General features: G+C 39.4%; 1 protein-coding gene across 1 annotated transcript; it reads left to right on the top strand.

Moving 5' to 3' along the window:
- Positions 1–51,556: 51,556 nt before the first annotated feature.
- WWC3 (WWC family member 3) lies at positions 51,557–236,090 on the top strand. The gene is made up of 23 exons (XM_080795962.1): positions 51,557–51,946; positions 120,787–120,896; positions 134,659–134,862; positions 155,821–155,897; positions 157,105–157,184; positions 160,428–160,557; positions 168,726–168,875; positions 172,919–172,992; positions 174,810–175,052; positions 186,641–186,730; positions 190,366–190,931; positions 195,985–196,105; positions 196,887–196,961; positions 197,724–197,810; positions 198,896–199,088; positions 199,981–200,148; positions 200,511–200,662; positions 201,968–202,133; positions 213,344–213,508; positions 215,807–215,899; positions 230,643–230,870; positions 233,476–233,603; positions 234,623–236,090. The coding sequence occupies exons 1-23, from the start codon at positions 51,693–51,695 to the stop codon at positions 234,687–234,689; spliced, it is 3,621 nt and encodes a 1,206-aa protein (XP_080652088.1). The 5' UTR covers positions 51,557–51,692; the 3' UTR covers positions 234,690–236,090.
- The last annotated feature ends 32,056 nt before the right edge of the window (positions 236,091–268,146 follow it).

Genomic DNA, 268,146 nt, shown 5'->3' with positions numbered 1-268,146 from the left:
GAAGGAAGATCGTTAATGTGTATTGTGGGTAGGGATTATAGAGATAAAGGAAGTTTCTAAAAGGATTGTCTTATGTTGAGGAAGACTTACAGGATCCTGCAGATCTGGGTATTATCAAGCCTTTGTCTCTACCAAAGCCTTAACTTTAAGGTCTTGTGAGCTCCTTGAGGAGGATCGTACTTTCTCTGTATCAAGTATTTGCAAATAGGCTACAGATTGTATGGAAATTTAATTAAAAAAATTTTAAAGATTTTATTTATTTATTTGACACAGAGAGACAGAGAGAGAGAGAAACATATCACAATTAGGCAGAGAGAGGGGTAAGCAGTCTCCCCACTGAGCAGAGAGCCTGGCAAGCTTCAGTCCACGGACTCTAAGATCATGACCTGAGCCAAAGGCAGAGGCTTAACCCACTGAGCCACCCAGGCACCCTGGAAATTTAATTTTATCTACATTTCTTTTGCCTTTGTTCTCATCAGTTCCAACCTCATTAACCCTATGGACACAGTTCTAGTTTTCCCCTGAGTTATGATCATCTCTTAATCTTGAACTGGGAGGATTGCTACTGTGGCTACTTCCTGTTGAAATGGGGTAAAGTTTTGGAGTTTGACTATTCTCTCTTGACCTCATGTAAGACGTTGTTCCGTATCTTGTGAGCCAGGCTTAGTGTAATTTAGTTAAACAGTATTCTCATTTTAGGAGGTGGCCCTGCAGGCAGCCTTTCAAAGCTAGGCCTATGTTGTGTAAGGAGTCAAGTAATTAATATGGATGGACACAGCAGAAACAACAGAAAAAGCGTAAGTTAATGGTTGGAGCAAGTTATAAACCCATTGTCTGAATCCCGAGTGCTGGCAGTGTGATTTCTAGATGTCAGGCTCCAAGCATCCTCAGATGGAATGGGAGTAGGCAGCAGCAATCTGATGGGTTTTTCTGGTTTGTACTTCAGATTTCTGTGGTAATCCCTTTAAGTGGCCCATAGAGCTCTTTACATATGCGCTGTTGTGGCAATTTCTCTGAAGTTTCCCTCGTGTTGTCCAGCTTCATTCTGCAGGGTTTCTGGAAAAAGGGCACTTTTAGTCCTTGATGATCCCATGTCAATAAAATGGGAGCCAGATTGGAATCTTAGTTTGGAGAGTCTCAGTCAGGTACTTGAGGAAACCGGGATAATTCAGGATCCAGACCAATTTTACAGACAAACAAGAGCAAAGTTAATTCATCAGAATAGAATCTAACATCCGCAAAGGTATGTTATTGAAACTTTTATTTTAAAGACGTTAACTTTATTCTCTCTTCAAAAATCTGGGGGTGTCCCAGGCAGTCCTTACCCCTAAGATTTAGGCCTTTGGGGCTAGGGCTGAATGCAGCAGCTTGTGTGTTCATGTCCTGGTGTTTGTGGATATGTGTGTGTGGCCAACACAGAGCCAACGATCTTAGGCGCCCGGTCTTATCATAGCAACGTGGCCATGGTTCCAGCTGACCTTTTCCTGGGGAAGCATGGTGAGAGTATGTTGTAGGGTCCCCAATGCAAGTGCCCTTGCACTGGTTCCCATTGAGCATGAGATTGCTGGCATTGGGAGTTTCAAGAGAACTTTCTTCTGCCTTTGCAGAGCACCAGGGCTACAGCCAGGCATGTTAAGCATTGGAGCCTGGCTCCTGAGCCCTGTTGGGGTCTCTAGGCCTCAGGCCCTGGGGACAGTGCTGGATAATTGTAGTTAGGGTATCTGTTTTCTTTGAGTTTGGTCATCTTGACAGCCTCTTCATTGGGGGGTAGCACTTTGGGATATATCAGGCTGTAGGCAGGAGAGGTAATGGAAGTATGGTCCAGGTACCTAATGGGTAGTGGCAGTGCATGTCCAGTAGGTACTGCATGGAACTATAGGACGTCACAGTGCTGTGAAAGATGGTATCATTGTCCGTATAGGTGTCATGTAGCAAGGTTGAGATGCTGGTAACAAGTGTGGCTGGGTGTGTGCCCACTTCTAGAGATACAGAATTAGGTGTACCTGGCTGTAATCCTGCACAGCAGCAGGAGGACAGCAAGTGAGTTAAGTCCCTTGTGCAACAGGCTGTTCCAGCAGTCCTGGAACTCACCAAATATGGCAGTGGCAGGAGTGGTGATAGTAGTACCAAACTGGTTTGTGGGTACCCCCATGCTGTGTGTGTATTAGGGAGAGTGAAGATGGGTTTCTTTCTGAAATTATGTCATTTCTGGTACATGTCGTTGGTTCATTAGACTGAGCATCTGACTCTTGATTTTGGACTCAGGTTGTAATTGCACGGTGTGAGTTTCAGCACCTGTGTCAGGCTCTGTGCTCAGTGGAGAGTATGTTTACTCCTTCTCCCTCTGCTTCTGCCTCTCCCCTGGTAAGTGCTGTCACTTTCCCTCAAATGAATGAATGAATGAATGAATGAATGAATCTTTTTTTTTTTTAGAAGATTTTATTTATTTATTCAACAGACAAAGATCACAAGTAGGCAGAGAGGCAGGCAGAGAGAGGAGGAAGCAGGCTCCCTGTGGAGCAGAGAGCCCAATGTGGGGCTCGATCCCAGGACCCTGGGATCATGACCTGGACCGAAAGCAGAGGCTTTAACCCACTGAGCCACCCAGGTGCCCCTGAATGAATCTTTTAAAAATAAAATCATCCTCATTTCTGTCAAAGACACCCAAATTAACACTAATTTGTAAAACAACCCAACTTTTAACAAACTTGGCCTAATTATTTATATACATGCCACAAGAATAGTGATTGATCATACAAGCTTTCTAAAACATGCTTTGCTGGAACTTTTAACAAGTAATCTTATTGCATTTTTAGATTTTATTTATTTATTTGTTTGTCAGAGAGAGAGTGTGCACAAGCAGGCAGAGTGGCAGGCAGAGTGGCCAGGATGCGGGACTGGATCCCAGGATCCTGGGATCATGGCCTGAGACGAAGGCAGTGGCCTAACCAACTGAGCCACCCAGGCATCCCTTTGATTGCACTTTTAATAGACTTTCAGAAGGCCAGAAGCCAGGCTACCTACTTGTCATCAGAATTGCCAGCAATACCTGTAAATTTGGGTGAATTCCTTTCTTTGCAAGGTCCCCAATATATCCTGATCTTCCTGCATCTGCCAGGAAGTAATATTCTTTACTCTTACTGGTAAGGCCAACAGTTCCAAGGGGCTTTATGGCTCCAGGCTTCATAAAGTCAACTGTAGTCCCTCGAAGCTGTCTGTTCATATCTGAGTCTATGCATGTCTTTCTCAAAGATGGCATCCAGGCACAGTCTTGTTAAAATAACCAGTGTTTCCAATGGTGTCCTCTTACAAGGAGAACAGATTCTTATTGAACTCATGCAAATGACTGTGATTGCCTTGAAAGAGTACTCATTGAGAGTTTCTGAATTCTGAGAATTCAAATAAGGAGAAAACATAAATATTTCAAATTGTTTACAGAAGAATATTTTATCAAATTTCTGCAAGTGTTAACATCTTAAGAGAAAATATTTCTTTAGTCTGAAGAGCAGGGCCACCTGGGTGGTTCAGTTCGCCTACTCTTGATTTCTGCTCAAGTCATGATCCCAGGGTCTTAAGTTCTGGACCTGAATTCAGCAGAGATTCTGTTTCTCTCCCTTTTCTTTCTCTCTGTCTGTCCCTCATTTCATTCCTCCACTCTGTCTCTCTCAAATAAATAAATAAGCCTTTTAAAAAAATACTTTATGGGGAGAGGGAGAGTCCCTACTGACCTGGTAGCCTGACACGGGCCTCCATCCCAGGATCCTGATATTATGACCTGAGCTGAACCCACTGAGCCACCCAGGCAACCCAATAAATGAATAAATCTAAAAAAAAAAAAAATCTGAAAGAGCAAACAGAATCACCTGTGTTCCAAACAAGAGTCATAAAATGTATAATCATTGTTTAGTCCCATGTAATTAATTCTTGCTCTGTTTGAGTACAGTTTTTCCAGTAGTTCCAGAAATTCTCACCAAATTTAGTTTTATTATCTTTTAATTATCTTCACATTTAATTACTTTTAATAATCTTTAACACCTTAAAGATAATTGAAAATCTGTTGTGTATACAAAATGAACAAATCTTTTAAAATCTCTAAATGTAAGAATGAGAATTTTATTCAAGCCCCAGTTAGGTAAGCTGCCCAGGAAATAATGCACCTCAGAGGGAACAAAGCTCCAGAGAGTGAACAGGTTTTAGAGGGTTATATACTTTTACATTTTGTGAAAGCTCAAAAAAATATACATTAGCATATAGGCAGGGATCATCAGTTTTGTTATAGGAACTCAGGCAGTAGGAGTACTAACAGATACAATGAAAAGATGGTTTTTCTTTAAGTTACTCATTCACAAAGCAGTGTGCAAATGCATATGACAAGAGTCATAAATCAGGCTCTTGGTTTGAATAAATCTATGTATAGTCATGTTAATTTAGAAAGAAATTTAAAATGTCTCTCCTTAATTATCAGAACTATAGAGAGGTTTTTTGTTTTTGTTTTTTTTCCCCCCTCAGGAGTAACCTATTGTGAGCTGTCTGTTATATCAGAATTCTTAGGATTGTCAAATATATGACTACATTTAATAATTTTTAGAAACATGTCTTTTCATAGTACAAATTTCAGTAAGGTATAAGACACATTTGCTAGGACACTCAAATTTATCTTTAGTTTGTAATAAGACAGATAGACAAACCTATGTTCAGTAGTTAATTAAATATTTCACTCTTTTATCTTGGAAAAGATTTAGATGTCCAATGAACTTAACCCAATGGAGATCTTCACTTAATAAAACTTCAGGGTTTTAGGTTACCAAAGATTTTGGAAGCTATTTAAAAGTAACTTTTCATTTCTCTTTGCTCTTAACAATTACTCATGAAATGACACAGACAAAATCAATCACTATTTTTTTTAACGATTTTATTTATTTATTTGACAGATAGAGAAATCACAAGTAAGCAGAGAGGCAGGCGGAGGGGTTGTGGGGGAGCAGGCTCCCTGCTGAGCATAGAGCCCGATGGGGGGCTCAATCCAGGACCCTGAGACCATGACCTGAGCCAAAGGCAGAGGCTTAACCCACTGAGCCACCCAGGCGCCCCAAACACTATTTTAAAGTGATCTATTTTCACAAATTGCAACAAAGGTAGAACTTATTTGACCTGTGCTAAACCTTGGTAGAATGCTTTTAAACAAATTTTTTTTATTGCTATGTAGTCACCATGCAATACATCATTAATTTTTGATGTAGTGTTCCAAGATTCATTGTTTGTGTATAACACCCAGTGCTCCATGCAATCTGTGCCCTCCTTAGTACCCATCACTAGGCTCACCCATCCCCATACCCCGTCCCCTCTTAAACCCTCAGTTTGTTTCTTGGAGTCCACAGTCTCTGGTAGTCTCTCATTCCCGATTTCCCCCAATTCACTTTTTCTTCCCTTTTCTTTCTGTCCTCCATGTTATTCCTTATGCTCCACAAGTAAGTGAAACCATATGATAATTGACTTTTTCTGCTTGACTTAGTTTACTCAACATAATCTCCACCAGTTCCATGCATGTTGATACAAAAGCTGGGTATTCATCCTTTCTGGGTATACATCCATTGTATATATGGACCACATCCACTTTATCAGTTCATCTGTTGAAGGGCATCTTGGCTCTTTCCAAAGTTTTAGGATAACTTTTATATTTAGTACTGGTAACACTAAAGACATGTCTAATTTAAGGAAACCAACAACCTTGACTTTTAATTTATCAAAGATCATCTCAGTTCACATGAACATGAAAAACATTTGGGCTAGTTCTTATCTTTCTGAGTTTTAGAATGCCCACTTTTTATAAGTGGGCATTTTTATTTGGTTTAAAGGGCTTGCCTTTAAATCAAATAAATAGAGCTCCTTTACAAATTAATTTTAGCAATATCATCCAGAGGATGCAAACAAAATCTACCTTTCCTTTCACTAATATTTGTAAGTGGACATTAAAGACCTACTTTCCAAATATCTCCCTTTTATTGAAACAAATCTAATCACAAGATAGTATTATAATTTATGGATCCTTTAGTTTGTTATTTTCCATTTTAAACGTCCAGTTTTACCCAAAGATACCAAAAGTTGCAGAGATTCACTCTGTATCTTTGATCAAATAGCTATCTCAATTACCAATTTATTTCCCTTAGAGTAACTCCATTCATTGGTTACCTAATACTATTGGAAATACTTTAGATATACTGTTTTTAAACAAATAGCTATCTTGTGAAATGTAGTCTTTGCCTTCCCTGCCCCCTCTCTCTCTTTTTTTTTACACAAATATTTACATTTCTTATGTGTGTTCTTAAGATCTCTAGTATGATAATCTCGCTTTTGGGGTACCTGTTTATATTAAATTGTTGATAAAGGTAAATTAAGATCTGCCATTATGTCTCATTTCTTCATTTCCTTGTTCTTTTTTATTTACTTAGGTAAACTCAAAACTATTATTGAGAGAATCTTGTGAATTTTTCATTTTATTTATTGATATCCTCAACTCAAAAATACCTCCTTGAGTGTACAAGTTTTTAAAAAATATTTATTTATTTATAAAGATTTTATTTATTTATTTATTTATTTGACAGAGAGAGAGAGAGAGAGACCCGGCAAGAGAGGAAACACAAGCAGTGGGAGGGGGAGAGAGAGAAGCAGGCTTACCGCTGAGCAGGAAGCCTGATGCAGGGCTCTATCCCACGACCCTGGGATCATGACCTGAGCTGAAAGCATATGCTTAACGACTGGGCTACCAGGTGCCCCAAGTGTACAACTTCTGTCTTTGGTGCCCCAAGTGTACAACTTCTGTCTTTGTTCATATTCATTATTTGGTGAGTAATTTCTCATATTCCTTAAATCTCTAACTTGATCTCCTTTACTTCTTTGAACATATCTGTAAAACCTCCTTTTAATCTTTTGTCTACTAACTTATCGTCTGGATCCTCAAGGACATACTCCAGGGTAAACCATGGACTTATCATTAAAAAACATTGGGCACCTGGGTGGCTCAGTGGTTTAAAGCCTCTGCCTTCGGCTCAGGTCATGATCCCAGGGTTCTGGGATCAAGCCCTGCATTGGGCTCTCTGCTCAGCAGGGAGCCTGCTTCCCCCTCTCTCTCTGCCTGCCTCTCTGCCTGCTTGTGATCTCTGTCAAATAAATAAGTAAATAAAATCTTTAAAAAAAAAAAGAAACAAAACCAAAAAGCCTTAATAAATAAAAAGGATGTAAAAAATATTATTTCTTTTTATTTATTTATTTTAAAGATTTTATTTATTTGAGAGAGAGTGAGAGAGAAAGGAAGCGGGAAGAGGGAGAGGGAAAAACAGACTTCCTGTTGGGCCTCTGGGACCATGACCTGAGCAGGAAGCAGACGCTCAACCGGCTGAGCCATGCTGGTCCCCTAAGTTTTTAAATGAATAATAGAAGAAACTTTGGAAAACACAAATATTTGGAAACAATACCTTTCTAAATAATCTGTGAGTAACAACAACAACAAAAAAACCACATGAGGAAATTAGAAATTATTTTGAATGGAATGAAAATGAAAATGTGTCAGGGGTGCCAGGGTGGCTCAGTTGGTTAAGCCTGTTCCTCTTGCATTCAGCTCAGGTCATGATCTCAGGGTCTTGGGATCGAGTCCCCATTGGGCTCCCTGCTCAATGTGGAGTTGGCTTCAGATTATCCCTCTCCTTCTGCCCTTCCTCCTGCTTGCACATGTGTGCACACTCTTTTTTTTTTCTTTTTTCATGTCTTTATAAAATAAATTTTTTAAAAGTCAGAATTTTTTATTTATAGAGTACAGCTGGACTTCTCATCTCTGTGACTTCTTTATTTTATAACTGGAAGTTTGTTCTTAATCACGTTCACTTACTTTGCCCATCCCCTCAACCTATTCCCTCTGGCAACCATCAGTTCTCTGTATGTCTAATTTTTTTTGTTTTTTTTTTTTACTTCACATGTAGGTGAAAATATATAGTATTTGTGTTTTTCTATCCAGTAGTTTGCCTTTGGGCTCGTACTTAAAGTAGTACCTAAGTCTCCAGTTTCCAGCCTCCTAGCCTATACCATCTGACTTCAACTTAGCAAGCCACCACAACTTCATGAACTCAATTCTTAAATCTCTCTAAATATATATATGTGTAAAATGTATGTGTACATAATTTTTTAAAACCACAGAGACTTCCAACTAATTTCCTTCCTAAAATACATGAGAAGATCCAATCAAAACATAGGCAAACCAAACCTAGAAACATATAAAAAGGACTGTATATCACAAGGAAGTGTGTGTGGTATATGGTAGAAATTCAAGGTTGTTCAAACTTATGAAAATCAATGTAACACACAAAGTTAGTAGAATAAATGAAAGACCCATACAAGTTCATCTGTATGTACATGTACATCAAAAAAAAAAAAAGCCTTTAGCAAAATCCAACAGCTTTCGTGGTAAAATACTCAAACTGGGAATAAAGGGGGAGTTCCTCAACCAGATAAAAGGTATTAATGGAAATGGTACACCTACCCCATAGTTAATAGTAAAAGTTCTTTCTCCCAAGATCATGAGACAAGAGAATGATGCCCATTTTCATCACTCCTCTTTAACACGTTAGAAGTTCTAGCAAGGGTAATTGTGGCAGAGAAAGAATAAAAGGCATTGAGATTAGGGGGAAGGAGGTTAAAAAAATCATTGCTCTTTTTTTAAGATTTTATTTTGCAGAGAGAAGACCACAAGCAGGGGAGCAGCAGGCAGAGGGAGAAGAACCAAACTCCCCATGGAGCAGGAAGCCTGATGTGGGACTCCAGTCAAGTACACTGGAATCATGATCTGAGCCGAAGTCAAATGCTTAACCAACTAAGCCACCCACAATTCCCTAAAAAACCATCTTTATTTATGATTTATCTGACCTTATATGTTGAAAGTCATAAACACTTCACATGCAGAAAACTGAGCTAATATATGAGCTAATAAAAAATGACTTTAGCAAGGTTACAAAAGGTACAAATATCTTTTGTATTGGTATGCACTAGCAATAAATCTGAAAATAACATTAAAAATTTTATTTTTCATTTATAACAGCATCAAAAAATAAAATTGTTGGAAAAAATTCAAAGTTATTGAAGACTTGGACTCCAAAAACTATAAAACACTGAAAGAAATTTATAATGATCCAAATATGCAGAGAAAAGGGAACCTTCACACTGTTGGTGGGAATGCAAACTGGTATGGCCGTTCTGGAAAACTATGGATTTCTTCCAGACATTAAAAATAGAACTACCCTATGAGCCAGGAATTTCACTACTAGGTATTTACCCAAAAGATATAAAAATACTGATTTGAAGGGATACATGGACTGTGATGTTTATAACAGCATTATCAACAACAGCCAGACTTTGGGAACAGCCAAGATGTCCAACAGCTGACGAATTGATAAAGAAGATGTGGTGTATGTGTATACATATCTATATGTCTAATATTAGCCATAAAAAATGAAATGTTGCCATTTATAATGATGTGGATGGAGCTAGAGTATGTTATACTCAGCAAAATAAGTGTCAGAGAAAGACAAATACTGTATGAACTGCCTTACGTGGAATTTAAAGAACAGAGCAAGTAGACATAGGGAGAAAAGAAAAAATAGGCAAACCAAGAAACAGAGTCCTAATTCTAGAGAACACACTGATGGTCATCACAAGTGAGGTGGTAGGAGGATTAGTTAAATACATCATGGGCATTAAGAAGGCACTTGTGATGAGTTCTAGGTGTTACATGGAAGTGTTGAGATCACTAAATCCTATAACTGAAACCAGTATTGCATTGTATGTTAAGTAGCTAGAATTTAAGTAAAAATTGGAAAAAGTAAAATGATCCAAATAAATGGAAATGTATCCTCTGTCTATAGGTTGAAAGATAAAATATTTATCAAATACTTCCCAAAGGCATCTACTGATTTGGTGCAATCATATGAGAATGCCAGCTAGCTTTTTGAGAAAATTGCCAAGTTGATTTAAAAATTCATGTATAGGGACACCCGGGGGGCTCAGTCAGTTAAATGTCTGTCTTCAGCTCAGGTCATGATCCCAGGGTCCTGGGATCCCCTCATCCAGTTCTCTGCTCAGAAGGGACCCTGCTTTTCTCTCTTCCTCTACCCCTCCCCCTGGCTTGCTCTCTCTCTCTCTCTTTGTCTCCTCTTGCTCTCTATCTCAAATAAATAAACCTTAAAAAAAAGAAATAAAATAATTCCTTTATTTCTCCCTCAAAAAAATCTTGCATATTCAGTTCATATCTAGTTCTGAAGGCCCACCACCCCAGGGGCCCAGGTTTCTTTTGTAATGTTGCTCTGCCATCATATTGGTGATACTACTTATATCTACATTCCAGCAAATGGGAAGTGAAACTGGAGAAGGGAAAGACATTTCCCCAGCTTAGGGAAATAATCATAAAGTTTCATATACTGGCTTGGCTAGCATTTAATTGGTCCAAACTTTGTCATCTATCTGTACCTGGGCTCAGGACAGAATGGGCTATATTTGATCTTTATTTTGAGTGAATAGTGCTTAGCCAAAAATTGGGGATTCTATTTCTTAGAGAGATGAGAGCATGAAAACTAAGAGCCAACAGTTTTTTTTTTTTTTAATAGTCTGTTCCTTTATTTAAGCAACGGTTCATGAACAATTGTAGAATATTTTCGGAATAGAATATTCTCATTACTAAGAAATAAACCTCAAAGTCTTAGGGAATTACTACAGCTAGCTCAAAACTCAGTATCTCTGGGTATTGGTGGTTTTTCTTCTGTCCAATATGGATCAAACCCTCATGTCCAGTGAAGTATAACTGAAACATAAATTATTCTCTAAGCCAACCAATATATATATCACCTGGAGTGAGGCTATAAAATTGCACTAAAACTCCAGTATTAGAAAGAGAAGAATTAGTAATGCATGACATGGGCCCATAGCAAAGATAAAGTTGTGCTGGGGAGTAATTGTGAAAGTGCCCTGTCCTATCCTTTTAGCCCATCCAGCAGGCCTTGATTGTGCCTTCTGGGAGGCATTCCCCACTTCTTTTATTATTTCTGTCTCCTATCTCTCTCTCTGAAAAATTCTTTCTTGCTCATCATCATCTGTGAGAAAAATTGAAGTGGCCATTAGAGAATATACCCTTATGAATAGTATGGCTTTTGTAGTCTAGTACATGCAGAGTGTAGAACTGAGATCCAGGGATTCTATAAGAGGTCAGACTAGTCTAACCCTTAAAAGAATGGGCTTGTGGTTTCTTTTGCATTAAAAATTCACTAAGACTTGGGGTACCTGTGTGGCTCAGTGGGTTAAGCCTCTGCCTTTGGCTCAGGTCATGATCTCAGGGTCCTGGGATCGAGCCCCGCATTGGGCTCTCTGCTCGGCAGGGAGCCCTTTTCCTCCTCTCTCTCTGCCTTCCTCTCTGCCTACTTGTGATCTCTGTCTGCCAAGTAAATAAATAAATATTATAAAAAACCCCACTTAGACCCTTAGTGTTCTGATTTTTAAAGGTTGAGAAAATCCTATTTTGGAAATAAACACGTTATTGATTTTTAATAAAAATTCTGAGATTATTCAACAAGACACTTTAAAAAAATTCTTTATGCTGTGTTTAAGCAAATGGTGCTGGAACAGTGTGTACCTACATGAAAAAGAATGAAGCTGAGTCTTTACCATGCATCATACCCAAAAATTATCTTAAAATTGTACACAGACCTAAACCAAGAGGAAAATATAGTTGCAAATATTTATGACATTAAATTATGTAATGGTTTCTTAGCTGTGACAACAAAAGTACAAGCAAACAAATTACATCAACATTAAATTAAAATCTATGTTGCTTTAAAGAAATAAAGTCTAGTTTGCTTATCAGAAATAAAGAACAAACGCATAATATAACAAAATATTTGCAAAACATTAATCTGATGAGGAATTTGTATCCAGAACATATTTTAAAAACTGTTACAACTCAATCCCCAAAGGAACCATGTTAAAATACAGGTAAAAAACTTGAATAGACATATCTCCAAAGAAGATACACAGATGGCTAGCTAACATGAAAAGGTGTTCAACATGTAGTCTTAGGAAAATGCAAATCAAAACCATACTGAGCTACAACTTTACATTCACTATATTATAGTTAAAATAATATCTTTTAAAAATCTCACTTATATTTTAAAATGCAGGTGTTGGGGAGGTTGTAAAGAATGTGGAATCCTGCTATATTACTTAGTGGTATGTAAAATGGGGCAGCTGCTGTAGGAACCATTTTTTTTGCAGTTTCTTAAAAAGCTAACTGTGGAATTATCATATGATCCAACAGTCTCTTCCTTGCTCTGTGACTATGCCCAAGGAAACTGAAAACATGTCCACAGAAAATTTTACACAAGTGTTCTTAACACCATTATTTATAATTACCAAAACGTGGCCAAAACTAACAAAATGTGGTGTATTGCATCCACTGGAATATTAGTCCTAAAAAATAATGAACTATTGTCACATACTATGGCAATCAGGACAAACAAAACATATGTACTGAGTGAAAGGAGACACTTACAACAAACCACATATTATAGACTTCTTTATGTTATATGCAGAATAGACACATCATACAGATAGTGGAATAGTTGTTGCCAGGGATTCTGGGGTTGGAGAAATAGGAGGACAATTGCTAGAGGATGAAAAAATGTTTTGTAATTAGATGGTGGTAAGACAAATACAAATAACATTTTTATAACCTTGTGAATATACTAAAACCACATTTATATGCTCTAAAATTGTATCTTCTTTATTATGTGAATTATATTGCAATTTAAAATATAAGTGATTTGTGATGTGTGTGGGTGGCTCAGTCAGTTGAATGGCCAGTTCTTGATCTTAGCTCACACCTTATCTCAGGATTGTGAGTTCAAGACTGCACTGGGCTCAATGCCTGGCATAGAACTTAATTAAAAAAATATATATAAATATGTGTGTGTGTGTATACTTATATATGCATACATACATACATACATACACAGGTATATGTGTGCATATGTATAAATAAAGTATATGTATATGTACATGTATATATAAATGAAAATCTGAACTGAACTATGGTAAGTGAAAGAATTAAGTTAGTAATTGAAAATCTTTCCACAGAGCAAAGTCCAAACTCACTGATGAATTCTATCAAATACTGAGAGAAAAAAAATGCACAAAATTTCAGAAAACAGAAAGGAAGATAGACTTAACTCATTCTGTGAAATCCATATTACTTTGATATACATTGGTATTAGGTCTTCTTGGAGTGATGAAAGCATTCTAAAACTGGATTATAGCCATACCTGTTTTAAAATTTACTAGTAATTAAATTATATAGTGTGCAAACTATATTTCATACCATATATTTAACACATCTATAATTAAAGTATATTTGGCACAATATTACATTAGTTTTAGGAGAACAACATGGTGACTTCACAAATATATACATTATGCTATGCTCACCACACAGGTAGCTACCATATGTCTCAATTCAGCACTTAAAAATGCCATTTATTATATTCCTCATGCTATACCTTTGATTGTCACTTATTCATCCATATCTGAAAGCCTGTACTTTCCACTTCACCTCACTGATTTTGCACAAACCGACTATGTCCTCCCTTCTGTCAACCATCAGTTCTATGTAATTCTTTTTCTAAATTTTGTCTTAATTTGTTTGTTCTTCAAGATTTCCCATATTAGTGACATTACATGGCATTTCTCTTTCTATGTCCAATCTATTTCTCTTAGCATAACAACTTGTAGGTCCATATTATCACAAATAACAAGACTTCATTCCTCTTTATGGCTGAAGTATTCCATGATGGACCAAGGGAACTCAGTGACTCCATCAAAAGTAATAACATTGATGTCATAGGAGCCCCCGAACAAGAGAGAAAAGAGGGCAGAAAATTTATTTGAAGTAATAATAGCTGAAAACTTCCCTAATCTTGGGAAAGAAACAGACATCCAGAATTCAGAAGACACAGAGAAATCACATCAACAAAAGCAGGACAACAAAAACAGATTTAAAAAAAAATTTAATTAATTAATTAATTAATTATTAATTTCAGAGAGAGAGAGAAAGAGTAAGCATGGGCAGAGGGAGAGGGAGAAGCAGGCTCCCTGCGGAGCAAGGAGGCCGATTCAGGGCTTGATCATAAGACCCTCGGATCATGACTTGAGCTGAAGGCAGACCCTTAACTGACTTAATGTGTTTTAAACACATTAAAACAATGCGTTTGTTTTAATTCCTAACACATTGTAATTAAATTTGCCAAATACAGAGATTAAAAAAATGTTAAAAGAAGCAAGATAAAAGAAGTCTTTAACGTACAAGAGAAGACCCATAAGGCTAGCTAGAGATTTCTTAACAGAAAGTTTGCAAGCCAGAAGGCAGTTGTTTGAAAATTGAAATATTCAAAGTGCAGAATGGGAAAATCTGCAGCCAAGAATAATATATCCAGTAAAGCTATTGTTTAGAATAGAAGGAGAGATAAAAGGAGTTTTTCAGACAAAAACAAAAGAAGTTTGTGACCAATAAACCAGCCTTGCAAGAAATATTAAAAGGGACTCTTTGGAGAGACCAAAGACTAGAAAGAATCAGAGAAAATCTACAGAAACAACTACAAAATAATTGATAAAATAGGAATAAATGGATATCTATCAATAAAGAAGGGCACTGTATGATCATAAAGCAGACAATGCAACAAGAAGATCTAACAATTATATTTATGTCCCCAACATGCAAGCACCCAAATACAGACAGACAGACACACATACACACATAGAGACTCACACACGTATATTTATATGTACACACACACAAACATAAAGGAACTATTTGATAACAATACAGTAAGAGCAGATGACATTAACCCTTCACCTACTTTAATGCACAGATAATTTAATTGGAAAATAAACAAGGAAACAATGACCTTGAATGACACACCAGACTAGATGGACTTAACACATATATTCAGAACATTACATCCCAAACAGCAGAATACACATTGTTTTCAAGTGCACATGGGATATTTTCCTGAGTAGACCACATATTATTAGGTCAAAAAATAAATGATTTACAACCTAAAAAATGTAATAGATTAATGAAACCAGGAGCTAGTTCCTTGGAAAAATTAATGAAATTGATAACCACCGAGCCAGATTTATAAAAAAAAAAAAAAAGGAAGGACAAGAATAAATAAAATTACAAAGGAGGAAGGACAAATAACACCATAGAAATATGATTATAATAGAATACTATGAAAAACTATATTCTGAAAAGTTGGATAACTTGGAAGAAATGTATGCATTCTTATAACTATATAAAATTCCAAAACTGAAAGAGGAAGAAATAGAAAACTTGAACAGACTGATAACCAGCAAAGAAATTGAATTAGTAATCAGAAAACTCCAAACAAAAAAAAGTCCAAAACCTCACGGCTTCACAAGTGAATTCTACAAAATATTTAAAGAAGAGTTAATACCTATTCTTTTCAAACTATTCCAAAAAACGGAAAAGGAAAGAAAACTTCCGAATTCATTCTATACGGCCAAAATTACTCTGATATCAAAGAATCTACCAAAGAAGAGAACTATAGGCCAATATCTTTGACAGACATGGGTGCAAAAATTCTTAGTAAAATACTAGCAAACTGAATCCTAAATACATTTAAAAAATCATTCACTGTGTTCAACAGTATTTATTCTTGGATTGCAAGCTGGTTCAGTATTCTCAAATCAGTCCAAGTGATACACCACATTAACAAGAGAGAGGATAAGAATCACATGATTATTTCAATAGATGCAGAAAAAGCATTTGACAAAGTACAACATCCAGTTGTAATAAAAACCTGTAACAGAGTAAGTCTATTTAGAGGGAAAATTTCTCAATATCTATGAAAAAGCTTCAGAGAATATCCTCAGTGGGGAAACACAGTTTTTCCTCTATGATCAGTAACAAGACAAAGATTTCTACTTTGACCAGTGTTATTCAACATATTAGTCGAAATTCTAGTTACAGCCATCAGAAAGCAAAAAGAAATAAAAAGCATCCAAATTGGTAATGAAGAAGTAAAACATTCAGTATTTGCAGATGACATTATACTATATGTAGAAAACCCTAAAGACTCTACCATTGCTACAACTAAATAATTCAGGAACACTGGAGGATAAAAAATCAACTTACAGAAATCTGTTACGTTTCTCTAAACCAATAACGAACCTCCAGAAAGTGAAATTAAGTAATCAATCTCATGTACAATTGCACCAAAAACAGTATGATACCTGAGAATAAACCTAACCAAAGAGGAGAAATACCTGGACTCTGAAAACTAAAAGACACTAATGGAAGACATTGATGATGACACAGAAAAATGGAAAGACATTCCATGGTCATGGAATAGAAGAAGAAATATTGTTAAAAAATACTACCCAAAGCCATCTACATATTTAATGTTATCCTTACCAAAACACCAACAGCATTTTTCAAAGAGCTAGAGCAAATAATCAAAAAATTCGTACAGAACTACAAAACACCCCTAAATAACAAAAGCAACTTAAAAAGGAAATCAGTGGCCCCTGGGTGGCTCAGTGGGTTAAGCCTCTGCCTTCAGCTCAGGTCATGATCTCAGGGTCCTGGAATCGAGTCCCATGTCAGGCTCCCTGCTCAGTGGGGAGCCTGCTTCCACCTTTTCCTCTGCCTTCCACTCTGCCTACTTGTGTGCTCGCTCTCTCTCCGTCAAATAAATAAAATCCTAAAAAAGAAAAAAGAAAAGGAAAAGCAAAGCTGCAGGCCACACAATTTCAGACTTTCTATTACACAAATCTGTATTGATCAAGACAGTATATTAATGGTACAAAATAGACACAAAGATCAATGGAAGAGAATAGAAAACACAGAAATGAACCCAAAGCAGCATGTTTAATTCATCCTCAACAACGGTAGAAAGAATGTACAATGGTAGAAAAGACAGCCTCTTCAACAAATCGTGTTGGGAAAACTGGATGGCAATATGCAAAAGCATGACACTGGACCATTTTCTTACACCATATAGAAAAATATGTTCAATATAGATGAAAGACCTAAATGTGATACAAGAAAGCATAAAAATTGCAGAGGACAACACATGCAGTAACTTCTTTGACATTAGCTCATAGCAATTTCTTTCTAGATACATCTCCTGAGACAAGGGATGAACTGTTAGGACTTCATCATGAAGAAAATGTTTTGCACAGTGAAGGAAACAATCAGCAAGTCTAAAAGCCAACCTACTGAGTATATGCAAATGACATATCTGAAAAAGGGTTAGTATCCAAAAATACATAAAGAGCTTATACAATGCAACACCTGAATAACTAAGAAATGAGAAGACATGAACACACATTTTCCCAAAGAAGACGTTCAGGTGGCCATCAGACACATGAAAAGATGCTCAACATTGTTCATCATCAGGGAAATGAAAATTAAACTAGAATGAGATATCACCTTGCCCTTGTCAAATGGCTAAATCAACAACTCAAGTATTGACAGGACTTGGTGAGGATGTGGAGAAAGGGCAATCCTATTGCACGGTTGGTGGGATCGTAAATTGGCCCACCCACCATGGAAAATGGTATGAAAGTTCCTGAAATAGTTAAAAATAGAATTACCATGTGATCCAGCAATCATACTGCTAGATATTTACCCTAAGAATGCAAAAATACTAATTCAAAGGGATGCATTTACCCTGATGTTTATAGCAGCATTATCAATTATAGCCAAATTATGGAGGGAGCCCAAGTGTCCATCAAGTGATGAAGGGATAAATAATGAGTGGTATATTAGATACAGGGGAATATGAGTCTGTTGTAAAAAGAATGAAGAATGAAGTCTTGCCATTTTCAACATGGATGGAGCTAGACGGTATTTTGCTAAGTGAGATAGGTTAGAGAAACACAAATGCCATATGATTTCACTCCTATATGGGATATCAAGAAACCAAGAAACACTCTAAACTCTGGAGAAAAAACTGATGCTAGTTGCCAGAGGGGAGCTGGGTGGGTGGATAAGTGCAATAGGCAATGAGGATTAAGGGGTGCTGTAATGAGCACTGGTTGTGTATGGAAGTGTTGAAGCGCTATATTGTGCATCTGAAACAAATATTTCTTGAAACTAACTGGAATTCAAATATTAAAAAAAAACTTAACTGAATTCTTCAGTGGGATTTAGTACATTCACAATTTTGTACCAGTGCTGCTATCTAGTTCCAAATATTTTCCTTACCCGCAAGGAGAACAAGTATCGACTGTGTTATCACCCACTTTTTACCCTATTTACCTTCTTTACACAATTTACACAGTTTACCTTCTGGAACAATTGATTTGATTTTTGTATCCATGCTTTATCTAGTTGGATATGTCACATAAGTGGGGTAATATAGAAGTGGGTTTTGTGTCTGACTTCTGTGCTATCTAAATTGAGATATAGTTGACACATTACACTGTATTATTTCAGGTATACAACACAATGGTTCGATATTTGTTCACATTGTGAAATGATCACCAAGAAACCTAATTAACATCCATCACCATGGTTACAAGCTTAGTTTTTCTGATGATGAAAACTTTAAAGATCTACTCGCAGCAACTTCCAAATATGCAATACAGAGTTTTGTGTATACTGCATACTGATACGTGGGGGTATGTTACATTGCAATGATTTGCTTATTTTATAACAGCAAATTTGTATCTTTTGACTACTTTCACCCATTTGTCTCGCTGCCTACAGCACCACCTCTGGCAACTACCAATGTTTTCAGCAGCTATGAGTTTGGTTTCTTTGTTAGATTTAAAGTGTAAGTGAGATCTTAGAGTCATCTGTATGTATTCTCTGGAAAGACATCTATAGGTCATCTTTACTTTTTAAAATCAGCTTTTTTTTTTTTTTTTGCTATTGAGTGTACATGTTTTTCTATATTTTGGATATTAACCTTTTATCATATACATAGGATTTGAAAATATTTTCTGTTACTCCATAGATTACCTTTTTAGTTTGTTCATGGTTTCTTTTGCTATGCAGAAACTTTTTAGTTTGATTGTATTTTTTGCTTGTTTTTGCATTTGTTGTTTTGGGTTTGTGTTAGGTACTGTGGCTGGAGCTGTAGGAGCAGCAACTGCAGGCACTGCAGGAGGGCTTCTTGCACAGGGCCCTGGCTCTTGTGCTGGCCACTCAGACTCCTTCCTACCCCAGGTGCTTGGGCTGAGCTGCCTTTCACCCATCCTGCCTGAGCAAGACCTCCCACTCGTGGACCTCCTTACATGGCATCCCCTAGCCTCCGGTCCCACAGTGAAGACTTGACCTATCACCAGGCATGGGGTCTGTGCAACTGATGCAGGAGGAGTCTTCATAGGTAAAGCCTGTCCTGGGCCAGACCCAGCTTTCCCTCAGGGACCCTGCTATGGGCAGTCCTGGGTGAGCAAATGCTGCATGAGGGGATCCAGGCCTCATCATTTGAGGGGCCAACCTTGTGTCCTGAGAGCCCACTTTGGCTGCGTAAGTACTCTGTCTCCTGTCTGTGGCTGCAGCAGCTGGAGCACATAGGCTTTCCCACAGAGCAGGCTGTGGTGGCGCTGGCAGCCATAGGCTGAGTGGAGGGAGCCATGTTGCTGCTGGTTGAGGGGGAGGTGGGGCACTGAGGCCTTGGTGACTCAGGGGAAGGGTGGCCCCACTCACGCTAAGGTCCTGGTCGCCACCCCCCACCCCCAGCCCATGCAGATCTTCGGGTGACAAGAAATTTGACCTGTTGGTGGGTAGTTGCAGCCCAGCCCTGTCTACTGAGAGTTGCAGTGTGGTGCACTGTGCCCCTTCAACACTCCACCCTGGTACTGTTTAGAATACAAACCAGTTCATTTTTCAAAAAACAACAAAAAACATCCAGTGCCATGACTCGGGTCAAGGAGAATAAAGCCTATGTTTCTGGGGCACCTGGGTGGCTCAGTTGATTAAGCATCTGCCTTCAGCTTGGGTCATGAGCCCAGGATCCTGGCAATGAGTCGCAGGACTGAACCTGCACTGCGCTCCCTGCTCAGGGAGAAGCACTGCTTCTACCTCTGAGTCTCCTCTGTCTCGTGCTCTCTCTCTCAAGTCATACATAAATAAAAATGAAGCCTATGTTTTCTCATAGTGTATGATTTCGGGTCTTACATATCAAGTCTCTAATCCATTTTGAGTTAATTTTTGTGTGTGATGTAAGATAATGGTTTCCCTAACACCATTTATTGAGAGACTGTCTTTGCACCATAGCATTTGCTTACCTCCTTTGTCATAAATTATTTGTTCATATATGTGTGGATTATTCTGGGCTCTCTGTTCAGTTCCATTGATCTATCTATGGGTCTATTTTTATGCCAATACCATATTGTTTTGATTACAATAACTTTATAAGATAGGCTTAAATCAGGGAGTATGATTCATCTTTGTTTTTCTTCCTTAAGATTGCTCTCCTTATTTATCGAGGGATTTTTATAGTTCCATACAAAATTTAAAACTGTTTTTTTTTGAGCAGTTTATTCTATTTCTGTGAAAAATTCCATTCAAATTTTGATAGAGATTGTTTAGCCATTGGGTCCTGCACTATGTGTGTTGGTAGGATTTGATTACTGATTTAATCTCCTTATTTAGTAATTGTTCTCTTTTGATTTTCTATTTCTTCATGATTCATTCACAATAGTTTGGTTCTAAGTATTTCCCCATCTCTTTAACATTTTCCAGTTTGCTGGTATATAATTTTCCCCAGTAGTTTCTTATAATCCTTTGTATTTCTGTGGTATCATCTATTGTAACATCTCCTCTTTCATATCTCATGTTATTTAGTTGAGGTTCTCTTTTCCTTTTTCTCCGGGTGAATCTATCTAAAGATCTGTACATTTTGCCTGTCTTTTCAAAAAAGCAACTCTTAGCCTCGATGACTTTTTCTGTAGTCTTTTTAGTTTCCATCTCATGTATTTGCTTTTGCTCCACTTCATTTACTTCCTTTTGCTCCAGATTGTTTTCTTTCTTCTAACTTTGGGCCCAGTTTGTTCTTTTTCTAGCTTCTGTAGACAAAGTTAGGTTGTTTTATTTGAGGTATTTTCTGGTTCCTGATGTAGATATGTACTGACATGAATTTCTTTCTTTTGGTGCATCCCATACATTTTGGTATGCATTCATTCAAGGGATCATTCTATTTCTCCTTTGATAGCGTGTTGATTACATCCTCACTGTTTTCAGTCTTCATCTATATTGTCACAAGTATCACTACCTCATGTTATGTGTGTGTTCATGATTAATGTTACATTTTATGGGTATACCAGAGGTTTTTTTTTTAATTAACATATAATGTATTATTTGTCCCAGGGGTACAGGTCTGTGAATTGTTAGGCTTACACAGTCACAGCACTCACCATAGCCCATACCCTCCCCAATGTCCATAACCCAACCACCCTCTCCCTACTCCCCTCCCTCCCAGCAACCCTGTTTGTTTTGGGAGATTAAGAGTCTCTTATCATTTGTCTCCCTCCCGATCCCATCTTGTTTCATTTTTTTCCTTCCCTGACCCCCAAGCCCCCCACATTGCCTCTCAAATTCCTCATATCAATGAGATCATATGACAGCTGTCTTTCTCTGATTGACTTATTTCGCTCAGCATAATACCCTCCAGTTCCATCCACGGCGTCGCAAATGGCAAGATTTCACTTCTTTTGATGGCTGCATAGTATTCCATTGTATTTATAGACCACATCTTCCTTATCCAATTCATCTGAGAATGGACGTCTAGGCCCTTTCCATAACTGGGCTACTGGACACATTGCTACTATAAACATTCAGGTGCGCGTGCCCCTTTGGATCACTACGTTTGTATCTTTAGGGTAAATATCCAGTAGTGCAATTGCTGGGCCGTAGGGTAGCTCTATTTTCAACTTTCTGAGGAACCTCCATGCTGTTCTCCAGAGTGGCTGCACCAGCTTGCATTCCCACCAACAGTGTAGGAGGGATCCCCCCAAAGGTTTTTTAATCCTTTCAACAATGTCCATGTTGAGGTGCATTTCAACTGGTGTGTCATTTGCTGTTTATATGCTTTTCAGTTGTATGTGATGAAAGCTTGCGTAAATGTAGTGTTTTTAGTCTGTTGTTTTTTTTTTTTTTTTAGATTTTAAACCCATTACTGGAATTGCTGGCTAATAAGGTACGTCTTTGTATGACTTTTTGAGAAAATGCTGAACTGCTTTCCACAATGCCTATACTATTTTACATTTCTGGTAGTAATATGTGTGTTCTAATCATCATACTATGTTTTTACCATCACCCATGTGTTATTGTTCTCTTTTTTCCCGAAATAGGCATTTTAGTGGCAACTCATTTTCTAAAAAGTTAGCATAGTATTTATTAGTTAAAAAATCTGTGCTGGTAGTGTATTCATTTTCTTATTTATTTATTTATTTATTTATTTATTTATTTAGCATGGCTGACATTGAATGTTCTGGCAGTTTCAGATATACAACATAGTGAGTCAACAGTTCTCTACCTTCAGGTACATTGACCAGGATAAGTTACCATCTCTTACCATATCTCCCTGAGACACTGCCTTCAGATACATACTCAAGACTGGGATTGTTGGGTCATACACTAGTTCCATTTTTAATTTTTCATTTTCTGAAATGACTGTAACAATTTAAATTTGCATTTACACTTATATTAGTATACAAGCATTCCTTTCTTCCACATGCTTTCCAGCACTTGTTTTCTCCTGCCTTTTTGATAGCCATTCCGACCGGGGTGAGGTGATAGCTCACAGTGATTTTGTTTTGCATATCCCTGATAATTAGTGATGTTGAATACCTTTTCTTATACTGGTTGGTCATTCGAATATATTTTCTTAGGAGAAACATCCTCTTAGATCCTTTGCCCATTGTTATTTATCTTGTTTTACTTCTTAAATTTATTTATATCTTTACTTATCTCCCATTGGATTTTTTTCCTTCTTTCAAGTTTTCATTTCTATTCCACGTAGCTTACATACAGGGTAGTATTAGTTTCACGTCAATGATTTAGTGATTCATCACTTACTTATAAATCCAGTGCTCATTACAAGAGCACAGCGTTATAGCCTTCACCCACTTAATCCAATACCCAGCCCAACTCCCTCAGGTTATTCTCTAGAGTCCACTTCATCATTTGCCTCTCTTTAAAAAATTTTCCCCATACATTCATCTGTTTTGTTTCTTAAATTACACATCTGACTGAAATCATATGGTATTTGTTGAGCAAACTGCTCTCTGGCTTTATCCACATCATTGCAAATGGCAAGATTTCATTCTTTTGATAGCTGTGAAAGATAGGTAGATAGATACATAGATAGAGTGAGATCTTTATAGGTAGATATAGATCTAGACAGACAGAGATCACATCTTCTTCATCCATTCATCAGTCAATAGACACATAGGCTATTGTTGATAATGCTGCCATAAACATTGGGGTGCATGTATTCCTTTGAATCTCTATTTTTGTATCCATTCAGCAAATATCTAGTAGTGGATCTACTGGGTGGTAGGGTATTTCTATTTTTAACTTTCTAAGCAATCTCTGTACTGTTTTCCAGAGTGGCTGTACCACTTTCCATGCCCTCCAGAAGTATAAGAGGGTTCCATTTTCTCTTCATCCATGTCAATACCTCTTGTTTCCTGTGTTGCTCACTGTAGCCATTCTGACAGGTGTGAGTTGATATCTCATAGGTGGGTTAGATTTGTATTTCCTTGATGATGAGTGATTTTGGGCATTTCTTCATTTGTCTGTTAGCAATCTGGAATGTCTTCTTTGGAGGCATGTGTGTTAATATCTTCCACCTTTTTCTTAAGTGGATTATTTCTTTTTTGGGGATGCTGAGTTTGGTAACTTCTGTATGGATTTTGGATACTAACCCTTTATTGGCATTTGGAAATATCTTCTCCCATTCCACAGCTGCCTTTTGGTTTTGTTGATTGTTTCCTTTGCTGCACAGAAAACTTTTTAAAATCTTGATTAAATCCCAAGAGTTTATTTTTGCGTTTCTTTCCCTTGCCTCTGGCGTTGTTTCTAGGAAGAAGTTGCTATAGGCTGGGGTCAAAGAGGTTGTTGCCTGTGTTCTCTTCTAGGATTTTGATGGATTCCTGTCTCACATTTAGGTCTTTCACCCATTTTGAAGTTACTTTTTATATGGTGTAAGAAAGTGGTTTGGATTCATTCTTCTGCATGTTGCCATCCAGTTTCCCTAACATTGTTTGTTGGAGAGACTGTCCTTTTGCCACTGGATGTCTTTCCTTCTTTGTCAAAGATTACTTGACCATAGAGTTGAGGGTCCATTTATGGGTTCTCTGTCCTATTCCATTGACCTACGTGTGTACCTTTGTACCGGTACCATACTCTATTGACCACTGCAGCTTTGTAATACAGCTTGAAGTCTGCAATGGTGATTCCTCCAGCTTTGGTTTTCCTTTTTGAAAACTTCTTCAGCTATTCAGGATTTTTTGTGAATTTAGAATTGTTTGTTGTATCTCTGTGAAAAATGCTGGCGATTTTGATGGGGAACGCATTAAATGTGTAGACTGCTTTGGGTAGTGTAGACATTTTAACACTATCTGTTCTTCTAATCCATGAGCATGGGATGTTTTTCCATTTATTTGTCTCATCTTCAGTTTCTTTCAAAGTACAGATTTCAGTTTTCAGAGTACAGATCTTTACCTTTGGTTAGGTTTATTCCTAGGTATCTGAGGGGTTTTAGTGCAATTTTAAGTTCCTAGATTTCTCTTTTTGCTACTTCACTATTGGTGTATGGAAATGCAAGAGATTTCTGTACATTGATTTTTATATCCTGCAACTCTTCTGAATTTGTGTATATGAGGTCTAGCAACTTTTGGTGGAGTCTTTCCAGTTTTCTGAATACAGAATAATGTTGTCTGTGAAGAGTGAAAGTTTGACTCCTACTTTGTCAACCTGGATGTCTTTTATTTGCTGTGTGATTGCTGTAACTAGGACTTCCAGTAGTATATTAAATAACCGTGGTGAGAGAGGATATCTCTGTCTGGTTCATGACCAGAGAAGAATAGCTTTCAGTTTTTTCCCATTGAGGATGATATTAGCTAGGGGACGTTCATATGGTCTTTATGATGTTGAGGTGGTTCTCTCTATCCCTCTTTGTTGAGGATTTTTATCAAGAAAAGATACTGTATTTTGTCAAATGCTTTTTCTGCATCTATTGAGAGGATCCTATGTTTCTTATCCTTTCTTTGATTAACGTGGTGTATCGTGCAGATGTTGAGCCTTCCCTGCAGCCCAGAAATAAATCCCATTTGGTCATGTTGAATCATCCTGATAATGCGCTGTTGGATCTAATTAGTATCTTATGGAGAATTTTTGCATCCATGTTCATCAGTAATTCTCTTTTTTAGTGGGGTCTGTGTCTGGTTTTGGAATCAGGGCAATGTTGGCCTCATAGAATGATTTCTATGGATGTTTTCCTTCCATTTTTATTTTTTGGAACAACTTCAGAAGAATATAGGTCTTACTCTTCTTTAAATGTCTGGTAGGATTCCCCTGGGATGCTGTTTTGTCCTGGACTTTTGTTTCTTGGGACGGTTTTTTGTTTGTTTTTTGACCGAAAAAGAGAGAAAGAGAGAAAGAGAGAATAGGAAGGGGAGGGGCAGAGGGAGAGAGAGCGAGAAGCAGAGTCCTGGCTGAGCAGGTTGCTCAACACAGGGTTGGATCCCTGGGGGCCCTCTGATCATGACTTGAGCCAAAGGCAGATATTTAACCAACCGACCCAGGTGCCCCTGTTGGGAGATTTTTGATTACTGATTCAATTTCCTTGCCACTTAGTCGTCTGTTTAAGTTACCTATTTATTCCTGTTTTAGTTTTGGTGGTTTATATGTTCCCAGAAATTTCTCTATTTCTTCCAGGATATCCAATTTGTTGACATATAATTTTTCTTAATATTCTTTTTTTTTTAAATTTCTTTTCAGCGTAACAGTATTCATTGTTTTTGCACCACACCCAGTGCTCCACGCAATACATGCCCTCCTTAATACCCACCACCTGGCTCCCCCAACCACCCACCCCCCGCACCTTCAAAACCCTCAGGTTGTTTTTCAGAGTCCATAGTCTCTCATGGTTCACCTCCCCTTCCAATTTCCCTCAACTCCCTTCTCCTCTCCATCTCCCCATGTACTCCATGTTATTTGATATGTTCCACAAATAAGTGAAAGCATATGATAATTGACTCTCTCTGCCTGACTTATTTCACTCAGCATAATCTCTTCCAGTCCTGTTCATGTTGCTACAAAAGTTGGATATTCATCCTTTCTTTTTTTTTTTAAATTAAATTTTTTATTTATTTTCAGCGTAACAGTATTCATTGTTTTTTCACCACACCCAGTGCTCCATGCAATCTGTGCCCTCCCCAATACCGACCACCTGGTTCCCCCACCCTCCCACCCCCCGCCCCTTCAAAGCCCTCAGGTTGTTTTTCAGAGTCCATAGTCTCTCATGGTTCACCTCCCCTTCCAATTTCCCTCAACTCCCTTCTCCTCTCCATCTACCCTTGTCCTCTATATTATTTGTTATGCTCCACAAATAAGTGAAACCATATGATACTTGACTCTCTCTATTTGACTTATTTCACTCAGCATAATCTCTTCCAGTCCTGTCCATGTTGCTACAAAAGTTGGGTATTCGTCCTTTCTGATGGAGGCATCATACTCCATAGTGTATATGGACCACATCTTCCTTATCCATTCATCCTTTGAGGGGCATCTTGGTTCTTTCCACAGTTTGGCGACCGTGGCCATGGCTGCTATAAACATTGGGGTACAGATGGCCCTTCTTTTCACTACATCTGTGTCTTTGGGGTAAATACCCAGCAGTGCAATTGCAGGGTCATAGGGAAGCTCTATTTTTAATTTCCTGAGGAATCTCCACTGTTCTCCAAAGTGGCTGCACCAGTTTGCATTCCCACCAACAGTGTTAAGAGGGTTCCCCTTTCTCCACATCCTCTCCAACACACGTTGTTTCCTGTCTTGCTAATTTTGGCCATTCTAACTGGTGTAAGGTGGTATCTCAATGTGGTTTTGATTTGAATCTCCCTGATGGCTAGTGATGATGAACATTTTTTCATGTGTCTGGTAGCCATTTGTATGTCTTCATTGGAGAAGTGTCTGTTCATATCTTCTGCCCATTTTTTAATATGATCATCTGTTTTGTGTGTGTTGAGTTTGAGGAGTTCTTTATAGATCCTGGATATCAACCTTTTGCCTGTACTGTCATTTGTGATTATCTTCTCCCATTCCGTGGGTTGCCTCTTTGTTTTGTTGACTGTTTCTTTTGCTATGCAGAAGCTTTTGATCTTGATGAAGTCCCAAAAGTTCATCTTTGCCTTTGTTTTCTTCGCCTTTGGAGACATATCTTGAAAGAAGTTGCTGTGGCTGATATCAAAGAGGTTACTGCCTATGTTCTCGAGGATTCTGATGGATTCCTGTCTCACGTTGAGGTCTTTTATCCATTTCAAGTTTATCTTTGTGTACGGTGTAAGAGAATGGTCGAGTTTCATTCTTCTACATATAGCGGTCCAGTTTTCCCAGCACCATTTATTGAAGAGACTGTCTTTTTTCCACTGGATATTTTTTCCTGTTTTGTCGAAGATTATTTGACCATAGAGTTGAGGGTCCATATCTGGGCTCTCTACTCTGTTCCACTGGTCCATGTGTCTGTTTTTATGCCAGTACCATGCTGTCTTGGTGATCACAGCTTTGTAGTAAAGCTTGAAATCAGGTAACGTGATGCCACCAGTTTTGTTTTTCTTTTTCAACATTTCCTTAGCAATTCGGGGTCTCTTCTGATTCCATACAAATTTTAGGATTATTTGCTCCAGCTCTTTGAAAAATACTGGTGGAATTTTGATCGGAATGGCATTAAAAGTATAGATTGCTCTGGGCAGTATAGACATTTTAACGATGTTTAATTCTTCCCATCCAAGAGCATGGAATGGTCTTCCATCTTTTTGTGTCTTCTTCAATTTCTTTTAGGAGTGTTCTGTAGTTCCTCGAGTACAGATCTTTAACCTCTTTGGTTAGGTTTATTCCGAGGTATCTTATGGTTTTTGGTGCTATAGTAAATGGAATCGATTCTCTAATTTGCCTTTCTGTATTTTCATTGTTAGTGTATAAGAAAGCCACTGATTTCTGTACATTGACTTTGTATCCTGCCACATTACTGAATTGCTGTATGAGTTCTAGTAGTTTGGGGGTGGAGTCTTTCGGGTTTTCCATATAAAGAATCATGTCATCTGTGAAGAGAGAGAGTTTGACTTTTTCCTTGCCAATTTGGATACCTTTTATTTCTCTTTGTTGTCTGATTGCTGTTGCTAGGACTTCTAATACTATGTTGAACAAGAGTGGTGAGAGTGGGCATCCTTGTCATGTTCCTGATCTCAATGGGAAGGCTGCAAGCTTTTTCCCATTGAGGATGATATTTGCTGTGGGTTTTTCATAGATAGATTTGATGAAGTTCAGGAATGTTCCCTCTATCCCTATACTTTGAAGTGTTTTAATCAGGAACGGATGCTGGATTTTGTCAAAAGCTTTTTCTGCATCAATGGAGAGGATCATGTGGTTCTTCTCTCTTCTCTTATTGATTTGTTCTATCACATTGATTGATTTGCGAATGTTGAACCATCCTTGTAACCCAGGGATGAATCCCACCTGGTCATGGTGGATAATCTTTTTAATGTGCTGTTGGATCCTGTTTGCTAGGATCTTGTTGAGAATCTTAGCATCCATATTCATCAGTGATATCGGTCTGAAATTCTCCTTTTTGGTAGGGTCTTTGCCTGGTTTGGGGATCAGGGTAATGCTGGCTTCATAAAAAGAGTCTGGAAGTTTTCCTTCTGCTTCAATTTTTTGAAACAGCTTCAGGAGAATAGGTATTATTTCTTCTTTGAAAGTTTGATAGAATTCCCCAGGGAATCCGTCAGGTCCTGGGCTCTTGTTTTTTGGGAGGTTTTTGATCACTGCTTCAATCTCGTTACTAGATATCGGTCTATTTGGATTGTCAATTTCTTCCTGGTTCAATTTTGGGAGTTTATAGTTTTCCAGGAATGCATCCATTTCATCTAGGTTGCTTAGCTTATTGGCATGTAATTGTTGATAATAACTTCTGATGATTGTTTCTACTTCCTTGGTGTTAGTTGTGATCTCTCCCTTTTCATTCATAATTTTATAAATTTGGGCTTTCTCTCTTTTCTTTTGGATTAGTGTGGCCAATGGTTTATCGATCTTATTGATTCTTTCAAAAAACCAGCTTCTAGTTTCATTGATACGTTCTACTGTATCTCTGGTTTCTACCTCGTTGATCTCTGCTCTAATCTTGATTATTTCCCTTCTTACGTGTGGAGTTGGTTTGATTTGTTGTTGATTCTCTAGTTCTTTAAGGTGTAGAGACAGCTGGTGTATTCTGGATTTTTCAATTTTTTTGAGGGAGACTTGGATGGCTATGAATTTCCCCCTTAGGACCGCCTTTGCTGTATCCCATAGGTTTTGGAATGAAGTGTCTTCATTCTCATTGGTTTCCATAAATTGTTTGAGTTCTTCTTTGATCTCCTGGTTGATCCAAGCATTCTTAAGCAAGGTGGTCTTTAGCTTCCAGGTGTTTGAGTTCCTTCTGAACTTTTCCTTGTGATTGAGCTCCAGTTTCAAAGCATTGTGATCTGAGAATATGCAGGGAATCATCTCAGTCTTTTGGTATCGGTTGAGCCCTGATTTGTGACCCAGTATGTGGTCTATTCTGGAGAAGGTTCCATGTGCACGTGAGAAGAATGAGTATTCTGTTGTTTTAGGGTGGAATGTTCTGTATATATCTATGAGGTCCATCTGGTCCAATGTGTCATTCAATGCTCTTATTTCTTTATTGATTTTCTGCTTCGATGATCTGTCTATTTCTGAGAGAGGCGTGTTAAGATCTCCTACTATTAATGTATTCATATCAATATGACTCTTTATCTTGATTAATAGTTTTCTTATGTAATTGGCTAGTCCCATATTGGGGGCATAGATATTTACAATTGTTAGATCATCTTGGTGGATAGTCCCTTTAAGAATGATGTAGTGTCCTTCTGTATCTCTGACTACCGTCTTTAGTTTAAAATCTAATTTATCTGATATGAGAATCGCTACCCCGGCCTTCTTTTGAGGCCCAGTGGCATGAAAGATGCTTCTCCATCCCTTCACTTTCAGTCTGGGTGTATCTTTAGGTTCAAAATGGGTCTCTTGTAGACAACATATGGTTGGGTCCTGTCGTTTTATCCAATCTGCAACCCTGTGTCATTTTATGGGCGCATTTAGGCCATTCACATTGAGAGTGATTATTGAGAGATACGTTTTTATTGACATTGTGTTATCTTTGAAGTCTTTCTTTCTGTCGATTGTCTCTATATTTCTGTTCAATGCTATTCTTAGGATATTTCCTCTTTTATAGAACCCCCCTTAATATTTCCTGCAGTGTCGGCCTGGTGGTTGCATAGTCTTTTAAGCCTTGCTGGTCTTGGAAGCTCTTTATCTCTCCATCCATTTTGACTGTCAGTCTTGCTGGATAAAGTATTCTTGGCTGCATGTTCTTCTCATTTAGTGCCCTGAATATATCTTGCCAGCCCTTTCTGGCTTGCCAGGTCTCTGTGGACAGGTCTGACATTATTCTGATGGGCTTTCCTCTGTATGTAAGGAGCTTCTTTGTCCTAGCGGCTTTCAAGAGATTGTATCTACAATTATGATTCCTCAATTTTACTATGAGATGCCTGGATGTTTTTTTTGAATTTATAATCTTGGGGGGGATACCTTTCTACTTCTAGTACATGAACACTTGTTCCATTCACAAGATTGGGAAAATTTTCATGAAGAACTTGTTCCACTATATCTTCTAGACTTCTTTCTTTCGCCTCAACTTCAGGGAGTCCAATAATTCTGACATTGGAACGTTTCATGGCATCATTTATTTCCCTCATTCTGTTTTCGTGGCTTCTAAGCTGTTTGTTCCAGGCTTCCTCCTGATCCTTTCTCTCTATCTGTTTGTCCTCCAGATCACTAATTCTATCTTCTGCCTCAGTTACCCTAGCTTTTAGAGAATTTAGATTAGATTGGAACTCATTGAGAGCATTGTGAACCTCATCCCTGGTGGCCTTCAGTTCTGCCCTAACATTATGAACCTCCTCTCTGGTCGCTTTCAGTTCTGCCCTAATCAATTCCGTTTGGTCATCCATGGCTTTCTCCAGCCTAGCTATTGCCTGGATAATTGTTAGCCTGAATTCTCTTTCCGACATATTGTCTATGTTGATAGCCGTTAGCTCTGTTGCGGAAGGCCCATCCTCTGTATTTTTCTTCTGTTGGGGATTCCTCCTCCTAGTCATTTTGGTGAGAGATGACTGGACAGATGTAGCTGGATGTATCGACTGTGGTGCTGTCAAGGTGCACCCTGGAACGCTTCTGAGCACTCAGGATTCCCCACCCAAACGAGAGAAAAAAGAAAAGAAAAAGAAAAAAGAGAGAGAGAGAGAGACAGGAAAAAAAGGGAAGATAAAAGAGAAGGTACAGCCCAAATGGGTCCCAGGGTAAGATTTATGACGTATACAAACAAAAACAGACAAACAAAAAGACTGATAAAAGTATATGACGAGAGAAAAAATCTATATATATAAGCAAAAAAAGGAGGAACCTCGTCAAGTAGAACTCCAAGTGTAAGATTTATATACTATCAGGACAAACATAAATACACAGAGACACTGGCAGAAGAAAAAGATGGGAGCATGGTTATAGATTCTCAGTGTGGGCAAGGAAGGTTATTCTGATTCTTCCTGGATGTATCTTGATATCTTTGTTAAAGGACTCAACCTTCCAAAGAAAAAGGGGGATTAAAAATTGGTTCACCTATAGGGGTAGCATTGATTGGAGAAAGTGGGTTACTTTGAAGTTTAACTGTATATGAATATTAGAAAATAAAAATTAAAAAAGGAATAAACTGGACTAAACTAAACTAAAATTTTTTAAAAAATTAAAAAAATAGAAAAGCAAAAGAAAAAACGCATGTGTATGTATCAAAAAATTCAGGTTAGAAGTTTATTATGGAATTTGATATACTGGACATCTCACTGTGATGGTAAATAGGTTAAAAAATTATATATATAAAAATGAAAAAAAAGGAACCAGAATAGTGGGAATGAGTTAAAAGTAAAAGTTGTATCTATGAAGTAGTGGTGGTTGTTCTCTTGTAGTCTTTTTTTTTTTCCCCCTGATTTGTTTTCTGGGGGAGGGGGCTGCCACGTGGGTTTTCAGTCAGTGATGTTCCCTGAGTTAAGTCCTCCAGCCCCCCTCAAGGGGGTGGGCTCTGAGGAAAACAGTTTTTTCAGGCTTTTGTTCTCTGGAGGCTTTTTTGTTTGTTCACTTCTTTTCTCTCGCCTTGACAGCTTTTGATGGTTTTTGGAGGTTTAGAGGAAAACAAACTGCACCCCGACCTCCCTCTCAGAGAGAAGCCTCAGTCTGCTTCCCTGCAGGTGCTGCAGCCGCTGGGCCGCTGGCAGAGCAGGTTCTGAGTCTTGGTCCCTGGGGACGCAGGATCTCCTGCTTGTACGCAAAACCAAGGCAGCGGTGGCTGTCTGGGCAGCTCCAGACCGCCAGAGAGGTTCCAAGCAGCGATTGCACACTGGGATTTTCCCGCTGGCTGGGGCTAAGAGCGCCGGGCTTGCGCGCACCTCTCCCAGGGGAGGGTTTGGAGCGGGGCGTCTCAGCCTCTATGGGCTCTATCGGCTCTATCACTGCGTGGGTCCAAGAACATCAGGCTGGGCGTTCGTGCACCTCTCTCAGGGGAGGGTGAGGCACGCGAGCATCTCCAGCAAGGTGCGCGTTCTGCCGTCTGGTTTGGCTCCCAGCCCCTCACGGGAGCCGGACTCCACTCGTTCTCGGGCGCACTGGCGGCTCAGGGACAAAGACCAGGTTTCTCCGCTGCACTCTCTCTGGCTCAGCGCCAGGGGAGACTGTCCTGGGTCTGGGGACTTAAGCCCCTGTCCCTAGCCGCCCCGATTCCCACAATTTCCCCCCGCGATCCTTTGCTCTTTTGAGTGCTTTCAACCAGACTCCAAGTTAATGCTGGTCCCCAGATGCAGGGCACTCTCGTATTGGGGTATTATTTTCCAATCGGTCGCCTCTGGTGGCTCCCTCCCCCTTTTGTTTATCTTCCGATATCAGTCCGACGTTCCCACTCCACTTTACCTGCCCACTGGCATCTTCTGCCCCCCGTGGAGATCCAGACGTGTACAATTCTGATCTCAGGCTGATTTCATGGGTGATCGGAGTTCTTTGGTACGTAATCAGCTCACTTTAGGGTACAGGTTGAAAAGGTGCCTCCTCCTACTTCCCCGCCATCTTGTCTCCTCGGATATTCATCCTTTCTGATGGAGGCATAATACTCCATCGTATATATGGACCACATCTTCCTTATCCATTCGTCAATTGAAGGGCATCTTGGTTCTTTCCACAGTTTGGTGACTGTGGCCATTGCTGCTATAAACATTGGGGTACAGATGGCCCTTCTTTTCACTACATCTGTGTCTTTGGGGTAAATACCCAGTTGTGCAATTGCAGGATCATAGGGAAGTTCTATTTTTAATTTCTTAAAGAATTTCCACACTGTCCTCCAAAGTGGCTGCACCCACTTGCATTCCCAACAACAGTGTAAGAGGGTTCCCCTTTCTCCACATTCTCTCCAACACATGTTGTTTACTGTCTTGTTAATTTTGGCCATTCTAACTGGGTAAGGTGGAATCTCAATGTGGTTTTGATTAGAATCTCCCTGATGGCTAGTGGTGATGAACATTTTTTCATGTGTCTGATAGCCATTTGTATGTCTTCATTGGAGAAGTGTCTGTTCATATCTTCTGCCCATTTTTTGATATTATTATCTTTTTTCTGTGTGTTGAGTTTGAGAACTTCTTTATAGATCCTGGATATCAGCCTTTTGTCTGTACTGTCATTTGTGATTATCTTCTCCCATTCCGTGGGTTGCCTCTTTGTTTCTTTGTTTTGTTGATTATTTCCTTTGCTGTGCAGAAGCTTTTGATCTTGTTGAAGTCCAAAAAGTTCATTTTTGCTTTTGTTTCCTTTGCCTTTGGAGACATATCTTGAAAGAAGTTGCTGTGGGCTGATATCAAAGATGTTACTGCCTTTGTTCTCCTCTAGGATTCTGATGGATTCCTGTCTCATGTTGAGGTCTTTTATCCATTTCGAGTTTATCTTTGTGTATGGTGTAAGAGAATGGTCGAGTTTCATTCTTCTCCATATAGCTGTTCAATTTTCCCAGCACCATTTATTGAAGAGACTGTCTTTTTTACTGTATATTTTTTCCTGCTTTATCAAGGATTATTTGACCATAGAGTTGAGGGTCCAAATCTGGGCTCTCTACTCTGTTCCACTGGTCTATGTGCCTTAAGATTCTTTTACGATTACTTGTATTTTTGTGGTGTTGGTTGTGATATCTCCTCTGCCATTGGTGGTTTTATTTATTTGGTTCCTTTGTCTTTTTGATAATTTTGGCTACAGTTTTATCAATTTTTAAAAAAATTTTTCAAGGAGCCAAGTCCTGTTTTATTGATCTATTTTACAGAGTCTGTTTGTTTGTTTGCTTATCATTTATTTCTGCTTAAGCTTTATTATTCCCTTGTTTTGCTGTCTGTAACCTTCATTCTTTTGCTAGATCCTTGGGTAAATGTCTAGGTTGGTTTTTTTTCAGGTTACTCTTGTTTCTTGTGTTTGACCTATAGTGGTCTATGCTTCCCTTTTAGGACAGCTTTTTCTGTATCCCATAGGTTCTAGAATGTTATGTTTTCATTTTCATTTGTTTCTATGTATTTTTATATTTATTCTTTCATCTCCAGGTTGATCCATTCATTCTTTAATAGCTTGTTTTTTAACCTCCATGTATATCTCATCTTTCCAAATATTTTCTTGTGGTTGGCTTTAAGTTTCATGGGGTTGTGGTCTGAAATTCGCATGGCCTGTAGTCAATGTTTTTGTACTTGTGAGGGCAGATTTGTGGCCCTGTATGTGATCTCTTCAGGAGAGTGTTCCATGTGCACTCAAAAGGAATGTGTATTCTGATGCTTTAGGATGAAATCCTCTGAATAGATGTGTTAAGTTCATCTGGTCCAGTGTGTCATATGAAGCCCTTGTTTCCTTGAGGATTTCATCTTAGGTGATCTGCCCATTGACACATTTAAAAGGGAGGGTTTAAGTTCCCCTGTTATTATTGTGTTATATCCATGGGTTCCTTTGTGTTTTTTTTTATTCATTGTTTTATATATTTGGGTGCTCCTGAATTTGGATCATAAATATTTACAATTATCAGAACTTCTTGTTGGATAGACCCATTAATTATGATAGAGTGCCCTTCTTCATCTCGTTACAGTCTGTTGTTTCAAATCTAGTTTATCTGATACAAGTATTGCTACCTATTTGCATGAAAAATATTTTTCCATTTCCTCACTTCCAATCTGCAGCTCTCTTCAGGTCTAAAATGAGTCTCTTGTAAGCAGAAGCGTATAGATGGATCTTATTTATTTATTTTTTTAAAATCCATTCTGACATCCTCTTTTGATTGGAGCATTTAGTCCGTTGACATTTAGAGTGATTATTGATAGATCTGAGTTTAGTGCCTTTTTGTTGCTTGTTTCTTATTGTTTCTGGAGATTTACTGTGTTCCTTCTGTGTTCTCACTCAAAGAGTCCCCTTTAATATTTCTTGTAAGGCTCTTTTAGTGCACATGAACTCCTTTAGTTTTTGGTTTTGTAGGAACCACAAATTCAGAATGATATTCAGAATGATAGCCTTACTGCATGGAGTATTCTTAGCTCCAGAGTGCTCATTGAGTGCACATTGAGCACTCTGATCCCTTCCAGCCTGTGAAGTTTCTGTTGAGAGGTGTACCATTGGGCTTATGGGTCCTCTTTTATAAGTTAAGAATGACTTTGTCCTGCTGCTTTTTGGATTTTTTTTCTTTATTGCTGTATTTTGCAAATTTAACTACAGTGTCTTGATGTTGACCTGCTTTTGTTGATTTTGATGGGAGTTCTCTGTGCCTGCTGGATCTGGGTGTCTGTTTCCTTCCCCAGATTTGGCTGATGTGGTCATCTATATTTCCTCACATAAATTGTCTGCTCCCTTTTCTCTCTCTCTCCTTCTTCTGGGACACCTATGGCATGAATGCTATTATGTTTGATGGAGTCACTGAGTTCCCTAAGTTTATTCTCCTGATTCATAATTCTTCTTTCTCTCTTTTGTTCAGCTTCATTCTTTCCCATTATTTTATCTTTTATGTCACTTGTGGTTCCTCTGCTTCTTTGGTTCTTGTGACCATTCCATCCAGCCTGTTTTCAGTCTCAAGTATTTCATTTTCCATGTCTGACTGATTGCTTTTTAGCTCCTTTATCTCTGTGGTAAGAGCTTCCCTGAAATCTTCCACTCTTTTCTCAAGCCCAGGCTGTGTCCTCATGATCGTTGCCTGAAATTCTCCATCATACATATTACTTATATCTGTTTCCCTTGGATCTGTGGTTGTAACCTTTTCTTGCAGTTTCATATGGGGTGAATTCATCCATCGTGGCATTTTGACTAAGTTTCTGTCTTCTCTGTGTTAGAAAAGCCTGTTATGTTTCCTGCTTCTGAGAAAAATGCCTTTATGAAGAAGAGGTCATGTATTGTCCAGGGCCACTGTCACTATCAGAGAGTGTCACTGGTATGTACTCTGCTGCTGTGTCTTGGCTGGTCTAGCCTTCAGACCAGTTGTCTGCAGAGGCGCTCCATGCCTGCAGTGGGCAGTGTTTGGTCTTTGGCCACAGGGTGGCAAGTTTTAAGTGGCTATGCTCTGCTCTGCTTGTGAAATGAGACCTGATGCTGCCTCCACTGGAACTGAAGGCTTGCTGCGTTCTCTGGTGGGTAGATGTGGTGTGGGCGTAGTTTCCTGCTGGTCTTCTGGGAAAGGGGGCCCATTGCACTGGGACTGAGGCAAAATTGGTCATGAAGGGCAAGGGTAGGACCAGGGATAAGCAGGTTAAGCAGCGTGTGTTGGCACTGTGGCAACAAAAGTGGTTTTGTGTTGATACTGAGGGGTGGGGCAGGGGAATGTCACTTTTGGCCCTAGAGAGAAGCCTCTGTGCTTGTCCCTCCCTGGGAAGTTCCTGAAGAAGAGCAAACAATCTCCTCTGTGTGTGTCCCAGGCAACCCCCAGGTCTCTGCCTTCACACTCTCTACCTGTGGACAATTTGCCTGCCTTGTCTCCAGGAGCAGTGTTGTGCTTCTGGGATCTCTCCCAACCAGGCATGACTTTCAAAACTCCAGGCTCGAGGGACGTGCAGTGTGAAGGACCTCGAGGGGAGGGTCTCACTGCATTGGGACTGAGGGAGGCTTGACGAGAAGGACAGTTGCACCAAAGTGCATGAGTATGTGACCTGGAGAAAGCAGGCTAGGCAGCAGGATTGTGGCAAAGCTGTCCTTCACAGGTGGCTGTGCATTTATTCTGAGGGGCAGGGGAAGAGAATGGCAATGCTGGCTCCTTTGTCTCTGCAGAGGTGTCTCCACAAACAATATCTCTCATGGGTGCACTCCATGAGGGGGCATAATGCCCCTTCTCCCCCTGCGGTATGCCCCAGTTGTTTCTCAGGTCATGCCATCTGCCCCTCAGGGTTGTGTGCCTGTCTGTTCTACAGGATTAGTTTTGCATTCTCAGGTCTCTATCACAACCGAGTTTGTTAACCTTTAAAAGCTCCAGTCTTCAAGCCCCACTGGTTGCAATAACTCATGAAGATCAGCCTTTCTTGTTTTCCTAGCCAATGACTTTGGGGACATATTCTCACCATTCTCTGTGACCATGGCTCTGTCCCCTCCACAGCACCCAAAATCTCTTCTCCTAAACCATGCCTTGACACTTCTGCCTTCTTCAGTGTGGCTTCTTCTCTCCCTCTAGTTGTGGAGTTTGTTCTGTCTGTCCTCAGGTTGATTTGTTAGGTATTCAGACTTGATAGTTATCTAGGTATGGTTGCAGGACATTGTGAGCCAAGGGCCCTCCTATTGTGTTGCCATCTTAACTCCGTCCCACCCCCATTTTTGTCATAATCTTTATTATTTCCTTCCTTTTGGTGACTTTAGTTTTCTCTTCCCCTTTTTTTTCCCTTTGATGTGTGAGATTCCGCACCCCCACCGCCGAGATATTTTCTTAGCATAGGTATTTGTCACTGTAAAATTCTGTCTTGGAACTACCTTTGATGCATCCCAAAAGTTTTTGTAGATTGTTTTCCTTCTTTGTTTGTTTCATGATATTTATTGGTCTCCTTTTGATTTATTTGATTCATTGGTTATTCAGATGTGTATTGTTTGTGAATTTCCAGCTTTCTCCTATTGTTGATTTCTTATTTCAAAACATAGTTGTCAGGAAATATGCTTAAAAATTTTTATTGTTTATTTTTTGAGAGAGAGAACAAGCAGAAGGAGAGGGAGAAGCAGACTCACCACTGAGCAGAGAGCCCAATGCTTGGACTCAATACCAGGCCCCTGGGTTCATGACCTGAGGCAAAGGCAGACACTCAATCGATTGAGCCACCCAGGCACCCCAGAAAAGAAACTTGATATGATTTCGGTTTCCTTAAATTTGTTCAGACTTGTTTTGTGACCTAACATAGATCTATCCTGGAGAATGTTCAATGTGTGTTTGAGAAAAAACATGTTTTCTTTTGCTATTGGATGGAATATGCTGGGTGTTCCTGTTAAGTCATTTTGATTTTTTTTATTTATTCATTTATTTTTTTTATTTATTTATTTTTAAAGATTTTATTTATTTATTTGACAGACAGAAATCACAAGTAGGCAGAGAGGCAGGCAGAGAAAGAGAGGAGGAAGCAGGCTCCCCGCCAAGCAGAGATCCCGATGTGGGGCTCGATCCCAGGACCCTGGGATCATGACCTGAGCCGAAGGTAGAGGCTTTAACCTGCTGAGCCACCCAGGCGCCCCAGTCATTTTGATTTAAAGTATAATTCAAGTCCATTATTTTTTTAATTAATTCTCTGTCTGTTTGATCTATCGCTTGTGCAACGTGGAGAATTGAGGCCCCTATTATTACTGAACTGCTTTCCCTTTTGCCTGCAAAGCTATTAACAATCATAAAAGATATTTATGTGCTACAGTATTAAGTGCCTATGCATTTAAAAATCCTTTTTGATGCATTGACAACATTGGCATTATATGAAGACCTTACCTTTTGTTAAATCTTTGACTTAAAGTCTATTTTGTCAATGATGTAAGTGTATGACTCCTGTTCCCTTTTGGTTTTCACTTACATAAAAATTTCTCCCCATCTCTTCACTTTCAGCTTATGTGTGAATTTGGTGCTGAAATGAATCCCCACTAGGCAACATATAATCGGGTCCCTTTTAAATTGTTATTTATTCAGCTATCTTTGTTTTAATTGTAGAATTTAAACCACTTATATATAGAATAATTATTGGTAGACTTAGGATTGCTATTTTGTTCATTGTTTTATAGTTCCTTTATTCCTCCCCACTACTGTTGCTCCATTTCTTTGTGAGTTGAGTTTTCTGTCATGGCATACTTTGTGTTCATTTTTACCACTCGTGTATTTATTATAAATTTTTGCTTAGCTATTGTCATGAGCATTTTATAATACTTTGTGATCATAATAGCCTATTTTAACCTGATAACAACTTCAATAGCAAAGAGAAATTGGTAATTTTTCAGATTTATTTATTTATCTGACAGAGGGAGGGGGAGAAAGAGAGAGACAGAGAGAGAGAGAGAGCGAGCGAGCGTAAGTAGGGGGAGTGGCAGGCAGAAGAAGAAGCAGGCTCCCCACTGAGCAGGGAGTCCAACGTGGGGCTCGATCCCAGGACCCAGAGATCATGACCTGAGATGAAGGCAGACGATTAGCCAACTGAGCTACCCAGGCCCCCCTGTAAAGAGAAATTGCACACAATTTGCATTTTATGAATTTCCACACATTTACTTGGCTACAGCTATGTTTTTTGTTGTTTTGTCTCAATTTACATATTTAAAGATATTTTATATCTATTAACAAAATATACTTTTTAAATTTTAATAAGGTACTTCAAACTTCTGTCTTTTTAAGTGGTTTACAAACTAGTAATTTATACTGGTTTGTAAATGGGATTACAAAGCAGCACTACATTGTTAGGATATTTATCTTTACCAGTGAGTTTTATACTCCTATATATTTTTATGTCACTAATTAGTGTCCTTTCATTTCTCCTTCAAGAACTCTATCATTTATCTCCCCTCTGGTAACCATTAGCTAGTTCTCTAGAATTAAGAGTCAGTTTCTTGGTTTTTCGCCCTCTTTTTCCCCGTTTGTTCACTTGTCTTGTATCTTAAATTCCACATATGAATGAAATCTTTGTCTGACTGATTTATTTCACATAGCATTATACTCTCTAGCACCATCCATAAATGTCGATCAATAGATGAATGGATAGAGAAGATGTGGTGTATATAGAGAGTGGAATATTATTCAGCCATGAAAAGAATGAAATCTTGCCATTTGTAAGGACTGTTTTTCTGAGTTCAGAGTTTTCTGTATGAGTTCTCTGAAAACCAAGCTTCCTTTTAAGTAATTGGTTTTGGATTCCTTTTCAGGGTAACGTACAGAAGCCTATTTCCTTGGCCTTAACTAGTGGGAAATTACTGTGTTCCTTTGATATTATCATGTTTCCTTGCTTTTTCATTTTTTTGATTGCCTTTCATTGATGTCTGCACATTTGAGGAAGTAGCCCCCTACTTCAGTCTTTTCAGACCGGTAGGCAGGATTTCACCTGAATGTGGGTACCAGCTGGATGGGTGCAGTATGTCTGATTCCTGAGAAAGCACAGAGATGAGGTCTCCATAGAGCTCCATCACCTCACATTGATTCTTGTGAGACTGTAGGTATGTTCTGTGGCCAACAGTGTACTGATTGTGCAGGTGGCAGTGCTATATAGGGTTATAGCGATCCTCAGAAATGAAAGCTGATACAGTCTTCCTCTTCTTTTTTGGGTAAAGTCTTAGCAAGGTGAAAGTTCTTGGGGCCAGATCTGGCACTACACTTAAAGCACCAGCAGCTCCAGAGTCCTACGGTTAGGACCTGTGGTAACTACCATAATACCTGGATAGTGGGGGCATAGATGCCTTGCTACAGCAGTGGCAATGGTGTCTGAGGCACAGAAGTATGCATATCTCTAGTGGAACTGACTCCTCACCTTCTAGAATTTCCTCTGGCTGCAGTGCAGGAATACAGCTGTAGTATCGACCTGAGAGGATAGCGTGCAGTGGTGGGTTGGGCACAGGGCTCAGGGTACAGTTGGACACAGGGCTCAGGGTACAGTTGCAATGCAGCCTGGGAATGGTGAGTCAAAGTCCCAACTATGTCCCAGGGGGAAGTTTGGGAATAGCAGCAGCATATCTCTAGTGATGGCTCATTAAAGCCACATGTTGGGATCCTGGCTATGGAATGTGGGGCAACAGCAACGTGGCCCCAGCACTGGTGGGTAAATCCATGACCAATGACCGTAGGGCTGGGGCACAGATCAGTGGCAACTTAGACTCAGTAATGCCATGTGAAATCTGTGACCTGGGGCGCAGGGTGGGATACAGAACAGCAGTGGCTCTGCTTTGGTATTGTTGGGTCAAAGCTATTATCTGCAATCTGAGAGAAGGGCTCAAAACAATGACAGCTCCAGTCCCATATATAGCAAGACACTATGTCCAGTCCCAGAGGGTGGGCTGCAGTGGTAACTGGGGCCCTTGGGAGCATATCTCTCTGTAGTAGTAGCTCAAGATTTAGAGAGTAGGCAGATGCAGGAGTGGAGACTCCAGCAGCTCTGTCAGCTGGGTTCAGCATTGGTTAAGCCTCCGAGGTCCTTGCTGTCAAAGGCTTCTGAGATTCCTCTGTTTTTCTTTATCTCTTGGGATGAAATCCCTCTGAAGGAGTTCCTCTTGACATCAAATGGTTCTGGACTAGGTGATAAGGTGATGCAGGAAAGATAGTTCCTGTACTTTTCTGGGTAGTTATACTCATTAAAAAAACAAAAAACAAGAACAAGAACAAGAACAAGAACAACAACAACAACAACAAAGTGCTCTCCAGGGTGACTGTTGCTACTTCATTATAATAAAGAACTTTCTGAGAGCTATTTTTGTTGGTTTGTTGTTTATTGCATATTGGTTTTGTGGGGGGAAATGATAGTTGGATTTCTTACCCTCCATCTTGCTGACATCACCCTATTTTTCCTTTCTAAGACAGTAAATATCAAAAGATATAACCCATAGAAACAAGAATCCGGGGCGCCTGGGTGGCTCAGTGGGTTAAAGCCTCTGCCTTCAGCTCAGGTTATGATCTCAGGGTCCTGGGATTGAGCCCCGCATCGGGCTCTCTGCTCAGCAGGGATCCTGCTTCCCCCCCTCTCTCTGCCTGCCTCTCTGCCTACTTGTGATCTCTGTCTGTCAAATAAATAAAGAAATAAAATCCTTAAAAAAAAAAAAGAAGCAAGAATACCTTGGGGGTCCCCAATAATCCTTTAGAGTATATATAGTCCTGAGGCCAAAATGATTGAGAATTGTTGCCACAGTGCAAATGTCCTAGGTGAATTCTTCTAAATACCAAATTTTTTGTTGTTGTTGCTGAGTCCTTATTGTCTCCATGGTCCTTTTGTTTAAATTCCCAGAAATTCTATTAAAACAAGCCCTCCAGTAACACCAGTGTTTCAAGGCAGGACCTTATGTCTTGACAGGCCTTGAACTCCTTAAACCCAGTGCAGAGCTTGCCCCTCACAGGCCAGAATTATTAAGGATTTAAGATTGCCAAGGATTATTAAAATAGTTGAAGCTATACAAAAAGATTCCAGGAGGTGGGGCGCCTGGGTGGTTTAGTTGTTAAGCATCTGCCTTCGGCTTTGGGCATGATCCCAGGGTTCTGGGATTGAGCCCCACATTGGGCTCCCTGCTCAGAGGGAAAGCCTACTTCTGCCTCTCCCACTCCTCCTGATTGTGTTCCCTCTCTCGCTGTGTCTCTCTCTGTCAAATAAAGAAATAAAATCTTTAAAAAGAAAAAAAAGTCTGCGGGAGGAATACAGTCTGCACTCACCTCACCAAGTCCCCGTCTTGGCACATTCTTGTTATCCCTGTTGGAGCAGCATCTGATAATAATAGATGTCCTTGGAGTGGCACCATTTTCTACAGTGGACTAAGGTACTCTGTGAACTAGTAGTGGAGCTAGGCACTCTAAATTCTAGAGGTGTTTTGTTCCAATATTTAACTCCATTTTGCTAAAAATTGGCTCGAAATGGCTAAGAAAAAAATGGTCTCATATGACCACTAAATACAGAGGAAGAAAAACAATTGCATTCGGTGTTTTGTTTGAGTAGTGTCTCTTGACTATTTAAAAAGGAGCAAAGGAGAGAGGGGTGTAAAATTACAATGTAGGAAGATCCTGTACTCACTCTTTTGCACAGATGCAGTGAATTGATACCTATATCTAGGTCAGTTCCTTCTGAAGAAGAACTGAGAGCCAATTGAATAGCTTCTGCCCAAAGAGGGGGTGGGGACCATAGGAATGGCAGAAGAGACACAGACATGGTAAAGAAGGGAACTCCCATACCTAATGCTGTAAAGCTTTGTGGGGAGGGTTAGTGCTGTGGATCTGGTGCAAGTTTTTTCCAGGCTGGATAACACAAAAAGAACAAAAAACAAACAAACAAAAAGTCTTTAAAGGGCAATGAGAGACTAGAAGTGGACGAAACTCATTTACTGACCAAAGGTTATCTTCCAAATGGTGGGCATCTGCTGGTACTCAGTCAAAGGTACTGGTGAACATCATTGTTATGTTCCCCCACCACCATGATCATGCAGATGGGAGTGATGTCCAGGTGCTCTTCCAGGCCACCTCAGCAAGCTCCAGACTGTTAGCCCACAATAGCTCCAGCCATCTTCCCAAACAACTACCTGGATGTGGCTCCCCCGGCTCCAACAATCCCACTAAGTCTGCTCTGGAATGACGTACACCCTGAAACCGCCAGCCTACAACCACTCTAGCTCCACCCATCCCATCATGGTGACCCAGGCACAAGCACTCCAGGACACCCAAAACCCATGCCCTCTTTGACTACAGCCATGCCCCAGCTTACGCCTACACCAGGTTCACCATCTCATCAGGGCTACCCGGATGAGGAGCGTCCCCTGGCACCCTGGCCCATGCCTGCTTCAGCTCCAGTGATATAGCTTGGGTGCTCTCAACATTCAGTGTCCAGCCCCACACCCTTCCCAGCAGGAATCTTGCCATGGTGGCCCCAGTAGGGAATTGTTCAGGATTCCCTGGCCTCCATCTGCTTCAGTTCCAGCCATCCCATCAGAGTGCCGTGGCCCACATCTGCTTCAGTTCAAGCCATCCTGCCAGGGAAGCCCCAGTGGAGAGTGCTCCAGGAACACCTGGCCAGTGCCTGCTTCAGCTCTAGCCATGCCACCAGAGTAGCCCTGGCATAGGGTGCCCTGGGATCCACAGCTAACTCCTACTCCAGTGCCAGCCAACCAGCCAAAACTGCCAGACATGCACAGAGGATCTTCATACACACAACCACATCTTCAAAATTGGCAGAAGCAGATGTTTTATGTAATTTATAGAAACCGACACAGAGAAGGAAGTAAATGAGGAGACAGAGGAATACATTCCAATCAAGAGAAGAAGACAAAACATTCAGAAAAAGAATTAAATGAAATAGAGAAAATCAACTTACCCAATAAAGAGTTCAAAGAAGTGATCAAAAAGATGCTCACTGAACTTGGAGGAAGAGTGGATAAACTGTGAGAAGATATAGAAAATATAAAAAGGAACCAGTCAGAATTAACAAATATCATACCTGAAATGAAAGTACATTAGAGGGAATCAACAACAGATTAGCAAAGCAAGAAAACAGATCAATGATCTGGAAGAGGGGCTATGGAAACCACACAAGCTGAACAGCAAAAAGGAAAAAAAAAAAAAGAATAAATTAAGGGATTGTGGGACATCAAGCTTACTAACATTTGCATTATAGAGGTCCCAGAAGGAGACAAGAGAGAAAAAGTGGCAAAAAACTTATTTGGAGAAATAATAGCTAAGAACTTCTGTAACTGGATGACATCCAGATCCAGAAAGCATAGAGTCCTAAAAAAGATCAAGGAAAGTCCACAACAAAACCCATCATAACTATGAATGCAAAACCTAATGATAGAGAATCGTAAAAGCAGCAAGAGCAAAGCAACTAGTTACATACAAGAGGAAACCCCATAAAGCTATCAGCTGACTTTCAGAAGAAACTTTGCAAGCCAGAAGGAAACAGCAGGATGTATTCATACAGGTAAAAGGAAAACAACCCACAGAAAGAATACTCCTCTGGCAAAGTCACCATTCAGAGTTGAAGTAGAGAGAAAGTGTTTTCCAGACAAAAATAAAAGCAGTTCATTACGTGTCAACCTGCCTTACAGGAAATGTTCAAGGGATTTCATTAAGAAAATTAATTAAGAAAATAAATTAAAGAAAATTTTCTTAAATTAAGAAAATAAATTAAGAAAAGAGCATAAATAGAGGGAAAATTAATTAAATTAATTAACTAATTTATTTATTATTTAATTAATTAATTAAATAGACAAAATTAATTAAGAAAATAAATTAAAGAAAATTTTCTTAAATTAAGAAAATAAATTAAGAAAAGTGCATAAATAGAGGTAAGAAAGTTATGAAAGGAAAAAACTTCACTGGTAAAAGCAATGAAATTGCAAAGGTAGTAAGTCAATATAAAGGCTAAAAGACAAAACTAGTAGAATCGTAGTAACCAAAAATTAGTTAAGGAATTCATAAAATATAAAAACTACAAAATATGACATTGTATACATAAAAGGTGGAGGAGTAAAATTGTAGTGCTTTAGAATATGTTTGAACTTAAGCAAGCGTCAAGTTAATATAGACTGAAATACTTATAGTATTACTTAAGAACTAATGGTAACTGCAAACCAAAAACCTATATTACATACACAAGAAAAAAAGAGAAAGGAATCCAACCTAACGATGGTCATCAGTCATAAGGAAAGAGAGCAAGAGAAGAAGAAAGAAACGGGAAAACTACAAAACAAACAGAAACCAATTAACACAATTTCAGTAGTACATACCTATCAATAAATTCCTTCAATGTAAAGGACCTAAATGTTCCAATCAAAAGAAATAGGATGACTGAATAAATTGAAAAAACAAACAAATAAGACATTTATATCCTGCTTACAGGTAACTTTCTTCAGATCTAAAGATACATACAGAGCAAAAGTGAAAGGATGGAAAAAATATTTCATGCAAATAAGAATGAAAAAAGCCGGGTAGCAATACTTATATCAGACAAAATGGTCTTTAAAACAATGACTATATAACGGGACAAAAAAGGGCACTACATAATGATGAAGGGATCAATCCAACAAGAGAACACAACAATTGTAAATATTTTTATCCCAAACACAGAAGCAACTAAATATATAAACTATGTATTAGTAGACATAAAGGGGGAAATTAAGTGTAAAACAATAATAGCTATGGATGCTAACACTCCACTTACATGAATGGATTAATCATCTGGACAGAAAATCAACAAAGAAACTGTGGCTTTGAACGACACCTTCCATTCAGATGGACCTGACAAATACATACAGAACATTCCATTCAAAAACAGCAGAATACACATTCTTTTCAAGTACACATGGAACATTATCTAAAATAGATAATATGTCAGGCCCCAAACAAGTCTCAATACATTTAAGAATATTTAAAGTAACATCAAGTATCTTTTCTGATGATATGAGACTGAAAATCAATTACAGGGGTAAAAAAATGGAATACCAGCATGCTGCGAAACAGCTAGTAGGTTGATACAGAAGTGTAAGAGAAAATAAAATGTACATGGAGACAAACGAAAATGGAAACACAGTGGTTCAGAATCTTTGTGTATGGTGTAAGAGAATGGTCGAGTTTCATTCTTCTACACATAGCTGTCCAATTTTCCCAGCACCATTTATTGAAGAGACAGTCTTTTCTCCACTGTATATTTTTTCCTGCTTTGTTGAAGATTATTTGACCATAGAGTTGAGGGTCCAAATCTGGGCTCTCTACTCTGTTCCACTGGTCCACGTGTCTGTTTTTATGCCAGTACCATGCTGTCTTGGTGATCATAGCTTTGTAATAAAGCTTGAAATTGGGCAACGTGATGCCCCCCAATCTGGGCAACTTCTTGAACGATACACAAAAGCAAACTCAAAGTGGTTTAAAAATCTAAATATATAAGACTTAGAACCATAAAACTCTTGTAGGAAACATAGGCAGTAATCTCTCGGACATCACCCTTAGCAATAGTTTTCTGGATCTGTCTCCTCAGGCAAAGGAAATAAAAGCAAACACACTATTGGGACTCCACCTAAAGAAACAACTTTTGCACAGTGTAAGAATCTGTCAACCAAATAAAATGGCAACCTATTGAATGGGAGAAAATGTTTGCCAATGATATCTCTAGTCAGTGGCTAACACCTAAAATATCTGAAGATTCCATGTAATCCCAAATGAACAAACAAACAAACAAGCACACATATGCATAAAAAACCAGTTTCTAAGGGCAGGGGATCTGAATACACTTTTCCCCCTAAAAGACATGCAAATGACCAAAAGATACATGAAAACATCTAAATCACTGAACATCAGGCAAAAGAAGTCAAAACCACCATAAGATATCCCCTCCCACCTGTCTGGAAGACGAGTATCAAAATGGGAAGAAATAACAAGTGCTGGCAAGGATATGGATAGAATGGCACCCTCTGGCACTGTCTGTGGGAATTTAAACTGGTGCAGCCACTCTGGAAACAGTACGGCATTTCGTCAAAAGGAAACACAACCCAGTAATTCCACTTCTGGATACTCACCCGAAGAATACAAAAACATCAATCTAAGAAGATGTATGCATCCGTATGGGTTTATAACAGCATTTACAATAGCCAAGATATGGAAACAACCTAAGTGCCCATTGATAGACGAATGAATATAGAAGATATGGTAAGGGGCACCTGGGTGCCTCAGTTGGTTGTGTCTGCCTTCAGCTCAGGTTATGATCCTGGGGTCCTGGGATTGAGCCCCATGTTGGGCTCCCTGCTCAGCAGAGAGCCTGCTTTTCCCTTGGCTTGCTGCTCCCCCTGCTTCTGCTCTCTCTCCCACTGTCTCTCTGACAAATAAATAAGGCTTAAAAAAATGTGATATGTATGTAGGACAGAATATTTTTCAGCCACAAGTTAGAATGAAATCTTTTTGCAGCATCATGGATGGACCTAGAGAATGTTAAGCTTATGAAATAAGCCAGACAGGAAAAGGCAAATACCATATGATTTAAATTACATGTGGAACCTAAAAACAAAAGAAATGAACAAAGACAGAAAGACTCATAAATACAGTGAACAAATGGGTGGTTATCTAAGGGGAGGCGGTGGCAGTGTAGTGAAACAGTCTAAAGGGATTAAGAGACACAAAGTTCCAGTTACAAAATAAGTCATGGGGTGAAAAGTACAGCACAGAGATGACAGTCAATATTGTTATAACATTGTATAGTGACAGATTAGGTAACTATACTTGCAGCAAGCATTTTGTGTATAATTGTCAAATCACTGTGTTGTACACATGAAATAATAGAACGTTATATGCTAGCTGTATTTCAATTAAAAAAAGGAGAATCCATTTTATAATTAAAGGTAGCTCTTGCATGATACAAAAGAGTAATAAAGAAGATATATACAGCTCAGTTTTTAATATCAAGTAGGAAAGTCTAAATAAGTTTAATTTTCAATTAAAAAATTCAGTACTTTCTATAAAAATATGACACATATTCTGTTTATATTATAACATATTTATAACTAATTTGTGTTATTCAGAAAATAACAAAAACTAATGTCATCTTGAAGAAGTTTAGCAATGAAAGGCACCAGACAAGATTATCTCTCCTCCACCCCCGAACCCCTTCCCCCCACTCCCGGACATCTGAAACTGTGAGATTCTCCTTCCTGAACTACTTCTGAAACTCACATAGTTGGGAGCTTAACTTTATGACAAGAGGGAGGTGGTTGGTTCATAAGCTAGAGTTTCTAACTGGGTGGAAACTATTTTTGAAAAAATGTTCAGTTCATATGTGTCTCATCTACAATATGCATTCAGGTCAACATAAAGGTTCCTTTATGCCATTCTGGTATAGCATGTTTGCTGGAAAGGGATAGCTAAGATGCTTTAATATATATAATTTTAATATATGTGATTTAAATATAAATAACTTGTTATAAAAATTTTTATACATACCCATATGTGTAGCTTGGTAAAGTTTTCATGGGTGACTGACTAGATTCTCTTAAGATTTCAGCTAAACCTCAACATTAAAAATTGGAGTTGCTGTTTGTGTTTCTGTTATGTTTTAGTAGCAATAACAAAATACAATGTAAGATTATGAAACCACTTACCTTAGTATTGAAAATTTACAAGAGCCCTTGCGGGATGGATGCAACTATGCAACTCTATGTAAAGCCAGACACTGAATAAAGCTGAACTAGTTTGAGTCTTACTTGGCAAGGTAGGTTTGACTTTCAGGACTCCACAGACATTCAGGACCACGTTGAAGGATACTGCAACATGTTACAGCTACGCCATTGGAAATAGGTGATCTTCATGATTAATGAGGTGCCAGAAGAAAACAGAGTTCACAGTTGTTCCTGAATGCTGTGGCTCTAAGGGGTTACATGTCACTTTTATTGAGGTTTCATTGGATGAACAAATCTCTTGACTCTACTTGCATGCTGGGAAATATGGGAAAGTACCTTTGTACTAAGTGGACAGAAAATGTTTCTGATACATGATCACACCATTACACAAGATCTTTTGCAAATACAAATATTTTGAATAAACATTCAGAAAACCTTCAGATAATTACATTCAATTTTTAAGACAATGGCTCTTTTCAGCAAAACTTGCAGGGTAATATATAAAAATAGTCCAAAATTCAGGTATTCATTCATTTGAAAAAACTGTGTGAGTGTCAGGTTGTTGCCAGCAAAATTCTACATTCAGGAGACTTAAAAATCCCTGATTTATCGAATTTATATTTTAAGGGAATAGAGAGAAAACAAAACAACAAAATTAATATAGTATGTGAGATTATGCACACTGTAGCATCCTTTGTTATTTGTGTGTCATTTGTGCTTCTATTGTTTTTCTAAAGAATATTTACTTTGTAGATCAAGCATCTCATAAAAACGTTTTTACGTAGGGCAAGTGGGTGGCTCAGTGGGTTAAGTCTGCCTTCAGCTCAGGTCATGATCTCAGGGTGCTGAGGTGGAGCCAGCATTGGGTTCTCTGAAAGCAAGGAGCCTGCTTCCGTCTCTTTCTGCCTGCCTCTCTGCCTACTTGTGGTCTGTCTCTCTCTGTCAAATAAAGAATTAAAATTAAGAAAGTTTTTGTATGACAACAGGCGAGTTAAGACTCGTAAATTCATTACCATTTTAAGGAGCTTGCCTCAAAATATGGTTATATTGTGACATAGATATATGTGGTGCACATTCTTCTTGTCATGTTTAGAGTTTCGTTTGTGGGGTCGACTTTGGTATTCATGCTATGCAGTGTGTATCAGTGGTTCCTTCTTCCATATTTAGCCTTTTAGTGTTTGGTAGGGGTGTGAAGGGTGAAGTGAAGTATAGTTCTTTCTCTTGAGTTGCTTGAGTCATGGGTAGTAGGTTTGGGCTGGTTCCATTTTGCGGTAGCAAGGGGCTGAAAAGGGTCTTGGATCTGTGCGAACATCCTGGCATTTCGGCAGTTTCATCGAGAAATGGAAGGGGGTCATCTTCGGGCACAGAAGTGGCATGAGCCGAAGAAAGAAGTGCATGAGGGATGAGAGGAAACAAAGGAGGGGTATGCTGTTGCAGAGAAAGTACAGATGGAGCAGGAATAGCTAGTTTAAGGAGTAGAAAGGGTAGGAATCCGAATGGAGAGTGTAGGAGAAGCAGTGAAAGAGGACTTTCAGGCCTGGCAGTAGGCGAAATTGGAAGACGCAGTAGAGGGTGGAGGAAAGGCAGCTAAAGGAGAAGGCAGAGCGTGAGGAGTTATAGCGGGAGTTAATGCTTGGCAAAACTGGGGGAAGACTGTAGGAGGAGTTGAGGATAGAGGAAGAAGGTGTGGCCTTTTACCACATTCCCGCCCACACCCAGTCTGGCTGGAGTGCAAGGAGAAGATGGCCGTGCTTGCCTTAGGAGTGGAGGGGGCGCAGGGACTGTCTGTGCCGTAACTTTGGAATGTCTCATTTGGAGCGATTGTCGGAGACTATCTATTCGGTAGTCGGTGCGCTGGCGGCAGGCGAAGAATGCACCAGGCGCGGAGGGTGGTACTGCACTGCCCCCCAAGCGTGCCGTGCTTCCGGTCTTAGTACTGACTGAGGAGGAGTACCGTGGACGTAAGGACGTCTACAGGGACCGTGTGGTCATGCCGTGGCTCAGCGGCGGTCGGCGGCGGCGAAGACAACCGACGGAGATTACGAGGAAGCTGCCGTCGCCGACACTTCCTGTGCACTCAGCACAGCTGCCGACTCAGCCATCTCTGCCTCGGATCTCCACAGCCCGGGAGAGCGCCGAGCTGCCGCTGCCCGCCGGCTGGGAGGAGGCGCGCGACTACGACGGCCGCGTCTTCTACATCGACCACAACACGCGCCAGACGTCGTGGATCGACCCCCGCGACCGGTAAGGGCGGGGGCGCGGGCCGGGGCTGGGATCCGGGCGCTCCATCCCTCGGGCTCTGGGAGGGGATCGAGGACGTCCGGAGGCCTCCGAGTCCGGGCGAAGATCGCGTGTCTTCGGGGCCCCGGCGGGGCCCCGGGCGCCCCTCGCCCCCACCCTGGGGTCCTGGACGAGGATCGAGGCGCCCCCTCTCCGGCCTCGAGGCCCCGGAGTGCGGAGCCCCGGCCGCCTACCGGCCCCCGCTGCGGGGCGGCAAAGTGACTTGGTTCCCTCACGTCACCCGCTGACCGGCGCCTGGAAGCTGGGCGCCTGGAATTTCCTCTCCCAGGGCTGACGGATGGCCCTCTTTTCCTTTTTCCGCCGGGGCCTCGCCCATCCCTCCCGGGCCTCGGCGGCCCACCGCCTCCGGCCCCCGCGGCGGCCAGATGAGCTGTCATCTTGGAGCAGAAACGTGCGCTCCAGCTTCGTGGTGTGGGTTCCTTGTCTGGCGGGCTCAGCCTAGTTTCCAACCAAAGACTGCTGCCAGATGGGCCACTTGAGGGATTCCCAGTTCTTTCGGAGCTGGGAGAGCCTGCTCCCAGACCGTGCTGGTTGCTCTTTAGCGCCTTTTAAACAACCGACTTGAAATTCTGATTGAAATAGCCTTGCGTACTGCAGCCAGAATGGAATATGATTAGACCCATATGCTCTTGGAGAAAACAGATATCACCACTTGAATGGAATTTTCTTCTAAAATGAATGAACACAACTTTAAATTGCCGTTTACTTCTGTAAACAAATACTATAAAGTAAAAACGGTTCTTCCAAAAGCACTAACACATTATATTCATTAACTGAATGTAAGAACATTTTTCCTTAACTTTCCATTCCATTGTCAAGTAGAATAACTGTTTCTAGTGCATATGTTTCTAGCTGCATATGTGATAATGCACTTCTTGTGTAATTGGGAATTCCGTTGAAACCGAGTATTCGCAGTGGTTATCTGATACCTTGCACCATCTGAAGCACTATCTCTTCATACTGTGCCTCTGTGCCAGAAAGGAAATGCTACAGGCTTCCCACTAATTTTAAGACTTAGAAATGTGCAGTTTAATGACGTTGCTCTTGCTTTCTCCTTAGCACTGATTAGCACTGTCATTTGAAAATAAACTCTGTAAGCTAGATGCCCCCAAATTATTGTTTCAACATGTGTCTGGGTCAAGATACGAGAAGACAAAACAAAGCAAAACGGTTTTGGGTCCCTAACATTCTCTCTGAACATTGCAACCTTTTTCACTCAGTAATTTATAAGAATCTTTATACAGTTTTTTTTTTTAAATGTTAGAAATATGAAACTTGAGGGACGCCTGGGTGGCTCAGTTGGTTGAGCCGCTGCCTTCGGCTCAGGTCGTGATCCCAGCGTCCTGGGATCGAGTCCCGCATCGGGCTCCTTGCTCGGCAGGGAGCCTGCTTCTCTCACTGCCTCTGCCTGCCTCTCTGCCTGCTTGTGTGTTCTCTCTCTCTCTCTCTCTCTCTGGCAAATAAATAAAATCTTAAAAAAAAAAAATGAAACTTGAAAATCAGGTGACATGACATAATTTTAACCAAAGATAATAGCCACAACTGTCTGACCAAGGAGGCTTGGATGACTATAAAATTAGTACAACTGGTTGGCTCACTTTATGCTGTGTATCCTTTAAAGCACTACAACTGGAAAATGAACCAATTCATTTTCTTTAATTAAAAGATATTTATGGGGTGCCCGGGTGGCTCAGTGGGTTAAAGCCTCTGCCTTCGGCTCAGGTCATGATCCCAGGGTCCTGGGATCAAGCCCCAACATCGGGCTCTCTGCTCGCAGGAAACCTGCTTCCCCCTCTCTCTCTGCCTACCTCTCTGCCTACTTGTGATCTCTATCTGTCAAATAAATAAATAAATAAATAAATAAATAAATAAAATCTTTAGGGAAAAAAAAAGATTCTTAAACTTTTTTTTTTTCTTCACTGTTTTAGACAGAGACACACCAAGTGAGGAGATGGGGAGGGAGGAAAAGGAGACAGAAAGAATCTTAAGCAGATCCCATGCCCAGCTCCCTGCAGAGCTGGATCTGACCACCCTGAGATCATGACCTATGCTGAAATCAAGACTACAACTCTTAACTGACTGAACCACCAGATGCCCCCCCAAATGAGCCAATTCAAAATACTGTTTCGCTTAGAACAGAATAAAGTATTTTACAACAGTTTCATTATTTTGAATGGAAATTGATAATGAAAACTTCAGTGTATTAATTTTTGTTTTAGTAATATAACAAACAACATAGGTGAGCAGATTATCATAGAAATCAGAATGTAGAATCATCTCCATGTAATTCATACTCATTATCTCTGTTCCTTTTTATAAAAATTAGTTGGTATTATTGAATGACTTATTTTTATATTTAGGCATTTTTATTTTTTTAAATTTCAAAATTTATTTTTTTGTTTGAGGAGCAGGTTTAAAAAAAGTACTGCTTCCAAATGTTAGAAGTACCAATCCAGTTTTTGTAGGGGACTTTCCCTTAAAACTTTTAATTAGTTATTACTACATAAAATAATATATGATTCTAAATTCTAAATTCTAAATTCACTGTCTGCATCTGATCCTTTTGGATGATGTATGATCTGCACATAAGCCCTAAACCTAACCCTAACCACACAACATTCAAATAGAGAACAGTTAAGAAAGAAGGTAATTAATAGTGCTTTAAAGAAAATGAAAATAAATGAAGGTAGCAGATTAGATATATATTGTTGCTGACTTAACACAGTGTTGTATACATAATTTAATATAAATCACAAAGCACAAGATATGCAACTTTAAGCAAAGTTATTTAAGGCCAAGAGTTCTAAACAAAATCTCACCTAGAATTTTAGAGCAATTCCATACACAGTATGTTCAAGAGCACTGGTATTTGCAACCAAGGGAATATTGGCAAGTTACTGTAACAGTAGTTTTATTTTTATTTTTTATAAGATTTTATTTATTTGAGAGATAGCACAAGCAGGGGGAGCAGAGGTAGAAGCAGGCTTCCCTCTGAGCAAAGAGCGTCAGTCAGGGGTAATCCTAGAACCGCAGGATCATACCCAGTGCAGATGCCCAACTCCCAGGCGCCCCTGTAACAATACTTTTAAAAAGCTATACTGGGGTCTCCTGGGTGGCTTAGTCAGTTAAATGTGTGCTGTTGGCTCAGGTCATGATCTCTGGGTCCTGGGATCAAGTCTGACATCGAACTCCATGCTCAGGAGTCCGCTTTTGCCGGTCTCTGGAATTGGTGCTCTCTTTCATGATCTCTCTCTCTCTCAAATGAATAAATAAAATGTAAAAAACAAAAACAGAAACAAAAAAGCTATACCAAAGGAGGTTTCAGCCTAAGAAATATCTTTAGAGATGTGGCTAAAAACTCAGTATTTTAAATTTTTATTGTAAACTTACCTTATGTTTGTTATTTCTTTAAATCAATACTATATATATGTAATTTTTACAGTTAGTCTGGTTGGAATCATACCTGAAAACTTGTTGAAAAATATAGTTAATGTGCCATTTCTGTGGCTTGTGGTTTCTGTGGTGAGTCTTATGTGGTTTACATTCATGGTACACATGTGTTGGGTATATTATTGATTTGGGATTTGAAGACCACTTTATAAAAAGATATTTAGGGACAGAAATAAGGGAAGAATAGTTTTGCCTACTTTGGAAGTATTCATTGTCCTTGAAACTTGCTTAAATATATGCTTTCTGTGGAGTTGTTTTGATATTAGCTTTTAGATGGGCACCAACTTCATCGATATAGGAGTGACATAACTTTGTGGAGGATTAAGGAGCACAATTTAGGGAACCTGGGTGGCTCAGTGGGTTAAAGCCTCTGCTTTTGGCTCAGGTCATGATCCCAGGGTCCTGGGATTGAGTCCCGCATCGGGCTCTCTGCTGAACAGGGAGCCTGCTTCCTCCTCTCTCTCTGCCTGCCTCTCTGCCTACTTGTGATCTCTGTCTGTCAAATAAATAAAATCTTAAAAAAAAAAAAAAGCACAATTTAATGCTTTCATGAACATATACATTGCAAATGCCTATCTCAAAAGGCATTTTTCATTTCCTTTGGATATATAGCCATAAGTGAGATTGTTTGATCATACAGTAGTTCTACTTTTAATTTTTGAGGAACCTCCATGCTGTTTCCCAGAGTGGCTGCACCAGCTTGCATTCCCACCAACAGTGTAGGACGGTTCCCCTTTCTCCGCATCCTTGCCAACATCTGTTGTTTACTGACCTGTTAGTTTTAGCCATTCTGACTGGTGTGAGGTGGTATGTCATTGAGGTTTTGATTTGCATTTCCCTGATGAAGAGTGAAGTTGAGCATCACTACATCATTTTCATGGATCCTCTGGCTGTCGTATGTCTTTCTGGGAATAATGTCACTGAGATTCTCCATCATAAGAAGACATCTCCCATTCCATAGGTTGCCTTTTTATTTCAGTGGTTATTTCCTTTGATTTTTGCTTACACTTTTGGTACCAAATCCAAAAGTTGTAGCCCAAACCAATGTCAAGGAGCTTTCCCTCTGTGTTTTCTTTTAGGAGTTTTATAGTTAGAGGCCTTACATTTAAGCCATTAATCCATTTTTAGTTTATTTTTGTAAGTGGTAGATGATAGGGACCCAGCTTTCTTTCATATGTGCATTGCTATTGTGAATGAAATTGTGTTTTCCATTTTTATTTTAGAGTTTCTCACTGCAAGTGTATAGATACACAGTTGGACATCATTACAATGTGTCTGATCTCATTAATTCATTCTAATAGTCACTTAGTTGACTCCTTGGGATTTTTGATGTACAAAGTCATGTCATCTGAGTAGAAGTATGTTACTCTTTTCATTATTATTGGGATATGTTTTATTCCTGTTCCTTGCCTTGTTGCCTCTTCTACAACCTGCTGTACAATGCTGAATTGGAGCAGTCAGAGCATGTTCTTGTCTTGTTCGTGGTATTAGGAGAAACCATTCATTTTTTACAAACTCTGGTATTAGCTGTGAGGTTCTTGTATATGTCTTCTATTAGTTTGAAGAAGTTCCCTTCTATTCAGCGTTGGGTGTTTTCATCATAGAAGACTTTTGAACTCTGATGCTTTTTGTTCTGTCCTTGAGATGATCATGTGATTTGTGCAGTCTTTACATATATGTCTTCAAGTTATTTTTTGTTTTTTTAAGATTTTATTTATTTGACAGAGAGAGACACAGTGACAGAGGGAACATAAGCAGGGGGGTGGGAAAGGGAGAAGCAGGCTTCCCCCTGAGCAGGGAGCCCAATTTGGGACTCCATACCGGGACTCTGAGATAATGACCTGAGTTGAAGGCAGATGCTTAAGGACTGAGCCTCCCAGGTGCCTTGTCTTCAGGTTCACTAATTCCTTCTTTTGCTGGTCCAGATATTTTGCTGTTGAGCAAATTTAATATAAATCACAAAGCACAAGATATACAACTTTAAGCAAAGTTATTTAAGGCCAAGAGTTCTAAACAAAATCTCACCTAGAATTTTAGAGCAATTCCATACACAGTATGTTCAAGAGCACTGGTATTTGCAACCAGCAGCACCTGGATGTCTGAAGATGAACTCTGACTGGGGTTGAGGGGGAGGGAAGGGAAGGAGGCAAAGAATGCCAAAGGCGATTAAAGGATTGCATTTTTTACTGTCTGCTTAGGAATTCAGCAAATTTATATTGCCTGCAAAGGTCTGGGAGGGCCCCATTACCATCTGGCAGTGACACCTCTAAAGCCCCAACTGCTTAACTCACATCTCCCGGTACCCTGCTACTCTCTGTATACATTCCCAAGTGTATCCATTGTGAGGGAACTCTGGAAGATGGGAAGGGTTTTCCAATTATAGGCCAAGGTCGGAGGCAAGGGAGAACCCACAGATTTGACAGCACTGCCTCCTGGAATACAAAAGAAAGGCATCTAATAGCCAGCCAATTAAATTATAACAAAGAAGACAGAAAGCGTTAATTTAAAAAGGTGTCTTTTATTTTAAATGTGGAAGCAGAGACATTCATTCAAACACAGTCCAATCAAGGAAATGTGGTATGACAAAAATAAAGTGAAAGTATTCTAATAGCTGAGCTCAAAGGCATGGAACATTGTGATCTAGTTCACAATGTAAATTCAAAATAGCTATTAGAAACAAATTCAGTGAACTATAAGAAAACTCAGAAAAGCAATTGATAAATAGATACAGGGCTAAAATTAATGACCAGAAGCAGTTCTTAACCAAATATATTGACATTCTCATAAAGCCCCAAAGAAATTTCTAGAGATGAGAACTCAAGAAATGAAGAAGAAAAATGCAATAGAGAGCATCAGTAGCAACATAGATGAGACAGAAAGAATACTGACTTGGAGGATAGAGAAGTAATACAGTTAGGAAAAGAGAAAGAACTAAGATTATTTTATTTTAAGTGAAGAAAAACCCTATGAGGGCTATCATATTTGATCAGATAGGCAAATATTAGAATAATTTGAATTCCAGAAGGAGAAGCCAGGGAAAATGAGGCAGAGAGTGTATTTTAAACAACTTCCCAAACTGGGGAAAGGGTTGTACATACCAGTGCACAAAACTAACAGAACACCCTAGTATCTTTAAAAAATTTTTAAAATTATTTTTTACTTTTATTAACATATAATGTATTATTTGTCCCAGGGGTACAAGTCTGTGAATCATCAGGCTTACACACTTCACAGCACTCACCATAGCACATACCCTCCCCAGTGTCCATAACCCCACCACCCTATCCCTTCCCCCTACCCACCACAACCATCAATTTGTTTCCTGATATTAAGAGCCTCTTATGGTTTGTCTCCTTACTGATCCCATCTTGTTTCATTTTTTTCCTTTCCTGCCCCCTCACTGCCCCTGCCCTGCCTCTCAAATTCCTCATATTAGTGAGATCATATGATAATTGTCTTTCTCTGATTGACTTATTTTGCTTAGCATAATACCCTCTAGTTCCGTCCACGTTGTCGTAAATGGCAAGATTTCATGTCTTTTGATGGCTGCATAGTATTCCATTGTATATATACACCACATCTTCTTTATCCATTCATCTGTTGATGGACATCTAGGTTCTTTCCATAGTTAGGCTATGGTGGACATTGCTGCTAGAAACATTTGGGTGCCCGTGCCCCTTCAGGTCACTACATTTGTATCTTTAGGGTAAATACCCAGTAGTGCAATTGCTGGGTTGTAGGGTAACTCTATTTTCAACTTTCTGAGGAACCTCCACACTGTTTTCCAGAGTGGCTGCACCAGCTTGCATTCCCACCAGCAGTGTAGGAGGGTTCCCCTCTCTCCGCATCCTCGCCAGCATCTGTCATTTCTTGACTTGTTAATTTTAGCCATTCTGACTGGTGTGAGGTGGGATCTCATTGTGGTTTTGATTTGTATTTCCCTGATGCTGAGGGATGTGGAGCATTTTTTCATGTGTTTGTTGGCCATCTGGATGTCTTCTTTGCATAAATGTCTGTTCATGCCCTCTGCCCATTTCTTGATTGGATTATTTGTTCTTTGAGAATACCCTAGTATCTTAATGCAAAAAAAAACCTTTTCGCAGACAAAGTATAATGAAAATGTCAAAAATAAAGATAGAGAATCTTAAAGGCATCCAGGAAGAAGGAAAACAAGGAACAAAGGAATGATGGAATGAAAGAAAAGAGGGAAGGAGGGAGGAGAGGAGAAAAGGAAGAGGAAAGGGGGAGAGAGAGAGAGAGAGGAATCAATCAATCAATCCCCATCCTCTCAACACAGCTCAGCAAAAACTTCGCAGGCCAGGAGATAGTGGAATGACATTATTGAAAAGGTTGAAAGGTAAACATAGCCAGCCAAGAATAATTTATCTGGCAAAATTATCCTTCAGACATAAGGAAAAACAAAAACTTTCTCAGACAAATAGAAGTGGCCTTGCAAGAAATGCTAAAATGAGTTCCTTAAGCTAAAATAGAAAGATGCTAATCAGTGACATGAAAATATATGAAAGTACACATCACACTGGTAAGCGTGAAAAATGCAGTCAGAATTAGAAAACTTTTTAAAAAATATTTTATTTATTTATTTGACAGACAGAAATCGCAAGTAGGCAGAGAGGCAGGCAGAGAGAGAGAGAGAGGAGGAAGCAGGCTCCCCGTGGAGCAGAGAGCCCGATGTGGGACTCGATCCCAGGACCCCGGGATCATGACCTGAGCCGAAGGCAGAAGCTTTAACCCTCTGAGCCACCCAGGTGCCCAAGAATTAGAAAACTTTGTATGAGATAGTTTGTTTGCCCACATAATTACAGTGTAAAGATTATAGGAAAGGTATTAAAAATTACTATAGTTACTATAATTTGTTAATAAACAACATGAAAAGAAGTAAATTTGACAAAATATATCAAAAATATAAGAAGGAGGAGTAAAGGGGTGCAGACTTCCTAAGGGAATGAAGATAAGTTATTACAAGTAGGAATGGAATGTTTTGGCTATGAGATGTCCTCTGTAAGCCTCATGGTAACCACAAAGAAAAAACCTTGAGTAGACTCCTGAAGCAGTAAAAAAAAATGGAAACAGCATACAACTATGGAAATCCACCAATTTATAAAGGCATGCAGAAACAGGGAGAAGAAACAATGGAGATACAGAAAAAAACAGGAGCCAGTGAAAAGGCAGTAGTAGTAAGTCCTTACATAGCAGTAATTACCCTGCCTGTAAGTGTATAGGATTTACCAATCAAAAACTACAGACTGGTTGGATAGATTTAAAAAAGGAGAGGAAAGAGAGGAGGAGAAGGAGGATGAGAAAAGGAAGGAGGAGAAGATTTAATTATTTGCTGTCTACAGAAGATTTATGTAAGCTCCAAAGGCACACATGTGCTCAAAGTGAAGGGATAGAATTAGATACTACACACAAGTGGAAACCAAAAGTGGAGCAGCCAACTTATATCAGACAAAGTAGACTTCAAAGTAAAAATAGTAACAAAAGGCAAGGTAATTATAGAATGCTGAAGGGATTGATGCATGAAGATATAACAATCACAAATATGTATGTACTCAACATCAGAGAACCAATAAATCTAAAGGGAGAAATGGGCCACAATATAATAATAGTAGGGAACTTCAGATTGATCATCCAGATGGGAATCAACAAAGTAGAAATCATCCAGATAAAAATCAAACTGAACCATACTTTAGAGCAGATTAATAGGCAAAAATTGAACTTTCTAGCCAAAATCAGAAGGATGCCCGTTCTTCTCAAGTGCCCACACAACATTTTGCAGAATAGATCACATAACACAGAAAACAGTCTTAGCAAATTTAAGAAGACTTAAATAATACCATCTGTCTTTTACTTTTTTCTTTAAAAAATTTTTTTTTAAGATCTTATTTATTTATTTGACAGAGAGAGAGCATGAGCAGGGGGAGGCGGAGAGGGAGAAAGAGAGAAGCAGATTCTCTGCTGAGCAGGGAGCCCAATGTGGGGCTCAATGCTAGGGTCTTTGGGATCATGACCTGAGCTGAAGGAAGACTTTTAACTGACTCAGCCACCCAGGTGCCCTCCCATTGGTCTTTTCTGACAATAATGGTATGAACATAAAAATCAACAACAAAAGGAAACTGGGAAAGCCAACATTTATGTGGAAAGTAACGACACACTTCTTAACGATTAATGGGTTAAAGAAGAAATCAAAAGGGACGTCAAGAATATTGCAAACAGGGCTCAGCAGGAACCCGCTTATCCCCCTGCCCACTGCTCCCCCTACTCATCTTCTTTTTTGACAAATAAGTAAATAAAAATGAAAAAAAGAAAGAATGGAGGCAAGACAAAAAAAAATCATCCAGATTTGAAAGGAAAAAGTAAATTTGTCATTATTTACAGACTTGATTTTTTTTTTTAAGATTTTATTTATTTATTTGACAGAGATCACAAGGAGGCAGAGAGGCAGGCAGGGGGTGGAGGGGAAGCAGGCTCCCCACTGAGCAGAGAGCCTGTTGGGGGACTTGATCCCAGGACCCCGGGATCATGACCCGAGCCAAAAGCAGAGGCTTCAACCCACTGAGCCACCCAGGTTTCCCAGACTTGATCTTGTATATAGAAAATCCCAAGACTAAATAAAAAACCCATTGCGGGGGAAAAAAACCCCATTGGAACCAATCAATGGATTTAGTACAGTTGCTGGATATAAAATTCACATAACACCAATCATTTGCATTTCCATACACTAAAAATGAAATTTTTATAAAACAAACAAAACTGTCTATTCACAACAGTATCAAAAATTTAAAAATACTTGGATATTAATTTATCCAAGTAGATGAAAGATCCATGCGATGAAAGACAGAAGACTGTTGAAAGAAATCAAGACACAGATGGAAGGACATGTTCATGGATTGTAAGAATTCATATTGTCAAACTGTGGATTGTAGCTATAACCATTTTAGATTCAACACAGTTTCTCTCTACATTTCAGTGGTGTTCTTCACAGAAATAGAAAAAAGAATTAAAAATTTGTGTGGAAATACATACACATGCGCGCGCGCGCACACACACACACACACACACAACTAAATAGCCAAACTAGGCCTCAGAAAGAAGAAGAAAGTTGAGGATTCACACTTCCTGATTTGATAGCATATACAAGTGATAGTTATTAAAACAATCTTGTACTACCATAAAAATAGACACACAGACCAGTGGAGCAGAGAAGAATTAAACCCACACATACCCAGCTATTCAATGTTTGACAGGAGATCCAAGAACACCCAATAGGGAAAGGATGGTCTCTTCAACAAAAGGTGTTGGAAAAACTGGTTAAATAACTTTATAACAATAAATGGACCCCTCACATAAACTCAAAATGGACCAAAGTCTTACACACACAAAAAACACTAAAACAAAAGACTTATACAGCTTAGTAACAACAAAAACACCTGATTAAAAAAATAGGCAGAGGAACTAAGTAGATTTTTCTCAAAAGTTACATAGAGGTGACCAAATAGCTACATGGGAAGATGGTCAACATCACTAATTATTAGGGAAATGCAGATCAAAACCACAAGGTAACTCCTCATACCTGTTAGAATGGGTAGCAACAGTAAGACCAGAGATAACAGCTATTTGTGAGGGTTTAGAGAACAAGAGAGTTCTTTTACACTTTTGGCAGAAATGTAAGCCATATGGGTAAAAATATGAAAGTTCCTCAAAAATGTAGATTGCCATATGATCCAACAATGCCTCTTCAGGTATTTACCCAAAGGATCTGAAAACAATGTATCAAAAGGATATATTAACTTCCATGTTTGTTGAAGCATTATTCATAATGATAAAGATACAGAAACATTCTAAGTGGTCATCAACAGATATTAAGATAGGAAATGTGTGTGTGTGTGTGTGTGTGTGTGTGTGTGTGTGTATGTGTGTAGATGATAGATAAAGAAATAGAGGAGTGCCTGGGTGGCTCTGTTGGTTAAGCGTCTGCCTTCTACTCAGGTCAAAATCCAGGGTTCTGGGATTGAGCCCTGCATTAGGCTTCCTGCTCAGTGAGGAGCCTGCTTCTCTCCCACTGTTTCAGCTCATGCTTTCCCTCTCACTCTCTATCTCAAATAAATAAATAAACCTTAAAAAAAGATAGATAGATAGATGATAGATAAATAAATAGAGGATAGGTGATTATCAACCATGACAAAAAAGGAGATCTTGCCATTTGTAACAACTTGGATGGATCTTGAGGGTATTATGCTGAGTGAAAAAAGTCAGAGAAAGACAAATACCATGTGATCTAACTTATATCTGGAAACCTTAAGAGGTAAAACTTGTTAAAACAGTAAAATGGTGGGAGGAGTCAAGATGGCAGAGAAGTAGCAGGCTGAGACGACATCGGGTAGCAGGAGATCACCTAGATAGCTTATCTAACAATTAGGAACACCTACAAATCCAACGGGAAATCGAAGAGAAGAGCAACAATTCTAGAAACAGAAAATCAATCACTTTCTGAAAGGTAGGACCTGAGGAGAAGTGAATCCAAAGCGACAGAAAGATAGACCCCAGGGGGAGGGGCTGGCTCCCAGCAAGAGGCGGAACAATGCAGCACAAAATCGAGACTTTTAAAAGTCTGCTCCACTGGGAGACATCGCTCCAGAGGCTAAACCGGAGGAAACCTAGGCAGGGTCAGCATAGCCCCAGGTCCCGCGGGGTCACAGAAGGACCGGGGGAGTCTGAGTGCCACAGAGCTCGCAGGTTTCAGAGCGGGGAAGCCGGCTACAGCGACAAAGCCGAGGAGCGAGCTCTCAGCCCGGGGTTACCTTGTGCCGGTCGCAGGCTGGGTGGGCTAGGAGCATGGCTGGAGGCCACGGAGACGGAAGCGACCCGGCGCTTTTCTCCAGGTTCCAGCAATTGACTGCTTTCCTCAAGGTGCAACTGCAGGCCAGGGAGGCGGGGCGGTTGGGCGCTTTTCTCTGAGGGCGCACTGAGGAGCGGAACCCCAAGCTCTCGGCTTCTCTGGGCCGAGAGATTTGGAGGCCGCCATATTCATTCCCGTCCACCGGAACTCTACGGAAAGCGCTCAGGGAACAAAAGCTCCCGAAAGCGAACCCGAGCGGATTACTTAGCCCGGCCCCTGACAGGGCGGTGCAATTCCGCCTGCGGCAAAGACACTTGAGAATCTACGACACTACAACAGGCCCCTCCCCCAGAAGATCAACAAGAAACCCAGCCAAGACCAACTTCACTCACCAAGAACAGTGGAATTCCACAGCAGGAGAAAGCAAATCTTATCTGGACAAAATGACAAGGCGGAAAAACTCACCTCAAAAAAAAGAACAAGAGGCAGTACCGAAGTCTGGAGACCTAATCTATACGGGCATTGGTAACATGACAGATCTAGAGTTCAGAATGACGACTCTCAAGGTTCTAGCCGGGCTCGAAAAAGGCATAGAAGATATTAGAGAAACCTTCTCCGGAGAGATAAAAGCCCTTTCTGGAGAAATAAAAGACCTAAAATCTAACCAAGTTGAAATCAAAAAAGCTATTAATGAGGTGCAATCAAAAATGGAAGCTCTCACTGCTAGGATAAATGAGGCAGAAGAAAGAATTAGTGACATAGAAGACCAAATGACAGAGAATAAAGAAGCTGAGCAAAAGAGAGACAAATACTGGACCACGAGGAGAGAATTCGAGAGATAAGCGACACCATAAGACGACACAACATTAGGATAATTGGGATTCCAGAAGAAGAAGAAAGAGAGAGGGGAGCAGAAGGTATATTAGAGACAATTATTGGAGAGAATTTCCCTAATATGGCAAAGGGAACAAACATCAAAATCCAGGAGATGCTAAGAACGCCCCTCAAAATCAATCAAAATAGGTCCACACCTCATCACCTGATGGTAAAATTTACAAGTCTTAGCGACAAAGAGAAAATCCTGAAAGCAGCCCGGGAAAAGAAGTCTGTAACATACAAGGGTAAAAACATTAGATTGGCAGTGGACCTATCCACAGAGACCTGGCAGGCCAGAAAGAACTGGCATGAGATATTCAGAGCACTAAACGAGGAAAACATGCAGCCAAGAGTACTATATCCAGCTAGGCTATCATTGAAAATAGAAGGAGAGATAAAGAGCTTCCAGGACAAACAAAAGCTGAAAGAATTTGCAAACACCAAACCAGCTCTACAGGAAATATTGAAAGGGGTCCTCTAAGCAAAGAGAGACCCTAAAAGTAGTAGATCAGAAAGAAACAGAGACAATATACAGTAATAGTTACCTTACAGGCAATACAATGGCACTAAATTCATATCTCTCAATAGTTACCCTGAATGTTAATGGGCTCAATGGCCCAATCAAAAGACACAGGGTATCAGAATGGTTAAAAAAACAAAACCCATCAATATGCTGCCTACAAGAAACTCATTTTAGATCCAAAGACACCTCCAGATTTAAAGTGAGGGGGTGGAAAACAATGTACCATGCTAATGGACATCAGAAGAAAGCTGGGGTGGCAATCCTTGTATCAGATCAATTAGATTTTAAGCCAAAGACTATAATAAGAGATGAGGAAGGACACTATATCATACTCAAAGGGTCTGTCCAACAAGAAGACCTGACAATCTTAAATATCTATGCCCCTAACATGGGAGCAGCCAACTATATAAACCAATTAATAACAAAATCAAAGAAATACATCGACAGTAATACAATAATAGCAGGGGACTTTAACACTCCCCTCACTGAAATGGACAGATCATCTAAGCAAAAGATCAACAAGGAAATAAAGGCCTTAAATGACACACTGGACCAGATGGACATCACAGATATATTCAGAACATTCCATCCCAAAGCAACAGAATATACCTTCTTCTCTAGTGCACATGGAACATTCTCCAGAATAGACCACATTCTGGGTCATAAATCAGGTCTCAATTGGCACCAAAAGACTGAGATCATTCCCTGCATATTTTCAGACCACAATGCTCTGAAGCTAGAACTCAATCACAAGAGGAAATTTGGAAAGAACACAAATACATGAAGACTAAACAGCATCCTTCTAAAAAATGAATGGGTCAACCAGGAAATTAAAGAAGAATTGAAAGAATTCATGGAAACAAATGATAATGAAAACACAAAATCTGTGGGACACAACAAAGGCAGTCCTGAGAAGAAAATGTATAGCGGTGCAAGCCTTTCTCAAGAAACAAGAAAGGTCTCAAATACACAACCTAACCCTACACCTAAAGGAGCTGGAGAGAGAACAACAAAGAAAGCCTAAACCCAGCAGGAGAAGAGAAATCATAAGGATCAGAGCAGAAATCAATGAAATAGAAACTAAAAAAACAATAGAACAAATCAACAAAACTAGGAGCTGGTTCTTTGAAAGAATTAATAAGATTGACAAACCCCTGGCCGGACTTATCAAAAAGAAAAGAGAAAGGACCCAAATAAAATCATGAATGAAAGGGGAGAGATCACAACCAACACCAAAGAAATACAAACAATTATAAGAACATACTACATATGAGGCCAGCATCACCTTGGTCCCAAAACCAGACAAGGATCCCACCAAAAAAGAGAATTACAGACCAATATCCTTGATGAACACAGATGCGAAAATTCTCACCAAAATACTGGCCAATAGGATCCAACAGTACATTGAAAGGATTATTCACCACGACCAAGTGGGATTTATTCCAGGGCTGCAAGGTTGGTTCAACATCCGCAAATCCATCAATGTGATACAATACATTAATAAAAGAAAGAGTAAGAACCATATGATACTCTCAATAGATGCTGAAAAAGCATTTGACAAAAGTGCAGCATCCCTTCCTGATCAAAACTCTTCAAAGTGTAGGGATAAAAGGCACATACCTCAATATTATCAAAGCCATCTATGAAAAACCCACCGCAAATATCATTCTCAATGGAGAAAAACTGAAAGGTTTTCCGCTAAGGTCAGGAACACGGCAGGGATGTCCGTTATCACCGCTGCTGTTCAACATAGTACTAGAAGTCCTAGCCTCAGCAATCAGACAACAACAAGAAATTTAAGGCATCCAAATCGGCAAAGAAGAAGTCAAACTATCACTCTTTGCAGATGATATGATACTATACGTGGAAAACCCAAAAGGCTCCACCCCAAAACTGCTAGAACTTATACAGGAATTCAGTACAGTGTCAGGATATAAAGTCAGTGCATGGAAATCAGTCTCATTTCTTACACTAACAACAAGACAGAAGAAAGAGAAATTGAGGAGTCAGTCCCATTTACAGTCGCACTCAAAACCATAAGATACCTAGGAATAAATCTAACCAAAGAGGCAAAGAATCTATACTCAGAAAACTACAAAGTCCTCATGAAAGAAATTGAGGAAGACACAAAGAAATGGAAATATATTCCATGCTCATGGTTCGGAAGAACAAATATTGTGGAAATGTCTATTCTACCTAAAGCAATCTACACATTTAATGCAATCCATATCAAAATCCCATCCATTTTTTTTAAAGAAATAGAATAAATAATCCTAAAATTTATATGGAACCAGAAAAGACCTCGAATAGCAAAAGGAATATTGAAAAAGAAAGCCAAAGTCGGTGGCATCACAATTCCAGACTTCAAGCTCTATTACAAAGCTGTCATCATCAAGACAGTATGGTACTGGCACAAAAACAGACTAATAGATCAATGGTTCAGAATAGAGAGTCCAGAAATAGACCCTCAACTCTATGGTCAACTAATCTTCGTCAAAGCAGGAAAGAATATCCAATGGAAAAAAGACAGCCTCTTCAACAAATGGTGCTGGGAAAATTGGACAGCCACATGCAGAAAAATGTAATTGGACTGTTTCCTTACACCACACACGAAAATAGACTCAAAATGGATGAAGGACCTCAATATGAGAAAGGAATCTATCAAAATCCTTGAGGAGAATGCGGGCAGCAACCTCTTTGACCTCAACCGCAGCAACTTCTTCCTAGGAACATCGCCAAAGGCAACAGAAGCAAGGGCAAAAATGAACTATTGGGATTTCATCAAGATCAAAAGCTTTTGCACAGCAAAGGAAACAGTTAACAAAACCAAAAGACAACTGACAGAATGGGAGAAGATATTTGCAAACGACATATCAGATAAAGGGCTAGTATCCAAAATCTATAAAGAGCTTATCAAAATCAATACCCAAAGAACAAATAATCCAATCAAGAAATGGGCAGAGGGCATGAACAGACATTTCTGCAAAGAAGACATCCAGATGGCCAACGGACACATGAAAAAATGCTCCACATCCCTCGGCATCAGGGAAATACAAATTAAAACCACAATGAGATACCACCTCACACCAGTCAGAATGGCTAAAATTAACTAGTCAAGAAGTGACCTATGTTGGCGAGGATGCGGAGAGAGGGGAACCCTCCTACACTGCTGGTGGGAATGCAAGCTGGTGCAACCACTCTGGAAAACAGTGTGGAGGTTCCTCAAGAAACCGAAAATAGAGCTACCCTATGACCCAGTGATTGCACTACTGCGTATATATCCTAAAGATACAAACGTGGTGCTCCAAAGGGGCACGTGCACCCGAATGTTTATAGCAGCAATGTCCACAATAGCCAAACTGTGGAAAGAGCCTAGATGTCCATCAACGGATGAATGGATAAAGAAGATGTGGTATATATACACAATGGAATACTATGCAGCCATCAAAAGACATGAAATCTTGCCATTTGCGACGACGTGGATGGAACTAGAGGGTATCATGCTTAGCGAAATAAGTCAATCGGAGAAAGACAACTATCATAGGATCTCCCTGATATGAGGAAGTGGAGATGCAATGTGAGGGTGTGGGGGGGTTGGGGGCAGGTAGGAAAAGAAAAAATGAAAAGATGGGATTGGGAGGGAGACAAACCATAAAAGACTCAATCTCAAGAAACAGACTGAGGGTTGCTGGGGGGAGGGGGGACGGGAGAGGGTGGTGGGGAAATGGACATTGGGGAGGGTATGCGCTATGATGAGTGCTGTGAAATGTGTAAACCTGGCGATTCACAGACCTGTACCCCTGGGGATAAAAATACTTTATATGTTTATTAACACAAAAAAACAAAAAACAAACAAACAAACAAAACCAAAACAGTAAAATGGTGGGTATCAGGGTGTGGGGAGCTGGCAATAGGACAGATGTTGTATAAGGGTACAAACTTACAACAAGTAGTAAATAAGTTGTAATGCATGATATAATGAATATAGACAATAATTTTGTATTATAGTCATCAAACTTGCTAAGAAATATCACCAAACTTGCTAATAAATAAATAAATAAAAAGATGTAATTAAATGATACAATAGATGCACTAATGATCACTACAAAAGCAATCATAGTACAAATGAACTTGTACACCTTCAGTTTACACAATATTATATGTCAAATGTACTTCAGTAAAATAAATAAAACTCTTGGGAGTACCAAATAAATAACACAATAATTTAAAACAGCATCAATAATGAATTACATAAGTAAAATCTAAGTGGCCATTTATTTTTAATTGAGGGGAGAGTAACAGTGATTTTTCATATTTCCCCTCCTCTACAAGTGCATATATGTAGGTCTCCACTAGTTACATTATCAGCATCCTCCACTTTGTTACCAATCCCCTGTCAGTATCCCTCACCGCATTTGTACATTTGTTAAAATTGATGCATAATTATTGACACGTAATTATTACTCAAAATCTGTAGTTTACATCAGGGTTCACTCTTGATGTTGTACATGGGTTTGGACAAATATATAATGGCATATGTGTATCTACCTTTACGTCATATGGAATATTTACTCTAAAAACCTTCTCTACTTACCTATTCATCCTTTCCTTCCATCCAAAACTTTGCAAGCCACTCTTTCCCTAGGTTTTTGTTTTTGTTTTTAAAGATTTAATTTATTTGTCAGAGAGAGAGAGACCGTGAGCAGGGGGAACAGCAGGCAGAGGGAGAAGCAGGCTCCTGTTGTGAAGGACCCTGGGATCCTGAGCAAAAGGCAACTACTTAACCGACTGAGCCACCTAGGTGTCCCTCTCCTCAGATTTTTAATAGAATGTCATATAATTGGAATCATATAATATGTAGTCTTTTCAGATTGTCATCTTCCACTTAGAAATATGTACATAAGTTTCTTCCATGTCTTTTTATGGCTTGATAGCTTATTTATTTTTAGCAGTGAATAATTTCCCATTGTCTAAATATATCACAATTTTTCTGTTCACTCTCTGGGAGATACCTTATTTACTTCCAGGTTTTAGAAATTATGAGCTATATAAACATCAGTGAACAGTGTTTTCTATTGATATAAATTTTCAGTTCTCTGGGGATAAGTACCAAAGAGAGTGATCTTTGATGATGAGTGTTTAGTTTTTAAAAAAAAAACCTCCAAATTGTCTTTAAAAGTGGCTGTACCTCTTTGGGTCACTACCACCAAGGAAAGAGTTCCTATTGCTCCATATCCACTGTCATTTGTTGGCATTGTTCTGAATTTTGGCCATTCTGATAGGTGTGCAGTAATACCTCATTGTTGTAATTTGCATTTTTCTAATGACAAGGATTATGGAAAATGTGCTTTGTCACCTGTGTATCTTCTTTGGTTAAGTGTCTGTTATGACTTTTAGATCATTTAATTGAGTGCTTGTTCTCTTATTGTTTGTTTTTATTTTTTATTTATTTATTTTTTAAAAAGATTTTATTTATTTATTTGACAGAGAGAGATCACAAGTAGGCAGAGAAGCAGGCAGAGAGAGAAGAGGAAGCAGGCTCCCTGCCGAGCAGAGAGCCCGATGCAGGGCTCGATCCCAGGACCCTGAGACCATGACCTGAGCTGAAGGCAGAGGCTTTAACCCACTGAGCCACCCAGGCACCCCTATTGTTTGGTTTTAAATGTTCTTCTTATACTTTGGATATGAAAACAAAAAAACAGTTGATTTTTTATCACAAATGTCTTTTGCAAGTGTTTTCCCTAGTCTGTGGCTTGTCTGCTTATTATCTTGACATTGTCTTTCACAAAGCTGAGGTATTTAATTTTAATAAAGTCAGTATTATCCATTATTTTATTTTTCATGGATTGTGTCTTTAGTTTTTTTTTTTTTTAAGATTTTATTTATTTGTCAGAGAGAGTGGGAGAACACAAGCAGGGGGAGCGGCAGAGAGAGGGAGAAGCAGCTGCCCCAGAGCAGGGAATCTGATGCGGGACTCCATCCCGTGACCTTGGGATCATGATCTGAGCCCAAGGCAGACCCTTAAGCAATTGACCCACCCAGGTGTCCTGTGCTATTAGTTTTCTATCTAAAATGCTTCCATACCCAATGTCATCTGGGTGTTCTTTTATCTCTAGTAGTTTTTTAAAATTTTCTTTAAAGATTTTACTTACTTATTTGACAGATCACAAGTAGGCAGAGAGGAGGCAGGAGCAGGTTGGGGGGTGCGAGAAGGGGAGGGGGGAGAGCAGAGAGCAGAGAGCCTGATGAGACAGAGCAGAGAGCACATAGCAGAGAGCCTGATGCGGGGCTCGATCCCAAAAGCCTGGGATCGTGACCTGAGCCAAAGTCAGAGGCTTAAACCACTGAGCCATCCAGGTGCCACCGGAGAGGAAGAATCTTAAGCAAGCTCCATTCCCAGCATGGAGCCTGAAGTGGGGCTAGATCTCATGACCCTGAGATCATGACCTGAGCTGAAACCAAGAGTCCGTGCTTAACCCACTGAGCCACCCAGGCGCCCCATCTATGCTAATTTTATAGTTTTGCCTTTTTCTTTGAAGCCTGTTTCTTCTGAGTTAATTTTTGTGAGGGTTGTAAGTTTTGTGTCTGTATTTTTGCTTGGGATTTTTTTTTTTAAAGGTTTTATTTATTTATTCGACAGACAGAGATCACAGGTAGGCAGAGAGGCAGGCAGAGAGAGAGGAGAAAGCAGGCTCTCCACGGAGCAGAGAGCCCGATGCGGGGCTCGATCCCAGGATCCTGGGATCACGACCTGAGCCGAAGGCAAAGGCTTTAACCCACTGAGCTACCCAGGCGCCCCTTTGCTTGGGATTTTTAATTTATTTCTTTTTTGACTTTTTCTTTGACCCACTGGTTATTCAGGATTGTGTTAATGTTCACATGTATGTAGATTTTCCAGCTTCCCTCTTGTTTATTTTGAGTTTCATACCATTGTTGTCAGAAAGGATACGTGGTATGATTTCAGTCATCTTAAATTTGCTTAGACTTGTTTTGAGGACTATTAAATGATTACACTCGAGAAGGATATATTTTGTTGCTGTTGGGTGGAATATGCTATAAATGTTCATTTTGTATAAGGTATGGTTCAAGTCCAGTGTTTCCTAGTTAAATTTTTGTCTGGACGATCTATCCATTAATGAGTGCTGGGTATTTCATTCCCCTGCGATCATTCTGAGGTCTTTTTCTTCTTCTGACTTGTTACTGTTTGCTTAATACATTTAGGTGCTCTGATGTGGGGTGCATATATATTTCCGGTTGTTGTAACTTCTTAATGATTTGATCCCTTTGTCATCATATCATGACCTCCCTTTTCTTTTATTACAATTTTTGGCTTCCAAAGTGTTTTTTGCCTGATGTTAAGTGTAGCTGTCCCCTCTCTCTCTTGGTTTCTGTTTACATGGAATACCATTTTCCATGCCTATGTTTTGCATGGACATGCATGTCCTTAAAACTGAAGTGATGTTCTTTCCTTCTTTTTTTCTTTTTAAAGATTTTATTTATTTCTTTGACAGACAGTCACAACACAAGCGGGAGTGGGAGAGGGAAAAGCAGGCATGTGGCTGAGCAGGGAGCCTGATGCTGAGCACTATCCCAGGACTGCCAGATCATGACCCAAGCTGAAGGCAGATACTCAACAACTGAGCCAGCCAGGCACCCCTGAAGTGATGTTCTTCATATTCAACATATAGTTGGGGCTTGTTTTTTTTCAATTGGTTTGGGTGTTCTTTGCCTTTTGGTTGGTGAGTTGAATCTATTTCCATTTAGAGTATAATTGATAGGTAAGGAGTTAAACAAATGGCCATCTTATCCTGGCTTTTTTGTAGATGACGATGTAGATTTTTGTAGATTTTGTAGATGGTGATGATTTTATCATCTTTTTTTCGCTGCAGTGTATGTTTGTGTACTGGTGGTCTCCCATTGTAGTATGTTCTTTCCTCTTGTCTTTATCCTTTGTGAAGATTACCATAAGTTTTTGGTTTGTAGTTACGTGAGACATAAAAAATCTTGTAACAGTTTATTTTATAATGATAGCATGTTAACTTTGATCACATACAAAAACTCTGTCCTTTTTCTCTTGCCTTTTTTATCTTTTTATTTTTTAAAGATTTTACTCTTAAGTAATCTATACACCCAATATGGAGCTCAAACTTAAAATCCTGAGCTAAAGAGTCATATGCTCTCCCAACTGAATCAGCCAGGCTCATTGATATTGTGCATTTGTTAACAAATTCTAACAGCTTTACTTATTTATAATACTCTTTCCTTTAACTTCTGTGCTATAGTGAACACATTGTCTTATTACAACGTTAGAGTATTGTAATTCTGGCTATATAATTACCTTTACCACTGTGTTGTTTATTTTCACACTTTTTTTCATGTTACTAATTACTATTTTTGCATTTCAGTTTAAAGAACTCCTTTCAGGATTTCTTGTAATGCAGTCCAGGTGATGAACTCTCTCAGTTGTTTTGTTTTGTTCTGTTCTATGAAGATCTTATTTGTACTTCATTTCTGGATGATAATTTTCCTGGGTAGAGTATTCTTTATTTCCCTTTTTTTTCTTTCTGCACTTCACTTTGAATATATATTTTCACACTGTCCTAACCTATAAGGTTTCTACTTGGAAGTCCACTGACAGCCTGATAAGGATTCCTTTGTAGGTTATAGTCTTTTACCCTTGGCTGCTTTTAGGATTCTGTTTATCTTTCATTTTTTTTTAAATTTTATTTTAAAATAAATAAAATAAAATAAATAAAATAATAATAAAATTTTAAAATTTTATTTTAATGAGCATGGGGAAGATCATTTTGAATTGACATAGTGAGGTGATATATTGTGAACTTGAAGATGTTCAAATCTCTTTCCAAATTTGGGAAGTTCTTTGCCATTTATTTTATTTTATTTTTTAAAAGATTTTATTTATTTATTTGATAGATAGAGATCACAAGTAGGCAGAGAGACAGGAAGAGAAACAGGGGGAAGCAGGCTCCCTGCTGAGCAGAGAGCCTGATGCGGGGCTCCATCCGAGGACCCTGAGATCATGACCTGAGCTGAAGGCAGAGGCTTTAACCCACTGAGCCACCCAGGCCCCCCTCCCATTTATTTTTTTAAATAAATTTTCTACTTCTTTCTCCCATCTTCTCCTGAAACCCCAATGATTCTGACAGTTTTTGTTGTTGTTGTTGAATTCTCATGAACCACATGGATTTTTGTCACTTTTATTCTTCCCTTTTGCTTTTTTCTTGTTTGGGTGTTTCCGATACCTTCTTCTAATTTACTGATTTCTTTTCTTTTTTCCTGATCTTGTCCTGTGTTCGTGCTCCATTGCATTCTTGATTTCATTTATGAACTTTTCAGCTCCAACATTTCTATTTGACTTTTTTATGATTTTCCATTTCTCATTAAGTTTCTGATTTGCCCATGTATTATTTTCCTGATTTCGGTGACTTGTCTTTCTGTGTTTGTTGTAGCTCACTGAATTTTCTTAAAATAGATGTTGTAAATTTCCTGTTGGGTAGAGTGCAGATTTCTGTGTCTTTGGGTTTGGTTACTGGAGAATTATTATCATCATTAGTTAAGTCATTTTCTTGATTCATCATATCCTTGGAGTTTTTTGTTTTTTGTTTTTTTTTAAATTTTTTATTTATTTTCAGCGTAACAGTATTCATTGTTTTTTCACCACACCCAGTGCTCCATGCAATCTGTGCCCTCCCTAATACCCACCACCTGGTTCCCCCACCCTCCCACCCCGCCCCTTCAAAACCCTCAGGTTGTTTTTCAGAGTCCATAGTCTCTCATGGTTCACCTCCCCTTCCAATTTCCCTCAACTCCCTTCTCCTCTCCATCTACCCTTGTCCTCTATATTATCTGTTATGCTCCACCAATAAGTGAAACCATATGATACTTGACTTTCTTGGAGTTTTAAAATGTTGCATTTTCAGATTTGAAATAACATTGCTGTGTCACCTGTGTGACTCGGTCAGTTGAACGTCTGCCTTTGTGATGATCCTGGAATCCTGGGATTGGGTCCTGCATCGGGCTCCTGGGTCAGTGGGGAGTCTGCTTCTCCCTCTACCTCTGCTACTCCCCTCTGTTTATATTTTCTCTCTGACAAATAAATAAGTAAAATATTAAAGAAAAAAGAAATAACACCATTTACTGTAATCTTTACTAGCTGCCTTCTGGTGGACATTTTTTTGGTTGGTCCTGTTTGTATCTCAGTCTTTGTCCAACCTTGTATGGAGATCTCCACACTTGTTCCTCTGTCTTGTGGCCGAATTCTTAAGCTTGGAGTCTTCCTTATCTATTAACATAGAAGATATATGCTTTTGTTTTCATGAAATATAGCTCAAGGGCGCCCGGGTGGCTCAGTAGGTTAAAGCCTCTGCCATCAGCTCAGGTCATGATCTCAGGGTCCTGGGATCGGGCCCCGCATTGGGCTCTCTGCTCAGCAGGGAGACTGCTTCCTCCCTCTCTCTCTGCCTGACTCTCTGCCTACTTGTGATCTCTCTCTGTCAAATAAATAAATAAAATCTTAAAAAAAAAAAAAAAGAAATACAGCTCAAATTGTGGTTTTCCCCTTGCTTACAGATCATGGCCTATTTTCTGTCTGTGGTCCTTGTCTACCCAAGCTGTCTCTCAGTGCTGACCTCCTAGGTGTAATTATGCTGCCTTGAGAGGTATGATGCTGGCAAAGTTCTTTGTATCCATTTTGATGCATCCAACTTTGTGTGTGTGTTAGTGTGTGTTTCTCTAATGGACTGTTGGAACTTTTCCAGAAACCTGGACTTATACAATGTCCCCCATGTGTGGGTGACTGCCCAAGACAGTGTTCTACAGGAGCTTCTTGACTGAAGTCAACCGGTTCTGAGACCAGTTCATGGTTTTCTGGTGGTTCCAAGCCCATACCAAAGTCTGCTTGCCTATTATCTGATGTTCAGGTATGCAAGACTCCTCCTAGGTCTCTTATCATGTGGTATTGGATCCCATAACTGCCACAGAGGTACTTTTTTTCATGGATGGATGTCAAAATTTAGATAATAAGAGGAGACAAAAGTATAGGGTATCTTGTCACTATAATACTGATGTCCCTACATAGACCTTATTTTGTTTATCTCCTACACTTAAAGGCAAGGTGCAGGTACAGACATTTATGATGTCCCAAAGCCATCCTGAAACCTACCTTCCTTGCCAGTATCTTTCTTGAAGCCCAACATAGGAAATAGGTCTTTCGTGATGCCATATGACATCTGAGTATTATTCTTCAAGCAGAAGAATGACTATTAACATGTTTTAGAATCAAATTATAACCATGAACTTGTGTACAGAGCTGGTACATGAGATCTTGGGATAACTGTCTTTAGTTGTTTTTCCTTGTTGATTTCCCAGCTGTTTCAGCTCTTCCCTTGTAAGTAGGAAAAACTGTGGTTATCAACTTTTATTACACATTAGAACTCATCAGGGGAGCTTTAGAAATCCTGATACTAAGGTGTCCCTCTTTTGTAGATTAATTGCATTAGGTTCTTTAGAAATGGGACTCATGTATCCCTACATTTTAAGCTGCCCTAGGGATTGCAAAATGTAGCAAAGGTGAGAACTGTTTTGTGCTAGCGTTAGCACAAAAGTGATCTAGGAGACTGTGGTATTAAATATACCTGGTGATAAAAATGTTAATATCGAGAGGTGTTGTCCACTTATTCCTTTTTCTCTGTGAAGATTGGCTTTTATCTATTTTAGAACAAGCTTTTAGTTCTGTGGACTAATCATACAAGCCTTTGTTGGAATCTGCGTTCTCATAGAGCACTGTTGCATCCTTGAGCAAATTTTGTAACCTCTTTGAGCTTCAATTTCCTTACATATCAACTGTGGAGAGTGAGAGATTGTGGTGATTGTTAAATGGTGTAAATTAGGCATAACACAAACATTGTACAGGAGGTTAATTGGAAAGCTGCTGGTCAAGAGGAGAGGAAGCCTAGTATTCTGGCCATTCAGGTTATGTGCAACTGTAGAATGCTTTTGCCTTGTCATGGTAGTTATAACCATTTGTGTAATGTGCAGAGAAGGAATAAATGTCAATATTCAGACTTTTTTTGTATATTTATAAAAATTACCAAGATACTTAAGAAATCATTAAAAATGCTTACGTGTTAGGGAGAATGGTTTTGGTAACTGTGAGGATAGGGAGGGGATAGGAAAGACTACTTCATTGCTTTTAATCTATTTTGTCTTTTGAGACTTGTGAATATATAGTTGACCCTTGAATGACACAGGTTTGAATTTCACAGTTCTACTTATATGCAGATTTTTTACAATGTGGTACTGCAAATATATGTTCTTGTCCTTATTTTCTTATTCTTTTCTTTTTTCTTACTGTCTTGTAAGAATACAGTATATAATACATATAACCCAGAAAATATGTGTTATGTTATTGGCCAGGCTTGTGATCAATAGTATGATATTGTGATAAATAGTATGATAGTAGTTAAAGTTTTAAGGAATAAAAGGTTATACATGGATCTTCAACTTGCATGGCATTTGGCACCTCTAACCACCTGTGTTCTTTAAGGGTCAACTGTGCTGTCTTTTCAAGGAAATTAAATGAAACAGTTACAATAGCAGGATAGGATGGTGTTTATGAATCTATGAACATTTTAGAACCCTTTCCCTTCTATCTTTCTGTCTCTCCCCTTTTTTCTCTTCCCTTTATCTCTACTACTTTCCAATTAATATAGATTTACATAAGTTTTTATTCACCTTACTTACGCCTACCACATGCATACGTCACTAGGTCTTAAACACATTCCTTTTGGTAATTATCATTATGGAGCTTCATACAGTGGAATAATGATGATATTAGGTAGATATTGTTGGTTGTGTAATTACATGTGGAATTGCAGAATTGTAACAGATACATATTTTATTGATTACTGGTTCCCCATTCTCCTTTTTATCTCGAGTCTATTTTTTTTTTTTTTGGAAGTGTGGTTGATAACTGCATGTGATTATTAGCTGGAGGACATGATTTTTAGCTGGCTTGGGTAAATTTTTAGGGTTTAGAATGATGGAACTTTGGGTTCCCTGATTGGGAGGACATTTTCTTCAAGAGCACTATGGTATAGGGGAACCTTCCTGGCTCAGTTGGTAGAGCATCTAACTGTTGATTTCAGGCTTTGTAGATTCAAACCCAATGTGGATGTAGAGTGTACTTAAAATGAAAGTCTTTTTTTTTTTTTTTAAGCGCTATGGTTTCATTTTGTCTTAGACATAGTGATTCAGAAGGCATCCGAGGTAAATATTGTTATGATTGACCTGACCCAGTCCTGTTAACCTCAGTATCAGAAGTTTGAGGACAAGTTAGATTGCAGGGTAGCATGCTTCTAGGTCTTTCCTCCCTTTCCTGTGATATTTTTTATGTTTTAAATGTGTTTAATTGCTTTACCTTTCCCCTGGAGTTAAAGAAGTTACCTTGGTATATTTAAAATCACCAAAATAAATAAAAAATCACAGAATTTTTCATGAAGAAACCAGTGACATAATGGTACCGAAGCCTGAGCTATTAGAACTGACTCCATGAAGCAGTTGACTAGTTGCAAAGGTGGGGTGTGTAGATGGGGTTAAGAAGTAGTGGGATTTTTTTTTTCCCTCACTTATGCTAAGGTGTAGTTCCTGTTCTGAGGGGTTTTGAGAAAAGAAAACCAATGTTTTTCAGTAGTTTTTTTCCTCTTCATGATTTGATTGGCCTTTAGAAACAAAAATAAAATAGAAGGCATAACTTTTTTTTGTTAGCTTGGTAGGTTTTTTATTTTTAAAATTTTTTATTTTTTAAATTTTCTTTCAGTGTACCAGAATTCATTGTTTATGTACCACACCCAGTGCTCCAGGCAGTATGTGCCCTCCATAACACCTACCACCTGGCTCCCCCAACCTCTCACCCCCTGCCCCTTCAAAACCCTCAGATTGTTTTTTAGAGTCCACAGCCTCTCATGGTTCCCTTTTCCTCTCCATCTCCCCATGTCCTCCGTGTTATTTCGTATGCTGCACAAATAAGTGAAACCACATGATAATTGACTCTCTCTGCTTGACTTAATTCACTCAGCATAATCTCTTCCAGTCCTGTCCATGTTGCTACAAAAGTTGGATATTCATCCTTTCTGATGGAGGCATAATACTCCATAGTGTATGTGGACCACATCTTCCTTATCCATTCGTCCATTGAAGGGCATATTGGTTCTTTCCACAGTTTGGCAACCGTGGCCATTGCTGCTATGAACATTGGGGTACAGATGGTCCTTCTTTTTACTACATCTGTGTCTTTGGGGTAAATACCCAGTAGTGCAATTGCAGGGTGATAGGGAATCTCTATTTTTAATTTCTTGAGGAATCTCCACACTGTCCTCCAAAGTGACTGCACCAACTTGCATTCCCACCAACAGTGTAAGAGGGTTCCCCTTTGTCTACATCCTCTCCAACATTTGTTGTTTACTGTCTTGTCAATTTTGGCCATTCTAACTGGTGTAAGGTGGTATCTCAATGTGGTTTTGATTCGAATCTCCCTAATGGCTAGTGATGATGTTTTTTCATGTGTCTGGTAGCCATTTGCATGTCTTCTTTGGAGAAGTGTCTTCTGCCCGTTTTTTGACCTGATTATCTGTTTTGTGTATGTTGAGTTTGAGGAGTTCTTTATAGATCCTGGATATCAGCCTTTTGTCTGTACTGTCATTTGCGATTATCTTCTCCCATTCCGTGGGTTGCCTCTTTGTTTTGTTGACCGTTTCCTTTGCTGTGCAGAAGATTTTGATCTTGATGAAGTCCCAAAAATTCATTATCGCTTTTGTTTCCTTAGATGGCATAACAGTAACTGGAAAGATGGAATCAAAGTAAAACCTCAGAAGAAAGAAAAAACTGCTTGGGAGAAGTGTAAATAGTAGCATATCTTGTTTTTATAAAGGAGCAAAGGATTACTTTGTCAGTAGTCTCTCAGGGTAGCTGCCTCCCAGCTGGGGGAGCTCTATAATGGAGCAGTGTCTCACCCTCTCCGATCAGCATTAATAAAATGAGATTCGGAGCTACGGACAGTGCGCTGGACTAGAGCAGCCTAGGCTTGAAGCCACGGGCGTGTTTCTGTTTCGAGGTGGCTCCTCGGTGTCCCTGTGGCGTCTCAGCCTGTGTGTGGCCATCAACAGTCAAGGGGCCCCATCCCTTTCTGCCCAGCGCCCTTTCCAGCCATGGATGGTTAGCCGGCTCCGGGTGAGAGGGGCCTGTTTTTCTTGGGGGAGGCCCGGGCCGCAGCTTCCGTCTCACCTACCTTCTTTGGTCCTGGTTGCTTCCCAGGAGAGCCGCTGACACTTGCCCTTGTTCCGTGTTCATAATGAGCGCACAACGCTCGGTGCTTATTGAGGACACCCCCACCCCCCCAGCAGCACGCCTCCCAGTTTACATTCGTCTGCTTGGTCTAACCTCTGGATCCCTCCCATTGTTCTGAGGGTATGATTTTCAGTCCACACACTGCCCTGGTTATGTGGCTCTCGAGGGCTTCTTAACTGTGATTTTGTCATGATCATGTTTTTCTGAGTGTTAAACATCTATTTTGTTTTAAGATGGAGACTTTTTTTCTTAGAGTGTTAGGATACAGCAGTTATGCTTTTTAACCATGATCACTGTTGCCTTAGGTAAAATCCTGAGGTCTTATTCACAGGTATTTTTATATTTATTTAAGGTTTATGTATGTACTTACAACATCCTAACCTGGTACTTTCAGTCCTAATATGCGTAAGATTAATTTGGGGAGTGTATATCTGTATTTTGTGTAGTTACATGTGTGTGCATACATGTGCGCACACACACAACTCCACCTTCAGAAGATTGTGGTCAGCAGGACACAGGAAATACCCTGGTATGCAGTTTTCAGATGTGCTTTTTGTAAAAGTTTAAATAGCAAACTTACTTTTGATTTGACCCTGTAAGTTTTAGGGCTCCTTAAAAAAACTTGGGAAGGTTTTTGTAAAATTATAGTCCCAGTATTGTGAAGTTACCCAGGGGATTTTTTAAAAAAATATTTTATTTATTTTACAAGTAGGCAGAGAGGCAGGCAGAAAGAGAGAGGAGGAAGCAGGCTCCCTGCTGAGCAGAGAGCCCGTTGCAGGACTCGATCCCGGGACCCTGAGATCATGACCTGAGCCAAAGGCAGAGGCTTTAACCCACTGAGCCACCCCGGTGCCCCGGATTTTTTTTTTTTTAAGATTTTATTTATTCGACAGACAGAGATCACAAGTAGGCAGGGAGGCAGGGGGAGAGAAAGGGGGAAGCAGGCTTCACACTGAGCAGAGAGCCCGATGTAGGGCTCCATCCCAGGACTCTGGGATCATGACCCAAGCCGAAGGCAGAGGCTTTAACCCACTGAGACACCCAGGCGCCCCACCCAGGGAATTTTGATAAAACTTCCTAAACAAATAAGCATTAAACTACCTGAGCAAACACTTCTTTAACTTAGATGAACCAGGATTTCAGTGAAATAACAATTGTTATCAAAACAGACTGTGGTGTCCCATAGAGAGGCAGACACTTGGAGATCCCAGCTCTGTTCTTTATCAACACAGCTCATGCTGTTTTCATTTCATTTCACCAAAGGATCTTCATACACCTGGGACTGGCCTGCAAAACTCTGGTGGCCCTCTGTGATCTCCTTGGAAGGTCACAGCAGCTTTCAACTTTTAACACTCCACTGATGTGGGAAACAAAGGTAGAAGAAAAATTACTCCATTTTTTACTACCTACAGACCACTGACAAGTCCTTGAAACAGGCAGAGTGACATTCCTCTAGGGACTCAGCTACCTTCTTGTTGATCCTCTGCTAAGGCCTAAAGACAATCCTAGCCTGACCACCTCTGACCCCCCTCCAGGATCCTGTAAGTTTACTTTAATGTATAGACATTCCTTTGGAAACTTCCTTTATCTCTGTCCCCTAAGCATATGGACCAGTAATATGTATCTGAATGTCTCATGACTCAGGTTTTTACTAGACGGTGATAAATGACCTTTTCCTGACGGTGGTTGGACCCCTTAAGCTCCCGGAAACCTTGCTTCCAAAATTCCTTAGAAACTTGGATTATCCCTAATCCCCGCACAACTTGAAAGGACCAATCCTCTTTGTGCCCACGGGGATGGTCCCTGTGCTTTAATAAAATCACCTTTTTGCACCAAAGATGTCTCAAGAATTCTTTCTTCGCTGTCAGCTCTAAACCCCAACATTTCGTGTATCACCCTCCATTGGCTGCACCTTTTCTACAGAATGTTATTATTTGGTCTTTTCATTTGACTTGACCAGTTTCCTCTTTTATTCTAGCTGAATTTATTTTCTTTTACTTATTACTGTATATTTCTTTTTTCCCTAATCTTTTCTTTTAAGGTTTTATTTTTCATTTACTTACAGAGAGTGAGAGAGAGAGAGCACACACAGAGGGAGAGGGAGAGGCAAACTCCCTGCTAAGCAAGACGCCTGATGTGGGGCTCAATTCCAGGACTCTGAGGTCATGACCTGAGCCAGAAGCAGGCACTTAACCCACTGAGCCACCCAGGTGCCCCTTTTTTTTCTAGTGTTTTAAGAAAAACCTTTCCCTTTTAGATTTAAAATATTTATTCTTCAAATATTGTCGTTCTCTGTTAAACTCAGTGGTAAGAACCAACATTATAACATTTTACTTTATTTTTTTACAAAAGGACTGTATTCCCATGTTCTTCCAGCATTTTGGTTATCTTAAAAATAAGCTGGCCATTAACCTTTGTAACTATATTTTTAGTAATCATTGTTAAAAATTTGTCATTAGGGCAAGGGAGATAAAAATTATTTAAGAGCTAGATATGGTGTAGTTAACAAAAATTCAACCAGGTAAATTTGAAAGTCTAATGAGCTTTATTAAAGGATTCCTGAATTGGGGAACATTCCCGCTGGCAAGTAGAGGGGAACTCCGAAGTCTGTAGAAAATGAAAGGTTTTTAAAGATAGAGAGGGAAGACAAAAAAAAGGAACTTGCTGGCAAAGAACCCATTGTTTTAGGCAAGGTCACGCTCTGAGGAGTAATGGAAGAGGTCTGCCAGTGAACTTCCTAGTGCCGACCAAGAAGCTCCAGGTGACTGGTTAAAGTCCTCCTTCCTGGGGCTTCAAACTGCAGTTAGGTTAGGTACTGAGCTTTACTGATTTCGGGCATTAACATAAGTGATAACATTGGGGCATGTGCTTTTCTATTTAGTACTTAATATATGGTTATTCTTACAGCACTAGTGCAGCATTTTTATTGCTACTGTTTTCCCCAAAGACGGTGGTTCCTGTCTTACCAGCTCTTGGCAATAGTTTCATTTTTCTTTGGAATCCCTTCTGTGAGGTCAGTAGAAGTGTGAGGTGCTGGCTAGTGATCGGTTACACACATTTTACAAGTTCAAATCTAGTCTACCCGTGTCTTAGGCGCACATGCCTAAGTTCAGTTTCTTATTAGGTGAAATGGGGGTGGTGATAGTGGACCTACCTCTTAAAATTGGTGTATTGATTAAAGGAGATTTTCCCTCACTGGCCGGAGCACTGTGTGGATTTGCCTGGGGCTGTTGAGTGTAGCTGCATGCTTTCAGTTGTGTCTGCAAGATCAAGACAAGGGAGAAGGTAGGCAGTAGCCATACCACCAAAGAATTGCTTAAATATATGTAGAGGTATATCGTGGAGCACAGCCTTTCCAAGTACTGTTGACTACAATGGAAAAGAAAGAAGCTATCTTGTATTGCATGCACAAACAAAGGAAAAGTTTCATGACAATGCCTTTTTGAAGAGAAATGTGTTCCAAATATTTTTATAAACTAAAACACAGATTGGGACTTAGTCAATTTCACCATTCACTAATGTGTTGTGAATATAGCATGAGAGCCTGATACAAAGTATCGGGAAATAGAGCATTGGAAATGACTTGTGTTGAGAATGTTTCAGTAGCTTTGTGGATGTTTGAAATATGTTCTGGGACATTGATAAGCCATAAGTTGGTATTTGCGGATCAAAATTGCCAGATGGGTGTAACAACTTAACTGAGTGTGATGACATTGAAGCTAGGTATGTCCACAGTGTTTCATAGGACTTGGACTCCTTAAGTTGTTTCTTCCCACTGTAAATAATCTATTTAGGAGCAATCTCAATGCATGTCTGTGGATTTTTAACACACTTTTAGTGAGGTGTAACTTATATACCTCAGACTTCCCCATTTCAGTGTCGTGCAATTCATTTTAGTAAATGTTTACAGATGTGTGAGGATTATTGTGTGTTGGTTCAAATATTGCCGTCTCCCATCGTTCCCCATCTCCAGCCTGTGCCCCCATTGTTCCCCACCCCTAGCCTGTGCCCCTTTTCTGTTCTAGTCCCTCAGAGTCACAGATCTGCTTTCTCTCTGTGTGTGTATTTTGGAATGCCAGCTTTTCTCGTTCCTCCTTGTAAAGACAGATTCCAGAACCCAGACTCAACTAGAAGTCGTCATCTGTCCACCCTCCCCACTGAGACCATGCTGGGGCTGGGGTTCTCCCCGATGACCAGCCACCTGGTCGGGAGCCCAGGGAGGGGGACCAGCTTGGTCCGTCTGCAGCAGTTGGGCACCAAAGGCTGGACTGTGTGGGCACGGGGTGGGTGCGTGGACTTTCGGGGCAGCCGGGGAATCTCGGAGGACCCAGAGCTGACTTTGGGTCCCCTTGTGAGAGCCCCTCAGTGTGCACTGGCCCCCCTCAGTTAGCCCCAGGGGTTCAGGATGCCATTTCTACCTCAAGCCTGCGTTTCCTACTGCAGTAGTAAACAGATCCTGAGCACCTGTTATCCCGTCCCCAAGAGGAAGAGTGGCAGCCCACTCCCTGGGACCCAGTCTCTCAGGTCTGAGCTCTGCGCACCTGCCCTTGAGCTGGTTCTGCCGAGACAGAGACATCTAACAATGACTTTAGAGCTACTGTAAACATACATGCGGTGGCAGACTCCATTCACCATTGATCAGGTCAAGTCCATGACTCCCCCATGTGCGTGTTGTTGGGGCACCTAAGGGACACTCCCTGGAGCTCTATGGGGGCGGGTGAGAAAGGGAGGAGACACGGTTCCTGCCCGGAAGGAACAGACACCTGGGGGAGATGCGACGTGATGTGAACGAGTAAAGGCGTTCTGCTGGTAGTTTTAACAGGTGTCCCAGAGGGAGAGAGAAAATGCTGCGGCTGGCTACAGAAAGGGCAGCTTGCGTTCTGCTGGGCTGGGCTGGGTCAGGAGGCATCTGGGGCAGTGCTGGGAGACGTGCTGGATTTGAATAGGAGGGGATGGGAGGGAAGCATGGTGAAGGGAAAGCACGTTCCAAGTTGGGGAAGAGCAGTTCCCGGGGGGTTCGGAGAGTGCAGGTGGACAGCGAGGGGCTGGAGGGAAGCAGAGTTCCCTGCATGAGGTTTTGCGGTCTTAGAAACCTTAGCAATCTTTCCAGATCCCCACTAGGGGCTTGTGGAAGATGGCCTTTGAGGCTTGATATTTCTTAAGGGCTCTCTGTCTCAGCAGGTGGGTCTTGCCATGATCTTTCATAGAATCAGACGATGACAGAGCGAGGTGAGACCCTAGGGCTGTCCCCATAGACACAGTCAGTGGGAGATGGTGCACATCTGTCATCTCCAGCCTGAAATGAGATAGGCTCTGAGTGTAAAGCGTAGATACTATAGGAAACGATGTGAAATATCTGTCTATAATGTTTATAATTATTACATGTTAAATTGATGTGTTTCAATATATTGTGTTTAATAAAATCTAATATTAAACTTAATTTTACCTGTTTGTTTCACTGTATTTAGTGTGACCTCTAGAATGTTTGAAGGAATGTTATGTGGCTCTTGTATTTTTGTTGCATAGTCCCACCCTAGAGAATTCTTTTTTACCAACCTGACTGAAGTTTGTATTTCATTCTAAGTTGTATCACTAGAGGTCACACATGGAGGTGGACAAAGCTTTTTCAGTTATCTCAGGATTGTGCACTTAATAGGCTTCATGAGAAGTTCACCTCAGAGGACCGTGCTGGCTGAGGCAGTACCCCTCTTGCTGTGGTTTCCTCTGTGTGGTAGGCTTGCATCTTAGCCTGGGGTCGCTTTGCTGGGCATTTTAGCACCTGCATCCTAGGCTTTTAAACTATGTTCCATTTGTACAGTATTATGCTGCTAAATCAGAATAATAATGGCACTCTCCAGTCTTTAGAGGATAAAAGCTAACATAGAAAGAACAGGAACATTTATGGGAGTATATGATAAATCCCAGAAACCTTGATAATGGTCATGGCCTTTCAGCCTCACCATCCCATTGTAAAGATGAGAAAATAGACACACTGTGAGACAGACATTTGCTCGTTCAGCCCCCTAGTAAGTGCTAGGCATCTAATTTCCTCAGTTGGAGGTTTTCTCCCACAAAGTTTTAAAAAGTTACTGCTGTCTGTGTCCATGGTCACTCTAATTCAGTGAAATAAATACTGAGGGATCTTACACTTACTCACTCATCAGTTCATGGTCTTTTTCAGGCGTTGTGACTAGTGTCTGAACAATCAGAGAACTGATAGCCTCGCTGGGGAGGGAGAGCCTCTGGGAATTTTGCTGGTCTTCTGACATACTTCCTAGACTGATTTGCCTTTGGACAGTGTATTCCTTGCAGAAGGGAGCAGTGTCTTGCTGAGATCTTGCCTCTTTCTGCTCTGGACTCTCCCTTCCTGGTAGACAGGCCCATATTTAGGAAACCATGGTGTAGGTAAGCCATTGGCTTGGTCAGTAGAGAACCAATACAAGGATATGGAAGGTCTTCAGAGGCATTTCATCAAACTGTGGGGACTGCTGAACTGTCTCTCTTCCTCCTAAGCCAATATCTAAGAAGAGTTCTCTGATGAAGGAATGACCCCACAGTACCTTGACTTCCTGAGCCCTTGCTCTTCCTGTAATGGAGCCTATGAGCTGAGTTAAATTCTAAGTGCCCTTTTTTCTTTCTAGTCTGTCCTCTTCCGATTGTTCTTGACTGCTGATTAGTTCCATTTTGGTTTTTATATGGCATCCATTTCGGAAATGTCCTGATGAGTTTATCATTTTAATAAAGGCCTGTTGTGACTTAAAAAAGTGAATTAAAGAAATAGCATCCTTTCTTTCAAGGACCAATAGAGGAGGCAGTCAAATAATGATGATTGTACTGCAAACTGATAGCACTGTTGATAACAGAAATACACTTTCACCCCTCAAGTCTCCACTGTAGGGGAAGAACATATTATCCAATCCTTTCCAGATAATGTCTGTGCTTGGCCAACATGATTTAAATCACTGACACTCATATAAACATTCAGATTTTTCACTGAATGTTTTCATTTCAGACTTTTCATTGAATTCTGGTTATATCTGTCCTTCATTCAGATCTCCAGATGGGTTAACCAACCATTTGCTCTAAAGCTTAAAAAGTCACTTGCTCTAAACCTTAAAAACCTGATCCAGCAGACTTTGAAACTTTGAGCCAAGTATGTCAGAAAAGGTGAAGAAAGACATAGTTTTTTGAAAAAAAGTTTTCAACTTTCTTTTCATGTCAGTTTAGAAGAGTTAAAGGCACCAGCATGGTTAAGTTTTGGTGAGGTCTTCAAGGACATTTCTTGAGAGATCTTTCTCTGGTTCATAGGTGTTTTCTTGCTGTGTCCTCACATACTAAAAGGGTCAGGAAGCTCTGTTAGGTCTCTTTTATAAGGCTCTAATCTTATTCATAAGGGTTCTACCCTCATCATCCAGGCACCTTTCAAGAGCCCCACTTTCAAGGACACCTGGTTGGTTCAGTTGGTTGAGTGTTAACCTTTTGCTCAGGGTCCTGGAATCAAGCCCTGCATTGGGCTCCCTGCTCAGTGAAGAGTCCGCTTCTCCCTCTCCCTCTACTGCTCCCCACCATTCATCCTCTCTATTGCTCTGTCTCACTCTCTCTCTAAAATAAATGAAATCTTAAAAAAAAAAAAGCCCTACCTCTGAATACCATTGTATTGGCATTCGAATTTCCACATTCAGGGAACACATTCAGTCCATTTTCTACTGGGTTCTCTATTTTTGAACAGTAAGCAAAGGAAGAGAGAGGGCGTGCAGGGTCCTATAAGGGGCATTCAAGACAAGCTGGAAAGGTGTGCCCATTACCTCCACCCACAGTCAGATGCCTCCACACAGCCGCATAGCAGGGCAATGTAATAATTCCCTGTGCCTAAGAGGATAACAAAAAAGTGGTTTGGTGGAAAATTAGTATAGTTGCAATGTTGCTCCATTGCTTTGTGTAACAAATGGTGACTTACAGGAGGTAGCCTTTAAATATTGGTTCAACTGATGGACTCAGGACTGCTTTAGTGTGACTGTTAAAAGATGCATTTTGAGTCTCCTGGGTGGCACAGTCTGTTAAGTGTCTCACTCTTGATTTCAAGTTCAAGTTATGATCTTAGGGTCATGGGATTGAGCCTAGTGTGTCCTCTTTGCTCAGTGAAGTTTGCTTGTCCCTCTCCATCTGCTCCTTCCCCCTGCGTGTGTGTTCTCTGTCTTAAATAAATAAATAAATAAATAAATAAAGTCTTTTATAAAGATGCATTTGGCGTGATTCTTGGTGGGGTTTTGTGACCTGATTGACACCCCCATTGAGATATTAGTCACATTGACATTCAAACTCAGGTGAGCTGACTGTTTACAGGTTCTACCATCTTTGTTCTACCTAACTGGCTCATTTCTTTGTGAAAGGTTGTGCCCTGTGGAATATAGGTGGTATCTGGCTCAGCCATGTGGAGGTTTAGGAAGACAAATGCAGTCCTAAATGGTATTTTGTTCCTAGGAATAAGACAGAGAAATCTTAGTGGGATGTGCCTGGTTAAGACATAAAATATAGGAGTAAACAACTTGTCAATAGCTGAAGCAGTGAATCTGGTGCTGGGTCTTTGTTTTTCTAATTGAAAATGTGGAGTCTGAAAGTCTGCAGATGCAGTTTTATAGTGTTAGGGAAAATGGGTTCATCTTGTGTTCTGCCCCCTAATGTTATTATTCTTTTAACAGATTCACTGCCATTCACAGAAACTCAGAACCTCCTTTTTCCTTAACGTAAGTTTGAGAAGATGTTTGCTTTTCAGATTAGTTTGACAATTTGTCCATGAACTGTGATGGTTAGTATTGTGTTGGAAACAATGAAAACTCTGTAAAACATATATGTTTGTGTATTTATAAAGTATGCTTGTCTGTGTATGTGTTCCATTCTGAAGGAAACATTTTCATGCAGTTATTTAAAAATGATTGATGCTGTTTCTTTATCAGTTAACAATCAGGCCACTCATACTACATTAGTACACTGAAATGTCTATTACAATGTTAAGACTGAAACCTAGATTTTATTACACTTTACTCTAAATTCTAGAATTGGGACAAACTCAGCTCTTGGATATGAGTGTTATTGCCGTTGAAGTTGGAGAAGCAAATAACACAGCAAATAGAGTCTAATTCACCACCTAACTCAGCATAAACAGACTGGAATCCGTGTTCCAGGAGGCCTTGAAACTCTGAGCCAGGTATGTCAGAAAAGGTGAAGAAAGTCATTATAGTTTGTTGAAGATTGGCTTAGAACTGACATTGACATGAATGGTGTATTCTCTAAGGCATCTTAAAGGCAAGCATGCATTGGGAAATATAAAGATTACCTTGTTCTAGTACACTGAAAAGTATAGTGCAAGTGCCACAAGATTACATTGCCCTTTTTGTATTTTAAATAAAGAAGTGTTAACAATCAGTGTTTGTACTTTTCTTGTACTTTGCTCTTACCTTCTGTTATCCACTTGATCCAACTGATTTTCTGCAGTTTGGTATACTCTGTGTCAGATATCCCGGTCCCCTGCACCTGGCAAAGAAAGAGTATGTGGTTTTTGTGACACTAAATGCCACTGCCTACTGAGCCTATCTCCAGAATGGGCTGTCTGTATTTGGCAGAGTAATACCACCTTCTTGGCCCCCCAGATACCCATCCAGGTCCTAATCACTGGAATCTGTGAATATGCCACCTTACATAGCAAAAGAGACTTTTCACGTGTGATTAAGTTAAGGATCATCAGATGGGAAACACTATCTTTGATTATCCAGAAGGATAATTACAGCATCCTTCTAAGAGCAACAGGGTGAGACTCAGTAAGAAAATGTGATGAGAGAAGTGGAGGTCTGAATGATGCTCTTAGTGGCTTTGAAGATGGAGGAAAGAACCATGAATAGAGAAAGGAATGTGGGCCGAAAGAGCAAAGAAACTGATTCTCTCCTATAGCCTCCACAAGGACACCGTTCTGTCCACATGTTGATATTAATTCACTGAAACCTATTTCAGATACCGGACATCCAGTATTATAAGATGAAAAATTTGTGTTTTGAGTTATGAGAAAAAGCTACTGTAAACATCTCTGTGTAGGTTTTTGTGTAGACATGTTTTCAGCTTCTTTGGGTAAATACCAAGAACAAAAATGTTGGGTCCCAAGGTAAGAGTATATTAAGTGTTTCTTTTGAAGTGGCTATCGCCTTCTGCATTCCCACCAGAAATCAGTGAGACTTCCTGTTGTTCCACAGGAATGATCCTCACCATCATTAGGTGTTAGTCCTCCAGATTTTGGCCCTTTAGTTTGTATTTCCCTGATGACCAACAATGTGGAGCATCTTTTCATGTAATTATTTGCCATCTTTATGTCCTTTGGTGGGGTTTCTATTAAAGTCTTAAACTCATTTTTAAATCACATTTTTGTCTTCTCATTGTTGAGTTTTAAGAGGTTTAAGTGTACTTTGTTTTTTTTTTTTAAGTGTACTTGTTCCATTGTCTTATCAAAAGTTAGTGACTGTGTTTATGGAAGTCTGTTTGTGGGTTCTCTAGTATCTTCCATTGATAGACTTCTCTATTCTTGAAGCAATACCACACTGTCTTAATTACAGTAGGTTTCTAGTAAGTCCTGAAGGTGAGTAGTGTCAGTCCTCTAATTTTGTTGTTTAATTTTTTGTTGTCTATCCTGTTGTTTTGTTTATTGTTTTTGGTTTTATTTTACTTTTTCACAGAAATTAGTTGATATCCACAAAATAACTTGCTGGAATTTTGAATGGGATTTTTTTGAATTTGTAGGCTAATAGAACTGACGTCTTGATTATATGGAATCCTCTTAGTCATGAGTATGGAATGTCTATTCATTTATTTAATTTTTCTTTGATTTCTTTCATCAGAATTTTGTGTTTTCTTCCTATAGTTGCATACATATTTTGCTAGGTTTATACCTAAGTATTTCTGTTGGGGCAGGATTACTAATGCAAATGGTATTCTGTTTTTTACTTCAGATTACTTATTAATTGCTGCTTTATAGGAAGCAACTGTCCTTTGTTATAATCATTAGTTCCTAGATCAAATCTTTGGTGTTTTCTACAAAGATGATCATGTCATCTGCAACCAAACACTGTTTTATTTTTTTCTGCCTTACATGTATACCTTTTATTTTATTTTATTTTATTTTATTTTATTAGTGCATTAATAAGGACTTCCAGTAAAATGTTGGAAAAAGTGGTGAGAGAGGACATCTTCAGCTTGTTCTTGATCTCAGTGGGAAAGTTTCAAGATTATCATCAAGTATGATGTTAACCGTAGGGTGTTCTATAGATAATCTTTATGAAGTTGTAGACATTGCTTTTATTTCTACTAAGGTGAGAGTTTTTTAAGGAACGGGTATGGGATTATGTCAATTGCTTTCTCTGCATTTATTGATATGATTATGAGATATTTCTTTTTTAGTCTATTGAAGCAATGGATTATATTAATTGATTTTTGAATGGTGAACCAGAGTGCATACCTAGGATAAAACTGACTTGGTTTCACATATAATACTTTCTGTATGTATTTTGAGTTGATTGCTAATTTGTGGTTGATGATTTTGCATCTGTGATCATGAGACACATTGGCCTTTAGTTTTCTTTTTTGTGATGTCGTCTTTGGTTTGAATAGTAATATAATGCTGGCCTCATAGAATTAGTTAGCCAGTTTTCTCTCTGCTTCTATCCTCTGAAAGGGACTGTAGAAAATTGTATATTTGTATAATTGTAGCAATTATACATCAGTGTTAGGTAGAATTACATTACCCATGATCCAATCTGGCCCTGGTGCCTTCTGTTTCAGAAGGGTATTGATTATTGATTGAATTTCTTTAATAGATATAGGTGTATTAATCTTGTCCATTAAAAAATTTTTTAAAAAAAGATTTTATTTACTTACTTGACAGAGATCACAAGTCAGCAGAGAGGCAGGCAGATAGGGAGAGGGGGGAAGCAGGTTTCTTGCTGAGCAGAGATCCCGATGGCGGGCTTGATCCCAGGACCCTGAGACCATGACCTGAGCCGAAGACAGAGGCTTAACCCACTGAGCCACCCAGGCGCCCCTATCTAGTCCTTTTTTTCAAGGAATTTTCCCTTTCATCTAGGTGATTATATTTGTAGTCATAGAGTTGTGCATAGTATTCCTTTATTATTCCTTATGTATCCATGGAATCTGTAGTGATGTCTTATAATTTCTGATATTAGTAATTTTTGTCCTTCTTTGCTTTTTTTTCTGTAGCCTGGCTATAGCTTTACTAATTTTACTGATGTTTTCAAAGAAATACCATTTTGTTTTGTTGATTTTCTGTATTTATTTCCCATTATCAGTTTCATTAAATATTGCTCTAATTTTTATCTTTTAGTTTCTTCTGCCTACTTTGTCATTATTTGCTCTTTTCTAAGTTTTTAATAGAGAAGCTTATCTAATTGATTTTAGATCTTTTCTATTTTTTTTGAAAACTGAAATTATTAATTTCAATATCTGCTGTGTTGTAAAAAAAATCCAATACTCAATTAAGATCATAATACATAAAAATATAATAAATTGTAATCAACAGCCATGAAAGGAAACAGCCAACAGAATAGACAAAGAGATGAGCCAGATGTTACAATGATTACAAGATAAAATCAAACAATGAAAACACTACTGCAAAGGGATCTAGTGGAAAAGAAGGTAGATAATATGTACAAAGAAAGAAAGAAAGATACATGAGAATTTTAGCAGAGACATGGGTACTTTCTCCTCAAACACTGTAGTTTCCATCTCTAGTTTTTATATAGTTCATGTCTCTATTCTTTCTACCTTTTTTTTTTTTTTTGAAGATTTTACTTATTTGACAGATCACAAGCAGGCAGAGAGGCAGACAGAGAGAGAGAGGAGGAAGCAGGCTCCCTGCTGAGCAGAAAGCCTGATGCAGGGCTCAATCCCAAGACCCTGGGATCATGACCTAAGCTGATGGCAGAGGCTTTAACCCACTGAGCCACCCAGGTGTCCCTTTAATCTTTCTACCTTTTAAAACATGTTTAATACCATATATATATATAATATGTATAGTCCTTACTTAAAATTTGCAACATTTGTGCTAGTTCTTAGTGGATTTTGATTGACTTTTCTCTTGATTTTGCGTATTTATCTGTTTCTTTGCATGCCTAATACGAGTTTTTAAGAAAATTTACATTCAATTAATTAGCATATAATGTATGTTTCAGTGGTACAGGACTGTGATTCATCAGTCTTAAATAATACCCAGTGCATATCTGTCACCCAATTACCCCATCCCTCTATCCCTCTCCCCGCCAGCAACCTTTGGTTTGTTTCCTACAATTAAGAGTTTCTCTTATGGTTTATCTCCCTCTCTTGTTTCATCATGTTTTTTCCTCTCTTCTGCTATGATCCTGCTTTGTTTCTTAAGTTTCATGTCCTGGTGAGATCATATGATAGCTGTCTTTCTCGGATTTACTTATTTTGAGTAGCGTAATACCCTCTGGTTCCATCCATGTAGTTGCAAATGGCAAGATTTCATTTCCTATATGGCTGCATAGTATCCCGTTGTATATATATACCACATCTTTATCCTTTCACCTGTTGATGGACATCTAGGTTCTTTCCATAGTTTCGCTGTCATGGACATTGCTGCTATAAACATTGGGGTGCACGTTCCCCTTTGGATCACTACATTATTATCTTTGGGGTAAGTACTTAATAGTGCAATTGCTGGGTTGTAGGGTAGCTCTAATTTAACTTTCTGAGGAACCTCCGTACCTTTTTCCAGAGTGGCTGGACCAGCTTGCATTCCCACCAGCCGTGAGGGAGGGTTCCCCTTTCTCTCCATCCTCACCAACATGTCATTTCCTGATAGTAATTTTAGCCATTCTGACCAGTGTGAGGTGGTATCTCATTGTGGTTTTGATTTGTATTTCCCTGATGATGAGTGACATTGAGCACTTTTTCGTGTGTCTGTTGGCCATCTGGATGTCTTCTTTGCAGAAATCTCTGTTCATGTCCTCTGCCCATTTCTTGATTGGATTATTTGTTCTTTGGGTGTTGAGTTTGATAAATTCTTTATAGATTTTGGACACTAGCCCTTTATCTGATATGTTGTTTGCAAATATCTTCTCCCATTCTGTCAGTTGTCTTTTGGTTTTGTTGACTGTTTCCTTTATTGTCCTAAAGCTTATTATCTTGCTGAAGTCCCAATAGTTCATTTTTGCTTTTGTTTCCTTTGCCTTTGGAAACGTGTCTAGCAAGAGATTGCTGCAGCCTAGGTCACAAAAGTTGCTGCCTGTGTTCTTCTCTGGAATTTTGTTGGATTCCTGTCTCACATTTAGGTCCTTCATCCATTTTGAGTCTATTTTTGTGTGTGGTGTAAGGAAATGGTTCAGTTTCTTCTGCGTGTGGCTGTGCAATTTTCCTAACACCATTTGTTGAAGAGAATTTTTTCCATTAGGTATTCTTTCTTTTTAAAAAAGATGTTATTTATTTATTTGACACAGAGAGAGATCACAAGTAGGCCGAGAGGCAGGCAGAGAGAGAGGGGAAAGCAGAATCCCTGCCGAGCAGAGACCCGATGCGGGGCTCGATTCCAGGACCCTGAGATCATGATCCGAGCCGAAGGCAGAGGCTTAACCCAGGCGCCCCATCCATCGGACATTCTTTACTACTTTGTTGAAGATTACTTGACCATAGAGGTGAGGGTCCATATCTAGGTTCTCTCTTCTGTTCTTTTGATCTTTGTGTCTCTTCTTGTGCCAGTACATAACTGTCTTGATGATGACTGCTTTATAATAGTGCTTGAAATCTGGAATTGTGATGCCACCAGTTTTGGTTTTCTTTTTCAAAATTGTGTTGGCTCGTGGCACCTGGGTGACTCAAAGGGTTAAGTCTCTGCCTTCGGCTCCGGTCATGGTGTCAGGGTCCTGGGACCGAGCCCCGCATCGGACTCTCTGTTCAGCAGGGAGCCTGCTTCCCTCTCTCTGCCTGCCTCTCTGCCTACTTGTGATCTTTCACTCACTGTCAAATAAATAAATAAATAAAATCTAAAGAAAAAAATGTGTTGGCTCTTCAGGGTCTTTTCTGCTTCCATACAAATTTTAGAATTGTTTGTTTCATGAAAGATGTTGATGGTATATTCATAGGAATTCCACTGAATATGTAGATTGCTTTTTGTAGTATAGACATTTCAACAGTATTTGTTTTTCTAATACATGACCATGGGATGTTTTTCCATTTCTTTTTGTCCTCCTCGATTTCTTTCATATGTACTTTATAGTTTTCTGAGTACAGATTCTTTGCCCCTTTGATTAGATTTCTTCCTAGGTATCTTATGGTTTTGGGTGCAGTTGGAAATGGATTGACTCCTTAATTTCCCTTTCTTCTGTTTTGTTGTTGGTGTAGAGAAATGCAGCTGATTTCTGTGCATTGAATTTTATGCTGTCACGTTGTTGAATTCCCGTATGAGTTCTACCAATTATGGGGTGGAGTCTTTTGGGTTTCCCACATGGAGTATCATATTATCTGTAAAGAGTGAGTTTGAGGGGCGCCTGGGTGCCTTAGTGGGTTAAGCCTCTGTCTTCGGCTCAGGTCATGGTATCAGGGTCCTGGGGTCGAGCCCCACATCAGGCTCTTTGCTCAGCAGGGAGCCTGCTTCCCCCATCCTCCCTGCCGCCTGCCTCTCTGCCTACTTGCGATCTCTCTCTCTGTCAGATAAATAAATAAAATCTTAAAAAAAAAAAGAGTGAGTTTGACTTCTTATTTGCCGATTTGGATGCCTTTTATTTCTTTTTGTTGTCTGATTGCTGAGGCTAGGACTTCTAGTACTATGTTGAATAGCAGTGGTGATAATGGACATCCCTGTTCTTGTTTCTGACCTTAGAAGAAAAGCTTTTAGTTTTTCCCCATTGAAAAGAATATGTGCTGTGGGCTATCTGTATATAGCTTTTATGGTATGGAGGTATGTTCCTTCTTTCCCTACACTGTGAAGAGTTTTACTCAGAAGAGATGCTATACTTTGTCAGAGGCTTTTTTGTGCATCAGTTGAGATGATCCTATGGTTCTTGCCCTTTCTTTTATTAATGTACTGTATCACATTGATTTGATATGGCAGTGTTGAACCACCTTGAAGCCCAGGAATAAACCCCACTTGGTTGTGGTGAATAATCCTTTTAATGTACTGTTGGAGCATATTGGCTAGTATCTTAGTGAGAATTTTTACATCCATGTTCATCAGAAATACTGGTCTGTAATTCTCCTTTTTGGTGGGGTTTTTGTCTGGCTTTGGGATCAAGTTAATGCTGGCCTCATAGAAGGCGTTTGGAAATTTCCCTTCCTTTTCTATTTCCTTCCTCTTCTGAAACAGTTTCAGAAGAATATGCATTAATTCTTCTTTAAATATTTGTTAGAATACCCTTGGGAAGCCCTCTGGCCCTGGGCTCTTGTTTTTGGGGGAGATTTTTTTTTTAATTAACATATAATGTATTATTTGCCCCAGGGGTACAGGTCTGTGAATTATCAGGCTTATACACTTCACAGCACTCACCATAGCACGTATCCTCTCCAATGTCCATAACCCAGCCACCCTATCCCTGCTCCTCACCCCCCAGCAACCTTCAGTTTGTTTGTTGAGATTTAAAGTTTCTTATGGTTTGTGCCCCTCCCGATCTCATCTTGTTTTCATTTTTTCCTTCCCTCCCTCCCAAACCTCCCATTTTGCCTCTCAAATTCCTCATATCAGGGAGATCATAAGATAATTATCTTTCTCTGATTGACTATTTCGCTCAGCATAATTCCCTCTAGTTCCATCCTCATCCTTGAAAATGACAAGATTTCACTTCTTTTGGTGGCCGTATAGTATTCCATTGTATATGGAATATGTATCATATAAATATACACATATGTATATGTATATATATTTATATGTATTATATAAATGCATAAATACATATAAATATATAAATATGTATATTTAACCATTCATCTGCTGATGGACATCTAGGTTCTTTCCATAGTTTGGCTATTGTGGACATTGCTGCTATTAAACATTCGGGTGCACATGCCCCTTTGGATCACTACATTTGTATCTTTAGGGTAAATACCCAGTAATGAGATTGCTGGGTCGTAGGGTAGCTCTCTTTTCAACTTTTTGAGGAATCTCCGTGCTATTTTCTAGGATGGCTGCACCAGCTTGCATTCCCACCAACAGTGTGAGAGCGTTCCCTTCTCTGCCTCCTTACCAATACCTCTTATTTCCTGACCTGTTAATTTTAGCCATTCTGACTGATGTGAGGTGGTATATTATAATGGTTTTGATTTGAATTTCCATGATGCCAAGAGATGTTGAGCATTTTTTCATATGTCTGTTAGCCATTTGTAAATCTTTGGAGAAATGTCTGTTCATGTCCTCTGCCCATTTCTTGATTGGATTATTTGTTCTTTGGGTATTGAGTTCCGTAAGTTCTTTATAGATTTTGGATACTAGCCCTTTTTCTGATATGTTGTTTGCAGATATCTTCTCCCATTCTGTCAGTTGTCTTTTGGTTTTGTGGACTGTTTTGTTTGCTGTGCAAAAGCTTTTGATCTTGATGAAATCCCAATAGTTCATTTTTGCCCTTGCTTCCCCTGCCTCTGGTGATGTTCCTAGGAAGAAGTTGCTGTGGCTGTGGTCACAAAGGTTGCTGCCTGTGTTCTCCTCAAGGATTTTGATAGATTCCTTTCTCACATTGAGGTCTTTCATCCATTTTGAGTCTATTTTTGTGTGTGGTGTAAGGAAATGGTCCAGTTTCATTCTTCTGCATGTGGCTGTGCAATTTTCCCAACACCATTTTTTGAAGAGACTGTCATTTTTCCATTGGACATTCTTTCTTGCTTTGTTGAAGATTAGTTGACCATAGAGTTGAGGGTCCATTTCTGGACTCTCTATTCTGTTCCATTGATTTATGTGTTTGTTTTTGTGCCAGTACCATATTGTATTGATGATGACAGCTTTGTAATAGAGCTTGAAGTCTGGAATTGTGATGCCACCGACTTTGGCTTTCTTTTTCAATATTCCTTTGGCTATTTGAAGTCTTTTCTGGTTCCGTATATATTTTTATCTGTTCATTTTCTTTGAAAAAAATTGATGGTATTTTGATAGGGATTGCATTAAATGTATAGATTGCTTTAGGTAGCATAGACATTTTCACAGTATTTGTTCTTCCAGTCCGTGAGCATGGAATGTTTTTCCATTTCTTTGTGTCTTCCTCAGTTTCTTTCATGAGTACTTTACATCTGAGTATAGATTCTTTGCCTCTTTGGTTAGGTTTATTCCTAGGTATCTTATGGTTTTGGATGCAGTTGTGAATGGGATCGACTCCTTAATTTCTCTTTCTTTTGTCTAGAGGATATAAATCCTTCTCTTTCTTTCTGTCCCTTTCTAGAAGGATATAAATCCTTTTCTGATTTCTGTGCACTGATTTTATATCCTGACACTTTACTGAATTCCTGTACAAGTCCTAGCAGATTTGGGGTGGAGTCTTTCGGGTTTTCCACATAAAGTATCATATCATCTGCAAAGAGTGATAGTTTGACTGCTTCTTTGCTTATTTGGATGCCTTTAATTTCTTTTTGTTGTCTGATTGCTGAGACTAGGACTTCTAGTACTATGTTGAATAGCATTGGTGATAAGGGTCATCCCTGCCGTGTTCCTGACTTTTGTGGAAAAGCTCTCAGTTTTTCTCTATTGACAATAATATTCACTGTGGGTTTTTCATAGATGGCTTTGATGATATTGAGGTATGTGCCCTCTGTCCCTACACTTTGAAGAGTTTTGATCAAGGAAGGATGCTGTACCTTGTCAAATGCTTTTTCAGCATCTGTTGAGAGTATCCTATGGTTCTTATTCTTTCTTTTATTAATGTATTGTGTCACATTGATTGATTTGTGGATGTTGAACCAACCTTGCAGCCCTGGAATAAATCCCACTTGTTCATGGTGAATAATCCTTTTAATGTACTGTTGGATCCTATTGGTTAGTATTTTGGTGAGAATTTTCGCATCTGTGTTCATCAAGGATATTGGTCTGTAATTCACTTTTTCGATGGGGTCTTTGGTTTTGGGATCAAGGTAATGCTGGCCTCATAGAATGAGTTTGGAAGTTTTCTTTCCATTTCTATTTTTTGGAACAGTTTCAGGAGAATAGGTATTAATTCTTCTTTAAATGTTTTGTAGAATTTCCCTGGAAAGCCATCTGACCCTGGGCTCTTGTCTGTTGGGAGATTTTTGATGACTACTTCAATCTCCTTAGTGGTTATGGGTCTGTTCAGGCTTTCTGTTTCTTCCTGGTTCAGTTGTGGTAGTTTATATGTCTGCAGGAATGCATCCATTTCTTCTTGTCAAATTTGCTGGCATATAGTTGCTCATAATACGTTCTCATAATTGTTTGTATTTCTTTGCTATTGGTTGTGATCTCTCCTCTTTCATTCATGATTTTATTTATTTGGGTCATTTGTGTTTTCTTTTTGTAAGTCTGGCCAGGGGTTTATCAGTATTATTAATTCTTTCAAAGAACCAGCTCCTAGTTTTGTTGATTTGCTCTATTATTCTTTTGGTTTCTATTTCATTGATTTCTGCTTTAATTTTTATCATTTCTCTTCTCCGGCTGGGTTTAGACATTCTGTGCTGCTCTTTCTCCAGCTCCTTTAAGTGTGGGGTTAGGTTGTATATTTGAGACCTTTCTTGGTTCTTGAGAAAGGCTTGTATTGCTACATACTTTCCTCTTAGGACTGCCTTTTCTGTGTTGGGAAGGGTTTGAATGGTTGTGTTTTCATTTTCGTTTGTTTCTATGAATTTGTTAGATTCTTCTTTAGTTTCCTGGCTGACCCATTCCCTCTTTAGTATGATGCTTTTTAGCCTATATGCATTTAGTTCTTTCCAAATCCTCTTATGATTGAGTTCTAGTTTCAAAGCATTGTGGTCTGAACATATGTTGGGAATGATCCCAGTCTTTTGTTACCAGCTGAGACCTGATTTGTGACCCACTATGTGACGTATTCTGGAGAATGTTCCATGTGCACTCAAGAGGATTGTGTAATCTGGTGCTTTATGAGAAATACTCTGACTGTATCTGTTAAGTCTATCTGATCCAGGGCGTCATTCAAAATCCTTGTTTCCTGATTAATCTTATGCTTAGATGATGTGTCCTTTGCTGTGAGTGGGGTGTTAAATTCCCCTACTATTATTGTATTATTATCAATGTGTTTCTTTAATTTTGTTGTTAATTAGTTTATATTCTGGCTGTTCCCATGTTAGGGGCATAAATATTTACAATTGTTAGATCTTCATTTTGGATAGACCTTTTAATTATGGTACAGTGTCCTTCCTCATCTCTTTTTACAGTCTTTGGTATAACATCTAATTTATCTGATAAAAGATTTGCCATCTCAGTTTTTTTTTGGTGTCCATTAGCATGGTAAATTGTTTTCCACCCCTTCACTTTAAATCTGGAGGTGTCTTTAGGTCTAATATGAGTCTCTTGCAGACAGCATATTGATGGGACTTGCTTTTTTTCCCCCCCTTAAGATTTTATTTATTTATTATTTATTTTTTCTTTTAAAGATTTATTTATTTGACACAGAGAGATAACACAAGAATGCAGATAGGCAGGCAGAGAGAGAGAGGGGGTAGCAGGCTCTGTGCTGAGCAGAGAGCCCAATTGGGGCTCGATCCCAGGACCCTGAGATCATGACCTGAGCTGAAGGCAGAGGCTTAACCCACTGAGCTTCCCGGGAGACCCCAGTCTTGGTCTACTATTGAAGGATAGGAATTTAGTGTCAATGTTACCTGTAAAGTGAATGTTACTTTATGTTGTCTTTGTTCCTTTCCAATCAGTTCTACTTGGGAGCTCTCTTTCCTTAAAGGATCCCTTTTAATATTTCTTGGCGGGATGGTTTGTTGTTCATCACAAATTCTTTTAGTTTTTGTTTGTCCTGGAGCTTTTAATCTTTCCTGCCATTCTGAATGACAACCTTGCTGGATAAAGTATTCTTGGCTGCATATTTTTCTCATTTAGCACCCGAATATATCACGGCAGTCCCTGTGCTCACCCAGGCTTTGATTGAACTTTTCTGTCTCAGGCACACAACCCCGTTTTGAGTCTCCAAAGTTAGCAGACTCCTACAGCATGCTACTATGTCCCTGGATTCCCCATTCTGATGCCTGGGAGCCCTGCCTCACTCAGGCACCCCCTGTTTTCCTGTGACCCCAACAATCTTGAGACCACATTATACCAGCTAGGGTTCCACCCTGCTTAGCCACCTGAGCAACATTCCTCACTAGAGCAGATTTCTAAGGGTTCTAACTTTGTGCTCCACTGTTCTTTCACTTTCCCATAGCTGTCTGACTGAGGCACCCACCCTGTGATCTATCTATCTTACCATATATCATCTCAGATTCACTCCTCCACACCTACTACCTTGCAGAAAATGGTTGTTTTTCTGTTCATAGAGTTGCTGCTATTCTTTCCTTCAATTTCTGGTTGAGTTCATGGGTGTTCAGGATGATTTGATAGCTATCTAGCTGAATTCCTGGGACCAGACAAAATTATGGTATCCTTCTCCTCCACCAACATAGTTTGGCCTCCTAGATCTTTTCATTTATTTACTTTTTTTTGCCTTATTTTTTTTTGGTAGTTTGTTTATATACACACCAAATCTTCTTTAACTAGAATTCATTAATGGAGTTTTCATTGTTTCCATGAATACCCAGAAGTGGGATTGCTGGATCTTCTGGTAGTTTTGCTGTTAACTTTTTGAGGAAACTTGGTGCTGTTTTCCATAATGGCTGTACCAAATTACATTTCCACCAACAGTGTACTAGGATGATCTTTTCTCCATACTCTCCCCAGCACTTCCTCATCTGTCTTCTCCGTGTTTATTACTATTCCTGCCCATATGATGTGGTATGTCTTAGTGGATTTGATTTGCATTTCCCTGATGATTAGTGATGTTGAGCTCTTTTCATGTGTCTCTTTATCATTTGGATGTCTCTGCGGAGAAAAGTCTATTTAGTGCAATTTCCCATTTTTAAATTGAATTGGGGTTTTTTTTTTTTTTTGCTATTTTATATGAGTTCCTTTTTTATTTGGATATCAACTTCTTATTTGATATGTGGTTCGCAAATATCTTCTTCTGTTGCATAGCTATTCATATCATATCCAAAAAATTGTTGCCAACATCTATGTCAAGAAGCCTCCCCCCTATATTTTCTTCATGGGATTGTGTGGTATTTGGATTTACACTTGTAATACATTTCCAGTTAATTTTGTGAGTTGTGTAATGTAACAGTCTGATTTCACTCTTTTGCATCTAATGTCCTTTTTCCAAAAACTTTTTGGGACTGTCATTTTTCCCCATCAAGTCCTCTTGTTGAGTATCAGTTGGCATGTGTTTCTTTCTAGATTCTTTTATGTTTCTTTTTTTTTTTTTAAGATTTTATTTTTTTATCTGAAAGAGAGAGAGCACAAGATGGGTAAATGTCAGAGGGAGAAGCAGACTCCCCGCCGAGCAGGGAGCCTGATGTGGAATTCAGTCCCAGGACTCCAGGATTATAACCTGGGTTGGAGGCAGGTGCTTCAGCACTAAGCCACCCAGGCGTCCCTCTTTTATGATTCATTAGTGTTTGTGTCTGTTTTTGTGTCAGAATCACAAACTGTTTTGAAAACTCTAGATTTGAATTATAGTTTGAAATCAGGAAGTGTGATGCTTCCAGCTTTGTTCTTACTTATGAAGAATGCTTTGGCTACTAAAACTCATTTGTGGTTCTATACAAATTAGAAGATTTCTATTTAAGATTTTTATTTAAGATTCTGTTTCTCTGAGAAAACGCAGCTGGGATTTTGTTAGGCATTACATTGAACCGGTTGGTGAGTTTATGCGGCATGGTCATTCTAACACTGATTCTTCTAATTTGTGAACACGTTGTCTTTCCATTTGTTTGAGTCTTCTTCAGTATTTTTCAGCAGTGTCTTGCACAGATCTTTATTTCCTCAGTTGTTTTGGTGGTATTGTTGTTTTGGTGGTATTGTAAGTGAGTTTTTCTTTCCATCTGTTTCAGACATTTTGTTCTTTTGGTGTAGAAATGCAGGTGATTTTTGTATGTTGATTTTGTTCCTGCCATTTTATTGATTTCATTTTTTAGTTCTAATTAGGGGTCTTGGGAATCTTTATTTTATACAGATAAAATCATGACCCTGTATACAGAGATCATTTTGCATCTTCCCGTCTAATTTGTTTTTTCCTTGCCTAATTGTTCTTGTAGGACTTCCTGTACTGTGTTACGTAAGGGTGGTGAGAGAAGGAACCTTTGTCTTGTTCTGATCCTAGATGAAAAGCTCTCAGGTCTTCCATATTTATTATGTTGGCTGTGTTTTCTCATTTAAGGCCTTCGAAGGTATTTTCCCATCTGAGTCCTTCTAGGCTTTCTGTATCCAAATTGAGAGGTTTTTGTTTTTTTTCTAGAGTCTTTTTTATTGTAAGCAGGGGGTAGGCAGGGAGCCTGATGCAGTGGTCGATCCCAGGATCCTGATCATGACCTGAGCTGAAAGCAGATGCTTAACCAACTGAGCCACCCAGGTGCCCCAAGAATTTTTATAATGATGGGATGTTAAAACTTTCAAGTGCTTTTGGTGTATATATTGAGAGGATCCTATGGTTTTTAGTCTTCATGCTCTTACTGATTTGTCTGTTAGGCCATCATTGCATCCTGGGAATCATAATATGTAATTTTTAATATGCTGTTGAATTTTATTTGCTAATATTTTGTTGGACATTTTTGCACCTGTATTTATCAGGGATGTTGGCCTATAGACTTCTTAGTTGTACTTACCTGGTTTTGGAATCAGGTTAACGCTGGCTTCATAAAAATGAACTTAGTTGTGTTCCTTCTTCCTCAGTTTTTTGAGAGAGTTTGAGAAAGATGTTATTAATTTTTTTTAAATGTTTGGTAAAGTTTAGCAGTGAACCATCTGGTTCTGGACTTTTCTATATTGGGAGGTGTTTGATTACTGCTTTGATCTCCTTAGTTCTCATCTCTTCTGACTTTGTTCTTAATGATTCAGTGTTGGTAAGTTGAATGATTCTAGGAATTAATTAATCTCTTCTAGGTTGTAATTTGTTGGCATATTAATGTTCCTAGTAATTGTCGATTATGATCCTTTGTATTTCTGTGGGATCAGTTTAACGTCTTCCCTTTCATTTATAGTTTTCTTTGAATCCTCTTTCTTTTTTTTTTCTTGGTAAGCCTAGGCAAAAATGTGGGGTATTTTATCTTTTCCAAAACCCAATACTTAATTTCATTTACTTTTTTTCCCTGTTGTCTTTCTATTCTCTATCTTATTTACCTCTGTTCTAAAATTTATTATTTCCTTCTTTCTGCTAATTATGGGCTTAGTTTGTTCTTTCCCTAGTTCTTTCTTCAGATATAAAGTTAGGTTGTTTATTTGAACTCTTTCTTGTTTCTTAATATGCATTTATTACTATAAACTTCACTCTGAGAAGTGCTTTTGCTGTAATTCATAAGTTTTGGTATCTTTTCATTTTTATTTTTCTCCAAATATTTGTTTGTTTTTTTTTTAATTTCCCTTTTGGTTTTCCCTTTTGGTTTTTTTCTTTGGCTTACTGGACCAATTACAGGCCTCTTTTACAAACCTACACTGTGACTGAGTTTGTTGAACTCTTTTACCATGACTAACAGGGCGGGAGCTCGCTTACAGACCACTTCTAGGTCCATAGATGAGACCTAGCTGTCTATATTATTCCTTTTGTACTTGCCCCACTGTCCTTCAATATTCTGGTCCCATTTCAACTTTCGTTTCCTTTCCTTTTTAGTTTCGAAGATTTCTACTAAGATCTCACCCTTAAAAATTCTCTCCTTAGCCCTGCCCTATCTAATAAGCCCATCAAGAACATTCTTCTTATGATAATGTTTTTAAACTGTAGTGTTCCTTTTTCATTCTTTGTTAAGATTTTCATCTCTGTGTATACACTGCCATCTGTTCTTCTATACTTTCTGCTCTATCCATTAGAGTCCTTGGGATATAAACCATAGTTGTTTTAAGTTACTGTGTCTGATAGTTTTCACATCCCTGCCATGTCTGATTCTAAGGCTTACTCACCCTGTCTTTTGAAATTTTGTTTTTTTGCCTTTTGATATATTTTCTAAATTTTTGTTTGGGTTTCTTATTCTGTTTTTTTGTTTGTTTGTTTGTTTTATTTTTAAATTATGTTGTGTTAGTCACCACACAGTAAGTACATCATTAGTTTTTGATGTGTTCCATGATCCATTGTTTACATATAACACCCAGTGCTCCATGCAATACGTGCCCTCCTTAATATCCATCACCAGGCCACCTGTCCCCTGCCTCTGCCCTCCAAAACCCTCAGTTTGTTTCCCGGAGTCCATAGTCTCTCATGATTCATCTACCCCACTGATTTCCCTTCCCCTTCATTTTTCCCTTCCTTCTAATGTCCTCCATGCCATTCCTTATGTTCCACAAGTAAGTAAAACCATATGATAGTTGACTCTCTGCTTGATTTATTTCACTCAGCATAATCTCTTCCAGTCCTATCCATGTTGATGGAGAAGTTGGGTATTCATCCGTTCTTATGGCTGAGTAATATTCCATTGTATATATGGGCCACATCTTCTTTATCCATTCATCTGTTGAAGGCCATCTTGGCTCTTTCCACAGTTTGGTAATCGTGGACATTGCTACCATGAACACTGGGATGATCTATGCTGTCATAGATTAATTGATAAAAATGTGCCTTTATTTTTTAGCTCTCTATCCTGTTCAAATGTGCCAGTACCATACCATAATGTTTGATTGCTATATCTTTTTAGTATCTCTAGAAATCTGGGTAGCTGGATTATGATGCCTCTAGCTTTGTTCTATTTTCACAAGATTGACTTGATAATTAATCTCTTCTATGGTTACAAATCTTAGGATTTGTACCTAAGATTTAATACCCAAATTTTAGGATTATTTGGTCTAGTTGTGTGAAAGATTCTTATTCATATTTTGATAGGGATTGCATTAGATCTGTAGATGGCTTTGCAGATTATGGGCAGTTTGACAGTATTACTTTTTCCAACCCACTGGTACAGTAAACCTTTCATTTGTTTGTGTCATCTTGAATTTGAATTTTTTACATGAATGTCTTATAGTTTTGAGAATACAGTTGTTTTACCTCCTTGGTTAAATTTATTTGTAGGTATTTATACTTTTTAGTTCAATAGTAAATGGAATTTTTTTCTTAATTTCTGTTGTGCTACTTCATGATTAGTGTATAGAAATGCAAAACATTTCTGTGTAGTCATTTTGTACCCTGTGACTTTACTGAAAGTACTTATTAGCTCTAGCAGATTTTTGGTGGCATCTTTAGGGTTTTCTACATATAGTATCATGTCATCTGCAAATAGCGAATGTTTTACTTCTTCATTACTGTTTTAGATGCTTTTTATTTCTTCTTGTTTTTGATGGCTGTAACTAGGACTTCCAGTACTGTGTTGAATAACATTGGTGAGAGTGAAAATCCTTGTCTTTTTCCTTATCTTAGAGGAAAAGCTCTCAGTCTTTCATCATTGAGGATGCTGTGGGTTTTTCTTGAATAGCCTTTATTAGCTTGAGGTATGTTCCCTCCAAACTTACTTACTGAGAGTTTTTAATTATGAATCGATGCTGTACTTCGTGAAACACTTTTTCTGCATTTGTTGAAAGGGTCATATGGTTTTTATCCTTTCTTTTATTGATGTGGTGTGTTATATTAATTGATTTGTGAATACTAAGCCATTTTTGCATCCCAGGATTAAATCTCACCAGATTATGGAGAAGGATTTTTTTTTTTTTTACTGTATTGTTGAATTCAGTTTGCAAAATTTCTTTGAGGATTTTGACATTTGTGTTTATTAGATGTGTTGACCTGAATAGTTTTTTGTCTTGTAGTAAGTTTGTCTGATTTTAGCATCAAGGAAATGCAGGCTTTGGAGAATGAATTTGGAAGTCATCCTTCCTCCTTCATCTTTTGGGAGGAGTTTGAAAAGCATAGATTAATTATCTCTTCATGTTTGTTAGAACTCACCTGTCACAGCACCTGCTCTTGGACTCTTGTTGGTTGGGAGTTTTTTTGATTACCAGTTGAATTTCCTTACTAGTAATTTGAACTGCTGTTCAAATTTTCTATATATTTCTAATTCAATATTGGAAGATTGTATGTTTCTAGGAATTTACCCATTTTTTTCAAGTTGTCCAACTCACTGCCTACAAATGTTTATAGTTATCTGATAATCCTTTGTGTGTCTGTGGTGTCTTTCTTCTCTTTTGGTTTCTTTCTCTTTGGTCAATTTATTTGAATCCTCTCTGTTTTCTTTGTAGTGATTTTGGCTAAATGTATATCAGTTTTGTTTACTTTTTCAGGAAACCAGCCCTTGCTTTTCCTGGTCTTTTTTTTTTTTTTCTTTTCTTTTAAAATTCTGTTTCTTTTATTTCTGTTCTGATCTTTATTATTTCCTTCTTTCTACTAACTTCGGCCTTTCTATTCTTCTCTTTTTAGTTCCTGTAGGTCTAAGTTTATATTTGCAGTTTTTCTTGATGTCTGAGGTAGGCTTGTACTGACTAAGCCACCCAGGTCCCCAAATCTTAGAACTACTTTAAATGTATCCCAAGGATTTTTTTTTGTTTATTATAATTTTTTATTATGTTATATTAGTCACCATACACTACATCATTAGTTTTTGATGTAGTGTTTCATGATTCACTGTTTGCATATAACTCCCAGTGCTCCATGCAATATGTGCCCTCCTTAATACCCATCACTGGGCTCACCCATTACCCCTGCCAGAACCCTCAGTTTTCTTCCCAGAGTCCATAGTCTCTCATGGTTCATTTCCCCCTTTGTTTTTTTTTTTTTTTTCCAATTTTTTATTTATTTTCAGCGTAACAGTATTCATTGTTTTTTCACTACACCCAGTGCTCCATGCAATCTGTGCCCTCCCTAATACCCACCACCTGGTTCCCCCACCCTCCCACCCCGCCCCTTCAAAACCTTCAGGTTGTTTTTCAGAGTCCATAGTCTCTCATGGTTCACCTCCCCTTCCAATTTTTTTTTAAGATTTTGTTTATTTATTTGACAGACCGAGATCACAAGTAGGCAGAGAGGCAGGCAGAGAGAGAGAGAGAGAGAGAGCCTGAATGGGGCTTGATCCCAGAACTCCAGGATCATGACCTGAGCCGAAGGCAGAGGCTTTGCATCCCAAGGATTTTGGACCATTGGATCTCATTTTCATTTGTCTCCATGTATTTCATGTATTTTTTTAATTACCTCTTTGATTTTGGGTTGACCGTTTTATTGTTTGATAGGATATTTTTAGCCTGCATGTGTTCCTGTACTTTACAGACTTTTTTTTTTTTCTTGGTAACTGATTTCTAGTTTCATAGCATTTTGGTCAGGAGAGATTCTTAAACATATTGACTTGTTTTGTGGCTCTACATCTGATCTGTCCTGGAGAATGTTCCATGTCCACTTGGAAAGAACATGTGTTCTACTCTTTGGGGGTGGAATGGTTCCTATGTAGCTTTTAGGTTCATCTGGTCAAAAGTGTCATTCAAAGTCATTGTTCCTGTGTAGATTTTCTGTCTGGATGATCTACCCATTAATATAAGTGAGGTGCTTAAGTTCTGTATTCTTATTATATTCCTGTCAATTTATCCCTTTGTGTCTGCTAATATTTGCTCTGTGTATTTAGGTGATCCTTTATTTGGTGGATAGATAGTTACAATTGTTCTATATTCTTGTTGAACTGATCTCCTCATCATTATATTGTGTGATAGAAGCAATGCCACCCCAGCTTTTTTTTTTCTCTTCCATTTGCATGGTATATGTTTTTCCATCCTTTCACTGTCAGGTTGTATGTGTATGTTCAGGTCTGAAGTGAGCCTCTTATAGATAGCATACATATGTGTCTTGTTTTTTTTTTATCTACTCAGTCACTCTGAGTAGAAATTCCATATGATTTGATTGCAGCATTTGGTCAATTTATAGTTTAGGTAGTTTTTAATTGGTATCTACTTATTGCCATTTTGTTAATTGTTTTCTGGTTATTTTTGTAGTTCTTTCTTTCTTTATTCTTCTCTTGTTCTTCCACCTTGTGATTGATGGCTTTTTGTAATGTTATTCTTGGCTTCTGTTCTTTTTATTTTTTTCTCGTGTCAATTACAGGTTTTGGGTTTGTGGTTATCATTAGGTTCAAAAATAATATCCTAAGTATGTAAGAGTTTAAATTAAGGTGATGGTCACATTCTAAAAGAACTTCATTTTTTGGGTGCTTGGGTGGCTCAGTTTGTAGAGCATGCATCTCTTGATCTCAGAAAATTAAGGTGATGGTTGCATTCTAAAATAACTTCATTTTTCGGGTGCCTGGGTGGCTCAGTTTGTAGAGCATGCATCGCTTGATCTCAGAGTATTGAGTTTGAGCCCCGTGTTGGGGTTAGAGTTTATTTTAAAAAAAAAAGAAGAAATATAAAAGAACTTCATTTTTATCTCCCTCCGTGTTTTAGGTTAATGTCATTTTTATATATTATCATTTGTAATGTGTTTTTATTTAAAATTCCTCTTATTTCTTAGGTATAATTGACTTTTCATCTTTTAACTGTACTAGCTTTATCAGTGATCACTCTACTATCTTTACTGGAAGTTTGATTTTATTCTTAAAGTTTTTTTCCTTTCAAACAGTATGGAGTTTCTCAAAAATTCGCAATAAAATACCCTGTGATCCATCAATTGGTGGATATATACCCAGCGGATACAAAAATAGTGATTCTAAGGGGCACATGTACCCCAGTGTTTATAGTAGCACCTCCACAACATGCCAAACTATGGAAAGTACCCAAATCTCCATTGAATGGATAAAGATGTGATACACACACACACACACACACATACACACACACACACACACACACACACACACACACACACACACACAATGGAATACTACTCAGCCATCAAAAAGAGTGAAATCTTGTCATTTGCAACAGTGTGGTTGAAACTAAAGAGTATTATGCTAAGTGAAATAAACCAATCAGAGAAAAAGACACATATCATATGATTTCACTCCTGTGTGGAATTTCAGAACCAAAGAAAATAATCATGGGAAAAAAAGGAAAAGCAAACCAAGAAATAGACTCTTAACTATAGAGAACACACTGATGGTTACCAGAGGGGAAGTGGGTATTTGGGTGGGTTAAAGAGTTATGGGGATGAAGGAGGGTGCTTGTGAGGAGCACATGGTGGTGTAGGGAAGTGCCGAGTTGCTCTTTGTACACCTGTAACAATACAGCACTTTAAGTTAACAACATTTGAATTAAAGTTAAAAACTTATTTCAAAAGGTTTTCCCTTCATAATTTTCTATTTCTGATTATGGCCTTTTCCTTTTTTAAAAATTTTTTTGGTTTGTTTGTTTTTTAAATTTTTTTATTTTAATAAACATATAATGTATTTTTATCCCGAGGGGTACAGGTCTGTGAATCGCCAGGTTTACACCTTTCACAGCACTCATCATAGCACATACCCTCCCCAATGTCCATTTCCCCACCACCCTCTCCCGTCCCCCCTCCCCCAAGCAACCCTCAGTCTGTTTTTTGAGATTGAGTCTTTTATGGTTTGTCTCCCTCCCAATCCCATCTTTTCATTTTTTCTTTTCCTACCTCCGCCCAAACCCCCCGCATTGCATCCCTACTTCCTCATATCAAGGAGATCATATGAGAGTTGTCGTTCTCCGATTGACTTATTTCGCTAAGCATGATACCCTCTAGTTCCATCCACGTCGTCGCAAATGGCAAGATTTCATGTCTTTTGATGGCTGCATAGTATTCCATTGTGTATATATACCACATCTTCTTTATCCATTCATCCGTTGATGGACATCTAGGCTCTTTCCACAGTTTGGCTATTGTGGACATTGCTGCTATAAACATTCGGGTGCACGTGCCCCTTCGGAGCACCACGTTTGTATCTTTAGGATATATGCCCAGTAGTGCAATTGCTGGGTCGTAGGGTAGCTCTATTTTCAGTTTTTTGAGGAACCTCCACACTGTTTTCCAGAGTGGTTGCACCAGCTTGCATTCCCACCAGCAGTGTAGGAGGGTTCCCCTCTCTCCGCATCCTCGCCAACATAGGTCACTTCTTGACTAGTTAATTTTAGCCATTCTGACTGGTGTGAGGTGGTATCTCATTGTGGTTTTAATTTGTATTTCCCTGATGCCGAGGGATGTGGAGCATTTTTTCATGTGTCCGTTGGCCATCTGGATGTCTTCTTTGCGGAAATGTCTGTTCATGTCCTCTGCCCATTTCTTGATTGGATTATTTGTTCTTTGGGTGTTGAGTTTGATAAGCTTTTTATGGATTTTGGGTACTAGCCCTTTATCTGATATGTCGTTTGCAAATATCTTCTCCCATTCTGTCAGTTGTCTTTTGGTTTTGTTAACTGTTTCCTTTGCTGTGCAAAAGCTTTTGATCTTGATGAAATCCCAATAGTTCATTTTTGCCCTTGCTTCTGTTGCCTTTGGCGATGTTCCTAGGAAGAAGTTGCTGCGGTTGAGGTCAAAGAGGTTGCTGCCCGCATTCTCCTCAAGGATTTTGATAGATTCCTTTCTCATATTGAGGTCCTTCATCCATTTTGAGTCTATTTTCGTGTGTGGTGTAAGGAAACAGTCCAATTACATTTTTCTGCATGTGGCTGTCCAATTTTCCCAGCACGATTTGTTGAAGAGGCTATCTTTTTTCCATTGGATATTCTTTCCTGCTTTGTCGAAAATTAGTTGACCATAGAGTTGAGGGTCTATTTCTGGACTCTCTATTCTGTTCCATTGATCTATATGCCTGTTTTTGTGCCAGTACCATATTGTCTTGATGATGATAGCTTTGTAATAGAGCTTGAAGTCTGGAATTGTGATGCCACCGACTTTGGCTTTCTTTTTCAATATTCCTTTTGCTATTCGAGGTCTTTTCTGGTTCCATATAAATTTTAGGATTATTTGTTCTATTTCTTTAAAAAAAAGGATGGGATTTTGATAGGGATTGCATTAAATGCATAGATTGCTTTAGGTAGAATAGACATTTCCACAATATTTGTTCTTCCAATCCATGAGCATGGAATATTTTTCCATTTCTTTGTGTCTTCCTCAATTTCTTTCATGAGGACTTTATAGTTTTCTGAGTACAGATTCTTTGCCTCTTTGGTTAGATTTATTCCTAGGTATCTTATGGTTTTGGGTGCAATTGTAAATGGGACTGACTCCTCAATTTCTCTTTCTTAAGTCTTGTTGTTAGTGTAAAGAAATGCGACTGATTTCTGTGCATTGATTTTATATCCTGACACTTTACTGAATTCCTGTATAAGTTCTAGCAGTTTTGCAGTGGAGCCTTTTGGGTTTTCCACATATAGTATATCATCTGCAAAGAGTGATAGTTTGACTTCTTCTTTGCCAATTTGGATGCCTTTAATTTCTTTTTGTTGTCTGATTGCTGAGGCTAGGACTTCTAGTACTATGTTGAACAGCAGCGGTGATAACGGACATCCCTGCCGTGTTCCTGACCTTAGCGGAAAACCTTTCAGTTTTTCTCCATTGAGAATGATATTTGCGGTGGGTTTTTCATAGATGGCTTTGATAATATTGAGGTATGTGCCTTTTATCCCTACACTTTGAAGAGTTTTGATCAGGAAGGGATGCTGCACTTTGTCAAATGCTTTTTTGGCATGTATTGAGAGTATCATATGGTTCTTACTCTTTCTTTTATTAATGTATCGTATCACATTGATGGATTTGTGGATGTTGAACCAACCTTGCAGCCCTGGAATAAATCTCACTAAGTCGTGGTGAATAATCCTTTTAATGTACTGTTGGATCCTATTGGCCAGTATTTTGGTGAGAATTTTCGCATCTGTGTTCATTAAGGATATTGGTCTGTAATTCTCTTTTTTGGTGGGATCCTTGTCTGGTTTTGGAATCAAGGTAATGCTGGCCTCATAGAATGAGTTTGGAAGTTTTCCTTCCATTTCTATTTTTTGGAACAGTTTCAGGAGAATAGGAATTAATTCTTCTTTAAACGTTTGGTAGAATTCCCCTGGGAAGCCGTCTGGTCCTGGACTTTTGTTTGTTTGGAGATTTTTGATGACTGTTTCAATCTTCTTACTGGTTATGGGTCTGTTCAGGTTATCTATTTCTTCCTGGTTCAGTTGTGGTAGTTTATATGTCTCTAGAAATGTATCCATTTCTTCCAGATTGTCAAATTTGTTGCCGTAGAGTTGCTTATAGTATGTTCTTATAATTGTTTGTATTTCTTTGGTGTTGGTTGTGATGTCTCCCCTTTCATTCATGATTTTATTTATTTGGGTCCTTTCTCTTTTCTTTTTGATAAGTCTGGCCAGGGGTTTGTCAATCTTATTAATTCTTTCAAAGAACCAGCTCCTAGTTTTGTTGATTTATTCTATCGTTTTTTTTTAGTTTCTATTTCATTGATTTCTGCTCTGATCTTTATGATTTCTCTTCTCCTGCTGGGTTTAGGCTTTCTTTGTTGTTCTCTCTCCAGCTCCTTTAGGTGTAGGGTTAGGTTGTGTATTTGAGACCTTTCTTGTTTCTTGAGAAAGGCTTGCACCGCTATACATTTTCCTCTCAGGACTGCCTTTGTTATGTCCCACAGATTTTGAACCGTTGTGTTTTCATTATCATTTGTTTCCATGAATTCTTTCAATTCTTCTTTAATTTCCTGGTTGACCTATTCATTTTTTAGAAGGATGCTGTTTAGTCTCCATGTATTTGCGTTCTTTCCAAATTTCCTCTTGTGATTGAGTTCTAGCTTCAGAGCATTGTGGTCTGAAAATATGCAGGGAATGATCTCAATCTTTTGGTGCCGATTGAGACCTGATTTATGACCCAGGATGTGGTCTATTCTGGAGAATGTTCCATGTGCACTAGAGAAGAAGGTGTATTCTGTTGCTTTGGGATGGAATGTTCTGAATATATCTGTGATGTCCAACTGGTCCAGTGTGTCATTTAAGGCCTTTATTTCCTTGTTGATCTTTTGCTTAGAAGATCTGTCCATTTCAGTGAGGGGAGTGTTAAAGTCCCCTGCTATTATTGTATTACTGTCAATGTATTTCTTTGGTTTTGTTATTAATTGGTTTATATAGTTGGCTGCTCCCATGTTAGGGGCATAGATATTTAAGATTGTTAGGTCCTCTTGTTGGACAGACCCTTTGAGTATGATAGTGTCCTTCCTCATCTCTTATTATAGTCTTTGGCTTAAAATCTAATTGATCTGATATAAGGATTGCCACCCCAGCTTTCTTCTCATGTCCATTAGTACATTGTTTTCCACCTCCTCACTTTAAATCTGGAGGTGTCTTTGGGTCTAAAATGAGTTTCTTGTAGGCAGCATATTGATGGGTTTTATTTTTTTATCCATTCTGATACCCTGTGTCTTTTGATTGGGCCATTGAGCCCATTAACATTCTGGGTAACTATTGAGAGATATGAATTTAGTGCCATTGTACTGCCTGTAAGGTGACTGTTACTGTATATTGTCTCTGTTTCTTTCTGATCTACTACTTTTAGGGTCTCTCTTTGCTTAGCCTAGCTGGATATCGTATTCTTGGCTGCATGTTTTTCTCATTTAGTGCGCTGAATATCTCATGCCAGTTCTTTCTGGCCTGCCAGGTCTCTGTGGATAGGTCTGCTGCCAATCTAATGTTTTTACCCTTGTATGTTACAGGCTTCTTTTCCCGGGCTGCTTTCAGGATTTTCTCTTTGTCGCTAAGACTTGTAAATTTTACTATCAGGTGACGGGGTGTGGACCTACTTTTATTGATTTTGAGGGGCGTTCTTAGCATCTCCTGGATTTTGATGTTTGTTCCCTTTGCCATATTAGGGAAATTCTCTCCAATAATTGTCTCCAATATACCTTCTGCTCCCCTCTCTCTTTCTTCTTCTTCTCGAATCCCTATTATTCTAATGTTGTGTCGTCTTATGGTGTCGCTTATCTCTCGAATTCTCTCCTCGTGGTCCAGTATTTGTCTCTCTTTTGCTCAGCTTCTTTATTCTCTGTCATTTGGTCTTCTATGTCACTAATTCTTTCTTCTGCCTCATTTATCCTAGCAGTGAGAGCTTCCATTTTTGATTGCACCTCATTAATAGCTTTTTTGATTTCAACTTGGTTAGATTTTAGGTCTTTTATTTCTCCAGAAAGGGCTTTTATCTCTCCGGAGAGGGTTTCTCTAATATCTTCTATGCCTTTTTCGAGCCCGGCTAGAACCTTGAGAATTGTCATTCTGAACTCTAGATCTGTCATGTTACCAATGCCCGTATTGATTAGGTCTCCAGCCTTCGGTACTGCCTCTTGTTCTTTTTTTTGAGGTGAGTTTTTCCGCCTTGTCATTTTGTCCAGATAAGATTTGCTTTCTCCTGCTGTGGAATTCCGCTGTTCTTGGTGAGCGAAGTTGGTCTTGGCTGGGTTTCTTGTTGATCCTCTGGGGGAGGGGCCTGTTGTAGTGATTCTCAAGTGTCTTTGCCGCAGGCAGAATTGCACCGCCCTTGTCAGGGGCTAGGCTATGTAATCCGCTCGGGCTCGCTTTCGGGAGCTTTTTGTTCCCTGAGCGCTTTCTGTAGAGTTCCGGAGGATGGGAATGAAGATGGCGTCCTCCCATTCTCTCAGCCCAGAGGAGCCGAGAGCTTGGGGTTCCGCTCCTCAGTGCGCCCTCAGAGAAAAGCGCCCAACTGCCCCACCTCCCTGGCCTGCGGTCGCGCTGGTAGGAAAGCAGTCAGTTGCTGGAACCTGGAGAGAAGCACCCAGTTGCTTCCGTCTCCATGGCCTCCGGCCGCGCTCCGAGCCCACCCAGCCTGTGATTGGCACAAGGTAACCCCGGACTGAGAGCTCACTCCTCGGCTTTGTCGCTGTAGCCGGCTTCCCCACTCTAATACCTGCGAGCTCTGCGGCACTCAGACACCCCCGGTCCTTCTGTGATCCCGTGGGACTTGGGTTTATGCTGACCCCGCCTAGATTTCCCCCCGGTTTAGCCTCTGGAGCGATGTCTCCCAGTGGAGCCGACTTTTAAAAGTCCCGATTTTGTGCTCCGTTGCTCCGCTGCTTGCCGGGAGCCGGCCCTTCCCCCACCGGGGTCTATCTTCCCCTCGCTTTGGATTCACTTCTCCGCAGGTCCTACCTTTGAGAAAGTGATCGATTTTCTGTTTTTAGAATTGTTGCTCTTCTTCTCTTCGATTTCCCGTTGGATTTGTAGGTGTTCACAATGGTTAGCTAAGCTATCTAGCTGATCTCCTGGTACCCGATGTCGTCTCAGCCTGCTACTTCTCCACCATATTGACTCCTCCTCCCATAAATAGTTATTCTTTAGGAATTTTAAATATATTATCCCACTGTATCCTGGCCAGCGATGTCCCTGCTCATAAATTCGCTTATAGTGATATTGACATTTCCTTGGTTATAAATTCCTTTTCTGTTGCTGCTCTGAAGATTCTCTCATTGTGTTTGACTTCATATAAAGTATCTTGGTAGGGGTATATTTGGGTTATTTGTGCTTTTGGTTTATTGAGTTTCTCATATTTATAGCTCTGTGTTTTTCCTCATATTTTGAAGCTTTTGGCCATTATTTCTTTAACTTATCTCTTTCCCTTTTATCTTTCTTCTTGTAGGCCTGCTTATTGGTACTATATATGCCCTTTTTTCTCTGTTTACTTTTTTCCTTGCCTGTCAGATTCAGTATTATCAAATGGCCTGGCCTGTCTTCATTTTCTGATTCTATTTCCTGCATCTTTGTGTGCGCTTTTGAACCTCTTAGTGATTATTAAGTTATTATTATATATTTGAGCTTCAGAATTTTGTACTATTTTCAGTGGTTTTTATCTCATATATTTGAGTTATCATTATTATTATTACTGTTGCTACTATTATATATTTGAGTTTCATATTTTTTTAGGTACTATTTCCATGATTTTCTCTCTCTCTTTTTATTTTAAGATTTTATTTATTTATTTGACAGAGAGAGACACAGCGAGAGAGGGAACACAAATAGGGGGAGTGGGAGAGGGGGAAGCAGGCTCCCCGCTGTACAAGGAGCCTGATGTGGGGCTCGATCCTAGGACCCTGGAATCATGACCTGAGCCTAAGGCAGACAGATAATGACTGAACCACCCAGGTGCCCCTCTCTTTGTTGATATTGAGGCTTTATTTACATATTTTTTCATTTAGTTTTTGTTCTTACTAGCTTTTAAGCCAATTTAAGTTCATTGTTTAAAAGTCTTTATTCAGTAAGTCTGTCAACTGAATTCCTTTAGTAGTGGTTTCTGGAGATTCACTTTTGTATGTTTTTTTTTTGTTTGTTTGTTTTTGTTTTTTAATTTATTTATTTGTTAGAGAGAGAGCAAGCGAGCACAGGCAGAGAGAGTGGCAGGCAGAGGCAGAGGGAGAAGGAGGCTCCCCGCCGAGCAAGGAGCCCGATGTGGGACTCGATCCCAGGACGCTGGGATCATGACCTGAGCCGAAGGCAGCCGCTTAACCAACTGAGCCACCCAGGCGTCCCACTTTTGTATGTTTTAATGGTTCTTTTTGTTTGCTTCTTTGCATGCTTGTTTATCTTTTGTTGGAAATTGGGCATATGATAAGGAGCCACAAGTTCTTTTCTTTGTAGTTTTTTCTGTAGTATGTTTTCAATGTGTTCAAACTTGTTATCAGTCCAGGGCAAAGGCTTAAGGTCTTATGTGTTTTCTAGAAATTGGCTTTTGTGTGCCTTTTCTCGCCTAATCTATCTCATATGTATGTTTGATTTAAATGTCTTAATGTTCATGATTGTGAATGCAATTGCTTCTGAAGCTTCTAGTTGTTCAAAGGCTTTCAATCTTTTGCTTAGGAGCCCACAATTTTGTATTCATCCTGCAAGTGTACCATGTCTTTATGCCTTCCATTTTCCTTGAGAGTTAGACTATCATTCTTCAGAAGGGCTCCAAGTCTTGTGAGGGTAGAGTGGGTCCCTCATGGAAATCGTAGATGTTAGCACTGTGGATGGGATGAGTAATGGCTTATAAAAAGTGACATAAAATTTCATACTATTTTGAACCCAGTGTTTTCTTGATTTGACATTTGTTTGGTTGCTGCAGCTCATTGGCTGACTTCCAGATCTCCTATAAAGTTAGCTTAGTTATTTTCTAGTTTATTTTCAGTTCCTGTGGACAGATGCCTTAAGGCCTTATAACTTAGTGTGCCATGTTTCTGACATCACTCTTTTCATATGATTTCAAAATTTGGCTATACATTTCTTTCTGTGAAAGATATTATTATAATATATATTTTTGGTTGTGTGGGGGTCAATTTCAAGAATATTGCCATTTTTATAATGTTAAAATTTTTAAAAAAGATTTTATTTATTTATTTGATAGAGACACAGCGAGAGAGGGAACACAAGCAGAGGGGGAATGGGAGAAGGAGAAGCAGGCTCCCCCATGAGCAGGGAGTCCCATGCGGGGCTTGATCTCAGGACCCTGGGATCATGACCTGAGCAGAAGGCAGATGCTTAATGACTGAGCCACCCAGGTGTCCCACAATGTTAAAATTTTTAATCCTTGTAAGCAGTTTATCTTTCCCTTTCTCTATCTCTTCATTTTCTTTCACTGATATCATATATGTTTCAGTATATAAATCTTAAACTCACTTCACCAAATTTATTCTTAAGTATTTAACTCTTTGGTGGTATCCTTTATAAATGGAATTTTCTTTAACTTCATTTTCTATTATTTATTCTGGTGTAAAAAACCCACTAATTTTTGCATGTTAATCATACAGACTTCAGCTTTAGAGAATTTACTAGCTTTGATTTTCTGTTTCTGGGTTTTTAATATGCTGCTGAATAGTGTCCTAATATATTGTGCTTTGCTTTTTGTAACTGGGTAATGGTTAATATTGAATTCATTGAATAATTTATTTTTACCAAGATCACATTTTGGGGTGCCTGGGTGGCTCATCTGGTTAAGCATCCAACTCTTGATTTCAGCTCAGGCCATGATATTTGGGTCTAAGATTGAGCCCCACATTAGCCTCTCTGCTCAGTGGGGAGTCTGCTTCTTTCCCTCTTTCTTTGCTTCTCCCCTGCACTCATGTGCACATGCTCTTTCACTCTAAAATAATTAAATACATTTCTAAAAAAATGCCATCATATCTGATATAGATTTATGCCATTGTTGATGTTTAAAGTATGGAAACTAAAAGTTTCTTGGTGGAAAATTTTCTGAGGAAATCAAGGGAGAAGATAGGTATTCTATTGTTGTATGTGAACTACATCCCTTTCATCCCAACATTAGATATGATTCTTTGAAAAATGCTTGTTTTATGAGGTCATTTTTTTCTTTTTTAATAACTGAGTATATATTTTCACTGCTCTTTAAAGTTAGGTTTTGAGGTTTTAATCTTTTTATTATGACTACTTATATAGTTATTGTTAATGAGAAAGGTTGTGAATTAGTTTCCAACCAAATAATTGGATTAGAGCAATCAACTGTATTAGATAAAATAATTGTATATTAAGATTTAATTTTAGAATTGATTCAGCAAACGTATCCACAACTGTCTCTAATCTCAATTCCTTTTTTTCATTGCTTTATTTTTCAGGATAACAAAGCCACTGACCTTTGCTGATTGTGTTGGGGATGAACTTCCTTTAGGATGGGAAACTGTATATGATAAACAAATTGGAATTTATTACATGGACCACATAAAAAGTAAGGAAAGTGTCACATTCAATAATTATGTGTCAATGAGTGTTCATACTGAATTTCAAAGATGACAAAATTTTTTATAAACAGTTTTTATGTAAGGTATTATTAAACTAGTTCTATTAATGTAAATCTTTATTACATTAGCTGTAATTCATTAGCTGAATTCTTCCAAAAGTAAACCAGTTATTTAGATATTCCTTGCTTTTTGTTTTGCTAAAGAGCAAATGTATTATGTTTTAGTATTAGGGCTTTAATGTTTAATATAAGGAATATATTTCCCAGGCAATTTGTAGACAAGAAGTGGGACTTTTTTACAGTGAGAAGGCTATTTATGCAAAAATGGACTTGTTAAAATAAATTTTTCATTGTTCCAGGATTCATTGTTTATGCTCCACACCCAGTGCTCTGTGCAATACATGCCCTCCATAATACCCACCACCAGGCTCACCCAAGCCCCACACCCCTCTCCCCTCCAAAACCTTCAGTTTGTTTCTCAGAGCCCACAGTCTGTCATCGTTCATCTCCCCCTCCAATTTCCCCCAACTCACTTCTCCTCGCCATCTCCCAGTGTCCTCCGTTTATTCTTTGTGCTCCATAAGTAAGTGAAACCATATGATAATTGAATCTCTCTGCTTGACTTATTTCACTCAGCATTCACTCACTACCAGTCCCATCCATGCTGAGACAAAAGTTGGGTATTCATCCTTTCTGTTGGAAGCATAATACTCCATAGTGTATATGGACCACAACTTCTTTATCCATTCGTCCATTGAAGGGCATCTTGGTTCTTTCCACAGTTTGGTGACTGTGGCCATTGCTGCTATGAACATTGGGGTACAGATGGCCCTTTTCACTACATCTGTGTCTTTGGGGTAAATACCCAGTTGTGCAATTGCAGGGTGATAGGGAATCTCTATTTTTAATTTCTTAAGGAATCTCCACACTGTTCTCCAAAGTGGCTACACCAACTTGCATTCCCACCAACAGAGTAAGAGAGTTTCTCTTTCTCCACATTCTCTCCAACACATGTTGTTTACTGTCTTGTTAATTTTGGCCATTCTAACTGGCATAAGGTGGTATCTCAGTGTGGTTTTGATTTGAATCTCCCTGATGGCTAATGATGAACATTTTTTCATGTGTCTGTTAGCCATTTGCATGTCTTCATTGGAGAAGTGTCTGTTCATATCTTCTGACCATTTTTTGATGTGATTATCTGTTTTGTGTGTGTTGAGTTTAAGAACTTCTTTATAGACCTTGGATATCAGCCCTTTGTCTGTACTGTCATTTGTGAATATCTTCTCCCAATCTGTGGGTTGCCTCCTTGTTTTGTTGACTGTTTCCTTTGCTGTGCAGAAGCTTTTGATCTTGATGAAGTCCCAAAACTTCATTTTTGCTTTTGTTTCCTTTGCCTTTGGAGACATATCTTGAAAGAAGTTGCTGTGCTGATTCCTGTCTCACGTTGAGGTCTTTTATCCATTTCGAGTTTATCTTTGTGTATGGTGTAAGAGAATGGTCAAGTTTCATTCTTCCACATATAGCTGTCCAATTCTCCCAGCACCATTTATTGAAGAGACTGTCTTTTTTCCACTGGATATTATTTCCTGCTTTGTCGAAGATGATTTGACCATAGAGTTGAGGGTCCATATTTGGGCTCTGTACTCTGTTCCACTGGTCTATGTGTCTGTTTCTTGTGCCAGTACTTTGATATCTTGGAGGTCACAGCTTTGTAGTAAAGCTTGAAATCAGGTAACGTGATGCCGCCAGTTTTTTCTTTTTCAACATTTCCCTAGCAATTCGGGGTCTTTTCTGATTCCATACAAATTTTAGAATTGTTTGGTCCAGCTCTTTGAAAAATGCCTGTGGAATTTTGATTAGAATCGCATTGAAAATATAGAGTGCTCTAGGCAGTATAGACATTTTAGCAGTGTTTATTCTTCTGATCCATGAGCATGGAATGGTCTTTCATATTTTTGTGTCTTCTTCAATTTCTTTCATGAGTGTTCTGTAGTTCCTCAAGTACAGATCCTTTACCTCTTTGGTTAGATTTATTCCTAGGTATCTTATGGTTTGGTGCTGTTATAAAAGGAATCAATTTCCTAATATCTCTTTTTACAGTTACATTGTTAGTGTATAAGAAAGCAACTGATTTCTTTGCATTTATTTTGTATCCTGCCACATTACTAAATTGCTCTATAAGTTTTATTATTTGCGGGTGGAGTCTTTTGGGTTTTCCCTATAAAGTATCATGTCATCTGCGAAGAGAGAGAGTTTGACTTCTTCATTGCCTTGGAATACCTTTTATTTCTCTTTGTTGTCTGATTGCTTTTGCTAGGACTTCTAATACTATGTTGAACAAGAATGGTGAGAGTGAGCATCCTTGTCGTGTTTCTTTTTTTTTTTTTATTAAATTTTTTATTTATTTTCAGCGTAACAGTATTCATTGTTTTTTCACCACACCCAGTGCTCCATGCAATCTGTGCCCTCCCTAATACCCACCACCTGGTTCCCCCACCCTCCCACCCCGCCCCTTCAAAACCCTCAGGTTGTTTTTCAGAGTCCATAGTCTCTCATGGTTCACCTCCCCTTCCAATTTCCCTCAACTCCCTTCTCCTCTCCATCTACCCTTGTCCTCTATATTATTTGTTATGCTCCACCAATAAGTGAAACCATATGATACTTGACTTTCTCTGTTTGACTTATTTCACTCAGCATAATCTCTTCCAGTCCTGTCCATGTTGCTACAAAAGTTGGGTATTCGTCCTTTCTGATGGAGGCATCATACTCCATAGTGTATATGGACCACATCTTCCTTATCCATTCATCCGTTGAAGGGCATCTTGGTTCTTTCCACAGTTTGGCGACCGTGGCCATTGCTGCTATAAACATTGGGGTACAGATGGCCCTTCTTTTCACTACATCTGTATCTTTGGGGTAAATACCCAGCAGTGCAATTGCAGGGTCATAGGGAAGCTCTATTTTTAATTTCCTGAGGAATCTCCACACTGTTCTCCAAAGTGGCTGCACCAGTTTGCATTCCCACCAACAGTGTAAGAGGGTTCCCCTTTCTCCACATCCTCTCCAACACACGCTGTTTCCTGTCTTGCTAATTTTGGCCATTCTAACTGGTGTAAGGTGGTATCTCAATGTGGTTTTGATTTGAATCTCCCTGATGGCTAGTGATGATGAACATTTTTTCATGTGTCTGGTAGCCATTTGTATGTCTTCCTTGGAGAAGTGTCTGTTCATATCTTCTGTCCATTTTTTAATATGATTGTCTGTTTTGTGTGTGTTGAGTTTGAGAAGTTCTTTATAGATCCTGGATATCAACCTTTTGTCTGTACTGTCATTTGCAAATATCTTCTCCCATTCCGTGGGTTGCCTCTTTGTTTTGATGACTGTTTCTTTTGCTATGCAGAAGCTTTTTATCTTGATGAAGTCCCAGAAGTTCATCTTTGCCTTTGTTTCCTTCGCCTTTGGAGACATATCTTGAAAGAATTTGCTGTGGCTGATATCAAAGAGGTTACTGCCTATGTTCTCCTCGAGGATTCTGATGGATTCCTGTCTCACGTTGAGGTCTTTTATCCATTTCGAGTTTATCTTTGTGTACGGTGTAAGAGAATGGTCAAGGTTCATTCTTCTACATATAGCTGTCTAGTTTTCCCAGCACCATTTATTGAAGAGACTGTCTTTTTTCCACTGGATATTTTTTCCTGTTTTGTCAAAGATTATTTGACCATAGAGTTGAGGGTCCATATCTGGGCTCTCTACTCTGTTCCACTGGTCCATGTGTCTGTTTTTATGCCAGTACCATGCTGTCTTGGTGATCACAGCTTTGTAGTAAAGCTTGAAATCGGGTAACGTGATGCCACCAGTTTTATTTTTGTTTTTCAACATTTCCTTAGCAATTCGGGGTCTCTTCTGATTCCATACAAATTTTAGTATTATTTGCTCCAGCTCTTTGAAAAATACTGGTGGAATTTTGATTGGAAAGGCATTAAAAGTATAGATTGCTCTGGGCAGTATAGACATTTTAACGATGTTTATTCTTCCCATCCAAGAGCATGGAATGGTCTTCCATCTTTTTGTGTCTTCTTCAATTTCTTTTAGGAGTGTTCTGTAGTTCCTCGAGTACAGATCTTTAACCTCTTTGGTTAGGTTTATTCCGAGGTATCTTATGGTTTTTGGTGCTATAGTAAATGGAATCGATTCTCTAATTTGCCTTTCTGTATTTTCATTGTTAGTGTATAAGAAAGCCACTGATTTCTGGACATTGACTTTGTATCCTGCCACATTACTGAATTGCTGTATGAGTTCTAGTAGTTTGGGGGTGGAGTCTTTCGGGTTTTCCATATAAAGAATCATGTCATCTGCGAAGAGAGAGAGTTTGACTTCTTCCTTGCCAATTTGGATACCTTTTATTTCTCTTGGTTGTCTGATTGCTGTTGCTAGGACTTCTAATACTATGTTGAACAAGAGTGGTGAGAGTGGGCATCCTTGTCGTGTTCCTGATCTCAATGGGAAGGCTGCAAGCTTTTTCCCATTGAGGATGATATTTGCTGTGGGTTTTTCATAGATAGATTTGATGAAGTTCAGGAATGTTCCCTCTATCCCTATACTTTGAAGCGTTTTAATCAGGAACGGATGCTGGATTTTGTCAAAAGCTTTTTCTGCATCAATGGAGAGGATCATGTGGTTCTTCTCTCTTCTCTTATTGATTTGTTCTATCACATTGATTGATTTGCGAATGTTGAACCATCCTTGTAACCCAGGGATGAATCCCACCTGGTCATGGTGGATAATCTTTTTAATGTGCTGTTGGATCCTGTTTGCTAGGATCTTGTTGAGAATCTTAGCATCCATATTCATCAGTGATATTGGTCTGAAATTCTCCTTTTTGGTAGGGTCTTTGCCTGGTTTGGGGATCAGGGTAATGCTGGCTTCATAAAAAGAGTCTGGAAGTTTTCCTTCTGCTTCAATTTTTTGAAACAGCTTCAGGAGAATAGGTATTATTTCTTCTTTGAAAGTTTGATAGAATTCCCCAGGGAATCCGTCAGGTCCTGGGCTCTTGTTTTTTGGGAGGTTTTTGATCACTGCTTCAATCTCGTTACTAGATATCGGTCTGTTCAGGTTGTCAATTTCTTCCTGGTTCAATTTTGGGAGTTTATAGTTTTCCAGGAATGCATCCATTTCATCTAGGTTGCTTAGCTTATTGGCATATAACTGTTGATAATAGCTTCTGATGATTGTTTCTACTTCCTTGGTGTTAATTGTGATCTCTCCCTTTCCATTCATAATTTTATTAATTTGGGCTTTCTCTCTTTTCTTTTGGATTAGTGTGGCCAATGGTTTATCGATCTTATTGATTCTTTCAAAAAACCATCTTCTAGTTTCATTGATACGTTCTACTGTATCTCTGGTTTCTACCTCGTTGATCTCTGCTCTAATCTTGATTATTTCCCTTCTTACGTGTGGAGTTGGTTTGATTTGTTGTTGATTCTCTAGTTCTTTAAGGTGTAGAGACAGCTGGTGTATTCTGGATTTTTCAATTTTTTTGAGGGAGGCTTGGATGGCTATGAATTTCCCCCTTAGGACCGCCTTTGCTGTATCCCATGGGTTTTGGAGTGAAGTGTCTTCATTCTCATTGGTTTCCATAAATTGTTTAAGTTCTTCTTTGATCTCCTGGTTGATCCAAACATTCTTAAGCAAGGTGGTCTTTAGCTTCCAGGTATTTGAGTTCCTTCTGAACTTTTCCTTGTGATTGAGCTCCAGTTTCAAAGCATTGTGATCTGAGAATATGCAGGGAATCATCTCAGTCTTTTGGTATCGGTTGAGCCCTGATTTGTGACCCAGTATGTGGTCTATTCTGGAGAAGGTTCCATGTGCACTTGAGAAGAATGAGTATTCTGTTGTTTTAGGGTGGAATGTTCTGTATATATCTATGAGGTCCATCTGGTCCAATGTGTCATTCAATGCTCTTATTTCTTTATTGATTTTCTGCTTCGATGATCTGTCTATTTCTGAGAGAGGCGTGTTAAGATCTCCTACTATTAATGTATTCATATCAATATGACTCTTTATCTTGATTAATAGTTTTCTTATGTAATTGGCTAGTCCCATATTGGGGGCATAGATATTTACAATTGTTAGATCATCTTGGTGGATAGTCCCTTTAAGAATGATGTAGTGTCCTTCTGTATCTCTGACTACCGTCTTTAGTTTAAAATCTAATTTATCTGATATGAGAATCGCTACCCCGGCCTTCTTTTGAGGCCCATTGGCTTGAAAGATGCTTCTCCATCCCTTCACTTTCAGTCTGGGTGTATCTTTAGGTTCAAAATGGGTCTCTTGTAGACAACATATGGATGGGTCCTGTCGTTTTATCCAGTCTGCAACCCTGTGTCATTTTATGGGTGCATTTAGGCCATTCACATTGAGAGTGATTATTGAGAGATACGTTTTTATTGACATTGTGTTATCTTTGAAGTCTTTCTTTCTGTCGATTGTCTCTATATTTCTGTTCAATGCTATTCTTAGGATTTTTCCTCTTTTATAGAACCCCCCTTAATATTTCCTGCAGTGTCGGCTTGGTGGTTGCATAGTCTTTCAAGCCTTGCCGGTCTTGGAAACTCTTTATCTCTCCATCCATTTTGAATGTCAGTCTTGCTGGATAAAGTATTCTTGGCTGCATGTTCTTCTCATTTAGTGCCCTGAATATATCTTGCGTGCCCTTTCTGGCTTGCCAGGTCTCTGTGGACAGGTCTGACATTATTCTGATGGGCTTTCCTCTGTATGTAAGGAGCTTCTTTGTCCTAGCGGCTTTCAAGAGATTGTATCTACAATTATGATTCCTCAATTTTACTATGAGGGGCCTGGATTTTTTTTTTAATTTATAATCTTGGAGGGGGGACCTTTCTACTTCTAGTACATGAACACTTGTTCCATTCGCAAGATTGGGAAAATTTTCATGAAGAACTTGTTCCACTATATCTTCTAGACTTCTTTCTTTCTCCTCCCCTTCAGGGAGTCCAATAATTCTGACGTTGGAACGTTTCATGGCATCATTTATTTCCCTGATTCTGTTTTCGTGGCTTCTAAGCTGTTTGTTCCAGGCTTCCTCCTGATCCTTTTTCTCTATTTGTTTGTCCTCCAGATCACTAATTCTATCTTCTGTCTCAGTTACCCTAGCTTTTAGAGAATTTAGATTAGATTGGAACTCATTGAGAGCGTTGTGAACCTCATCCCTGGTGGCCTTCAGCTCTGCCCTAACATTATGAACCTCCTCTCTGGTCACTTTCAATTCTGCCCTAATCAATTCCGTTTGGTCATCCATGGCTTTCTCCAACCTAGCTATTGCCTGGATAATTGTTAGCCTGAATTCTCTTTCTGACATATTGTCTATGTTGATAGCCGTTAGCTCTGTTGCAGAAGGCCCATCCTCTGTATTTTTCTTCTGTTGGGGATTCCTCCTCCTAGTCATTTTGGTGAGAGATGACTGGACAGATGTAGCTGGATGTATTGACCGTGGTGCAGTCAAGGTGCACCCTGGAACGCTTCTGAGCACTCAGGATTCCCCACCCAAATGAGAGAAAAAAGAAAAGAAAAAGAAAAAAGAGGGAGAGAGAGAGACAGGAAAAAAAGGGAAGATAAAAGAGAAGGTTCAGCCCAAATGGGCCCCAGGGTAAGATTTATGACGTATACAAACAAAAACAGACAAACAAAAAGAATGATAAAAGTATATGGCGAGAGAAAAAAAATATATATATAAGCAAAAAAAAGGAGGAGCCTCGTCAAGAAGAACCCCAAGTATAAGATTTATATACTATCAGGACAAACATAAATACACAGAGACACTGGCAGAAGAAAAAGATGGGAGCATGGTTATAGATTCTTGGTGTGGGCGAGGAAGGTTATTTTGATTCTTCCTGGATGTATCTTGATATCTTTGTTAAAGGACTCAACTTTCCTAAGAAAAAGGGGGATTAAAAATTGGTTCACCTATAGGGGTAGCATTGCTTGGAGAAAGGGGGTTACCTTGAAGTTTAACTCTATATGAATATTAGAAAATAAAAATAAAAAAGGAATAAACTAGACTAAACTAAACTAAAATTTTTTTTAAAAATTAAGAAAATAGAAAAGCAAAAGAAAAACACATGTGTATGTATCAAAAAATTCAGGTTAGAAGTTTATCATGGAATTTGATGTACTGGACATCTCACTGATGGTAAATAGGTTAAAAAATTATCTATATAAAAAAAGAAAAAAAATGAACCAGAATAGTGGGAAAGAATTAAAAATAAAAATTGTATCTATGAAGTAGTGGTGGTTGTTCTCTTGTAGTCTTTTTTTTTTTTTTTCTTTCCTGATTTGTTTTCTGGGGGAGGGGGCTGCCACGTGGGTTTTCAGTCAATGATGTTCCCTGAGTTAAGTCCTCCCGACCCCCTCACGGGGGTGGGCTCTGAGAAAAACAGTTTTTTCAGGTTTTTGTTCTCTGGAGGTTTTTATGTTTGTTCACTTCTTTTCTCTCGCCTTGACAGCTTTTGATGGTTTTTGGAGGTTTAGAGGAAAGAAAACTGTACCCCAACCTCCCTCTCAGAGAGAAGCCTCAGTCTGCTCCCCTGCAGGTGCTGCAGCCGCTGGGCCGCTGGCAGAGCAGGTTCTGAGTCGCGGTCCCTGGGGACACAGGATCTCCTGCTTGTACGCAAAACCAAGGCAGCTGTGGCTGTCTGGGCAGCTCCAGAGCGCCAGAGAGGTTCCAAGCAGCGATCGCACACTGAGATTTTCCCGCTGGCTGGGGCTAAGAGCGCCGGGCTTGCGTGCACCTCTCCCAGGGGAGGGTTTGGGGCGCGGCGCCTCCAGCTCTATCTGCTCTATCGCCACGTGGGTCTATCGCCGCGTGGGTCCGAGAACACCAGGCTGGGCGTTCGTGCACCTCTCTCATGGGAGGGTGAGGCACGCGCCCATCTTCAGTAAGGTGCCCGTTCTGCCGTCTGGTGTGGCTCCCAGCCCCTCACGGGAGCCGGACTCCACCCGTTCTCGGGCGCACTGGCGGCTCAGGGACAAAGACCAGGTTTCTCCACCGCACTCTCTGGCTCAGTGCCAGGGGAGGCTGCCCTGGGTCTGGGGACTTAAGCCCCTATCCCTAGCCTCCCCGATTCCCACAATTTCCCCGCGCGATCGTTTGCTATTTTGAGTGCTTTCAACAAGACTCCAAGTTAATGCTGGTCCCCAGATGCAGGGCACTCTCGTATTGGGGTATTATATTCCAATCGGTCGCCTCTGGTGGCTCCCTCCCCCTTTTGTTTATCTTCCGATATCAGTCCGACGTTCCCACTCCACTTTACCTGCCCACTGGCGTCTTCTGGCCCCCGTAGAGATCCAGACGTGTATAATTCTGATCTCAGGCTGATTTCATGGGTGATCGGAGTTCTTTGGTAGGTAATCAGCTCACTTTAGGGTACAGGTTGAAAAGGCGCCTCCTCCTACTTCCCCGCCATCTTGTCTCCCCCTCCACACTCCCTTGTCGTGTTTCTGATCTCAAAGGGAAGGCTGCAAGCTTTTTCCCATTGAGGATGATATTTGCTGTGGGTTTTTCATAGATAGATTTTATGAAGTTGAGGAATGTTCCTTCTATCCCTATGCTTTGAAGTGTTTTAATTAAGAATGGATACTGTATTTTGTCAGATACTTTTTGTGCATCAATTGAGAGGACCATATAGTTCTTCTCTCTTCTCTTATTGATTTGTTCTATCACATTGATTGATTTGTGAATGTTAAACCATTCCTGCATCTCTCAAAAATGGACTTTTAAGACTTTCTTGAAACAAATATCCAAGTGATTACCTGACTTCATATTTTCTTACACATTTAATTTTAACTTTAATACATCAATCTTTTTGATCTTTCCAATGGGAGAGAACTATGTAAAGACAATGGCTGAAATAATACCATGGGTCCTTGACCATGCTGTTTTCTTTGACAAACTGTTTAGAGCACTGGCTCTCAACATAGCTGATTTTGTTTCCCCAGAATACTTGGCAATGTCTGCAGGTATCTAGTCACTGGCATCCAGTGAGCAGGGGCCAGGGAGGCTACTTAACCTTGTATAGTGTTCGGGACAGCCTGCCACAGAACGAGCTGCCCCCAAGGCTCCACTTCATCATAGATTTGTCCTATTCACCTCACTCTTGGTTTGTTGCCCTTTCGTCAGCTTTCCTCAGTCTTATACCAGTTGAGGATCCACTTCTTTCTCAGGTTCACACTTTTGCACTCAATCCCATTTTCATTCTAGGTACCCTTAGTGTTTCTGCCTTTTGTCCTTTTTCAGTCCTGGGGACATGAAATAATGGCTTCCTCTCAGTGTGTTTTCTGTCCTTCAATTTATTAAATGTTGGGGAGGTTGGGAGGGCCCAAAGACTCATGATATACTTACCACATAGGTGTTTTGAAGCTCTTTCTTCACTGCAAAGATTGGGCAGTTGGAGTAAGATTTGCCCTGCACCAGCTGCTTACCTACCGACTTACCCAAGTGGCAAGAAGAATTTAAGGTGAATCCACCACTCACATGTTGCTTAGTGAGGCTCTGCTTGAGGGAGGCCCTCTCTGTGTCCCCAGCTGACCAGATGCCTCATTATCTGTGTGTGTCCTGGGCAATTAGGGTATTTGGTCTTCTGGTCTTATCTTCCCAGTTGCTGATAGGCAGCTTCTACACATAGAGCTTCTCCTCATAGCACTCTGGGCATGGCTATGAATCTTAAATCCTAGTAACCATCAAGGATTTTCTTCTAACTATCTTGAATGTAACTGGAATGACCCAGAACAGGGAGGTGGGAAGTGTTGAAGTCAGCAGTTTCAGGGTCACACCACCTTATCTCTCTGAGACCTTCCGAGACCCCAAATTTGTTGAGACAGCTTACGCCTTTTTAAGGCAAAGAATCTGAGACTGCAAGTATTAAAATTGGAACTCTGCAGGTAGATGGAGGGAAGTAGGCAAGACCTACATGTATGCAACCTACTCTGAAAATGACCCAAAGACTGGCAGAATAGGCACTCTACCAGTTCATGATACAGAGGAGGCCACATCAAAAATAATAGGAGAGTGGAGACGCATTTGTGAACCAAACCCCTGTTGAGAGTAACCATTAATGGGAGGGACACCACAAGCATGGAGAAGGGAGAGAAACAGACCATACCTTATGCGCCCTAGGGAACCCAAATCTTTGAAAACCACAGGATTTAACTTTGGGAACTTTGAAAATCAGTGGGGCTTTGCATGGGGAGAGGTGGAGGGTGATAGGAAACTGAATCTAGGGTACCTAGAGATTTATTGGCTAATTCTAAAGCCTGTGCTTGGATCTTCAGTAAACATTTTGGGAACAGAGGTGCTGGTGGGTGCCGTTTTTCTTCCCCTCCGCAATCCTTGATAGCCAGATGCTTGCAGCAGCAAGTAATAACTTTCTTGCTAGCACTGTGTGCCCTGCCCCAATGTTCTCTTTGGGCATGCCGTATTCAACCTGATATTCTCAGTAGCTGTCCCTTCATGATACACCCGGCAGATATATGCTGTCTAACCCTTCAGGGATTAGTACCCCTCCAAAGTGATCCCTGACCTGGGGAGAAGGGTGGCTAACCTTACACACCCGCACAGCTGTATACCCACCAGCCTGACTTCTTAGTTGGATCCGCAGGGAGCAAGCCCCACCCTTTGGTATACTTGCAGATGAGGCAGAGACACTAACCACAGATAGCAAGGCTGAATGCTATTTCTGTTCAATGCTGAGCCTATAGTAACTTGAGAGACAGGCCTCTCAATACAGCACTGTGGGACCACAACAGGTAAAGTGGGTCATTACAACTAGGTGGCTTCAAGTCAGTCTTGTTCAGCTACTGAACAAGACTGAACAGTGAGGGACACCACTGCTGAGCAGGTGACATTGTACTATAAGGCACCACAGAAGTTCTTCAACACAACATTACTTTGTTGGCAGTTATTTTCAAGACTAGAATATGTAGCTGACCTTCCTAACACTTAGAAACAAACACAGAGGGTCAGACAAAATGGGGAGACAGAGGAGTATGTTCTGGATGAAAGAACAGAACAAAGTGCAATAGAGATAAGTGATATGCCTGATAAAATATTGAAAGTAATAGTCATAAAGACTCACTGAACTTGAGAAAAGAGTGGAGACATCAGTGAGAATTTGAACTAAAATGAAGAAAATGTAAAAAAGGAATCAGAGATGAACAACCAAATAAGTGAAATTAGAAATACACTAGAGGGAATCAAAAGCAACTAGAGAATGAAGAATGGGTCAGTGAGCTGGAAAACAGGGTAGTAGAAAGCAATCAAGCTGAGCAGAGAATAGAAAAAAAAGTGAGAATATGTTAAAGGAAATCTGTGACAGCATCAATCATCATAAATTCTCATTATAAGGATCCCAGAAGAAGAAGAGAGAGAAAAGGGGGCTTAAAATTAATTTGAAGAAACTTTCCTAATCTGGGGTGTAAAATAGACATCCAGGTCCAAGAGGCACAGAGAGCTCTTAACAATAAGCCAGGATGCATAATAATTACAAAGGCAAAGATTAAAGATTAAGAGAGAATTTTTAAAGCAGCAAAAGAAAACAGTTACCCACTAGAGGATCCTCATAAGGCTGTCAGTGGGTATTTTTCAGCAGAAGCATTGCAAGCCAGATGGATGTAACACAATATATTCAAAGGGCTGAAAAAGAACAACCTATAGTCAAGAATACTCTATCCAGCAAGGCTGTCATTCAGAATAGACAGAGACATAGAGTTTCCCTGACAAAAACTAAAGGAGTTCACTAAACCAGTATTACAAGAATTGGTCAAAGAACTTCTTAAAGTGGAAAGAGAAGATCATAAGTAGAAAAAACAGTTATGAAAGGGAAAAAATTCACAGGTAAAAGCAAACATAGTAAAAGTAGAAAAGTCACTTATAAAGCCAGTTTGGATATTAAAACAAAAAGGTAAAGATATGTTATATCTAAAAAATAAGTCAAGGGATCCACAAAATAAAAAGATGTAAAGTATGACATCTTATGTTAAATTATGAGAGTAAAAGGTATTGGAGTTCCTGCTAGACAGCAGAAGCATAAAGAAATGCAAAGATGAGCCAGCCTGGCATATTAGGGAGCTTTGGAAATTTCAGTCATTTTGGGACGTATTGGTAGCCAAAGGTACAGGACATAGAAATTAAATTAGCATATTAGTTTGGGGACTCTAATATCATTTTAAGAAGCCTAAACGTTGTGCTTTACAAAATAGCACATTAGGGCACCTGGGTGGATCAGTTGCTTAAGCATCTGACTGTTGATCTCAGTTTAGGTTTTGTTCTCACGGTTGTGAGTTGAAGCCCCATGTTTGGCTCCATTTAGGCACATAAAAACAATTAAGAAATAAAGTAGCACACTGAACATGCATTTTTGGTGTGATACACATACTAGTTATTTTTGAAAGGCCATTGTGAAGGATGGGCAAAGAGGATACAGGGAGAAGGGTGTGTTCTCAGTCATTATTATATCAGTGGGCAGGGATCACCAGTTCTTGCTAATCCATGAATATTCTGTGCCTGTGTGAACAGAAGGCATTAGTCCCGTGCTCAAGGAGGCTTCGTGGCGCAGATGCTCCCGCAGCGCGCGTCCTGGCGATGAACGATGACCGCGTCTTCTCGTAGCGGGGCTGCATGACCATCGGCCAGCACGAGGGTTTTATTCGGAAGCCGCTCACGCGTGCCCTTCCGTTGCAGAGCACACGCAGATCGAGGACCCCCGTGAGCAGTGGCGGCGCGAGCAGGAACGGATGCTGAAGGAGTACTTGATCGTGGCCCAGGAGGCGCTCAATGCCAAGAAGGAGATCTACCAGATTAAGCAGCAGCGGTTCGAGCTGGCGCAGGAGGAGTACCAGCAGCTGCACAGGATGTGCGAGGACGACAGCCGCTCCCACGCCAGCTGTGAGTCGACGCCTCCTGGGGCGCTCCCGCGTGACGCCGGAAGCCCCCCTGCCCTAGCCCCCTCTAGGTCACCCGCACACACGGCGCTTGCTCGGGCGAGGCTGCCTCCGGGGGTGTCTAAACACATACTCTCAGGGAGTCAGTGTCGTGCCCGGGAGTCTGGCGGCCTCCTGTCGCCTCTTCCTTAGCAGCTACTTACCGAGCACCTACCTGATGCCCACGCATGGTGACGCCGTGGAGTCCAAGGAGGCAGAGGTCTCTGTCCCCAAGACCTCCCACTCGGATGGGAAAGGGAGAAAATCACTTTTCAAGGAAATGTCATGAAACAGCTTGCTTGTTCCTTGTGCCTTGGGTTTGTTATTGCTGAATAGATAAAATATTTTGTTACTTATATAGTCAATCAATTCTAGAATCAATTCCTTCTAGACTTGTAACAACTTGCCATAGTTGTGGACAGTCACAACTGTCCTTGGAGCCAATATACTTAGGAAGAATGTATGAAGTTGCTATAGGTTTTATTTTACAAAAAATATATATAAAGGGATTTATGTGTGCTGTAACTGCAGCTTTTTGCAGTTAAGTGGTTTCATCTGGTACACAGAGTTGAATACTTAAGACATGTTCATAGCTTTATTCTGTGTTGCAAATTAGAATAGATTAAAAACAAGGGACACCATACCTGGGTGGCTCAGTTAGTGTCTGACTCTTACCTTTCAGCTCACGTCTTGATCTCACAGTCATGAAATCAAGCCCTATTTAAACAAGAGAATTGAAGGTGACATATTTCTTATGCTACTGTCCTTTTATTGTTTGCTTTGATATTGCAGTTGTTTTTCAAGGTGAAGAACCCATGCATGCTTCTGAGAATGATGGAATTTTCCTTTGTAACTTGATTTTTTTTTTTTTTTTTTTTTTTTTTTTTTTTTTTTTTTTTTTTTAAAGATTTTATTTATTTATTAGAGAGAGAGAGAGAGAGCGAGCACAGGCAGACAGAGTGGCAGGCAGAGGCAGAGGGCGAAGCAGGCTCCCTGCCGAGCAAGGAGCCCGATGCGGGACTCGATCCCAGGTCGCTGGGATCATGACCTGAGCCGAAGGCAGCCGCCCAACCAACTGAGCCACCCAGGCGTCCCTGTAACTTGATTTTTAAGGCTTTTCTTTAACCATACCTTAAGAGAATGAAGAGGGTTCAGGAATAATGGTTTCTTGTTTCCAAGTTATCTGTACCTTTTTTTCACATATGGGTAAATACTAGTTTTTCTTTTTTCCGCCAATTCTGAATCATAATGGCCAGGTTATTAACTTTTATCGATGTTTTTTTAAAAATCTCTATAGTTATCTTTTCCTGTAATGTCTTTGTCTGTAGTTTTGTTGTCAGAGTTATACTGCTATGATAGAATGAATCATTAGAGAGTGTTCCTCTTTCTTTTCTGGAAGAGCTTTTGTAAAATTGGTATTAAATGTTCCTGAGATATTTGATGGGATTCACCACAAAAATTGTCTGCACCTCAGGGTCTTTGTAGAAATGATTTAAACTACGAACTCAGTATCTTTAATAGATGCAGGACTATTCAGATGTTCTATTTCTCCTTCAATCCATTTTCTCATTTGTTTTTATCAAGGTATTTATCTATTTGATCTACTCCAAAAGCCTGCAAACTTTTCTGTAGAGGATCTACTAGCAAAGATTTTAAACTTGGAGGATCCTGGTTACAGCTATTCTGTTGTTATAGTGCAGAAGTAGCCTTGGAAAATTTCTAATGAATGTGTGTGGTTATATTCTAGTATATGTAGAAGCACAGGCATTAAGCTTTACTTAGGGAAATAGAAATTTGCTCTCTCAGGAAAATTTGCTACTCTTTGATCTAAGCTGTCAAATTTATAATGTTCATAGAACACCCATATAATTTTTTTTGTCTTCACATTTAATTGTGGATTTTATTTTATTTTTTTATTTTTTTATTTTTTCAGTGTTCCAAGATTCATTGTTTATGCACTACACCCAGTGAGTGCTCCATGCAATACATGCCCTCCTTAATACCCACCACCGGGCTTGCCCATCCCCCCACTCCCCTCCCATCCAAAACCCTCAGTTTGTTTCTTATAGTCCACATTCTCTCATACTTCGTCTCCCCCTCCGATTTTCCCCAATTCACTTTTCCTTTCCTTCTTGTAGTGTCCTCCATGTTATTGCTTATGCTCCACAGTAAGTGAAACCATATGATAATTGACCTCTGCTTGACTCATTTCACTCAGTATAATCTCCTCCAGTCCTGTCCATGTTGATGAAAAAGTTGGGTATTCATCTTTTCTGATGGATGCATAATATTCATTGTATATATGGACCATATCCTCTTTATCCATTCATCTGTTGACGGGCATCTTGGCTCTTTCCTCAGTTTGGTGACTGTGGCCATTGCTGCTATGAACATTGTGGTACAAGTGGCCTTCTTTTCACTGCATCTGTATCTTTGGGGTAAATACCCAGTCGTGCAATTGCAGGGTCATAGGGAAGTTCTATTTTTAATTTCTTAAGGAATCTCCACACTGTTTTCCAAAGTGGCTGCACCAACTTGCATTCCCAGCAACAGTGTAAGAGGGTTCCCCTTTCTCCACATTCTCTCCAACACTTGTTTCCTGTCTTGTTAATTTTGGCCGTTCTAACTGGTGTAAGGTGGTATCTCAATGTGGTTCTGATTTGAATTTCCCTGATGGCTGATGATGATGAAAATTTTTTATGTGTCTGTTAGCCATTTGTATGTCTTCTTTAGAGAAGTGTCTGTTCATGTCATCTGCTCATTTTTTGGAAATGACTATCTGTTTTTTGGGTATTTGAGTTTCTTTACAGACCTTGGATATCAGTCCTTTGTCTGTGGCATCATTTGTGTATATCTTTTCCCATTCTGTGGGTTGCCTATTTCGTTGACTGTTTCCTTTGCTGTGCAGAAGCTTTTTGTCTTGAAGAAGTCCCAGTAGTTCATTTTCCCTTTTATTTCTTTTGCCTTTGGAGATGTGTCTTGAAAGAAGTTGCTGTGGCTGATGTCAACTAAGTTACTACCTATATTTTACTCTAGGATTTTGATAGATTCCTGCCTCACATTGAGGTCTTTCATCCATTTTGAGTTTATCTTTGTGTATGGTGTAAGCAAATGGTCAAGTTTCATTCTTCTATACATAGCTGTCCAATTTTCCCAACACCATTTATTGAAGTCTTCCCCCCCCCCCCACTGGGTATGTGTTCCTGCTTTGTTGAAGTTTAGTTGACCATAGAGTTGAGGACCCATATCTGGGCTCTCTATTCTGTTCCATTGATCTTTGCATCTGTTTTATGCCAGTACCATGCTGCCTTAATGAATCAGAGCTTTGTAATATAGTTTGAAATCAGGCAACATGATGCCCCCAGCTTTTCCTTTTTCAACATTTCCTTGGCAATTCAGGGTCTTTTCTGGTTAGAACACCCATATCCTTTCAATTTTTGAAGGTATATTTTATTCCTAATAATAATTTGTGTCTTCTATATTTTTCTTGATCAATGTCTAGTTTTATTAATTTTATTTATTCTTACAGTGAACTGTATTTTAATCTTATTTATTTCTCATTTCTTTTTTGCTTTCTATTTTATTGATTTCTGTTCTTTATTATTTCTTTTCTGCAATTTAGTTTGGTTTTAATTTATTCTTTTCTAGCTTCCTAAAGTAGAAGTACCTAAGGTTAGATAATTGAATTTGGAACATTTTTTTTTTCTCACATAGTGTTTAAGGATTACATTTTCCCTTAAACACTTTTTAAATTAAACAAATATTGGTATGCCATGTTTTCATCTTCCTTCTAATTTTTTTCTGTATATTTTCTAATTTCTTTTGTGATTTATTTTTAACCCCGAGTTCTTCAGAAGTACATTGTTGGGAATTTTTAAGATGTCTTGTTGCTTATTTCAAGATTGATTCCTTTATAGAAAGAAAATAGATTATGTAAGAATTTGCTCTTTGGAAATCTGTTGAGACAACATTTAGAGCCAAGCATATGACTCCTTTTCGTGCACTCGTAAGACTGGAAGCCCATAGAATTTTGATTTGAGGTCACACATGTAACAGAAACATTGGCTTATAACTGGTTCTAAGCATTTACTCATTGTAAAGGTTTCAGAAGGCCACTTGATTAAAGTGAAATTTCACCACATCATAGTGTTATTTTTGTACGTAATAAAAAAATGATCCAATTTTAACAATTTCATGTCATTCAACCTAATAGTGTTTTTCCTCCCAGAAGCCTATAGTTAAAGTTTATTGAAGCAGTGCTCAAATCCATTTTTTAAAAAAATATTTTATTTACCTGACAAAATGAGTGAAAGAGAATGCACAAGCAGGGACAGAGGCAGGGGCAGAGGGAGAGGGAGAAGCAGACCCCTCACTGAGCAGGGAGCCCAATGCAGGGCTGGATCTCAGGACCCTGGAATCATGACCTGAGGTGAAGGCAGTTGCTTAAGTGAGTGAACTACCCAGGTGCCCTCAGATCATCTTTTAAAAAATGGTGTTGAAGAAGACTGTATCGGAAATATTTGAAGGTACATTTCTTTTTTCTTTTTTTTTTTATTATATTATGTTAGTCACCATACAGTACATCATTAGTTTTTGATGTCATGTTCCATGATTCATTGTTTGGGTATAACACCGAGTGCTCCATGCAATATGTGTCCTCCTTAATACCCAACACCAGGTTAACCCATCCTCCCATCTCTCTCTCTTCCAAAACCCTCAGTTTCTTTCTCAGAGTCCATAGTCTCTCATGGTTCCTCTCCCACTTCGATTCCTGCCCCCCTTCATTTTCCCCTTCCTTCTCCTAATGACCTCCATGCTAGTCCTTACGATCCAACAATAAGTGAAACCATGTGATAATTGACTTTCTCTGCTTGACTTATTTCACATAGCATAATCTCCTCCAGTCCCATCCCTGTTGGGTACCAATAAATACTCAGCAAAAGCTGGGTATTCATCCTTTCTGATGACTGAACAATATTCCATTGTATATATGGACCATATCTTCTTTATTCATTCATCTGTTGAAGGGGATCCACAGTTTGCCTATTATGGGCATTGCTGCTATGAGTATTGTGGTGCATATGGCCCTTCTTTTCACTACATCTGTATCTATGGGGTAAATACCCAGTAGTGCAATTGATGGGTCATAAGGGAGCTCTGTTTTTAATATTTTGAGGAACCTCCATACTGTTTTCCAAAGTACTGTACCAACTTGCATTCCCACCAACTGTGTAAGAGGGTTCCTCTTTCTCCACATCCTCTTCAACATTTGTTGTCTATTGCCTTGTCAATTTTTGCCATTTTAACTGGTGTGAGGTGGTATCTCAATGTGTTTTTTATTTTATTTTTAAAATTTCTTTTCATTGCACCAGAATTTATTGTTTATGTACCAAAACCAGTGTTCCAGGCAATACGTACCCTCCATAATACCCACCACCAGGCTAACCCAACCTCCCACCCCCAGACCCTTTAAAACTCTAAGATTGTTTTTCAGAGTCCGTAGTCTCTCATGGTTCATCTGCCCCTCCAATTTCCCCCAACTCCTTTCTCTTCTCCATCTCCCCATGTGTTAGATGTTATTTTTTATGCTCCACAAATAAGTGAAATCATATGATAATTGACTACCTCTGCTTGACTTATTTCACTCAGCATCTCTTCTAGTCCCGTCCATGTTGCTACAAAAGTTGGGTATTCATCTTTTCTGATGGACGCGTAATACTCCATAAAGTTCATGGACCACATCTTCCTTATCCACTCTTCTGTTGAAGGGCATATTGGTTCCTTCCATAGTTTGGCGACTATGGCCATTGCTGCTATGAACATTGGGGTACAGATGGCCCTTCTTTTCACTACGTCTGTATCTTTGGGGTAAATCCCCAGTAGTGCAATTGCAGGGTCATAGGGAAGCTCTATTTTTAATTTCTTAAGGAATCTCCACACGGTTTTCCAAAGGGAAACTTGCATTCCCACCAACTTGCATGCCCACCAACAGTGTAAGAGGGTTTTCCCCCTTCTCCACATCCTCTCCAACACGTGTTGTTTACTGTCTTGTTAAAATTTGGCCATTCTAACTGGTGTAAGGTGGTATCTCAATGTGGTTTTGATTTGAATCTCCCTGATGGCTAGTGATTTTTGGGGTCCATTATCAAAGGAACGAGACCGAGAAAAAGTGAAAATTATGCAAAGCCTTATTCTATGCCAAGCATTAGAAGTCAGACTGACTGGCCAGGGCCGCCTCTGAAGAGAGCAACCTCTTCCCGATCTCATAGGCTGGTTTTATAGGGCATAACCTCAGACCCAAGTTATGTGGCTTCTATTTTTAAGGCGTTTACTCCCAGAATCGATACCCGGAACCACACCAGGAACTACTGGGGCGTTTATTCCCGGAATGAAGTCCGTGGATGTAAATAACAATATGGCTACCTAGGCAATATGGAGTCGCTCTGGCTAAGGAGGCCCTTATAGTTAAACAGGTTTTAACATTACATTGGCCCTAACATTCCCCCCTTTTCTTTGGAGATTAGTCAGTTCCTTGACTTTCAGCCAGTTCTCGGGGGTGAAAACAGGCTGACTTGAGGTGTCGTTAACCTTGAGTGTTATTCCATCCGCTGTCTTTCTGATTTTCCATTGTTTTAGGCTCATGAGGTGTCCCCTGGCTGTTGGTGAGTAGGAACAGGGTTAAAAGTGACCAAGTTATGAAACCCTTTTGAGTCTTAGTTTTAGTCCACAGTTGGTGGGGTCCATCGGTAGTGGCTCCTATTTTTGGGAGGTGTTCTTGTTTTTGGCTTGTTTGATGTGACATGCATACTGCTGTGGGGTGGTCAGGATGACAGTGAATGGTCCCTTCTAATGAGGCTCCAAGTTTCCCGCTTGGTGGCGGCATATCCAAAACAAGTCTCTGGGTTCCACCTCCATCTCCGTCTCCGTCTCCGTCTCCGTCTCCGTCTCCGTGTAGGCAGCTCGGATCCCTGCGTGGGCTTTTTAAAAGACAGACTGTAGCGCCTGCAGTGACTGGAGTACAGACTGATCAGTCATTTCTGCTAGGGCAACCTCTTGTAGCTGTGGGCAGAGTGGAGGAGGTCTCCTGAACATTATTTTAAATGGGATAACGTTGTTTAAGTAGGGCGTACACCACGCCCTAAGGAGGGTGAAGGGAAGGAGATCTACCCATCCACCGCTAGTTTCCAGGATTAATTTTGTCAAGGTCTCTTTAAGAGTCTGGTTCATGCTCTCAACTAGTCCGGAGCTTTGGGGCTGGTAGGCACAGTGTAGTTTTTAATTAGTGCCCATGGCGTTGGCCAGTGCCTTTGAGACTGAACTCACAAATGCAGGATGGTTGTCTGACCCGATCACTAAAGGCAACCCAAACCTAGGAATTATTTCTTCTAGTAGATTTTTGGCTACCATTCCTGCCATTTCATGTTTGGCAGAAAAACTGCCTTTTCTCTGTTTTTTCAGACAACATTAAAACTTTTATTTTTTTATTTTTTTATTTTTTTATTTTTTTTTTTTAAAGATTTTATTTTATTTTTTTTATTTTTTATTTTTTTTTTTAATTTATTTGACAGACAGAAATCACAAGTAGGCAGAGAGGCAGGCAGAGAGAGAGGAGGAAGCAGGCTCCCTGCTAAGCAGAGAGCCCGATGCGGGGCTCGATCCCAGGACCCTGGGATCATGACCTGAGCCGAAGGCAGAGGCTTTAACCCGCTGAGCCACCCAGGCGCCCCAACATTAAAACTTTTAATAAAAACCTTATGGCGTTTTTCTTTTGGTAGTCTGTCCTGACCATACCTAATTTTTTTTTTTTTTCCTGAAGATTTCCCTTCACAAACCTTTTACAACTTTCTTTTGCATCTACGTTTTGTCCCAAGCCATTTCCTTTCAAACAACCATCTCGTTTAGGACAAAATTACCTTTTATCTTTAACAAAATGTATTCCCATTCCTTATCTTTCTTATGTATCTCCTACTTTTTTTTACATATAGGGTTATTTCTCTTTCTTCCATCAGTCTTAGTTACAGTTAGCAGAATTTTCTATTCTTAGAAACACTTCAGTCTCTAGTGATGGTTAAGTATTAACCAATTGTGAACAGTTACAACAGAATTCTGTAGATGGCAAATTTATGAATCAGTTAAGCACAAAACATGTTAACCAACAGATTTAAATATTCTTAGTTTCTTTGCAGTAAGAAGTCAAAAGCACAAACCTACATCAAGTACTCAGTGCTTTAGCATTTTATCCCATTTGGTTAAGACCTAGGTGTCCATAATTTAATTCCATTTGTCATCCAACTAAAACTTTAAAGTTTCAGGTTACCAAAGACTTTGCAAGTTACTTTAACAATTGCCCATTAAAACTTTGAGACAGACAATGAACCATCAGTTCAGTTATTCTTTGCTAACAGATTTAAACAAATAGCATGAGCTTATTTGACCTTCAATAAACTTTGGTTGAAGTTTCACACTTACTGCTGTAACTTTAAAGACATGTCTATCTTAATTAAACCAATAAACTTAACTTAGTTCAAATACTTATTTACATTTCACCTGGACCCACTCCACTTTTAATGTTTATCTGAGACACGGGTGGGAAGATCTGGAGTGGGGGGTGTTAGGTCCAGGGGCTGCTCTTCCTGCTCCTTGACAGTGAATAGGGAAGGAGTTGTGGTGCAGGAAGCACCGAGGATGGTCTAGAGGCCAGTTACACAGGCCGCACCCAAGTCGGTGCAGAAACAGAAGGGGGAGTGCTGCCAGAGGCAGAGAAAGGATTCCCAGTTTTAGAGAGTTTTCCTGGGTAAACCTTGTCACCCAACTGGGTGGTTTTACCTTGAAAATCCTTGAAATGCTGGAGAACAAGACTTGCGGGTGTCATAGGTCCCTTACTCTCTGCTTGCCCCATTTCTTCAAACACAACAAACAACACAACACACAACAAAAAGACAAGAGAAAGACAACTGCAGACCAGACCCAGCAGCCGTTCCTCAACCAGATATCAAGTCTAAGGGTGTGCAAGATATAATCCCGACTCAAAAATACAACCTGCCGCTGGTGGGGATTTTCTGGGTCCTCTGACCGCCTGGGGGAACTCGAACCCCCTAGCAGGTCCCCTGACCACCTAGGGGGATTTGAACCCCCTGGCAATCTCCCTGTGGAGGGATGGGGCGTCCCCACATCCACTCCAGCCGTGGGGAGCAATGCTGCATCCAGCTTCTCCCTGGTGGGCTATACCCTGGAACTCCGCAACTGGATAGATCAGATCCTGCAGAATAAAATCTCGAGATCTTACCTCTGGAGGCTTTTCCCAGAAATTCTGATGCTGACTCAGTTCTCGTCGTTTGATCGCGGATGAGCCCCCAGAATGTTGGGGTCCGTTATCAAGGGAATGAGACTGAGACAAAGTGAAAGTTATGTAGAGCCTTATTCTATGCCAAGCATTAGAAGTCAGACTGACCGGCCAGGGCCGCCTCCGAAGAGAGCGACCCCCTCCCAATCTCACAGGCTGGTTTTATAGGGCATAACCTCAGACTCAATTATGTGGCTTCTGTTGTTAAGGCGTTTACTCACAGAATCAATACCCGGAACCATACCAGGAACTACTGGGGCGTTTATTCCCGGAATGAAGTCCGTGGATGTAAACAACAATATGGCTACCTAGGCAATATGGAGTCGCTCTGGCTAAGGAGGCCCTAATAGTTAAACAGGTTTTAACATTAAATTGGCCCTAACAGTGATGATGAACATTTTTTCGTGTGTCTGATAGCCATTTGTATGTCCTCATTGGAGAAGTGTCTGTTCACATCTTCTGCCCATTTTTTGACATGATTACCTGTTTTGTGGGTGTTGAGTTTGAGGGGTTCTTTATAGATCCTGGATATCAGCATTTTGTCTGTACTGTCATTTGCGAATATATTCTCCCATTCCGTGGCTTGCTTCTTTGTTTTGTTGGCTGTTTCCTTTGCTGTGCAGAAGCTTTTGATCTTGATGAAGTCCCAAAAATTCATTTTTGCTTTTGTTTCCTTTGTCTTTGGAGACATATCTTGAAAGAAGTTGCTATGGCTGATATCGAAGAGTTACTGTCTATGTTCTCCTCTAGAATTCTGATGGGTTCCTGCCTTACGTTGAGGTCTTTTATCCATTTCAAGTTTATCTTTGTGTATGGTGTAAGAGAATGGTCGAGTTTCATTCCTCTACACACAGCTGTCCAATTTTCCCAGCACCATTTATTAAAGAGACTGTCTTTTTTCCACTGTATATTTTTTCTGCTTTGTTGAAGATTATTTGACCATAGAGTTGAGGGTCCAAACCTGGGCTCTCTACTCTGTTCCACTGGTCCATGTGTCTATTTTTATGCCAGTACCATGCTGTCTTGGTGATCACCGCTTTGTAGGGAAGTTTGAAATCAGGCAACATGATGACCCCAGTTTTGTTTTTGTTTTTCAACATTTCCTTAGCAATTCGGGGTCTCTTCTGACTCCATACACATTTTAGGATTGTTTGGTCCAGCTCTTTGAAAAATGCCAGGGGAATTTTGATCAGAATGGCATTGAAAGTATAGATTGCTCTACGCAGTATAGACATTTTAACAATGTTTATTTTTCTGATTCATGAGCATGGAATGGTCTTCCATCTCGTTGTGTCCTCTTCAATTTCTTTCATAAGTGTTCTGTAGTTCCTTGAGTACAGATCCTTTACCTCTTTGGTTAGGTTTATTCCCAGGTATGATTCTTGGTGCTATAGGAAACAGAATCAATTCTCTAATTTCCCTTTCTGTATTTTCATTGTTATTATATAGGAAAGCAACTGATTTTCTGTACATTGATTTCGGATCTTGCCATATTACTGAATTGCTTTATGAGTTCTAGTAGTTTGGGGGTGGAGTCTTTTGCATTCTCCATATAAAGTATCATGTCATCTGCGAAGAGAGAGAGTTTGACTTCTTCATTGCCAATTGGAATACCTTTTATTTCTCTTTGTTGTCTGATTGCTGTTGCTAGGACTTCTAATACTATGTTGAACAAGAGTCGTGAGAGTGGGCATCCTTGTCGTGTTCCTGATTTCTACGGGAAGGCTGCAAGCTTTTTCCCATTGAGGATGATTTTGCTGTGGTTCTTTTATAGACAGATTTTATGAAGTTGAGGAATGTTCCCTCTATCCCTATACTTTGAAGCGTTTTAATCAGGAACCAGTGCTGGATTTTATCAAATGCTTGTTCTGCACTAATTGAGATGACCATGTGGTTCCTCTCTCTTCTCTTATTGATTTGTTCTATCACATTGATTGATTTGTGAATGTTGAAACATCCTTGCAACCAAGGGATGAATCCCACCTGGCCATAGTGTATAATCTTTTTAATGTGCTGTTGGATGCTATTAGATAGGATCTTGTTGAATCTTAGCATCCATATTCACCAGGGATATTGGTCTGAAATTCTCCTTTTTGGTGGGGTCTTTGCCCGGTTTGGGGATCAGGGTAATGCTGGCTTCACAAAAAGAGTCTGGAAGTTTTTCTTCTGCTTCAATTTTTTGAAACAGCGTCAGGAGAATAGGCATTAATTTTCCTTTGAATGTTTGGTGGAATTCCCCAGGGAATCTCTCAGTTCCTGGACTCTTGTGTTTTGGGAGGTTTTTCATCACTGCTACAATCTTGTTACTTAGATATAGTCTATTCATGTTGTCAGTTTCTTCCCGGTTCAGTTTCAGATGTTTATAGGTTTCCAGGAATGCATCCATTTCATCTAGGTTGCTTAGCTTACTGGCATATAACTGTTGATAATAATTTCTGATGATTGTTCCTGTTTCCTTGGAGTTAGTTCTATGTCTCCCTTTTCATTCATAATTTTATTAATTTGGGCTTTCTCTCTTTTTTTATGGATTAGTGTGGCCAGTGGTTTATCGATGTTATTGATTCTTTCAAAAAACCAGCTTCTAGTTTCATTGATACGTTCTGCTGTATCTCTGGTTTCTACCTCATTGATCTCTACCCTAATCTTGATTATTTCCCTTCTTGTGTGTGGAGTTGGTTTGATTTGTTGTTGATTCTCCAGTTCTTTAAGATGTAGAGACAACTGGTGTATTCTGGATTTTTCAATTTTTTTTGAGGGAGTCTTGGATGGCTATGTAGTTCCCCTTAAGACCGCCTTTGCTGTATCCCATAGGTTTTGGACTGAAGTGTTTTCATCCTCAACCATTTCCATGAATAATTCAAGTTCTTCTTTGATTTCCTGGTTGATCCAAGCATTCGTAAGCAAGGTGGTCTTTAGCTTCAAGGAGTTTGAATTCCTTCCAAAGTTTTCCTTTTGGTTGAGCTCTGGGTTCAAAGTATTGTGATCTGAGAATATGCAGGGAATAATCTGAATCTTTTGGTTGGTGAGCTCTCATTTGTCACCCAGCATGTGGTCTATTCAGAGAAGGTTCCATGTGCACTCAAGAAGAATGAGTATTCTGGTTTTTAGGGTGGAATATTCTGTATATATCTCTGAGGTCCATCTGGTCCAATGGGTCATTCAATGCTCTTGTTTTCTTGTTGATTTTCTGCTTGGATGATCTGTCTCTCACTGAGAGTGGCATGTTAAGATCTCCTACTCTTTATGTATTCGTATGAATATGACTCTTTGTCTTGATTAATATTTTTTTATGTAATTGGCTGCTCCCACATTGGAGGCATAAATATTTACAATTGTTAGATCTTCTTGGTAGATAGTCCATTTAAGAATTATGTACTGTCCTTCTGTATCTCAGACTACAGTCTTTAGTTTAAAATCTAATTTATCGGATATGAGAATCAGTACCCCGGCCTTCTTTTGAGGCCCAATTGGTATGAAAGATGGTTCTTCATCCCTTCACTTTCAGTCTATGTATCCTTAGGTTCAAATGGGTCTCTTGTAGACAACATATGGATGGTTCCTGTTGTTCTATCCAATTTGCAACCGTGTGCCATTTTATGGGCACATTTAGGTCATTCACGTTGAGAGTGATTATTGACAGATGCGTTTTTATTGACATCATGTTACCTGTGAAGTCTTTGTTTCTATAGATTGTCTCCATATACTTCTGTTCAGTGATATTCTTGGGTTTTGTCCTCTTTTATAGAACCGCCCTTAAAATTTCCTGCAGTTTCGGCTTGGTGGTCACATACTCTTAAACCTCGTCTGCCTTGGAAGCTTTTTATCTCTGCAACCATTTTGAATGTCAGTCTTGCTGGATAAAGTATTCTTGGCTGCATGTTCTTCTCATTTAGTGCCCTGAATATATCTTGCCTGCCCTTTCTTTCTTGTCAGGTTTCTGTGGACAGGTCTGATGTTATTCTGATGGGCTTTCCTCTGTACGTAAGTAGATTCTTTGTCCTAGCTACCTTCAGAGGGCCTGCCTGCAATTATAATTCTTCATTCTTACTATTACGTGTCTCGAGGACTTTCGAGAATCTATAATCTTGAGGGGAGACCGTTCTGCCTCTAGTACATGAACGCTGGTTCCATTTGCGAGATTGGGAAAATTTTCATGGAGAACTTGTTCCACTATATCTTCTAGACGTCTTTCTTTCTCCTCCCCTTCAGGGATTCCAGTAATTCTGACGTTGGAACGTTGCATGGCATCATTTATTTCCCTGATTCTGTTTTCGTGGCTTCTAAGCTGTTTGTTCCAGGCTTCCTCCTGATTCTTTCTCTCTATCTGTTTGTCCTCCAGATCACTAATTCTATCTTCTGTCTCAGTTACTGTAGCTTTTAGAGAATTTAGGTTAGATTGGAACTCATTGAGAGCATTATGAACATCATCCCTGGTGGCTTTCAGTTCTGCCCTAATCAATTCCGTTTTGTCATCCATGGCTTTCTCCAGCCTAGCTATTGCCTGGATGATTGTTAGCCTGAATTCCCTTTCCGACAGATTGTCTATATCGATAGCCATTAGCTCTGTTGCAGAAGGCCCATCCTCTGAATTTTTCTTATGTTGGGCATTCCTGCTCCTAGTCATTTTGGTGAGAGATGGCTGAACGTGTGTAGCTAGATGTATCCACCGTGGTGCAGTCAAGGTGCACCCTGGAATGCTTCTGAGCAATCAGGAGTCCCCACCCAAATGAAAGAAAAAAGAAAGAGAAAAAAGAAAAGAAAAAGAGAGAGAGAGAGAGAGAGACAGGAAAAAAAAGAAAGATAAAAGAGAAAGCTCAGCCCAGATGGGCCCCAAGGTAAGATTTATGAAGTATAGAAACAAATACAGACAAACAAAAAGACTGATAAAATTATATGACAAGAGAAAAAAAAATACAGACACACAGACACACACACACAGAGCAAAAAAAAAAAAAAAGAAAAAAGAACCTCGTCAAAAAGAACCCCAAGTATAAGATTTATATACTGTCAGGACAAACCCAAATATACAGAAACACTGGTGGAAGAAAAAGATGGGAGAGTGCCTATAAATTCTCAGTGTGGGCGAGGAAGGTAATTTTGATTCTTCTTGGATGTATCTTGATATCTTTGTTAAAGGACTCAACTTTTCTAAGTTAAAAGGGTATTAAAAAGTGGTTTACCTATAGGGGTAGCATTGATTGGGGAAAGGAGATTACCTTGAGGTTTAACTCTATATAAATATTAAAAAATAAAAATAAAAAAAGAATTAACTAAACTAAACTAAAATTTTAAAAAAATTATAAAATAGAAAAGCTAAAGAGAAACATGGGTATATGTATCAAAAAGTTCACTTTAAAAGGTTATTATGGAATTTGATGTACTGAACATCTCCCTGTGATGGTAAGTAGGTTAAAAAATTATCTATATAGAAAAAAAATGAACCAGAATAGTGGGAACGAATTAAAAATAAAAGTTGTATCTATGAAGTAGTGGTGGTTGTTCTCTTGTAGTCTTTTTTTTTTTCCTTTTTTTTTCATGGTTGGCTTTCTGGGGGAGGGCCTGCCACATGGGTTTTCAGACAGTGTTCCCTGAGTTAAGTCCTCCCACCCCCCCACAAAGGGGTGGGCTCTGAGGAAACCGGTTTTTCAGGCTTTTGTTCTCTGGAGGTTTTTATGTTTGTTTGTTCTTTTTTTTTTTTTTTTTTTCTCTCGCCTTGATAGGTTTTGATGCTTTTTGGAGGTTTAGAGGAAAGCAAACTGCACCCAGACCTCCCCCTCAGAGGGAAGCCTCAGTCTGCTCCCCTCTGGGTGCTGCAGAGCACATAAGTTCCCTCTTGGCCGCTGGCAGAGCATGTTCCGAGTCGCCGTCCCCGGGGACACAGGAACTCCTGCTTGTACTCAATACCCCGACAGCTGCGGCTGTCTGGGCAGCTCCAGACCGCCAGAGAGGTTCCAACAGTGATTGCACACTGAGATTTTCCTGCTGGCCCGGGCCGGGCGTGCCTGGTCTTTCTGGGACCAAGAGTGCCGGACTGGCGCCTCCACGCATCTCTCTCAGGGGAGGGCGTGGGGCATGATTCAGGCTCTGATAGCTCTGCACAGCGCTCGCGTGGAGACTACAAAAAGGTTGTGCTTCTGCCGGCTGGTGAGGCTCCCAGCCTCTCACGGGAGCCGCACCCCACATGCTCTCAGGTGCGCTGGCGGCTCAGGGACCAAGACCTGGTTTCTCTGCAGCACTCTCTCTGGCTCAGCGCCAGTGGTATCTGTCCTGGATCTGGGGACTTAAGCCCCTGTCCCTAACTGCCCCAATTCCCACAAATCCCCCCCTGCAATCCTTTGCTCCTTTTGAGTGCTTTCAACCAGACTCCAAGTTAATGCTGGTCCCCAGAAACAGGGCACTCTTATATTGGGGTATTACTTTCCAAGGGGTCGCCTCTGGTGGCTCCCTCTCCCTTTTGTTTATCTTCGATATCAGTCTGACATTCCCACTCCACTTTACCTGCCCACTGGCGTCTTCTGCCCCCGTAGAGATCCAGACGTGTATAATTCTGATCTCAGGCTGATTTCATGGGTGATCGGAGTTCTTTGGTAGGTAATCAACTCACTTTAGGGTACAGGTTGAAACAGCACCTCCTCCTACTTCCCCACCATCTTGTCTCCACCATCCATCCTTTGAGATCACAATGCTATGAAACTAGAAGTTAGACACAGGAAAATATCTGGAAAGACCACAATTACCTGGAGCCTAAACAATATGTTATTAAACAGTGAGTGGGTTGACCAGGAAATCAAAGAAGAAATACAAAAATGCATGGAGACAAGTGAAAATGAAGACATGACAGTCCAAAACCTTTGGATGTACAAAATAGGCCCTAAAATGAAAGTGTATAGCAGTTCACGCCTACATCATTAAGCAAGAATTCTAAGTCTCAAAGGAACAACCTAAACCCCAAGGAAGCTAGAAAAGAACAACATATGAAACCTAAGGCCAGCAGAAATAAGGAAATATTGAGATTAGAGCAGAAATAAATGTTACAGAAACCACAAAAACAGTAGAACAGATCAATGAAACCAGGAATGGGTTCTTTGAAAAGATCAACAGAATTGTAAACCTTTAGCCAGACTCATCTGAAAAACAAAAAGAATCAAATAAATAAAATCACAGATGAAAGAAGTAAAAATAACAACTAAACAAGAGAAATACAGAGGATTATAAGAGAATAATTTGAAAATTTGTATGCCAACAAAAATTTGTATGCCACCTTCCAGGTTTGGGCAACCTGGAAGAAATGATGCATTCCTACAAACATACAAACTACTGGCAGTGAAAATGAATTGATAATTCAAAAAATTCGTTCCAGCTAAGTTCTTCCAAATATTTACAGAAGAGTTAATACCTATCCTTTTCAAATTATTCCAAAAAACAGAAAAGAAAGAAAAGATAATATTGATTCCACGAGGTCTACATTATCCCAATACCAAAACCAGGTAAAGACACCCCCCCCCAAAAAAAAGAGAGAAAGAGAAATACAGACCATTTTCTCTTGTGAACATTGCATTTCTATTACTAATAGTGAAGCAGCAGAAAGAAATTAAGAAAACAGTCCTATTTAAATTGCACCTCAAACCATAAGATATCTAGGAATAGACTTAACCAAAAAGGTGAAAGACCTGTACTCTGAAAACTATAGACCACTTTTTTTTTCATTTTTTTAAAGATTTTATTTATTTATTTGTCAGAGAGAGTGAGCACAGGCAGACAGAGAGGCAGGCAGAGGCAGAGGGAGAAGCAGGCTCCCTGCTGAGCAAGGAGCCTGATGTGGGACTCGATCCCAGGACGCTGGGATCATGACCTGAGCCGAAGGCAGCTACTTAACCAACTGAGCCACCCAGGCGTCCCCTATAGACCACTTATGAAAGCAATTGAGGAAGACACAAAGAAAGGGGAAAACTTTCCATGCTAATGGATTGGAAGAACAAACATTGTTAAAATGCATGTATTATTCAAAGCAATCTACAGATTTATTTTAATCTCTATCAGAATAACAGCAGCATTTTTCACAGAGTTAGAGCAAATAATTATAAAAAAATGTTTAAAGATTTTTTATTTGAGAGAGAGCAAGTATGAGAGAGAAAGAGAGAGAGCATGTGCAAGAGAGAGCATGAGCGGTGGACTGGGGAGAGGGTAAAGGCAGATGGAGAAGCACATTCCCTGTTGAGCAGGGAATGAGCATGGGACTTGACCCAAGGACCCAAAGATCATGAGTTGAGCCGAAGCCAGATGCTTAACTGACTGAGCCGCCCAGGTACCCCCAAAGAATTCTAAAATTTATATGGAACCATAAAGACCCTAAATAGTCAAAGCAGCCTTGAGAAAGAAGAAAAAAACTTAGAGGTTTTCACAGTTCTGGATTTCAAGCTGTGTTACAAAGTTATAGTTATAAAACAATATGGTACTGGCACAAAAATAGAGAGCCCAGAAATGAATCTACAGCAATATGGTCAGTTAATGTTAGACAAATCAGGAAAGAATATCCAATGGAAAAAGGATACTCTCTTCAACAAATGGTGCTGGGAAAACTGGACCACTTTCTTATACCACAAAATAAACTCAAAATGGGTGAAGGGTCTACGTTTGAGACAGGGCACCATAAAAATCCTAGAAGAAAGGGTAGGCTATTTCTCTGATCTTTGATGTATCAGCCTCTTTGTAGATGTTGCCTGAGGCAATGGAACCAAGAGCAAAAATAAACTGTTGTGACTACATCAAAATAAAAAGTCAACAAAACTAAAAGATAACATAATGAATGGAAGAAGATATGCAAATGATGTACCCAATAAAGGATTAATATCCAAATATATAAAGACCTTACACAACTTAACACGCATAAAACAAATAAACCCAACTTAAGAATGGGTGGAAGATATGAACAGATGTCGCCAAAGAAGACATCAGACACGTATGGCCAAATGGACATATGGAAAGATGTTCAACTTTACTGATCATTAGGAAAATGCAAATCAAAATGATCAGATACCAACTCATGCCCATCAAAATGGCTAAAACCAATAACATAAACAACCGATGTTGGCAAGGATGTTGGAGAAAGGGGAACCCTCGTGCATTGCTGATGGGAATGTAAACTGGTGAAGGAACTATGGAGGAAAATATGGAGCTTCCTCCAAAATTTTTAAACAATAGGAATGTCTTATAGTCCAGTGATTGCACTACTACTAGGTATTTACCCAATGGATACGAACTTAGTGATACAAAGGGGCACATGCACCCCAATGTTTATTGTAGCATTATTAGAATAGCCAAATTTGGAAGTAGCTCAAGTAATAAACGGTGAATGGATAAAGAAGTTTTGTAATATATAAATAAAAGGGAATAATGTTCAGCAATGAAAAAGAAAAAAATTTGGACATTTTTAACAACGTGGGTCGAACTAGAGGGTATTATGCTAAGCAAATCAAACCAGTCAGAGAAAGACAAATACCATATGATTTCACTCATATTTCAGGGAAAAAAAGCAAACAAAGAAATAAAGTAGGCAACCCAAAAAACAGACTCTTAACTGTAGAACTACCAACATCATCAGAGGTGAGGATGGGGACAGATGGGTGAAACAGAGGAATGAAGTGTACACTTACATGACGAGCACTTATTAAATAATGTATAGAATTGTTGAATCACCATATTGTACCTCTGAAACTAATATAACTCTGTGGTAACTATGCTGGGATTAAAATGAAATAATAAGTAAGAAAGATTTAGATGTTACGTCATGTTTTAGCTAGATATCCATCAAAAACAAGTGAGAAGAGAGGTACCTTGGTGGCTCAGTTGTTGGACTATGTGACTTTTCATCTCAGGACTTTTGATTCACGTTCCATGTTGGGTGTAAGATCACTTAAAAATAAAATCTTTAAAAATAGCAGCAGCAACAACAAAAACAAACAATAAAAATGTGCATCCTTCAAGTTCAGTTTGTGTATGGAAAAAAGACCTCAGATCTGCTCGATACTGACATACTAATGTAGAACTCTATTAACAATACAACTTTTATTTTATATGTTTCATCTTCACAGCAAAATTCAACAGAAAGTTTACATATCTCACTGGCCCTACACATCTATGTCCTCCCCCATATAAGTGCCCCTAGGAATGCATGTCCTTCCCTGTGTAAGCATCATGGACTAGAGTGGCACATTGGTGAGAGTTCATGAACCTACATTAGCTTGTCATTATCATCCAAAGTTCACATTTTAATTTTAGGGTTCACTTTGGTGTTTTATATTTTATAGGTTTGGACAGATGGATAATAGCGGGAATCCATCATTACAGTACCATAGTATTTTCACTGTTCTAAAAATGCACTACACCTTTTCTATTTATTATTTCCCCTTACTGATCATTTAACTGTCTTCATACTTTATCCACTTCCAGAATGTTATGGACTTGGAATCGTATAGCGTGTAGCCTTTTTCACATTGACTTCTTTACATTTAAGATTTTTTTAATAAAACATGATGACTAATTTCTTTTTAACAATGATTAATATTTTATTGTCTGGATGAACCACTGTTTACTCATCTACTGAAGTACATATTTGTTGCTTTCATGTTTCGCATTTATAAATTATGTCCTTGGTAGGGTTTGCAGGTTTTTTCATTTGTTTGTTTTTTGAGTTGGTGGGGTTTTTTGTGACCATAAATTTTCTGCTTCTTTGGGTAAATACCAGTGAATGCAGTTGCTGGATCACATGTTAAGAATATGTTCCAGAGGGAGAGAGAAGCAGAGAGAGCAGGGAGCTCGATGTGGGACTTGATCCCAGGACCCTGGGAACATGACCTGAGTCTCAGGCAGATGCCTAACAACTGAGCCACCCAGGCACCCCGTTGTAAAGATTTTGTACAAGTTTTGTTAGATGTATTCCTAAGCATTTCATATTTTGTGGTATTATATAAATGACATTTTACTTTAATTTCAAATCCCACTTATTTATTAATAGCATATAGAAAAGCAGTTAATTCTTGTGTGCTAACATTGTATCATGTAAGCTTGTAATTACTTATTGGTTCTTTGATTCTAGGGACTTTCTTTTTTCCTTTTTTTTTTTAAGATTTTACTTATTTATTTGAGAGAGAGTGTGCGTGCACACACAGGGGTCAGAAGCAGAGGGAGAGGGAAAAGCAGACTCCTGTTGAGTAAGGAGGTCAACGTGTAGGACTCAATCCCAGGACCCTGGAATTATGACATAAGGCAGACACTTATTCGACTGAGCCACCTAGGGGCTCTGTACGGGCTTTTCTTGTTTCTTTTTTGGTTGGTTCTTTCAGTTTTTTTATTATTTAGAATCATGTCATCTGCCAACAAAATATCACCCAATAATCAACTATTAAGGAAATTTGAGTCTGTGAAATATTAATTCTTTCATTGCAGTGCTAATGATAAGTTGTATGTCTGATACTAAGGACTAATTATTCAGTAAGATGGATCTGAATTTTTTTGGTCTAAATATATTTATTTATTTTAAAGGATCTTTGTAGAATAAAATATTTCTTTTTATTTATGCAGCTGTTTCAGGATGTTCAACAAATACTAAATACAATCCACTTCAGATTAAAGCAGAAATAGCAAGTCATCGGGATAGGGTGAGTAAAATGAGTGTTTATCAGAAGTAGAAGCACCATATTTTTTTATGTGTTTTGTTTCACTTGGTATAGTTTAGTTTTTATTGATGATACATGATAAGCCAGGGCTCTGAAGCCTCTCATTTTTTTCAGGGGTCTGGGGTGGAAACTGTGGAGGTCAGGATATTGTCATTGTATTGGGGGATGACCATGTGTATTTTTTTTGTGCAAGGTCACTGAACATGGTTTATTTATTCCTTTAATAGGAAGAAAAAATATTTCATGTTAAAACCTTAGGTCATCTAACAATAAATTGCTTGTATACATCTCAGTGTTATGGGGCAAGATTCACTTCCATTTGAAAATAGTTTTTGACCATAGGCCCTCATCTCGAAGGCCTGTTTCCCTTTATTAGTGGGCTGCCGGCCGTGACCGTCGGCAGCTTTAGCATCTGCCGGTGTCCCCTGGTTGCCGTATTCCTAGGGAGAGCCTTCCTGCAGTGCCGTTTGACCAGAAGGTTCTGATGGCCCTTGCGAGCGACCCTGGAGTTCGTTATGTGCCGCCCCGTTTCATCCCTTCAGCCCCGTCTTGGGTGTGAGGGAAGGGGGACTGTTGAGTTGCAATTGCCGCAAAGCGGGGCAGACGTCTTGGAAACGACGCCGCCTCTTCTGGTGTCTCGTTCCCGAAACCGGAATGTCTCAGGGCAGTGGTTCTCAAAGCCTAGCGCGCCTGAGAAACACACGTGGGGCGTCGGTGAAACGTGGGAGCTGCCAGGCCCAGCCCCTGAGTCTTGACACGGGCCTGCAGTGGGTGCTGGAAGCTGCCGACGGGGGCGCTCGGGGGACTGACTTTCCCTGGTGGGACGGCACGCTTTTAGCGACAGACAGCGCTGCACGGGCGGGATCTAAGCAGGAAGCAGAGGGAAGGTGAGAAAAGCCTGACGTGCTTTGCTGGTGGTAACGGGTAATCAGTGCCTTGAAAAAGAGAGCGGTGGCCGGTTGGGCAGAGGCAGGAGCCTGTCCGGGATCCGGGAGGTTCGCATCTCCACGGGGCACTTCTTCCAGGATGGCCGCTGGGTGAAAGCCCGGGAGGGAAACCCGCGGACGGGGGAGGCGACCCGGTGGGTTGTAAGCTAATCGGGAACGTAGGTGACAGTGCGGACAACCGCCGACGTCATTTTCACCACAGCTTTTCTTTGCGGGAAAAAAAAAATGTCATTTGTCTTCAGCTTTCCAGACTGAAACGCGAGCTGACGCAGATGAAGCAGGAGCTGCAGTCCAAGGAGAAGGGGGTGGAGACCCTGCGAGAGTGAGTCGCCCTGATTGCGGGAGGGGCGCCCTTCCTGGCGCTTCCTCCTGTGCTCCCCGGTGCGCTGCCTGGCCTGGCCGCGTTCCCTTTTATGCTTTTCTTTATGCTCCTTTATTTCCCAATCCTAAAGGCTCAGACTTGTTCTTTTCCTTAAAGGTTCTCATTAGTTTAAATGGAAATATTAAAAAAAAAAAAGCCTACTTCTATATTTATGCTCATTGTATATAGCATTATAACTTATGTATATGTAAATAAAGCTATATAGTCACTAAATTAAGATATTAGATTAATAAATTAATAATTAAATTAAGCTTAATTAAGTTGTTTCAAATTAAAATTTAAAATGAAGTTCTCCATTCTCACCAGACCTATTTCAAGTGCTCAATAGCCACATGTGCTCAATTCAGCCTTTGTTCAACTCAGCATATTTGAGATACTTGGCTGTCCCATGCACCTTAGGATATTTCACAGTATTCCTGACTTCTCCCAGTAGGTGTCAGTTAGTGCCTCTGTGATATGGACAATCAATAATATACACCAACAATGACATACCTCTTGGGCAGGCAGATTTCACCACACTTGAGTATCATGGTGCTAGTAGCCACTGAACTGGACAGCACAGATAATATAACATTTACTTCACCATACAACATTCTGTTGGATAGTATTATCTATCAGTCTTCCTCCTCTTTGAATCTTTATTCTCATTAAGACTTTAGAAATGAATTTCTTATAGTTTGCCAGTTATACTAACTCAACAAATTTAATGGACGCAAGTTATTTTACAAATCATAACTTTGTTCTTAAAATTAATCGCTTATTAAATGCTGTCATTCTCTATTTGCAGCATGTCTTCACCTTCTGAACTTGGGAACATACTTTACATTTTTGTGCCATCTTTTCTCCTTCATTTATAAGTAGTAACCATTGTGCCAGAATATTGTCTAGAATATTATACATGGTCAACCTTGAATTAATGGTAGTAATCCATGTGGTTACTATCCTATTTTCTTTAACTATATGAATGTACAGTTTCAGGTATATAATATAGTGATTCAACACTTCCATAAATTACTTAGTGCCCATCATCACCTGTTTCACCTATTCCTCATGCACCTCCCCTCTGGTAACCATCAGTGTGTTCTCTAGAGTTAGGAGTCTGTTTTTCTTTACTCTTCTTTTCTTTTTCCTGCCTTTTCTTTTCTCTAGTTTAATTTTCTCTTTCCTTTCCTTTCCTTTCCTTTCCTTTCTCATTTCTTTTTCTTTCTTTTCCTTTTCTTTTCCTCTTCCTTTCTTTTTGTTTTGTTTTGTTTTGTTTGGCATGTTGCTTTTTTTCTTAGTTCATTTCTTTTGTAAATTCCACATATGGGTGAAATCACATGGTATTTGTCTTTCTCTGACTGACTTATTTCACTTAACATAATAATAGCCTTTAGCTCCATCTATGTCAGTGCAAATGGCAAGATTTCATTCTTTCTGATGGCTGAATAATGTTACATTGTATATATAGACCACATCTTCTTTATCCATTCATCTGTTGATGGACATCTAGGCTCTTTCCATGGTTTGGCTCTTGTTGATAAGCTGCATAAAAATTGGGATGTGTGTATGACTTTGAATCTGTATTTTTGTATCCTTTGGGTAGATACCTACTAGCACAATTGCTGTCCCTTTTTTTCCCTTGCCTCTGGAGATGTGTGGAGCAATATGTTGCTACAGCCCAGCTCAAAGTGGGTGCTGCCTGCCTTCTCCTTTAGGATGTTGCCAGATTCCTGTCTACCGTGTAGGTCTTTGGTCTGTTTTGAGTGGATTTCTGTGTATGGAGAAAGCGAGGGGTCCAGTGTCCTTCTTCTGCATGTGGCTGTTCTTCCAGCATTCCCACCACCGTTTGGGGAGGAGACTGTCTTTTGTCCATTGGATATTCATTCCCTCCTGCTCTGTCCAAGATTCCTTGACCAACAAGTGAAGGGTCCATGTCTGAGTTCTCCCTTCTGTTCCCTTGGTGCCAGGACCATACTGTCAATGACAGCTGTGTCACTAGCCTGAGGTCCCGAATTGGGATGCCTCTGGGTTTGGTGTTCTTTCAATTTTATTTAATTTTTATAGTTTAATTTCATTAATCCATTGAGTCTGTAAGACTTTCAAACAAAACACCCAAAGCCAAGGAAATCTGATTTCTTTGTAATAGTCAATGACCAGTCCTTCTACTAACCAGGTCTTCTGCTCCTCCAGGATGAAAAATACTGCAAATAGATCATCATCTGACACTGACATTCACATGCAGAAATGAAGCTCCACTACACAGAACAAAACTTTTTCAATTGCTTGAAAATGAAAGCTAAGCAAATAGCCACGGAAGTACAAACACACATAGCGACTGCCTGCTCTGTGAGAGCCAGAGCCAAGCCTTGGCTTGGTCAGTGCTCTGCTTCCACCAACACAGACCGTGCCTCCTGTGTGTAAGGTTATACTAGCCAGAGGAGAGAGGGAAGGGCGAACGGAGAGAGGAGGAGAGAAGGAAGGAAACGAGGGGGAAGTGGGAGATAGAGAGAGAGAGGTAAAGAAGAAGAGGTAAGGAACAAGAAGAAGGATGGGACAAAGTAAACTAGTTTGAATAAATATATGTGTGGATAAATGAAGGGAAGAAGAATGAATGTGTGCATTTGCACAGACAGATATTAAAAAAAAATCTAAAGAAAGGAGGAGTGAGTGATGGAGAAAAGACAAAGAAATGGAAAAAGAAACGATGAAAAAACCTGGGAAAAATACGCACTATGTGTATATTGGGATTGAAGAAAATATGGAGCCAGGTGATTAGGAGACAATGATAATTTGGAATAAAAAAATAAAAGAGATTATACAGAGGAAATATATAATTTTCTAAGTTGGCCAATGTGGTGTTATTAAAAATTTACTACTTTTAGGTATTTCCCAAGTATTCTGCTTGCACAGAGATCTCACTTGCTTGTATTTAATAAACACTTTTGATCACTAACCTACATAGTGGAAATAAACTAAGAAGATGTGCTTCTGCACTTGGGAAATTCCTCAGTTCTGTGAGATGCTCACAGAATAAAGGAGTTCATCTGTGCAGCCAAGTTTCAGTTCTTTTTATTGTCCCACAAGGAAAAAAGGCTTTTTCCCTATCGTCTCTCTTTTCTACAAAGATTTTGCCATTTTTCTTTTTGTTTAATGGAAATGTGATCTAGTGTGGAGTGACTCTTATTTTTCTTTGTTAACAAGGATTGATCGTAAGATGTCAACTGCTCGTACCACCTACAAACTGGATGAGGCACAGGCTATAATGAGTGAGCTCCGTAATATTAAGAAAGCCATTTGCTCTGGTGAGAGGGAGAGGCAAGACTTGATGCAGGTAAGGGGCCCAGCTGCTCATTTACATGCCGGTCTGGTTGTCTCTTTTATTTAAAAAAAGATACACACATGTATTTTACACACATTAAATTAACTTAATAGGTTTATCATATACTACTTGTATGTATTTTTAAAGATTTTACAGTAGGTAACACATTCATGTTATTTAGTAGCCAAAATAATTCAAAAGGTATAGGGTAAGTCATGTAATCATCCCTCATAACTACTATTATTATTTTCTTGGGTACTTTTCTACTATTTATAAAGAAACACACAAATAAGATAGTTAATTTATTTCATACAAAAGCTAGTTATTTATATATGCACTGTTTGTTTTGTGTTCTTTTACTGATGTAATAATAATATCCTATGCTTTTTCCTTTTTTTTTAGGATTTTATTTATATGATAGGGAGAGATAGCAAAAGGGGGAACACAGGCAGAGGGCAGTGGGAGAGGGAAAAGCAGGCTCCCCACTGAGCCTGACACTGGGCTCAGTCCCAGGATCCCGAGATCATGACCTGAGCTGAAGACAGACACTTAAAAGCTGAACTACCCAGACACCCCTCTTATAGAAAGAGCTTCTTCAGTCTTCTGTTATAGTTACATAGTATTCCACTGATGTGGATGTTTTAAAGATACACATCTGAGGTCTTTTTACTTTTATTTTATCTACTTGTTTATTTGCTTATTTATTTATTTTTGTCCCTTTAGATCATGCAACTTCTTTTTCTAAAAAGATGAACGTTTATAAGTGAATGTATGGTGGTCTTTTTTTCTTTTTCTTTCTTTTCTTTTTTTTTTTTTTTAAATATTTTATTTATTCATTTGAGAGACAGAGAGTGGGAGCACACAAGCAGGGGGAGAGGCACAAAGAGAGGGAGAAGCAGATTCCTTGCTGAGCAGGGACGCTGATGTGGTACTCAATGCCATGAACCTGGAGATCATGACTTGAGCCTAAGGCAGTTGCTTAACCATCTGAACCGCCCAGACACTCTAACGGTCTTTTTTTCTTGTGGTGAAAATGCATTCAGTTCTTTCTTTTGTGGGTCTGGTTTTTTTTTTCTTCAGTTTTACTTAGTGTATTGAATAGACTAACCGTGCACCTAATGCCTCATAGATATTTATCTAGACATTTATCTACATTCTACATAATGTAAAACATATAGACAAAGATCAAACTAGGCAAAATGAGACACTTACACACATAACCGGAATGTATAGCAGTGCTTCCTAAATCAGAGAGCTTTAGGTTGCACTATGTACAATCCCCTGGGTGGTAGTAAAAATTCAGCTCTCTGGGTCTTACACCAGACTTGGTGAATAGAATGTATTTTTAAATCACGTCTCCAGGTCATGATAAGTAAATGTACAATTTTTAGATTTATTTGAACTATAATAACAAGAAGGCTGTGGGGTTGAACAAGGTGTTCTGTGTGCATTACCCATAATCCTAGATAAAATTCCACAGGGAATCACATGTTTTCCACGAAAAAGACATTGATTTAGGTGGTTGAGCTGGACTCTTTTGTGGCCAATGTGTATAGCACTTGATAAGCTACTGAGTTGCCTTGGTGGAGAAAGCATATACATTTTCTGGAAGAAGTTTTAGTCCTCAGCATCTCTGTGCATAGCCTCTTGAACTGTAAGGAGCTCCAGTGAGAGGCAAGAGCATCTTTCTCTTCCATTAAAATTGGTAAATTTAAGGTTCAGTGAAATTAAATCACTTATTTTACCTTTTTTGTAATAACTTCACAAAGTTGTCTCCTTCTAACAGATCTTAGTCTATAATAAGACACACAAGTTACAGTGCACCTGCGCATTGTAGTCCTAGAGTTTGCTGAAGAATGATAGATTCAGAAGTATAAAATCAATGATTGGGAATCTGATTTCTGTTTAGTTTCACACTAAGATATTCCATTTACCAGGACATACATTTAAATCTTTTTTAAAATTATGTTATGTTAGTCACCATACAGTATGTCATTAGTTTTTGATGTTGTGTTCCATAATTCATTGTTTGTGTGTAACACCCAGTACTCCTTAATACCCAACCACCAGGCTCACCCATCCCTTCATCTTCCTCCCCTCCAAAACCCTCAGTTTGTTTCTCAGAGTCCACAGTCTCTCATGGTTCTTCCCCACCACCCTGCTGATTCCCCTCATTCCATTTTTCCCTTCCTTCTCCTAATGTCCTCCATGCTATTTCTTATGTTCCATACAAGGGAAACCATATGATAATTGACTTTCTCTGTTTGACTTATTTCACTCAGCATAATCTCCTCCAGTACCATTCATGTTGATGCAGAAGTTGGGTATTCATTCTTTATGATGGCTGAGTAATACTCTAGTGTACATGTGAACCACATCTCTTTATCCATTCCTCTGTTGAAGGACATCTCAGCTCTTTCCATAGTTTGGCAACTGTGGCCATTGCTTCTTTGAACATTGGGGTACAGGTGGCCCTTCTTTTCACTACATCTGTATCTTTGGGGTAAATACCCAGTAGTGCAATTGCAGGGTGATAGGGAAGCTCTATTTTTAATTGCTTAAGGAGTTTCCACACCGTTTCCCAAAGTGGCTGCACCAACTTGCATTCCCACCAAATGTGTAAGAGGATTTCCCTTTCTCCACATCCTCTCCAATATTCGTTGCTTCTTGCCTTGTCAATTTTGGCCATTCTAACTGGTGTAAGGTGGTATCTCAATGTGGTTTTGATTTGAATCTCCCTGATGGCTAGTGATGAATTTATTTTCATGTGTCTGTTAGCCATCTGTATATCTTCTTAGGACCATGTCTGCCCATTTTTTGATGTGATTATTTGTTTTTTGAGTGTTGTGATTATTTGTTTTTTGAGTGTTGTGTTTGAGGAGTTCTTTACAAATGTTGGACATCAGTCCTTTATTTGTAGTGTCATTTGCAAATATCTTCTCCCATTCTGTGGGTTGCCTCTTTGTTTTGTTGACTCTTTCCTTTGCTGTGCAGACTGTTTTCACTTGATGAAGTCCCAAAAGTTCATTTTTGCTTTTGTTTCCTTTGCCTTTGGAGATGTGTCTTGAAAGAAGTTGCTGTGGCCTATGTTGAAGAGATTACTGCCTGTGTTCTCCTCTAGGATTCTGATGGATTCCTGCCTCACATTGAGGTCTTTTATCCATTTTTAGTTTATTTCTGTGTATGGTGTAAGAGAATGGTCAAGTTTCATTCTTCTACACACAGCTGTCCAATTTTCCAGCACCATTTATTGGGAGACTGTCTTTTTTCCACTGTATATATATATTTTTAAAGATTTTATTTATTTATTTGACAGACAGAGATCACAAGTAGGCAGAGAGTCAGGCAGAGAGAGAGAGGAGGAAGTAGGCTCCCCGCTGAGCAGAGAGCCCGATGCGGGGCTTGATCCCAGGACCCTGGGATCATGACCTGAGCCGAAGGCAGAGGCTTTAACCCACTGAACCTCCCAGGCACCCCACCACTGTATATTTTTTTCCTCCTTTGTCAAAGATTATTTGACCATAGAGTTGAAGGTCCATATATGGGCTCTCTACTCTATTCCACTGGTCTATGTGTCTGTTTTTATGCCAGTACCATGCTGTTTGGGTGATCTCAACTTTGTAGTAAAGCTTGAAATCAGACAACCTGATGGCCCCATTTTTGTTTTTCTTTTTTAACATTTCCTTAGCAATTTGGGGTCTCTTCTGATTCCATACAAATTTTAGGATTGTTTGCTCCAGCTCTTTGAAAAATGCTGGTGGAATTTTGATCAGAATGACATTGAAAATATAGATTGCTCTAGGTACTATAGACATTTTAGCAATGTTTATTCTTCTGAACCATGAGCATGGGATGGTCTTCCATCTTTTTGTGTCTTCTTCAGTTTCTTTCATGAGTGTTCTGTAGTTCCTCAAGTACAGATCCTTTACCTCTTTCGTTAGGTGACTTATGGTTCTTGGTGCTATAGTAAATGGAATCGATTCTCTAATTTCCCTTTCTGTATTTTCATTGTTAGTGTATAGGAAAGCTACTGATTTTCTGTACATTGATTTTGTATCTTGCCACATTACTGAATTGCTGTATGAGTTCTAGTAAGTTGGAGGTGGAGTCTTTTGGTTTTTCCACAACAAGTATAGTGTCATCTGTGCAGAGAGAAAACTTGACTTCTTTGCCAATTTGAATACCTTTTATTTCTCTTTGTTGTCTGATTGCTGTTGCTAGGACTTCTAGTGCTATGTTGAACAACAGTGGCGAGAGTGGGCATCCTTGTTGTGTTCCTGATCTTAAGGGAAGGCTGTCAGCTTTTCCCCATTGAGAACGATAGCCACTGAGGGCTTTTCGTGATGGATTTTACGGAGTTGAAGAGTGTTCCCTTTATTCCTATACTCTGAAGAGTTTTAATCAGGAAGGGATGCTGTATTTTGTCAAATGCTTTTATGCATTGAGAGGACCACGTGGTTCTTGTCTCTTCTCTTATTTATGTGTTCTGTCACATTGATTGATTTGTTAATGTTGAACCACCCTTGTATCCCGGGGTTAAATCCCACCTCGTCATGGTGGATAATTTTTTTAATGTACTGTTGGATCCTATTAGCTAGGATCCTAGCCTGAATGTGTCTTTAGGTTCAAAATGAGTCTCTTTAGACAGCATATGGTTGGGTCCTGTCTTTTTATCCAGTCTGCAACCCTGTGCCATTTGATGGGAGCACCTAGGCCATTCACGTTAGAGTGATTATTGACAGATATGATTCTGTTGTCATCATATTGCCTGAGAAGTCCTTGTTTCTATAGATTGTCTCTATATATCCATGTTCTATATCACTCTTGGGGCCTTTTTCCTTTTATAGAACCCCTTTAATATTTCTTGCAGGACTGGCTTGGTGTTCACATATTCTTTGTTTCTGTTGGACCTGAAAGCTCCTTATCTCTCCATCTGAATGTCAGCCTTGCCTGATAAAGAATTCTTGGGTGCGTGTTCTTCTCATCTAGTACCCTATGTCTTACTACCCCTTTCTGGCTTGCGGGTCTCCTTGGACAGACCTGACATTATTCTGATGTTCCTCCCTTTGTACATAAGGAATCTCTTTCCCCGAGCTGCCCTTAAGATGGTTTCTTGTTTCTAAGTTTTGTGAGTTTTACTATGACAAGGAGGGTGTTGGTCTATTCTCCTTGATCTTGGAGGGGTCCTTTCTGCCTCTAGGACAGGAATGCTTATTTCATTCCCCAGTTTAGGGAAGTTCTGAGCTATAATGTGCTGAAATATACCTTCCTCTCTCTGTCCTCGCCCTTAGGGATCCCAGTAATTCTGACATTGGCATGTTCTTGGTGTCATTTATTTCTTTAATTCTGTTTTCATGGCTTCTAAACTGTTTGTTCCACCCTCCTCCTGTTTTTTCTTCACTATCAGTTTGTCTTCTTGATCACTAATTCTATCTTCTCCCCTGTTTACCCTAGCTGATAGAGTATCTAGATTAGATTGGATCTTATTGAGAGCATTTTAAAGTTCTGCCAGATCAGCTCTCACTTTTTCCTTAGAAAATCTTTGTTGCCATGAACAGTTCTATGCATCCTAGCTCTTGTCTGCGTCACTGTGATCCTGATGTCTATTTCCGACATCTTGCTTATATCCATATGCATTTGTTCTGTGGCAGAGGTCACAGTCTCTGAGGTTTTCCTGTGTTGGGGTTCCTTCTCTTAATCATTCTGTTGGGGGGGAAGTGGTAGAGGGAATGTGCAGAGTCTAAACTATAGACCACAATCCAAGACGATGCACCTGGTTTTTAGGGACCTTGGGGTTGTTGGCCTCTTTTTCTTTCAGCCTGCATTCCGGGGGGATGGGTCTGCCATGCTGTTACTCAGGCAACCCTGTTTGGGCAGAGTTGCTCTGCCCCCTGTTGGGGGGAGGATGGATTCAGTGAAAAATAGTTTTGGAAGCTTTTGTTCTCTGGTGGCTTTCTGCATCTCTTCCAAGAGTCCAAACAAAGGTGATTGTATCCAGACTTCTGTTGCAGAACAGGGAGATCACAGCCTATTCTCCAGGAAGCTCTCCAGGTCACACTGACTCTGTTTTTTGTCTCTGCGGCTAAAAACTGCAGCAACCTGGGTTGTGCACCTCAACGCAGCACTCCCAGCCCTTGCTTCTAGGTCCATTTATGACTCTGCCCTTTGTGCTTTTAGAACTGCCTATCATTCCCAGTTTATACATGGGGCCTGCAAGTCCAGGTTTCAGTGTCGGGGCACTGCCTTAAAGTCCTTTCCCTGGTGCTATCAGTCTGTGAGTCTGTGCCCAGTCTGCAGTGCAGGAGGCTTTTGCACACCAGTGGTGGAAGATCCTGGAGTCTCCCTGCCCTTTCCATTTATCTTCCAATATCTGCCTGCAGATTCATGGCTCCCTGCTTCATACCTCAAGACCAGCCACTGGAGATATTCTGTTGGTAGAGATCCAGATATATCTTCTTCCATCTCTGGTAGACTTTGTGGATGTTCAGAATGGTCTGCTAGATACCCAGCTCAATTCAGGGGGCCAGTTGAAATAGGGTCCCCTAGTTCTCTGCAATCTTTGCCCCTCCCAGTAAAATCTTAAAAAAAAAAAAGTTGGATGATGGGTATTAAGGAGGGTACATATTGTGATGAACACTGGGTTTTATGTATAACTGATGAATCATTGAACACTATATCAGAAACTAATGATGTACTTTATGTTGGCTAACTGGACATAAAAAAAAGTTGAAGAAAAACTAAAACCTACAACACTATATATATATGACACTATAACACTATACACTATAATACATGAACAAAATGAAAATGTTGAGAAGAATATAGAAATGATAAAAACTATTATAAATGATTAAAAAAAGTAACAGAATATTGTGTACTAAGAGTGAACAGTCTGCAAAGAAAATTGAGACAAAAGTTCTATATGATAGCATTAGAGTTTAAAATATTTACTAATAACTTTAACCATGGAGGTAAAAATTTATACACTAAAACCTACAATACATTGTTGAGGTAAGTAAAAGGCATTGATAATTAAGGTTATCTAGAGTTAATGAATTTGAAGAGCTAATATTGAGGACTGTGTTATTTATAGCATCTACAATCTTTATCAAAACCCCAAATTGGCATTTTTCCTCCAGAAATAGAAAAAGCCATCTTTAAATTCATGTGGGACTTCCAAGGATCCTCAAATAACAAAAACATTTTGAAAAAGAAAGAGAAGGATGGAAGAACTTAATAATTTCTAGTAACATAACTTACTAAAAAATTATTATAAACCTGTGGGCTAGTGGCATAAGGCTAAATATATAGAGCAGTCGAATTGATTGCCATATATAAAGTCTCACATACATGGTTAATTGACGTTCAGCGAAGACCACTCAATGGAGAAAAGACGACCTGTTCAACAAATGATGTTGGGAAAACTGGATATCCACACATAAAAAATAGTCGAGTCTGCTCAGCAGAGATTTTGCTTCTACTGTGTATATGCCTCAAAAACATTATGCTAAATGAAAGGAGCCAAGTACAATTTGTTTGAATTTGTGTCTATATTTATCTGAAATATTCAGAATAAGTAAATTGACAGACAGAAATGGGGACTGGATGTTGCTCAAAGATGGGGATTGGTGAATGGGACCATCTACTCAGACCTACAAATTTTATTTTGGGGTGATGAAAATGTTTTATAACTGGTTAGGTGTGGTGGTTGTATAATAACAGCAATTGTGCTAACCCATAGAATGGCTTAGTTTACAATTGTTAAATATGTATGAAGTGAATTTGTACTCAATTTTTAAATGTTCGTAAGCATAATCAGGTGTTGCTTTTGAGTTCTTCTTAGATTGTGAACATCTCCAGGGAGAATGTTAGTTTTAGCAGTTTTTTCATACTGTTGCCTTTTTCTCTAAGACACATAAAGGTTTTAAAAACTGGTAAAAATGCTACCGTAATAATTCGCCATTTTACTTAGAATTTACCACCATTATTCAATCACTGAAGAAATTGCTAGGAATTTTATTAAAGGTGCAGATAGTGGAAAACATTTCTTTTAAATATAATGAGAATGGGGTGTGGGGTGGGATACCTCTCCGGCAATTAATTTGGAGACTTAGAACAGAAATGAAATGGCTGCTGAAGAGAAACATTACATTCAAATGGTTTGTTTCACTATATTACAGAGCCTGGCTAAGCTTACTGATGGTTTCAAGAATTACTGCTTTATTACTGAGTCTTTACAAGATTTTCCTCATAATGCTGGTCCACCTTTAGAATCTTGTTTGCCTCTACAGTTCTGTGATGCTGGATCTCAGACTGACATTATTGGAGAGGTATGCTTGGTAGGGGATAAGAAATGATGTGCTGAGAGAGAAAAGGGCTTATTTTGTGTTTGCCATAAGTAATTTTGTTCCATTTTTCATTTCAAAATGGTTTTGTTTCTTATGTAGTTAAGTTCAAAACCAAAGTATTGTATCTGATAGTCACTTGTGAAGGTTCAGTGGTATGGATGCAAATGAATTGCTAACTACCTTCATCCTTGTGATCCGGATTTTAAAAAAAATGGCAGACTCCTTTTCAGAGTTGAATTTAAATGTCTTTTCAATGGGCATGACTTTTCTTTTTTTTTTTTTTTAATATGTGTTTATGGTATTTTTTTTATAAATAAAGATTTTTTAAATAAAGATTTATAAATAAAGATTTTATTTATTTATTTGACAGACAGAGACCACAAGTAGGCAGAGAGGCAGGCAGAGAGAGAGGAGGAAGCAGGCTTCTCGCTGAACAGAGAGCCCGATGCGGGCTTCGATCCCAGGACACTGAGATCATGACCTGAGCCGAAGGCAGAGGCTTTAACCCACTGAGCCACCCAGGCGCCCCTGGACATGACTTTTCAATGGACAGATTGGCAAGCTTTTTCTGTAAAGGACCAGTTAGTAAATATTTTAGATTTTGCAGAGATGCAACTATTCGAGTCTAAAGCAGTTAGAGATACTACATAAACAAACTGTTGTGGCTGTTTTCCTATAAAACTTTAAAAATAGGTGGCAGGGGCGCCTGGGTGGCTCAGTGGGTTAAAGTGGGTGGCTCAGTGGGTTAAAGCCGCTGCCTTTGGGTCAGGTCATGATCCCAGCGTCCTGCATCGGGCTCTCTGCTCAGCAGGGAACCTGCTTCCTCCCTTCTCTCTCTGCCTGCCTCTATGCCTGCTTGTGATCTGTCAAATAAATAAATAAAATCATCAAAAAAAATTAAATAAAAAATAAAAATAGGTGGCAGATTCCATTTTGCAACTTGGCCATAATTGGTTGATCATTGACTTAGAACAGTGATTTCTAATGACTTTGTAGCTGTGGCACTCTTGGTTTGTACTTTCATAGCATTTATTATTATTATAAAAGAATGTCAGGCTATAGACCTGAATTAAAATTAATTTTGTTTCAGGCTTGAAAAAATTTCCAAAATCCCTTTTCATAATTTGTGAATCCTTGAGTTAACCAACAATTCATCACCATTTGAAACAGGATTGTAAATATTTAAAAATACTACTTTTGTAGTAATTACTACAAAAGTTTAACTAAAAGTAGTTAAAATACTACTTTTGTAGTGGTATGAAATGAAATTTGCCATGTATTACCAAATAGAAACCAGTGACACTGTCTTTTACACCCCTTTCTTTTTAGGGATTATTAAATAAAGATGAGTATCTGTAAATTAAAGAAAAAATATTGAAAATAAAATATTAAGAGTCAGGATTTTAAATAATTAGCTAATATTTTGAAATTTTACCAAATATTTATTCTTTAGGAAATGTAATATGGTCAATAATGACTATATTTTGCATCTGGTGGAACATCCTAATTTTGTTTTTCTCAATATTGTTCTTAAATACACTTTTTTTTTTTCAACCAAATGTAGTCATATGTTTAAAGATTATGATCATTCTCAGGACATCTGGATGGCTCATTTGGTTGAGCATTTGACTCTTGTTTTTGGCTCAGGTCATGATTCAGGGTCATGAGATTGAGCTCCATGTTGGGCTCTATGATGGTGTCCTTGCTGGGCATGGAGCTTGGTTAAGATTTTTTTTCTCTCCTTCTCCCCCCATCCCTTTTGCTCTCTTTTTCTCTCAAAAAGATAAATAAGAATTAAAAAAAAAAAAGATTGCGGTCATTCTTTATGGAGAAGAATCTGTAAGTCAGAAATATCCAGTATTTTTTCAGAAGTTTTTGGAGTGTGTGAGAATAAATATGACTCATTCAATTCCCTTGATAAATAATTGCTTCTTGTCACAAGATTAGAACTAAAATGTAGATATACCTAACTAGTTTGGAGAGAAATGGGTTACATCAAAACCTTTGTAATGATTCAGTAGAATATCCTAAAAGTATATGCAGTGGAGCTAGTTATGCAGTTATACAACATTCTATCTGAATCATTACAAAGGTTTTGATGTTACCCATTTCTCTCCAAACTAGTTAGGGATATCTACATTCCAGTTCTAATCTTTGCTGTATATTGGGACTAGCAACTTCCCAGCTATGAGCTCATTTTAAGTAGTTGTTCGTATTTCTATTAAATAGTGTAATGAGAACACTAAGATGCCAAATTATTTAAGGTCTTGCAGCTGTGAGAGGTGTGGGTTTAAATCAACATTTCAGCTCTTTTTAAGGCCCTGAACATTCTACAGCATCACATTCCTGTACAGAAATATAAACCATGCCTTACATACTTAGCTCTTCGTATAAAACAAATTAAGTATAAAACATAGCATACGAAAACAGCTACCATTTGTTATTTTAGAGTTTGTTTGGCCTGGGAGTCTGGCAAGGATCTTCTGCTTTAGAGTTCCAAAAGTTCAGTCATGCTGCCAGGTTAGGTAGGGGTTCACTCAGGTGAACACTGAGTAGGTGTTCTCAGGTGAACACCTGAGAACCTACTCAGGTAGGTGTTCTCAGGTGAACACTCAACTGAGGGAAAGGTCTGCTTTCAAGCTTACGTGAATTTTAGCAGTTTTAGTTCATCAGAGATTATGGGACTGAAGGCATCTTTTCCTGGTTGCTTTGGTTTCTGCAACATGGCAGTTTGTTTCATCAAAATATCCAAGCTGAAAAGTAAATAGAGAAAGTTAACTAACTTCATTGAAGTTACAATCCCTTGTAATGTAATTACAGAAAGGATTTACTATCACCTTTACTCCATTCTTTGGGATTGAATCAAGTCACTAGGTCCAACACACTTTCAAGGGGATGGAATTACACATGGTCTCAGTAACCAAAAGTAGAGATCTTTGGGGCCATCTTAGAAGTCTGTCTACCTTACTATTTTGGGTCAGTTTTGTGAGTAGGTGGTATGTATATAAGACACATTTTTCAATATCAGGAATTGTAACAAGGAATATATATAAGAAATGCCAGGGAATCCTCGGTGACTCAATTGAGCATCCAACTTTTGGTTTCAGTTCAAGTCCTGATTTCAGGGTCATGAGATTGAGCCCCACATCAGACTCTGTGCTCAGCACAGAGAAATTCTTTCTCTCTCACTCTCCCTCTGCTCTTCCCTTCCTGCAGATGCACACATGATCTCTTTCTCTCTTAAATGAATAAATAAAATCTTAAAAAAAAAAAAAACAACCTAGCATAGCATTTCAAATTTGGAGGTTTTAGTTTATAATGAAGGAATATATAATATATACAAGGAGAATATATATAAGGAAAGTGACTTTTTCATGCCTTTTTTTTTTGACTAAATTGTCCTTATTACTATCAAAGAATGAAAAAAAATTGTTTTGTAAGTAGTTTTTACAAGAGATTTAAGAAGTGAATGAATTAATCTCAGTTTCCAATACCTGGGTTTTGGGTAATTTCTTCTCCTTCTTTTTACCTTTTGTTCTTTTGTGTGCATGAGATAGGGAAGGAGTCCTATATCCTATACACCTAAAACTAGTTGTCTTTTTCACATTTGTTACTTGATAGTAGAATATCATTATTCTGTATTCATTGAGATAGTGTACAATTTAGTATACTATGCAAAATAAGGATTCTATGGTATGCTGCTTTTATGGTATCAACTTTTAGTAAGTTATTTCGTTTCTTTTCAAACTCAGTTGTTGTTTTATGGAATACCAAAATAGAGGAATATATTCCACTGGAGAAAAAAATCCAACTGTGTAGGTAAAACAAAACTCTTACTCCATACACCTCTGCTCAGAGATTGTAACGGATAAAATTGAGAGCTTTTTCTTCCATGACTTTAAAAAGTTGAAACCGAAAGATAAATAAAAAGAATATTTTTAATTATTTCTAAAAATTTAGCTGAATTTATTATTTTGAGATTTCTTTTTAACTTGTGTTTTCATTATTTCTTCTATTCCTGAAAGTTTGCCAGTGATGACAAAACAAATCTTGTAGACCAAATCAGACTTAATTGGCAATATGAGGAAGCCAGAAAGAGGTAAGAATCTTACTTTAAAAAATTTTTACCTCTGGGGGCACCTGGGTGGATCAGTGGGTTAAAGCATCTTCTTTTGGCTCAGGTCATGATCTCAGGGTCCTGGGATAGAGCCCCGCATCAGGGTCTCTGCTCAGCGGGGAGCTTGCTTTCCCTTGTCTCTCTCTGCCTGCCTCTCTGCCTACTTGTGATCTCTGTCTGTCAAGTAAATAAATAAAATCTTTAAAAAAATTTTTTTTTTGCCTCTGCTCACTCACTCTTTCCCATGGAGAGAAATTTAATGTAGCTTGGTATGATTCTATCTGAAATTTTATCAAAATGAAGCGTATGATGTAATACAAAGTAATGGATTGTCATTTGTGCTTAGCTACTTAATACATATGACAAAATGTTAAATGCATTTAAAATGTGAAATTCAAAATATTGGTGAAGATTTCATTCAGTAAGAGTAGAGACTTTTCACATTCTCTTGTGTACATTTAATTCTTTCTAACAAAATGAAACAAGATCTCCTGCTATCTATTCTGACTTAGTATTTAAAATGTCTTCTAAACAAAAATATTTGTGTGGGTTTTTCCATTAAACTGTTGAGCCACACATATAAAAGAAAAACTAGTTTAATATAAATTGGTCTGGAGGACTGAGCAATCCTTCAGGAGATGGAAAGGGATGAAAAGGAATGGAAAGGGATGGATGGGAGATGGAAAGGGAGTTCTGAACCCACCAGAGGGATACGGAAAAATTTGCTTAAGACCCCTTATTCTTAATATTATTACACTACATTTACTGTCTTATTCCTTTTTTTTTTTTAGGGAATTTACCTACTTTACATTATTAAAAATTTATTATTTTTAAACTATTTATTGTTTTCCATGTTTTAAAATTTAAATTCAATTATTTAACTTATAATGTATTAATGGTTTCAGAGGTAGAGCTTAGTGATTCATCAGTCTTTTATAACATCCAGTGCTCATTATATCACATGCCCTCCATAATGCCCATCACTCACTTATCAAATCACCGCACCCCATTTTCCCTCCAGCAATCCTCAGCTTGTTTTCTGTGATTAACAGTCTCTTATGGTTTGTCTCCGTCTCTGGTTTCATCTTCTTTTATATTTTCCTCTCTTCCCCTATGATCCTCTGCTTTGTTTCTCAAATTCCTTGTATCAGAGAGATCATATGATAACTTTGTGATTGAGTTATTTCATTCAGCATAACTAACCCTATATTCCATCCACGTCGTTGCAAATGGCAAGATGTCATTTCTTTTGATGGCTGCATAGTATTCCATTGTGTATATATACCACATCTTCTTTATCCATTCATCTGTTGATGGACATCTAGGTTCTCTCCATAGTTTGGCTATTGTGGACATTGCTGCTATAAACATTCGGGTGCACTTGCCCCTTTGGAGCACCACGTTTGTATCTTTAGGGTACACAGTAGTGAGATTGCTGGGTTGTAGTGGCTCTTTTTCCAACCTTTTTTGTACATATTCTTTATCAAATAGAGGAAGTTTCCCTCTATCCCTAGTTTAATGACAGTTTTATGAGAATTAAAGGTGGATTGAATTTTATCAGAGCTTTTTTGTATCTATGGATCTAATCATATGATACTTATTTTCAGTTTGATGGTATGATGGATTCCATTAATTGATTTTCTAATATTAAACCCGCCTTGCATACTCGGGATAAATTCGGTGGTTGTTGTGTAGTTCTTTCTATACTATACCGAATTCAGATTCCTAATACTTAATTGAGGATTTTTACTATGTATTCTGAATATGATTGTTTGAATTTTCATGTCTATCGCTTGCAGAGTCTCAACGATCCAGCAGCTGCTGGCCCAGCTTGAGAAGGAGTCGTGGCCCGGCCTGTTGGAGGCTGACAGAGTCCGTTTGCAGCTCATCAAGGAGAAGGAAGCCCTCCTCCAAGAGCTGCAGCTTATCGTCCAGCAGAGAAGGCCAGCGGAAGACGTGGCGCGGCTGGAGGTGGAGAGGAGGCGCCTGGAGGAGGAGATCCAGCGCGCCCGGGCCACGTCGGTGCAGGGCGCCACGGAAAGGTGGGCGACCTTGCGCGGGTTCGGGAGCAGGCGGGATTGAACTTCCGGGAAAGAACCAACCAGAAAAGCTAACTCAGAGAACTTACACAAAATTTGAGCTTGGTCTTGAGTATTATTTTTACTCAGAGTATCCATTACCTGGCATATTTCCTTGCCATGTAGGGAGAAGGCCAAATGTGAACGGAACATATACTTTCCCTTCTGAGGTGCCAGCTCTACGCGGGGCTCTGATGGTCCCACTTTTTCAGAAGCAGGAGAGGATTGAATGAGGGAAGATGGGAATCCCTACTCTTTCCTGATACAGAGAGCTCCTACAGTTACGATGTTCTCTGCCTGGTGGAGGCAGACTTCTCTGTGCACCTGCATTCATTTGTTGTGTGCTTGAATGTAGAAAGTATGGGGCCCTAAGCTAGGAGGTATTCCCTGGGGATAGACTGAGGGGTATTAGAGAGATCTGCATGGTAGCCACAAGAAAGTGACTAAAATAGGCGTCTTAGGGATGAGATCTTGCCAGTTGCATGGTAGCCTCAGTTTTTGGGTATCTCCACTTCAGTGTCCTCATTGTCAGGTGCAAAGTTCGACTCAGGCATATAAATCCTTGTCCTGCCCTTAGCCACTGGCAGATGACAGTCCACAAGCTTTCTGTTACTGGGAACTAGTGATGCTAGAAAGAGTTCACATCTCCCAGGAATGTGAGAATGTCCACCAGGTAAAGAACTAATACCTTGGGTGGTCTTTCAAGATCTGTTAAGACTTAATGACATCTGTTTTTGGTTTTTTGGGTGGTGGTGGTGTTTTTGGTCAGATACTCATGTTAGGTTGTTGCTGGCATTTATATGAAATGCTAATATTCAAAACAGAACTCCAGAGCTTTACTCTGAGAGTTTATCTTACACAATATTCCCCAAAGTCAGCTATCATAAGGCTAATTATGAAAATGCCAAGACCTATTAAAAAGAAATTTCTTAAACTTTGAAGTACTTTTTACTTTCAGTTGCAATTTAAAGACATCTTTTTAATTATACTATTTAAGGTAAATAAAAACAGTACATTAAGCTTTGTGTTCTTAATCTGTTACGTTTTAAAATATTCCTTTTCTCGGGAGGGAGATAAACCATAAAGACTCAATCTCAAAAAACAGACTGAGGGTTGCTGGGGGGAGGGGGGATGGGAGAGGGTGGTGGGGATATGGACATTGGGAAAGGTATGTGCTATTATGACTGCTGTGAAATGTGTAAACCTGGTGATTCACAGACCTGTACCTCTGGGGATAAAAATACATTATATGTTTATTAAAATAAATAAATAAATTTTAAAAATATATAAATAAATTAAAATATTCCTTTTCATTCCAGTGGTCCTTAATATTTTTTGAAGTGTTCCCTCTTTCAAATAGGGACATGAATTTGTGTACATCTATGCTTCAGACCTGGCTGGGCACTCTTCTGCCATTAAATTTTATGTCTTTTCACTTTTCGCTGAAAAAAGTCTGTAAAGAAGTGCAGCAAATATTTGAGATTTCTATTTTTAATAGAACAGTGTATTAGTTATAGTCTATCTGTATGTACTTGCAAATGTACAAGTACATTTATAAAATTTATTAAATGTAATGGCTTACATTTCAAATAGTTTTTATCTCTTTTAATGCTTGGACTGATTCAGTGTGATACTTCCCACCTATATTTTGTAATGAATTTATTATTTTAACCCTACAATTTTTAGATTAACTAGCATACATTTAAAAAAGTTATTTTATTTTTTTCAGGGTTCCAAGATTCATTGTTTATGCACCACACCCAGGGCTCCAAGCAGTATGTGCCCTCCTTAATACCCACCACCAGGCTTACCCAGCCCCCCACCCTTCTCCCCTCTGAAACCCTCAGTTTGTTTCTCAGAGTGCAGTCTCTCATGGTTTAGATGTCTCTCTCTTTCTGAAGTGCACCTGCTCAGTAGAGTGATATGTGTGACATGTACATACAATGGGTAATGTCTTCTAAAACTTTTTTCAGTAGTGGTAAAATAATCTGAAAATCTGAACACAAAGACAATCTACAGTTTTGGTGCAAATACAGATGTCAATGTATACAGATATACCACACATACATAAACATGTAAATGTATATGTAAGTGGAGAGAGATGAAGTAAAGGATGAATTTCATAATAGGGATTGAAAATCCTACCCTGGACTCAAGAGTAGAGCCCATTTAATTAGAACTCAGTTTAGAATCTGTTAACTTGCAACTTCAGACAATAGAATAGGTTGGATAGGTTTATATACAAAAATGTTAATAAAAAAGTAGTTATACCGGGATTAAGTAAATTTCCTATAACAAATAACATTTTGGTACTGGTTATGGTTTACTCTATGGCTGTATTTTTGTGAATTAATACTGTCTCACCGGTTGTGAAGCTATAATACAAAGAGTTGTTTCAAACTTTTTAGGGGCGCCTGGGTGGTTCAGTTGGTTAAGTGTCTGACCTTGGTTTAGACTGAGGTCTTGAGCTCAGGGTCCTGGAATCAAGCCTGTGTGGGGTCCACACTTAGCAGGAAACCTGGTTGTCCCTCTCTCTCTTCCTCTGTTCTCCACCACCTCCTCAACCTCCAATAAATAAATAAAATCTTTAAAAAAATATTGGTTCGGAAGTCCAGTGAGAGGAATAGTTTGGAGTCTTCCTTCTTTCCAACCACCCCCTTTATCCTACTTTAAAGATAGGATTTTTTTTAAATTAAATTTTTTATTTATTTTCAACATAACAGTATTCATTGTTTTTTCACCACACCCAGTGCTCCATGTAATCTGTGCCCTCCCTAATACCCACCACCTGGTTCCCCCAACCTCCCACCCCCCACCCCTTCAAAACCCTCAGGTTGTTTTTCAGAGTCCATAGTCTCTCATGGTTCACCTCCCCTTCCAATTTCCCTCAACTCCCTTCTCTTCTCCATCTCCCCGTGTCCTCCATGTTATTTGTTATGCTCCACAAATAAGTGAAACCATATGATACTTGACTCTCTCTGCTTGACTTATTTCCTCAGCATAATCTCTTCCAGTCCCTTCCATGTTGCTACAAAAGTTGGGTATTCGTCCTTTCTGATGGAGGCATCATACTCCATCGTGTATATGGACCACATCTTCCTTATCCATTCATCCGTTGAAGGGCATCTTGGTTCTTTCCACAGTTTGGCGACCGTGGCCATTGCTGCTATAAACATTGGGGTACAGATGGCCCTTCTTTTCACTACATCTGTATCTTTGGGGTAAATCCTCAGTAGTGCAATTGCAGGGTCATAGGGAAGCTCTATTTTTAATTTTTTGAGGAATCTCCACACTGTTCTCCAAAGTGGCTGCACCAGTTTGCATTCCCACCAACAGTGTAAGAGGGTTCCCCTTTCTCCACATCCTCTCCAACACACGTTGTTTCCTGTCTTGCTAATTTTGGCCATTCTAACTGGTGTAAGGTGGTATCTCAATGTGGTTTTGATTTGAATCTCCCTGATGGCTAGTGATGATGAACATTTTTTCATGTGTCTGATAGCCATTTGAATGTCTTCATTGGAGAAGTGTCTGTTCATATCTTCTGCCCATTTTTTAATATGATTGTCTGTTTTGTGTGTGTTGAGTTTGAGGAGTTCTTTATAGATCCTGGATATCAATCTTTTGTCTGTACTGTCATTTGCGATTATCTTCTCCCATTCCGTGGGTTGCCTCATTGTTTTGTTGACTGTTTCTTTTGCTGTGCAGAAGCTTTTGATCTTGATGAAGTCCCAAAAGTTCATTTTCTCTTTTGTTTCCATCGCCTTTGGAGACATATCTTGAAAGAAGTTGCTGTGGCTGATATCAAAGAGGTTACTGCCTATGTTCTCCTCGAGGATTCTGATGGATTCCTGTCTCACGTTGAGGTCTTTTATCCATTTCGAATTTATCTTTGTGTACGGTGTAAGAGAATGGTCGAGTTTCATTCTTCAACATATAGCTGTCCAGTTTTCCCAGCACCATTTATTGAAGAGACTGTCTTTTTTCCACTGGATATTTTTTCCTGTTTTGTCGAAGATTATTTGACCATAGAGTTGAGGGTCCATATCTGGGCTCTCTACTCTGTTCCACTGGTCCATGTGTCTGTTTTTATGCCAGTACCATGCTGTCTTGGTGATCACAGCTTTGTAGTAAAGCTTGAAATCAGGTAACGTGATGCCGCCAGTTTTATTTTTGTTTTTCAACATTTCCTTAGCAATTCGGGGTCTCTTCTGATTCCATACAAATTTTAGGATTATTTGCTCCAGCTCTTTGAAAAATACCGGTGGAATTTTGATCGGAATGGCATTAAAAGTATAGATTGCTCTGGGCAGTGTAGACATTTTAACGATGTTTATTCTTCCGATCCAAGAGCATTCAATGGTCTTCCATCTTTTTGTGTCTTCTTCAATTTCTTTTAGGAGTGTTCTGTAGTTCCTCCAGTACAGATCCTTAACCTCTTTGGTTAGGTTTATTCCGAGGTATCTTATGGTTCTTGGTGCTATAGTAAATGGAATCGATTCTCTAATTTGCCTTTCTGTATTTTCATTGTTAGTGTATAAGAAAGCCACTGATTTCTGTACATTGACTTTGTATCCTGCCACATTACTGAATTGCTGTATGAGTTCTAGTAGTTTGGGGGTGGAGTCTTTCGGGTTTTCCATATAAAGAATCATGTCATCTGCGAAGGGAGAGAGTTTGACTTCTTCCTTGCCAAAGATAGGATTTTTGAGGATATTTTTCTTGAAAGCCTTAAGTAGGAACATAAGTCCAGAATAAAATCTGGAAAATGTCTCATTATTAAAGAGAGCCCACAGGGTGCCTGGGTGGCTCAGTGGGTTAAAGCCTCTGCCTTCAGCCCAGGTCATGATCCCAGGGTCCTGGGATTAAGCCCGCATCGGGCTCTCTGCTCAGCAGGGAGCCTGCTTCCTCCTCTCTCTTTGCCTGCCTCTCTGCCTACTTGTGATCTCTGTCTGTCAAGTAAATAAATAAAATCTTAAAAATAAAATAAAATAAAATAAAATAAAATAAAATAAAATAAAATAAAGGAAGCCCACATGTAAACAACAGAATTTTACCAGAGGAGGTAAGTAATGCAGTGACTGGTAATATGCATGGCTTTGAGTTCAAGCTAACTTGACAGATTTAACGTTCATAGCAAGTTAATTTTACTTGCTGAGTATCAATTTGCTTATCTGTAAAATGGGAATTAAGGTTAATGGAAGAGTAATAAAATACAGAGTGATAGACATTACTGTAAATTCTCAATGGTAATGTGTCTCTCAAAAATTTTAAATATTTTATAGTTGAGGTATATTGACATGACATTATATTAGTTTCAGGTGTATAACGTAATGATTGCATATTTGTACATATTGTAAAATGATCACCAGCAGTAAGTCTAGTTAACATGCTGCTCACATGGTTACAAAAGCATTTGCTCTTCTGATGAGAAGTTTTAAGATCTACTCTGTTAGCAAGTTTCAAATATGTAGTTCAGTTCTGTTAACTAAAATAGCCATGTGACTTATTTATTTTATAACTGTAGCTTTGTACAGTTTTGGCCCCTTTCATCCATTTTGCCCATCCTGTTGCCAGCCATACCATTCTACATTTTGTATCTGTGAACTTGGTCTTTTTGTTCACTCCTTTGTTTTTAGATTCTACGAATACGATACTGTGTTTGTCTTTCCCTGACTTATTTCACTTAGCCTAATGACCTCAAAGTCCCTGCATTTTCTAGCAAAAGGCATTAGTAGTATTCTTAGATTCATTATCTTTTATGTACCTATTGTAGGTATTTACATTGTGATTACCATAAAGTTTACATATAACAACTTATAATAACCTATTTTAAATTGATCACAATGTAATACTGAATATATTTTAAAGCTCTACATTTTAATTCTTTCCGCATATTTTTTGGGTCACATTTTTCATCTTTTGGTCACGTCTATCCTCTTAGTAATTATACTGTATAGTTTTGGTTTTTTTTTTTTTTTTTTTTTTACTACTTTTCTCTTTTAAACTCTATATTCACTTTATGTGATTAACCCACTGCCGTTATAGACTTTAATCTTTACCTGGGCAATTTATACTAGGCAATTTATACTAGCCTATGTTTTTTTAGAAATTTAATTAAAGATTCTATTTATTTATTTGACAGAGAGAGAGAGATCACAAGTAGGTAGAGAGACAGGCGGAAGCAGGCTCCCCGTTGAGCAGAGAGCATGATATGGGACTCGATCCCAGGATCCTGAGATCATGACCTGAGCTGAAGGCAGAGGCTTTAAACCACTGAGCCACCCAGGCACCCTAGCCTATGTTTTTATTGCTGTACAATGGTATGTTTATAGTACCCTTATATGTGCCTATAGTGCCCTTTCTTTTCAGCTTGAAGAAGTCCCTTTAACGTTTCACATAAAGCTAGTTTAGTCATGATAAACTCCTTTAAGCTTTTGCCTATCTGGAAGATTCTTTACCTTTCCTTCAATTCTGAATAACATCTTTAGCCAGGTAGGTGTTCTTGGTTAGTTAGCAGTTTTGTTTTTGTTTGTTTTCCTTTCAGAACTCTGAATAATATATCGTGTTACTCCCTTCTGGCTTGCAAAGTTTCTTCTAAAAAATCTGCTGATGGTCTGATAGGGTACCTATGTGTATAAGGTTTTTTGTTTTTTTGTTTGTTTTCTCTTGATGCTTTTAATAATCCCAGTCTTTAGCTTTTAACATTTTAAGTACAACGTGACTTCATGTGGATGTCTTTGGGTGCATCTTCTTTGGAACTGTGCTTCCTGGATCTCAAGGTCTGTTTCCTTTTCCAGCTTAGGAAGTTTTCACCTATTCTTTTCTAAATAAATTTTCTTCCTCCTTCTTTGTTCTCCAACTCAGAGCCTTATAACACAAATGTTAATCCCCTTCATGGTGTCCCCTAAGTCCCCTCAGCTATCTTCACCTTTTTAAAATTTTTTTTTCTTATTTTTCTTTTTGCTGCTCTGATTGTGTGAGATCACTATTCTTGCTGCAGAGTTCACTGACTCTTCTATCTCACCTAGTCTGCTGCTAAACCCCTGTAGTGTATTTTTCAGTTCAGTTATTGTATTCTTTTTCTCTTTGACTCTGTATTTTCTATCTCTTTGTTAAGGTTCTCACTGTTTTCAACCATTCGTTTTCCAGGTTCAGTGGGCATCTTCCTGACAATCATCACTTTGAACTCTTTATCAGATAAACTGCTTATTCTGTTTCATTATGGTTTCTTATCTTGCCCTTTCCTTTGGAACACATTCCTCTGTTTCATTTTTCTTGACTCTCTGTCATAGTCTATGCAGTAGATGAAGTGGCCACCCCTCCCAGTCTTTTTTTTTTTTTTAAAGATTTTATTTATTTGACAGAGACAGAGATCACAAGCAGGCAGAGAGGCAGGCAGAGATAGAGAGGGGGGAAGCAGGCTTCCCAGTGAGCAGAGAGCCCGAAGCGGGGCTTGATCCCAGGACCCTGACTGAGATCATGACCTGAGCCGAAGGCAGAGGCTTTAACCCCCTGAGCCACCCAGGCACCCAATACCCCTCCCAGTCTTGAAGGAATGTTTTATGTAGCATGAACAGCAGAATTCAGCAATGCCCTACATCTTGGTTGTCTGTCAGACCTTCCTGATTGTCCAATGGCCTGCCTGTCCCTTCATAAACTCATAGTTGTTCAGTGTACCAAGACCTGCCAGTGTCCCAAAGTACACAGATCTCAGAGATCACTAAGGTTTGTGCTGACTGGAAGCCAGGCCCCAATAACACATCTTAAAATATGCAAATATATGGAGTTCTGTAGGACCAGAAGCATAGGGCAGGCTGCCTGCCAGAACAGGAGATCTGGAGGTGCTCCTGGGTGATGAAAGTCATAAAAATCAAGCCTCCAGATGAGCGAACAAGCTCCTTTCTGAGAGACACTGTGAGCTCAGTGAGGCAGTAGAAGAGAACAATGATGCTATACTCTGGCCTCTCTTCTAAGAGAGAAACTACATAGGGCACTAGAAACCTGAAGCCTGCCCCTTGAGCCAATGTTTCAGGACAAGCAGATGGACATTTTTTTGTAAGACTTGCTGCTGTGTTTCAGTTCTAGCCAAGGACTGTCTCTCTGATTGTTATAGCCCAATGGGATCCAGAAACACAAGACTCTCTGGCCACTGGACAAGGCATTCAAGAGATATCCTGTAGGCAACAGACACATGTAAGAGCTCCTCTTTGAGAGAGGCTGGTGCTCTGGAGTGGGAGAGGGAGATCTCAAAAACAAGACACATCTTTCAAGTTCTCTAGAAATGTTTACAGTCTGCCTACATAGGTGTGTCAATTAGAAGACTGACCCTCAGACTGCAGCTGTGATGATAAAGTTTCTCAGCAAGACTGAAGATATGTTTTAGTCTGCCCTGGGGATGGTAGTCAGTGAAGAATTGTCTCTGCTTATTACAGTCCTGTGGGATCCAGCAGATCAATCTCCTCAGCCTGAAGATCCAGACAGCAAAGAGTTGTCCCCTGGGAGGCAACCACAAAAGCTGGGTCACCAGACTTGTGTAAAAGCTACCTCCTGGGAGATACTTACTGCTATGTATCCTGGCAGCAAAAAGTACAAAGATGGAAACAGCTGAAAAATGAATAAAGGAAGAGGGGAAAAAATTAAAAGAAAAAAAATTTAAAAATAATGTAAAAACAAAGATAAAGAAAAAAAAAAAGTGTCCTTTCTCTCCATTTCATTGCTACTTTAAGCAAGGCAGAGGGAACACGGTAACACAGGAAGGCAAAGATAACACAGGCAGCCGGGAAGGCAGAAAGCATAGCTTCCTCTCTCCATAGTAATCCAGCAGGTCCCTGACTCTCATACCAACTCTTTAAAAGTAACAAATAAGTCTGGACACTTTTCGAAGGGCTGCTTCTGTGGGGCGAGGGGGAAGGTGAGTCTGTGTGTGAACTCTTTTTAAGTGCCATTCCTCAGTCCCCACAGGACTCATAAACCCCACTGGTTTCCAAAGAGATGTTTTGGGGCTCATCTCTCACATATACATCTTACAATTTAGGTCCCTGATGTCAAGTACAATCCTTGAGAAGATGCTCTGGGATTTGAGTTCCTTCCCTGTTGTGGCTTTGTGTGCACAGGGAGGTAGGATTTATTATCAGATTGTGTCTCAGCCTCTCCTACCTAGTTTGATGTTTCTCTTTTGTTTGCCCAATACGAACAGCTTGCCCACTAGTTTTAAGGTTTTTTTTTTTTTCAGAGTATATTGTTCCATATATAGGTGTAGACTTGATATTTGTACAAAAGGTAGTATATACAGGATCTTCCTTAGTGACCATCTTGAACCAGGTAATTGTAATTGTGTACTTTTGTAACATAATGTATCTCTTATGGTATGACATAAAAACTCAATTATAACTTCAGAACTGGCTTTTAAAAGCTATTTTTTATTTTGTGGAAACAATAAATTACTAAAAAAATTTCCCCTAAATTTTAAAATATTACAGGTAAATGGAAATATTATGGGTAAATGGATTTTCTGAAAGCCTTTATTTGGTAGAATTTACTGTTATAGCATTTTTGAGGGTTTTTTTTTTTCCTAGAATACTTTTACACTATTAAAATTACTAATGATCCTTAAGAGATTTTTTATTTATTTGACAGAGATCACAAGTAGGCAGAGAGGCGGCAGAGAGTATTTATTTGACAGACAGAGATCACAAGTAGGCAGAGAGGCAGGCAGAGAGAGAGAAGCAGGCTCCCTCCTGAGCAGAGAGCCCAATACCGGGCTCAGTCCCAGGACCCTGAGATCATGACCTGAGCCGAAGGCAGAGGCTTAACCCACTGAACCACCAAGGCGCCCCGATCCTTAAGAGCTTTTATGTGGATCTTCTCTGATAATATTTACTATATCAGAAATTAGAGCTAAGAAATTTAAAAAAATAATTAAAAAAAAAGGATTAAAAACATCCTTCTTATATGTTAAACATAAGGAACTTAGAAAAACTATGAATAATAGTTGTTTTTTTTTTTTTAAAGATTTATTTTATTTATTTGACAGAGAGAGATCACAAGTAAGCAGAGAGGCAGGCAAAGAGAGAGAGGGAGGGAAGCAGGCTTCCTGCTGAGCAGAGAGCCCGATATGGGACTCGATCCCAGGACCCTGAGATCATGACCTGAGCCGAAGGCAGCGGCTTAACCCACTGAGCCACCCAGGCGCCCTAATAGTTGTTTTCTAAAAAGCATAGTAAGAATATTGGTGGTGTTCTACAGTTTGTATTTAGTGTATGACTTACCAGAAGACAGCTGCTGAGCAGTTGTTATGATGTATCATTTTGATTAATATATGAAGAAAATCTGGCCTTATACAGACATGTTATTGAGAAAATGAGCCTTGCTATGTGCCTGAAGTAATTTTCAGGATCCAAGTATTGTCCTTGAATCACACTTTGAAAACCACTGTTTTAATATATGCTATTCAAATTTAAAATTGGTCATGTACTGGCTCTTGTTTAAAAGGTGTTTTACCAGCCAAAAAGTACTGTGGTCCCTTCATGACTCATTTTTGTAACAGAGGAGTTCTACACAGAAACATTTTGAAATTCTGTTTGCATCCAAGAGAAACAAGGACATGATAGAATTTATATTATGTTTATTGTTTATGCTTTTAAAAGAGTTCTCAGTGGTCTCAGTCTTCCATTTTCTAAATTGGTGGTGTATTAGTTTGCATATCAGTTATAGCTAAAACTTTTTGAAACTCTGTCTCCTGCCAAAGTTCTCCTTTTGGTTTCCTGTTGTTGGGGATGGAGAAAGCTACTGTTTTAAGGATTCTTATCACTGGCCATATTCAAAATACCATCATTTTGAATTGTGAATGTTTTATGTAAAGGCAAGAGTATTTATTAATTCTGTGTTATTCAGCAATTATTTGTTGAGTGCCTATATATGCTGGACCCTAGGCAGTGCATTTTCTAGAGAGTGTGTATGGAGGGGTATCATTCTACAGAATTACAAAGCGAAAAAAGGAAAAAGAAGAAGAAATTACCTCTAAATTCATGCCCTAGGGGATAGGCATAGTTGCTATTTTGTTTTATTTGATTGTGATTTTTAAAATTCTATTGATTTTTGGTGTTAGAATTGCATTTATTTTTGCCTGGACAAGAGCCAAGATGAGAAAATCAGATTTGCTCTGATTTTCAGTGGATTTAATAGATTTATACATGTTCTCCATTTGGACTCATCTTCTAGGTTCTCATCCATGTCTCTGTCCACCTCTGTCTACCCACGCTATCTTCATCCACTTACCATTCATCTGCCTGCCTACCTATTTATCCCTCTATCCAGCCATTTACCCACCCAAACAACTTACACAGTAGATCAGACATCATTGTTCAGGATTATAGGGATATAGTCTCAAACACAACATAAACAATCTCTGTTTATGAACTATACATTCTTTTAGAGTTAATAATCACTCAAACCTGAATCACTTTGGGGGATTTTATAGTTGAATTTCTTGTTATGGAAAAATTTGCTCACTACCTTTGAAATCCACTGATTGACTGTTTTCTTACCTCCAGGATTCTACTTCAGGAAAAAAAAAATTGCCTACTTATGCAGCTAGAAGAGGCTACCCGCTTAACATCTTATCTCCAGTCTCAGCTAAAAAGGTAGATTGCTTTTAAAGAGAAAATTATGCTGTTATAAAAACAAGTCTATGAAATTCATGATTCCCTTTAGTTTAGATTTTATTCTACCATAACTTGGAAACTGAAGTAGTATGAACACAAAATGTCAAAGTGGATATATTATATTTTTTAGGACAAACTGTTACTATATAATTAAAGGCATATGAATTGAATTTGGCTTTATAATAATAAATGTGAAGTCAAATTTACCTAAAGGTTTTTATTATTTAGGTTACAGCTAAAGAAGTATGACTTATATCTAAATATATGCATAAGTCCTTTTTTTTAAATTTTTTATTTATTTTCAGCGTAACAGTATTCATTGTTTTTTCACCACACCCAGTGCTCCATGCAATCTGTGCCCTCCCTAATACCCACCACCTGGTTCCCCCACCCTCCCACCCCGCCCCTTCAAAACCCTCAGGTTGTTTTTCAGAGTCCATAGTCTCTCATGGTTCACCTCCCCTTCCAATTTCCCTCAACTCCCTTCTCCTCTCCATCTACCCTTGTCCTCTCTATTATTTGTTATGCTCCACCAATAAGTGAAACCATATGATACTTGACTTTCTCTGTTTGACTTATTTCACTCAGCATAATCTCTTCCAGTCCTGTCCATGTTGCTACAAAAGTTGGGTATTCGTCCTTTCTGATGGAGGCATCATACTCCATAGTGTATATGGACCACATCTTCCTTATCCATTCATCCGTTGAAGGGCATCTTGGTTCTTTCCACAGTTTGGCGACCGTGGCCATGGCTGCTATAAACATTGGGGTACAGATGGCCCTTCTTTTCACTACATCTGTATCTTTGGGGTAAATACCCAGCAGTGCAATTGCAGGGTCATAGGGAAGATCTATTTTTAATTTCCTGAGGAATCTCCACACTGTTCTCCAAAGTGGCTGCACCAGTTTGCATTCCCACCAACAGTGTAAGAGGGTTCCCCTTTCTCCACATCCTCTCCAACACACGCTGTTTCCTGTCTTGCTAATTTTGGCCATTCTCACTGGTGTAAGGTGGTATCTCAATGTGGTTTTGATTTGAATCTCCCTGATGGCTAGTGATGATGAACATTTTTTCATGTGTCTGGTAGCCATTTGTATGTCTTCCTTGGAGAAGTGTCTGTTCATATCTTCTGCCCATTTTTTAATATGATTATCTGTTTTGTGTGTGTTGAGTTTGAGGAGTTCTTTATAGATCCTGGATATCAACCTTTTATCTGTACTGTCATTTGCAAATATCTTCTCCCATTCCGTGGGTTGCCTCTTTGTTTTGATGACTGTTTCTTTTGCTGTGCAGAAGCTTTATTTTTTATTTTAGAAGATGATGTGAGTATTTTAAGTATAGGTAAGGTTTGGATGCACCATTATAGTCCACATTTTCAAAAACTGTATTGTGAGGCACATTAAGAGCTTTATACGTGTGTGTGTGTGTGTGTGTGTGTATATATTTTTTTTTTTTAGAAAATACTCCTAACAATGCCAAGAGATAGGAACTGTTATTATTCCAGGTATAAGTGAGAGAATAGGATCTCCAGATTTTAAATAATGGCTAAATGTCCTTAGCTAACATACATTTGAGTCAGGAATTCAGCTTAGGCAGTAATAGTTCAGAGTTCCTCATTTAACCAGTTGCTATAATTGAAAATGTGCTATGTGCTAATCATTTTATTTTTTATGTCACAGACCCTAAAGTCAAAGTAATATAAAGAAATTATTAAACATTAGTGTGTTTTTACAACAATAGGGAGAAATGGTTTTGTGTGGAATTAGGCAACAGTAGGGAAAGGATGGCTTCTGGTTTTCCCAATTCAGTGATGTGTTCAGTTTTTTTTCAGTTTTATTACAAATTGCTGAGTAACAAACATTTTTCACCTTTTAATTTTGATAGGGAAGAGATGCTATTCAGCATTTTATTGGCAATCAGTATATTTTGGTACTAGACTAGAACTTTAATATTTCCCTGAAGCACAAGATGGTTTGGTGGATTTATTCGTATATCAGCTGTTTTCTTAAAAAAGAAAGCACAGTTGACCAAAAACTGCTAAGTATAATGAAATTAAATGGGGTTTTAAATCCTAGTTATAAGGACTAATCACATTGTTTGAAGTTGGTCTCTTCTATAATAGGTATATTCTTAAACATTTTAAAAATAGTGGAAAGTTTTATTACTCATGTGATATAACAAAATACCCCAGAGTTTAGCAGCTTAAAACAATAAACATTCATTATCTTATGGTTGCTATGTGAGACTTGAGTGTAGAAAATTCATTTCTAAATGAACTCACAGGATTGTTATTCTTCACTTGTCATCTTGTAGGAGTGTATGTTCTGACCAATGTCCTGAAAAGTGACAGCAAAAGGAAATAATAGTGTCAAAGAATATCTCAGAGCGAAGCCAGTATTTTGGGAATCTAATTTGTGATGTGACATTCCATTACCTTTGCTGTATTATATTTGGTTACAAGCAATTCTTAGGTGCAATTCATACTTAAGGGAGTGACTGCCTAATATAAAAGCAATTTACAAAGAAGTCTATGTGTGTTTTATAGGTAAATTGCTTACTTGAAAGCACTGTGCCCTGACAAGGTGAAGGAGATCCAAACACCTAGCAGAATGGCTCCAGGCATTCATCCTGAATTCATCCTGAATTTCCTCGTTTCAAGGAGAAATTATTCTGCATGCAACTCTTGCTCCTGGGGTCTTGAGCTCAAGCCCCACTTTGGGGTAGTTTACTAAAACAAAACAAAACAAAGAATTTGCTGTGGATTGTAGATTCACCAAATTCCTTGTGTTTTCTTTTATGTACAAATTATTAGACTTTCTTACTGAAATTTAGAGCATCTTGTACTCTAACGATAGTATTAACGAATTCAGATGTTTTTATAGGTAATATTAATGCTAAATGATGATTACAGAATTAACTAAAGGAAAGTAAGACTAGGATCAGGTTACCGTGAGGAAACAGTTTCACAATTTGAAATAAGTAAAGAGAAAGCCTTTATTGACACTCCTTCAAGAGAATGGAGAAATGTGAAAGTAAAATGATGGAGAAAATAACCATGGTAATATTTTTAAGTGTATTTTCTACAGTTTGTTTATTCATCAGAGAATTCAGAAATTGTCACCCAGAAATTAACAAATGTGTTCTTAGAGATTATCAGAAAAATTAGTCACATTAAGAAAAGCAAGTCAATTCCTGGTCTTTAAGCTTATTTACTGGATGTCCTTAAAATACTGAGGAAAAAAGGAAATATTAAAGAGGTACCTTGTAAATTATCATAGGTGGTTCAGGATATGTCCAGTTAATTAATGGTTAAGACAGGATTTTGTTTCCTTTGGAAGAGACCAGATGCTGGGCTTTTCAGTGAAGCACAGGTGTTCAGGGTACTTTTCTTTCCTTTTTTTTTTTTAAACCCTTTTTCTACTTTGCAGATATTTAATTTATTTTATTTTGTTTTACTTATTTTTAGTATAGTTGACACAATGTTATATTCATTTCAGGTGACAAACATCCTGATTTGATAATTCTATTCATTATTCAGGGCTCAGTGTAATAAATATAGTTACCATCTGTCACCATACAAAGTTATTATAGTAGAGGTTATTTTTCCTTGCAGCCTGTCCGCCAGCACCCTCACTGTGTCTTCAGGGAGCAGTCGCGGGTCCCTGGCCTCCAGCCGGGGCTCGCTGGCCTCCAGCCGCGGGTCCTTGAGCTCCGTCAGCTTCACCGACATCTACGGCCTCCCACAGTGCGAGAAACCCGACGCCGAGTGTGGCCAGCTTCTGCGCTTCGATCTCATTCCCTTCGACTCCCTGGGACGAGACGCCCCCTTCTTGGACCCCCCGGTGCCCTCGGGCTTCCACAAGCAGAGGTGCTCCCTGGACACGCCACAGTCCTTGGCCTCCCTGTCCTCCCGCTCCTCCCTGTCCTCTCTGTCTCCCCCGAGCTCGCCCTTGGACACGCCCTTCCTCCCGGCCTCGCGCGACTCGCCCTTGGCCCAGCTGGGGGACGGTTTCGAGGTGCCCGGCCTGGGCACCCTCGACAGACTGCGGGCCCGGGCCTGTGCTTTGGGGGATGAAGACTTGCAGGGCACGGCCTCCCTTCAGCCGCACGGGTTCCCCGGGGATGGGGAAGGACCTCGCGAGCGAGGACCCCAAGCGACCATCACTCCCACGGCTGCCAGTGAGTACTGAGGAGCGCTGCGGGTTTTCTCGTGCCGGGGAAACGGGGGTTTCGGATTTGGGGACGAAATCGCGTGCAGTTGTGTACTTTAAATTTAAGACTATCGATACAATTAGGAAGGCCCAAACCTTGTTTAGTTTGCACAGTACTATTGTCGATGTTTCTGCGTCTGCAAGCTTGCTGAGTGCCTTTTGTGGAAAGATAATTAAAACTGGCAGAGTAGTCTTTCAAAGTAGTATTCCAGGGTGTGTTTACTTGTTGAAAAAAAAAAAGATAGAATCACATGCACAGTGTTTGCTTGTAACCCACCAGAAATTACAAATTCCTTTGTTGTAATTTTGTTCCTTTGGTTTCATTTCTTTATCCTTGCTCCTTGGAATTTTCAAGGACTTAATTCTATCAAATACAATATCCCACAAAGTGTAGTTTTAGAATGATGTGACAGTAAACATTAGTAATTTATGTCAAATCACTTTGGTGATCTTCAAATCCCTGCCCAATTATCTATTAATTGTGTGTCTTTGATCTTTTTTTTTTTTTTAAAAAGATACTATTTCTCAGACAGAGTGATAGAGCCTGAGAAGGTAGAGCGCAGTCAGAGGGAGAGAGAGAAGCAGGCTTTCCATTGATCAGGGAGCTCCATGCGGGGCTTTATCCCAGGACCCTCTGATCATGACCTGAGCTGAGCCATATGCTTAACCAACTGAGTCACCCAGGCTCCCCAGAGTTAATCTTTGTGGTCCTTTAAATTCACCACCATTCTTATATGACTTACATATACCATAGCCGTCCCTGTTAGTAGTTACATATTTAATTGGATGCCAGTTATGTTTCTGAGATGGTTCCTTGGTTATTTGGCATCTCCATTATCATGTTACCTCTCCATGTTCCCAGATTTTCCTCATATATAACTCCAGTATCCATGGTTACAGGGTTTCTTTGAGTGATATGTACATGAAAATTTCATTCACTTTTTTTTAAAAACAAAGATACACTTTTCCGTTTGCATTCATTGCCTAAGTTTTTTTTTTCTTTTTCTTTTTCTTTCTTTTGTTCCCCATGCCTGCTTTCCTCCAAAGGCTGACATATAGGAGTTTTAATGTGATTATACAGAAAGTCAACAAAAAAGTTAGGGCCTCTTTGGGCCAGGTGAAAGAGGATGGGAAGTGGAGAGCTGTCTTAATTTCTAATTCTGACTTATTTTTCCTTCCTACTTGTTGGTTGATTTTGTAATAGTTCAAACTTGGTAAAAGGGACTTACTTGCCTGTGTTAAGATTTCCCTTGGTGGAAACTTGAATGAGAATATCCTTTAACTTGGATCCTTATAAACTCAACAACAATTAATTCAGTGAATGAATGGTGGAGGGTGCTCACAGAGAAGTGGGTTGGGTAACCAGCTTCAAGTATGCACACAAGGTGACTTCCCGCTTTCTTAGATGCCCATAGGAAACTAGACCCTAGAGTTACTGTAGCTTCATAAGTTTTCCAAGGATCTTAGTTCTGTTTGTGTTATGCTACATCTCATTTATGATGCCCAAAGTCATGTAGTTTTCTCCAACTTTCCAGTCTTTCTAGGAATATTACAGTCTAAGTTTGAACTCAAGCAACATACAGTTTTAACAAGGTAAAACTTAAAATTGCCTAAGCTCTATGAATAATTTCTTCCACTGTGTTTTAAATCAATCTGAGGAGGCTGAAAGTTGGATACGGGAGTGAAGGAATAGACTGTAAGCTTTAAAATATTTTACATTTAAGAATAGAGCTACCCTACGACCCAGCAATTGCACTACTGGGTATTTACCCCAAGGATACAGATGTAGTGATAAGAAGGGCCATATGCACCCCAGTGTTCACAGTAGCAATGTCCACAATAGCTAAACTGTGGAAGGAGCCAAGATGTCCTTCAACAGGTGAATGGATAAAGTTGTGGTCCATATAATACTCAGCCATCAGAAGGAATGAATACCTTCTGATGGAACTGGAGGGGTTATGTTAAAGACAATTATCATATGTGGAGTATAAGCAATGCACAGAGGACTGTAGAGGCAAGGAGGGAAATCCAAACAGGGAGAAATCAGAGAGGTTGATGAACCATGAAAGACTATGGACACCAAGAAACAATCTGGGGGTTTCAGAGGGGAAGGGGATGGGGGGAGGGGTTAACAGGGCGATGGGAATTAAGGAGAACATATGTTGTGATGAGTGCTGGGTGTTATACTTAACTATTGAATCATTGAACACTACATCAAAAACTAATGGTGTACTATACAGTGGCTAACTAAACATAATAAAAAAAATACTTTGCTTTTTTACTAAGGTTTTTATCTTCCTGTGATTTTAAAAGCCAATATTGTGATGATTTTGAAATCCTTTTCTAGTTTCATTTGCCATTGGAATTTGCTAATCTGAATCCATAAAAACTTGGACTTTGTTCATCTATTAACATATTTATTACATTTATGCTGTATTTGAGTTCTGCAGTTTCTCACTTTGTGCTTTGTGTGTGCATGTGTCTGTGTCTCTTTCCTTATGCAGCTGGACATAAATGTTCACTGTAAGTGACCTTGGAGTTCTCCTTCACCTTGTTGGTCAGACCGTAGGCACATTTTTGTGCAATGAATCTGTATTTGGGATGGGAGGGGTGTGGCCAAAAAAAGGCTTATCTTATATTGTACTTTAATGTAGCTCAGTAGTTACCATTATTATTATTATTTTGCATTAATGTGTGTAACACTAGAGTTGGTTAATATTTTTATAAAAGCTTGATGTATTTATTTCTCTATTTTTTCCAGACTTTACTGGCTTTTATTATTTTAATATTCCAGCTGGCAGATTTGCCTATAATGTGATTCTCATTGTATTTTCTTCCTTTATGTCAAACAGTTTTGTTCTTCTTGATGTCTCAGTTTCTTTCTGTCTTTGATGATAGCAAAGGTCAGAGATCTTGCAAAATAAATGTTTGGGACATTTCTTACTTCATTGACATTGCTTCCCATGATTAATCTTGTTGCTTTGAAGGTTGAAAGGGTTGCTGGGATCTGCCCCTGTGCTCTTCCCTCCTGAGGATACTGCCCATTTTGTCAGTTATGTGATGTTACTTTGTTTCATTGTGCTATTTCCTTAAAGTAACATAAGGCCATATCCTAAAGTAACATTGGAGCCATGCTGTGAGTATCAGGGCTGGGAATGAAAATTATGAGCAGTTTTGTTTGTTGGGGATACATGCAGCAAACCGAGGAGTCTGTAATTCAGAGCCTGGGATTTGGGATCCCTTCCTGTGGCAAGGGTGATGAGCAGAGCTTCAGGAATCTGATGTATACATTGGGAGTTGGTGTCTCTGGCTACCCCAGAATGGGGCTAACTTCTGTCCTTGACTGGGAAGGAATTGCTAGTATCTTAGGGCCAGTGCTGCAGACCTTTGGAAGGTCAACTTTTGCCTGCAGTTGATCCTCAGACCAGAGGCCGTATAGGACCAAAAGTGTTGTCTGCTGTTCAAAATATTTGGATTTAATCAGTGTGAATAATAATTTGACTGAAAAGAGGCATGGTCATTGGGAGACAGCCACTTCCCTTGCTTAAGGGTTGCAGAGATGTCCATATTTGCAATTTATAGAGCTAACATAATAAAAAACACAAGGATAGCAGAGAGACGAGCATTTTTGACAAGAGCTATCATACTATCAGTAGTTGTCATTTTTGAGCTTAATATTTCAATTCTTTTAGTTAAGCATGCCTCTCTATAAAATGTATGTACATCTTCACATTTATCATAGGAAGATTATTTTCCTTTATTTTTCCTTTCCTTTCCATTTTTTCCTTTATTACATAATAAAAATATAGAATATTATAGAAACAATAGCTGAATTACTGAGAGGAAAAGTTTCAGTGTTTGTCTTTATAAACTGGCCTGTAAATAATATCCTAACCATGAATAAGCAATTCTGGCTCCAGACCTACTGGGGAAAAATACTGCAGTTAGAAACCAAAGTATGTGAGTCCCATAGGTACTTTCTTTGTGATGCATCGAGTGCAATTGCTGTTGTAATTTGGATAACATTTCTTACTCTTCTTCTTTTTTTAAAGATTTTATTTATTTATTTGACAGAGAGAGAGAGATCACAAGTAGGCAGAGAGACAGGCAGAGAGAGAGGGGGAAGCAGACACCCTGCAGAGCAGAGAGCCCGATGTGGGGCTCAATCCCAGGACCCTGGGATCATGACCTGAGCCAAAGGCAGAAGCTTAACCCACTGAGCCACCTAGGTGCGTCTGGGGTAACATTTCTTTCTGGGCCTTTCAGATAGGACTTCAAAGAGTGGGAAGGGGCTTCCCACCATCATCTTATGTTCTGTGTGCTCATTAAGGAGGTGAAAAGAGCGTTATTTATTTGTTTATTTATTTTTAAGGATTTTATTTATTTATTTGACAGACAGAGATCACAAGTAGGCAGAGAGGCAGGCAGAGAGAGAGGAGGAAGCAGGCTTCCTGCTGAGCAGAGAACCTGATGCAGGGCTTGATCCCAGGGTCCTGGGATCATGACCTGAGCCGAAGGCAGAGGCTTTAACCCACTGAGCCACCCAGGCACCCCAGAAAAGAGCTTTATGATACCAAATATTTTCCCCAAACAGCTTACAGCTTTTAAAGAAACAGTCAGAAGTATACTTCAATTTTCAGTAGCTAAAAAAATTCAGTGCAGCAAGGTGCATGGGTAGGTCAGACAGTTAGCCTCCCAGTGTTGATTTCAGCTCAGGTCATGATCTTGGGGTTATGAGGTTGAGTCCTGCATCAGGCTCTGCACGCAGCATGGAGCCTGCTTAAGATTTTCTTTCTTTCCTTCTGCTCTTCCCTGCTTGCACAGTCTTGTAATAAAACAAATGAGTGCAGCTAATTTAAACATACACATGTATATATAAGGTCTGTGTATAAAATGGCGTGTCTTTGGAACACTTAGTAAGTCTGTATGTGCCCTAACATAGGGTGTTCATTTCTTGGCATCATGGTCCCTGGCCCCCCGTGCTGTCACCTCCTGACCCCAGGTGTGTCTTTTGTTTATAGCAGTGACTCTTCAAGAAGACAGTGCCAGGAGGCTGGAGAGGAGAGTGCGCCAAGTGTCCGCATGCCTGTCGGATTATTCGCTAGCAAGCAATAGCGGGGTATTTGAGCCCCTGAACAAAAGGTTAGAAGCTGATCTCCTTCCTCAGCCAACTTCCCACAGTGTTACTGTCAGGCACAAGATGTATGTGTACGGGGACTTGTGCAGTGTCGCAAATGTGTGTCTCTAAGGCTAGCATCTTCTCTGGGCTTTTCTCCACTTTCGTAAGTTGGGCCTTAGCAACCCGCCGAGAAAAGTCCTCTGGCTTCTGTGTGGCAGCTGGAGGATGGCCCTCCTTCCGTGGCTCAAGCATGACTTCCTCCTGCCGGGTGCTGGTCAGCTGGAGGCCCAAGCCCATGCTAGCTGGAAAAGGAGAGCCAGTGGATAAGAGAGACCTGCCCTTCTAGAAAGGGCATTTGTTAGAAATGAATGTTCTCCCTCCCTCCTTCTCCTCTTTCCTAAGCTAGAAGAATCCTTTCGTAATGACAGAGCCTCTTGGGATTCTGGGCTGTGTTTTGATTTGACATGTTTGACATCATTGTTTCCTTCCCGGTGTCTGTCACACATTTTACTTGTCACAGATGGTGTAAGAGTTAGTTCGGAAGTGTGCCCTGAGTAGCACCTGTGGTTTGGAGCGGTATCCCGAGCTAGTTTGCTCAAAGACAACAGCACTTTGTAGGCGGGTCCCCACGGAGGTATGTCGTGGGCCTGCTGTGTCCTTTCAGTCAGAATTAGAGGTCATTTAAGTCACAGCGTAAGAAAGCCCCTGGTGGTAAGAAGCACCCAGAGCACCAGAGAGCTTTTGGTGAGCCTGTGGTCACCTGTGCGCTGGGCGGTAATGCCAGGGATCCTCCGCTTTGTTTAGGAGTGAAGATGCTGATGAGTCTGTGCTTGGAGATGCCTGTGGGAATGAAGGGCCCCAGATCCACGTGGGATTCTTGTGAGTACAGGACCCTCCTCCCCTGTAGACTTAGAAGGAATCTGTAGACTTGCGTCCACCCAGTAACCTGCACTTTCAGGCCGGGATGGATGCGGGGACCCTCACTGTCTGGCCGGTGCTCCCAGCCTGGCCTGCTTCAGTAGCTCCTGAGAGGGGACAGAGGTGATGGGAAGGACGGCTAGGCTGGAGCGGCTCCATGGCTGTCCTCCAACACTGAATGTTGTGGCCCCCACCATGGGGCCAGGCTCCTGGGGCTGTAAGCGGGGGGCACGGGATGCTTGGAGAAGTGATCACACATTCTGCCTGGAGTTTCTTGTCTATTGCAGCAGAGTGGGAGGCCCTTCCCCTTGTGACCGGATTGAGAAACCTGGTGGTCTGCAACACAGAGGTTTTCTGGTTCTAATCACAGTAATCCGTAATGTCCCGCACGACTTTGTTTTGCTCACTCTTACTATTCCAGTCAAGGTTCCTTGATGATGGCACCATTGCTATCGGGAATGTGTCATTCTGTGCTGTGGGGGCTGACCTGTGTTCTGTAGGATTTTGAGGAGCATCCCTGGTCCCCACTCCATAGGGACCAATAACACATAACTGCCATCTGCACCCAGTCAGGGTCGTCAGAGTGTCTCCAGACGTTTCACATGTCCTGGGCACATGAGGGTTAAAGGCATCCTCAGCAGAGGGCTGCTGCTGTACGTGAGTCACCAGGAGGTTTCCACTATGGGGAATGTGCAGCCTATGAGGTTCTATTTCATTTTCTAGGCTCGACAGTGCCAGTGGATGTCTTCTTGTGAACTTGTTCCAACTAAAGAATTTTGCTAAACTGGTCATGAAGAAAGACTGCAAAATGTAAGATGGCTTGTTGGCAGTATTTTGGTTTGGGGACCCGGCAAATAGCTCCAACCAGGGATGGCAGCTCCTGGGCAGTCTTCACACAATCCTGCTCACTCACCTGTTCTCCTCAGCGGTTTGGGGAGGGAAAAGACTGTTTGGAACCTGAATTCCAAAGTTTATTCCTAATAAGATACCAGGCAATGTCTGAAATAGAAAGGGTTATAAGTTTTAAAAAGAGTAGTTCTTATTTGATGCAGATGAAGTTCATGGAGCCAGACTGGTAATGTGCTGCAGTGATGCTAAGTAGCAGCATTTTGGTTTAGAATGTCCATCCTGCCCTTGGGGTGGGTCATGTGTTAACGCCCAGGTCTGTGATGCTGCAAAGTGAATGGAAAGGCTTCTGGCCAGGACTTTGGGCTCTTCTCTGAGTGAAGAAGGAAATATGTGTTGTTGCCATTGGAAGATTTGACCTCTGGGAGCCCCGTGGCCCGGGATGGCTGCACAGTGGGGCCCCTCACTCGGCTGCAGAGTGTACTGCTCATGGTCTTCTTGAGCCCAAGGGTGCAGGCCCTTCCAGGAGTTTTTAAAGCTTGTCTTCAAAGCGGTTGTCAGTGGCCTCAGGCTCACCCTGGGATTTTGCCCACCCTCATGGTATACTTCGCAGCTGGTGTTTGTGCTTCTCGTTTGTTCTGTGCTGGGGGTGGACAGAGCAGGAAACCCAGGCTGGTGTGAGCAGTCTTGGAGGCCAGGCACGTGGAGCTTGAAGAGGGAGACAGGAGGCCGTGGAGAGATCAGTGCAGGTGGCTTCCCCAAAAGCTGGAGAAAGCAGGACCTCTGTTTGACTCCTTCCAAAGTCGTAGCTACTGACGTGTAAGCCTTTCTCTTCGTGAGCGTTTCTCCCCCTGGTCTCAGGGGGCACGTCAGTTCTTTGGGCTTACTCTTTGTTGAGAAAAGGACCTTTTCCAAAAGACTTTAAAATTCTGCCCTTGGCATCAGAACAGGGAATGCGTATACACATACATGAAGTTTGTGCATTTTATCACACAGATCTGTCAGGAAGTGTCACGTCTCTGTTTTTCCTTCCCTCTCTCTGGTTCCAGACACATCCGAGTCTATCTGCCTCCGATCGACTCTGGCACCCCGAACACTTACTGCTCTAAGGCTCTGGAATTCCAGGCCCCCCTGGTATTTAATGAAATCTTCAGAATCCCTGTGCATTCAAGCATGTTGACGTTGAAGTCACTCCAGTTGTATGTGTGTGCAGTGACTCAGCAGCTGCAGGAGGAACTGCTGGTATGTCCTTCCCTATTCCCCATGCTCCCATCATTTTTTGATCTTTACTGCTCTCTCCTTCCTTTCTTTCTGTTCAGTCTGTCTTAATCTGTGTCCCACCCCCTCTCTTCTAGTCTTTCTGCCTTTTATTGTCATTTATTTTTTCTTTTCACACCAATCTTTTGCTTCCTTCCTTCTTCTCTTTCTTCCTTCCTTCCTTTCTTTTTTTCTCTCTTTCGTCTGTACTCCTTATCTTTGTACCTGTCTCTATCTTCTTTCTCTATCTCTGTCCCTTCATTTCTTCCCTTTCTCCCCTCCTTCTTTTTTACTGTGGTGTGTTGTTCAGAAATTATCATAACATTAAGTGATCTTTGTATGTGGAAGAACAGAAGTGGATGATAAAAATATTTATCTTACCAAGTGCATTGTACTTTAAATAATATAAATATAAACATATCAACTAATACTTATAAAACTTCTATATTTATTCCCATTTTCAGTTGAGAAAACTGACTAGGGTTGGCAGATTTGGCAAATGTAGGATTTGTAGGCAGTAGAATTAGATGGTGAAGTTCAGCCAGCCCTCTCTTGTTTCCAAAATCTCCCAAGTGATTCTGCAGCTCATCAGTGGGCGGACCCTGAGCCTGACCTCCCCTCCCCCAGGTTGTCCCACTTTCTGCCCCTGTCCCCCTCCAGGCACCTCCCCACGGGGCAGAAGCAGTGGTCCAGGAGCCTCCCTCAAGGATACCCTCTGTTACCACTTTCATTTCACTGCAGTCCTTTGGAGAGCAATGACACATTGTGCCTTTCCGGTTACAAGGTTACAATCGAAGGGCAACCCTGATGTTTCATGAGATTCCCCTTGGTTGTTAAGGTGAAATCATTCTGCTTTTTTTTTTAAACACCCGTGCAGGGCATTGCTCAGATCAGCCTGGCCGACTACGACAGGTCCAGCGAAATGCACCTGCGCTGGTACGCAGTGCAGGTATTCAGCAGCTGTGGGCCGCCAAGGGCGAGGGAGAGTGAGCGGCGGGGGGTTGCTGCTGGGGACCCGGCACAAGCCACCGCCACCGGAAAGATGGTACGTGTGCGCACTTTTCGTGCTGCGGGCACCCACTGTCACAGGGGCTTCGTCTCTCACGAGTGTCTCTGCGCGCTTAGCGTGGGAGCACAGCGGTGCCCAAGATGCAGGTTCAGGGGAAGGCACGGGAGTAGGAGGTTTCGGTCCGTATGGCCGTTCATGACCGTGGCTTTAATGTAGACGAGCTAGTGATGGGGGGTGACGCATTGGTGGTTTTAAAATTTGAGCCCTCAGAGCTGCAGAGGTGGCCCGGCCCTGTCCCACTGGCGCAGTGGGTGCTCCTTGTTCCTGGAGAGTCGAGGAGGGCGGCCAGCCAGGGCGCAGGCGCTGACCTTTTGCCGCCCCTTTCCTACCCGCTGCAGGACGCGGTGACAGCGCTGCTGGCCAGAACCACAGCCCAGCTGCAGGCCGTGGAGCGCGAGCTGGCCGAGGAGCGGGTGAAGCTGGAGTGCAGGGAGGATGAGATACTCGAGATGGGGCGGAAGGAGGAGCTGGCTGAGGCCGTGTCTGAGAGGTAGGGCAAGACACACCCCTTTTGCACGTCTGGAATATGAAGAATACTTTTTGGGGCCCATAGGGCCCAGTGCTAGGAAGCTGTGCCCTGGCAGAGGAATTTGGTATGGGTGGCTTTCTCTTCTGCACCTCTGTATAATGTGCTGGACACACCTAAAAGTCTGGATGCTCACGGGGAGTTTTATACAGCTCCAGAGGAAGCAGTGCCTTTATCTCTGTTCCCTAGCTCCCCATGCATTCTTTTCATCTTTTCCAACTATTGTGGAATGGTTCTGGAATTGTAGTAGTGACTACTAGCAATTCAGCTCTGCCTGGATTGATATAAGGTCCCTTTAAGTTGTTTTGAAATGATTTTGGAGGTCTCATCTTCCTACATTAGGGTTAGTCGTCTTTGGTAGAGTCACAGAATTATACCACCTTCAGTACAATTCAATTTGGGCAATTTCATCACATCAGAAAGAAACCTCACCCTCATAATAGCCGTTACCCTGGCTCTGACCACTGCCTATCTCCTGCTATCTGCATGGATTGGCCTGTTCTGGACATATTACCTAAAGTCATGCACTCTTCATTTACTTTTGTCTGATCCCTTCTGGAGGCACCTTGGTACTGCTCTACTTCTACATTTTCCGCGAAGAGTGTCCCATTTCTAAAGCTTCCTGGTGCTTCTGAATAGCTTTGTTTGAATTTACTACAGGGAGGGAAAGTGCATGGCCGAGGGCTAGAGTGTGGTATTCAGAGGCTGGTGGGAAGCTGGGGGGGGGGGGGGTGGGGGAGGCTGGGAGGGAGGGCTCAGGGTGCTGACCTTGGGTGCTAGAGACACACAGGCCCTCTTACTGAAAGGCCTCGTCGTGTCGTGTCCCCTAGAAAACAGGCCCTTTGACCTGATGGGAAGAGTGCCTGTGTGCAACTACCGACAGCGCGTAGGTCTCGCTGGGTGCCTCTGGGGCAGGGCACCTGGTCCTGTGATGTGCTTTTTCCCCAGTTTTGTAAGAAACAGTATCTCTTGTTTTTGTGACACGTCTGTTCTGGTGAGGGGTTTTTACCAAATTCAACGGTGGTTACACAGAATGTTTTATGTATGGGATGGGGAGGAAGGGAAAGATCCACAAAATGCAAAACAAACAGGAAATCCTGGAGAGCTGTTACCATCAGTTCACTCACCCCACATTAGTAAAATTCATGGGAAAATTCCTGATAAAGGCCAGAGGGCAGGGAGGACTGAGGAAGTCGGGGAAGAACAGAGGAAGGGGAAGAAAGCCACCTTGACCCACACGCTGAGGGCTTCTGCAACATCTGCCTGCAGGAGCTGGCAGGCCGACTTGGTGGACAGCGGCTGCAGCAGCTGTGCCCGGACCAGCCCCCTGCACCTGGAGCCCTACTGCGTGGCCGGCGACCCCCTCCACGGACATGCATTTGCTGGCCAGGCCGACCCTTACAGCCCCGAGAAACTTCAGCCCCCACCTCTGAAGGTGAGTGGAAAGGCTCAGGGGTCTTCTGGGTCCCCCCGATGGTCTGCCGCCCAGCCCCGGGCACGGCCCTGGAAGGAGGGCGTGTGTCCCCCCTCTCCCTGCCACGAAATGGGAGGGGATGGGTGGAGGAGATGGACGAGATGAAGCTGATAGGCTCCGTCCGACGTGAGAGCAGAACGCTGTGGCTTACCTGCAGGCTCTCCCTGTGACAGTGGCTGTGGGGGTGGTGTGGTGTGAGATGGACCTGTTGGATCCTGGGGCTGTACCCAAGGGGGCATTTCGCAGAGAGCCGAGGGAGAGAAGTAGCCCTAGGAGTTTGTGTTTTGCTTTATTTCTCTTGATTTACGAGGCATATCCAGAAAGATATTCTTAATAGCCAGTGTCCGAGAAATTACTGCCTATGTTCTCCTCAAGGATTTTGATAGTTTCATGTCTTACATTGACGTCTTCATCCATTTTGAATTTACTTTTGTCTAGGTATAACTCTAAAATGACTGCCACTGATCAATTGTACATGAAGAAGTTACTATCAGGACATGTTATACACAGAAAGTTACACATAAAAAAGACATATATAATGAAAGAAGGATGTTTCTCATTTCCCTTAATCTTTTTTTTTGAACTTTGCTTTGGTATTGTATTTCTGAAATTCCACATGAGTGAAATCATATGATGTTTCTCTTTCTCTGATGTATTTTGCTCAGCCTAATACACTCTGACTCCATTCATGGCATTACACATGGCAAGAATATCACATCTTATTCATCTATTGGTGAGCACTTGGACTCTTTCCATAGTTTGGCTATTATTCATAATCCTGCTATAAACATCAGGGTGCATGTGTCCCTTTGAAACAGTATTTTCTCTCCATTCACTAAATACCTAGAAGTGTAATTGCTGGATTGTACAATAGTTCTATTTTTAGAACTATTTGGAGGAATCTCCATTCTGTTTTATAGAGTGGCTGTAACTGCTTGCATTCCCACCAATGCTGTAAGACAGTTTCCTTTTCTGTATACTCACCAACACTTGTTTCCTGTGTTGTTAATTTCAGCCATTCTGACAAGTGTGATGTGGTATCTCATTTGATTTGCATTTCCATTATGATAACTGATGTTGAACATCTCGTCATCTGTCTTTTGGCCATCCAGATGTCTTCTTTGGAAAAATAACTCTTCATGTCCTCTGCCCATTTCTTTTCTTTTTTTAAATTCAGTTTAGTTAACATGTAGTGTATTATTAGTTTCAGAGATAGAGTTTAGTGATTCATCACTTGTATGTAACATCTAGTGCTCCTTCCATCATGACCCCTCATTAATGCCCATCACCCAGTTACCCCATCCTGCCTCCCCTCTAGCAACCCTCAGTTTGTTTCCTATAGTTAGAGTCTTTTGTGATTTGCCTCCATCTTTGTTTTTATCTTATTTTTTCATCTGTGTTGTTTCTTAAATTCCGTATGTGAATGAATCCTTTGGTATTTGTCTTTCTCTGACTGACTGACTTATTTCACTTAACATAATACCCTCTTGTTCCACCCATGTTATTCCAAATGGCAACATTTCATTGTTTTGATAACTGAGTAATATTCCATTGTATGTGTGTGTTTGTGTGTCTGTATGCACACCATTTTTCTGTTGTTGGACATCTGGGCTCTTTCCATAGTTTGGCTATTGGGGACATTGCTGCTGTAAACATTGGGGTGCACTTGCCCCTTTGGATCACTACATTTGTATCTTTGTATTATTACCCAGTAGTGTGATTGCTGCATCATAGGTTGGCTCTATTTCTAACTTTTTGGAAACCTCCACACTGTTTTCCAAAGTGGCCGCACCAGCTTGCATTCCCAACAACAGTGTAACAGGATTCCCCTTTCTCCACATCCGTGCCATTATTTGTTGTTTCGTGTCTTGTTCATTTTAGCCATTCCAGTTGGTGTGAGTGGGATCTCAGTGTCATCTTGATCTGATTTCCCTGGTGCTAAGTGATATTCAGCATTTTTTCATGTGTCTGTGGGCCTTTTGTCTCTCTTCTCTGGAGAAATTTCCTTTCATATTTTCTATTTCTTGACTAGATTTTTTGTTTTCTTGGGTGTTGAGTTTGATAAGTTCTTTATGGACTTCAGATACTAGCCCTTTATCTGTATGTCATTTGTGAATATCATCTCCCATTCGTAGGCTGACTTTTAATTTTGTTGACTGTTTCTTTTCCTGTACAAAAACCTTCTTCCCTTTCTTTCTTCTTTCTTTCTTTCTTTCTTTATTATTTTTTAAGTTTCTTTTCAGTGTTACAGTATTCATTGTTCAAAAACCTTTTTCTTGATGAACTCTCAATAGTTCGTTTTTGCTTTTGTTTCTCTTGCCTTCTTTGTCAAGAAGATACTGAGGCTGAGGCCAAAGAAGGTGCTGCCTGTATTTTCCTCTAGGATGTTGGTGGATTCCTGTCTTACATTTAGGTCTTTCATCTATTTTGGGTTATCCTTGTAAGGCAATGGTCAAGTTTCATTCTTCCGCATGTAGCTGTCCATTTTTCTCAGCACCATTTGTTGAAGAGACTGTCTTTTTTCCCATTGGACATTCTCTTCTGCTTTGTTGAAGATTGGTTGACTGTAGAGTTGAGGGTTTATTTCTGTGTTCTTTTTTCTGTATCCCATTGCTCAATGTGTATGTGTTTGTGCCAATACCATACTGTCTTGATTATCACAGCTTTGTCATACAGCTTGAATTCTGTGATTTTGATGCTTCCAGCTTTAGTTTTCTTTTTCGACATTCCTTGGGCTATTTGGGGTCTTTTCTAGTTCCATACGAATTTTAAGCCAGCTCTGTGAAAAATATTGAAGATACTTTTGATGGTGATGGCACTGAATGCGTACATTGCTCTAGGTGGCATAGACATTTAAACTATATTAGTTCTTCCAATCCCTGAGCATGGAATGTTTTTCCATTCTCTGCATTTTCCTCACTTTCTTTCATGAGTGTTCTACAGTTTTCTGAATATTCATTCTTTGCCTCTTCGGTTACATTTATTCCTAGGTCTTATGTTTTTGGGTGCAATTGTAAATTGGGATCGACTCCTTAATTTCTCTTTCTTCTGTCTTGTTGTTGGTGTATGGAAATGCAACTGTTTTTTTTCCATTTTGCTCTATACTTTAATTATTAAAATAATTATGAGAATTAAGAATAGTGTATAAGCACAGACGGGAAGGCTAGTGGAGGGTGAGATTGTTTCCTGGCTAGATTCATGTCCTTACCCAGCAATCCACTACTGTTTTATAATTAATGTTCCTAGGAAACTTTTCATTGCTGTCCTGAGTCCTTTGTGGAGAAGGGGATAAATCCCAGCTCTCCACAGTCCAGTGTGTCACAATCCTTCACAAACCAACATGGCAGCTCAGCCTTCTCTTCACCTGGCTAAATGATACCAGTTCTATTAGCTTTATCTCCCAATGTCAACTTTCAAGAATTTTGCTCTTTGTTCTCTTTAAAAGCACTTTTGTCTTCATATCCCATCGGCCATTTGTGCCTGAGATCATTAGAGCCATTGGGGAGCAAAGATAAGAACCAGGAAACAATCCTGAAGCTGAGTCTATGCAGGATCTTCACAGGCAGCTGCATCTCCTTCATGTCCAGGTCTGCCACTTCCCAGCTGTGTGGCTTGGGCCAGTCCTTCAAACTCTCCATGCCTCAGTGTCCACACTGGTATTAATCATGTTTTAAATATTTTCTGTATCTTTTTTTTTTCGTTTCCTTTTTTAATTTCTTTTCAGCATAACAGAATTTATTGTTGTTGCACCACACCCAGTGCTCCATGCAATACGTGCCCTCCATAATACCCACCACCTGGCTCCCCCAACCTCCCATTCCTCGCCCCTTCAAAACCCTCAAGTTGTTTTTCAGAGTCCATAGTCTCTCATGGTTCATCTCCCCTTCCAATTTCCCTAAACTCCCTTCTCCTCTTCATCTCCCATGTCCTCCGTGTTATCTCTTATGCTCCAGAGGTAAGCGAAACCGTATGATAATTGACTCTCTCTGCTTGAGTTATTTCACTCAGCATAATCCCTTCCAGTCCCGTCCATGTTGCTACAAAAGTTGGGTATTCATCCTTTCTGATGGAGGCATAATACTCCATAGTGTATATGGACCACATCTTCCTTATCCATTCGTCCATTCAAGGGCATCTTGGTTCTTTCCACAGTTTGGCGACCGTGGCCTTTGCTGCTATAAACATTGGGGTACAGATGGCCCTTCTTTTCACTACATCTGTATCTTTGGGGTAAATACCCAGCAGTGCAATTGCAGGGTCATAGGGAAGCTCTATTTTTAATTTTTTGAGGAATCTCCACACTGAAGTGGCTGCATCAACTTGCATTCCCACCAACAGTGGGAATGAGGGTTCCATTTCTCCACATCCTCTCCAACACACGTTGTTTCCTGACTTGCTAATTTTGGCCATTCTAACTGGTATAAGGTGGTATCTCAATGTGGTTTTGATTTGAATCTCCCTGATGGCTAGTGATGATGAACATTTTTTCATGTGTCTGATAGCCATTTGTATGTCTTCATTGGAGAAGTGTCTGTTCATGTCTTCTGCCCATTTTTTGACATGATTATCTGTTTTGAGAAGTTCTTTATAAATCCTGGATATCAACCTTTTGTCTGTACTATCATTAATCCAACTGATTTCTGTGCATTGATTTTATATCCCGACACTTTACTGAATTCCTGTATGAGTTCTAGTAGTTTGGGGGGTGGAGTCCTTTGGGTTTTCCACATAAATTATCATATCATCTGCAAAGACTGAGAGTTTGACTCCTTCTTTGCCAATTCGGGTGCCTTTTTGTTTGTTTGTTTTAGTTGTCTGATTACTGAGGCTAGGACTTCTAGTACCATGTTGAACAACGGTGGTGGGAGTGGGCATCCTTCTCGTGTTCCTGATCTCAAGGGGAAGACTGTCGCCTTTTCCCCACTGAGAATGATATTCACTGTGGGTTTTTCGTGGATAACTTTTATGAAGTTGAGGAATGTTACCTCTATCTCTATACTTTGAAGAGTTTTAATCAGGAAAGGATGCTTTATTTGTTACATGCTTTTTCTGCATCAATTGAGAGAACCATGTGGTTCTTCTCTCTTCTCTTCTTCATTTGTTCTATCACATTGATTGATTTGTGAATGTTGAACCATCCTTGCATCCCAGGGATAAATCCCACCTGGTCATGGTGGATAATCTTTTTAATGTACTCTTGGATCCTATCCAAGATCTTGTTGAGAATCTTGGCATCCATATTCATCAGTGATATTGGTCTGAAATTCTCCATTTTGATGATGTCATTGCCTGGTTTGAGGATCAAGGTAATGCTGGCCTCATAGAAAGAGTCTGTAAGTTTTCCTTCTGCTTCTATTTTTTGAAACAGCTTCAGGAGAATAGGTAGTGTTTCTTCTTTGAGTGTTTGGTAGAACTCCTTAGGGAATCCATCAAGTCCTAGGCTGGTTTTTTTTGGAGGTTTTGATCACTGCTTCAATCTTGTTACTAGATACTGGTCTATTCAGGTTGTCAGTTTCTTCCTGGTTCAATTTTGGAAGTTTGTAGTTTTCCAGGAATGTATCCATTTCTTCTACGTTGCTTAACTTATTGGCATATAGCTGTTGATAATAATTTCTGATGATTGTTTCTATTTCCTTGGTGTAACTAGTTATGATCTCTCCCCTTTCATTCATAATTTTATTAATTTGGGTCCTTTCTCTTTTCTTTTGGATTAGTTTGGCCAATTGTTTATCAATCTTATTAATTCCTTCAGAGAACCAACTTCTAGTTTTGCTCATACATTCTACTGTGTCTCTAGTTTCTATCTCATTGATCTCTGCTCTAATCTTGATTATTTCCCTTCTTGTGTGTGGAATTGGCTTAATTTGTTGTTGATTCTCCAGTTCTTTAAGGTATAGAGACAGCTGGTGTATTCTGGATTTTTTCAGTTTTTTGGAGTGAGGCTTGGATGGCTATGTATTTCCCCTTTAGGACCGCCTTTGCCGTATCCCATAGGTTTTGAACTGATGTGTCTTCATTCTCATTGGTTTCCATTAATTATTTAAGTTCTTCCTTGATTTCCTGGTTGATCCAAACACTCTTGATCGGGTGCTCTTTTGCTTCCAAGTGTTTGAATTCCTTCCATACTTTTTCTTGTGGTTGAGTTCCAGTTTCAAAACATTGTAGTCTGAGAATATGAAGGGAATAATCTCAGTCAGTTGAGTCCTGATTTGTGATGCAGTATGTGGTCTGTTCTAGAGAAAGTTCCATGTGCACTCAAGAAGGAGGAGTATTCCGTTGTTTTAGGGTGGAATGTTGCGTATATATCTCTGAGGTCCATCTGGTCCAATGTGTCATTCAATGCTCTTGTTTCTTTATTGATTTTCTGCTTGGATGATCTGTCTATTACTGAGAGTGGTGTGTTAAAATCTCCTCCTATTAATGCATTTATATCAATATGACTCTTTATCTTGATTAACAGTTGGCTTATGTAGTTGGCTGCTCCTGTTTTGGGGCATAAATATTTACAGTTGTTAGATCTTCTTGGTGGATAGACCCTTTCGAATGATGTAGTGTCCTTCTGTATCTCTGAGTACAGTCTTTCGCTTAAAATCTAATTTATCTGATATGAGAATCGCTACCCCAGTCTTCTTTTGAGGCCCAATGGCATGAAAGGTGGTTCTCCATTCCTTCACTTTCAGTCTGGGTGTATCTTTAGGTTCAAAATGGGTCTCTTGCAGACAACATATGGGCAGGTCCCATCGTTTTTTCCAGTTGGCAACCATGTACCATTTTATGGGAGCGTTTAGACCATTTACAATGAGAATGATTATTGAGAGATACATTTTCATTGATATCATGTTGTTTGTGAAGTCCTTGTTTCTATAGAATGTCTCCATGAATTCTGTTCTATGACACTCTTGGGTTTTTTTTTCTTTTTAGAACCCCCCGCCTTAATATTTCTTGTAGTGCTGGCTTGGTGGTCACATACTCTTTTAAACCTTATCTGTCTTGGAAGCTCTTTATCTCTCCATCTATTTTGAACGTCAGTCTTGCTGGATAAAGTATTCTTGGCTGCAAGTTCTTCTCATTTAGTACCCTGAATATGTTTTTCCAGCCCTTTCTGGCTTGCTAGGTTTCTGTGGACAGGTCTGATGTTATTCTGATGGGCCTTCCTCTGTTCATAATGGATCTCTTCCCCCTAGCTGCCCTTAGGTCATATTCTCTGAAATTATGATTCATGAATTTCACAGTTGTGTGCTTGAATATCGTTCTAGGCTCATTGATCTTGGTGTGTGGGGGGGTGTCCTCTCTGCCTCTCAGACAGGAACGCTTGTTCCATTCCCTAGATTAGGGAAATTTTCATCCAGGGTTTGTTCAACTATATCTTCTAGTCTTCTCTCTTTCCCCACCTCCTTAGGGGTCCCAATAAGTCTGGCATTGGAACGTTTCAGAGTGTCATTTACTTCCCTAATTCTGTTTCATGGCTTCTAAGCTGTTAGTTTCATGCCTCCTCCTGATCGTTTTTCTCTATTGGTTTGTCCTCTAGATCACTAATTCTGTCTTCTGCCTTGGTACTCTAGCTGTTAGAGTATTTAAATTAGATTGGAATTCATTGATAGCATTTTTAACTTCTGCCAGGTCGACTCTCACTTCCGCCCTTAGAGATTCTATGTTGTCACTAACGGTCTTCTCCAACCTCAGTTGCCTGGATAATTGTTACCCTGAATTCGTTTCTGTCATGCTGTTTATGTCCATATCCAGTAGTTCTGTGGCAGAGGTCACAGTCTCTGAATTTTGTCTCTGTTGGGTGCTCCTCCTCCTTGTCATCTTGGTGAGGGTGGTTGAGGGGATGTGTAACTGAATATACCAACTACGATCTAGGCAACATGTACTTGAAAATCTTTGGAGCAATCAGAAGTCACCACCAAAAAGAAAGAAAAAGCAGAGAAAGAAAGAAAAAAAAAATCCCTGCCAAAGTGGGCCCCCAATATAAGATTTAAGGTACAAAGACAAAAATGAACAAACAAAAAGACCAACAAACATAAAAGAAAAGAAAAGAAAAACCCAGCCAAAACGAACCTCAAAAATAAGATTTATATAGTACAAAAACAAATACACAGAAACACGACTGAAGAGTAAGATGCGAGGGTGGTTATACTTCCTCAGTGTGGGTGAGGAAGGTTCTTTTGGTTCTTCCTCAGTGTATCTTGTTATCTTTGTTAAAGAACTCAACTTTCGGGGCGCCTGGGTGGCTCAGCGGGTTAAGCCTCTGCCTTCGGCTCAGGTCATGATCCCAGGGTCCTGGGATCGAGCCCCACATCGGGCTCTCTGCTCAGCGGGGAGCCTGCTTCCCCCTCTCTCTGCCTGCCTCTCTGCCTACTTGTGATCTCTGCCTGTCAAATAAATAAAATCTTTAAAAAAAAAAAAAAAAAAAAAAAAAAAAAGAACTCAACTTTCCAGAGATACAGGGAAATTAAAACTGGTTTATGTAAAAAGTTCAAGTTAAAGAGTTATTATGGAATATGTTGTATTAAACCTCTAGTTGTAATGGTAAGTAGGTTAAAAAAATTAAAAGAATAAGAATCGTGAAAACGAATTAAAAAAAAAAAAGGAAAAACGTTGTATCTATGAAATATATAGGTTTTGGGGCGGTACCGGGATTTTAATATATTGTTTTTCTCAGATGTTGGGGTTTTACAGTTTTATGGGGACTCCTTGGTTGTTGTCATATTGTTCTTTTGGCTTGTTCTGGAGGCAGGGACTGCTGCATTGTTTCTCAGTCTTGCTTGTGGTTGAGTTGTCCTGCCCCCATCAAGGGGCTGGGCTCTATGGAAATAGGTTTTTCAGGCTTTTGTTCTCTGGAGGTTTTTGTTCTTTGGCGGCTTTTTGCATCTTTCGAGAGGGCTAGAGCAAAGTAAAGTCTAGAGTAAAGCAAAGTCTGCACTGGGACCTCCACCTCAGAGAGAGGCCTTAGTCTGCTCCCCTCTGGGTGGTCCAGAACACCCAGGCTCCCTCTCTGCAAACTCTCTTGAACACCGCAACCTCCCACAGGCAGTGCGCATCACCCCCAGCCACCATCTCAGTGGTTGCTGGAGGCCCCAGTTGTCTCTGTACCCCCATGCCACTAATACTGCAATCAGTAGTGGTCTGGGTGAGCCTGAGCCTGAGTGGCTGTCATTGTGGGGACTGCTGTCTGGAGACCACGTCCATGCCAGGTGGCTTAGACCTGGTGGCAGTGCAGGTGGCAGTAGGGTGCAGTCCTAGAGACTGCCAGCTGGCATTCACATGGGGCTCTCCCAGACACGGGCTGAAGTGCGCCCAGCCAAGTGGTGGTGCAAGCAGTGCAAAACCGCGGGTTCAGGAACCATGGACTAGGGCCCCCGTCGTGCTTTTCTGTCATGGGTGGTCATTGACAGTGACCGTCCTGGGACAGTGGGCTTAAACCCGTGCCTGTGACCAACCGATTTCACCAGTTGCCCCTTAAGATCTTTTGCTCTTTTTGAGTGCTTTTAACGAGACTTCAAGTTATTGCTGGTTGCTGGTCCCTAACCACAGGACACTTTTGTATTGAGGTATTACTTTCCAATGGGTCACTTCTGGTGGCTCCCTCCCCCTTCTGTTTATCTTCTGATATCTTCTGTTTATCTATCTGATATCTGCTTCAGCTCTCCACTGATGTCTTCTGCACCGTAGAGATCCAGAAGTGTGTAATCATACATCTCAGGCTGATTTCCTGAGTGTTTAGAGTGCTCTGGTAGATTTTTATCTCACTTCAGGGGACCAGTTGAAATAGGGTCTCCTATTTCTCCACCATCTTGCCCCTCCATCATTTCATAGCACTTTAGGTAAAATAGAGATCACTCTTTTAGGAAGGATTAATGTTAAAATGTTCAAATGAGATCACTCTACTTCTTCCAGTGCAAGGAAGGCAACTGGGGACTATGCTGCAGTCTTCTCCATGTGTTGTCCCTGGAGAGCGTAGGTCAAAAGATGTAAACCGTATAATGATATTTCCTACTATTTGAATATTATTCTTGATTACTATTCATTTTTCTGAAGAACTTGAGTGGTTTGCGTAAGTCTTGTAAGTTTCTTGGCAGTTTCCTGTTGTGACCTTACAGAGATGAGGACATAGAGCTTCCTGGTTCACCATTTTGCTGAGATTACTTCCCTTTTTAAAATTGTTTTAGTTGTCAGAGGAGCTAATGAAAAAATAATATCAAAAGTAAGCAAGGTTTAGGTTTTTACATGTTCATATTGAAGGCATAACTAAGAAGTTGAATTTTGAGGGGCGCCTGGGTGGCTCAGTGGGTTAAAGCCTCTGCCTTCAGCTCAGGTCATGATCCCAGGGTCCTGGGATCAAGTCCCGCGTCGGGCTCCCTGCTCAGCAGCGAGCCTGCTTCCCTTCCTCTCTCTCTGCCTGCCTCTTTGCCTACCTGTGATCTCTGTCTGTCAAATTAAATAAAATCTTAAAAACAAAAAAGAAGTTGAATTTTGAGTAGAGTATGTACAAAAGGAAGTATAGGAGACTTCTGTAATATTGGGAATTATATTTAGGCAGATGGAAGAGCATATGCCCAAAGACTGTGATGGGAGACCCAGTATTGGTAAGAGAATCATAAGGAAGTTAGCATGGGTTGGCAAGAGGAGCAAGAGCAGTGTGATAGCTGAGAGCACTGTAAATAAAGGCACCAGATTACGTAGGCCACTTTTTCCCGAAAGGGGTAGGAAACCGGTGGGTAACTTTGAACTCAAGGGTGACATGATCTGACTTCATTTTTACCAGGATTTCCATGATGGCAAAGTTGAAGACAGAGGTAGGCATAGGATCAAGTAGATCAGTAAGGTACCTAGTGCACTAATTCTAATCTGGTTAGATGATGCTGACTTGGATGAAGAATTGGTGACAAGTGTCAAAACACACCTAATTTTGAACATTGAGCCACCAGGAATCTCTTTTGCTAGGTATGTAGTGTGACAGCAAGAGAGGAGTCCAGGATGATAGCTGAGATTTTTTTGCATGAACAAATGGAAATTTGGGGATAGAATATCAGAAATTCAGTTTTAGACTCATTAAATTTAAAATGCCGTTAAGGACCTCAAAGTGGAGATGGCAAGGAGATAATTATTTGGTGACTATGCTAATTTACTGCTTCTGTTATACAAAAAGTAAATTAACTAATATACAGGTTGATAAGGGAACCAGCACAGAAGATGTCTTCCCAGAGGAAATACTGAGTCTTCCAAAGGAGAAGACCAGCCGCAGAGCCTGTGGGTCACATTTTGTTCGGAGTAGCCCAGTTGTCCGTTCACATACCTTCTCCCCTGGAGCACGAAGCCAGTATGTTTGCAGAGTAAGTTGACATTCCTTTGCCACCACCTGTCTGGAACATTGTCCCCCTCCTTTCTTGTGTGTGTTTTATGTTTGTTTACTATTTATGTGAAAAGACATATGTGTTCTCATAAACGAGTACCATATACGCATGGGCCTGCAGCCAGTATGGTGGCTCCATCTCCCCCTCCCCCTTACATATCTAACTAGGTTTTTTCAAGATTCTAATACATTTCTCCCTAAATTTTCAGTTTCTGTGTGTACCAGCTCATGGGCAAACTGTTTCTACATTGGTCTAAGGAGTAACAGGTTAGAACAGGACATATCCTGAATTGGTTTGAGATTGGGAAGTCAGGCCACTGAGTGGTTGGAATTCCTTAAGTGTAGCTTAGTGGGGGGTCCTAGGGCGGACAGCAGCCCTGAAGACTCCGGATATGGAGGCCAGGTTCAGACCCCTCAGCACTAAATTCTCACCTTGAGGGGATGGCAGGAGACAACAGTGGTTCTCAGCCAGAGCTGCACCCTGCAGTGAAGTCATGTTGTTGCAGTTGAGGGTGGAGATGGGGGCCTCGCAAAATGCTGGTGCCCAGGTTCCACACCCAGGATTCATTGTGGTTCATAGTGTGGCTTGGGGAGGACCTCTGGTAATTCTGATATTGAGAACCCCACCATGGTCCTTCAAGATAGGACCACATACTGGAGGTTGGCTGGCAGTGGTGGTATGACAGTGACAGGACAGATTAGGAAAGAAAAGGGAATTTGAAGGATAAATGGTCACAATCCAGTGGCCTGATGATGCTGTTTGGATCGAGGAGAACTTTGACCCTTCCCACCTCTGAACTGGAATTGTTGAAGCAAAGCACCTTCCCTTGACCGGGACTGCCAGGGAACTGGCTGCATTTTGGCAAAACCAGAGTTCAGTCACACGAGAGAAATGGGCTCAGGTGTGTGTGGGAGATGAGACACAGGGAGTATGCTTTGGGGGTCTCACCTTGCCCACATCAGTTTCTGTAACTTACTAGGACCCACAGAACTCAGGTAAGCTGCTATATTCACAGTTGTGGTTTATTACGGTGAAAGGATCTAGACCAAGGTCAGCAGAGGGAAGAGGCACATCGGGCAGCTCTCAGGGGAGACCTGCCACAAGTTTTCAGGTCTCTCCAAGCAGGATTCTGCTCCGCAGAAGCAAAGTGTTCCGTGGTGGCTGCCCTGGGTGCCACGGGTCAGGCTTGGGTACTCCGGCCCCATCAGGCTGTAGCTCTGTGGGGTTTGTGCTCAACCAGACGCCTGCCTGGAGGTGTTAGACCAAGGGCTGCCCTTTTGCCCCCTCCTCACCGTAGGCTATTGCTGACCCAGCACAGAGCGGGCCCGGGTCTGCTGGGTGAGAAGGGCAGTGTGGTGGAACAGGAGACCTTCCCTAGAGGAGGGCGTCCAGCTCCTGTGTTGGGTTCTGTACCCTGCATACAAGCAGTTGCAGCCGATGCTTTTAGAGGCTTTGTTGTTTTTCTCTGTTTGAAATTATTGAGACTGGGAAGGCATGGGGATACATATTGTTGTGCCATGTCATTTCCTTAGTATTTTAGGTTAGTGGTGTGGACTTGCCATGAAGACAAGAACTTTGGTTTTCACACAGATACACACTGATCTTGAAGCAAGAACCTGCCATCAAGTGAAGTACATAATATCTTGGTTCCCATGAAGAAGTCATTATTTATTTTCCTCTTTAAAAAGAGAGCTTTTCTCTTGTTTGACAGAATGGGAGTTAGTGATCGGCTTGTCTTACTACAGGAATAAGTTTATTTTTTTGGAAAGCGATTTTTACCCCAGGTTCTTGCCAGAGCCTGAAATACAGCAAATGAGAATGATTAATAAAAAGGGAAAAATGTGGTGTCTGGCTGGCTCACTGGGTAGAACATGCAACTCTATCTCAGGGTCATGAGTTCAAGCCCCACATTTGCTGTACAGCCCCGTTAAAAAAAAAGGTGAGATTAGTACTGTCTTCATGAACTTCACAAATAATATCCATTCTGTGTTGACATTGATAGGACAGAAATTTTGTTGACTCTATCACCCTGGAAACTTTATGTTTTTCTGTTGAAAGAGGGTCAGTGTTGGATTTGCTTTTCTTTTGTTGTTTTTTTAAATTGAAACTCTTGAGTAGCTTTTAACTAAAAGCCAAAGACCTAGTAAAAGTACCAGTAGTCATGCAGATTTGAGTATATGTGAGAAAAAAATGAAATAATTCAATTCATACTACATCAAGAGAATGAATATTAAATTTCTAAGAAAGTACTTCTGAATATCATTCTTTTTGGCGCAGCTTTATCGTAGTGACAGTGACAGTTCAACACTGCCCCGGAAGTCTGGCTTTGTCCGAAACACCTTGGAAAGACGAACCCTTTGCTATAAACAGGTACATGCCATGTAAACTAATAAGGATTCTACATTTTTCTTGTAGTTATTTTTAAAGCTTGATTGAAAGCTAATACATTAATTTCTTTATTTCACAAATGGAAGTCTTAAAAACGTATATATCATGATATTATGATATTACCAAAGATTAGAACAGTGCTCTCCTCATTTATAGTATTTAGGTTCACTGCAGACCTTGCATTGGCAAGTTTTTAAACATTGCTGCCAGGGAAGGCACAGAGTTACATTCCTACAAGCTTCTGGTTGTATTTTCATCAACAAAGAAATACATAATCATTTTTTTGTGTTTCTGTGTAAAGACTCATTATTTAATTTATATTATTAATTCATTTGCATTGAACTCAGAGCCAACAGCATTGTAATTCATGCCCAGATGAGGCTTTTCAAACATACTCTCATCATAAAATGCATTTTAGACTTCTTGCACTTAGAAACACTAGACAACATTTCTGCACTAAGGTGACCAACAAAAAGCATGAAAACCTGGCACTTCATAGACCATGAAAGAACACTTGTTTATAGTATGAGAGCTGAAACAAGAAGGCATAATGTTTTGTTGGACCTCAGCTAGGCATATGTGCATCAAATGTCTCAAACTCTGCCACTCTGCACATGCCCATGCAAGACCATGAATATTGCATATTGATTTTGGAATTACAAGTAAATTTCAGTAAGTAGACTAATTCTTACATTCAGATCTCTAATAATGAGGATCACATATATTTCTTAAGGTATAATAATGTTTACATTCTTAAAACCAATATTAAAAAACATTTCTATATAATAGATTTTTTTTTTAACAGGAGATAAAATTAAGGTTTTCAGTCTTTAGGATTCTTCTTCTTGAATTTATTTTCTTACTTCAGTGTTTTTCCACACCAGACCTCACAACTTTTGCTCCTTTAGTTTGTACGGTTGTAGTTCCCTTGCTTTTCTGTGCAGGTATGCTTTTAATGAGAAAAAAAATCTGAGATTTCCACATGATAGTTGTACTTGGAGCAGTTGATGATTAATAGTTATAAATCATAATTTAGCTACAACTATTTTTTTCAGGAGCAACACTGCTGAAATTTGGGACCAGATCATTCTTTATTGTGCAGGGTATTTTTATATCAGCACTTTTAGCAGCATCCCTGCTATCCTTGTGCTAAATGGAGATATTACTCTCCTTCTCCCTAGCTTTTGCAGTCAAAAGTCCTTTGAGATGACAGATGTCTTCTCTGACACATGGTTGACCCCAGGTGAGAACTACCAAATTAATTATGAATTCAGCAGCATTCTTTAAATAACTGTGTTAGGGCACTTGGGTGGCTGGCTCTGTTAGCATCTGTCTTCAGCTCAGGTCATGCTCCCAAGATCCTGGAACTGAGTACTGTCTCAGGCTCCTTGTTCAGTGGAGAGTCTGCTTCTTATTCTCCCTGTGCTCCTCCACCTGCTCATGCACTCTCTCTCAAATAAATAAAATCTTAAAAACATAAATTATTATGTGTTTAAATTATGTAGCATAACATATATACACAAAAAATCTTGTTCATGTATGGGAAATACTACACATAGACATTGTAGTGCTCACTAAACAATGCTGATACGCTATAGGATTTATAATTTTGTTGCAATAACTGTCCCTAAGGGCATATCCCATTGAATGGAAACCATTGGTCTAAAACTGCATATACAAACTTATCATCTTATGACACAGTATTTGCTTAACTAAAGCTTACAGCAGAACAGAAGTTTTGATTGCCTTTATGTATGTATATTTTTTTAAGATTTATTCATTTTAGATAGATAGAAAGTGAGAGAGGGAGCACAAGCAGGAGGAATAAGGAGAGGGAGAGAGAATCCAAAGCAGACTCTGAGCTGAGTTAGAGCCTAATGTGCAATTTGATCCACCACCCTCAGATCACAACCCAAGCTGAAACCAAGAGTCAACCCTTGACCAACCATGCCAACCAGGCACCCCTGTGTTATAATTTTTAAACAAAAAAGTCCTTTCATTATTTCTAATATACTTCCCGCTCATACAGTGAATAATTAAGATCTTTTCATCCTCATAAATGTGTATGTGTTTGTGTGTATATAGTTGGTTGGTGGTTTAAGGTAACAGATCTTTATTAGACCCTCATTTGGAATTAAGAAATAAAAACATTAGCTTATCACTTCTTAGGATTAAAATTGAGCCTGTCATTACTTGGCTTGGGAGGTGGTGTCACATAGGTCTGGTGATTCACAGACATCTTGAGAGGCTGGATGTCAGAAGACCAAAGGCATAGTTCTGATTCTGAATTATTCCACTTTCATGTGACTCAGTTTCCTCAAAAAAGATAATGACTGGTCTTGATTTTCCTCGATGACTAATGTGTGGAGTTTCAACATGCAGGAAGAAAATATGTAGAATATCAGAGCATGATGTGACCCTGTATTGTTGAGAAGGTTAAGAGGAAGACAGTAAGAGAAAGAAAGCCAGTTGCATAAATGGTGGAGCCAGTCACGGGCTGGGTAAAACAAAACAAAGAAGGAAGAAGGAGGTCCAAAATGGCAGAGGAGTAGGAGACCTTAATTTCATCTGGTCCCAGGAATTCAGCTAGATAGCTATGAAACCATTCTGAAAACCTATGAACTCAGCTGGAGAACAAAGAAAAAAATATCAGCAACTCTATGAACAGAAAAGTGATCATTTTCTGCAGGGTAGGAGGTGTGGAGGTGTGAATCTGAGATGACACATGGGAAGACAGACCATGGGGCAGAGGGAAGGAGCCTCCATCAGCCAAGTGACAGAGCAGCAAGGCACAAAACTGCAACTTATAGGAGTCTGCTCTGGTGAAGAATGTTGCTCAGCTGACTAAGTGGGAGCCATGCTGCCTGCGCCAAAGACATTTGAGAATCAAAGCAACAGGCCCCTCCCCCAGAAGATGCTGAAGTTGGTGGTGTTTGCTATCCACAGAGGTGGAGATGGATTGACATAAAGGATTTGTTGAGGAGGGTGGACCACAACCTTGCAGTTCTGGGCTGGGGATTCCCACATAGCCATATTTGCCTTGACCCTCTAGAGAGAAGCAGAAAGATGCCAGGGAACAAAAGTCACACAGCAGACCAGCTCACATTAGCCCATTCCCCTGACAAGAACAGTGAGGGCAACTTCATCTAGGCAAAGACACCTGAGAAGCCAAGCAAAAGGCCCTTCCCCCAAAAGAGAGACTGGAAGAATGGGTGAATGATAAGCGTATTTCCTACAGGACTGTAAAACTTCAGTGCCAGAGAGCTCCATGTGTTCCTTCATGACTCCCTTATACTTCAAGCTAAAATTTTAGATTTTTTAGTTTCTGTTCTTATTCTTTTTTTTAATCACATATATTTTTAGAGATTTATGCCCCATATTAGCCGTTTTTCACTCTGTCCAATTTTATCATGATATATGTATGTTCTGACTTCTTTGCAATTTTGGGATATAGTGTCTTCTAACACACAGACCAAAATCAAGCAGAAATAGGCAGATCACTGTACTGTGTCCACTCAAGAGATTATAATCTCTCTGTGCATTCCTACCCTGTTTTTTTCTTTTTTCTTTTTTTTCCTTTTCCCCTTTTTTATTGTTTTGGATCGTCTTGGCTTTAATGGCAAATCTGTGGTAGCTTTCAACCACTTCAGGTTTTTTCTAAGGTGCATATAGCTTGAGGTTTGGTTGATATTTTGGATTCTGCTCATTTTCTCAGCTGTCCCTCAACAGAATGACTAGGAGGAGGAACTCTCAACAAAGAAAAGAACCAGAGACAATGTCCTCTCTTACAGATCTAAACAAGATCTAAGTGGATATAAGCAAGATGTCAGAGATAGACTTCAGGATAGCAATCATAAAGTCAATAGCTAGGATTGAAAAGAGCAACAGTGACAATATAGAATCTCTCAGGGCAGAAGTGAGATCTAATCAGGCAAAACTTAAAAAGTTAAAAAAAAAACTTTAGAAAAACTTAAAAACTTAAAAAAAAAACCTAAAAAAAATCAGGCAAAAACTTAAAAAAAAATCCAGTCAAAACTGGATACTCTGATAGCCAAGGTAAATGAGACAGAAGAATGAATTAGTGATCTAGAAGATAAGCTGATAGAAAGTAAGCAAGCTGAGGAAGATAGAGATCGGCAGCTAGAAGCCCATGAGAACAGACTTAGAGAAATCAATGGCACCATGAAATGTTCCAATGTCAGAATTATTGGCATCCCTGAGATGATGTAGAGAGAGAGAGGACCAGAAGGTATAGTTGAGCAAATCATAGCTGAGAATGTCCCTAATCTGAGGAACGAAACAAGCAGTTGTGGCCAAGAGGCAGAGAGGCTTCTCCCCTACCCAAGATCAATAAAAATAGATCAATACCCCAGCATATACTAGTAAAACTTTCAAATCTTAGAGCCAAGGAAGCTATCCTGAGACATTTAAGGGGAATGATTTCTTCCATACAGAAGAAGGAAAATCAGAATAACATCAGACCTATCCACAAAGACCTGACAAGGCAGTACAGGCTGGCAAGACATTGTCAGGGTACTAAATGGAAAGAACATGCGGCCAAGAATACTTTATCCAGCAAAGCTGTAATTCAGAATGGAAGGAGAAAAAGCCTCCAGGACCAGCAGAAACTGAAAGAATATGTGACCATCAAGCCCCCCTGCAAGATTCTACAAAAGAAGAAATACTGCAAAAGTAATATAGAGCAGAAATTAAAAGAGACAATCTATAGAAACAGGGATGCTACAGGCAATATGATGGCACTAAATTAATATCTTTCAGTGGTTAATATGAATGGACTGAATGGTCCCATCAAGAGACACAGGGTTTCAGATTGGATAAAAAGACAAGACCCATCCATATGCTGTCTATAAGAGACTCATTTTGTACCTCAAGAGATCTCCAAATTGAAAGTGAAGGGATGGAGAACCATTTATCATGCCACCAGACCTCAAAAGAAAGCTGGGGGAGCGACTCATATCAGACAAATTAGATTTTAAACCAAAGATGGTAGTAAGATATGCAGAGGGACACTATATCATGTTTAAAGGGTCTATCCAAAAAGAAAATCTTAACAATTGTAAAAATCTACGCTCCTAACACAGGAGTAACCAACTGCATAAACTGACTAATACCTAAAATAAAGAATCATATTGATAATAATACATTAATAATAGGAGACTTCAACAGTCCACTCACAGCAATAGATCATCTAAACAAAAGATCAACAGAGAAACAAGACCTTTGAATGACACATTGTACCAGATGGACTTGATCAATATATACAAAACATTCTGTCCTAAAACAACAGAATACTCATTCTTCTTGAGTGCACACAGAACTTTCTCCAGAATAGATCACATACTGGGTCACAATTCAGATCTCAACCAATGCCAAAAGACTGAAATTATTTCCTCCATATTTTCAGACCACAATGCTCTAAAACTGGAACTCAACCATAAGAAAAATTTTGGAGGGACCAGAAATACTTGGAGGTTAAAAGAACATCCTGCTAAAGAATGAATGTATCAGCCAGGAAATTAAAGAGAAACTTAGACAATTCATGCACATCAATAAAAACAAAAACACAATGGTTCAGAACCTATGGGATGCTGCAAAGGCAGTCCTTAAAGGGAAGTACACAGACATCCAAGTCTCATTCAAAAAGTTAGAAAAATCCCCAATGCACAAGCTAAACTTACATTTAAAGATGCTGGAGAAAGAACAGCAAGTAACGGCTAACCAAGCAGGAGAAGAGAAATAATAAAGATTAGAGCAGAAATCAATGAAGTAGAAACTAGAACAGTAGAATAGATCAACGAAACTAGGAACTGCTTCTTTGAAAGAATTAAAAAGATCTTTAAACCTCTGGCCAAATTTATCCAAAAGATAAAAGAAAGGACCCAGATTAATAAAATAATAAATGAAAGAGGAGAAATCACAACCAAAACCAAGGAAATAGAGAGCATTATTATAACTTAATACCGGCATATGCCCGCCCACTATATGCCAATAAACTAGGCAATCTGGAAGAAAGGAATGTTTTCCTGGATGCTTATAAACTACCAAGACTCAAACAGGAAGAAACAGATAATCTGAACAGACCAATAACCAGCAAGGTAGTTGAAACAGTAATCAAAATCAAAATCAAGATTCCAGGGCCAGATGGCTTCACAAGGGAATTCTACCAAACATTTAAAGAAGAAATCATACCTATTCTACTGAAGCTGTTTAAAAAAAAAAAAAAGAAATGAAAGGAAAACTTCTAATCTCATTCTATGAGGCCAGCATTACCCTGATCCCAAAACCAGGCAAAGACCCCCATCAAAAAGGAGAATTAAAGACCAATATCCCTCATGAATATGGATGCCAAGATTCTCAGCAAGATCGAGCCAATAGGATCCAATATTACATTAAAAAGATTATTCACCATGACCAGGTGGTATTTATTACTGGGGTGCAAGGGTGGTTTAACATTTGCAAATCAGAGTGATAGAGCACATTAACAAAAAAAGGGACAAGAACCCTATGATCCTCTTAATTGATGCAGAAAATGCATTTGAAAAATACAGCATCTTTTTTTGATTAAAACTCTTCAGAGTGTAGGGATAGAGAAAACATACCTCAATATCATAAAAGCCGCCTATGAAGAGCCCACATCAAACATCTTTCTCAGTGGAGAAAAACTGAGAGCTTTTCCCTTAAGGTCAGGAACATGACAGCATGCCCACTCTCACCACTATAGTTCTACATAGTAGTAGGAGCCTAGCCTCAGCAATTAGACAACAAAGAAATAAAAGGTGTTCAAATTGGCAAAGAAGAAGTCAAACTCTAAATCTTTGCAGGCGATATTATACTTTATGTGGAAAACCCAAAAGATTCCACCCCAAAATTTCTATAACTTACATAGCAATTCAGTAATGTGGCTGGATACAAAGTCATTGCACAAAAATCAGTTGCATTTCTATACACTAACAATGTGACTGAAGAAAGAGAAATTCAGGAATTGATTCCATTTACAATAGCACCAAAACCCATAAGATACCTAGGAATAAACTAACCAAAGAAATAAAAGATCTATACTCCTACAGCACTTAAAGAGAAATTGAGGAAGACAGAAAAAGATGGAAAAGCAGTCCTTGCTCATGGATTGGAAGAATAAACATTGTGAAAATGTCCATGCTGCCCAGAGCAATCTGCACATTCAAGTAATCCCTATCAAAATACCGTGGACATTTTTCACAGAGCTGGAACAAACAACCCTAACGTTTGTAGGGAACCAGAAAAGACTCCAAATTCCCAGGGGAATGTTGAAAAAGAAAACCAAAGCTGGGGCATCATATGCCTGATTGCCAAGTTATATTACAAAGCTGTGATCACCAAGACAGCACAGTATTGGCAGAAAAACTGACACAGACCAGTGGAACAGAATAAAATCTCCAGAAATGAACTCTCAGCTCCGTGGTGAACTAAACTGACAAATCAGGAAACAAATATCCAATGGCAAAAAGATAGTCTCTTCAGTAAGTGGTGCTGGGAAAACTGGGCAGCCACATGCAGAAGAATGAAACTGGACCATTTTTTTTTATACCATACAAAATATAAACTCAAAATGGATGAAAGACCTCTGTGAGACTGGAATCCATCAAAATCCTAGAGAAGAACATAAGCAGTAACCTCTTTCAAGACATGTCTCCATAGGCAGACAGGGAGATCCCACCGTATGGGAGATTTTTGCACATGACATATCAGGTAAAGGGCTGATATCTAAGATCTTTAAGAACTTCTGAAACTCAACACCTAAAAACCAAATAAGCCAGTCAGTAAGTGCATGGGAAATATGAATAGACACTTCCCCAAAGAAGACATGCAAATGGCTCATAGACATATGAACAAATGTTCTACATCATTTGGGATCAGGGAACTACAAATCAAAACCACAGAGAGATACCACCTTATACCAGTTAGAATGACAAAAATTAACAAGTCAGGAAATGAGAAATGTTAGAGAGGATGCAGATAAAAGGGACCCTTCCTACACTGTTGGTGGGAATGCAAGCTGGTACAGCCACTCTGGAAAACAGCATGGATGTTCCTCAAGACATTGAGAATAAAGCTATCCTATGACTCAGCAGTTGCAACACTAGGTATTTATCCCAAAGATACAGAGGTAGTGAAAAAAGGGGCATGTGCACCCCAACGTTCATAGCAGCAGTGTCCACAACCGGCAAACTGCGGAAAGAGCCAAAACATCCTTGCACAGATGAATGGATAAAGATGTGGTTCGTATACATAGTGGAATATTATTCAGCCACTGGAAGGAATGAATACTCACCATGCATTGACATGGATGGAAGTGGAGAGGATTATGTTAAGTGAAATAAGTCAGGGAAAGCAAATTATCATATGGTTTCACTCATATGTGGTACATATGTAATAGCCCAGAGGACCATAGGGGAAGGGAGGGAAATCCAAAGGGGAGAAATCAGGGGGAGAGATGAACCATGAGAGACTGTGGACCCTGAGAAACAATCTGGGGGTTTGAAAGGGGAGGATGGTGGGGGATGGAGTCACTGGGTGATGGGTATAGAGGAGGGCACTTGCTGTGATGAGCCCTGGGTGTTACACTTAATAAATGAATCACTGAATACTGCACCAAGAACTAATTTTGTACACTACAGTGGCTATCTGAATATAATAATACAAAACCTATTTAAGAAAATAGAGCTACCCTATGACCTAGCAATTGCACTACTTTGTAGTTTGTAGCCCAAAGATACAGATGTAGTGAAAAGAAGGATACATGCACCTCATGTTCACAGCAGCAATGTCCACAATAGCCAAACTGTGGAAAGAGCCAAGATGCCCTTCAGCAGACGAATGGATAAAGAAGATGTGGTCCATATATACAGTGGAATATTACTCAGCCATCAGAAAGGACGAATACCCACCATTTGCATCAACATGGGTGGGACTGACTGGAGGAGATTATGCTGAGTGAAATAAGCAGAGAAAGTCAATTATCATGGTTTCATTCATATGTGGAATATAAGGAATAGTGCAGAAAATTGAAGGGGAAGGGAGAGAAAACTGAATGGGAAGAAATCAGAGAGGGAGGAAAACCATGAGAGACTCTGGACTCCAGGAGATGGATTGACAGTCACAGAATGGAGGGAGGTAGGGGAATGGGTAACTGTGTGATTAAAAATATGTAAATAATGTTCAGCCCCCCCCAAAGATAATTAATATTAACAAAGAAAAGAAAAAAGGGTGAGTTTCCCAATAACAGACCACATCCCAGAAGAAAAGATCTAGTAAAAATCAGGGGCCTTTAGCAAGGGGAAACAACTGGTACTGGAACAACTGAGTATCCACATGTGAAAGATAAATGATGTTGGACCTCTCCTTCTTATCATATACAGAAATTAACTTGAAATAAATCAAATGCCATTGGAGAGCTGAAACTATGAAAATTTTAGAAGGAAGCATAGGCATAAATCTTCTTGACCTTGGACTATACAGTGGTTTTTCTGATATGGCATACAAAGCACCAGCAAAAAAAGAAAAAATAGGTGTCTTTCACATTATCAAAATTAAAAACTTTTGTGTTACAGAGGACATCATAAGAAAGTGAAGACAATCCACAGAATGGGAATAAATTTTTTACAGATCATATCTGTGGTAAAGGACCTGCATCTAGAATACACAAAGAACTCAGGCTACTCAGAAATTAAAAGAGAAGTAAGGCAATTAGAAATGAGCAAAGGATTGGGATGCCTTAGTGGCTTAGTCAGTTAAGCCTCTGCTTTCAGCTAAGGTCATGATCTAAGGGTCCTGGGATTGAGCCCCACATTGAGCTCCCTGCTTATTTGGGGAGTGTACTTCTCTCTGTCCCTGTGCTCCTCCTGATTGTGTGCTGTCTCTCACTCTGCTCTCTCTCTCAATTAAATACAATCTTTAAAAAAAAAAATGAGCAAAGTATCCGAATAGACATTTCTCTAAAGAAGACATCCAGGTGGCCAACAGACACATGAGAAGATGCTCAGCATCACTTATCATCAGGGAAATTCAAATCAATACTGCAATGAGATATTACCACACTGCTACTAGAATGATGTAAGCAGAAAGATAATAACAAGTGGTGGTAAGGGTTTTGTCTCGGCCGAGGGGCAAGGGAATGCTAAAGAAGACGAGAGGGACACCAGAATGATTATCCACAGAGTGCCACATAGCGTTTATTAGTTCATTCTTTTATAAGTTTACTTAATCACAGCAATGTGACTTGACCTTGGCTACTATTTCTGGGCTGCTGAGCTTGTGCTAACAAAAGCCAGAGTGTCCTGGTTCAAGGTTGTATAAGATAAACAGGGCTGTGTTACCGTAAGAGAAACACAGTCATGTTGTTGGCAATGCCAAACCGCAGACCTTGTTACTCTGCCAATCAGGAAAAGATGCAGGCAGCCGTTTATAGACTGTGCACCTGATGCAGTGTCCTGGCTGAAGGGGCTCTGAGAACCTTTGCTCAATCAGGTTGGTGACCTGAGAGCCTTTTGCTCGATCAGATTAACCCCTTTCAGGCACAGGGCTCACCACAGGGTTTGGAGAAACTGGAACCCTCATCTGCTGGTCGGAATGTAAAATGGTACAGCTGCTTTGGAAACAATCTGGCAGTTTTTCAAAAAGTAAAAGAGTTACTAAATGACTCAGCAATTCTACTCATAGATATATAATCAAAAGAAATGAAAAGATGTGTTTGCAAAAACTTGTATAAATATATATTTAAAGCAGCATTATTATATTATTATATATTAGTTATATATGTTATATATAATATAATATATTACATTATTGTATATTATCTCCAGCTAAAGAAGTAGAACTCCTGTATTAATAAATTATGAATGGGTAAACAAAATGTGCTACATATATCCAGAGAGAAGTAATACCTATAAAATGGTTTGAAGTACTAATACATGTTCAGTATGGATGACCATAGAAAACATTATGCTAGGTAAAAAAGCAAATAACGAAAGGTCAGTGTGATTCTGTACACATGAAATGTCCAGAATAGGTAAACCTATATGGAAAGTAGATTCATGGTTGCTGAGGACTAGAGGAGTTTGGGCAGGGGCGGGGGACGGGTAGTAGTGGGAAGGTGACTGCTAAGGGAAACAGGGTTTCCTTTGAGAGTAAGGAAAATATTCTAAAATTGAATGTATTGATTCTGCGAATTTATTAAAAACCATAGAGTTGTATACTATAAATGGGTACAATGTATGGTAGGTGAGTTATATCTCAATAAAGGTATTACCTATTCCCCCATCCTCCCAGTATAAAACAGGAATCAGGAGCCTGTTTTACTCTATAGGGACACTATATCTGTTGTATCAGTGCAATTGTTCTAGAGTTCCTTTCACCCTTAGAAGTGTCTTGGTTTATATGATAAATTTATATCACTCTATCACTATGTGACATCAGGGAGGTAGCTTTGCCCTTCCCCTGAGGCTTCACTTTCCCCATCTATAAAACAAGGTTTATCCAATTCTGATCATCTTTGACCTTAGTACTATAGTTCCCAGAAGCTCCACTTTAGAAATTTTAACATTCTGCTCAGTTGGTCATAGGGCTTTGCAGTGCTTTGGAAGATAAACCTAAATTAACAAAGAGTCAAAGCCTTGGGCCAGTATAGATCTCTGGTCCCAGGAAACGGAGGCAAGACAAAGACCAATTTCTGAGTTTACCCATTCCTGAAATTCAGATTTCCCCATAGCTGGGTTACTAATAAAGGCTATCCAACCATTCCAATGCAGGCAGAATGCTCTAAATACACCCTTCACCCTCCCCCCACAAAGATAAACATTTAAATGGGGCCCCTCACATAAAATAGGAATTCCCTAGGAAACTTGTCAAGTTTGACACTGGTTAATGAAGTTCTTGTCTAAATACAAGTTGGTTAAGTCCATCCAAAGGGGCCTGATGTGATTGTGATGGTCATCCGATCATACAGTGGAATGCTTATTTCCTAGGTGTCTTTAGCCATGATTGTTTAGGAAATAAAATTATATAAAAGGAGCTTAAAAATTATTTTGTTCTCATCCCCTTTATACTTGTGAGAATGTACCTGATAAAAGTTGTTATAGCCTCTCACTTTCCTTCTCCATCTCCCTTCCCAAGGCCACCTAGGTCTGTTTGGTGGGTTGTCCACATGCATCATGGTGTCTCCATTACCAGTACACACATGTGAGCCCATCTCTGGGTTTTGCATCAGGAAGTCCTTGGAAAAAATTGAATGTGAAAGAAGAAGGCATAGAATAAATCTCATTCCCATCAACCCATCTATGAACCAGAAAGATGGATGCTCACCAGGCTCACTGAGAAGGGAAACCATCATGAAGACAGAGTAGTAATGAACTGTCTACATAAGTCAGAACTCCTGGTCACAAAGCCAGTTATCAGAGATGGTAAAGAAGGTTGGGGGTGAGGCAGAGCTTTCCCTGAATGTGGGGGAGTATTGAGAAAGAATCACTATAGTGGTATGAAAGTAGCCAGTGCACTAGGCTCCAATAAGAAAATGAGTTCTTTCAGAGAATATGCTCCCGCTGTTTGCTTCTTTTGGATGGCAGGACTGGGAAAGGTAAAAAAAAACCATTCAAAAGCTGGAGTCTAATAGGAAGAAAAGAGGAGTCATCGGTTTTCTGCATGCCAGATACTGCATCCAGTTTTAGCTGATATTAGTCTGTGGTTTTCATACACAAGGCAAAGTCCTTTGTAGCTACAGTTTGCCAGGCGATACCTCAGGTTACAGTGGTGCTATTTCTAATTTCTACATCCTAGGGAACTGATGGGGTTGAGTTGTATGCTCTACCTTACGTGCTCTACTTCTGCTCAGAGGCCACATTTTAGGATTAGTGGTAGCCATCATTGTTCTTACTTTTAAGGTACTGAGGAGGAGATAGTACTGATCTTGGAAATTCTGCACCATCTTGTTGCTCAAAATCATGTGGATGCTTGTGGGGCCCTGCCAGTAGAGTAAGGTGGGTGCGCTGTGGGTAGATGCTATACCAGTTGGCAGTCTTCTCAAACAACTCCAGAGTGGTAAGCTCTTTCAAGAAGATGACATTATACACACACAAACTGCTGTCTCAGTCACAAATCCAACTTCTGTGGGGAGCTCGGTTCTTCCAACTCCTGATGGATGTAAATGGTCATCACTTTCTGGCCTTCGATGGCACTGAAGAGCCAGATGCCATATACAGATCTGGAGCAAATCATCTCAGGACACCTTCAGCAAGTTAAGCATCCTGGAAGGTGGTGAAGAGCTAGCAGAACTGTGAGAAACTATTGTGGTGTGACTACTTCTGGATGTCCTGGATCAAGGCCGACAGAAGCTGATGATCATTGCCCAGTCGCAACATCTCCACTTGTGGGTTAAAGAGCTATTTCCCTCACCAAGGCTGAAGTTGTTCAGCCTTGGGGACTGGGCACTCTTCACATGGTAGGTTATGCAGGCAAGAGGGAGCATTCTGTGAGAATGATGACCCAGTAGGTTGGCTGGTACTTCCCTTGGATGTTTCTTTTCTCCATCTTTTATGGGTCAGTATTCTGTTTCCCGTCAGCTCCATTTGGCTAGACCACTGTGATCTTGTAGCTGGCCAAGTGCATGTGCTTGTATACTCCACATTTTTCTGCTGAAATGTGTCAGTCTGTACTGGGAAACGCATTCCTTTCTTATCACCCAGCTTCCTCAGGGTTAACTCTGTTATAACTCTGATATGATGCACCTGAGTGAATTCAGGGTCTCTCTTTCAAGTGTCCTACAAACATCTGACTATGTTCAGCTGGGTCAGGCTAACCCTGGGGTCCAAGAGAGAGTGGAATATGCATGTCCAGGATTTAGTTCCCAGTTTCCATCATGGTTTCTCCAGCTACTGGTGCTTTGAGTGCTGTGGTTTGCCGTTGTGGGAAATTACTGGGATAATGCTCTTGACATATTTTGCATTTAGATATTGAAAGTCTTCCAACTCTGACCCTCTTGCTTGAAATGGTCAGAAGGAGCACCTCATACAGGTAGCTGCTAGAGTAGTGCTGGCTGTATCACTGAGACTATGTGTGACAGAACAGCCTGGCTACAAATTTTGCCCACTGTGACCCAAGCTTGGCAGTGAACTGCTTGTAGGCAAGGAAAATTTCTTACTATCCCTTAGAAGCCATGGAAGGAACCCCCCCCCCATGCTCATATATATATTTTTCAATTTTTACTATGGCCACATTTTATGCTGGCCTTAAAATGTGTTTTAATTAATTACCTGTTATATATAATTTTTTTCGTATTGTAAAAAAACTGAGTCACCTTTGCATACAGTGTTTTCTAGATATAAGTGCAAAATGAAATTTTAGAATCAAAGACAATGGAGATTTTTAATTAGTCGGTAACACTTAAGATTGTACCCATTTTTTAGTTTTACCAGTCTCAGGTAAGGATCTATCTCTGCAAATAAATCACACCCTTTGCATCACTAACTTAATATTGAACTGGAGACTTAAGTTAATCTTGCCCAAATCCTGTTTGTTTGACATTGACCATGGGTAGAGAAACACTTGTCCAGTAGCTGAGCTTCACCTGCCCCCATTCGGTCTGGAAGGACCTTGCTGCTGGCCGATCTTGCTGGCTGCACTGCACGCTCCAGGGCCGTCTCAGTATGTATGCTCACAGCCGCCGTCCCCGCAGCTCTGCAGGTCCTCCCTGGCCAAGCTCATGGCCTGCACCTCCCTGGATCTGGAGCTGGATCTCCAGGCCTCCAGAATGCGCCAGAGGCAGCTGAACGAGGAGATCTGCACCCTGCGGGAACTGAAGCAGCGGTTAGAAGACGCGCAGCTCCGAGGCCAGACTGACCTCCCACACTGGGTGCTGCGGGAAGAGCGGTTCCAGAGCGTGCTGAAGGAAGCTGAGAGGCAGGTAAGAGGCTGTTCATGTGGCACCAATACATGCCTTTTTTTTTTTTTTAATTTAAAAACACTTAGTTAACATATGTGAATAGTTTCAGGGGTATAATTCAGTGATTTATCAGTTGCGTATAATACCCAGTGCTCAGCCCATTGGGTGCCCTCCTTAATGCCCATCTCCCATTTTCCCGATTGCCCCCACCTACCTCCCCTCTGGTAACCCTCAGTTTGTTTCCTATGGTTAAGACTCTTAATGGTTTGTCTCCGTCTCTGATTTCATCTTATTTTATTTTCCCTTCCCTTCCCTTGTGTTCATTTGTTTTCTTTCTTAAATTCCACGTATGTTGAAATCATATTGTGTTTGTCTTTCTCTGACTGACTTATTTAGCTTAGCCTAATACCATCTATGTTGTTGCAAATGACAGGATTTCATTCTTTTGAAGCCTGAGTAATATCCCATTGTGTGTATATACCACATCTTTGACCATTGTGGACAGTGCTGCTATGAACATTGGGGTGCAGGTGCCCCTTCAGATCACTACATTTGTATTTTTGGAGTAAATACCCAGTAGGGCTATTGCTGGGTTGTGGGGTAGCTCTGTTTTACAGAATGACTGTTCCAGCTTGCATTCCCACCAAGAGGGCAAGAGAGCTACTACCCTTTCTCCACATCCTGGCCCACACTTTTGTTTCCCAAGTTGTGTACTTAAGCCACTCTGAGTGGTGGGGAGTGGCATCTCCCTGTGGTATGATTTCTATTTTTGGAATGATGAGGGTGATGGAGCATTTCATCATGTGTTTGTTAGCCATTGGATGTGTGTTCTTTGGAGCAATGTGTGTTCATATCTTCTGCCCCTTTCTTGGCTGGAATTTTGCTGTGTAGGGTGTCTAGTTTGAGAGGGTTCTTACAGACTGTGGATACTAGTCCTTGATGGAATGTGTCATTTGGGGATCTCTTCTTCTATTCCAGAGGTTGCCTTTTAGCTTGGTTGATTGCTTCCTTGGCAATGCCCAACGCTTTCAACCCGATGACATCCCAGTCATTCATTTGTGCCTTTGTTTCCCTTGCCTCTGGAGATGTGTGGAGCAATATGTTGCTACAGCCCAGCTCAAAGTGGGTGCTGCCTGCCTTCTCCTTTAGGATGTTGCCAGATTCCTGTCTACCGTGTAGGTCTTTGGTCTGTTTTGAGTGGATTTCTGTGTATGGAGAAAGTGAGGGGTCCAGTGTCCTTCTTCTGCATGTGGCTGTTCTTCCAGCATTCCCACCACCGTTTGGGGAGGAGACTGTCTTTTGTCCATTGGATATTCATTCCCTCCTGCTCTGTCCAAGATTCCTTGACCAACAAGTGAAGGGTCCATGTCTGAGTTCTCCCTTCTGTTCCCTTGGTGCCAGGACCATACTGTCAATGACAGCTGTGTCACTAGCCTGAGGTCCCGAATTGGGATGCCTCTGGGTTTGGTGTTCTTTCTCCACTTTCCCTTGGCTCCTCGGGGGACTTGTCTGGTGCTTCCCTCTTTGGAGAAGCATTTGTCGCAGCTCTGTGAAAAATGCTGGTGTCACTTTCATAGGGATTCCTTTACCTGTGGACATCACTGTTGGTCGTGACTACACCCTGGGGATGGGATTTATTCTTCCAGTCCATGAGCATGGAAAGGGCTTCCAATTCTTTGTGTCTACCTAAGTTTCTCTCATAAGTGTCTCTAGTTTGGGGAGCACACCTCTTGGACCTCTTCACTGAGGCTTCCTCCTAGGTATCTTATGGCTTGGGTTGTAATTGGGAACAGGAGCAATTCCTTGAGGACTCTCTGGGCTGCTTCATTATGAGTGTGCAGAAATGGAAGCGACTTCTGTGTGTTGCTGTGTTACCCTGGACAGAGGTGAATTCCCAGACCAGTTCTGGCACATTTCATTCTCTTTTTATGCTTATAATTTTTATGGAGTCTTTTGGGTTTCTATATGGATTCTCAGGACATCTGCTGGGAGTGATCATGTGATTTCTTCTTTGCCAACTTGGATGCCTTTGATTTCTTTTGGTGGTCAGATGGCAGAAACTATGACTTAGGGAACTAGGAGGAATAAGAGTGGTGAGAGTGGACATGTCCCCATCGTGGTCCTGTCCTTTTCCTTATGGGGAATGCTCTCAGTGGTGCCCCATTGAGGAGGATATTAGCTGTGCGTCTTTTGTATGTAGACTTCAAGACGTTGACGTGGGTGCCCCCTACCTCTTCATAGTTGAGGGGTTTTATCGAGGAAGGATGCTGTATTTGGTCAAATGCTTTTTCTGCACCTATTGAGAGGATTATTTGATTCTTATCATTTCTTGTATTAATGCTGACCCAACTCTTTTGCAGCTTCCTCAGGTGAGGGACTGCTGGAAGGATCCCCAAGCCCTACTGCTGGTATTGGCACTCTCCACTTTGTGGTGGAATGTTGTGATGTCTGCAAGGGATGATCCCAGACACACTGGTAGCTCCTGGGAAGATTTGCTGTGGCCACGGTGTGTGTGGATGGGGCAGCCTTTCTCCCATGTAGGACCCCAGAGCTGGAAGTAGCGTTATTCCTTCTTCCTTAAAATTAGAAGTAAAAATGTCTCGTTCATCCAATGTTGCCATTCCAGACAAGACAGACCAAACTTGACTTCCATCAAGAACAGGCAACTGAGAAGATGCTGAAGAAGGCCTCCAGAGGGGTGCGCCGGCTGCGCAGGCAGAGCCACCAGGAGCCCATCCAAGTGCAGACCTTCAGGTAGGGAAGGCTGTAGGCCCACCTCCTTGCTTGCTTTTTACTGTCTTGCCATTATCATTATAAAAAGTAAAGTAAATATTAAAAAAAAAAAAAAGTTGAGAACAGAACAGGAATTCTCGTTCCTGTTAGCATTTGGTGTTTTCTTATCTTTTAAAAAAGTTATCATTTATGTTTAATTTTGCATTTAGCTTTTAAGAATGAAAATACCAGATGTTGCTACATAATCTGTTATTTTTTTCATGACTGTAGTTTCATGTAGTAAATATAATTTGCTTATGTAGCTACTTTTTTCCAAACGTTTGCCATTGTATTTAACAGTGATTTACACATGTAAATATATGTACCACCTTTGCCCTTTTAAATTAACTTTTGATTGGACATACTATACATACATGTATATATAGCATATATATAACTGTCCTTATTTTATAAATATAAGTTAATTATATATGAATATAGTGAATATATGAATATAATATATGAATATAGTGAGTTATCATAAACATTACAAGAATCAAAACATTATCAGCATTCCCAAATCCTGAAGATATTTTTTTAACCACTATCAATAATTTTAGTAACATAAATGGGCTTTGATTTTTTTTTAATGTAATTGGAACTACACAGTTATAGCTGTACTCTTTTGTGCTTTACTTTTGCCTTTATGTTTTTTTGTACCTTTAATTTTTATGTCTCTATTTTGAAATAATATAAAATATTTTAACTGTCTTCTTTCAAGTAATTTTGAGCTCATATTTTGAAATGTACTTATTTATTAATAAAACATTTATTGCAAACTTACTAGATAGTAGGCACTGTTCTAAGCAGTGGAGATAAATCCGTGTCCTTATCAAAATATCATAACTTCTACAATTTTGAGAATTTGTATGGAAACATTTGTATTATGACAAGTTCTCTTTGTTCTATAAGCATGAAGAGTGATTATTAATAGGAGAGCCTCATGACAGCTTTCAGGGTGTTCATATTATGCTGTGACCTGTAATTCTTTCCAAACCTAGGGAGAAGATAGCATTTTTTAGAAGACCAACAATTAACATACCTCTTCTGCCAGTTGATGATGTTTGATGTAGTGTGTTGTACACTTGAAGTGTTCATCGGTGTGTTTCATTTTCATGAAGTTTTTGGACGAGGTAAATTTGTCTTTAAAATATTTATGCAAAAGTTTTAATAACATTTTGTACTAAAAACTCTATAAATATGTATTTTATAACTGACAGCAGAGTTTAACTTTTCCTTTTTGTGAAATTAACATCTCAAAACAGGGTTATTTTGAAAAGATCAAGTATCATGTTAATAGTGTACAGTTTTTACACTATTTTATTAGACTTACAGGGTGGAAGACGAATGAGTTCAGGCAAATTCTTTGTATTGTAATTTATTTATAATACTTTTTTTCCTTGAAGAAAAATACTGACTTTAATTTGTATTTTAAAGACTAAACTTTTGTGCTTCAGTATTTGTCATGCGGTTACAATGGAGCTTTGGGGCCGGTTCTGTTTCTGCCACCCAAGCCGCAAACACTCTGTGCTGAGCGCGTCACTTGTATCCGTTTCCCGCGTGTACCTACCGCGTATCTCGCACGCTCCGCACTCTGCCTTTGCTCACGGTTGCACGCGCTGCGGCCCTGCGGGCGACCCACGGGCCGTGCGAGCCGAGCTGTTCCCCGTGCGGCCGGCGCACCGGCCGCCTCTCTTGCCATCTGCGTCTTTGTGCGCTCGCCATGAGTCTGGGGCAGGCTCCCGGCCCCCGCAGCCCGGCCTCCGGCCTGCGGGTCCAGGGTGGCCGTCTGCACTGCCCGCCCTCAGCAGACCTCCGGCAGCCCCCCTTGGAGCCTGCCCCATCCGATGATCATGACCGACGAGACCGCGTGGAGCTCCTGCACTACGGCTCTGTCACGAAGGGAAGCCACGAGAGCTAGGAGCGCGCGTTTTCAGAGAATCCGTGAGTCCGCGGGTGGACAGAGTGCTGTGACACAGACGTGATGGCCTTTGAAGGCGCTTGTCTGGGGAAGGAAGCGAGCACATGTGGGGAGTGACACTTGCCCAGGGAGTCACTTACAGGAGAGTATTTGATTTAAATCAAAATCCGCCCCCCACCTCCCCAATACTGGAGTCTGCCCAGTATTTCTTAAGAAATCTTAGAAGTAGTTCATGAGCAAAAAAAAAATTTATGTAATAAAAATATATCTGTATTCTTTTAAAATGTCAAATGATCTAAATATTTTGCCATATGCATATTTATTATATATGAAATGCACTCTCTTTTGTGAGGCCCTGTGTGAGTAAAGAAAGTTAAGTTACACAAAATGTAAAAGAAAATACAGCTCATCCTGTACACCCCTACCCCCTCTCTTTTTCCTTGAAAATAGCTCTTTTAATCACTGCGCCTCTCTTTTCATTGCTCTAAAATCTCTCTGTATAAGGTGCCTTTCTTCTAAATTGCGTTAAAAATAAATTTTGTGAAAGCATTTCATTCATAATTGAGTTATTATAACAATGTACCTTCTTAGTAATGCTATGATCTGTTGCTATGTATTTGTTCCTCGGGTCTTCTCTACTCACACTCCCTTTTTGGATCAGTGTTTTAGTATATAATACCAATAATGTAGTTAGAGACTCACAAGCATTTCTTATCACAGCCACCACCTAAGCATACAACACGGTCAATGATGCAATTGCTGAAACTTTAAAATCTAACAAAACTCTGCCGTTGGATGGGTAGAGCATGTACATGCCAAATTATGTCTCAGGTGCATGGCTGTTAATGCAGAGACTTCCTCAGATGCACTGCCTATCTGCTCCTCTTAAGCAGCTGTACGAATATAAAAATCCTCAAAACAACTGTTCTTGAATAAATTTCACTACTTACAAAGTCCCTTCCTATCCCCCTCAGTTTCCCACACATTTTTATTTGAAGTGTTTTTCTTTCACAGAGTTGGGGCTCTCTTGTTGTGTTTTTAACCCCACCTTAACCAAACACAAATAAAGGCCCACTTTCATGGCAGTTCACTGGCCTCATGGGTTTACCACCCCTGTTTTATTTCACCCTGCTATAACCTACATGTGATTGCTTTTGTAGCCAAATGGCATCATAGTAAGGAAGTAAAATCAAGACAAGTGAAGATAAGTTTTATGTTGCCCATGGAGATCCGCCTCCTTGAGTGTTCATTATCCATGCTGGAAAACAGTCATTGTTAACAAACTTTAGTAGACAGATAGAAACACTTTAAGATATCTTAACACTATCAGAAAAGTAAAGTCCTATTGCTTTACATTTATTTTTTATATGCCCTTAAGTTTTATGACCTCATCATAAGGTAGCATAAAATATTATATCTTTAGCTATGATTTAGAAGTCAGTCATTCATTTGTTTTTTCTGTGTTCATTTTTTAAATAAAACAGGTATTTACTGAGTACCTTCTGCATATGACACACTATTATTAAACACTGCAATAGACAAATTGCCTCCTTTATGAAAGTGTCACAAATTATGACTTAAAATGTGCTAATATGCTGTGCTTTCTGATGAACAATTCCAGTCAAGGTGGTCAGAGTTGGAATTAATAATATTTATATCCCTTTTCAAAAAAGCTATTGGAATTCTTCTGCAAGCTTCTCTGAAAATAATACTTGAGACAGAGAGAATTTTTTTTTCTACTTCAGCTGATCACTGCATTGTGAAACTGGTTGAACACTGCTTAAATAAATATCCCTATATTTTGGGAATAAGTTATAATCACTATTTCTCTGTTTTTGTCACCAGTTTTTTTTAGTCATTTGTATTGTTTGAAATTCTTAAAATTAAACTAGTCTTTTAAAGAACAGAGTAGAAATGTGTTTTTTAATTTGTTTTATGTTATAGCAATTAATGTCTAAAAACAGAATACCAAAACCAATCCCCATGGTCCTCTCACCCAACACCAATATGAATCAGTCACCTGCACTTCCATGCACTTCTCATATTTGAAGCTGTCCCTACATGATACTTCATCTGTAAATATTTCATTTCCCATCCTTTGGTTACGTAGGGCTTTCTAAGGTTGCCATCATTAACAGAAACTTAAATTTTATAACAAATTTTAAATAACAAAAGATACTGTTTCACATTTTTTTCTTGAAGTATTTCAGTAGTCAGCAACAGAGTGCCTGAGTGATCAGTTAAGCGTCTGCCTTCGGCTCAGGTCCTGATCTTGGGGTCCTGGGATCCAGACCTGTGTAGGGTTCCCAGCTCAGTGATGAGTCTGGTTCTCCCTCTCCTACCGCTCCTCCCCCTCGTCTTTCCCTCCTTCTCTTTCTCTCTCTCTCTCTAGCGCATATGTGCAAAAATAAATAAAATCTTAAAAAAAAAGTCATCATCAATAAAACATACATGTTACAAGAAAAGATGCTCCTGTATTTCTTATTGGAACTCTATGTCAGGAATAATCTTGAGCAAACACCAATATATATAGATATATTTCTTAATATAAAACAAAATGTCATAAAGTCCTTTGGCACTTTTTTTTTAAAGATTTCATTTATTTGACACAGAGAGAGATCACAAGTAGGCAGAGAGGCAGGCAGAGAGAGGGGGAAGCAGGCTCCCTGCTGAGCAGAGAGCCTGATGCGGGACTTGATCTCAGGACCTGGAGATCATGACCTGAGCCGAAGGCAGAGACTTAACCCCACTAAGCCACCCAGGCGCCCTCTTCGGCAATTTCTTAACAGTTATTTTCATTGTCATTGAATTGTATGAGTTCTTCATTTGTACTATGTTATTAGACACTTAATTGGGTATACGATTGCAAATATTTTCTCCCTTTTTTTTACACTGCCTTTTAAAATTTCTATTGTGTTCTTTATGGCAGAAAATTTCAATTTTCAGTGAGTCCAATTTATCTTTTGTGTGTGTGTGTGTGTGGCTCATGCTTTTACTCTGATATCTAAGAGACCATTTGCAAACCCAAGGTCATGAAGATCTAACCCTTTCTTCTGTTAGTTTTATGGTTTAGTTTATTGTCAATCCGTTTTATAAGTTAGTTTTTGCATATCAAGTGTAGTAGGATTCTAACATCATTCTTATGTGTGTAGATATCCATTTGTCCATCCACCATTTGTTGAAAAAAATATTCATATTTTTCCAAATGGCATCCTTGTTGAAAATCAATTAACATAGTTGTATGGGTCTATTTCTAGGCTATTTAATTCCATAGGTACATGTACTTATCTTTATGGCATAACTACACTATTTTGATAACTATAGCTTTGTAGTAAATTTTGAAATCAGGAAGTATGAAACCTCCAACGTTGTTCTTATTTTCAGTATTTTGGGGACTTCAGGAACAGTTGCAATCCTAAATTTTAGCTTTCCCATTTTTTTGCAAAAATACCCATTAGGAAACCAGCTCACTTCAGGCTGCTGTAACAAAGCACCATAGAATGGATGGCTTAAACAACAGAAATTTATTTTTTCACCGTTCTGGAGGCTAGTGTAATAGAATTTGGATGATGGCTCTTTCATGCTGCAGATGCTTGCTTTCTAGTGTGCCATGTGGCCTTTCCTAGTGAAATAAGTATGTGTTGTGTTTTCTTATTTTACCATCAAACATTAGATGTATTGACTTTATAGTGTAGTGTTTAAGTACTATTAATTTTTTGTCATTTATTTAAATTACAGGATTTCAAGAAGAGTAAATACCACTCAAGACTTTACTTCCTTTTCTGGGGAAGCATTAGTGTGTTTCCAGTTGTACATAGGGTAGTTAGGCAGAATTACACCCTTCTTATTGTCTTTGTTCGGAAATTAAGTATGGTTTAAGGAGAGTCATATGGAGGTCATGTTGGCAATGTGGGTTTATGGTGGTTAATTTTGTATGTCAACTTGATTGGGACACAGGGTGCCCAGACTTTTGGGCAAACAATGTTCTAAATGTGTCTATCAGGGTATTTCTGGATAAGATTGACATTTGAATTGTGCACTAAGTGATAGCCCTCCCCCATGTGATGGGCTTCCAATTGTTAAAAACTGAATGAAACCAAATGGCTGATCTTCTGCAAATCTGGGAACTCCTCCTGCCTGACCGCTTGACCTGGAACTTTGGATTCTTCCACCCTTCTAGCTTCAGCTGAAATACTGACTTTCCTGTGTCTCAAGCAGGTCAGCTTTTGGATTGGTACATTAACCACTGTTTCTCCTGGAACTTTATCTTGCTGCTGCAGATCTGGAGACTTTTCAGCTTATGTAATCACATGATCCAATACCAAATAATAAATAACAACAAGTACAGATGCTATTGGTTTTATTTCTCTGGAGAACCATGACTAAAATACACCTTCATATCACATTTCTCCTGATAAAGAGTTAGTTTGACTACTGTAAACCTTTGGCTCTTCTAGAGTTAAAGCTGAATGGTACAATATTACATAATTACTAATTTTCTTGGTTCCTCATCACACATATACAAAATAATTTCCTATTTTAGTGTTTAAGGTAAATACTACCAGGAATGTGTAGTGATATTGCTGAATTTTTAAGTTTTTAGGAGAATTTTTATGTGTGATAAAGCTGCCATGTATTTTTTTATCTTTTGAATATTAAACACCAAACATATGATTTGTGTATATTTTTTTCTCATTCCTTGACCTTTGATGCATTAAAGTTTTTTTATTTAGACAAATTTCACTTAATGTATTTTTGTTGCTTATGCTTTTGATAGTTTTCATACTAAGAAATCATGGGAAAACAAGGTCATGAAGGTCTTAACACTTCTTTGAATATTGCACTTTTACCTTTGTAAGTATCTGTATATTTACGTATGTAATATGTATTAAATTTTACATGTAAGCATAGAAAACAAAGAAATACATACACACCATATACCAACAAAGCTATTTTATTATTTTTTGACTTTAGTGAAATACTAGGATTTCTACATTAAACCAGGTGTTGGCTTTAAGAGCGAATTAAACAAATAGATTAATGATATTAAGGAAAACATTCATCAATTACTATTTTATTAAGTGTTATAAAATTAAAAGGAGTTCTTTTCTACTGTATTTCATGTGTGGAATTGACCTTTTTATACTTGAATCTTAAGGTTAATTTTGGTAATCTATGTTTTAAAACTATTTCATCTGTGTCTTAAAATTATTGTGTATAGAGCCATACAAGTTAATGTCTTTTGTACTTTCATTTTCATAATTACTTTCTATTTTTTAATTAACTTTGTGTATTTGCCTTTCTCACTTTTCTTTATTAGATTCGGTATTATATATTTAATTACGGTTCTTAAAAAAATAATTAGGGTTCTTATTTTAAAGATAATCAGCATTTGGTTTTAATTGTAATAGTTTGTGAAATACTGGTTTTTTTTTTTTTTTGCGGCTTACTTAGGTGTACTTTTTTCCCTTAAATATTCTTTTTAAAATAGTTGTTTGGATTGGGTATGTTACGTTTTACTATTTATATAGCTAGAACCAAATTGGTACTATTCATTTTCCCACTGTCAATGGATATGTTTTAACTATCATTATTTGTAACAATCCTGTAATTGCTCTTTGTATTTCCTTGCTAACTTAGGAGATACTTAGGTACGTGTGTCATTTTAAATTTGTTTTCTCTTCAGTTTAAGTTATAGGTAGTTTCTCTGAATGCCACAATGAAAGCAAGAATGTTTTCTATAGGGACGCCTGGCTGGCTCAGTCTCAGTCAGTAGAACATGCAACTCTTAATCTTGCGGCAGGGTGGATGGGTCATGAGTCTGAGCCCTACAATGTTGGGCATAGAGATTACTTAATAATAACAAACCAGTAAGAATATTGTGTACAGTGTCCATAATTATATACACTCAACCCAGTATCCACTTTGTTACAGATCACGTTTCTAGATTTTCTATATTTTTGTCAATTTTTTTCCATTTCATCTACCCTAGATTATTAACATTATATAATATGCCCATATATAATATATAATGGTAGTGTATATCTACTTTTCTTTGCATCCTAGATATTTCTACTCTTGAACATTTTGCTGTGTTAAGTGCAAATTGTTAATACTTAAACCATTGTGCATTATAGCATTAAGAATTTGTCTGTCAATGCTTTTTAGACTCAATGTGATAGCTACTTATATTTTATTTGCATTTTCCGGGCATATTTCTGTAAATTTCTTATTTTCAACCTTTGTATTTTAGCTACATATGTTTCTTTATACACAGATTAGCTTTCAATTTTTGTTAATCTAAAAATGTTTTAATCTATTACATTTGGGAATTTTATTGATATGTATGACCTTATTTCTGGTTTTTAAAATGTGTTCAAAGTTATAGACATATAATATTTACTGTAACCTATTTTGCAAATGTGTGCCATTTACATTTGCATTGTATTCTGGTTACATTATTTAATATATATATTTGTATACTCTTTTAGTGACTTTTTATTTACTTAGTATCTGTTGATTTCTATAATAAGCAGCATTTAAATTAGAAAGTATCTTCTTTCCTCACCTTCTCCTTTGTGTTGGATTTAAAGTTTATCCTGTAGAGATTCCTGGCTGGGTCAGTTGGAGAAATGTGTGACTCTTGATCCTGGCATTGTGAGTTCAAGCCCCATTTTGGGTGTACAAATTACTTAAATAAATAAATATTTTAAAACTTCTATAAAAACAAAGTATATCCTGTTAAGTTCTAGTTAATAAGTAGACCTTTAATAATAACTAGAAGTTTTATATATGTTATATAGAAATTATATATACATATATATACACATGTAACTAGAAGTTAATAACAAGAAGTTAATCAACATGCTTATTATTTTGTCATAATACTTTTAAGTCCTCATTCTCTGATAGCTGTGAAAATGCGGATTTTCAGACCTATATTTCAATATACATATTCTCTTTTTTAAACCATTGTTTTGTGTTAGGTTTTGTGAGTATTTTATATATACATACGTTCATATTTATATATACATACTTTTATATTCTTTATATAATTTATATAACAAGACACCTTAAATATGTTTGAAACACACACACACACATATATATATATATAAAATAAAGTATTTCTGTCATTCTTAAAGATATCAGTCTCATTGTTGCCATCTCCTTTTAGTATTTTGTAAAGTTATGTGTGTAAATCAAACTGCTCCAAATATAGAAATGGAAGGAAGACTTACAAACTTCTTCTATGAGTCCAACAAGACCTTGATGTCAAAACCAGACATAGACCCCACTAAAAAGAAGAATTACAGGCAATATCTCTGATGAATGTGGGTGAAAAATTCTCACCAACGTACTAGCCAATAGGATCCAACAGTACTTTAAAATGATTCTTCACCATGACCCAGTGGGATTTATTTGGGGGCTGCAGGAGTATATATATATATAGCTAAAATATATAGTTAAATTTCCCAGAAAGAGCCTATTAGAACACTGGAGTTCTTGTATGTTGATATTATATTGCCTGTGCATTTTATACTTGAAAATGATTTGGCTGAATCCAAAGTCCTTCACTCCTGTTTTCATTAAAAAAAATTAATTTAAATTCAATGAGTTATCACAGGGACACCTGGGTGGCTCAGTTGGTTAAGCAGATGCCTTTGGCTCAGGTCATGATCCCAGCATCCTGGGATCGAGTCCCACATCGGGCTCCTTGCTTGGCAGGGAGCCTGCTTCTCCCTCTGCCTCCGTCTGCCAGTGCTTGCTCGCGCTCTCTCTCTCTCTCTCTGACAAATAAATAAATAAAATCTTTAAATTCAGTTAGTTACCATATAAATTATTAGTTTTCGCGGTATAATTCAGTGATTGGTCAGTTGCATGTAATATCCAGTGCTCATCACATTGCCCAAATACCTCATCCCCTCACCCCCTCCTCTTCAACAACTTTCAGTTTGTTCCCTAGAGTTAAGAGTCTCTTATGGTTTGTCTCTCTCTCTCTCATTTTGTCTTTTATTTTTATTTCCCTTTCCCTATGTTCATCTATTTCTTAAATTCCACTTATGAATTAATAATTAATAATCACATGGTGTTTATCTTTCTCTGACTTATTTTGCTTAGCATAATACCTTCTAGTTCCATGTCATTGTAAATGGCAAGATTTCATTCTTTTTGATGGCTAATATTCCTGGTGTATATGTCATATATACACATATATCATCTATATATACATATATGTCACATCTTAATATATCTTGTGTAGATGTGTGTATATATATTGCAAGATTTTATTCTTTTTGATGACTAATGTTCCGTGTGTGTGTGTGCCACATCTTCATGTGTATATACCTTGTATATATCTTCTTTATCCATTCATCAGTCCATGGACATCTGGGCTTCTCCCACAGTTTGGCTATCGTGGACATTGCTGCTGTAAACATTGGCATGCGCGTGCCCCTTTGGATCACTACATTTGTATCCTTTCAGGTAAATAACCAGTAGTGCAATTGCTGGGCCATAGGATAGTTCTATTTTCAACTTTCTGAGGAACCTCCATACTGGTTTCCAGAGTGGCTGCACCAGCTTGCATTCCCACCAGCAGTGTAGGAGGGTTCCCCTTTCTCCGCATCCTGCCAACATCTCTTATTTCCTGAGTTGTTAAATTGAGCCATGCTGACCAGTGTGAGGTGGTATTTCATTGTAGTTTTTATTTGTATTTCCCCTGGTACCAGGGGAAAATGTAGAGCATTTTTTCATGTGTCTGTTAGCCATCTGTATGTTTACTTTGGACAATTGTCTGTTCATGTCTGCTGCACATTTCTTTATTTTCTCTGTGGAGTTTGGTAAGTTCTTTATGGATTTTTTTTTAAGATTTTATTTATTTATTTATTTATTTGTTTGTTTGTTTGACAGAGATCACAAGTAAGCAGAGAGGCAGAGAAAGAGGAAGAGAAGTAGGTTCCCTGCTGAGCAGAGAGCCCGACAAGGGGCTCGATTCCAGGACCCTGGGATCATGACCTGAGCCAAAGACAGAGGCTTTAACCCACTGAGCCACTCAGGCACCTCCTAGATTTTGGACACTAGCCAGCCCCTTGTCTGATAAGATGTTTGGAAATATCTTCTCCCATTTTATAGGTTAGGTTGCCTCTTAGTTTTGCCAACTGTTTCCTTTGCTGTGCAAAACTTTTTATCCTGATATCCCAATAGTTCCTTTTTACTTTTGTTTCCCTGGCCTTTCGAGACGTGTCTAGCGAGGAGTTCCTGTGGCTGAGGCAGAAGAGGTTGCTGCTTGTAGATTTTGATAGATCCTGTCTTACATTTTGTTCTTTCATCCATTTTCAGTTTATTTTTGTGTACAATGTAAGAAAGTGGTCCGGTTACATTCTTCTGCATATGGCTGTGCAATTTTTCCAACATTGTTTGTTGAAGAGACTGTCTCTCTTCCATTGGATGTTCTTTCCTGCTTTGTCAAAGATTAGTTAACCACATTGAGTTAAGTGACTATTTTTGGTTTTTGTCTTCTATTCCTTTGACCTATGTGTCTGTTTTTGTGCTGGTGCCATGCTGTTTTGATTATTATAGCTTGAAGTTCAGAATTGTGATGCCCCAGCTTTGGTTTTCTTTTTCCACATTCTACTGGCTATTTGGGTTCCTTTCTGATTCCATACAAATTTTAAGATTGTTTGTTCCAGAACTGTGAAAAATGTTGAATGTATTTTGATAGGGATTGCATTGAATATGTAGATTGCTCTGGGTGGCATAAATATTTAAACCATATTTGTCCTTCCAATCCATGAGCATGTAATGTGCTTCTATTTCTTTATGTCTTCCTCAGTTTCTTTCTATAGTTTTCAGAGTAAAGAGCCTATACCTCTTTTGTTTGGTATATTCTGAGGTATCTTATGTTTCTGGATGCAATGGAAAATGGAACCAATTCCCTGATTTCTTTCTTGCTTCACGAGAAGTGTGTAGAAATGCAACTGATTTCTGTGCATATATTTTATATCCTGGGACTTTGCTGAATTCCTATATGAGTTCTGGCAATTTGGGGGTGGAGTCTTTTAGGTTTTCTGTGTAGAGTATAATATCATCTGTGAAGTGTGTGTGTTTGAGTTCTTTGCCAATTCAGATGCCTTTTATTTCTTTTTGTTGTCTGCTGAGGCTAGGACTTCTAGTACTGTGTTGAACAATAATGGTGAGAGTGGGCATTCCATGTCATGTTCTTGACCTTAGGGGAGAAGCTTTCATTTTTTCCCCAGAGGATGATATTAGCTATCAGGTTTTTGTATATAGCCTTTATTATTTGGGGGGTTTTATCAAGAAAATATGCTGTATTTTGTCAAATGCTTTTTCTGAATTAATTGAAAGGATCCTCTGGTTATTATCCTTCCTTTTTTTAATGTGCTGTATCATGTTGATTCATTTGCACATGCTGAACCACCCCTGCAGCCCAGGAATAAATTCCACTTGGTCATGGTGAATAATCCTTTAAAATACTGTTGGCTCCTATTGGCTAGTATGTTGGTGAGAATTTTTCATCCATGTTCATCAGGGATATTGCCCTGTAATTCTCCTTTTTAGTGGAGTCTGTGTCTGGTTTTGGCATCAAGGTCTTATTGGACTCATAGAAGAAGCTTGTAAGTTTTCCTTTCATTTCTATATTTGGAGCAGTTTGAGAAGAATAAATATGAACTCTTTAAATACCTGGTAGAATTCCCCTGGGAAGCCATCAGGCCCTGGGCTCTTGTTTGTTGGGAGATTTTTTTATTACTCCTTCAAGTTCCTTGCTGGTTGTGGGTCTGTTTAAGTTTTCTATTTCTTCCTGTTGCAGTTTTGGTAGTTTATATGTTTCTTGGAATGGGTCATTTTCCTCCAGATTGCCTAATTTGTTGGCATATAGTCACTCACAATGTGTTTTTATAATTGTGGAGGTTTCTGCCTTCTTGTTTGTGCTCACTCCTCTTTCATTCATGATTTTATTAATTTGAGTCCTTTCTCTTTTCTTTTGGATAAATCTGGCCCAGGGGGTTATCAATGTTATTAATTCTTTCAAAGAAGCAGCTCCTCGTTTTCTTGCTCTGATCTACTGTTCTTTTGGTTTCTATTTCATTGATTTCTGTTGTACTCTTCATTATTTCTCTTCCACTTTTGTATTTAGACTTTACTTTTGGATTTAGGCTTTACTTGCTGTTTTATCTCCAGCTCCTTCAGGTGTAGGGTTTGATTGTGTACTTGAGACCTTTCTTGTTTCCCGAGAAAGGCTTGTATTGCTATATACTCTCAGGACCAGATTTGCTGCATTCTAAATAAAGGGTTTGAACTGTTGTGTTTTCATTTTCATTTGCTTCTATATATTCTAAAAATTCTTTCTTTGTTGACCTCTTCATTCCTTGTAGGATGCTCTTTAAACTCCAATAATTTGAGATTCCTCCAGATTTCCTCTTGTGATTGAGTTCCAGTTTCAAAACTTTGTGGTCTGAAAATATGCCGGGATGATCCCAATCTTTTGGTACCAGCTGAGACCTGATTTGTGACCTAGTATGTGATCTGTTCTGAAGAAGGTACCATGTCCACTGGAGAAGAATGTGTATTCTTTTGCTTTAGAATGGAATATATGCTCTGGATGTGTATCCTTGAAGTCCATCTGATCCAATGTGTCATGCAAAGGCCTTGTTTTCTTGTGGATCTTATGCTTAGATCATCTGTCCATTGCTGTGAATGGGGTGTTAAAGTTCCCTTCTATTATTTTATTATCATCAGTGTGTTTCTTTATTTTGTTATTAATTGGTTTATTTAATTGGCCTCTCCCAAGTTAGGGGCATATCTATTTATAATTGTTAGATCTTCTTATTGGATATACCCTTTAAGTATGACATGGTATCCCTCTTCATCTTTTATTAAACTCTGCTTTAAAAATCTAAATTGTCTGAAATGAGGATTGCTGCCCCAGTTTTTCTTTTCACATTCATCTGCTAAATTGTTCTCCACTCCCTCACTTTCAATCTGGAGGTGTCTTTGGGTCTAAAATGAGTCTTTTGCAGGAGGCACATCAATAGGTCTTGTTTTTTTTTATCCAATATGATTCCATGTGCCTTTGATTGGGGCATTTACCCATTTACATTCAGAATAACTTAAAAGATATGACATTGTATTACCTGTAAAGTCACTGTTTCTGTAGATTGTCTCTGTTGTGTTCTAGTTTTACTTTTGGGCTCTCTCTTCATTTAAAGGATTCTCTTTAATACTTTTTACAGGGGCTGATAGTGATCACAAATTCTAGTTTGTGTTTGTCCTGGAAACTTTTTATCTTTCCTTCATGCTGAGTGACATCTTTACTGAATGAAGTATTCTTGACTACATATTTTCTAATGCAGCACCATGAATATATAATGCTGGTTTTTCTGGCTTGCTAGGTCTCTGTGGATTGGCCTACTGCCGGTCTAATATTTCCATCCTTGTAGGTTAAGGTCCTCTTGTCTTGAGCTGTTTTCAGGATTTTTTCTCTAGCTGTGAAATTTGCAAGCTTCACCTTATATGTCAAGGTGTTGACCTATTTATTGATTTTAAGAGGGGTTGTCTCTGTTTCCTGGAATTGAATGCCTGTTTTCTTACCCAGATTAGGGACATTCTCTGCTATAATTTGTAGAGTTTATTTCTCTGGGGTGGTTGTTTTTTTTATTTTGTTCTCTTGTTCATCTATTCATACTGGAAAAAAAGACTAGACGGAGAGGGACTGGGTGGCTCAGTCAGTTAAGAATCTCCCTTAAGCTCAAGTCATAATCCCAGGGTCCTGAGATCATGTCCGACATCAGTCTCTTTGCTCACCAGGGAAACTTCTTCTCCCTCTGACACTCCCCGTGCTTGTGCTCTGTCTCTCTCTGACAAATAAACAAAACCTTTTTAAAAATGACTAGAAGGAGAAATTCACAATAAAAGAAAGAACAAGAGGTAAAACTCTATACTATTGATTTAATCCATATGGATATAAGTAACATGTCAGACCTAGAATTCAGAATAATGACGATAAAGATACCAGCATGGGTTTCAAAAAGCATAAAAAGTACTAGAGAATCCCTTAGTGCAGAAATAAAAGACTAAAATCTAATCAGGTCATAATTAAAAATGCTTTAACTGAGATGACAGTTTAGAATGGACACTCTAAAAGGCTAGGGTAAATGAGGCAGAAGAGAGAGTCAGTGAATAAAAGACAAAATTCTGAAAATGATGGAAAGTAAGGAAGCCAATGAAAAGGAAGAAAAACAGCTAGAGGATCTTCAGGAGAGGCTTTGAGAATCAATAGCCACAATAATCAAACTGAGGAAAAAGCTGAAATGTCCTTCAGCAGATGAATGGATAAAGAAGATGTGGTTCATATACAATGGAATATTACTCAGCCATCAGAAAGGATGAAATCGTAACGTTTTACATCATTGTGGATGGAACTGGAAGGTACTGTGCAAAGCGAAATAAGTAAATCAGGAAAGACAATTATCATATGGTTTCACTCATATGTGGATTATAAGAAACAGGACAGAGTATAATAGGGAAAGGGAGGAAGGAATGGGGAGAAATCAGAGAGGGAGGCAAACCATGAGACTCTTTAGTATGGGAAAGAAACAGGGTTGCTGGAGGGGATGGGGTGGGTGGGGTAAGTGAATGATGGACACTAAGGAGGGCATGTTTTGTGATGAACATTGGCTGTTACATGCAAGTGATGAGTTACTAAGCTCTACGTTTGAAAGTAATTGAATTTAAATACAAAATAAAAAATATTGATATTGCATTCTGAAATGTTGCTTTCTGAAATTTTTCCTTTATTTTACTTCTAATAGTTTTTATTGTATTCTGTAATACTTTTTAGACCCAAGATAATGTCACTTGTGCCTAGATATGGTTTTACTTGTTCCTGTCCAACGTGGCTGTCATACCTTTTTTTTTTTTTTAACTTGACTAATGGTCTGTACTAGAACTTATAGTATAATGTCGTTAATAGTGAGAGTAGACTTCATTGTCTTCTTCTTGGGAAAAACCAAGTCTTTCACCAATAAGTGTAGTTCCAGTTGTGGGTTTTTTTCCAGGGATGCCATCTATCAGATTTCACCTTTATTATTATTTATTATTATCATTACTATTTTCTTCTTTCTGCTTGTATATGGTTAATTTTCCTTTTCTTTTAATGTACTAATTTGAGGATTAGGTAATTAGGTAATTAATTCAAAATACTTATTTTTCATAGAGGCATTTAATAAACCAACCTTTAACTTTAACTCCATCCCATAAGATTTGGTATGTTGTAACTTCATTTACATTCATCCCAAAGTATTTTTAAATTTCCTTTTTTGATTTCTTCTTAGACTATTTTTTGGGAATGTACTATTTATTTTCTACACATTTGTGTGTTTCCCAAATTTCTTCCTTTTATGGATTTCCAATTTCATTCCATTGTGGTTGGAGAACATATATTGTGTTATTTTTTTTCCAAATTTATCAAGGTTTGTTTTATTGCCTAGAATATGATCTATACTGGAAAATATTCCTTGTAAACTTGAACAGAGTGTGTATTTTTGCCATTGTTGGGTAGTTTGTGCTATAAATGTTTCTTATGGGCTACTTGGTTTATGCTGTTCCTCAAGTCTTCTGTTTTCTTGTGGTCTGTTGTGCCATTGTTGTATCCATTATTGCAGTTAGGGTTTGGAAGTTTTATTATTTTACATTGTACATTTCTCCCTTTATTTCTGTCAGTTTTTAAAATTTAAATTTTAAGCTGATTTGCCCTTTTATTAGATGTATAAATGTTTGCAGTTATTGATGAATGGATTGATTCTTTTATCATTACCTAATGTCTGTCTTTATCTGTGGTAACTTTTTGATTTGTCTGTTTTGTCTGATAATAGCAAAGCCATGAAAGCTTTCTTGTGTTGCTCTTTGTATGGTGTATCTTTTCCTTTATTTTTAAGCTTTATATTTGTCTGTCTCTAATGTGTCTCACATAGCATGTAGTTGAATCTTTTTGTTTGTTTTTAATCTAGCTTCTGGGGCCTTGGGTGGCTCAGTTGGTGAAGCATCTCCCTTCAGCTCAGGTTATGATCCCAGGGTCCTGGGATTGAATCCCACACTGGGCTCCCTGCTCCCCCTCTGCCTGCTCTTCCCTGTTTGACTCTCTCTGTGTCAAATAAATAAATAAATAAATAAATAATTAAAGAATGAAAAAACTAGTTTCATAGTCTATGCCTTTTGAGTTGGTTGTATAATCCATTCACATTTAATAATTAAAAACTATATTTTAATAGTTGGATTTATGTCCACCAGTTTAATTTTTTTTCTCTGTGTCATGTCTTTTAATTCCTTCCTATCTCTTCTACTATTCCTGTTAATTAAGTAAATTTTCTTGCTGTTAACATCTGGAGCCATTTCCTTATATGGAGAAAACTTTTTTCCCACCTACCTCATTTATACTATTATTGGAAAATATTTTCCATTTTTGTATAATTTCCAAAATACACAATATGTAAATTGCTTTATGATACTGCTTTTTAGATAAGTTAAAAGGATGAAAAAGAAATTGATTTTTATATTAATTTTTAAATTACATAATAATACTTCTAGGTGCATTTTGTTTATCATTTTGTGGATTCAAATGGCTTTCTGAGGTCACTTGTTTTTAGACTCAGCTTCTTTTATTATTTCTTGTAAGGCAGTTCTGCTATTGACCTGTCCTCTGTATTTCTTTATCTTAGAAAATGTTTACTTGGCCTTTTGAAAAGTAGCTTCTAAATATAAGAATGTTTAAGATACAAGATTCTTGGTTGACAGTTTTTTTTTCTTATATCCTTTGAATGTTTTCTCACTACATCCATGTTTCTGCTGAGAATTAAGCTGTTCAATATGACTTGAATTTCTTTTTTTTTTTTTTTAAGATTTTATTTATTTATTTATTTGACAGACAGAGATCACAAATAGGTAGAGAGGCAGGCAGAGAGAGAGAGGAGGAAGCAGGCTCCCTGCTGAGCAGAGAGCTCAATGCAGGGCTCGATCCCAGGGTCCTGGGATCATGACCTAAGCTGAAGGCAGAGGCTTTAACCCACTGAGCCACCCAGGCGCCCCATCACTTGAATTTCTTTGTACATGAAGAGTTTCTGACATCTTTCCATTGTCCTCCTTGGAGTTCATTTGGCTTCCTTGCTGTGTGTATTAATGGTTTTTAATAAATTTAAGAAGCTCAGCTTTCAGTTTTCCTTTCTTTTCTTTCTTCTTTTAGCTTCCTTTTTTGATTCTGATACTTTCTTTTTGAGTATGAGGATAGGTGCAGTTGTGTCACATTTTCTTTGGACTATTCTACTTCTTTATTTTCTTCTAATTTCATGGATTTTTCATTTCAGTTTATTTTTCAGTATCACAATTTACTATTGTTTTTAAAAATTAATTTCTATGTTTACTAATATGATACAGCCATTGTTATAAGGCCTTCTTATCATGATTTCATTTTCTTTTTTGAACATATAATGACTATCTTGAATTCATGTTTGTTAAACATGAATTCTCTGTCACTGTCACAGATAATGTCCTGTCTCATATTGGGTTACACTTTTATTTCTCTGGATTTCTCATAATTTTTGTTTGAAACATAATTTTTTGTCATAAATTTTATTTGAAACTAAATTTTGTTTGGAACTAAAATTTTTGTTTGCACCTTTAAAAAATTATTCTTTAAATTCCAGTTAGTTAAGATATGGTGTAATATTCGTTCCAGGTATATGATATATTGATTCAACACTTTCATACACATCCAGTGCTCATCAAAACAAGTGCACTCCTTAGTCCCCATCACCTATTTTACCCATCCCCCACCTAGCTCCTCTCTAGTAACATCAGTGTGTTCTCTAGGGTTAAGAGTCTATTTTTGGTTTTCCTCTCTCTGTCTTTTTGTCCTCTCTCCTTTTTCATCTGTTTTAAATTCCATATGTAAGTGAAATCCTGTTTTTGTTTTTGTTTTACAAAACAAAACATATTCCTTGCCACATATTCCTTATCCACTCTTCAGTTAATGGCCACCATAATTTGTATTTGGTTGATAATACTGCTGTAAACATTGGAGTTGGATAAATATCTAGCTGTGCAATTGCTGGATCATTTGGTAGTTCTATTATTAACTTTTTAAGGAGGTTCCATACTGTTTTCCAGAGTAGCTACACCAATTTGCATTCCCACCAACAGTGCAAGAAGTTTCCTTTTTCTCCACATTCTCACCAACAACTGTTTTGTCTGTATTGTTGATTTTAACCATTCTGACAGGTATAAAGTGATACTTCATTGTAGTTTTGTGTTTTGTTTGTTTTTATTTCAATTCAAATTAGTTAGGATATATGGTAAAATTGGCTTCAGGTGTAGAATTTTTTAGTTCATCACTTACGTACAACACCCAGTGCTCATCGCGCAAGTGCCCTCTTCATACCCATTATCATTTAGCCCAATCCTTCTCCCACCTCCCTCCATCAACACTCAGTCTGTTCCCTATAGAGTCTCTTGTGGTTTCTTTCCCTCTCTGTTTCTTCTTCTCCCCCTGAGATGTTCATCTGTTTTTTCCTTAAATTCCACTTATGAGTGAAGTCATTTTATTTTTCTGACTGATGTATTTCACTTAGCGTAATACCCTCTAGCTCCAACCGTATTATGGTAAGTGACAAGATTTCATTCTTTTTGATGATTGAGTAATATTCCATTGTAGATGTGTACCACTTCTTTGATATCAGTTCATGAATTGATGGGCATTTGGGCTATTTCCATAATTAGGCTATTGTTGGTAATGCTGTTATAAATATCAGGGTGCATGTGTCCCTTTGAATCAGGATTTTGTGTCTTTTGGAAAAATCACTAGTAGTGCAATTGCTGGGTCATGGAATAGTTGTATTTAGAACTTTTTGAGGAAACTCCATACTGTTTTCCAGCATGGCTTCACCAGTTTGCATTCCCACCAGCAGTGCAAGAGAGTACCCCTATCTCTGCATCTTTGCCATCATCTCTTGTTTCCTGACTTGTTAATTTTAACCATTCTGAACATTGTGAGGTGGTATCTCATTATGGTTTTGGTTTGTATTCCCAGTGATGTGTGATGTAAAGCATTTCTTCATGTCTGTTAGCCATTTACATGTGTTCTTGGGGAAATGTCTATTCATATCTTTTGCCCATTTCTTGACTGGATTTTTTGTTTTTGGGTGTTGAGTTTGTTAAGTTCTTTGTAGATTTTTGGATACTAGCCCTTTATCAGATAAAATATTTGCATATATCTTCTCCCATTTCGCAGGATGCCTTTTATTTTGGTTTCCTTTGATGTGCAGAGGCTTTTTGTCTTGATGAAGTCCTATTCATTTTTGTTTTTATTTCTCTTGTCTTTTTGATGTGTTGAACAAGAAGTTGCTATGGCCTAGGTAAAAAAGATTGCTCCTTGTGTTCTCCTCTAGGATTTTGATGAATTCCATTTTGACTGTGTGTGTGTGTTTGGTGTAAGAGAGTGGTCCAGTTTCATTCTTATGCATGTGGCTGTCCAATTTTCCCAGCACCATTTGTTGAAGAGACTGTCTTTTTTCCATTGGATATTCTTTCCTGTTTTCTGGAAGATTAGTTGACTATAGAGGTGAAGGTCCATTTCTGAGCTCTCGATTCTGTTCTACTCATCCATGTAGCTGTTTTTATGACAGTTAACCATGCTGTCTTGATGAGGACAGCTTTGGAATTCAGCTTGAAGTATGGATTTGTGATGTCTCCTGCTTTGCTTTTCTTTTTCAATAGTAGTTTGGCTCTTCAGGATCTTTTCTGGTTCCATACAAATTTTAGGATTATTTATTCCAGATCTATAAAAAATGTTGATTTTGTTGCTGATGTTGAAAAATGACATTTTAACAATAAATTTTCTCCTTTCAATTCAAAAACATGGAATGTTTTTCCATTTCTTTGTGTCTTTCTCAATTTCTTTCATGAATATTCTGCATTGTTAGAGTACAGATCATTTACCTTTTTGGTTAGGTATATTTCTAGGGATCTTATGGTTTTTGGTAAAATTATAAATGGAACTGGTTCTTAGGTTTCTCTTTTTTCTGCCTCATTTCTTCTTTAGGGAAATGAAACTGACTTTTGTGCATTGGTTTTATATCCTGGGACTTTGCTGAATTCATGTACAAATTCTAGCAAATTTTGGGTAGAGTCTTTCAGGCCCTCCCCCCTTTTTTGAGATTTCTGTTCTCTTTTTTTAAAAAAATATATATGTATATGTTTTTTATTAACATATAATGTATGAGTAGCCCCAGGGGTTCAGGTCTGTGAATTGCCAGGTTTACACACTTCACAGCACTCACCATAGCACATACCCTCCCCAATGTCCATAACCCCACCACCCTCTTCCAACACCCCCAACCCCAACAACCGTCAGTTTGTTTTGTGAGGTTTAGAGTCCCTTATGGTTTTTCTCCCTCCCAATCCCATCTTGTTTCATTTATTCTTTCTACCCCCCAACCCCCCACCCCCACATTGCATCTCCACTTCCTCATATCAGGGAGATCATATGATAGTTGTCTTTCTCTGATTGACTTATTTCACTAAGCATAATACCCTCTAGTTCCATCCACATGGTTGCAAATGGCAAGATGTCATTCTTTTGATGGCTGCATAGTAGTCCAGTGTGTGTGTGTGTGTGTGTGTGTGTGTATCACATCTTTATCCATTCATCTGCTAATGGTCCATCTGCTGATGGATATCTATATATATATATACACACATATATATATGTATGAATGTATGTATGAATGTATGTATGTATGAATGGATAAAGATGTGGGGTGTGTGTGTGTGTGTGTATATATATATGCTGATGGACAGCATATATATATATATGCTGATGTGTATATATACACACACATATATATGTGTGTATATATATATACATCTATATATATACATCTGCTAATGGTCTGCTAATGGTCCATCTGCTGATGGACATCTATATATATACACATATATACATATACATATATATACACACACACACATATACATATATATATATAGATGTCCATCAGCAGATGGACCATTAGCAGACAATTAGCAGATGCATATATACATATAGATGTATATATATATACACACATATATGTATATACATATAGATGTCCATCAGCATATATATATATACACACACACACACACACACACACACCCCACATCTTTATCCATTCATCTGCTGATGGACATCTAGGTTCTTTCCATAGTTTGGCTATTGTGGACATTGCTGCTATAAACATTAGGGTGCACGTGCCCCTTCGGGTCACTACATTTGTATCTTTAGGGTAAATACCCAGTAGTGCAATTGCTGGGTTTTGGGTAGCTCTATTTTCAAATTTTTGAGGAACCTCCTTGCTGTTTTCCCAGAGTGGCTGCACCAGCTTGCATTCCCACCAACAGTGTAGGAGGGTTTCCTTTTCTCTGCATCCTCGCCAGCATCTGTCATTTCCTGACTTGTTAATTTTAGCCATTCTGATTGGTGTGAGGTGGTATCTCATTGTGGTTTTGATTTGTATTTCCCTGATGCTGAGTGATATGGAGCACTTTTTCATGTGTCTGTTGGCCATCTGGATGTCGTCTTTGCTGAAATGTCTATTCATGTCTTCTGCCCATTTCTTGATTGGATTATTTGTTGTTTGGGTGTTGAGTTTGATAAGTTCTTTATAGATTTTGAATGCTAGCCCTTTATCCAATATGTTGTTTGCAAATATCATCTCCCATTCTGTCAGTTGTCTTTTGGTTTTGTTAACTGTTTCCTTTGCTGTGCAAAAGCTTTTGATCTTGAGGAAGTCCCAATGGTTCATTTTTGCCCTTGCTTCTGTTGCCTTTGGCGATGTTCCTAGGAAGAAGCTGCTGTGGCCAAGGTCAAAGAGGTTGCTGCCTGTGTTCTCCTCAAGGATTTTGATGGGTTCCTGTCTTGCATTGAGGTCCTTCATCCAGTTTTTCATATGTGGTGTAAGGAAATGGTCCAGTCTCATTTTTCTGCATGTGGTTGTCCAATTTTGCCAACACCATTTGTTGAAGAGACTGTCTTTATTCCATTGGACATTCTTTCCTGTTTTGTCAAAGATCAGTTGACCATAGAGTTGAGGGTCTATTTCTGGGCTCTCTTTTCTGTTCCATTGATCTGTGTGTCTGTTTTTGTGCCAGTACCATACTGTCTCGATGATGACAGGTTTGTAATAGAGCTTGAAGTCTGGAATTGTGATGCCACCAACTTTGGCTTTCTTTTTCAATATATCTATGGCTATTCGAGGTCTTTTCTGGTTCCATATAAATTTTAGGATTATTTGTTCCATTTCTTTGAAAAAAAAATGGATGGGATTTTGATAGAATTGCATTAAGTGTGTAGATTGCTTTAGGTAGCATAGACATTTTCACAATATTTGTTCTTCCAATCCAGGAGCATGGAACATTTTCCCATTTCTTTGTGTCTTCCTCAGTTTCTTTCATGAGTACTTTAAATTTTTCTGAGTACAGATCCTTTGCCTCTTTGGTTAGGTTTATTCCTAGGTATCTTATGGTTTTGGGTGCATTTGTAAATGGGATTGACTCCTTAATTTCTCTTTCTTCTGTCTTGTTGGTGTAGAGAAATGCAACTGATTTCTGTGCATTGTTTTTATATCCTGACACTTTACTGAATTCCTATACAAGTTCTAGCAGATTTGGAGTGAAGTCTTTTGGGTTTTCCACATATAGTATCATATCATCTGCAAAGTGATAGTTTGACTTCTTCTGTGCTGATTTGGATGCCTTTAATTTCTTTCTGTTGTCTGATTGCTGAGGTTAGGACTTCTCGTACTATATTGAACAGCAGTGGTGATAACGGACATCCCTGCCATGTTCCTGACCTTAGCAGAAAAGCTCTGTTTTTCTCCATTGAGAATGATATTTGTGGTGGGTTTTTCATAGATGGCTTTGATGATATTGAGGTAGGTATCCTCTATCCCTACACTTTGCAGAGTTTTGATCAGGAAAGGATGCTGTCAAATGCTTTTTCAGCATCTATTGGGAGTATCATATGGTTCTTGTTCTTTCCTTTATTAATGTATTGTATCACATTGATTGACTTGCAAATGTTGAACCAACCTTGCAGCCCTGGAATAAATCCCACTTGGTCATGGTGAATAATCCTTTTAATGTACTATTGGATCCTATTGGCCAGTATTTTGGTGAGAATTTTTGCATCTGTGTTCATCAAGAATATTGGCTTGCAATTCTCTTTTTTGATAGGGTCTTTGTCTGGTTTTGGGATCAAGGTGATGCTGGCCTCATAAAATGAGTTTGGAAGTTTTCTTTCCATTTCTATTTTTTGGAACAGTTTCAGGAGAATAGGAATTAATTCTTCTTTAAATGTTTAGTAGAATTCCCCTGGGAAGCTGTCTGGCCCTGAGCTCTTCTTTGTTGGGAGATTTTTGATGACTGTTTCAATCTCCTTACTGGTTATGGGTCTGTTGAGGTTATCTATTTCTTCCTGGTTCAGTTTTGGTAGTTTATATGTCTCTAGGAATGCATCCATTTCTTCCAGATTGTCAAATTTGCTGGCGTATAGTTGCTCATAATACGTTTTTATAATTGTATATCTTTGGTGTTGGTTGTGGTCTCTCCTCTTTTATTCATGATTTTATTAATTTGGGTCCTTTCTCTTTTCTTTTTGATAAGTCTGGCCAAGGGTTTATCAATCTTATTAATTCTTCCAAAGAAGGAGCTCCTAGTTTCATTGATTTGTTCTATTGTGTTTTTTGTTTGTTTGTTTTTGAGGAAAAAAAGGTTATATTCTATTGTGGTTTTTGGTTTCTATTTCATTATTTCTGATCTGATCTTTATTATTTCTCTTCTCCAGCTGGGTTTAGGCTTTCTTTGCTTTTCTTTCTCCAGCTCCGTTAAGTGTAGGGTTAGGTTGTGTATTTGAAACCTTTCTTGTGAAAGACTATACTTTCAGGGATCATGTCTATAGTTTGAAACCTTTCTTGTTTCTTGAGAAAGGCTTGTACTGCTATATATTTTCCTCTCAGGACTGCCTTTGCTGTGTCCCACGGATTTTGAACAGTTGCGTTTTCATTATCATTTGTTTCCATGAATTTTTTCAATTCTTCTTTAATTTCCTGGTTGACCCACTCATTCTTTAGTAGAATGCTCTTTTGCCTCCATGTATTTGGGTTCTTTCCAAATTTTCTCTTGTGATTGAGTTCTAGCTTCAGACCATTGTGGTCTGAAAATATGCAGGGGATTATCCCAATCTTTTGGTACCAGTTGAGACCTGATTTGTGACCCAGGATGTGATCTATTCTGTAGAATCTTTTAAGAGCACAAGAGAAGAATGTGTATTCTGTTGCTTTGGGATGGAATGTTCTGAATATATCTGTGATGTTCATCTGGTCCAGTGTGTCATTTAAGGCCTTTATTTCCTTATTGATCTTTTGCTTAGATGATCTGTCCATTTCAGTGAGGGGAGTGTTAAAGTCCCCTGTTATTGTTGTATTACTGTCAATGTATTTCTTTGATTTTGTTATTAATTGGTTTATATAGTTGGCTGCTCCCATGTTAGGGGCATAGATATTTAAGATTGTTAGGTCTTCTTGTTGGACAGACCCTTTGAGTATGATATAGGGTCCTTCCTCATCTCTTATTATAGTCCTTGGCTTAAAATCTAATTGATCTGATATAAGGATTGCCACCCCAGCTTTCTTCTGCTGTCCATTAGCATGGTACATTGTTTTCCACCCCCTCACGTTAAATCTGGAGGTGTCCTTGGGTCTAAAATGAGTTTCTTGTAGGCAGCATATTGATGGGTTTTGTTTTTTTATCCATTCTGATACCCTGTGTCTTTTGATTGGGGCATTTAGCCCATTTACATTCAGGGTAACTATTGAGATATATGAATTTAGTGCCATTGTATTGCCTGTAAGGTGACAGTTACTGTATATTGTCTTTTTTCCTTTATGATCTACTACTTTTAGGGTCTCTCTTTGCTTAGAGGACCCCTTTCAATATTTCCTGTAGAGCTGGTTTGGTGTTTACAAATTCTTTTAGTTTTTGTTTGTCCTGGAAGCTTTTTATTGTATATTACAAACTTCTTGTCCCGGGCTGCTTTCAGGATATTCTCTTTGTCGCTAAGGCTTGTAAATTTTACTATTAGATGATGGGGTGTGGACCTATTCTTATTGATTTTGAGAGCAGTTCTCTGTGCCTCCTGGATCTTGATGCTTGTTCCCTTTGCCATATTAGGGAAATTCTCTACAATAATTCTCTCTCCAATATACCTTCTTCTCCCCTCTCTCTTCTTCTTCTGGAATCCCAATTATTCTAACGTTGTTTCATCTTATGGTATCACTTATCTCTCGAATTCTCCCCTTGTGGTCCAGTAGTTGTTTGTCTCTCTTTTCCTCAGCTTCTTTATTCTCTGTCATTTGGTCTTCTATATCACTAATTCTCTATTCTGCCTCATTTATCCTAGCAGTAAGAGCCTCCATTTTTTATTGCACTTCATTAATATCTTTTTTATTTCACTTGGTTAAATTTTAGTTCTTTTATTTCTCCAGAAAAGGCTTTTATTTCTCCAGACAGGTTTCTCTAATATCTTCCATTTTTCGAGCCCAGCTAGCACCTTGAGAATCATCCTTCAGAGCTCTAGATCTGACATATTACCAATGTCCGTATTGATTAGGTCCTTGGCCTTCAGTACTGCCTCTCGTTCTTTCTTTTTTTTTTTTTGTGGTGAGTTTTTCCACCTTGTCATTTTATCCAGAAAAGAATATATGAAGGCAAATAAAATAAAAAAAAAAGGTGGAAAATGTGCTTTAGCCAAATCAGAAGAGACCCCAAAATGTGGAGTCTTAAAAGAAAGGGGGTAAAAAGAAGTTCAGAGAAAAAAAAATTAAAAAAAGAAAAAATATATGAAAAAGAAAAAAACATATATATTAGACTGGTGAATAGAACAGGGTCACCCACTTAATTTTAGGAGTATTTTGGTCTTTTAAAAGAAACTATCTCCCAAAATTTTAAGAATGAAAAACATATATAAGGGTAAACATGATGAAGGGGTGGAATATGACTATAAAGATGAAATTTTTTTTAATTTCTAAAAAAGGAGTGGATAAGATAAGTTGTTTGAGAGAATAAAGAAAAAGAAAGTGGAAAGTATTTGCTCAGGCAAGTCCAGTCAAAAAATGGCCAGAAGACATAAAGAGACATTTCTTCAAAGAATACATACAAATGGCTCATAGACAAATGAAAAAATATTGAACATCATTAGCCATTACAGTAACTAAAATGGAAACCACTTTGAGATACCATGTTTGTCATTCTGACAAAAACTAACAAGGCGGGAAACAACAAATGTTGGCAAGGATGTGGAGAAAGGGGAACCCTATTACACTGTTGGTGGGAATGCAAGCTGGCACAGCCACTCTGGAAAACAGTGTGGAGATTCCTCAAAAATTTAAAAATAGAATTACCCTACATCCAAAACATAAAAAATAAAAAAATAAAATAAATAAATAAGCTTTCCTGATTTAAAAAAAAAACAACTGATTTCTGTGCATTGATTTTGTATCCTGCCACATTGCTAAATTGTTGTATGAGTTCTAGTAATTTCAGGGTGGAGCCTTTGGGTTTTCCATATAAAGTACCATGTCATCTGCAAAGAGTGAGGGTGTGACTTTTTCTTTGCCAACTTCAAAGCCTTTTCTTTCTTTCTTTCTTTTTTCTTTCTTTCTTTCCTTTTTTTTTTTTTTTGTCTGATTATGGATAACAGGACTTCTAGTACTATGTTGAACAACAGTGATGAGAGTGGGCATCCTTGTTGTGTTCCTGATCTTAAGGGAAAAGGTCTTCACTTTTCCCCATTGAGAATGATATTCACTGTGGGCTTTTCATAGATAGTTTTTATTATGTTGAGAAATGTTCCCTTTATCCCTACACTCTGAAAAATTTTAATCAGGAAAGGATGGTATATTTTGTCAAATGATTTTTCTGCATCTATTGAAAGGATGATATGGTTCTTATGTCTTTTTATCTTAATGTGCTCTATCAAGTTGATTGTTCTGGGAATGTTGAGCCACCCTTGCATCCCAGGAATAAATCCCACTGGCTCATGATGGATAATCCTTTTAATGTACTCTTGGATCTATTCACTAAGATCTTGCTGAGTATTTTGGCATCCATATTCATTAGGGATATTTGTCTGTAGTTCTTTTTGTTGAAGTCTTTACCTGGTTTTGGGATCAGGCTAATTCTGGCTTTATAGAATGAGTTTGGAAGTTTTCCTCCTATTTCTATTTTTTGAAACAGCTTCAGTAGAATAGGTATGATTTCTTTTTCAATGTTTGATGAAATTCCCCTGTGAAGCCATCTGGCTGTGCATCTTGTTTTTTGGGATGTTTGTGATAACTGCTTCAATTTCTTTACTGATTATTGTTCTGTCCAGATTGTCTATTTCTTCCTGTTTTAGTCTTGGTAGTTTGTAAGTGTCCAGGAAGGCATCCATTTCTTTCAGATTGCTTAATTTGTTGGCATATAGTTCCTGATAATAATTGGTGTTAATTGTAAACTCTCCCCTTTCATTCATGATTTTATTAATTTGTGTCCTTTCTCTTTTCTTTTCAATAAGTCTGGCCAGAGGCTTATTGATTCTATTAATTGTTTCAGAGAAGCATCTTCTAGTTTCATTGATTTGCTATGTTTTTCTAGTTTCTTTTACACTGATAGCTGTTCTAATCTTTATTATTTCTCTTCTCCTGCTTAGCTTAGGCTTTATTTGCTGTGTTTTTCCTGCTCCTTTAGGTGTAAATTTAGCTAGTGCATTTGGGATTTTTCTAATTTTTTTTTAAATTTTTTATTTATTTTCAGCGTAACAGTATTCATTGTTCTTTCACCACACCCAGTGCTCCATGCAATCTGTGCCCTCCCTAATACCCACACCCTGGTTCCCCCACCCTCCCACCCCGCCCCTTCAAAACCCTCAGGTTGTTTTTCAGAGTCCATAGTCTCTCATGGTTCACCTCCCCTTCCAATTTCCCTCAACTCCCTTCTCCTCTCCATCTACCTTGTCCTCTATATTATTTGTTATGCTCCACCAATAAGTGAAACCATATGATACTTGACTTTCTCTGTTTGACTTATTTCACTCAGCATAATCTCTTCCAGTCCTGTCCATGTTGCTACAAAAGTTGGGTATTCGTCCTTTCTGATGGAGGCATAATACTCCATAGTGTATATGGACCACATCTTCCTTATCCATTCATCCGTTGAAGGGCATCTTGGTTCTTTCCACAGTTTGGCGACCGTGGCCATTGCTGCTATAAACATTGGGGTACAGATGGCCCTTCTTTTCACTACATCTGTATCTTTGGGGTAAATACCCAGCAGTGCAATTGCAGGGTCATAGGGAAGATCTATTTTTAATTTCCTGAGGAATCTCCACACTGTTCTCCAAAGTGGCTGCACCAGTTTGCATTCCCACCAACAGTGTAAGAGGGTTCCCCTTTCTCCACATCCTCTCCAACACACGCTGTTTCCTGTCTTGCTAATTTTGGCCATTCTAACTGGTGTAAGGTGGTATCTCAATGTGGTTTTGATTTGAATCTCCCTGATGGCTAGTGATGATGAACATTTTTTCATGTGTCTGGTAGCCATTTGTATGTCTTCCTTGGAGAAGTGTCTGTTCATATCTTCTGCCCATTTTTTAATATGATTATCTGTTTTGTGTGTGTTGAGTTTGAGGAGTTCTTTATAGATCCTGGATATCAACCTTTTATCTGTACTGTCATTTGCAAATATCTTCTCCCATTCCGTGGGTTGCCTCTTTGTTTTGATGACTGTTTCTTTTGCTGTGCAGAAGCTTTTTATCTTGATGAAGTCCCAGAAGTTCATCTTTGCCTTTGTTTCCTTCACCTTTGGAGACATATCTTGAAATGTAGCAGGATACAAAGTCAATGTCCAGAAATCAGTGGCTTTCTTATACACTAACAATGAAAATACAGAAAGGCAAATTAGAGAATCGATTCCATTTACTATAGCACCAAAAACCATAAGATACCTCGGAATAAACCTAACCAAAGAGGTTAAAGATCTGTACTCGAGGAACTACAGAACACTCCTAAAAGAAATTGAAGAAGACACAAAAAGATGGAAGACCATTCCATGCTCTTGGATGGGAAGAATAAACATCGTTAAAATGTCTATATTGCCCAGAGCAATCTATACTTTTAATGCCATTCCAATCAAAATTCCACCAGTATTTTTCAAAGAGCTGGAGCAAATAATACTAAAATTTGTATGGAATCAGAAGAGACCCCGAATTGCTAAGGAAATGTTGAAAAACAAAAATAAACTGGTGGCATCACGTTACCTGATTTCAAGCTTTACTACAAAGCTGTGATCACCAAGACAGCATGGTACTGGCATAAAAACAGACACATGGACCAGTGGAACAGAGTAGAGAGCCCAGATATGGACTCTCAACTCTATGGTCAAATAATCTTTGACAAAACAGGGAAAAAATATCCAGTGGAAAAAAGACAGTCTCTTCAATAAATGGTGCTGGGAAAACTGGACAGCTATATGTAGAAGAATGAAACTTGACCATTCTCTTACACCGTACACAAAGATAAACTCGAAATGGATAAAAGACCTCAACGTGAGACAGGAATCCATCAGAATCCTCGAGGAGAACATAGGGAGTAACCTCTTTGATATCAGCCACAGCAACTTCTTTCAAGATATGTCTCCAAAGGATTTTTCTAATTTTTTTGAGTGAGACTCGGGTGGCTATGTATTTCCCCTAAGGGCCAATTTTGCAATACCCCATAGGTTTTGGACCAATGTTTTTTCATTCTCATTAGTTTCCATGGATTGTTTAAGTTCTTCTTTAATTTCCTGGTTCAACCAATCATTCTTTAGCAGGAAGGTCTTCCAAGGATTTGAATCCAAGGAGGATGTTACCTTCCAAGTGTTTGAATTCCTTCCATTTTTTTTCTTGTGATTGCATTCCAGTTTCAGAGCATTGTGGTCTGAGAATGTGCAGGGAATAATTTCAGACTTTTGGTATCAGTTGAGACCCAATTGATGGCCCAGTATATGGTCTGTTCTGGAAAAAAATTCCATGTACGCTCAAGAGGAATGACTATTCTCTTATATTTGGATGGAATATTCTATATATATCTTTGAGGTTCATCTGGTCCAATGTGTCATTCAAAGTTCTTGTTTCTCTGTTGTTTTTCTGCTTAGATGATTCGTCTATTGCTGAGAGTGGGGTGTTGAGATCTCCTAGTACTTATGTATTATTATCAATATGTCTCTTTATTTTGGTTAACAGTTGGCTTATGTAGTTGGCTGTTCCCATGTTGGAGGTATAGATATTCACAATTGTTAGATCTTCTTGTTGGATAGATCCTTTAAGTATGATGTATTGTCCTCTACATCTCTTAATATCACCTTTGGTTTAAAATCTAATTTATCTGATATGAGGATTGCTACCCCAGCTTTCTGTTGAGGTCCATTGGCTTGATAAGTTGTTTTCCATCCCCTAACTTTCAATCCGGTGGTAACTGTAGTTTCAAAATGAATCTATTATAGGCAGCATATGATGGATCATGCCTTTTTATCCAATCTGCAACCCTGTGTCATTTCATGGGAGCATTTAGGCTGTTCATATCGACAGTGATTATTTAAAGATATAAATTTAGTGTCATTATATTGCCTGTACAGTCCCTATTTCTATAGATTGTTTCTGTTAATTTCTGGTCTATATTACTCTTGGGGTATTTCCTCTTTTATAGAATCCCCCTTAATATTTCTCACAGGGATAGCTTGGTGGTCACATATTCTTTTAGTTTTTGCCAGTCCTGGAAGGTCCTTTTCTCTCCATCCATTCTGAATGACAGCCTTGCTGGATAAAGTATCCTTGGCTTCATGTTCTTCTCATTTTCTGGCTTGTCAGGTATCTATGGACAGGTCTGATGTTATTTTGATTTTGCTCCATGTAAGAAATTTCTTCCCCCTGGCTGCTCTCATGATAACTTCCTTGGATCTAAGATTCACAAGTTTTACTATTATATGCCAGAGTGTTAGTCTGTATTTATTGACCTTGGAGGGGGATTGTTCTCTCTGCCTCTTGGACATGAATGCTTCTTTCCTTCCCCAGATTAGGGAAGTTCTTGGCTATGATTTTCTGAAATGTACCTTCTAGTCCTCTCTTTCTCTCCACCCCTTCAGGGAGCCAAATAATTCTGACATTAGAATGTTACATGGCATCACTAATCTCTCTAAGTCTGTTCTCAGACTTCTAGCCATTTATCCAAATCCCCCTTGGTTCCTTTCCTTCTTGGCTTTCCTTGGTTTATCTTCTTGCTCACTTATTTATTCTGCTGTCTCATTTACCATGATTTTTAGAATATCTAGTTTTAACTACATCTCGTTCATAGAATTTTTAAGTTTGTCCTGATTAGATTTCATTTCTACCCTTAGAAATTCTATATTGTCAGTAATGCTTTTTTCAAGCCTACTTATTAACTTTATGATTGCCATCCTGAAGTCTATATCTGACATCTTGGGTACAGCCATATTCATTAGGTCTGTGGCAGAGGGCATTTTCTCTGATTGTTTTCTTTGTTGAGATTTCTTCCTCCTAGTCATTCTTTTGAGGGCTGGTTGAAGGAATGTACAGAGTCCAAAGTATTAATTATGACCCAATCAAGATGCACCCATTAATGGGGACCCTATGGTTGTTGTCCTCTTGTTCCTCCAGCCTGTTTTCTGGGGGAGGGGCCTGCTGTGCTTTACTCAGGCAACCCTGCCTGTGGATAGTTGTCTTGCCCCCTGTCGAGAGTGGGGCCTCAGTGGAAACTGGTTTTTTGAGCCTTTGTTTTCTGGTGGCTTTCTATGTCTCTTCTGAGTGTCAGAGCAAAAAAGACCATGCCCAAACCTTTGTTTCAGAGCAGAGGAATCACAGTCTGCACTTCCCTGAGCCCTCCAAGACATACAAAAAGGTCCACTTTTTTGTATGCTTCTGTGAAAATTGTAGCCTCTCATGTTGGTGCATGCCCACAGTGACTCTCCCAGAGGTCGACCTAAGGGTCCAGGTGTGTCTTCGTCCTTTGTGCTTCTAATACTGGGAGCATTCCTGGGGTTGTAGGCTCTCACCTGCAGTTCCTTGATCCTCTTTGAGCACTGATCTAAAGCCCTTTCCTGGTCACTACTGTTCTGAGGGTTTTTGCCTGATCCATGGCACAGGACACCTTTGCAACCTGGTGTTACGTCACTTTACAGGCACCAGCTCTTGGAGGCTCCCTCCTCCTTCTGTTTATCTTCTGATATCTCCCCTACAGATTCATGACTTCACCTTTCCTACCTAGTAACAGGCTACATTTTTTCTGCTTGTAGAGATCCAGGTATATATTTTTATACCTCAGGCTGATTTTGTGGGTGTTCAGAATGGTTTGATAGATGCCACTTCTTGTCGGCAAACATGAGAAGAATGAGGCACAAACAAGTCAACTGCAAGAGAAAGGGAGCAGGGGACAACAGTAGAAAAGACTGTTGCCCCGAACAACTCCTCAGTCCCACTTTTATTAGATAGAAACCGTAATCAACAGAAGAGTCAATGAAGGTGAAATATTAGTCATATGCCTTGTAGACAAACAAGAAGGAAGGCGGAATATCTCTGGATAAGCAGTATAAAGTTTGTAGTTGAACAAGCACATTCAAAGGACTTATCTAACTAGACACAGGCACTTTTGGGGGGAGAAAAAGGAGATAACAGAAAAATGAAGCAGGCGACGTTCTGCCCTGAGCGAGCCGGGCATCCCCCGCTGCTTAGCTTCCAGGCTGTATATGATCCTCTCCCCCAGAGGCCTGTTGCCAGTAGGTGTTTTTCTTAAGGCTATATCTAAATGTGCTTGGTAAGTAGTAAAATTTCCCATGGTTTATATTTTAAGTAATACATTGTTCTGAGGGGCAGTCTCAGATAGATATTCATCTAAATTCATGGGGCCAGTTGAAACAGGGTCCCCTACTCCTCCGCCACCTGCTTCCCTCTTATCAGCTTCTAGTTTTCTTGATCTGTTCTACTGTACTTTTGGTTTCTGTTTCATTAATTTCTGCCCCTATCTTTATCTATCTATCTTTACCTATATTTCTTTTCTCCTTCTAGATTTACTTTACTTGCTATCCTTTTTACAGATCCTTTAGGTGTAACATTAGGTCATGTATTTGAGACTTTTCTTTTTTCTTGAGAAAGGCCTGCATTGAAATAGTCCTCCCTCTTAGGACTGCCTTTGTTGCATCCACAGGTTCTGAACTGTCAGTGCTCCATGCAATACGTGCCCTCCATAATACCCACCACCTGGCTCCCCCAACCTCCCACCCCCTGCCCCTTCAAAACCCTCAGATTGTTTTTCAGAGTCCATAGTCTCTCGTGGGTCATCTCCCCCTCTAATTTCCCTCAACTCCCTTCTCCTCTCCGTCTCCCTACATCCTCCATGTTATTTGTTATGCTCCACAAATAAGTGAAACCATATGGTAATTGACTCTCTCTGCCTGACTTATTTCACT

The sequence above is a fragment of the Martes martes genome (assembly GCF_963455335.1).
Source record: "Martes martes genome assembly, chromosome: Y".
NCBI classification, from domain to species: domain Eukaryota; kingdom Metazoa; phylum Chordata; class Mammalia; order Carnivora; family Mustelidae; genus Martes; species Martes martes.
Note: the sequence above shows the minus strand (reverse complement) of the source record. Positions and strands in the feature narration are given on the sequence as shown.

Excerpts from the sequence above, each read along its gene's own strand:
- WWC3 (XM_080795962.1), top strand. The coding sequence starts at position 51,693 with ATGCCGTGGCTCAGCGGCGGTCGGCGGCGGCGAAGACAACCGACGGAG. Across the intron at positions 186,731-190,365 it reads CTCCAGTCTCAGCTAAAAAG|CCTGTCCGCCAGCACCCTCA; the intron begins GTAGATTGCTTT and ends TTTTCCTTGCAG. Across the intron at positions 200,149-200,510 it reads CCACCGCCACCGGAAAGATG|GACGCGGTGACAGCGCTGCT; the intron begins GTACGTGTGCGC and ends TACCCGCTGCAG.